The sequence below is a fragment of the Strigops habroptila genome, chromosome 3 (assembly GCF_004027225.2).
Source record: "Strigops habroptila isolate Jane chromosome 3, bStrHab1.2.pri, whole genome shotgun sequence".
Classification (NCBI taxonomy): domain Eukaryota; kingdom Metazoa; phylum Chordata; class Aves; order Psittaciformes; family Psittacidae; genus Strigops; species Strigops habroptila.
In genome coordinates this window covers 11,333,636-11,621,993 of record NC_044279.2, presented here as the reverse complement: position 1 = coordinate 11,621,993, position 288,358 = coordinate 11,333,636, and the positions used below count along the sequence as shown (strand labels likewise).

Genomic DNA, 288,358 nt, shown 5'->3' with positions numbered 1-288,358 from the left:
AACCCCCCTGCCATGGGCAGGGACGCCTCACACTAGACCGTGTCACCCAAGGCTCTGTCCAATCTGGCCTTGAACACTGTCAGGGATGGAACATTCACAGCTTCCTTGGGGAACCCATTCCAGTGCCTCACCACCCTCACAGTAAAGAACTTCTTCCTTATATCTAACCTGAACTTCCCCTGTTTAAGTTTAAACCCATTACCCCTTGTCCTATCGCTACTCTCCCTGATGATGAGTCCCTCTCCCAAAATGAGAAAATGGGCCATCATCAGGATGAGACCTCCATGATACTTTTGTTGGTGTGGCTAATATTTGGTAAAGTTATTAACATGTGTTAACAGTCTTGTAAGGACAGGTTAACCAAGACAACTGAAAACAGCAGCAATTTTAGCACTCAGGGTCTGTCTGTATTACACAGTGATTTCTGAAAACATCCCCAAGCTTCCTGTGCTTCAGCTAGCTCTGGAGCTAGACAGCTGGAGTTCTCAGCCATGCTGCAAGGCTGGGCTCAATAGCTCTCGTGCATTTCTTCATTAACGTAACCAAACTGCTTTTGTGGCCTCTGCGGCTGCAGAGACCTCCCAGCCTCCTGGGAAGATCCCAGGCTCCCCAGACAGAACAAACATGCCCTTATTTAAAACTCTAGTGGAATTCAGAAGCTTGATCTGGTGGGTTTAGTCAGGATTTTTTCTAATTTATGAAAGAACAATACCTCTCCTTTCTCCTCTAAACCCATTTGTGCAATGGTGTTTCTGCCTGTGGGTCTAAGCTGCTTCGTGCCACCCATGGGTGAGGTCTGTAAAAAGGCCGGAAAGTTAATGTGATCTCTGCAAGGCAGTGCCTCTACCCAGGCTTGAAATTACTTATCTTTCAAATGTTCTTTACAAATCTTCTAATTCTGCCTACGATTTTAGCACTACTACTGCTATAGTGTGTGTGAATAAACTATCTGCAGCAGGCTATAATAAGTTTCATTGTGAAATAGTTATGCATTCTACTGTGCTAAAGAGATGGTTCAGGATTTCCATTGACAAATCTCATTACGTTTAATTTGTCAGTGTAAATCATGACACATCTTTTGATGCAGTAGCTAATTATATTCATAATATAGAAAATAGAGGGGTTATTAAAAAAGCACCAACACACAAACAGCCCTTGCAAACCCATGTAATTCTACGTGAGACCCTGCATGAGTGATGGACTGGGTCATTAACATGCATCACTCAAAAGGCAGCTATTGATTAGATTTCACTGATGACTGTTACTGAAGTGCTCTGACATAAACGCGAGATTCCTTGCATAGCCTTTGATAACTGCCTCTGTTCAGAGTTCGGGACCACACATGGTTTGGTTGTTTTTCTTTAAATTGAGATTGCTGTTAATAAAAGCCAGTATTGTGTCCTTGCTATAATTTATTACCTGGTCTTTCCTTCTCTTATCTCATATATTTGAGTTCCTCACTTCCAGTAGTTAAAAGAATAGCTTGCAGCATGAACAGTTCTGTTTATCTTCATCCTAGCATTAGCAACCAGATATATCACTTAGATAAACTTGTCTAGCAGAAAAAACCCTCCCACTTTATTAACCGTCCAGGGAAGTAGTCGTTGAATCCCGCATAGATCCTGGATGAGATCTTATCCTGAAATGTTGGTGTACTACCCTGGTGCTCCAAGAGCTCATTCAGAGTAAACACAACATCCAGGAAGTGAAGGGAGAGCAGCATATTCTTGCCAAGCCTCAAATATTTGCTCTGAGACAGCCCTCATCAGTTGCTAGCACAGGCAGCAAAGGGGCCAGGCACCGAAAAGCTGCCATTCGGGCTTGGCAACCAGATGATGGGACTGTCATGCATTTTTCAGACATGGCCACAAATATTTATTTTCTTGCTAGGGCAGTGGCTTGAGGGTAAATTTGCTCAGACTCCTTAAAAACCTCTTTTCTTGACTTCTGTGGTTAGATGACTTTCAAGGAAATTAAATAAGGAAAAGTGGCTTGAAGTGCCCCATGGCTGAGCAAGCACAGTAAATCTGGTGGAGTAAGGATGACCACCCCGACACATGCAACTCTCTGCAACCCCTGTTTGGAAAGGAGCTGCTGAGCACAAAGCTCCCTGAAATGGATGTGGAAATCTCTCTTCTGCTGGAGCATCCATCCTCCAGAGCACCCCAGAAGAAGCCATGACAGGCCTTCTCACACATGGCACTTATGGCAGATGCTGAGATCAGCTCTCAGTAAGAATGTCACTGCTCTGAGCTAAGCAAGTTCTGCATGCAGGTCAGAAACCTCTTTTCTGTACCCACGCATCTTTTTGTGGGTGGCGTTTTTGTTAACATCAGCACAGCAAGGATAAACACAGGTTTCATAGAAATTTAACAGTCCTGACAAAATTATCCAGGACAGAAGATAAGCAACAGCACATTCGGGTTAATTCCATCCATTTCCTTTTCTTTTGACTGTAAAAAATGTGACTGGAAAGGAAAGTCTACAGAATACTGACCTTGCAGCCATAACAACACATTTTGATCAAAAAGTGGAACATTTTGATTAGAAAATGCCACGTGGTACTCTGAGAGTCAGAGGCAGCTCATGACTGTGCTTTGTGACCCTTATGATCACTTCATCATAAGGGATGAAGCCCTCCCCACCATGCTTCCAGCTCTTGGCATCCTGCTCTTCTGCACCAGGAGAGATTTGACCCTGCTGGCACCAGAAATGCTGGTGGTCCAAACTGCCATTCCCTCAAAGCACCATGCCAGCATTTCTGAGTTACAAGAGTACAGCCTATTATTTCATTTTAAGTTTTGTGGAAAGCAGTCACTTTTTAAAGAGAAAGAGCTTGGTTTATTTAAAGAGCAGATTTTATATTGATCTTGATATGTAGATCCTTGATTGATAGACAACAGCCTTAGCTACCCATGGATACTGAACTGCCAGTAAAGTTTCGTAGAAGTGAAGATGCTGATGCTGCAATTAAGATCATGATCCAATGAGGGTAATCACAAAGCACGTATCAACGCTTCTCTGCTATCTTATCTTCAGAGATTTCTTTGTAGCTGTTTTAATGGGTGTGTGCTGATGAACAGCACAGTACCACAGCTCTTAGCAAAAGGAGCTTGATTTTTGGTAGAGGAGTTATTCCGTAAAGCGTGCATAATAATCAGATTTCGCTTTATTGTTGTACAATATTAGATTTTTCTTGGGCTGGGATAAAGTTATCCATATAGACATATGAATTTCATTTAACCTGGTAGCTAACCATAGAGAAAGTATCAGGTACCAAATCCTGTTTGGACCTACAGCTTTGCAAAGCCTCAGTTATGAAGCTGCACCTCAGAGTAGACTGTGGCTGAGAGATGGTGGGCTTTTTTAGTGGGGAAAGTAAAATTTCTGGCTACTTTTTTGTTAAAAGACTTCCAAGGTGGAATTCTATAGTAAAAAGCAGATTAATAAAGTCAAATAGTTTTCTTCTGCTGTACAAAAGATTCACTGATTGATTCAGCCCTCCCCTTACTCCCATGACATATGAAGTAAATTACTAATTAACTAATGCAAGATATAGAGGATAGGCCTTTTAAGTAGAGGATGGTTTACTACCTTAATAAGAGCCACAGTGCAATACTTCTGCCCTTGAGCACTATTTTCCTTCTTTGATGTCTCCGATCTATTTATAAAGTGCTCTGAGATTGCAAGGATGAAGCATCCTATATAAAGCACAAGGCCTTCATCTATCTGTATTAAAATAAGCCAAGACAATTTATGTTTTAAAAACTGAGGGAAAGAATTCAGCAAAGAAATCAGCTTGCTATGTTTTGTTGTAAGATCTGAGAAGAACTTCTGATAAAGCTGACACATTTTTCCATTACAACATAAATCACACACACATAGCTTCGAAAAACTTCATCTGGTTTTCTACTCAGAGCAAAAGAATCCGAAAACTTAGAGACTAAAACTTAACAATAAAAAATCCCTGGAAGTTGAAATGGATGCAGAGTTCTGGGTTCTAGGCTGTAATTACAGTCTAATTCAGGCAAACTGCAATTATATATAAATAACAAGTTGAAGTAGCACTGCCCTGTGGAGATGAAGTACCAAAACCAATCTCTGTGTTAAGGGAAACCTGCTATGCCTAGGTTTCAGCCAATATAATGTGCTGAAACAAGTGTAAAAAATGTTTGGTCTGCACAGCAGGATTTATTTTACTAAGCATGTTGAAAGTGATACACTTAGAAATGTCTGAAGTAATGGTTCTTTTAGATGGTATTATGGATTTTTAATTTTAAGGAGCAAACCAAAATCATGGAAGATAACAAATCAAAAGCATGGAAAATAACTCCAGAATCAGTCCTATACTACAAGATTTTTTTGAGGCTTTTGTTTTGTATTTCTAGATGAGACCAACTCGATTTATGGTGCCCAGATCCTCTTTGGCCAAAGAAAGCTATGGAGTTTATGAATCCTGCAGCAGCTGACAGGAATTCTGCTTTGGTTGAGCTTCTGATCAGGATCTTAACCCCCGCTGTGGGTCACAGAGTTTGAGAAGCCAGATGTTCTCTGCTGGGTGCAGCAAGTCCTCAGACAGGGTATCATGATGAAGACCATCCCATGCTGGACTGTGCAACATGGGGCATCTGCCTGCTGGAGCGTGCAATGCACCTCACCCTTTCAGTTCATGGTATTCACTGTCAGCTGGCAGGACAATCTGGGCAGTCCAGCTGCAAAGGGCTTCAAATACCTGAGCTAAACAGTCCCAATTCAGCAAAGCTGACAAGTGCCTGCTTAATTGCCATACTGAATTGAAAGCGAGTTCTGCTGTCGCATTCATTTGCACACCCAGGTCAATGAGACTGTCAGGCTGCCTGTCGTGTTGGGTTCGAAAGGGAAGATTAAAAAATGAGACCCTTTTTTCTTGTCTCTTGTAGCTAGGAGCTTTCACAGTTCTTTTATACTTGGCAGTTTGAGTGGCTGCTTCTAACAAATCCACTTAGCTGTTTGTCTGCTGAAAGCCACAAGAGGGGAAAAAACCACCCTAATAAATACTGAATATTTTTAAGGAAACCAACCAACCAAACAGAAAAGGTGTGTTGTCATTCTTTGTATTTAAAATTTTGAGGCTTGATTAGCCATTAGCCATCAGCCATGAAGCTGAACCAAACATTGCATCAAGTAGCAGAAAATAGCTAATCATTGGCATGGTGCTCATTAATTCTCGCCTAACTCTGTGCTCTGTGTGAGCACAGCTATTATTGCATACATGGCAGGTATTTGATATGGTGTGTGTTCCGTTATTGTGACTCTGTAAAGCTTCTAAGCGTTAACAAAGAAAGGCTGTAGAAAAATGTCCGAAATGTCAAACAAAAAAGAGAAGGAAAAAGTAAAATATAGGAAAAATAGACACATTTGTGCCTAAAGATCCCAGTGAATCAGATAATGTAGGTTCAATTTCTGCTTTCAAACCCAGCTTTTTTATGTGACCTTGCACAAATCACTTTTAGCTTTTCTCTCTCCATCTTCTTTTCTGTAAAACTGACACTGTGATTTGCTGAAAGGAAGGGAAAGAGGCAGGTTTTGACCTTCCTTCAGCACAGAGATCATCTCATGTGGACAATGGAAATATAAATTAATTTCATTCAAGAACGTAATTTATAATCTATGTTCCTCCTGAACCACTCAATATGAAGTGCTTAAATTTTCCCTATTTTTATTATACGTCTCATATCTGAATAAAATAAGATGTACTGAAAACTGACTGCCTACACCTCCCCAACCCATGCACATGAATGCCAGCAGACATTTGACTTCTTGAACCATAAAAAATAAACATTCTACTCATTTTTTTCCTCCATTAAACTGTCTGAGTTTTTTCCGAGAAGAATTACCTTCAGCAAAAGATTTGTTTGTTGTAAATCTTCAGAAACTATGGAAGAAGCCTGCATTGTAGCTTTCCGTTTATTGGAGCTGAACAAAGTCTTACACATTTCAGCAGCAGCTATAAAACAAATTGAGAAGATTAAGGACTATCTTTTGTCACCAAGCAGACTTTTGCTAGCCCTCCCATGGGCTGACAGCACTTTTAAACATTTATGTGGCCTAGTATTTATATCCTAACTGCATGCAAGTAAAAAATTGCCCTAGTTGGTATCAAAAAGCCTTAGTGGATGTGTTATTTTGGAAATTGGTTATTTAGTTTTCATGCTGAACTGAAATCACATGTTCTGCCATGAAGAGCTGCTTCTGTTCCACTGTTTACACACTGTGAATAAATGTTTAAAACACTCCTTCCTGCGAGCAAAGGAAAAGCTTGGCCACTTTTTACAGAGAGCAGGCAGGATCTGGTCCCTCATGTGGGCTCCCAAAGAGCTAAGCCTGGCCCTGTCCTGCTGTGGTTGAGGAGGAGGTTTTGTGACTTCAGCTGTGGATGCTGTGCAGATGTGGTAGGTCCTCCTCTGCAATCCTCTGTTATGGGATACTGGGTTAGCTGGGGGACTGTGGTGGGAAGTGGACATTTCCACTTGTAAAATAAGGACACAGATTCTTCAGGAGGTTATTCTGGGTTGCTCCATATGGTGAGAACTGTAACCTCCTTCCTGCACGTGTATTTCAGAAATACTGAGAATCTGACCTCCAAAACAAAAACATTGCCTCCGAGCAGAAACGGCTTTATGATGAAACAAAACAAGAGCATTTTGAGCTTTTGTAACATGGCTATCTGGAGCATCTGAGTTAAAAATAGCATAGGATTATATCATTAAGATTGTCTAATATTGCACATACATAAAGAAGTTGAATTAAAGTTCTTTGGGTCTTTACCTTTTTACTATCACTTCCTAACTTTTCTGTATTTAAATTGGCATCTTCATTTGTGTCCTCAGTACTCTTCACGAGTCATATGTAAAGTATCTGGACAGCATATGCTCTCTGAATGAACAGATTTTAAAACACAGTTATTCATAGTTGTATGAGCAAAAGCCCCTTCTCAAACATCAGTATGCACAAAAATCACAGTCATCCAAGTACTCACAGGAAAGGAACTGCAATGGTATGAAATGGAGAAACTACACTTTATCTCACCTTTCAGAAGCTCATTCACTCTATCTGCAACTTCTTATTTGTGAACCTCAGGCCTAAGTACCTACTAAATCAGAGAGAACACAGTTCCTCTGTTTTCACAACACTGATAAAAGACAAACAGCTATTTCTATGTGCTCATCTCAATAAAATTTCAATTTTTTAACCTTTTTTGATAGCCCCTTTCTTTCTGAGAGTCCGGCCTGTCAACGTGTCCCTCTATTTTTTAGCATTATGCACTGATGTGACACAAGGATGAGGCTGAATTGAAGGCCTTTATCCCAGAAAAATGCAGCAGGTATAGGTTTTTTTCTTTCCTGATACAGTTTTTTCTTCCTTTCACATTTACGTGTCAAGCCCTGAGGAATACTTAAGCTAACATGCATTATGAATTGCACACGGCATGCTGACCTATTTTTAAAAACATTCTATTTATTTTTTTATAGAAAAATCCCTTGATTTTTTTCCATGGAAAGTTTGCATCCAGTCTAAGGATAGAGCAGCACTCAGTGATTCAGGTTTATGAGTTATTCTGCCAGGTTCTGCCTTGTTAAATTCACACATACCACATCATCTCCTTGACCTCATTTACCTCTCAGAAAGCCAGTGCCTGAAACAGAAGAGATTTAGTTTTAAAGAAGTTGTTTTTGCTTCATATGTTTAAATCTATTGAATAAATAGGTCCCTCTGTAAAAGGGCTTGTGTCCCTGCAGCTATTGTTTGGTACATAGATAGTACCAGAAAGCATTGTACTGTACTGGAACAATAAGCAGGCAGCCTTTGACAAGAGCATGAAAAGAAAACAGATACGTTAGCTAGAAATATTCATGTTCTTAGCCTTTGGTTTCATTGCTCATAAACTAAAAAAAAAAAATAGTTTTTAAAGCAGCAAATGTGCAGAAATGGCACAGGCGCAATGGTTTCCTGAAGGCTATGAGCCTAAACATAGACATGGCAGAGGCCTGTTGCCCCCTGAAGTGCAGAAGGTCAGCTATGGGACTTGCAAATTCCTTGAAGAAATGCATTGAACCCATTTGGTCGAAGAGTGCTTGGTTACATGAAAAAGGTTCTCAACAGTGTGGCCAGTTGGAAGGGGACCCGTACAAATGGATAGGCAGGTGAGAAGCACTCGTATGCAGGTGTAACTGCAGAAGAAACTGCGTACTTCAAAATAGCTAGGATGACATACAGCTTACTTCTCTTGTGTCTCTTCATGCCAGGACACCCTTCTCTTAGAAATTACTGGGGCTGGGCACAGTGAAAAGGTAGGCTTTGTAGAAATCCCTCTAGTCAACTTTGGGTTTCTCTAGGTGTGCTGTACCCTTAAACCCGGCAAATGTTCTAGCACAAAATGCTGGCTACATACTCCTGCATTTCCCAACTGATCTAAGGCAACTCCTCAGTGCAGCCTAATCTAGTGCAGGCTAATTCACAGATTTGGGGAGAAGAATGAACTGCATGCCCTCAAATCTAATTCAGTCTTTTCATGCACTCTTCTCATAAAAACAGTGTGTGATTCATGGAATATTGCTTACATATTTCCTTTTGCAGCAACTCATTCTTCAGCCACTTACTTACAGAAATTTTTTCCACTTAATACTTGCTTCCATTGTAGTCAATTTTCTGCTTTCATTGTCTGACTTTTTATTTGTGGTCTCCTAATGCCCATCCATCATGTAAGTCAGATTTACAAGCTAAAACACAAGCTCTTCATAAGCCAGCATCCACTTTTACACAATGTAACAAGGAAGGAATGGATGTATGTTTATTACTGCATTGATGATCCATCTTCAAGTTTCTTCCACATGAAGCTCAGTACAACACAGGGTCTTTTTTTTGAAGCTTGGATTTATTGCCTTTTGCATTTCTTCTAACCATTAATTCTGTTAAAGGAAAGAAGAAAGTGATGAGACCATCTGTATAAGAGCATTTAGGAAAACGTCTCTGGGGATGTAATTATGGCTTTGAGATGAAAAAATAACCAGAAGGGGAACTAGAATGTTTCCTACCGGTACACGTATTTCATCACAGTTTCATTCTGTGGGTCTCATAGTTCCCAAAATCTCCATTTTCAGGGACCACCAGTTGTGAACTTGTTAGTGATATAAAGAATTTACTGCATTTCAAGAGCCCTTCCAGAAGCTGAAATGCTTCTTGCACTTACATGATTTTACTTGTACTACAATAGCTCTTTTTATTTTTTTTTTTTAATTTTTGACTCAAAATGATTATTTTAACAGATGAGTGCCTTTAAGAAGGTATAACATTGTTAATTATGTAGCAAATTATATTAAGAGTCAAGATTAATAGTGATAAGGATAATGAGAAGCTATTATTTATTTATTCCAAATATGCAAAAGTATAAATTAAATCTTATTTGGAAGTATTAATTAATAATTCTGTTACTGTTGCTAATACTGAGCCTACGAAGAGATGGAATATTATGTCAATGCAGTGCACAGGAAGTGATTCAATTAAAAGTATAAAATATTTATGTCTCCAGGCTGTGGGCTGGCACCGTAGGTTAGAAATAAAACATGAAGGTTTGAGGCTGATAATTTTAACCCGTAAGGTTTTACAGCGAGATCTTTGTCCATTTCCACAGTGCCCATTTTTCAGCATGTTTTCTGATGATTGCCTCAAGAATGTAAACACAAATGTGAAGGTGGGCATGAGTCAGTGTGTGAGTGGGCTCCTGTCTTTTACAGTAAGACACTTCCCAAACAGCAAACATATCAGCACGATCTTACTGCTTTGATTTTGTTAGTGTTTTAAGTATATGGCAGCTAGTGACCAATTCAGTACTGAGACCATACAGCAGTAGCACTCCAGGGAAGGTGATAAAACAACATTACACAAGGATGGCAGATCTGTGGAGTAGGTTACTACAATTACTTTGACCTCTTCTGTATAGCACACTGAGATGAAAACTGCTGTATCACATCTCAGGGAAACATGATTTCTTCCACAATGTCGTATGAAAACAGCCACAACACAGGGATCAGCTCCATGCCCAGCACTATCCTAAACTGTGATTGCTTTGGCCTGCATCAATTGAAGAGAGTCTGGGGAGAAAAAGATAGGGGGGAGGATTATTTTACATACACACATGTAACAGTATCCATTAAAACTGGTAAGGCTCTTCAAACCCCTGACAAAGTCAGTAGAAGGACTCCTTTGTTTGGGAAGGACTCTTGTGGGAATTAGATTGGTCTTTGTGGGTGCAACAAGAGTCAAGACACAATCCAAGGAACCAGCTTAATGAAGACTTATAGCACCACAGTATTTCAAAGGCACCTATTGCTAATATAAATTTAATGGAGTCCAGATACTTCAAGATTAAGGTATTCTCAGTATTTTTCAGAGTATGGTTTAAAGATTAAGTCTTATCCTGTTTTGTAAAGAAGTGTGGATAACACATATTTCACACACACACACACACACAGAGCCTTTTACGGAAGAAGTCACTTTATGAGCTCACTTGCAATACAGTTGCGGTGTGTTTATAAAACTAGATGTAGTACGTGTGTCTGTGCTGAAACCTTCAGCTGTGCATCTATATGAACCAGTGAAAAGTGAAATCATTGTCACAGATATCAACAGTAGACTCCTGCAGCTTACTTGGGATTCAGGCTTTCATTTACTAATGCCTGTGAGCGATGCTGAGCCTGTTGCAGTGTACCTGTACAAATATGAATGGTTGTACACACAAAATATCTGATTCTTCACACATCTTTTCAGTCTCACTTGCAAATTATGTTGTGCTGCAGAGTGGCTCAGAAAGTTAGCCAAAATTCAATTGTTACTGTTTGCACCTCATGGTTTTGTTGCTGCGGCAACTGGGGACCTTTGCCATGGAAATGTTGCTTTCAGATTTTGAGATATTGACAGAGCTACACAGACTTATTTTGATTATTAAATCATTTTTAGAGATAAAACTGGCATTCTTGGGCATGCTTTGAGAAAGGACTCACAAAATGGAAGTAAAACAAACTTCCAAGCCTTTTGACATAAATAAGATTAAGCATCAGAAGGGAGAAAATCTGCTTTAGTGATGTGCTGGACCATGATTTCAAATCCAAATTTATGCCTTGAAACTTATTGCTCCTGAAAGACAACATGGACATTAAAAGAACCTCCAGAGTACCAGCTATAAAAAGACCTGCTCAAATCTTTCATGGTCCTCTCTGTTTCATAATGCTTTCTTCCCCATTTTGTTTGGCTTGATACTGATTTCTACTATACCATGATGGGTTAAGAACCAAATCTCAAATTTCAGCTTCTCTCTGATCTCCTATAACTGTGTGACAGAACAGGAGCAGCAGCTTCAGAACATCAGAACAAGAGTCCTAACTTGCTGATACTGCAGACAGACCTCCTGCTGTCCTACTTCAGCTGTTGTTAGAGGTCTGCAAAGGGCCAGGTCTGCAAATGTGCCAGCAGTCACACATAGCAAACAATATGTGGTTCTGCCAGGTTTCTTGCTTTAATCCCAAAGCCTTTTCCAGAGAGATGCCTAACTTGGGACCTCCAGAGAACTTGTCTATTGATAACTGCTGTTATCCCAGCTGCAACCCACAGTGACTTTCCCTCCCCTATTCGAGGGATGAAGTATTCAGTACACAGAAATGAATGGAGACGAAGGCTTCCACATTAGTTTTCCACATCCTTTCCTCAAAATGTTCCCACAACAAAAGTGGCTTAAATTTAAACATCGACCCTTTCCTAAGCCACTGTTCAAACTGAGCTCAGATGAGTCATAGGTATTAAATCGGTGAGGAGACAATAATGAGTCATCTCACCTCAGAATTATCATGAAGAGGAATATGATTAGTACCACCTTACTCTAGTTGTCCTCAGTAAGGCTGCTTCCATCAGAGCTAGTTAAAACCAGCTTCTCTTGGAGCTTCTGTTAGAACCAAAGGAGAAAAATAGGCACCTTTATAGCAAATCATCTGACCTATTTTATCTGTTTTAGGCTGCTCCAAAAGTGCCTCTTTCTCTCCATGAACTAAACAGCCCAAATGACTGGCTGTATGCTGGGGATGCCAGCATTTAATGAGATGGATTTCACTGCCTCTGACATGTTTTTGATACGTAATGAAGAGTCTCCTGGTGGAGCAGAGATACCAGTACCTGTTTGTCACCCACACTGCTGTGAAGCATTGTGAGGGGGTGATGGAAGGAAGTGATCAGTCCCAATGCTATTTCTGGCCTGAAAATACATGCCTTACTTGGAAAACGGCAGTGGGATTTTTATCTGAGTGAGGATGGGTAGGGAGAGGGGAGAGTCACAAATCTATGGCTAAACAAAGGATTTGTATCCCTGTCAGCATCAGTCTGACACCTCTCACCTTCCCCTGTGGTCACTAAAAAAGCACACATGCAGAGAAGTCATAAAGCACAGAAATTTTAGAACCTAAATGGTTATGAGAATTTGTTACAAACATGGTTTCCAGAGCTAAGGTGCCTGTTGTTACCTATTCTCATCTACAACTGATGCTTTTCTCTGAAGTACACTGTTTCTCAGTAGGTTTTCTGTCATATTTGCTAGTTACTCATCAACAAAATCCAGCTTCTGACTGCAAGAAACAAAGGAAAAAAGCCCTGTTTCCTTGAGTTTTTATTATGCAGCTCGCAAGCTGGTTCCAGCTGCATATGAATCACTACCTCCTGGCTGGGCAAAACACATCCATGCCTTTTGTGGGAGGATTTGTAATTTGTTTTGGGAGCCAGATATGAGAGACCCTGTCACCCTGTCAGAGGGATTTTCCTGTGGTTTAGGCAACCTACTAAAAATTATCTCTAGGTTCGTTGTGTAAAACATGCCCTAGAGACTGCAGAGTACTGGTCCATTACATAATTAGTATTTAATAATCAATGTTAAGTGTAGTATTCCTCATGAAAGATTAAGAATCGATCCCATAGTTTGCTTGCCCCTAACGCTAGTGAGCTTGATTCCCAGCAGACTCTGACCCTAGGTTGCCATAGCCAAAGGGAATTCTTTTAGCATACTGAAATCAGTATGCTTTAATAAAATTCCAATTTTAAATTAATTTTTTTTTTCCAAATGTTTTCAACCAGCCCCACATTCTGGTTCCACTAATAGTCCATTGTGGCTCAAGTGTATTTTTCATTCAGTGAAGAATGCCTCCTGGGTTTCAAGTGAGGGATTCAAAAATAAGAAATTGAAACAGCAGCTTGAAAAAGATTACATTTTGCAATGACCTTTCTCTGTACTGTCCTGAAAATTGCAGCCAAAACCTAACTTTGTGGAGAACTACATGACCGTCTGACTGATTGATAGCCTGAAGATAGCTTTTTCTGAAGTTCATTCATCCAGACAGATTCTTCAGGGAATTCTTAAACACTGCAAAAGTTTCCAGGAGGTAAATTGGATGGATGAATCTTCAATGGTAGTCACACTAAAATGATCTAGTTAAAATTTGTCGTCTGTCTTGTACTTGCTATAATTGCCTACAGATAGTAAATTGGATGCCATATTTGAACTCTGGTGCGACATATCTTTTTTGCGCAGATAGCAGTGCTTATATAGAGCAGATAGAATGGAAAACAATCTGTGGAGTGAACAGCCATGTGCCAAGACTAGAAGCACTGAGCTTAATTTAATACGAGTTGTGACAGTAAATTAGTGACAGCAAATTAGTGACAGCAGGGTTATTGTTCTGTTTCACATGTAAGAATTCCTGGCCTGCTACCAAAGGAAGAATAAATATTCAGGGAGAAGAAGCTGAAAAAGGAAATGGTTGTATTTGGTTATTCCTGATCCCTCATCATGCAATGCAAAAGGGGAGGTTCCTCCAACACCCTCTCAGAGATGCTGACCTCTGCTCTGATGGCACCTCTTGCTCAGAGCTGGGGTGGCTCATGGATGAAGGCAAGAGCCTGGCTATAGGAGCGATGAGGGACTGCATACACTCAAACCCAAGACGTGCTCAGTGATAAAGACAAGCGGGATGAGCTAGCTGAGTCAGAAAGTTTCTCAGATCAAATGAACCAGACCACTAAAACCAAAATCTAACTAAAAGAGTATCTACTTCTCTTGATCACAGGAAAACATGAGCTGAAGCAAGATAGCTCTTTTCAAGTAACTCTGTGTGTAGACCAGCCATAGGTAGACAATCATGATAAAGCAGTGGCATCTCTGAATCTCAGAGGTAGTCCCCCACTAAGAGCAGTCTTTTGGCTCTCATTCTTCATCTTTTCTAATGCACCAGAGGGGAATAAAACCTTGCCACATTCGTCTGGAGTCTTGTGCAATCATCAAAGAACTGGCAAGATATGCTTCCACAAACCAGAAGAGCAAAGTGAGATGATGTGGGACTTTGGCAGGGCACTGATGAATGAAAATAAAGCTCCTAAAAATGATATTAATGTTGTGATTGACCCCTGTGGTATTTGGATTAGGCTTTTAGCAGAAGAGAGTTGCTGTTGTGTCTTAGGTCATATGAGTGCTAATCCTAGTACTTTGTTCAGGGAACTCAAGTGACTAATAAGGGATTTAAAATATTGGATTAAAAGATCTGTAGAGATTATTTTGATAGTTGTACGTGCAAGTTTAAAAAAATATGTTATAATTTCAGGAAAATTCCCACTTGTGTTTTCCTAAAGTCTCACCATAACCTGTGGAGGAGAACACAGATGGAAAAGCTTAATCATCAGGGATCCCAAGCAAACCTGATCTTCTCCCTCTTCTCGGCAATCTGGGGCTCACCATCAGAAGTGAACCCACTGGATATTTTATTCAGTGTCAGGAAAGTAGATATCACTGATGTATGTGAAGTGATTACAAGATAAATAAAAAAGATTGTCATGCAACCTGCAGCTGAGATTTATCACAATTTGTATTTCTTTGCAGTTTGTGAATACCACATTTCTGATATGAAGGATCAATTAATTTCCTCTCTTTTTTACGTAACAGTGACATTCAATCTGTGATCAAGTAACTTCATCCTTCTGTTCAAACATCCATTAATATGGAGTATGTTTAAGGGATTTGAACTGATTCCCCAAACTATACGTAAATTTGAAAATGCTTCAGATTATAATACAGTACCAAATTCCAAACAAACAGTTCCTACAGCAACAACTGCTGCATGTGGAAATCATCTGTCATAAACAATTCAAACAGCAATGCCTGAATCAGATACTAGTAAGAATTAGAGCATTTTCTGTTATATTAATTTCAAATCCTAATTCTTTCTCACTAAGGCTAAGATCACACTAGGTTGCATTATTACCAGACTGCTGCCTTGCTGAAGTGCATTTAAAAGACTATATCTGTTTGTAGCAAGGATGCTGACCATTCTAATGAGTTTGGCAATTTTAATTGCTATGTTCTGTCTGAAGACCTTCTGTCACATTCACACAATCTCTATCAGAGATTTCCAAACAAGATGAATCATAAGAAGCATAATTAATTGGAAAGCCAGCTATCTAAAACAAACGTTACCATTAGCATGTCCGGCAAGCCTCAAATAGCCTCTGAAGATGCCACTGTCACAATGAAAAAGCCTTCAAAACAGTATGAAGATGTATTCTATAGAATCATAGAATCATAGAATCGTAAGGGTTGGAAAGGACCTTAAGATCATCTAGTTCCAACCCCCCTGCCATGGGCAGGGACACCTTGCCCTAAACCATGTGGCTCAAGGCTCTGTCCAACCTGGCCTTGAACACCGCCAGGGATGGAGCATCCACAACCTCCCTGGGCAACCCATTCCAGTGCTTCACCACCCTCACTGTAAAGAACTTCTTCCTTATATCTAATCTTAACTTCCCCTGTTTAAGTTTGAACCCATTACCCCTTGTCCTACCACTACAGTCCCTAAGGAAGAGTCCCTCCCCAGCATCCTTGTAGACCCCCTTCAGATACTGGAAGGCTGCTATGAGGTCACCACGCAGCCTTCTCTTCTCCAGGCTGAACAGCCCCAACTTTCTCAGCCTGTCTTCATACGGGAGGTGCTCCAGCCCTCTTATCATCCTCGTGGCCCTCCTCTGGACTCGCTCCAACAGCTCCATGTCCTTTTTATGTTGAGGACACCAGAACTGTACACAGTACTCCAAGTGGGGTCTCACAAGAGCAGAGTAGAGGGGCAGGATCACCTCCTTCGACCTGCTGGTCACGCTTCTTTTGATGCGGCCCAGGATAGGTTGGCTTTCTGGGCTGCAAGCGCACACTGCCGGCTCATGTTAAGCTTCTCGTCAACCAACACCCCCAAGTCCTTTTCTGCAGGGCTGCTCTGAATCTCTTCTCTGCCCAGCCTGTAGCAGTGCCTGGGGTTGCCCCGACCCAGGTGTAGGACCTTGCACTTGGCTTGGTTAAACTTCATAAGGTTGGCATCGGCCCACCTCACAAGCGTGTCAAGGTCCCTCTGGATGGCATCCCTTCCCTCCAGCGTATCAACCAAACCACACAGCTTGGTGTCATCGGCAAACTTGCTGAGGGCGCACTCAATCCCACTGTCCATGTCACCGACAAAGATGTTGAACAGGACCGGTCCCAACACCGATCCCTGAGGGACACCACTCGTTACAGGTTTCCAACTGGACATCGAGCCATTTACCACAACTCTTTGTGTGCGGCCATCGAGCCAGTTTTTTATCCATTGAGTGGTCCATCTATCAAATTGATGTCAAGAATATTTCATAGAAGAAAACCCACAGGAAAACAGCACAGATAAATGGGATGGAGGGTGATATTCAAGACTTCTTTAATTGAATTAGACGTGCTTCGTCAGTCACTTATCCAATCAATAATGATACCAAAATTATACATAGTTCATCTTTTAATATGACAGGCCAATTTTCTTCTTCATCAGCAAGAACTATAAGCAGCAAGTTATGGCTTCCTGGTCCTTTGCCCAGCATTGACTTCTGAGCTGGTTAGGGCACCCTAGACTGCTGGCCAGAGTCCTCAGTAGAAAATTTAGAGCTGTGTGTCCAGTTCTCTAACCAAATTTCCTCTCTGCCTCTCCTTGTGCCTGACAGTGACCCTGCCATTAGAGGAGATAAAAGGGAGAGGTAAAAAGTAGCTTGTTGTAAGCATAAGTGAAACTGTGTATTACAGGCTTACTTGTAAGCTCCTTAGCGTAAGAGACTCTCAGTCTTTTTTATAATGTACTTTATTGATTCAGATACATTAACAATTTTGTAGTATAAATAATTAGGAGCCTGATTCTGTGGATAACAGGGAGAGAAAGCTTCATGTGCCTTCCCCTCTCTTGCAAAGTAGGTACCAACCAGTGTTCAATACAAGCAATCAGTAAACTGGAGCTTTCAGGTTTAACTCCTTAATTATGGAAGCCTGAAATGCACCTAAGTGAAGGCCAGAATTGTCACCTACTTCTATGCTTTCTGTCAAATCAGACAGTCCTTCAGCTCTGAGCTTTGAAAGGCTGAGAGCTCATGTTCTGTGAGCATGTGCTGTACTCAGTGTTGTATTCAAATGCATGTTTTCATCAACAATTTACTTACTATAAATTGGTTGTGTAAAGAAGTGTTTTTATGCTGTGTTTTTTCGTTTCTGAAAACTTTAGCAATATTGGCTGTATTGAATAAAAGGATGTGAAAGGAAAAAGAGCTTTATTTGGAGTGTGCATGGTGTTTGATAGAAATCTGAATTAAATGGATACTTTCTACTTGGTAAGATTGAATCTGAAATTCTTCACGAACTCTGTATGTGCCTACAGGAATTAAAGATACATCTGAGTTGCTGATGGAAAATAGACTGCTCCTCTCCAGTTTTCTGATATATCAAAAAAATATATGGTAGATCTGCCTGCAGATATGTAATTTCATATAGCATGGTGCAGAAAGAGTTGCATATAGCCGGTTTGCTAAAGAAGGAAGGTAGGCGAGTATGAGAAAGCTGTGAAGGGAAACATCCTGTCCTCAATGAATTAAAAATCTACAAGTCTGTGTTGACCTATAGGTGTGAACATTCCTCCTCAAACGCAAATGGGAAGCCCTAGCAGCAATCAAGGGTGATGCTAGAGAGGATGGAGGAAAAAGCCTGTTATTACCATTGTCAGGAAATGTACTGAAGCACTACCCTCCCCATTAGAATGGGATGCTAGTGTGAAAGGTAAGCATGCTTACCACCAAGAAGAAAGGTTAGCTGGCAGATGAATTTGTGGATGAGTCATGCTGATTATCAGGCCTATAAACAAAGGTTCTTTTAAAGGCCTATTTTGCCTGTGTTACTGTCAAGTTCTCATAGAATCATAGAATAGTAAGGGTTGGAAAGGACCTTAAGGTCATCTAGTTCCAACCCCCCAGCCATGGGCAGGGACACCTCGGACTATACCATGTCGCCCAAGGCTCTGTCCAACCTGGCCTTGAACACTGCCAGGGATGGGGCACTCATAACTTCCTTGGGCAATCCATTCCAGTGCTTCACCACCCTCACTGTAAAGAACTTCTTCCTTATACCTAATCTAAACTTCCCCTGTTTAAGCTTGAAGCCATTACCCCTTGTCCTACCACTACAGTCCCTAAGGAAGAGTCCCTCCCCAGCATCCTTATAGGCCCCCTTCAGATACTGGAAGGCTGCTATGAGGTCTCCACCTCATACAGAAATAAAAGAAATGGAGTAAAAATCAGAGGGGTTTTTAAAACTTCTATGATCAGTGTTTCATCTATTTCTGTACAGCTTTCAAAATACATTGGTTTGATAAGGCAGGTAAAAGCAACACAATTTTACTTCAGTGAGCTGCTCCAAGGGAAGAGCTACTCACTATGAGTTCACTTGCTCTGCATGCAGCAGTTCACCTTCTTATCAGGCTCAGCCTCCTTGTTTTCCCGGTTACCTTTTCCTATTTCCTTAGCTGCACCATGCATGTAATAACACTAAGCCCCTTCAGGAAAGCTGTTGCTTCCCTTCCAGGCACAGCTAGAATGTGTATGAATAATCCACATGCTGTGACCCAATCCTTTTCAATTCAAAATAAAAATGAATCAATGCATTTGATGGACCAGATGCACACAATGCTGATTGTGAGTAGCTATTTTTTTATGGCTTCATGGCACAACCAGAGTTACATCCTCTTTTATTGAGATGATTATGAAACAGGTTTTGTTTTGTCTTTGATAAAAGACAACAAGTGTAAAGAGAGCCTAGAAGGTATGTGATAACTGAATGGATGATCAGGAAGGTCAGAAAGACATGCAGGACAAGGCTTTTCCATGATAGCAGGCTGATGGAGGTGTAGGTAGAATCTGGATGGCTGTCTGCTGAAATTAGACCACATTAGAGATCTTGTCAGGAAGTAAGCACCTTTCTCCTCAGAACTGTAATCATGGAGCATGAGTGTTTGAAAAACTGCTCACTTAGGGTTGCATTAAGGAAGCACCTACTTACAGAGTTACTGCTGGAAAGTTGTCACATGAGAGCTAAGTGGACTGTAATCTTTTCTTGTGGTAGCTGAGCACATGAAGACTGAGAACTGATTATTTTGTTTTTTTCAAATCTAATATGCTTTTTTCTCTCTTTCTTTCCTAAGAAAGCATAAAGTGTAACTCACCTGAAGGGATAACTTTTTTAATTTTTAAACATTTGGGATGTATCTGAGAAGGAATTGAGAATTAGCATCTCTATCCATGGGGTACATGATACTGCTGAGAAATGCAGTGGAATGTGGAGGCACCTGTGGACTGAGCAATATTTTCCAGTAGCACAAAAAATGAAACTCCCGTGACGGATATTACACTGCTGTCTTCCATCTTCTTTTATGCGCTTTGCTTAGGGATCTTCAAGATGGCTGCCTTGCAACTGTGGCTGCACTGATAGCTCCTGCCAGAGCGAAAAACACAGTTGTGTCTGATTTGCCTTTTCCAATGAGGAATTGTGCTGAAACGAGTTATCTTTCAAACCCAGGAAATGTTACAGGATACTTGCTGATTCCATCTTGCTTTGTGCCAGATGATTTTGCTTAGGCAATGAAAACATTTAAACTGTGACCTTTCCCCTCGCTACTATTTGTTGGTGTTTTCTTCATTTTAATCTTCTGATAAGAATAACAAGACCCCATACCTCTATAGAGAGATGGGAAGTAACAAACAGTTTAAACCCTGCTCTTGCAGGATTTTTCTAGTGGGTCACTTTGCATCTGGACTAGAGCAAAATGAAATAATCCACATCACATGCCATCTTATCCCCTAGCTGAAACAGATGAAGAATGAAAAAGCAGATGTATTCCTGTCCTGAAAGAGGAATTCAGCTCTCCACATGGACTTTTAAACATTGTTTTGGTATACCTTGCTTCTAATTGTGCATATACCACAGCTTGAAATTCTGGAAGAGACTGAAGACTATGTATTAATGAGCCTTTGATAAAAATTCTCACACGGGTCCTGCTATTAATGTACGAAAGAGCCAAAAGAAAAAGCCAGGAACTATTTAATGGCAGTAGCTCTTCAATGATTAGGAGAAAATGTTAAATACATTGGTTAAAAACACACCTGGTAGGAAGACATCAGTAAGTCACACTCATGAAAGTCTTTTTTCAAATAGAAGAATATAATATTGATGCAGAGGTTAAGTGAAATGTCACTAGAGCTATGATCTCTGCCTCCTGTGGCATCATTCATATCATTGTAGATATTCAAGCGAAGTGTGTGCTTTACCTTATTTTTTTCTTCCTTTTAATCTATGAGGGGGAAAAAAAAACCCCACTGACTAAAAATCTCCGTGCGGTCAATGAGTGCAAACCCCTGCACTCTGACATCCAAATGTGTCAGACTGCAAAATGAATTCACCTTTGGAAATCCAATTTAAATGTTAATTGAGGTCATGTATTATTTTAATATGCAATAGTAGCATTGTTTTCAATTGGAGTCTACTAATCACTCTGTGAAGAGTTATCGAGGACTTTCCAAATGAAACTGGTCATAAAAGAGAGAAAGCTTTTCTGCCTTTTTCTTTGCCAGCAGAAACCAGTTTGGAACTTAATTGAATATTCACACTATCCCTTCTTAATTTTTTTTATTTTTGTAGTCTGGAGGTCATGGAAAAGATAAAAAAATCCATTATGAGGTACTCTACAAATGAGTCAGAAAAGAACACTGAATTCTAGGAAATGCACCACAACAGAAAACAAACTCCATAAAGCTGTTGTTTATCTTGTAAAACTATGTGACAAGCAGATGCCTGCATATGAAAACATATTTTCTGTCTTGTCAGATGAAGTAATTAGTGTTTAATGTATATACATTGATACGTATGAAAAGTTTCATGTGTGCATATATGTACAGAAGTTAATGGAAAGCATGATAGAACCAACTGGAAAATATGGCAGGTATTACTTTGCATTAGACTCCTCTCCTAGGACTTTTTCAACTTGCCATTAGGACAATTCCTGGTCGAGAAACATCATGTCTCATACTAGTGAGCAGGGGAATGATGGAACAGCACTAACATCAAGCAGCAGAGGCTCCACCAGCACAGCAGAAAAGCCTCAGGCATGGAACTTTTCAGAGCCTGAAATTAACAGTCAAGGTCTCGTTCATTGATTTTTGGCCTGTAGATAGGGCAGCAGACACTGATTCCTGTGGGGCATCTGCTCTGAGAAGGACTGAACTTAACAAGATTGGTTCAATTGACTGTACCAGGCTTCACATTGGGAAGGCGAATGGCTATTCTGGGTCAGACCAGCCTCTATCTAAACTAGAATCTTCTCTCCAATATTGCGATTTTAACCTTGAGATAAGCTCAAAGAAGAGCAACAGAAGACAAAGAAGGATTAACATAGCCCATGGCATGGCTTCTTCCAATCTTTCATATTGGAGGTGGAGTGCTCCCCTAATGAAGCAGCTCACCTAACAGACTGGATCTTGTTTGAGGTTGTTTTGGGCTGTTCTTTAAAATCATACCTAACGATATTGTTTTTCACAAAACCGTATAAATATTTTGACTTGTAAGGTATATTTTTATATGTAGCTGCAGTTGGCTGTGCTCCCCCCATCCATACAACAAGCAAAAGGCAATTTGAGATCTGGAGGCTGTGTGAATACAGTTCATTTGCTGAAGAGTGACCTAATCAGCCATGCTAAAGGGCAATTTTGCTAGCTGAGGAATGGTGTTTATTATGAGAGACCAGAATACAGATGACCCACTTCTCCCTTGCTCCTGTCCCCACCCGACCACAGCTGTGTCTGTTACGTGACTTCTGATCTCTGAAACACCCTGTATGTCTTTACTTCTTTCACATCATTTGAATCAGAGAATCATAGAATGGTTTGTGTTGGAAAGGACCTTAAAGATCATCTAGTTCCAACACCTTCCACTAGACCAGGTTGTTCCAAGCCCTGTCCAACCTGGCCTTGAACACCATCAGAGATGGGGCAGCCACAGCTTCTCTGGGCAACCTGTACCACTGTCTCACCACCCTCATAGTAAAGAGCTTCTTCCTTACATCTAATCTAAATTTCTCCTTTCAGTGTAAGCCCATTATCCCTTGTTCTGTCACTACATGCCCTTGTAAAAAGCCCCTCTCCAGATTTCTTGTTGGCCCCTTTCAGGCACTGGAAGCTTCTCTAAGGTCTCCCCTGAGCCTTCTTTTCTTCAGGCAGAACAATCCCAACTCTCTCAGCCTGTTTTCACAACAGAGGTGCTCCAGCCTTCGGATCACCTTTGTGGCCTCCTCTGAACTTGCTCCAACAGGTCCATGTCCTTCTTATGTTGGAGTACTGAGCACAGTACTCAATGTTCCACCTTTTATTTATGATTAATGTCTTGTTAGTTTTGAGGGTGCTTCTGAGAACTGATTGTTTTCCCCTTATAAAACAGGCAGAGCAGAAGTTTGTTCTTTGCCATCCGTAACCTGTACTTTTCTGTGTGCATATCTTTGCATGTGCAGATTGGAGGTCATGGAAAATTGAATCTGAAAAAATTCTATTATGATGTACTTTCTCTTATTCATTGTGTTCCTTCAGTAGCCAATATACCACTCTTTATACAGAAGTTATTTTGGAAATAATACTTTCCCTGAATTCTGACACTTTTATGTGTTAAGGACAAGAATAATCACTTAACAAGTGTTTTTCTCGTAAGTGCACTGAACAAAAGTGAAGTTGGATCACTTTTTCTGTTTCCATTGTTATTTATATAAAGAAAAAATTCCTTCACTCACAAAAAAGATTTCAAATTTCTTGAGGAAAGCAGGAAATAATTGATAAAAAGTCCTTGATTCCTCCAAAAACATAGAGGCCTTTGGGACTGCAGATGGCTGAAATTATGACAACTGAAGTGGAAAGACAGAAGTCAGACCTTGAGATCTGCAGAAGCTTGGGAGGAATTTGGTTGCTAGGAAGCAGTGTATTTTTAAATTCAATATATAGAAATAATTTGCAAGAATTTTATAGAATTTAAGATAAAATATTTTCTTCATTTACACAGTTATTTTTTATTACATGCCCTGGTTTTATCGATTGGAAATGAAATTTTCAGCTGCTTTCTAACTTGCAAATGTGAAGTTATGCAGTTTAACCTCTATGCTACTGTGTTGCTAACACATCAGGGATTATGCCTGCAAATGCCTATTCATCCATGTTTGTACATGGGGGTCATCCCATGAAAATCAATTGGAAAATTCCTGAATATATCAAGTTTGTCACCTGTTTCTTCAGAAATCTGTCTGCTTTAGCACTTCTTTATGCTAGAGGTTGAGGAAAGCACCCTGCTGCCAGCAAATTTAATGTCAATCAAAAATAAATCTCCTAAATCCACTGGAATCATCAGGGATTTACACCAGAGTGTACAGGGAATGGCAGCACTTCACTAGTGCCCATGGCAGGAGAAGCCTACAAGCAGCGATGCAATGAGCACAGGGAAAAGACAGGAGCAAGCATGGGCAGTCAGCTGGGTGGCAGGTTCTTGGGATCTGCTCTGTGCCTCCAGCACAATTCCACAGGCTGCTCATGATGGGAAAAGGCAGCAGGCTCTACACCCAGCATTTTCTGATTAAGGAAAATACCTCAACAGCAAAATCTCCTGCTAAACTGCATGAAAATAATACCATGGATAGACTTGAAATATTTTGATGCAAGGTTGTTTTCACATTATTCTTTCTACAGTCTGGCTATGAAATGACATCAGCAACGAGTCAGCCTGTATAGCTGTGGATTCATCACCATGTCCGGCATACTCCCCTACGGCAGTGCAGTTTGTGTGATACAAACAAGATCCCCAGGGTATGACAGATAGCTCTCTGTCCAGGGCATCTTCTCAGTGATTGAGACCATATTCTGTGATTAAGAAAAGGAAAACCAGGATCACATCCTAAAAAATTCTGCCCTGAGAAAGAGTCCAGCAGACAGTAACAGAGGGAAAAATTTGCAGTGATCTAATATTCCTATTATGTTGTGATTATCTGCAGAGTTCTGGCTCTGCAGTCTTTCTCCCTTTCTCTTGCTCTAATCTGTGTGGGCATTTCTATTCTGCCTGTCAGCACAGCATCTGAATGCCTTCCAAGCAAGAAGAAATACTACCTCCTTTTTCTCCCCATCAGCAAAATGTGGACTTTATCTCAGCTAGCATGGAGTCTTCTAAAAATGTCAGTGTGCCAAGATGGAGAGCATGGAGATTTATCATAGATGCAACACCTCATTCTCCAGTCTGCTTTCTGTTCTGTTTATGCATTGCATTGGGTCTCTCTGTGACAATGAAAACAAGCTGATGTCTGTGGTATTTATAGGATATTTATATAAGGAATAGTTCTTTACGTATAGCGACAAGGTTAAGTGTGATGTAGCAACTCAAGAAGTACTTTTAATAAACTGGGTAACTCCTCCCAGAAGGGTATCATCTGCTTTATTTATATTGCAAAGGGCACTTAAACGTAAGATACTTAGCCATTCGACTTGCAGTACTAGGTCTGCCTTCTACGTGGTTTTGTTTTGCACAGTCTCTGTAGACAGAGACCTACCATAAGCCACAAAGTAATCCAAAGTCACTGTGTAACAGATGCTTTAGTTGTGGTTTGTATGATGCAAAACTCTTACAAAGATGCTTACAGTAAGTTATGCTGTCTTGATAAGGCTTTAATTAAAGTTTCAACTCACTCAGCTCCTGTTCTGCTGCTGACCAGGAAGCAGAGTAGAGCCCTCTCATGTCCATTCACATTTCAAAATGAATGAACCTACTGACAGTGCTTTGTTTGCATGTTCATTGAATAGAGGGAGAGACAGAGCAGTAATGTGTAAAGGTCCTTATAAGAACATTTATTTTACCTTCATATTAATAATTCAGTGTCATACAGTACACTTCAAGAATGAGACAGGAAGGAGCTTATTCGCTTCTTTGTGCATTGTTGGGGACTTTTTTCCTCTTTTCTTTTTTTTTCCTTTTGCTCAGAACAGTCCTTTGAAACCTTATTTGCATTGAAAATACTTATTGAAAAGCTGAGTCTCTTGTCAGGGTTCCTATTCTACTAAGAGGATGTAATTTTGCTTTGAAAATTGGTCTCTCATCTTGAATGAGGAAATAACCATCCTGGGGGATGCCAATTAGATGAACTTTTGTATCCCAAGTAGAACTGCTGAGAGTAATTTTGATGGACTGATTTTGCATTTGAATATGCTTTCAACTGGGTCTAAAGTACATTGTACAATCAGATTGATCTCTCCAGAGTTTCTCCAATGAAAGCTTCCAGTAATGTTTGGACATTTTATTTGGACAGATTCAGAGCAAGACATTTTGATTCCTGCTTAGTTCCTGAGGCTTTTCTTTTTTTACTTTTAATGATCCAAAGATCATCTTTTAAAAAGTCAGTGTGAAAATATTTCAATTTTGCCAAAAGTAAACACTGAGAATGGCTCCAACTCTTTTGTTTGTGTCTTTTTGAGACTGATCTTCAAGGAAAAATCTGGAACACTGATTCCTATCAGAATCAAGTCAAACACTGAAATCCTGAAATGCTTTTGAAATGCAACTTCCATTCTCACAGCTCATCTGTAGAGGGAATGCATTGGTTGCTTAAAATGTTTCCAGCTGCAATAGTCTAAATCAGGAATTTAAAAGTATTTTTTATAGATGCTGCCTTTGGTAATGGCAGCACTGGGTATAATCACTGACAGGAATAGCACTGATTACTGGTATCAGTGAAAAACGCTTCCAGCTCAGAGTGTCTATCATTCAGAGCCAGCTTACATACCCTTAATGTTTTATGTAGTACCTCCAGAACTGCTGGGATTTGTAACAGGGTTTGTGGTTACTGGAGTATGTACTAACCTGGACTTTCACTGCTTCCTCATATTGGATGCTGACGTTAAGGGAATTGTAAGTAGGTTCAGAGAAGCTATTTTTCAGGAGGAGGTGTTGATCACCAGCCTCCCATGAGCAGGAAGGATCACTGTGCACTTTTAAAACTTCATCCACTGCATCCTAACCCCCCCAGGCTCAAGTGAAAATACATAATTACTTCATCTTGCCTTTGGACAAATGATATACCTGTCTTTTGCTGTAAAAATAATTTTCTTTCATCTCCACAGAGCTACAGAGTGGTGCTATTGATGTACTGCTGTAATTCTTGTTCATCTGGACTCACACACGTAACGCCAAATCTTTTTGGAGTCAACTGTCACGGAAGATCAGAGGTGCTGTACTTTCTATAAAACTACTTGTGAAGTGTTAATTCTGCTTGGATTGAAAAGATGAGATTTGGCAGTGGAGGGTATTGCAGCATAAGGACAGGCACTGGCCAGTGTTCTGTGATGAGGGATCACACCAACTAGATGAACAGACGTTACCCAAGACATCACTCCTATGTAGTTCCTGAAGTCTAAAATAAAACCCTGTATCACTGAGAGGCATTGAGTCCAGCATTGCAGGCTAAAAAGCAATCACTAAAAGAAAGACAACTCAGTGAACTCAGTCTCCGGTTCTTCAAAGTAGCAATGGTAAAAGTTACTGTGCTTCACTGAAACAGAGGGAGAGTGAGCAGGAGGTGACTTTCTCCCTTCTTTTATCAGTAGTCTACTCTATGTAAAGGACACTGTTCTAAGGATTTCCCAGCATGGCTAACCTTGTCCCAGTGCTAGACTTGATGGGAGCCTCATGAAGACTTTTATCTACTACTGTTGCTTTATGTAACCCTGATCAGAATAAATATACACAAATCACTCATTTAAAGCTAGCAACCAGAGGCTGATCTGGAGGAGCCATTCTGTGGGAAGCCTTCTCCTGGGCCAGACTGTAAAGATCAGCTAAGGGACTGCTTTGCAATCCATAGTTCCCAAGAGTGGCCATCCTCTAATGGCTGCTGTGTCCCCCACAGGCTCAATTCCCAGCACCCCTTCTTTGATGGAATTTGCAAGAGATGGTGTGTAACACTGGCCCTGCGGCACTGTGCTGCTTCCACTGCCTCTTACAGCACCTGTGTGTGCTCAGGAGAATGAGTAGGGAGAGGAAATGTCTTTCCTAGCTTTTTGCCCTTTCTTTTGAAGGGAGCTATTTCATCGGTCACCACCTTTACAACTCCCCCATGATCCTGTGTTATGAGCTGTTTCTTTGAAGCCAAAAGGAGGCTGAATCATAGAATCACAGAATGGTTTGTGTTGGAAAGGACCTTAAGATCATCTAGTTCCAACCCACCTGCCATGGACAGGGACACCTCACACTAGACCATGTTGCCCAAGCATCAAAGTGAATGTTTCTGTGGGAAGCCAATGTAATGACAGGGAATCTTTGACAGGCCTGGAAGGGAGGAAGGAGGGAAGACGGTGTCATCTTGGTGCCTCAAAAGCCTATTGGTTTCAAGGAATAAAGATTACCCTTACCCCTTCCACATTCACCATCATGTCCCACCTCCCCAGACCCATCTTCCACAAACCCAGGGCCCGTACTGCCCTGGGAAGGAGAACCCCACATGCTTCATAGTCTTTGCATAAAGACGTGATGCGCACAAAGGCAGGCCTGTGTTTATAATGGCAGCTAGAGAAATTCATAATACCTCTCATAACAGCCGAAGTTCATACAAAATCCTGGTCTTCAGGGAGCTGGAGGATAAACTTGAATCTGTGCTGTTCTTTACAAATGCTGAAGAGCAGAGCCTTAAATAGAAAGTTCTACAGCAAATGATGGCTTTGTCTCTTTAAATGCCTGTCCCACAATTTTGGGGGATAAAGTTTGAGTCTTTATTATAGGTTACCAGAAGGAAAAGAAACACTTTGCTACAGCTAAGAAAAGCCTTCAAATCATTACGAGTTTAAAGCTTCATGTTGCTCACGCTGGTGGGTTAGCAGCCTCCTGACTGTGCTGTAATTTTTGTAGCTATAGAAAATGGCACGTTACAATTCAGAACTGTTTGGGAGAAAATATCTATTGCATACAGATGGAGAGGTTAGGATTTTTACCCCCAGGAGGGCTCTGTGAAATGGAATATATCAAAAGCAACCCATAAACTTTTCATATTCTCATAAAGATGCTTACATGTATGCACACATGCACATTTTGGCACACCGCTTTTTTCTGACTTATGCCTAGTGACAGCACTTCATCTTGGGGGCCAAGTTTGCTTTAGCCATTTCTTTTCCAGACAGAGCTGGCCTAACATCTTTACCTCACTTGTATTCAGCTAGCCTGCAGAGAGGTCAAAATTAGAAGTATAGTTTCCAGAGGCTCTCTGTATAATCAATGTCAAGGTATAGTCACCCCCAGCAAAATTTTCCAGGTCATCTTGCACCCAGAAAATTTGGAAAATGACAAAAAATAAATAATAAAAACCATCTTTTCCAGAAGGTTCTAAAGCCTTTGGATTGCTTGTCAGCAGGCGTGGGGGAAAACGCTATCCTAATGCTCTGTTTGAGCTTCTTTTTGTTGGTGGTCAGCTGGTGTTGCTGACCTGGACTGCTCCTCAGACAACACAATGGGTTACCTGGCAAATGTTTGTACAGGGCTTTGGAAACACAGAATGGAGATTTGATATAGTCCTGCTGAAGGCTGCAGGCTTGTCTGGGAGAAACGAAGCCAAGATCTGCCCTCGTTACGATGCATGTTTTTCTTCCCATCAAACAACACTGCCGAAGTGCAGAATGTTTCACTGCAAATCCCTTTCCTCAAAGGAAGAAAGCAAAGCTAATGAACCTGGGAAAGGAAAAGTCAGTGTTAGCGATACAGAATCCCCCCATTCATGAGAAACCCTCTGTTTCAGCCTGCCAGATGGAACAGTCATTATTAATCTCATTTCGCAGCACTGATTACATTAACATTATTCTTTTGTATTGTACAATACTATATAACACTGAAACCTTGAGGAGACAGAAGCTGAACAGTGAGGAGAACAAGAAGAATCCATTACTCCACAAGCCAAAAAATTCTGACCTGTGGCTGCTGCAACTTGAGCAGGAAAGATCCACCTCCTAATAAACTATTCAGAGAGACGGAGAAAGAGAGGGAGAACAGGCTGAACATTTTACAAGATATGAAGAGCAAGTTTTTTCTTGGCTAGCCTTTTTTGAGTCATGACAGTTTTCAGTCAATTCCAGATGAAAGCAGCTGCTTCCCTAGAATGGGCTGCAGCTTTCCTGACTTCTCTCTCTTGGCCTCATGTCTGTCAGAATTTGATATACAAACTCTCACTAAAAAGCATATGTAAGCCTTGTTTTCTCTTTGGTTATGAAAATATTCTTGCAATAATCTTTAAAGCTACCACATGTTCCAATGCCTCAGAAACGTGTTCTCTGTAATACTTTTACTCAGTATTCTCCTTGTAACTACTCAGTGTGTGGCTTTTTAACTAATTTTGATTGCAGAAGCAAACTCCATGATATGTTGCTATTCTCTGTCATTAGATGGATGTTATTTGGTTTTAGCATTCAATTAACATAAAGAAAATGGAAACACTGAGGCACATTCAAACTTTTAGCACTTTCGCTTATTTTCGCTTATGTTCTTGTTGCAGAACCCATTTACGAAGCAAGTATCATTTCAGGGCCCAATTCTATCAAGTGCTGAGTACTTCCAGCAAAGTGCTCAAGTCCCTTCACAAAGGCATCTAGGTAGCAAGGTTGGCTTTGATATTAGATTCTCCTTCAAAGAGGTGTCTGTGTTCCCACTTATGTTTAGAAAAGTCAATCTCCCTGCAGCAAAATCTCCTCTGCAGGATTTCCTATTGACCGCACTGAGCTCCTTCTGCAGCATCCTGGCTCTTGCTACTTCACCCTGACTTGCTGAACTCTTCCTTCTCACTTTGTAGGGAACTTCACCACTGTACTCAGGGAAGTGAGTTTTGCTTCAAGAGCTGCTTGTCTGTGTCTAAATCCCTTTGCCCTGTGTAAACTGCAGGGCAGAAGCATTTTCCTAGCACCCAGGTCTGGATGTCTTTCTGAGTTACCTGACTATGCTTCAGTGAGAGCTGCCACCTTATTTCAGGTGCTTAGGAACTGAGAAATCTGAAAGCAAAGGCAACCTTTGAATATGCTGTACTTTAAAATCAGCAAGTCTGTTTGCATTTTGCTTCTGCCTCCTACTCCTTCACAATCCATCTGTTGGATCTGTACCAGCAGTCAGAACCACATGACTTGCACTACAGGATGAAATGACTTTAAATGGCAACGTGGCACTAGTACAGCATTAGCATCTCAGCAGCAGACAGTGTGAGATTAATGTCACAATTAGCGAGTGGATGTTTGATATCTCAACCTCAGGGATTCATTGGACTTGTAAATCTGCAGGGGCTCAGTTGGGTGCTTGGTTGTTACAGATCATAGAGATAATGTAAACAAGCATTTACTGGGGTCTGGTGGAAGCAGAAGGTTTCTGTTTGCGTGAACAGTCTTTTTAAGAGGTAGAAATCTTGTTATAATATAAACACTGAGGTATATGTATATAAACATCGTTTTATAGAAGAAAATTTAATAAACCTAAATTCAGTAAACAGAAGTTAAAAGCAACTCCATATAAAACACTGAAAGGGGAAAGCAGCAGCCCTTTCATACTTGTGAGCTCAGAGATGATAAGTTTAAGCAAATATTGTGGGCAGAATTCCTCACTGTTCCCGTCAACCTAAATATATAAATAAGAACAGCAAAATACTGAGCACTATCACCTGTGCAGATCCTGACCATAGGCCCCATCGCATACATAAACTAAACAAAAGCCACTCAGCTCCTGCAGGGTCTAGCCCTTCAAGATGGGGGGACTACTGCTCTCTGCTGGTGCAAAGTCAGACGTTGTTGAAAGCACATCAGTTATGGGAAAATGAATATTGCTGCCTAAAGCTACCCGGAAAATGGGCATTCCCCATCAGGGAAGATTCTGAGATATTCAGCATTTGTCTGTCTTTCTGTTTTTAACAGATGCTGGTAGTTCTTCACACATGAAGAGAGAAATAGTTGGGATCTATCAAAATATTTTATTTCAACCAAACTGTTTTGTCTCAGCCTCGAAGCTTTTCAGTTATAACATGCAAAATTTAAAAAAACAAATAAAAAAAGGTTTTGAAAGGGAGCAGGTGGGTGTTATTTAGTCTGAAAATGTTACTGTCCTTCATTTAATTCCCTTTTCTTTCAGCCTGGACACCTTCACCTTGATTCTTTAGTTCCTGCTCTCTGAAGCACCAAAATTGTTATACAAGTATTTTCTCTGCCCTATGAGGCTTTTCAGAGAGAGGATTATTTAGCATTTCAGATTAATTCTAGCATAAAAAACACTGGCTGTAAATGATCTTTAAAGTAAATTATTGTTTATTCCAAAGAAGAGATGTAATGTAGTTTATTGAGACCTACCTGTCATTTTACTTTCATGTAAGATCTACTTATGGTCTTTAACCAATATCTTCTTTTTTTTCAATGAAAGAAACCCTGTTTTTTCTAACTATTCTCTATTCTAAGCAGTAAATTAAAGCACCTTAGACTAAACAACAAAACATTATTCAAAAAGGTCATTATTGATCCCATGTAAAATAAAAACAAGGAAAGAGAGAAGATAATAATGTGACACACACGCATGCATAAAAATTTAGTAGAAATTCTCAAAAAGCCAACCTACAAACTAATTGCTAATTGCTGTTCTATTACCAACACAAAATAAAGTGAACATCGATTTTAAGCAGAACTCCTAAACAAGGTTTGTATTGGCTTTCTCCTAATAGCACAATAAGGGAGAAAAAAGTTAGTAGATCAAAGTAAACACAGGGAAAAAATATCCCCTATAATGCATCATGTTATTAATGTTAAGCAGAACAATCCACTAACTTTTAATTCATGGTGAACTCTGATCAAAACTCAGTGGCATGACATGATGCACCTATAACTACGGTGGGTGTAGCTCACAAATTGCCTAACCACCCATTTTGCAGGGGGAAAAATACACCTAAGAGAGACATTAAGGTTTCCTTTTTACAAATCTCTATTTTTAATACGAGTGAACATCATGTCCCTTAAAGATTCAGCTCTTTAGCACAGCTTCAATCAATGCACACAACTTGTAAAAGTATCCTCAGCTCTACTGTGTTTTTTCCCTCATAAGCCAAACAGCATATCAGTCCATCTCACTCCTCTCTACATAACCTGCTATCACAAAACCAGCCACTGAACAGTGCTGCTAGGTAGCAAATTGTAGTTTTGTATCTTTTGAGTAAGATCACATAGGAATGCATCTCCTGGCTGTATAATTTCATTTTACAGCTGCTTGCTCCTATGTGGACAGGATTTTCACCCATGAGTAAACACAGTTAGGATTTGGTCAATGCATGTTCAGCACATAAGTGTCCTTGAATCTTAGGTCTCAGAGGATCCTTCTATCTGTTTCTTCAGAATTTACATTTTGTTTTTAATGGACTGTACCAAAGATAAGAGGCTTTCACAATGCTCATCATCTTGTGATTTATATGTCATCCTATGCTTTTAAAATGTTACAGGAAGGGGCTGTATTTATGTAGGGTTTTCTACAATACTATAGAAAGTGGGTTTGGGACATGTAATGTGTCTTATGGGTAGACATCATAAGGAGGGTACATTATCTTTTCTGAGTGTCTTGCGACCTTCATTGACACTAATAAGATTTACATGTCCCAGTGGACGAAATAATGGACTACAGAGCGTTTAATTTAATTTATTAGAATGAGTGGCTGACTCAGAGCTGAGAAGGAGCATGACCTTTCCACATCAGTCGTTTGCTCCTAGGGCCAATGTAGAAAAACTCCTTGTCGTCCCCAGGGACAAAAATATTCCTTGGGTGTTTCTTGAGTGACCTTTCTGGCCATTTTGGCCCCAGTGCAGTGGATCTACAGTACAGTTTAAGCAGTTTCACTTGCTTAAACAGTTCTTTTCAATGAATGATTTTTTTGCTAAATCAGGGCCTTGGGAAATGTTTCATCTGCAAAGATAAAGCAATGTAAAAGTAAATACATTGCAGGATGACTTGTTTCCTTCTTTAAGACTTTGCTTATCACCATTTCTCAAGCAGACAGTTAAGATATTTTTTTCCCTTTTATGATAGAAAGAGTCAAATGCTGGAGCAGGTTGCTCAGAGAAGTATGGATGTCCTGATTCTGGGGCCAGGGTTCAAGGCCAGGTTGGATGGGGCTCTGAGCAACCTAGTTGAGTGGAAGATGTCCCTGTCCATGGCAGGGAGAGTTGAATTAGCTGATCTTTAAAGGTCCCTTCCAACCCAAACCATTCTATGACTCTATGATCCTTAATGCTGATTTCTGAATGCTTCCTGGGAAAGCAGGAAAACATGTATAGGGATGAATTAAAATGAAAGATTTAGTGAAAAGAGAAGAGGAAGAAGACTAACAGAAACCTAGGAAAGGGAAATCTAAAATGCATGTAGAGTTATATAGACACTGAAGTGTTCCATATCCCAGATGAGATGTCATGGACCTTTCACTTGTAACTTTTGAATTTCAGAAAAGGTGAAAGTAGTCAAGGTCTACTCTATTTCTTGAAATTGTAGGGATCATAATATTAGTAATCAATCAGACATAAAAAAAATTAAACCTTAGTGTCCTTGCCTATATATGAGCCCTCTTAGCAGTGTTTCAGGTTGATGCAGAGTGCTTCATGCCCTTTGTCTGACAGAGGGACACACCATCAGTACAAGTTCAATGTGTGAACAGAATGATCTCACAGAGCCCATCGAGCTGGATTTGCAGTGCTATAGAAAGCAAAGCTACTCTGCAAGGTTTTGGATGCCAGTTTCAAATTAAAGATGGGTCATTCAAACATTCACGGACTATCGAAGCCACATATACAATATTGTAACGATGGTACAAACTAAAACCAGCTTAATGGCAGTTCGCAGCTGCCAGCTTTTGTGCATTCCTTCCTGTTGAAGAGTTTGCAAAGTAAGCAAAAGCAATAATGGTCTTTGTGATAAATCTATTCCTTTCTCTTTTGCTTCCTGGAAGAATCCATACCCACAATAAATGCAGGAAAAAACTTAGGAAATGGAATATACAGAATTGGAACTGTAGTTCTTGAAATGAGAAGGTCAGAGGCATTTACAAAGAGGTGTGATGTCAAACATAGCAAATCTTTCATCATTTTATCACACTGGAGTGCGTACATTCCTGGAGTACAAGAGCAGGGGTGAGATTACCATTTTGAACCACTACTATACCAGGGTATTTGTATATGCCACATATGCTGTGCTTAAGCATCTTACTATAGGCAGAAGAGGGACCACATCTTGTACTGGAAACCAAAATTTTATTGTTAATCTAATTTAAAGATTTTATTGTTAATCTAATTTAAAGATTTGTATAGCCAAATTACAGAAAACAGATGATGTTAGTTAGTTTAAATGCAGTTTAAATACCAGATTGAAAAAATACACATCATCAACAATATTATAGTTAAAAGTTGTAATAAACCCCCCCCTCCAAGTCTCTAATGCTTTTCCTCTGGTGTTACATTTACCTCTCCACTGCTCCTCTAGCTGTTTATGCTGATTGATAGTTTTTGGCTTAGGGAAGAGGTGTGACAGCAAGTTGTCTTCCTGACAACTCGGTGGGAGAAGTATAACATTCATGGTAGAGCTTTATTCTCCTCTTTGCTGGGAGGAGCATGGTGGTGTGTTGATATTGGTGGCAGCTTCCTCTTTGCTCTAGGATCTACTTGGGTCCGACAACGTGTTTTTGCCATGAGGACTGGTGGGTTTACACCTGCTCTGCACTGGTAGAAATCACTGTTGCAGTCACAGGGCACTGGAGAAGCTGTCTAGTAGCAAGGCTATTAGTTGTTATTAAAATAAAAAAGCATTATCTTTACTTGTTAAAAAAAAAAATGTTTCAACTTGCCTTTATGGCCTGTGCAGGAAATGGCAGTTACTATAATATTTTTTTCCCTTAGGGATTTAAATAACTTGCCTACATCTTACTGTATTTTATTTTTTCCAAACTGGGTAGCAGCCTTTGCCAGTTTTATACATGTGCAGCTTTTATGCACATGTCCCTCAGCTCTTCTAACAAAACAGTATAATTAAACACTCAGATTTGCACTGCTCCTTGTTGTACACCAGTTAAGTCTGGGGGGTTTGCCTTTGTTGAATTAATGGTATGTAATTTTCAGTTGTGTATGTAACATGAAAACAAAAGAGTACTGAATGGAAATGATGTATTGATAGTGTTTAATGCTATAGCTTTCTTAAGGCTTCAAATGTAAATAAAAGTCAGGTTTCTCTTATATATTATCTTTTTTCTCCCATTACTAGAAAATACAGGATACTGAAGTGTCTGCCATTTCCTGAGAAGTGCTTATTACCTTCAAATCATATTGATTAAAATAGGAATTTCCCTTTGATTCCAGCAGGATTGATCAGTGGTTAGCATCTCTGTGGAGCAGGAACATTTCTTTCAATCTTTTTATGAGATACAGAAAGTCAGTGTTGATTGCAATGACTGGGCTACACCCAAGGCTTCAACTGACAGCTAACCAAAGCTTAATTGATATTGTTTCTTCCCTAGAGTGTTTTATTTCAGTCAGCACACAGGATGAAGAAAGGAAAGTGGACTGAGATGAAGTCAGGCTATAACAACGGAATGAAAGGCTAGTAAAGCCCACAGTCTTTCAGATTTTCTTTGATTATTATGTCTGTGACTGCATCAAACACAAACTTGACATTTTGGGTGTCTGTGGCACATGTCAAGTGAGAATATATCTCTTTGTCTTCTTTTCTTATGTTCAGGTCTAGGAATTGTTTCTTGATGTAATTTCCAGCATCCTCAAATGTATTTAGTCCTAGTGGAGAGAACAGTAAAAGAAAGAGAAAACACATTTCAATTGGAATTTCCTCACAGCTGCTAAGAAACAAGAATTCTTTTTTCTGATGTTTTTTCTTTTTTTTCTTTCTTTTTATTTTTTTTCCTAAAGAGAATAAACTTCATGCAGTAGCTATGAAAATTTTGTATCTATCTAAACTGCCCATATAAATTTAAATTTCAATGCCTAACCAGAAGTCTTCATTTCTGAAGTGAAATGGTCCCGAGTCAGTATGAAGCAGCTAAGGACCTTAGAGGGAGAGCAGAAAGTGAGAGAAAAAGAAAAAAACAGGAAGGAGCATAAATTCAAAGGGAATCAAGTAGATAGCAGACAAAATCAGTGGGAAGTACAAAAATGAAGAGACAAAGAAATGAAGAAGGAGAAAGGGAAGAATTCAGAAGCTTATATATTCGGTCACCATTTCCTCATGCAGCTTTTCTGCCTGTTGGTAGCACTGCTTTACAACAGCAGCAGCTGTGGGCACTGGTATCACGGACCCGCTGTTGGTCTGGACCAGGCTGTGACTCCTGGAGACAGGCTGCTGCTGAGAGCCCTTACTGGCTCCTATCCTGTCTGAAGCCACAGGCAGGGTAAAGTGGTGAGCTCCACCAAGATTAGCACATAATGTTTGAATGTCCCAGTGAAGCAATGAGCAATGTAGGTTGCTCTGCTGATATGTCCTGAGAAAGGGAGTGAAGGAACTGGTTTTCAGGAAGTGAGCAGAATCTGTCTTCAAATAATACTGCTTGAAGTATGCTTCATTCTGGACACTCCCCATCCCAAATACATTAGGTCAGTACTAAAATACTGACAGATTTTGGTTTTTCTCTGGCACTTATTGACATGGCCTCATATATTCTCTTGCATCAGCTGGGAACAACTGCTGAGTTTTGTTTCCAGTAGACACTACTGTGACATATGAAAAGTGGCAGACTTCCTTCGTGGAATAGGGTTTCAGAAAAGGGACAAAAAACTTGGATTCAGTTATGGTTTGTCAGTGATAAACCATTGACTTGTCCTGAAATACTAGCTAGCTTCAGCCACCTGAAACTTCCAGTTCTCTCAGTGTCCTCCACTGCCAACGGAGAGAAATAAGCATCTCCAGAGAGAGAGATGACCCCATTCTAGGATAAGCATGATGTGTGGGTGAGATGAATTGGATTCTGGTCATGTCTGACCCCTACCATTCTTTTGAGAGAAAGGCCATATGCTTAGGTAAGATGCTTAGTATTTAAATGGTTAAATATAGGTGACCTGAGTCAAAGTCTCAAATGTGTGGCCTACACTAATCACCTGAATGTATTTTCTTCTGAAAACCCCAAACCTACCATCATACTCAGGAAAGCAGATACTCAGATGAACTTTTGTTATTTTCTCTTGAAAGAGGTCTTTTTTGTTTAGAAACAGCACAATGGAAGTGGCTGCAAAGCACTTGTGGTTGCAGATGCTGTTGAACAGCTGAAGGCTTTCATGCATTCTGTTCTGTTGAGATGCAAAAGGTAAACATGAGAGACTGACTTATCTCATCCCCGTATGTCATTGTTACTGTAATGTTCTTTACTGGTAAGAACCAATATAGCATAATAGCCTTTAAATTGTTATCAGGGAACAGGAATAGTTCTGATATGCCATCAGAGAGTACACTAAAACTTCACAGCAAAAACGGTTGTTTGTCTCTTCTGACTCACCACTTCTTTATCTTCCACCAGAACCATGTCATAGGCACTGAGTGCAGCGCAGAATATGATGCAAGTAACTCCTTCAAAGCAATGAATCCACTTTTTTCTCTCCGATCGCTGTCCACCCACATCAAACATCCTTTGTGGAATAATAGCATATGTACAATGTAAAGCACTAACTAGTAAGGACATAGTCATGCTGTCAATGTGCAGAGTGCAACTGGAAATAAATGGCAACCAAATATTTAGCTTATTGTCTGTTTCTATCCCAAAAGGTCAAGCAGTACTATATATAATTTACAGCTTTGTAGTGGGCATAAAATGAAACATAAAGGCTTAAATACCTGCCTATAGAAAATACATTCAGTCCTTTCAGGTGGCTCTCCATGTTGAGGAAGTGGGGGTCTGCATCAGAGCTCAGTGAAGGACTAAGCCATGCAGGCAAGGATTTATTCAGGACAGAATCCAGACATCAAGCATTGACAAAAGACCCTCAGGTCCACAGACATTTGTTCATAGTTTTACTTGCAGTGAACTAACACATTGATCAATAAGGCATATGGCTGGAAGCTGGTCACGGGTTGACCCTGATGTAGATCAATATTAAGTCATCTATTCATTGCCCTGGCATAGTCACTTGGTTAGCTGTGTAACCTGCAGTGTGGGGTGTCTGATCTAACAATCTCTTTAGTTGCTGTTTAAGCAGCAATTCATGGGAGCAGGAAGCCCTTCGTGTATAGAGAGGAAAACGTAGGTCTGTCCTCCTCTGCACTATTCCTTCAGTATCTGCCAGAAATTACTACCTTTGTGTAGAGTCATATGAACTTTTTAAGGACTCATTCTACGGGGTCCAAAGCTAACTAAGCATAACTAGCTGGGACCTAGCTAGTTAGGGCCCAACTGAGATGAAGCTGTCCTTGATTTGTGGTATGTAACTCTGAAATAAGGATTATGGGGGAAAAAAAAGCTTTAAAATTTAGTCTGCAGTAAAGTTTCACAGGCATACAGAATTGTACGAATCTGTATTAATTCCTTCAAGCTTTTGGCATATGGCCTGTGAATATTTGTGAGAGTCAGTTAGAATAGGAGAAGATCAAGGCAAATCCAGAGGCAATGCTTATGGGCATTTTCTGTTGTACTAACCTTGGTTTGCTTAGCTCTTCGCCTGTCAGCTCAGAGCTTAACATAAGCACCTGTAAAGTTGAAGTCGCTCTGTGAGTGGTAGAAAACGTGTATCTGAGATGATCTTCCTCTTTAACCAAGATGGTCAAAGTCAAATCTTGAAAGCTCTATATTTTCCCAGCACTGCTCTTGGAAAACTTAGCTACAGATATGGGACTAGCTATATATTCATTTGTCTTAATGGTACATGTAGTGAGACCTGAAGAGTAAAATAAAGCTTGCCAGATTTCAGTCAAACTCTTCCTAGCACATCAGTGGAAATGACAGCAGGAGATGACCTATGAAGATCAGACCTTCTTTTAATAAATTTTGAGTATGTTCTGAGCTCTGGAGAGCAAAGTCGACATTAGTGAAATAAATCGAAGAGCACAAGAAAGCTAAATTACACTAAACCAGCAAAGTAACTACTAAGAAGATAGAAAATAACAAGAGATGTTATCTGTGCAACAGTAATTCAGTTCCCTGGAGCAGTACTGGGGTTTAGACTTTTACTGCACAGATAGAAAATGTTTTCTGCCTCGTTCGGTTCAGAAGAGGGACAACCATTTAGTGAATGAGGCATCTGTTCATGTTTTCTTTTTATCCATGGAGAGCTTGTGACCCAAAGCCTCATTTGAGTACATCAACCAAAACTCACTCTGAATGTGGAAGTGTTCCTCCCTTTATAAATGTTTCTATGGTACTTATCAAACCAAGTGCAGAGTCATCAGGATCCCCAGCTGTTTTGCATTGCTCTGGCAAAGCAGAGAGCAGTAGCTGGCTGGTAAGGATGGTTTTATAGCCACTCTGCATCCCTACAGCAGCTCAAAACCCTCAGACTGTTTTGTAGTGATTCTACCTCATATTACTAAAGTGCCTAAAACCACCAATGAATTTACTCACATAACACTACTGTGATGCATAGCAGAGAGGCTAAACACACTGGGGTTTTTGTGTTTGTAGTGGTATTCAGAGCTTTCTTCTTGTTTAAAGACACTTGGGTAACTTAATTCTCAGTTGTGCTGCATTTCAGTTGGAGCTAGACACTAATTCTGATATTCTATCATCAGGACTTGTAGAATTCATATCAAAGGGTTTGTACTCTGATGATTTCTTTTTCTATCCATACACGAACTATGATTACAATCAAAGGTGCTCAGATTTCCAGTGTACAAAGCTGTCTGAAATCTGTTATTCAGAGAAAAAGAAGATGACGTCTATGACATTGCACCAGAGTGTTTGTGGTTAAGGGCTGAATTTTCAGAGTGATCAGTGTATTAAGAGGTGACAATAATTTATTTGTAAGGCATCTATTTCAGAATCTTATTTTGTATATGTAATCTCTGTTGTGTCAAACATCTGTGTGGTAGCATAAATGGTTTAGGAAATGTTTAATTGCCACATGAGGGAAATGAAAAAAGAAGCCAAATGAAAAATGTGTAAGTTATAATCCTGGTGCTTTATGCATCTGTCTATCTCTACAGTTTCTTGTCTAAACTGCATTCGAGTAACATGCACCCAAGACTTTAAATTAAGAATTGAATGGAATTCAGTCCATAGAGAAAAACATTATAGAACACTAAACTATCATAATTCATTCAAATACATTTTCATGTGGAATTAGATGTTTTTAATTGGTTCACAAAACATAACAAAATCTTGAGTATTTCAAAGTGCCAATTATTTTCACTCAAATTTCTCAGAGACATTATTTTCAAGATTTTTTTCCTGAACATTTTTCTCTTCATCTTAAATTAGCATGGTGTGAATAATGAAATTTCCCATGGGACAGAAATTATTATTTTTTGCCAAATGTAATGCATTCTGGTGTTAAGAGCAGTTATTTCCATTCTCAAAAGAAGAGAGTGAAAGGTTGAGAGTGCATGCAAATTAGTAGTCATCAAATGTTTTGCATGCTGTTAAGGGCATTTAGGTAGGCAAATTTCCTAAATGTCACAAACAATTATTCAAATGGCAGGATACAAATAATGCTTTTTAGACACGTACATATGTAAAAATGTCCTTTTAGGACCTGATATTCTGAGATATTTTAATAACAGTCCATTATATGCTTGAAGTTGGAGTACTGGTGCTAAAATAGCTTGCTTTTTTGGCTGTTTCAAAATATTCCATGAGTGGATTCAAGGTTATCACAATGGGATAACCAATATTATAATAGGTCAACACATTTGCAAATACATAAGAAAGATAAACCCACAGAAAACTGTCAAATTCAGCTTTCATACCTGAAGTTCAACTCCTTGAAAGAAAACTGAGTCTCTATAATCCCAGTTGTTTTCACTCGGGAGTGCAAAACATCTTGCTCATTAGGCACATAGTCCGGCATTGCTAACCTATCCAAGTCATTGAGGTAACTAAGGAGAGTGAAAAGAAATGGTGACTGGTGAATTCAAAAGGTGAAATGAACATTAAAAAACCCACTTCATACTGAGCCGCTTTTAAATATCCTATGTAAATTACACATTTAAATACAGTATGTTGGTTTTATACAACCTAGATCCACAATCCAGAGCCTTTCTTTGTTTCTTTTCTTTTCCTGCTATTTAGAAGTGTAATTTAGTTTTACAATATAAACATCATTCTGAGAATTTCAGTTCAGGAAAATCCTTATTTTCCTCAGGGATGCTAAAAAACTACCTTGTCGGGAATGGGCTTTTGTCCATTTGCCTTCAGCAAGTGGGAACTGCCACCACAGGGGAAGAACAGCAAGCATCTTTCAGAAGCAGATTGACCAGAAGTAATCACAGCCTGTTATCAGACCTGTTGTAACAGTATCTTCCTTCCTGAGTGAAAGGGAGGGCATAATATTTTGGAGGAACTGACATTAAGGGGCTGTTTTCTCTGCAGACCTATCAATTTACAAGAGGAAGTTAAAAAATATATATTTTGTAATCAAAACCAGAAATTTCAATGAAGCTGAGGACCCCCTATGTACTCTCACAACACCCTGGAAAAGAGCAGATTATCAGGTTTTCCTGCCTGGCATACAGAGATAAAATCTGCATGAAATGAGAATCCAGACCAGATCTTTGAATCCTGTCCTTGTCGTATCACCAACATTTCTCCTGTCTCTTCCAGGGGCACACATCTCTCTCAAAACTATTGGAGAGAGCCTATGAATCCTAGCTGGTCTAGGAATCAGCATCAAGAGACTATGAATTGACAAAAGGAAAAGAAAAGGTGATGTCTGGGTGGCTTCCTACCTTTTAACTACTAATATTGAAATACAGAACAAAGCCAAAAGCAAGAATCCACATACAATGGCTGAAGCATTTTCCAGCTTTTGGTGTCCCAGTTGGCACCTCTCCATTTGTAGCCTCTTGTCTCTGACAAGCAAAATACAGCCTCAGTAATGTTTTTCAGGCTTTGCGCCTTTTTCTTTTTAATTCTCTAACACAAAGTCTGCCCAAAATGAAGGTTCTGCTGTTCAGTTTAACCAGACAACTACCAAAACAAACCTCACAGCTCATCATCCTTGTCTGCAATCTTTAATACATCTGTAAGTAAAAAATAGAATAGAGTAGGCTAAAATAGACTAGACTAAAATAAACTAGACTAAAATAAAAATAAAATAAAATAAAATAAAATAATGCTTTAAAAAAAATAGTCTTCCATATGGAGATTTCTAAGTAATACTTGGAAATGGGATTTTCTTCCATTTTAAGTTGAATAGACTGGAGCAAGGAGTGCTGCAGCTGATCTGAGTCATTCAATGTTTGCCCATTATTTGAGTCCAGGAAACAATCTGGGTTTTTTTAAATGCAATATAGCTCTGATTCTCTGAGTGGGGTCTGAGGCAAACTAATCTCATCTCACCTTTGTGGAAAACAGCAACAAAAGTCATTTTGCAATTTAGAAAGCATGTAAGCACTAAAATAAAAGCTGGAATATAAAATTCGTTACAAAGATCTGATAGTTCTTGGTCACAACTACCTAAGTTCAATTCGACACAGCTAAATGTAATTGTATAAAAAAATTAGACCAAGTTAATTTTCTAGTTAATGGAGCAAGAGAGGCATCTTCAGATTCTTCTTAGAGCTGTAGGCAGCTCCAAGGGGATGATATCCAATCTGGCTCTCCACTGGCAAAAGAGGTAACACAAACTAGTGGGTTAGTTTAAATGTCTGATCTTTCCTTGGCTTGAATCAGGTGACAGGAATCCTACTCTGAGAGGCAAATGACTGAGCAAACAAAAAGCAAGCAAGCAGTACTACTGTTTGCTGTACAATGACATGGTTTGTAATCCTGATTTTGCCCCTTCCTTACCCATTACTCCATCTTTGAACATGGTTAATTCCAGGTGAGTCCAAGGAAGAAATCCCAACCAAAGTTAACAGAAAGGGGATTTTCTATTTAGAAGATCTCTTTTTTTTTTTTTTTTTTTTGCAATTAAAACACCCAGGGGAAAGGTAGTGATCAAACTTCATTAGCATGAATTAATAATGAAAAGACTCAGAGAAGATAACCTCAGAAAATCAGAGTTTACACAGTATAATTCAGTACTCTGTGTGGGAGCTGATTCACAGGAGCTGAGGAACATGAGTTTGGTTTTAAAAGAATGGAAATGTAGCATTAAATTCTTGACTGACTCTAGCTGGTTTTGCACTGATCATTAGAAGCCTAGCAGCAAGAACAGAAATTAAATTGATTTTAATGGTTCAGAGCCCAAGGCTAGATTTTCAGAAGCATTGGCTATTGAAATGAAGATAGAGGATTATCAAGATATTCAGAAGTGTTCAGGCAGATGAAAAACATATCACTGCTGTTTTTTAATGTAACTAGCAATAAGTAATGGTTATTGGCTCCTCCACAGCCTGTATGAGCTCTGTTAAATTCTGAAACCCACTGCAGGTTAGAAGACACAGCCCATAACACCCATAACACTGAGAGGGGATTGCTTTAGACTATCATATTTTCTTTTTAGGCAAGAAAACCTAATCTTCAAGGCATAGTGTACTAGAATGTATATATATACACACACATAGATATATATGTCTAGTAGGTGTGTATATATATACAGGTAATATATTTTTTTTTTGCATTAGAGTTTTTTTTTGTTGGTGGTCATGGGGTTTTTTTGTTTGTGTTTGTTGTTTTTAATTTCAGTAAGTTTCCCTTTTAATTTTGATAATTGACTTATTAGAGGATTTTAGTGCTAGGAACAACAGTGTGGCCTGTCAGAAAGGAAATAAAAGATTGCTCTGTGCTATTCCTATAGAAATGGTGCCAAATCTGGCACAAATTAACATAGGCAATATTTTCTTTGCACAAAGGTCTAAATTCTTGTTTTGAAGATATAAAGAGATGGAGAATTTTTAATATCTTCATGGTATAGCCCTTCTAGTATCTACTGTTAGTGAGCTGTCACTGCCTTTAGCTCACAGGGCTCTTGGCCCAGCCTCCGACCATGCATCTGGTGATATTTCACCCTGCAGGTGCCTTCGGCCTATAGAAGGAGCTGCAGGAGCAGCGAAACCTCCAGCTGCAGACCTTAGAAGATGGCTCTGAGCTGGAACAACCTCTGCCCCAGGTCTAGAGTCAGACTTATGCACTCTAGGAAAACTCTGATGTAGGTGGCACCTCCCTGCTCCATCCTATATGAGCTCAGGGAGAGAAGAGCAGAGCAGGACTGATGTAGCCTGCAAGAACAGCTGTAGAAGCAACCAAACCAGGGACTCCTGAAAGGTCTAAGCCTACTGACTACATGTAAACTAGGAGATGTACCCCAGCTGACTAGTGACCCTTTGTGGAGTCAAAGCTGAGCAGCCTTAGCCCCCTGCTTATCTACCAGCCACCTCCCAGGCAGCAGAAAGAGAACTGGGGCTGTCAGGTTGGAGAGTGGCTGTAACAAAGCTGGCCAACACCAGACAAATGCTAACAGCCCAGTAGACACCCATCCATGCAGCCAGAGTAGTTTAGAGGAAAGTTTTTAGAGTTTTCTCCAGATGTATGTTTAGCAGCTTGAAGTGCATACATTCGTAGGATAACTCTAGGTAAAACCTAAGCTGTTTCAATTCACTTTTTGCCTCATTTTGTCAGTCTTAGAATTACATAGGAGAGAACAGGTTTGGGGTTTTTTTTTTCCAGTTTAAACAAACTCACAGAAAAACTTTTTCCTTCTTTTCACTTGTTTCCTTCAGTTAAACATGTCTATTATAAACATTAGCAAAAAATCCCTTCATTCTTTTTCAGGTTAATGAGCAATAATTTCCATAGGCTATTCTGCATGTGAGGAATGTCACAAGTCTTCCTACGCTGTCATGGTAATGGCCACCACAGCTGTTGTCACCTACTAGGCTGCTGAGTCATTGAGCTGGTACTCCGCTGCCCTCGCGAAGCAGGCCTGGGTACCACCATCACTCCACAGTTGTTTGATGAGTTCAACCAACTCAGAAGACATGTCACCATCCTCCAGAGTTGTTGCCATGGCACACAGCTTCCTTTCATCTTCCTAAAGAGAAATTTCAGTAAATATTGTGCAAGCAGACTGTGCTCCTCCACCTCCTTGAAGACATGCTTGGTTTACAATGAGTTGCAGGGGCAAAATTTGCCATTTTCACCAATTTTTCTGGGTAACTGTACTTGCCTGCACATGTAAACATCCTTTTACAAGTTCACTTGTCTTTAGTTAGTGCCAAGATTACACTTAAATTGTGATACACAGAATTTACCTCTTGGTTTTGGTCATTAAGGGTTTAGTTTTACCTTATCATAGGAGGTCACAAAAGGTCCAACTTGGACGGAAGGCTTTTATTGTAAGAGAGAGTAGTGGGATATCAAAAACTAAATTAAAAATTATATTTAAAAGTTAAATCTGTTGTAAGTACCTCAAAGCAGAATTATATAGCTAAATATACCTAATAATGTATTTGGAAGAAAAAAATTCTGGCTTTTGGCCACAGTGAAAAATGTGGCAAAGTGAATATAAATAATGAATGCATTTCCCATATGTTCTTTCATTTGGGGATGAAGAAACATGTAACTGTATTAAATTCCAAATATTTTAAATGTATTATTCTGTTTGGTTTTTTTTTCCTTTTGCAGTCAATCCAAAAAGACTTCAAGTAATCTATTACATTAAAATACGTCTTTCAGTGGTTAACAGTTTAGGAATGTACTGTAAATTAAAAGCACGATTAAAATAGGGTCATTTGATACACTGTCACAGCAGCGGATAATTATAGAATGTAATTCCTTCCTAGCTGTATAAGCAGACAACTGAAGTGACTTGCAGTCAATAGCTGCAGAAGTATAAATGGGTTCTGACAGACACTGTTTTGTCAGGGAGTATGTTTTATACAAAAATAGAAAACATATTCAAAATAATTTGTAACAAATTTATTTTAGGAATGTTCCGTATCTTTATCTTTCAGAAGAAATTGCAGTTTATGGAAACTTTGTAAAACTCAGAGACCGATCAAAAATGGAATGCTGCAAGTTTTCTAAAATATTGGAGAAATTGAGTCAGCATGGATGAAAAGAAAAAGGGGGAGTGAAATAATCACTAAGGCATTGCCTTTACTTGAAATAGGAAGGAGAACAGCCATACAGTTGCCCTTCTACATTAAACAACACTGGCTGTGTTTACACCCCATCAGCTCACAGAGTGGCGAGATCAGCAGAACTGAGTCATGGTTTCTCCTGAGCACCCCTCATCTGTCTCAAGGGCTGCTCGCAAGGGCACACGCTTCTTCAAGATAAGGGTTGGAACATTCTCTCCTTCTAGATATCACATATTGCTTAATGATTATAGCTATCACCATACAATGTTGGATTTTTTGGTTGAATAGCCTTCAACAAGAAGCCTTGAGCTCAGAGCCTCCAGATACACAGTAAATGTTCATTGATCGTTGTGCAAAAGGTGGCAACTGTGGATTTTGATGCTTACATAGTGCTAAGAAGTGAACTGAGCTATTTAACAAAAAATTTCAATTCTCAGTTCCCCAGGCTGTGAAATCCCTTGAAAATAATGTCTATGAAACTGGTGTAGACGTTAGACAAAGTGTGAACATGTATAAGCCTCTCAGAAAGTTTGGCAGAGCTGAGAAAAGAGGCTGAAGTACTGGAGCACAGGCAGAATATCTCAATTACAGATGGCAAACAGTCTGGACGATGCAGTGGATATTAGAGGATGAGCCAAGAGCTGTGGCTGGGTGCTCCAAGGCTCAGCTGCCTTAGGCTATGTAGGCTGGCGGATGGGTCCTTATGCAGTACATGTGTCTATCACAATTGAGGAGAGAGGCCAAGCTGCAGTACATTCACATGGGCCTATTTTCTGTTTACTGCATTTGGGCACTGTTACACTTGTTTGAATGACTTGCATTCATGGACCCTGAAGAGAATGCAGGAGAAAATATTTAGTTTCTAATTTATGAAACGACCGTAAGATCTTTAGTCACCTCTGAAATATTTGTTTATAATTTTTTAGGTCAAAGTACCACATGTCATTGTAATGAAATGAAGACTTCTGGAACAAGAAAAGCTCGTTCAGATAAGCAGATATAATTCCCTCTAAAGTAAACCTCTAAGGAATAGGCAGAATTTACCAAAACTGGAAGCAGCTGATATTCTGAGAAATTCTCAGCAAGGTTTGAATTACAGGCAATAGACTAAATCATTGCACTGAGAAGTATGTGTTTTTCCTGTACTTCTGTCCCTGAAAACTCAGTGTGGCTGCCAGAGGATAGCAGGCCTTCTGACTGTGGCTTTTCCTCTAAGTGCTTGTACATAGGATTGCTAACTGTGTTGTGAAGGTCAGACTCCACTTCTCTGCAGTGCCAATGGGCTAGTGCTGCATCCATAAAACAGGGAGGTATCTGCTCCAGGAGCAATGCCAAACTGAAATATTCCCAACATGTCTAGATGACCCTTCCTTACATGGCTGAACCCCAAGGCTTGTTCGTAAAAGGGAAATATTTATTGTATTTCACAATAGCAATAAATAAGTGACTAAACAGCTAAGAAAAGGTTCTTTTTTTCTTTTTTTTTTTTTTTTTCCTTCTTATGTCTTTGTTAACAAGTTAAACATTTCTTTTGGAACAAACAAAATGGCAGTTTATGCAAAGGTTAGACCTCAGGCATCAGTCTTGAGAAAATAAAAACAAGTTAGGGCACCTTGTCACATATGTTTTAAGCAGTACTTAGTTTCTGCTGTCATAAAGCAAATATGAACCCTCTTTGTTCTACTAGTCTCTACTATTATATTACCAAAAATACATTCTAATGCCAATTTCAAGAGAAAGGGTGTCATACTCACAAGTCTAGCTGGGTTTTCATAACTGATTCCTAACTTGGTCATTGCTTTCACGATAGACAAGATAGACTGCACTGTGTTACTGTAAATGACAGGTCTGAACTCCATGCGTTCCTCGTGGGTGAAACCATCTTTATGGATGATCCTGGTGCAAAAATAGAAAAAAAAGGTTTAAGGGATGTATTAAAAAAAAAACAAAAGAAAACCTGGATCAGATGCTTTTGTGGCCATTGTGAGAAAGAACTGAATCCATTTGGCCCTTGGAAAAGCATTTACTGGTGGCTGATTTGCCTATTCTGCTGGAACAGGTAAACAGCAGTTTCTGCAATTATGTCAGGTTAAATTCATGAGGCTACTATTGGATCCTACATTAGTCATGTCTGTCACATTGCTTATTTAATAATTTTTAACTAGAATCTTACATAGAGGAAAATCTTAATGCAAAAAACTGTGTAGTTCCTCAAGAAAACAAACCCAAAAAACCTTTAATATTTCTTTGTATACCAGTTACTATTTCTAGTTACTGAAAGGTGTTACTGTTGTTATCTACAGGTTTTGGGGATATACATGTTACTCCAGATGATACAGTCTGTGTTCCAGAGGACAAAGAACCTTAGCAGTCATAGCAAATTCATCTAATTCTGACAGAGGGATTATAATTTCATAATCCTCCTTGACTGGAAAAGGGCATGAGGTTAAAGTTCTCCAAGATCAGTGTGCAGGTTATATCATGACTGAGAGACATCTTTTTCCTTAACTTGTGAAAAGGGATGAAAACTTCACCTGTTTTGGAGTAGCATACTCTCAATGAACAGACATCCAAAGTGCTTTGGCTGCTGCTGGAACCAAGGGTGTGTTCTTCCTCATTTCAGATGTTCAGAGATGAAGGTCAGGTTATTAAATAAATTGTTTCTGGGGTTTGGAGTTTGAGGTTTTTCCCTATCTCTTGCTAGAGACAGAACTATACAAGCAGAAAGGATTGATGTGAATGGATCTGACAGGTTAGCCCAGAATAAGTATAGGTGTGTGTCTTGGAGAGACTTTCCCTGCAGGGGGAGAAGTCAGCCCTGTCCAAGAACAAGTCACTCCCCCACACACATGTAAAACCCATATCACAACTCAATGTGTCTTAACATCTCTGTAGTTTATGGATGTCAGAAAATCCAAAAGTTGCATTCTTGTGTCTCTAGGAATAGCATCTGCAGGAAAAAAAAGGGTTCTCTTAATGTTCTCCAAATCACTTCTGGGCCAGGCAAATCTATAAACTCTGCTTTGAAGCTTTGATTTTTTGAATGCCTTTTTCAGTGCAAATTCAAATGAAACTGCAAGATTCAAAGGAATCCTATTGAATTTGGGACAAAAAAAAGGGGACCTATGTTACGCAGTCTGGTACCTTTGCACTGGTACTTAAGCATATTCTTGTCACTCTTCTCCTTACTACCTGTGAATGGAGCAGTTTTTCTATAAATAATGGAATGAAATATATAGAAACTCAAACTCCATGAAGTACATGAACTTGGTTTAACTACTTTGTGTGTCTCACAGCAGTGGCCATAACAGGATTTCTGGGGAAGATGGATGTTTTGCCTGTGGCTGCAAAAATCTGGGATGAGAGAGAATGAAAGGCCCTGACACAGTACACAAATTGATATTTTATATTTTCATGATTTCTCTTTGAAGAAGAAAGGAAGGAAGAAAATATAAGATTCTGAAATAAAACTAGATTTGGTAACTACAGAAAGTAAACTTTGTTTTGCCTGAGGCTTTTCATGTTGTTCTTGTTTGGTTTGGGTTTTTTGGTTTTGGGTATTTGTTTTAAATACGATATTTATGTCCTCTGGAAGAAGGCATGTTCACCAGCCTTTTAAATCAGCAGAGAATTTTGCTGCTTTTATTAAAGATCTGTCATTCTTAAGGAAGGATTGTAAAACAGGCTGACATCTTTTATGGCCAGAAGGAGTATTTTAGCAAACGGAAAATTTTGTTCCCTGATGATCCTTGAAAAAATGAACAACTTAAAAAGGTTAATGCTGAAGGCATGAGGTGATCAGCTACAAGTCATAATACCTGAAATGTGTTTCTACTGGAGGAAAAGCATTAGTTTCCTCTTTTGTTTTGTTTTGTCTTCCATGAAGGGAGGACTTCTCACCATATAGGTAGAATTGATTCAGTCACAACAGACATGATGAGTTATCATATATTTTGATTCCTACTCTTCATTCACTGAATTATTTGTAGTAGGTTTGTGTTGCTATCTTAGAGCATAGCATAGAAATACTCAACTTGGTTTCAAAAAAGTTAGATCGCACATTGAAAATGATCTAGTCAGAAGCACAGAGCTCCAGAGAAGCTTTTCTTTTTTGACTTTTTAGTTACGCCTCATAGCCACCCAAGCCTTTTTAGGGCCTTGCAGCATGTCTGTATTTTGAACATCAGAAAATAGTGTGCAAAGCTAAGTGGAAGGATTTAACTTTGATTGAAATCTTCAGTCTGGAAAGAAGGAGGTTTATGAATTAGAAAATTATACTAATAGGAGTAAAATTACCCTGATTTTGGTGGAAAATTGTATTTTCAGCAAAATTATTTCTTCGGTAAGCATCTATCAGTCTTCTCTAGAAAATGTTACATTTTAATGAAAAAAATTAATAACCAAAATAGGTTTTTTCCTGAAAAATTTCTTTTTTTTAAAAAAAGTCCTTGGTTATGACAGAAGATGACATTTTATATGAAAAGTTATACTTTTCATGAACAGTTTTCCTGTAAAATAATTTATATTTGTGATCAGGGTGACAGTTCAGAAATGCACAGGGCTTTAAAGATAACACTCAGCTTTGCAGTTTTCTGCCCTTCCTCAATGCTATCAATGTTATAAGCCTTCTTAAAGGGCATAATTCAGAGGATCATCTTTAGTCTGCTCCTACTTGGGGAAGCTTCGAGCACAATGCATTTCAATGGTTGCTTGAATCGGGAGGGTCTCCTGATTGGAACTCAATCAGAGACAAAATTATCCATCATTGAAATGGAACAAAAGATGTTAGCAAAGAATTTGATGGATGGTTCTGAATCTGTCTTGCTATAAATTGAACTGCTTAAACAGAAAATTGATCTTACAATACCTTTTACTGAACTCTTTAAAACGCATTGGTGAAGGCATGGAATAGTTAAGAGAACTTAAATTTGGAATAGTATTACTGATTTCATAAAACAGTCTGATTTTTACACAGGAAGAGATTCGTGCTTACAAAGTGAGGTCATGTTCAAACAGTTGCAATGAATGTGTTATTTTTTTTCTCTATTTGGAGAGGTGTAGGAAGCAGACCTGGACACTGTCTATGAAAACAGGGCTAGATACAACAGCAATATTTCAGCAGATTAAGGAGGATTTTTGCTGCCTATGTAACTACAATCTCTTGAACTCAGGTGGATTATCTGTTTAAACCAGGTACATGAGTAGTATTTTGGCTACCCTTGAAAGAATAACATGAATTAGTTTAGTTTTAGCCTGTTTGACTATATGTGAAAATATCGTGATAGTAATTTGTAAAAGGACATACACACAGATTTGACCTTCCTTAGAAGCCAGAGGAAATGAAGCTACTGACTTCAATCTGTGTGGCACCATGCGCACTTTGAACTAATATCTACAAGTATTCTTGCAGTAAGTTTATGATGCAGGCACAAGTTCTTCCTAACCAGGTACTCAGTCTGAATTTGAACAGGGGTTTCTTCATTTCAGCTTGTACAGCCTCTTTTTTCCCAGGTTGATTATTGTATGAAAACTTTTTGGGGTGATACTTTCCTCACTAAAAGCAGTTCTTATGATTGTCTCTTCTCACGCTAGATGGTGGGTACTAGCTGTTCACTGTGTAGGCTGGTGGTAAATATGTTCACACATCGCATATGGGAGACCTGAGAACAATCTTTGTAACCTCTGGCAAGAGTTGGAGTAAGACTGTGGAGACCAAGAATGATCTACAGAGGCCAGTCTGAAAAAAAAACCCAGCAAACAGACTTTGCCCTATTATACAATGTGAGTACTTCTGTATTTTCTCTTGCAATACAGTGAGATCAAATGAAATTAATAAGGACCAAGTTAAAATTGAACAAAGGGAGATGATTCACATCATATGTAATTAAATTGTGGAGCTACCTGCCATAGAATATTGTGGATGTTATTAGTTTACATTGGATCAGAAAAGATGCAGGAGAAACATAGGCATGATTTAACTGAGGGCTACCGAACATACTGATGCTATCTGTTTCAGGGTGGTGTCTGAACCATAGATCAGCAGATACAATCAGGGTATCCAGTGCAAGTATAACTGTATGTTTGCTTGTCTGGTCTGATAATCTTCTGCAAGCACCCTTCATTAGCTACTGCAGGAGATCGAATTAGGCTAGGTGGATCTGCTGTGCCTGGTTGTCACATGCATTCATGTTCTCACTACAGTACTGTAACTCCTACCAAAGCCAATGAAGAAGCTTCCCTGGTCTTCAGCAAGGAGTTGGACCAGTGCATGATTTGATCAGACAGATTTGATTACCAGTCCAGCTGTGTCTCATAGTCACTTTGTGTGGTTGAATGAGAACTTGATTTGAATGATGTTTCTTTGCATTTTATTCAAATGAGCATAAATATTGTAATAAGACATTAGCTAGATAGCTTATACTACAAATACCAAATTCAACAACTGGTATGAATATTCATATACTTACTTCATTTGCTTTACAATAGTGCTCTTTCCCGACTCTCCAGCACCTGCAGGAAGGGAATGTTGAGAAGATGTGATTGATAGCAAGTATTAAAAATAACTCTCTAAAACAGAATTTTGTATCTTTGAAGAGACATGAATGTTTTAGGTCCCCCTTGTACTAACTAGAACCCTCCTTAGTGTCCACTCAGACTTAATGAAATCTTGGTAGAAGTGTTAATTCTGAAAAGGAAAGAGACATTTGAAAAGAAAGGAACATTCAGTCAATAAGATAAAAATACAGACTCTTTAATTAAGAAGGAAATAAAATACGGGTCATATTCTGATTTCATGCCTGGCAGGTAGATAGGCATAAAAACATGAACAAACTACACCTTCTGACATTAGGTGATTTGTAGCTGCTCATTTAATATGCATCATAACCTTTTATAAGCCAAATCAGCCAGCCAGCCTCTATGAGCAACTGGAAAAACAGAGTGTGGAGACTTGCATGTGGACTAGCTCATGATGCAGAGGCAGCACATGAGCAAAAGTCTTGACACTAGTGTTTTGTCTTCTGCTGCGAAGTATTGTAGCTGGAAGTGGGAAATCTGCAGAGCAATGTAACAGATCCTGCTTGGGAATGGTTCTGCAGGAAGTCCCCAGAGTAGGCAGGGAGGCACAGGCATTTGCTTTATCAGCCAGTTGTAAAACTAATGTGTAGGTTTGGTCAGATTATGTATGGTTAATTTGTCCTTCTTATCTCATGGAATGTGAATAATCACAACGCAAACCTTCTTCATTGGAAATCTGCGTGAGTGACTATCATCCTGTGTCAGTCAGAGTTGAGGCTTAGCAAGAGCAGCCAGACAAGGGCTGGATTTTGAAAGCACCTGAAGAGGATTTAGCTTTGGCTATGAAACCATGGAACAGGATTCATCACTGCTTTTATCTTTGCAGATTGTGATTTACCTCGCTGGACGGCATCAGATATTTTTGACAGAAGAGGAAATCTGGGGCATAGCTATTTTAACTGAGGGCTTCTAGGTGAATGGAACAAACTGATTATGGACTTCCCAAACAGATTTTGAAAAAGTAATGTAATTTACATGACAGGGATTAATTTACCCAAATGAATCACAACAGACAGCAAACCATACGCAAAGCATTTCCTGATGTGAACAGCAGAAAGTGTGAGAGAAAAACGAGCCTATGCAAAATGGGATGATGCTGCCATCTGCCACAGTTTGGAAAAAATGCAAATTTGATGTAAATCATTTATTATCCCTTCAATGCCCTTCTGAAGAACTTGCTGAACTCCCTGTCAGCAAGGTGGCGTTTGCTACACTTTTTGTAGGGAAGAGAGCAGGCTGAGCTGAGAATGCATACATTCACCCCATGGAAAGATGCCAGAAAACCAAATATAGAAATAAAACTCTCTTCCAGATCTGAAAAGAAAAATTAAAATAGAGTGGGAGGCATAATTTATATGTTTTGGGTTCATTTTTCTACCTCTGATCATCTTTAATTTATGATCCAGTAACGCCTCTATCTGCACAACAGACGACTTTCAGACATTGGCATCACTCCGGAGTATCATGTTAGTTGTAGCAGCATTTGCACGCCAGGAAATAGGTCAGAAACAATTTACTTTGCACCTGCTTCCTTTCTTCCTTCACCATCGCGTGCATCCTGCACCTCAAGCCGGCGCCACATGGTGGGACAGCAGGGACAAGGGAGTTTCCACCCACCACAGTAGCCTTCCTCTTGCAGAAACAGTGGCAAAAGTGGCCAAAGGGCATGACAGGCCTTACATGACTGCACGGAGACCCAAAGGCAGCTTCTCTTTAGGAGGCAGTAAGAAGGGAAATTATAATCAAGTCCAGATTTTCTCAATAAAAGACGAGAACTTAGGCCAAGCTCAGTCATGTCCTGGAGCTTGGAAAGTTTAACTGGCTTTTGAAAAACTCTCTGTCACTGTGAAGATTTATAGCTCAGTCTGATAGGAACCAGCAATAATACACCACAACCCGTTTTTTTGTATTTCACATGTTAAAGATCTTCTAGTTTTTTCAAATTTATGTCTGATTTCTCTGTCTCTATTTTGGTGCCAGGATAAAAGCACAGAAAATAAAGGCATGGAAGTCTCTGTCAATGCCTGAAACTCTGGCCCCACTCCTGGGAGCTGAAAGATGTCCCTACTCCAGTAAGTTCAATGGGTGTTTGCTCCCACACTTCTTCCCAGAGATCACGTTCACCATGCCCCGGGACATGTCACAACCATCTTCAGTGACATTCTGCACAAGCAGTACTCTGGCAAACTATAACTTGCTTCTCTTCTTGCTTTGGATATTTCAAACTGCACCTCATCATGTCCCAAGCCCACTATATTTTGGGGCATGCTGGGGCTCCAGAGGAGGCTCAAGAGGAGCCACGAAGTGTGGCTGCAGGCACTGGGCTGCAAAGGAGCCACCACCCAACAGCCTGACATGAACCGCCCCGCTGCTCTGGGAGTGCCTAACCTCTTCCCTGCAGGTCACCAAGGAATATAGACAGAGCAGACATGGAGAAAATACTGGAGGTGCCTTAGAAGCTGGTGAGAATCTCTCAAAGGAGAACAGAGCCCAGGACCTCAATGTAACTTAATGTTACCATTTTTCTAAGATTTTGTTTGAATAGTTGTGGAAACTGGGAAGGGTTTAAGCCCTTTTCAAGATTAACATCTGCTGAGCTATTGAAGGAAGGTGGTTTTTTATATATTAAGCTGCTTTTTTGTCTCAGATCAAGAGCTATTATCTTCTTACAGTTATTATTTATGTGGAAGTAAAGCTTTGGTTTAGAAACATTTCCAGAAGTAAAGGCAAGAAAAAATCCCAAAATCCTGCTGCCTGAATATTTTATTTGAAACCTGTCACAAAAGCTGCTCTCAATGACATAAAACAGCAAAAAGCAGGAAAAGAAAATCTTCAAATTAAAATCACAAAAGCTTCCACACTGCTGCCTGAGTCTTGTCTGTGTCATTCAGAGCTCTGAAAACTGAACTAGACTGGAAATTGTATCTTCCTGGTTCTTTTACCAAATTCAACAAATTTTCTCTATGAGAGAAAGAAACTAGAAAAGAGATCTAAGATCTAGCCCTCTTGAGGGAATAAGATCCTTGAAGGCTGCCTCACACCCGCCCAAAAAAAGGAAAACCATTGAATTCTAATCAATAGGACTATTGGACCATCTTAGTGCTCAGTCTTTGTTTACAGTGCAAGTGTTAATGACAGGAACTTAAGCCTCCAGTAACTGGTTCAGTTAACTGGTTTTAAATGTCTATACTATAAACTTCTACATCCAGACCACTTATCAGAGACCTCTTATAGTCAGTGGAGAAGAATATTTGCTACTGAAACAAATGAACAAACAGCTTCATTTTTCTCACCCTGAAGCAGATATTTAAATTGAATTGTGTAAGTTGTGCCCTAAAAAGCAGTATTTCTCAGTAAAGTGAGCTGAAGATGATGAGCTCAAATGAGGGTGAGTTTTGTCCTGCCACTGAAAACTGTAGACAATGAGACCATGGAGTAATGCTTTGAAAACAAATAAGTTCAAAGTATTAATGATTATTTAAGCTGAAGCTATGTTCTTGCTTCTGCAAGACATCGCTGTGAGCATCAGCTGTTCTGGCCACGTTTGGAATGTGCTGTACTTTGCACACAAACAAATCGCAGGCTGCTCTCCTATGAAGAACATAAACCGTGTATGATGTGGTAGGCAAGATATGGCCCTGATTCAAAGGAAATAAAACTTTCACCTTGAAGTTTCTTCCAGACTCATAAAATAATCTGATTTTTTTGAAGTCTAAGGCCAGATTTGTGGGCAAGATATGGGTGTGGGGTGGCATTGCAGTATAAGGAGGACTTAACCCTCTTGGCTCCTGTTCAGCTAGTGAGGAACCTCAGAGAGTGGCATAATTTTCTCCCTCCCCCAGTTTATATGTGCAGCTTTTATTGCATGCCATATAAACTGTAAATTATCACCTCAACACAGATAATGTTTGCCCAGGTCATAGAACTTAACATAAACAAATGTTGTGTCTTATTTTTCTACATTAGATTTCTTCTTTGTAAAGAGACCTATTGGAGAATGAAGACAGACCAGACTATATATTAAATAATCCTTTCAGGAACTGGTCATAATACCTATTTTTTACATTTTAAGGGTAAGAGCATAATGATAATGCTGAATTTTTTTCTGAGTATTTTCTACCAATCTGCCTACTGCAAAAGAAACACTGGTGACATCTCGTCTGTAATACAGAGGCGACATATAGTCTGAATGCGCAGAAACCTAGGACTAAGGTAGAACTAGGCTGGTTGGCTCAGAATAGAGCTGACCTTGATTTATGAAGTGTAAAAATTTGAATCACTTCTGAGATCACCTCAGAGGTTTGGAAAGGTACAGATTTGAACACAGCAGGTTTAATCCTCTCCTATCTGGCCTCTTCACTGGTTGACTGCAGAATGGGTTATATAGTGCCCCTTATACACATTGCTTCAGCAGCTGTGGTTCCAGGTGTTCAAGAGACACTTTCAATCTAGCTGTGCTATTGGCTCAAAACACTCACGTTTTATTCACCCCTTTCATTTTTAAGAACACGAAAATTTGAGCTGTTAAGTCTATGATCTTTTTTTTTTCTCTCTCTCCATGTTTTTTACTAAAAGTCCTTATGATCTGTTGTAACAGTTTTCAGGGAGAAAAAAACCTTCTGAAGTGTTAACCACTGACAAATTTAAATTTTTGTCATGTGTGACATGAGTAAAGGAAGATACTATAAAAATACATTCTATGAAGAAAACTTCAGTGAAGGTATTTTAGATTCTGATAATCATCTTGTCTCATGAAAAGAGTGCTTGCATAGGTGATGAAACTGGAATATGTTCAGATTTGAACTGAATGAAGTAGAAGTGTTTTTCACATAGCTTGCAATTTATCTCCAAGTATTTTACTAACGATCTTGAGACTGATATGAATAGTGTCAGAAGCAGACTTAATTAAGCAAATTAAGAAACATTTAAAACTAAAGTCCTTAATACTAAACACATACATAAGTTCTGGGAGGGGTAATTTAGTCTGTGTTCTGGTGTAAGGCAACTTCCAGTGCTACTGCCAAGGCATGGAATCTTGAAGATCAAAATATATCATCAAAATTCTTACCTCCTAAATTTCTCTTCATCTTACAAAGTCCTCTTTAACCTATAAATTCCTCTAAAAGGAATTCTTACATCTTCCTCATGGATCAGTGTTGGGCAGGATGCTGGGGTAGGTGGACCCTGGTTCTAACTCAGTATGCAAATTCCTTTTTGTAAGAATAGGTTGAAAGTATCAAAACTTTATGCAAGTTTAAATGAAAATATGATTCTGTTTTTTGACCAGCTCAAGCTTGCCTTAGTAAGGGCAATATTTTGTTTTAATATGGCAGGGTAAATCTTTATATTATCCACTGGTCTGACAGGCTTTGTAAACTGCAATCTGAATGCTGATGGTACATAAAGTGCATCAACCTGCTACTTTCCTATTATTATTTGAGAAGCCTGCATGGTTGTGCTTTTCTCTTATTTCTTTATTAATAATAGTAGTTAGATTCTCAACAGGTATAAATAGACTTTTTGCATAAGATGCAAAACAACAGAGTTAAGCGGATTTGCTTTATCTAAAGGATCTTACTAAGTCTGAAGAAATATCAGTTTAAAAACACTTGTAAGCACTGCAGTTGCAATAAAAGAAACACCAGATATGCTTTAATTATCACAGACTGTTTTCTTATTCATTTGGAGAAACCAATATAAACTTTCATAACAGGCATTATAATGTTCGAAAAATATTAAAACGGTGGCAGAGTTAATTGTGTTCTTGGATATTTCTTGTACAATGAGAAAAATGAGAGACGACTAAAGCTGTATCAAGAAAAGAAAAAATTTTGCCATTACACCTGTTGGCTGTTAATAAATTGATCATAGTGTGGATTAGAAGTGGTAGACTGTGAGAATATTAATCTGTATTCAGCTCATTTCATTACTTTCCATTCCACTCTCCACAATATCATTTTTATGCATCAAAAAACCCATTTCTAAGTCATTTTTTGCTTCTGCAAATAAAGAAGTGCAGCAGTTTGGAAAATAAACAATATCAATACCTGTGACACTTGTGGATTTTCTATGTAACCAGTTACCTCATTTAATCCTCCTGTAAATTAATGCATACAGATTCATGAAAAAAAAAAAAAAGACAAGCCTGTGCTACATTCTCTATAAATGAGCATCAGAACATTTATACTAGCAGTAGGTTCTCATTTTTTGAATCTTTTCAAAGTCAAGGATTTGTAATATTTAAAATTGAATGCATACAGTAACGTGGCCATTTCCAGCCTGTTCCTTGTGACTTCATGAGTGTCCACAACCAGAAGACATTTTATGTATGAATTACAGGATTGTCCTCTTCAAATAAAACAGTGAGAGGTGAGAAACTCACTGTACTGAAATGTAATTCCACAGCAAAATAACCAATGGAAAAGCATTATAAGCAATTTTTATTCTATTTACCCAACAGTAGTAGTTTGACTGTCCTGGCTTCCCTCTCTGCATCTGCCTGGAGTTTTTTTTCCAGTTCTCTGGATCTCCTGGCCAACTCCTTGCTCTCAGAACTGGCTCCACTGCCCATCTTGAGGTGTTAAAGACTTTGTGTTCGTCCAGCTGATTTACTTCTTGTCACACTAGCTGCTTTAATTCAGAAGAAGGACAACAGTCTGTGCTTAAAGAAAATCTAAAAATCCCATTCAAACTCTGTGTTCAGCCTTCAAATCAAACGCTCCCTTTTGACCTGTCACATGATCTGGAGGTGCTATAGTCAAGGACTTATATAGGGACATACATAGAAACGTAATATTATGACGTCATACAATTAAAATGATCCATTCAAGAGCAAAACCAAGGTATGGCTAGATCTCTGTCCTTGTTTGGTCAGGTTCCAGCTTCACATGCACCAAAGAACTGCGCAGAATGTCTTGAAACAATAAAATTGGGAATAACTCTGCCCAAGGAAACAAAACCATCTTTGAAGAATTTGCATAAATTATTTTTTATCTTACTTAGTGGTCATAGCTCTAACTATATATATATTCTTTATTTGAATATGACAGAATTTGTATTTATATAGTTCAGACATGTTTTGAGTTATTAACATGCAGAATATTTGCTACATTTTCATATTACGGCAAGTACATTTATTTTCTTGTAATGGTAATGGGTACTTTACTGCCATTTGTAAATGTCACTAGTGTGCAATACTATAATTAATTTTAATATTATACTTATTCAATTTATAAAGTTTTTCAATTATATAAAACATATAAACATAAAATTATTTTACAATTCTACAATTATTGACTAATAATAGTCAATAACACTCTGACTTTACAGTATAGAAGCTTACAATGTTTAGCCTGGAAACGATGTTCAATGTTAAAGGGATATATAAGCATGCAGGTCAGTCTGGGTGACATTAGGCACATTTTTAAGACAGAAGATAAATAAGGAAGAGGGCCAGAGGCAAAGCATTCAGTTCATCCCATCCTACTGAAAAGAGACTTTCCCACAGCAGAAGTAGGTGGACCTCAGATGTAACAGGAAGGCAACTGGTACTGGATGTGAAAGATGGGAGTGGGAAGAATAAAGATCGCCAGTGCTACTGAGTTCTGTGCCATTAGAGCTGGAGAGAGCTGTCTTTTGAGAAAAGACAGGAGCTGTGCTCATCCCATTCAACAGTGAGCATCTTCTCAGACTTAAAATTAAGACCACATACTGTAATAAAGATCTGAAGGTTTGCTGCTTCAGCATATGCTTCTCAGTCAGCAGAGCAGGAAGCCCTGTTTTCAGCCTCCTTGCACTGCTTTTCCAGAAATGAGTAACCAGTACTTGTTAACAGCTGAATTTTTGCATATACATTTACAATGCAAGAAAATGCTGTTTTGTTAAGCCTATATTCCTACTTTGTTTATTCTTTAAAATAGGACATAATAAGAAATTTATGCAGCCTCAGTAACAACTGGTTTGCTTAAAAAATGAAAATAAGCAGCTTCAGAAGTGTGGCATCAATGCTAGGTGCCTGTTTATCAGAACTGTAGACAGGTACTGTGCTCCTGTGGGTTTCAGTGGGTTTGAAAAGTAAGTCTGAGCATTTCTGAACACTAATAGAATTTACAAATTTACTGATATAGTCACAATTCACTACTGAGTTTTTCCAAGCACTTACTAGTATAACTCTATTTGGTTTGCATTTAATTTTTACAGTACTGAACTGAAATAGTGTAATGGTAAACTAGGTCCTGTTCAGTTCTAATGGAAGAAAATTAGTGTAAATAAATAATTTTTTCCTGGATGGAAAGTAATGAAAAATCAAGTGTGAATCCCATAACAAATTTCCTAACATTCTCTGTTGCTATTAAGACTACATACAGGAATTTGCTTTAAATAAATAGGGATCTGGTACAAGCAGGCTGTAAACAGAATGTGTATAGAAATAAAAATAAAACCAACTACTTAATAAACATGCAATATCTATGACATCTTATCCGATTGATTTGCTCACTTCTGCCTTCAAACTCTTAACTAAATCGTTTATGGAAAAAGCACAGAAACCTGTTTCTATTTCTCTGGAGAGTGAACAGGATTCTGTTCTGCTTTGGACATCGTCATCATCATCATAACTAACTATATTTTGATTGAGGAAATTTCTGCTGATGATTAAGCCAGAAGCGGAAGGCACTGCCTTACAGGGTTCAGCTGAATCTAAAATGCTTTGTGATACATTTTCTCCACCTCTTCTAGGTGCAATAAAGCTAAAAGTCAGGTCTCTCCCGGCCTCTCTTCTATTGTATCAGTCATGTATATTTGATATGGAAGTCTTTGAAAGAGAGTAAGTCTGGAAAATGCTTCTTTGAAATGCAATCATGCTTTATAGATGATTAGTTTTATGTTACTGGAGTTGTTTCTAGTGATACACTCTAGGTGGCGCTGATAAAGTAGAGTGAACGCTAAAGGTATTCTGTAGCTAGTAAGAGTTCTAAGAGACGTTCTGAAGGGCTGTTTTCAATAATCTGTTCAGAAGTCATGGATTTGTGAGTCTGAATTCCAACTCCAAATTTTTATTTTGGAACTTAAATGTGTACTGGTTTGGGGTTTTTGCTTGGCAAATTATATAGATTGTTCTGTTAATAGAGTCTTGCAATTAAGTTAGGTTTTCTGTTTTAGTTTCTTCTGAAAGTGCTATCCCCGTCAAAGAGGGATAGCTTAGGAAATTCACACCTTCTAAGTTTTTTTCCTCTTATTTTCTTTCTAGATCTTTGCATTTACAAACTATTCAGACTGGAGTCTATTAATCTTTTCCACATTTCACTATAACTAATGTTTTCCGCTTTCCCTGATAAAATCTGGAGGAATGACATTGATGAAAATGGAGGAAGTTTTAGTAAGAAAAGAATTCTCTAAATTTAGGAACTTTCAATTCAATTCCTTCAGTAAGCTCCTAAATAAAGGAAGTGTGAAAAATCTTCAGTACAATGACTGTTAAAATCAAAGGAAACCCTTCATCTATACCAGTTGGCTATTTAATTTCTTCTGATGCACAAGAAGAAACAAAGCCTCTCGAAATTATTCTGTTGGGCATTGGCAACATTTTAGTGGGGAGTAAATTTTCTCTTACACCGTGAACATTGACAAGCCCAAGTAACTACTGATGCGCAAAGATATCTACTGAATGGCAAATATTCTAGAGACATAAAAAGCAGGTACAGAGATTCCTTATATGATCCCAGTCAGCACTGGTATTAGCTTGGATCCATGGCAAGTAGCATTAACATGGCACAAAGCCAGAGTTTTTGAAACCTGTTAAGATTCCAGGTTTATGACTGTTGCACTCAGCCACAGTCACAGGGCTGAAATGTTTGTGGATCTGAGGTAGTATCTCCACATAGGGCCGTGTTTCACTATGCAATGTTTACTGTTTAGATTGTCATCTGCCTCGTACAGTATAGACATACCCGTATTGCTCAACTGCTATAAGCAGTGTACTAGATGGATGTTAACTCTTCTGTGAACTTTTCATCTCTCTAACTTGCAAGTATGTAAGATGGACCTGGAAGAAGCTGGTAGGGTTGACTTCAAATTGGCCAGCTAGCCTAGCAGTAAAGTATAACAGGTGGAGAATCTTTGGGTAGTAGATTGGCAATGGAAGGTTCCTCAACTTATCTCCTCTTGCCACTCTGATGATCTTCCAAGATATTGTGGCTCAGTCACAAAACTGAAAGAGTTGAAGCTTAAGCGCGACTTGAAGCTCAGAAAAAAAGTGTCCAGATGATTACCTATCTCCTCTTAAGAATCATATCCGGACATCTCAAGCCAAAGAGAAAATGTATCAATCTCAACACCAACTGTACTATCGCACTGAGATATCTGACATAAACCAAGCAAATGTGACAATCATCAAACTGGTGTTACCAGGCAGCTTCATACTACTGTAAATGTTTATTGAAATGATAGTAAGAGACTGAATTACTTCTGGTTTCACCATTCTGTCTCCACGATGGAAGCAGACCTTCCAGCGTCACTGGCAGGAGCTTCACCAGGTTCTCTGGTTTTGCCTGTGGTACTGCTGCCATCCTTTCTGCCAGTACACATATGTGACATACTCTACCTCTTTGACCCAAGGGTAGTCAGAGCTCAGGCTTCTTTCATTTCCTTTTGAGGAATCCAGACACTCCTTTGGGCACACTATCTTTAAGAATTTGGCCACATGATCCAATGGAGAGAGGAGGGTTTAGATCTTACCATGCTACTACCCTCTATTGAGTTATCTTATAAGATAAGGTGACATAATCAGAAAATCCTGTCTGGACTGTCTGTCCCCTCAGCAGGGGAATACACTGAAATTCATGGTTACAGATCAAGTTCACAGGTTGGTTTTCTGTGTTTTATTCTGAATGAGCAGCAGGTCTGTTTGTGAATGTCCACAATTACAAAGTGGGGTCCATTGTGTTTATTGACAGAGAAGGTTGAAATGTTATGGGGTAGGCATCCTTTCATACTTCAGATACCTATGTTGGAGGAGTCAAAACAAAATACACTGACATGAAAGCCAGGTGGTACCTGAGATATATCACTCACCAGCAAGGATGGCTCATCTTTTCCTGATCCCTCCTTCTCCAGGCACATAGGCCAGTGGTCTTTTGCTGAAATTATTGTATACTAAATATAAAGGTTCCTTAAGAAAGAGGCATTGCAGAATTTATGTCAAACTCAAAGCCTTAGGAACTCATAGACCAGTTTCTTAGAGTTATGATAAAATGGGTTGAGATTTCTCTAATAAGATAATAGAACAATTTAGCTTGAAAGGGATCTCCAGAGGTCTCTAGTCCAACCCTCAGCTCAGAGCAGAGATTAGTTCAAATCGAAACTTTCTCAGGGCTTTGCATTGCTAAATTATGAAGTATTCAAAGACAGAAGTTTCACAGCCTCTCCAGGTAGCCTGTTCCAGCAGTTAAACACTCAGTGTGGAGAATTTTTCTGATTTCTCTGGCTGGAATTTCCTTTGCTGGAGCATGTGACTGTTGCCTTTTCTCTCAGAAGAGTTTGGCGCTGCCAGCTCGCCTTTTTTCCTACTGGAAAAAACAGTTTTCCTAATGGAAAACTACAGTTAGATCCTTTTCTTAGCCAGAATGAGCTAGGACCTCACCCTAGCTCAACCCAGCTATGGTGCTCAACCCAACACCATATTTCCCATATGCTTCAGCCTTCAAATCTTCTTCCTTGATGCATGGCAATCTTTTTTTTTTTTTTTTTTTATTAGTGGTCCAAAACCTAGAAACAATTCTGTGGATGTGCACTCAAAAGAGCTCAGTGGATGCATTCGCTTGGCCTGATGGCTGTATTCTTTAGGCTGTGTGTTGCCTTGCGTGAAGGTGTTTTGCTATTCATACTCAACTTACTGTCCACCATTCAGATCCTTTTCTGAAAAGCCACTTCTTTTCTCTCTAGTCAGCTCACAGCCCATACTGTTTGGTGCAGTTATTCTGTTCCTGATGCAGGAGTTTGCATTTGCCCTTGAGCTTCATGAGGTTCAGATTGGCCCATTCCTCTAGATTACCTAGGTCACTCTGAAAGACTGCCCTGCTCTGTAGCTTACCAACCATTAATAAGCACTTTTCAAAGTTAATTGTGAGAAAATGAATCAAGAGCAGTATGCAAACACACTTGAAATTCAGTGTCTGGGCAATAGCGCTGTTTGCTACTGGAAAAAGTTAACAAGTTGCTTGAGTCTTTCCAAGCACAGTTGAAAGCATATCCTCATAAAAAGACATGGATTTAGCTCAGAGCAACTCAACTATATGACCTAACAGTTCCTTACTATTATTCCTCTTATGTACCCAATATGAAGCCTTTTCTGAACGCACCGCATGCTTCCACAGAGATTCAAACATTACGTTATATGAAATGTAAGCTTCTTGAAGTTCTGGTGCCTGTAATCATCTGTGTTCACTTCAAGTTCCATTTATTCAGGAATCCTGCTGTTTATCCTCATGATTTTTCAAAAATGAAAATAACTCTAACATAACTGGTTCAGAAAGGTCACATAACTGAACTTAGTGTTCTAGATATCGTCCTGGATGTTTGTGTCGTGAACTCTCATCTGTATTTTCCATGCTATGAAAAAAAAGCCTTACTAAAGTAAGAATAACTAATATACTGATAATTGGTATGAAAAAAATTATGTGGTTAATATCAACTGAGACACTCAATGTCTGTTTATCAACACTTTACATTTTTTTGCCTTTTTTATAGTATCTCCACATTTTGACAAAACAAGAATATCTTGCAGGTTTAATATCTGTATTCATGTGGGAAAAGTATATGTTTGTGGGGTCTTCACCTCTGTGTCTTCGTTTACAAGCAATAATGTTCTTAAGCATCAGGTTCCTGAAGTTTTCCAACTGAAAACATAAAAAATCACTCAAGTTTTTCATGGGGAAGAAAATATTGTTTCTATGACAAACATTCAAAAGCAAAGAATACATTGATAGCTTACTGAAGTTGAAATTTTTGCCTTTTTTTATCAAAACAATAAAAAATATAAAATTTGGATTCTTTTTCTTTGCTTTGCTCCTTCCTAATCTTTCTGTTTCCGTTTTCTGCACTGGATATAAAAAAGTGAGTGAAATCTAAGATTTTCAGAGCGTGTCCCCCCTCTCCCCATTTGTCATCTCCTCTCTAGAAAAGAGGAGATGACTACTATCTACATTACTAGATAGTAGAAGAAAAAAGGAACTCTTGTCCCTTAGTTCTATAGTAGTATCACAGTGATGATACTGTAACTTTTGCAAAGCCATTTAGTTATATAAGGGAAAAGGAATGGTGTAGTCATTAATTTCTACTGCTTACAGAGGTTAAAAGGAAGTAGGAGGAAAGAAACAATGTTACAAATGTCAAGAGGAAATATTTTTAAAATAAAGAGTTGTTACATTTTTCAACCCTGTCAAACAGATTTTTTTTGCAAAAATACTGACATATGTGATAATTCTTTTCCCTTTTTGTGAAAATCTCAGACTCACTATAAGTTATGTGAACTGTTCTAGCTTGAGTACGCTCATTATCCTTGTTTCTATATTTACAACACATGCTGATGCAATGGAATATGTGACATTAAGCACTGGGTGGGGGCTTACTGGCTGAGTATAGGTCCAGATAAGACTCACATAATTTTGGCAAGTTTACCAATACTGCAGCTGAACATAGGCTGTGTTCTCAGTGAACCTATGCCAATATTGTGACAGTAGATGTGTGGCTGAGCTACTGTGTTCAGATGAAGAACTGGATATTCCAAATGTTTGAAACTCACCAGTGAAAAAAGCAACATCCAGTGTAAGGCTATAAAAGAAGCCCAAACCCTTGAGTCTCTCCTGAACCAACACTGACTCTAGACCATGCTTACGGGACATCTGCAATACATATATGAACTGCACTGAGCACTGCTGGTTTCCCCTGATTTCTCACATGCAGACAGCAAATATCTCAGGGTCTGACCTTTCTACAAAGATTAACAAATGCTCTCTTGGCTGTGATGAGTTTGAATTTTCTGCTAGCTTGTTGCTCATTAAAGAGTAGTCAGAATGTAATGCATTATAATGAATAAATGTTTTCAGGTCTTTGAACTGATTCACATCTGTTTCCCACTGGAGTGTCTCCTGTTGACTCCTGAAAGAGGTGCATCTAGTATTTTGGGGGGGGGGAAGGGGGGGGGATAAAAAAGAAAAAGGGGATCTTCGCAAGAAAATGGGCGATGCCTGCTATCTCTGCTAAAAGAATTTAGTTTCTAGTACAAGGTGAACAGTCAACATAGTACGTTAAAAAAAACCTTAAAACAATAGGGAAATATTTTTCAACATCCCATTTCCAGTTCCCAGTAGACCCATACGTTAATAGCTGCTGAGTCCCATAGTGCCTTGCAAAGCCAGACATGAACAAAGAGTAAAAGCAAATACAATTCTAATTTGACTTGTAGAACTCCTTGAATAACAGGTATTTTAACCATTCTTTTTGGTGTGAAACTAACATGCAAGGAAAAATACGGGAAGGACAAAAAGATGTTTTTCCCAGCAGACCAGCATTCTTCCCCTTTTATCTGGCAGACTTATTCCAGCTAAGCCAGCCCGGGAACGCCATCCCTTCGGGAGAATACAAGCAGCTCTGTACAGTAGCACAGCTGTGTAGTGGCTGGATAAAATGTGATTTCTGAATACTGAAGAGGATGTAAGTAGGTAGCTTCAGAGCTTGGAGCGATTTCCAAGTAGAATGTGTGCACAAAATTTCTTTTCCATAAGAGCTGTTGCTGTATTGCAATAATCCCTATAGAAAAGACTGTAGAAGAGATTGCTCTGCTGCTGAGATAATGCACCACATCTGAGGAAATCTGTTTTATTCTGTATGGATTCTTATATTGCATACTTACGGAAGCTGGCTAACATCTGCTGCACGATATTTCTTCTTTCATTCACACTCCAGGCCATAATAATAGCTAAGCACAATCAAAAAAATAAATAAATACAATCAAAACAAGGTTTTTAAAGAGGATGATGGGGCTAGTTTTTTAATGATATGTTTCACTGCAACTCTGTGTTCTACCTGATTAATTCAAATAATGCAGTATGTCAGCAAAAAGTGGCAAGGCAGAAGAGAGATATCCTAGGGAAATATGTCTATAATACTGACATTATTCTGGGAAAACAGTGTCTTCTGCTGAGTATAACTTCTGGAAGGAAAGTTATTTCTCCAGAGAAGCAAAATAGTCTTTCATTATATTTGCGGCTTGTAATCATTTTAGCTTCTGATTGAGACTTATACCTTGTCTTCTTCTGTGGTGAGATCTGCTTAATATTCAAATGTCTTTGACCAAGGTACCTAAGAGCTTTTTGTCTTGATGGTATCCTGAAATACTGTTAGATAACATCGTGACGTGTCTCATCCTGACTCATGCAGCATGTGGAGAAGATACTGAATTTTCACTCTTGTATTGTAAGAATTGATGAATTTTTTTAGCATTCTTCCATCCTGCTTATAAAGTAGTGTTCTAATTAATACAACTCTACCTGACACTTCCCCTAGAAAAATATGCATAGAATTCAAGGGAAAAATGGAAATTATCTCATTCTTCTCAGCTCCCATTCTCCATAAAGAGGAACTGAAAAGATGAGCATTTCTTCCTGAGCTAGGCTGGCCTCCACCCCCAAGATGTTCTGTTCTTAGAAAGGGAAGGAAAACAAAAAACAAAGTGTTTTTACTACTCCTGAATGTAGTGAGCAGAGATCACCCTCCCTGGGTATTTGGGAAAATGGAAATTATCTCATTCTTCTCAACTCCCATTCTCCATGAAGAGGAACTGAAAAGTCAAGCATTTCTTCCTGAGCTAAGCTGGCCTCCACCCCAAAAATGTTCTGTTCTTAGAAAGGGAAGGAAAACAAAAAACAAAGCGTTTTTACTACTCCTGAATGTAGTGAGCAGAGATCACCCTCCCTGGGTATTTGGGAAAGGAGATCCTAAGCACATATGGTAAGAACTCCACCTACATACAATAAGTTGATGGGAAAAAAATGAAACTTCTGAAACCTGAGGTCTCACAAGAAATGAAGTCAGGACTTAGGTGCAAAGGAAATGGAAGAGCCTACAAGACTAGCCAGACATTTTCTAAATGCCAAGAGTGTCTAAGTATTGCTCCATAACAAATCACAGCTGGGAGTGGGTCTCCATTTTAGATGGTATTTAAATTCAACTCCTAAAAGGAAGCATGAACCTCATTTGGTAATTATAGAATAACATGTTGAGATAGGGAACACCTCTATATCTTCAGCACATTATCTTATGCCTTCAAGAGTGCTGCGTTTGTTCCTCAAAACCGCATGATAACTTCCAGAATTAAATATCCTTCCAGTTTTAGTCTCAAAGTTGTAACACTGTGTAGTATTACTTTCTAGTCTCCTGAGGTCTTGTTCTCTTGGTATCTACAGATGCTTTGTTTCTTCTCTTTCTAGAATTTATCATGTCTTATGGTTGGCTTTATCTTAGTCTGCCGCTAACTGAAGTGCAGAACAGTTCTTTGGACAGTGATTGTGTTTTCCCATTTGCTTATTTGAGTATTTTTCTCATTACAGATTCTGTAAGGCAGGGCTGAAGCTATTTGAGATACTCTGTGGGATGTCTTGAGTTATCCCATGTTATAGTGTCCCTTGTCACAAATGCTTTTTTGTTCTGGCAATTGATTTTGTGTTTTTATATTTATTATTAAATCTGTTGTAGCAGTACATTCATGGGGTGCAGGGTGAGATTTCCTTCAGAAGTCATTGTAGTGGCCATCCCTTATTTGAAAACGTTGTGCAACGGGCAAGCTGTGTTACTGATATATCACACAACTCTGTCAAGCTCTTTATTTATCTGTGTGCCCTCTGCTGCTCCAGAGTCACCCTGATGGAAAGTCATGTCTGAGTTGAAGTGTTGGCTGGATGCCATGCATTGACCCATGTGATTCCAGCTCCATGGAGCAGGGCTCACATACCTGTCATGGTCCTGCCGGGTGAGCAGTCACCCCTCGTGCTTCTGTGTGGTGCTCTGCTTAGGTCTCACATTTCATTTGTGCCTGCTCAGTTTTTAAGTCCCTCTCAACCACAGACAGAGCATGACTAGACTCCAGCAGCTGTAATCAAACTCCTTATATATATATTCAACCCCATATTCTGTTCTGATTTCCATTTCATAGTTAAACCACTCCCTACATGTACAGCTTAGCAATGCAGGCTGCTTTTCCAGATGACCGGCTCTCTTGAATTATCTCATGGCATGTGACAGAAAGAAATAAGTCTTCTCACTCAATATTTGCCTCCTAACCTCAATTATCTGTTGAATTTATAGGCAGCAGCTGTATTAGTAAATTCAAGAATGCCTGGCAATTATCCTGGATCTGGATTGTCTGTGCTTAGGACAGTCCCAGTAAAGAATTTGGTGTGTTCATGACATGGCTTGCCAAAGAAAACTGGCACAACTAAAGGCAGATTACTTACAACCTGTTTGGTTTGAAGGCTGCGAAAGTTTATTAAAAGACTTGTGGCAGACTGTGATAATTGTTCTCGGTTACTGTAGGTATAAGCCATATGTTTTGAACCTGACATGATGTAAAGGACAAAGTCAAGCTGTCCCACGATCAGCCTTCCCGGATCTTGACTCTCAAATCCTTATTTTGCATTACACCTCCCTGTGCTTCCTAAATTAGCGTCCATGTGTGACAACAGGCTGAGGTGATTTCTGTGCCTACAATATTCACAAATTTGCAATATTGGAGATGTGAGGTTTGCTCACAGGAGGAAGAACCACTTCAATCATAGGTGTGATCCAAACTTTAGAGGAAGTCTTTCCAGTGTATAATGCAATACTAACTAGTATTACTGTATTGCTTAGATCCTTTATGTCAGGATACTGGCTGCTAAGATGCTTTATTTTCCTAGATTTTTTAACTTTTGTTATACCCATCTCTTTTCTCTCCCTTTCTGCTGAAATTCCTTGAATTAAGAGTACTTTTAGCATAATAATAGGCTTAGAAAACAAAAGCTCAGTAAAAATATTACTTGCTTTGTGGCTTCATTAATGACTTGAACTGTTAGAGGAAATCACTCAATAAATGGCAGATAAGCACTTTCAAGAATACACTTTTCAGATGGCTGCAGCATCCTATTTATTGTACAGTACAATCTATGCTGATTTGTGTGCATGAGGATGCAAATGCCTGTGTCCCGTAGGAACACAAAGACTATTTAGTAAGCAGTCCTTTCAGTGCTGTCCAGGCATCTTGCAGCTCCCTTCCACTCCTGCTGCAACCCTGAGCACTATGGAGTGAGAAACAGAGCAGCCTAATTTCCAATTTGTCCACCAGTTTATTTCATACTACCTTTCTCTGATTTGTGAGGAATACTCAAGGTTAACATCTGGAAAAGTGCTGCCTTCAGAAGGGAATGATTCTGCCTTCAGAAGGGAATGATTCTGCCTTCAGAAGCAATGACGAGGTTGCTGCTACTCTGTTGAAATTATTAGTCTGCCTCTGGTCTGTGATTGCATCGGTATCCACAACTAGCATTTCTTGGTCAAGATGCTGATCATCAATCTGCTCAGCATCCTCCCTGTATCATCTTTTTGGAACATATGATCCTATATAGTAAGGGCAAAATTGTGAAAATGTCTTGACACTTCCACGTCCTAGACAGAGTTTTTGGGAAAAAAACAACAAATAACAAGGGAAAAGAGACGATAAATAGTTGTGAATAGTCACCTACAGCGTGGCCAATACTGTCCTTTCCCTTTTTTTTTTTCTTTTTTAAATATGAGAAATGTCACAGTTCTCAAAGGTAAAAACGTTCTATGAGAACTGCAATAGCAGGAAGAAGAGATGTAAGTTTTTGTTTGCCCAAAGAAGGGCAAAGAAGCTTGTGAAGGTTCTGGAACACAAATCTCATGAAAAACAGCTAAGGGACCTGGGGTTGTTTAGCCTGGAGAAAGGAGGCCCAGCGGGGGACCTTATTTGTCTCTACAACTACCTGAAAGGAGATCATAGTGAGGTGAGGGTCAGTCTCTTCTCCCAAGTCACAAGTGATAGGACAAGAGGAAATGGCCTCAAGTTACACCAGGGGAGGTTTAGATTGAATATTAGGAAAAATTCCTTCAGTGCACGGGTTGTCAAACATTAGAACAGGCTGCTCAGGGAAGTGGTGAAGTTATCATCCCTGGAGGTATTTAAAAGACATGTAAATGTGGCACTTCTTAGGGACTTGTTTTAGTGGTGGGTTATGCAGAGCTAAGTTAATGGTTGAACACAATGATCTTGAAAGTATTTTCCAACATTAACAATTCTATGATTCTGTGATTTTTAAAAGATTCCCCAGAGACATACCCAAAGACAGAAAAGGATATTTCTCTGACATTTGTGTACTTTGGGAAATGCTCACCATGTTCTCCAGGGGCATTTCTAAGTATGTGACACTATGTGAAAAAGAACTGAAAGATCCCTTTACTTTATCACCATTTGATAGCCCAAGATGCCATTCTGAGCATCCTGTATGCATAAGTTTGTATCTATAAAAACAAAACAATTTTTGCAGATTATATCATATTCTTTTCAAAGTGCACATTTTTCTAGAGGCAACAAAAATAAATATGGTTATATATAAGTAATAATTTATTGTTCACTTTTATGTTGTGTGTTCTTTATTGATAATTCATTAGAATCATGGAAGTTTCATCAAACTACAATCTGTCACTGCAGTTACAATGTTGATATGTATTTGCTGACATTAGTTGCAACCCTTTGCTGATGCCTACAGGTTACAGGTGTACATCTGAACTAGTCGCCTTCTGGCCTTTTTATAGGCAATGAAAAATAATAGGCATTTCTAGACTTCACTTTCCTCTTTCACTTTCCACTTTCACACTTGCAGTATATAGTCTATAGGTCTCATCTTTTGCTGTTAAAAATGTTTAGTAGAATCATAGAATCATAGAATCGTAAGGGTTGGAAAGGACCTTAAGATCATCTAGTTCCAACCCCCCTGCCATGGGCAGGGACACCTTGCCCTAAACCATGTGGCTCAAGGCTCTGTCCAACCTGGCCTTGAACACCGCCAGGGATGGAGCATCCACAACCTCCCTGGGGAACCCATTCCAGTGCTTCACCACCCTCACTGTAAAGAACTTCTTCCTTATATCTAATCTAAACTTCCCCTGTTTAAGTTTGAACCCATTACCCCTTGTCCTACCACTACAGTCCCTAAGGAAGAGTCCCTCCCCAGCATCCTTGTAGACCCCCTTCAGATACTGGAAGGCTGCTATGAGGTCACCACGCAGCCTTCTCTTCTCCAGGCTGAACAGCCCCAACTTTCTCAGCCTGTCTTCATATGGGAGGTGCTCCAGCCCTCTTATCATCCTCGTGGCCCTCCTCTGGACTCGCTCCAACAGCTCCATGTCCTTTTTATGTTGAGGACACCAGAACTGTACGCAGTACTCCAAGTGGGGTCTCACAAGAGCAGAGTAGAGGGGCAGGATCACCTCCTTCGACCTGCTGGTCACGCTTCTTTTGATGCGGCCCAGGATACGGTTGGCTTTCTGGGCTGCAAGCGCACACTGCCGGCTCATGTTAAGCTTCTCGTCAACCAACACCCCCAAGTCCTTTTCTGCAGGGCTGCTCTGAATCTCTTCTCTGCCCAGCCTGTAGCAGTGCCTGGGGTTGCCCCGACCCAGGTGTAGGACCTTGCACTTGGCTTGGTTAAACTTCATAAGGTTGGCATCGGCCCACCTCACAAGCGTGTCAAGGTCCCTCTGGATGGCATCCCTTCCCTCCAGCATATCAACCGAACCACACAGCTTGGTGTCATCGGCAAACTTGCTGAGGGCGCACTCAATCCCACTGTCCATGTCACCGACAAAGATGTTGAACAGGACCGGTCCCAACACCGATCCCTGAGAGACACCACTCATTACAGGTTTCCAACTGGACATCGAGCCATTTACCACAACTCTTTGCGTGCGGCCATCGAGCCAGTTTTTTATCCACCGAGTGGTCCATCTATCAAATTGATGTCTCTCCAATTTAGAGACAAGGATGTCATGTGGGACAGTGTCGAATGCTTTGCACAAGTCCAGGTAGATGACATCAACTGCTCTGCCGCTGTCCATCAGTTCCGTGGCTCCATCATAGAAGGCCACCAAATTGGTCAGGCAGGATTTCCCCTTGGTGAAGCCATGTTGGCTGTCACCAACCACCTCGTTGTTTTTCATGTGCCTTAGCATGTTTTCCAGGAGAAACTGTTCCAAGATTTTGCCAGGCACAGAGGTGAGACTGACTGGTCTGTAGTTCCCCGGGTCTTCCACCTTCCCCTTCTTGAAAATGGGGGTTATATTACCCTTCTTCCAGTCATCGGGAACTTCACCTGACTGCCAGGATTTTTCGAATATGATGGACAGTGGCTTAGCAACTTCATTCGCCAGCTCCTTCAGGACCCGTGGATGGATTTCATCAGGTCCCATGGACTTGTGCACGTTCAGGTTCTTAAGATGGTCTCGAACCTGATCCTCTCCTACAGTGGGCCTAAGGTCTTCATTCTCACAGTCCCTGCATTTGCTTTCCAAGACTTGGGTTGTGTGGTCAGAGCATTTGCTGGTGAAGACTGAGGCAAAGAAGTCATTAAGAACCTCAGCCTTCTCCAAATCCACGGTAGCCAGTTCTCCTGATAGCTTCTGGAGAAGGCCTACATTGTCCCTAGCCTGTCTTTTATTTGCTACGTATCTATAGAATCCTTTCCTGTTATCTTTTACATCCCTTGCCAAACTTTATTCTAGCTGGGCCTTAGCTTTCCTAACCTGGTCCCTAGCTTCTCGGGCAATGCTCCTGTATTCTTCCCAGGCCGCCTGTCCTCGCTTCCACCTTCTATAAGCTTCTTTTTTCCCTCTAAGTTTCCTCAGCAGCTCCTTGTCCATCCATGGAGGTCTCCTGGCCCTCCTGCTGCACTTTCTTCTAGTCGGGATGCAACACTCTTGAGCAAGAATGTAAGAATGCTAAAATCTTTTTCATCTCCATCTGCAGTGCTCTCACTCTTATTCTCACAGAAGTTCTTCCGAGCATGGTTCGCATTAGAAATATACCATTTTCCTCATAACCCTCATGCATTTTTTCACTGCTCCAAATTCAGCAATTCTCCGGGGAGAATTTGCATAGTGTCTTTCTCCCATGCATGTATCCGGTGACAGATTTCTATACCACAGAATCTAAGGATGAACTGTTTTTCTCAAAGTCGTTGGACTAATCACAATGTCATCAATGTCCAGTGAGACTTCAAGAGCCAAAGTTCAATTTCTCATTTTAGCAAAACACTGTGTAAAGATCTTGAACTTGGGACCTCTTCCAGACTTCAGTGCATGAATATATTTGACTTATTATTGGCGTTTACTTGCAGAGGTTAGTGGCAGTAACTCTGGAGATATCCTGATAAACTCCAAGACCTGCTGGGCAAAAGGTCTGTGTGGATCTCCTGAGTGGCTCCAAGAAAGTTTGGAAAACTGATAGAAAGACGGAAAATGGCCAAAGCTAGTGATAATTTCCAACACACTGCAATAAAATAGAGGAGACAAAATAATTTTGTTGATAGAAACATGTATTTCATTAATTTAGTCCAGTGCTCTATGAAGACAAAATGAAGAAATAGTGATCAGGAGGAATGGGAGACAGTGTCCTTGTGATGACACCAGTATGCATCTTTGTGTTGACAAGAGTTCTTTGGGGGGAGGGGAATGATTGGTTTATTTTTCCCGGTTCTGCATGCAAGATACCACATTTAATTTCACTTTACTAGATTAATTATATAGTCTAACCATCCATCTAGGTCTCAGTTTTGAAAGAACATTTTAATGTCAGAGGTTAAATCTAATTAATAGCTAAGAATGAAATCCATCTCTGGAGTAATTTCTACATGCTTCACTGGCCTGTAGTCTGAATATTAAAATATTTTTTCAGAACTCACAGCTTTCAAAATGGAAAAAACCCAAACAAAACCAACATAAATAATACAGAACTGTTTTCTCCAGCAGCAGAAGAAACAGAAACGAACTTTAGAGGCAAACAAAATAGGTTACTGTGTGTCTGACTTCTATAGTGACTTATAGTCCACTATAGAAAAACACCTGTTTTACTAAAGGCCATGTTTTGAATTGTTTTGAGTCTGTGTGGATATAGATGGAAACTATATGGAAAAAAAAATAAAGCTGTAGTTCTAGGGGCAGGAAAATTCTGAAAGCCTCAGTTCTGCATAGATAGTAAGGGAAAGAAGAAAGTGGATATATGCTGACAGTCTTATGAATATGATGCCTGTCTTAGAGTTGCAGATTAGTCATAACAGGCATACCCAAAAGGAATTGTAGCTGATAATATCCAAGTCAACATAGTCAAGGAGAGTTCTTCCCTGAGATAGCATTACACTGCTGAAATACAAGAGGAGTTTCACACGAGACTCTGCTCAGTTCCATCATCTCCTTAGAGAAGCCTCTTAGAGCCAAGTGCAAAAGCTCATCATGGAAACAAAATTCTAGAAATAGACTTCTTTCTCCTTGTTGCACATTTTCTGAATGAAAATGTCAGGGGCATTCTAGAGAAAAAACATTGTATATATTCACCTTACCACTTTGCAAGCAAATACCAGGTATATGTGACGGGCAACAAAACATTACTATGCCCCAAGTTTTACAAGAAATATACAGCAAAATTGTTATGATGCATTTATCTAATGTCAAATGTGAAAATTCTTTTATTTTTAATAGTTCTGACAGCTTACATGCATTTTTCCATTATTAATTAATAAAGAATATATAAGGGAATTATGGTGTTTAAGTAACAAAGCAAAGACAAGTTGTATGAAGCATTAGGGAAAAAAAGAGGTTATGGAAATAGTTGGTCACAGGATGAAAAAAAAATCAGATTTCCTTTTAAGTTTGGAAAATAGTCCACCAAGGAAATGAAGTATGGAAGGGATCATGATAGCCTAAAAATACCAAATATGCGTTTTGAGAAGAATGGAGATCAGATGCTCAAGTCAGGAAAAAAATGATTGTCATAATTTATAACAAAGAAGTTTTCTATCAGATCTTATGAAAGCCTTTCAAGTGTACTAGTAGCTAAGCACTGGGACAAAATTATGGAAATCCCTATGTTTTATAGGAACAAATGGGATGATTTTCTACCAGGAAGTGTTATGGCACACTAAATCCAGACATATTTAACCCAGGGAGAAAGAATGAAACTGATTTTGATGACCCATGTAGTCCTACATTTCATAACTTTTAGTGTTTTTATAAGAATAAGGGCAAATCTGAAGATTTTGTTTCAACAACATGATTTCTCTCCCCATTCACATGAATCCTAGTGTGCGTTTACACATATTTAGCTTGCTCGGTGACCTCTTCTTTCCTCAAAGTTTTCTTGGCTACTTGCAAAGATCGTAACGATAGTTTCCCTTTCCTTCCTAAACGTTATATTGAAATACTATACCACATGCCATAATAATGTATGTCAGAATAAAAACATAGCTCATTACTTACTTTAAAGAAAATTACAAGGATTTCAGAAACTTTTTTTAGGTTGAGGGTTTTTCCTACAGTCTCCAATCATGTGGTCATGCATTGCTTCAAACAGGACTCCAGGGCTCAAAGGAGAGTCCAGGGTGAACAGAACAGTATCAAAGAAATAGAAAGTAGTGTATGAAATTCATCAGAATAGCAGAGGACTGCCCAGTTACCTCAGTATTCAGTTATTGATCTGATCCAGGTTCGAAATGCAGACCCCAACCACCCGAACTAGCCACCTTAGTGTGTAGGAGGGCTCATCTGGACCTGTGAGACGAGTCAGAGAGCTGAAATTGGGCATCAAGTTTCATAGTACAATCAGTAGTAGGAGGCCGTCACCTCCATGAGAGATACTGAACTCTACAAAGAGGTGCTCAGTATGAAATTTAGCTTAGAATTTTCCCCCAGGAACAGAAGATGGTAACAAGGAGATCATAAAGTAAAGATGGCTCTGTAAGCTGGTGGTTTGGTACTCTGAACTACTCCAGTAGTGAATAGGCAACCTAGAACACACATTTTTTTTCTTCATATCTAGTACTTGCCACCTGGTAAAAACAGCAGAAGAAGGGTTTTTATCTTCCTTTTTGAAAGCTATGCTCACATTTTTAGGTCCAAATTAGGATGAGAGTTACGTGGGAACTTCCATGAGTGCTCTAGTCAAGGCAATTAAAAGACCTTAAGGCATAAAATTTAAGTATCATCTGAACTTGACCGCATTCAGGGTTGTATCATGCTGGGGAGTGAATGTTAAAATTCTCTTTATTCATCTCAAGCTTCTTAATTGATCTTCACGCTTATCCCTGGCACCAAAGTAGGTGATCTCAATCTCATCCTGTGCGTTTTTCACAATAGGAGCAAATAAATTTGGGTGAGCCTTATTACCTTACTACTATGAATGCAACTTTACTTCAGAAATTCCTAGGCTGTTTTGCTTTTTAAGCATGTCTCCAAGCTGCAAAACAGTTATGAAGGTAAGGAAATTGTTTAGCTACTTTCTGTCTGCTTCCTTCTTTTGTTGAGCCCTTAATAAAAAATAGAACAATGCTTAGGTGGTGGGCTGAAACCTCCTTGTATTTATGGCATTGTATTAATTTTATAATTCCTAATCTTCCTTCCATCCCATCTCAAATTGTTTCATTAATCGATGACAATTTCTAAGAGCTTGGAGAGAGAGTTTTGGAAGAATGGAGCTGTGTAAACAAGATATCAGGGAAGTTCTGTGTCTCGTGTTATGCAGACATAAAGATATGTTATGTTATGCAGTCAGAAAATATAATCACAGCATAGCACTAACATTGTCACTTTTGGGCTGGTTTAATTGCATTTCTGTTCGGCTCTAAACAGAAAAAGACCTGATGCCCACTCGGTGCATTTAAGACCCATGTATGGTAGCAGCAGGCCCAAAAGCATGATTAGTGATGTATGACAGGGTCTCTAACAGCTCATGGAAAGTAGAAGCTGGTTTCTTATATTGATGGCAACTAACTAATTAGCAAAAAATATAAGCATAAATAGAATCATAGAATCATAGAATAGTTAGGGTTGGAAAGGACCTGAAGATCGTCTAGTTCCAACCCCCCTGCCATGGGCAGGGGCAACTCACACTAAACTATGTCACCCAGGATTCCATCCAACCTGGCCTTGAACACTGCCAGGGATGGAGCATTCACAACTTCCTTGGGCAACCCATTCCAGTGCTTCACCACCCTCACAGTAAAGAACTTCCTCCTTATATCTAACATGAACTGCCCCTGTTTAAGTTTGAAGCCATTACCCCTTCTCCTATCACTACAGTCCCTAAGGAAGAGTCCCTCCCCAGCATCCTTGTAGACCCCCTTCAGATACTGGAAGGCTGCTATGAGGTCTCCACACAGCCTTCTCTTCTCCAGGCTGAACAGCCCCAGCTTTCTCAGCCTGTCTCTCACGGGAGGTGCTTGAGCCCCCTTATCATCCTTGTGGCCCTTCTCTGGACTTGCTCCAACAGTTCCATGTCCTTTTTATGTTGATGTCACCAGAACTGCACACAATACTCCAAGTCAGGTCTCACGAGAGCAGACTAGAGGAGCAGAATCACTTCCTTTGACCTGCTGGTCACGCTTCTTTTGATGCATCCAAATAAATGCTTTGCTTCCAAAAAAGCTTTCAGAAATGCTGTTGAGTGTGCTTATGAAGCATATTGCTGTACATCCCACCTATCCAGCCTCGCATGGTGATCTCATGAATCAGAACCTTTTGCTATCTTGTTGCTTCTCAAGCATATAGATGTAGTAGAAATGTACATATCACTCTAATTTTTAATGTATTTCTTCCTTTCTTATATCTTTTCCACAGCTTCTGCCCCTTCATTTCATGGCAATACCCAGGAAGTGGAGGGATCCAAAGCTAAACCAGGACTGGACAGGTGGCTTCCTGGAGCCACGTACTGATACTGCATCTGAAATGGGGGACTTGGTGCTTATGAGTATCCAGGTGGCACTGAATGCAGTGGAAAAAGGGAGTAAGATGGAGAATGAGTCAGTCCACCCTCTCTAGGCTGTGGCTCCCTCTGCCACTAGGCCCACTAAAGTGGGTTTCTCTTCTTATGAAGAAGATGCAGCAGGAAAGATAGAAGAGTTTTAGCCTACAGTACCCCTCCATGGCTGACAGAGTGCTAACCACCTACAGTTTGTCTCCAAAACACATCAGTCCCGTCTCACTTCTGTCTGGACCATTAGTGGTGCCCATTCAAATGACTCTAATAGTGAAGTAACCAGCAAAAATATGTGATAAACACAGAATTCTGAATCTTCTTCAAGTTCAGTCTGGTCGTATGGGTTGTCTGTGCTCAGCTGGACCAAATTCTAAAGGTGTAAGTCACATTACATGATGTGCTGGCCATATAGAAGCCCTACCTGCAATCCCAGCAGAAACCTTTTCCCCTTGCTCTTCTGCCAGATTATGCTGTTGAGTGTTTCAGGGCAGTTAGGTTAAACTCACAATAGGTATTGAAAAAGAGAGTGCTGTGGAACATGCCAGCTTTCTTTGTACATCACATATCTTCACAGGGGCTCAGAATAACAATCAAGCCCCATATTTTGGTGTGTTTTTTTAGGCAGTCAAAACAGGACTAGGCTGCTCTGCAGCATGTATTCCACTAGAGAGCTCCAATGCTGCAGCAGAATTTGGGATGCTCTCGTCACCTTGGTTATGAGCTCTCCACATCCTCCTTGGTGGTTTGTTCAGGTGAACTCAGTATGGGGCCCTCTCAGTCAGGGACAATGAAGAGGACAAAGGTTATATATGAGAAAACTCTTAGCAGGATACACTGCACAGGTCTTCCAAAGACCTTCCAGTTTTATGTTTGAATAACATGAAGAGTATGCATGCCCATACCTCAAGCCACAACCCATCACCATACCCCCAGCCCCAAACTGATAAAGGTGTTCTCTCTGTCTCTCTCTCTTTCCTTCTCCCCTAAAAAACCTTTGTCTTCCCTCATTGTGCCTCTGACGGTTTTGCTTAGACATGAGTTTAAAAACAAACACTTTTTTTTTTCTTAAAGCTGAAATCATATTTTTTTTAGTGGACTGAACCTAAAAGTTTAAAGGAAAAAAAACAAATACATCATTGCTATAAAGTAAAAATACTGTTAAAATAAAACCACACACTTCACAGTAAGAAAGAGATGGGGAAGCAATTTCTGTATACAGACTGAGAAGGCTGTTTTGAAATGCCCAAGCCTAGTTGCTTCACTTGTTTTGAAAAGTACTGAAACAGTTAGACATACAAACACATCTATATTAAATATATTTATAAAGAAAGATTTCTGTTGGGGTCAGTTTTAGAAGTAGTGTTCTAAGGAAGTGAAGAGCTATGTCCTCTAATGGAAACATGAAATTATATGAAAAGCCTAATGTTACTTTTAGATAGGTAAGGGTAATGTAATCCTCTAGGGGAGATTTCAGAGAAAGGCAAGTTACTCTGTCTTCCACTTCATGCTGTGCTGTATCTTCCCTTTTACATATTATGTACAGCATTTCATAGGAAGAGTTCTGGCATTAAACTTTGAATCACAAGATCCATCTTTGTTTATTCTGGAGGCACAAATATTTTTCCTTAGGGTTGTCTCACAGTGACTTCCTAGACCCTGGTCTTACCTGGCACAGCAATTCCCGACCATGCATATATGCAACAGGGACAGGACAAACCTTGGAGCTAATACTGACTTTTGCTAATCCGAGAAATAGACCGGGGTTGGGGGAGGAGTGTGGAGATTGGCTGGGGGTGAGAAACTCCCACTGCAAGGAGGGAAGAGGAAGCTGATGGGAAAATGTGTGGAGTTGGGCTTGCTGCTTCTGCTATCTCCCAGGGGATGGGGAAAAAAAGAATGGTGCCTGGTGCCTGGGAGGACCTCCTCTTCCTTTTTTCCCCAGCACTACACACCAGCCCACTCACCACAGAAAAACAGACCATCTCTGCAAGGCTTCAGCATCATAAAACAAGGGTAGGGGAGAAGGACAGCTCTTTTCTATATCTGCTTTCCGAAGTAGCTGTCTATATTGCCCATGACTAAATCAATCATCTGTAGGAATGAGTTAATATTGCTTTGCTCCTTAACTGTGATTGCTAAGTCTTTCTGTTAGAGACAATATGTCAATCTATTTTCTCAGAACAGTGTTGACAGAAATGGCTGTAGGCAGCTACTCAAGCTATCACTGATTCATCTCAACTACAATCTATTTCTGGCAAGGCAAAGATCAGCGTGACCCAATTTACCTTTCTTTAAGTCAGTAACATGTTTATTGGTATTAGTCCAATCTGATGAGAGTTTCCTTTTGGGAAATTCATCAGGTATTTCTAAAAAAACTGCAAACCATTGTGCTGCTTCATTTGGAACATTTAGTACTGTGGAGCCCATGTCTAGAACCTGTTCCTGCTACACCTCTTTTCAGCAACTCTCTCCCTAAATGAGAGTATATATCTCTTCCTTGTTTGGATGTGCAAATGCTTTTTTTCTGGCCTTCAGGTTCAAGCTCTGAGTTTGAGATTTGAGTGTATTAGAAGAAAGAGTTGTAAGGATTCATAGAGGTAACATACAAGGTTTGTTGGAATTTGCTCATCAGCATAGGGACATGCCACTGACGGGAGTAGTTGGTACCCAGGAATGGTCAGAAGGTCCCTCTTTCCCTTTCCTAGTAGAAGTAGGTAAATTTATGTCCTGTGTTGACGGCTCATTGCTGTCACTGAAATAACACACCACTGCACATTTTTCAAAACCAGAATGCACCTTTCCCCCACTCTTTTACAACTTAAATGGATTTTAGTAAGACTGGGTAATGCAGTCATGGCTATTGTCATGGACATGGCTGGCATCTATAGGCACCCATTCATGGCTGGCATCCACCCAGGAATGCTTAACAACCTTCGTTAATAATACATTTCCTCATATTGAATACACTTTACATACTGTGCCTTGGTTCTTGGAGGCTGTAAACAGGGTCAAGGGCTTCCACTTCTCAGAGATGATTTTCTGTTGCCCTGGTTGTGATCTTCTCAATCAGTGAATGCTGCTTCTAAAATTTTCTTGCATGTTATGCACAAATGTTGGATATTGCTTTCTAGAAGGAATGTGTACAGGGAATTTCCTATAATGGACTGAACAAGGTCTCTGGCTGTTCCTTCTCATTAGGATTTTCTGGTTGACATAATGAATAACTTTAGGTATTTCCTGAGATGCTTTGTGAAAGTAGTAATTTGAAATAGTCTGAATCCTTCATTCAACTGTTTCACCTGAGCAGTGGCTACATCTTCTATTAGCAATGTAATTTCATGGTGGGATCTTTAACTTCTTTTGAAAGAGGCTAAAAGAGCTTTTACTCAGAAAAACACCATTTCTCTGGTGTTTTTAGTTTGAGTAAGTTCTGTATTTCATTATTTCATTTCATATGTGAAATATTTAATATTTCTTATAAAAAGCATAAAAATGACAAAAAACATCATTAACTATGCTGAAATGATGTATATGTATGATTTTTAGTAAACTTTAATGTTCTAGCTGTATAGAAATTGGAATAAACTAACACTAATTAGTGTTGGTTCATCTCTGGTGTATTTGCATAGATTTGTACCATGCAAGCCAGTGAAGTAATTTGAAATTTCTGTAGAACTTAGATACTTTGTGTAAGAATATTATCTCTTAGCAATCTGCTTTTAGGAGCTTTTTTGAATAAGCAATGTAGATGGATGCTTGTCTACAAAAAAATTTTGAAACTTTGATGTTAAGGTAATTATTGACAGGCAAAACCAGAGTTGTTATAATGCCTTCTGAATAAATTGTTTAGGAACATTTTCATTTTGATGTATCAGGTAAAAATTCTTGCATTTAATCTTCTAATGCTTCCTGGACTGGAGTTCTTAAACCTTCCTTACAGCAGTAACAGGCACTGGAGGGTGTAAGGTTATGCTTTTTTATCCATCAATTTGCCAAGTTTAAGTGAACGAATTTTCGTTGCTGTGTCTGTGAAGTCAAGAAAGCAGATTCAGAAAAGATACAGAACGAAAACTTAGCCGTGCTTTCATAAATTTGAAATATGGAAACCTGGTCCTGACTTCTGAATTACTGTTATACTGGTGTTATTCTACTGACTCTAGGGAATCTATTCCAAATCTGTTCTGCAACAGTGTAGAATATCTTTCTGTGTACTTAACTGTTACGGAATAAGAGCATCAGTGGGGTTGCTGGGAGTCTGCAATATCAAAGCTGCAAGGGCAATAGAGGATGTTTATGTAATGAATACAGTCATAGAGTAATCGGTTGTTTCTATTTTCTCCCTCATGCTTTGAAATTGTAAGAGTGAATTTGAGAAATTTATTATACTATAGGTGGGTATAAGAGGGTGTAAGCTCTGGTAGTGATTACTACAGCATGGTGAGCAGATATTTCTTTGTAGTAAATTCTTGCTATCACATGGTCTCATGGATAGTGTTTCAGAGCAGCAGCTATTCTGGTATCCCTGCATTTCCCACAATCATAGCTCAGCAAAACTCAGGCGTGTTACTGGAGCACAGGTCCTTCCCCTTGATTGCTCTGTGATTAGATTCCACTTCCTGCTTACTTAACTCAAAAATGTGATTATCCTTCAAGATGCAGGAAGGCTCAAATTTAGACACAGTTGGAAACTGTATGACTTTTTCCTTTTTTCTCCCTGGTAAAACAACAGGGACAAACTGTTTACACAAATATCAGCACACTGTTCTGGGCAGCACTACACAAAAAGCAGCTGGCAGTTCTGTGCTGCTCCCAGAGGCACAGCTGGAGGCTTAACAAACACAACCTGATTCTACCAAGCACCAGAGAAAGCAAGCTGCTTTAATAGCCACAGCAGCCACCTATCATGTTTTCTTTAAAGGTAGTAAGAACAGTCCCATTTTGCAAGCAGAATTTCAGTCCAGGGTTCCTTTAAAATAGTTCCTATTTTGTAATAAAGGCTACTCATGCAATTGCTAGATTGCACATTTCGAAATCTCTCACTCACAGTAAGTCCATGTTATATTCTCTGAAGTTCCTCATGTAAATAGTTCTTACTGGCTATGAACTACCACAGCCAGTGGAAAATTCATGAGCAAATCTTTGGGCCTGTGAACAGCCTTTGCTGATTGCAGAAGGTCACAGAAAAAGGTTATCATGCTTGGGAAACTGAAAAAAATTAGTTCTTTATGCTCACACATTTGGTACTAAATCATTCACTTAAGAAACTTTAATTTAGAGTATTTCAGTCCATGTAGCAGCACATAATCAACTCTGTCCTTTTCAATGCAAAGGGGTCTTTCTGGCCATGTTCTGCTATCACAAACAGAATATCTAAAAACAACTTTTGAGTGATCTATACATGTCACCCTGCAAAGCAAACAGTGCACTAGATTAATAATTTAAAGGAACTGTTCATAGCAGCTGATCATTTTCTGCTGTAACAGAACACTGGGAAAATGCTGGTGCTATAGAATGAAATGCTCTACAGTTAGCTATCAAGTAGGTGAGCAGCTGGGGTTGCCTTCAGGCTGCCCAGCTTGCTGGCTGCCCTGCTCTTAGCCCAGCTTTTTCTTGCAGCATGGTTTCTCCCACTGTAGATTTGTCCGAAATTTACTATACATACATTTGAATTATACATATATTTAATAATTTACTTCAATAATGAAATATGTTTTATAAGTTTGTACTTCTAAATACTTGATTTGATCCAAAAGTATTGCATACATACTTTTTACAGTATCTTGTCAAACAAATCTCAGAATTCCATACTATATGTGCAGCTATTGATAAACAATAATAAACCAATTATCTTTCTTTTTTGTTCTTGGAGAACATAAAACCTAATTCACACATGTTACATAGCAGATACACACATAAATAAAAGACCGCCATAAAATATTTAACAATAGAATACCCATTTTCCGCATACATGGTCTCACTTATCTTTTCTTAATTGAGACCGAAATGTCATTTATATAATTAAGTAACAAAGGTCATGTAAAAATAACAAGCAATATTCAAAGTGCACCTTATTGTTTGTCAGTCTCCCTATTCCTGATAAGTTTAGTTAAATATTAAAAAAGTTTCACTTGAAACTCTCTTTGCTAGGTAATTTTTTCTGACCTGAGATAAAACACAGGGACAACTATCATGTTCTCTGCACCATTGTAAAATTTAAAGGTACATATTTCTTCTTCATGTAACAATATGTTTAGTCAGTCAAAAAGGTTGGGGAGCACAGGTGTCACAGCAAAGCAGGGGAGTTTGGAGATTTAATTTCAATTCTGGTAGCAGCTGTTTGGTCTCTGGGCCAAGAAATAGGTCCTGACTGAAGCTGGTGAGCCTGAGCTGTGATTAACTAACCAACTGACCCCTGGTGTATTGCAAGCCACAGAATTTAATGTGATTACTCTTGAAGACAGCAGAGTAATTTGGGCTTCACTAGAATATATCTGGTTTTCACTAAGATGTATATATCTTTAAATGTGGGTTGCCAGGTTAAAGCAGAAGTGAAAATCCTGTGGTATGTGGAGTTGACATGTTTTTGGCGAGAAGCCAACTTTGAAGCACTCTGGTACAAGGGCACCAGTGAAGGATAATCAGCTTTTTGGCTGAGGGTTGGCTTTATGATAGGGCTGGTTTACAGCTAAAGACTGAGGTGATACTTTATATAAGACATGCACATTAAGCAGAGAGGAATGGTTGACAATGAAATTATGAAAACATATGGAGGCAAATTTAGCTAGCAACTATATGCCACGCAGATAACTGGAATAAATGTGTAGCCCTACTGCGCTACCTGCAAGGTGGAGAATATGTTGTAAAACAGTGGCACTCTTATTGAATCCTGAAGAGAAAGGAAAAGCATTAGAAACAGGAACTCTGATTCCACAAAGCCCTAACTGTTTTCATAACTTTTTTCATAGCACGGACAGTAGTACTGACTGGATATGCTGGGTGCTTACCAGCAAGAGCTTCTGTTGGGACAACATCAGGTTGCAAGCTTTTAGTCTGTCAGCATAATCTATGCCCTTCCTAACGCAGTCCTGACAGAATTAGATGTGCCTAAAGTGAAGTCCCCATAGGCTTCAAAGTCTGAATTGAAACACGGGCAAAATGTCATCAAAATTAGTGCAGAAGTCCTCATCGCAAACTCATGTCCCCATGGGAGGCTGTTAGTGGGAGGGGAAGATAGTTCTGTGCAAACAATCCAAGAAATCTTTAGATCCTGTTGGTGAAAATTTTCTAGTATAAAAGTTACAGAAACCAGAGAGGCCTATGTCAGGAAAATCTCATTCCCTAACAATTGTACCAATTAGTCTTTGTAGTTTGAAATTGTATGAACTTTCTTAATAATATGAAATTAGCTTTCTTGAAAGATATATTGTTTACACTGAGTACTGTGGAGTAGTTGTTAAGTCAGTATAACTAAATGGTCCCAGTTCATCACTAGGAGGAGGACAGCCCCCACACTGAAGGTAAGGACCTGTATTTCCGGCAATCTTAAAGCCAGTCAAAATAACACCAGCCCCACTGTGAAACCTTCCCATTATTGGCATCATGGGTGAGTAACATAAGAAAGACCGACTCCAGGGACATCTACATCAAGAAAGAAGCAGATGGATGGCGACACCATAGATTAATAGTTGCTTTAAAAGTATGTATGTGTTAAGTAGTGATTGGTTGTGCCTGAATGCTTGAAAGGGATGAGAACCATGAGTAAAAATTCATTTGGTGTGTCTCAATTTGAATGGGACACCTCATGCATATGAATAAAGAATTAATCTTGTAATTCTGTACTTTGTGTCTTAATTCTCTCCTCAGCTGGCACGGGCCAGTTGTGAAATTTTTGTAATGTCTATATGAATTTCTGACCACAAAAAAATGGTGACATATGTGGTGGTAGATGGTAGTTTGCACTGTAGCGACCATGAGATAGTTGAGTTCAAAATCCAGATGAAGGTGGGGAAGAGAAACAGCAGAGTTGGGGTTGCAGACCCCAGGACAATACACTTAACCTTATTTAGGAAACTTTCAAGCAAAATCCAATCATAGGCTGTCATTAGAGGGAAATGCACTTCAGAGATCTGGCTGATTTTTGAACTTACTTGAAAGTTCAAGAATATCTCCACACTCTACCATTTTATAGAAAGAGGGAGAATTTTGACAATATTCTGGCTTGGCAAAGCAAGAAACTCCACAGTGAACTAGTATGTACAAAGCATAGAAGAAGTGGAAACAAGGACAGCAATACATCTGAGTGTCCTTCAGGCATTTACTGAAAACATCAGTTAAGTCAAAGGTCACCTGAAAATAAACCTAGCCTGCGACGTAGCAAGAGGTGATTCTACAAGCATGGCAGTAGCAAAAGAAAGTTTAGCGATGTGCCAGGGTAACACCAGGCATCATTACAGGCTGCAAACTGACCCACTGAGCTGCAAACTTGCTGAGGCTATGGTGGACACCAAGTCGAATATAAGCCAACAGTGTGTTCTTGTTGTAGATAAGACAAACTGCTTATTGAATAGGAAAGCGTGTCCAACAAATTGAGGAAGTCATTATTACAGTCTGCATGGTGCTGGTGTGGATGCACATGAAATATTCTGTACAGTTTTGGGCCATCTCACTCAGTCTAGTATCTGGAAAGAATCCATCCAGCCACTAAGACGATGAGAGGTCTAGAGAGTGTGACTAGTGAGGAGAGCTTGAGGTCGAAGGGCTTATTTAATCATCTAAATCCAACTCCCCTGCCAATCTTCCACTAGACCAGGTTGCTCCAAGCCCCATCCAACCTGGCCTTGAACAATGCCAGGGATGAGGCATCCACAACTTCTTCGGGAAACCTGTTCCAGTGCTTCACTCATAGTAAAGAACTCCTTCCTAATATCTTATCTAAATCTACTCTTTTTCAGTTTAAAACCATTCCCCCTTGTCTTATCACTACATACACTTGTAAAAAGTCACTCTCCAGATTTATTGTACTGAATTACTGTGTTCCAGTACTGTAACGCTGCTCTAAGGACTCCCCCGAGCCTTCTCTTCTCCAGGCTGAACAAGCCCAGCTGTCTCAGTCTGTCTTCATAGGAGAGGTGCTCCAGGCCTCTGAGCGCCTTCATGGCCCTCCTCTGGACTTGCTTGAGCAGGTCTACGTCCCTTTTGTGCTGTGGACCCCAGAGCTGAACACAGTACTACTGGTAGGGTCTCACAAGAGGAGAGTAGAGGGGGAGAATCACCTCCCTTGATCTGCTAATATACTATTAACAACTCAATCCTATTCTCTGAGTATTTTGTTATTTTAAACACTCTTGTAAGTTGTTCTAATTTTTATTTCCACTCATTTAATTTTATTTAAATTTATTTATTTATTTATTTATAACTGTAAATCCTTTTGCTGTGCAGATAACAGTTTTGGGGCCTTTAATTTTTACTATTTGAAACCTTGACTCTGGCTCATGCAGCTGTATTCCAGCTGACAGAAATTATCGCTAAATCAGCTCAATCCTGAATTCCAACGTACTTGGGCTGAGCAACTTGAGCTGGTAGATGCACCATGTCAGCATGAGCAGGAATTTGGCCTTGTGAAAATGATCCTTTAGGCAATCTCCTACATTTATAGGTATGGGTTTTTTTGTTCCCTGGGTGGAGATAGGAAACAGATGGTGATACTTTGGATCCAAATCTCTTTCTAGATCTGATCCTTAGCTCTGTAAAAATGTTGCCATTTATCTGAACTGTGATAAAACTGCATTTTAATCAATAGTGAATGATGAAGTCATGTTTAAAAGTAATTGTCAGAACATGGGTATCCTTCCAGGAGAGGCCTAGAAGTTCCTTATTAATTCTGTTTGGCTCTGAAGATGCTCTACAGTCATTTATATTATGTTACAAACCTAACTATGAGAATGGGGTTAACTTGCCTGACCAGCTGTTGGAGGCCACATTTAGATATTAGGCATAAATATTAGACATGCATTTAAACTAATTAAGCAGGTCCTACACTCTCACTATCCTATGTGTTCCCTGTGTTTATACTGCTTTGAGTTCACTGCATTAGAGAACATATCCAGGTGGAAACTAGTCCAGGATAAAAGGGTTTTGGTTGTAATGACTGAGAGGAAGGGACAGATCAAGGGTTGAGACCAACTACCTGGTGACAGATGAGGAATGCTTAAAATAACACAGCCAATGAAGAAATGAATGCGCAAGTATTTTTTCTGTTATGTACGTGCTGAACTAGTTTTCTAGGAGACCTTCTGTCACAAAAGAGACACTTCAATATCCTTCTCTCTCTGCAGAAACCCTTTGCTGCCCAGGAGAAGCTCATTTTTCAGTTTTGAATTGTAGCAGTTAGTAAGCTGTACATTGACTGAAGGGACACTCTCATCACTCAGGAATGGTATTCAGGCTCACCATCTGATGCAAGCTATCTTACCATTTAATTAAGAAATGTGTGGCCATCACCATCTAAACGCTTGTAACACACAGCTGCAATGCATTTAACAACTTGCCTCTTAGAGACAATAACTTTATGCTGTGGCCTTTTTACAGCTATGATCCCTTAGACTTTGTATTTAGAAGACCGTTCTTAATTTATTCCCTTCAAAGAAACTGGTTTTAAAAGCACTTACAATTTCTTCAGTGAGCCTTCAGGTGAACATATGATGGTAATAATTAATTAATTAATTAAACGTGCTCTTTCTAAAGATCTCAAAGAAAGTTTCAAAAGCTTTTACGAAATTTGTCCTTAGAACATCAGTGTGGCTTTGAAGGAAGACATTACTTTTTTTTTTTCTGATTAAAAATATTAAACTTGTAGAATAAATCCCTTTTCCAGGGTCCAGAAAAAAAATATGTCTGAGTACAGATTTAAAGTTCCATCAGAAGCAATTTAACCATTTGTTTACGTTTGTGTTTAACCATTTGTGTACATATCAATAGAAAAATATTCTTCTGATTTCATAATTTGACCATAGCTCTTTAGAAAACTAGAACTCTAGATAAATCCTAGGGAAAATGCATTCAAGTCTTCCTCTGTGGGCTACAGTCTTGGTCTTTGAGTACAGATAGCTGTGGAATTGTGTAATGCACAAAGCTGTAGGATTGTGCAAAGGTAGCAGCAACGAGGGTAATCTTATTTTAGGGTGGTTCTTCCATCAAGCTCTGAATTCAGGTGAGTTTTAAGTGAGTCTGTAACAGTATATGAGAAGCATGTTCCTCATGAGAAAATACTGACTGCAAGGTGATCTGCGCTCATGAGTTTAGGGATTTAGAAAGGTTTGACCTCTGCTGTCAGGAATGTACTACAGAACAAGCTCTCCGGACCTGCAAACGCTTGAATGACTCCTGAAGTGAGAAGACTTTTCTTTGGTTAAACAAGAACATTGTGCAAGTGTTTGGTTAAACAAGAACCCTGAGCAGACTGAACAACTGAGGAAAGGAGGAGACATTAAGGTAAGGTGAAGGGGCCTTGTAACCCTCTTAACCACTATTTCATCCAGCCAAGGCTTAGATGTGAAAGACCATGGTGCTAAGTTCAACAGACTAGGCAGTGGTGCGTGTGTGTTTGAAGATGGGGAAGGAGCAGTAAAGGAGAAATAAGCAGTAGAGGATGTCTCGTCAGTTCACCAGAGAGAGAAGGGCTGTGGACTTAAAACCACAGCAAAAAAATAGCAAAGTTTTATCTATCTTATCCAACAGAATAACTGCACTTCACCTTGGAGGGGACTATAGAAAAGAGGATTGCAGTGCAAAATCTTACCAAACTACAGAAATTATTTGAAGTTTTTAAAAGTCAGCAAAGTGTAATATTTATGAAGAATTTAAGTATCATCTCAATATGACTCAATAGTCTAAGACTTTTATACAGAAGTAAAAAACCCCACAACTAAACAAACCCCAAACCACCCTTAAATTTGAGATATTTTAAGAACAAGGTTGTATTACAAAGAAAGTTACATACTTTTTGTGTGGTATTAATGAAGCTGTTACAGGAAGCTGTTATAGTCTTCCTTATTAGTGCAAACAAACTGGAGAAAGTGCAGAGGAGAGACCAAGACTGATACGAGAATGCATGATTAATATGGAACGGCTGAATGCACTGTATTTGGTCAAGAAGACTAAGACATAAAAGAACGGTACTGTGTAATGTGTTAAAAGGATGATGATCAGCTTTTCTCCATGTCAACTGAAGGAAAAAATAGAAAATAAGCCTAATTATTAACAAAGGAGATTCAGGGTGGATATTTGCAATAATATCTGGTGATACATTTCTGTTTAATAAAATGGCAATTTCCAATAAAAATGTAACTAATATACAGAAAATGCTTAGAAAAATGAAGATAGAAGTGGAAATAAATTACTATTTGTGGCTAGTTTTCAAACTGCTATTTTAAAAAAAAATCTCTACTTATAAATAATAAAAAGTACGTGCAAGAAAAAGGAGCATGTCAGGCTACAATAATTCATCAGTATTGCAAGACACTAAGGAAAAAACCTAAGGTTTCCACAGAACAGGAATAGTTCTTTTTTAGTCCTTGGCAAAGATAAAAACCTAGGAAGGAAGAACTGAATACAGGAGGGATATTGATGATGGAGTAGAAAATACTGATAAGAAGAATTTGCATTCTGCAGTTATGGGCTGCTGTCCTGAGCATGATGAGGAAGAATATCGAACAATAACAACTTGTCAGCAAATGAAGAGAACTTACATTGAGTTTGGACTGATCCCAAAGAAAGAAATTGGCCTAAAATCTGGAAGACAGCACACGGATTTGAAAGTGGCAACAAGTTGAAGGAGCTATCAAAGGTGCTGTTTAGTCTTTTTAACTTTGGCACTTGCACTGTACCTGCTTTTAGGCAGCTGCTGATAACAGTTCTTTACAGGTGTCTGTGTGAAGTGAAGATGACCCAAAAGGGACTGTGTGTCTGAGTTTACACCTATTTATTAGGCAGACTAGAGCCTGCTCATGCTGAGCATTTAAGATGTCTAGTCTCACATACCAAGACCATGTAGAAAGGTGGGAAGAAACCGAAGTTTGAATGTCAAAATTATGATTTGGAGGCATCACTGAGGCATCAAGATACTCGGTTAGAAAAACTGCAAAGCTAGATCTATATAGAAAGATATAGTCTTTCTACACTAACACATTATTTTCTCTCCAGGCTGTATTTTCTGGAATGGCACTGTATATCTATATCTGTAATGGCCTTCTCCAAGGGTAGAACTGGAGGGAATCTTAATTAGCCACAAAACTGTTTGAAAATAATAGAGCATGACATAGCCCATAAAGTTGCTGGAGTGTGTTGGGAACTAGTTTTTCTTTCGAATAGATGAGCAAGTGACTAAATGGACAGTATAATTCTGTTGAAATATGTTTTCCCTGAGAACACAAAGAGAAAATGCTATCACCGTAACAACTTCTTAAAACAGTTTACTGCTTACTCAGCAAGGTTATTTCATTATTGTTATTTTATTGCTTCAGGAGCTTAAAAGTGATAGGCAAGACAATTTAGATCCCTGATTTGTGAAAGAAGTTGGAATAGCAGAGTGTAAATTGAAGACTGTAGAAATCTGTTTTCCACCAACTCAAGAAACTGCTGGATTTAATCTTACAGCATAACATAATAAAAATCCTATTCATTACTAAATTACAGTCTTAAAGTGTAAAGTGATAATACACCACTTAAAGGGAAAAAAGAGATAAGAATCACAGTAAAAGAGCAGTATAATTGCATTGGGACCTCTTAAATAATGGGGGTAGGGCGAACAGTGACATAAGCATGATCACGCTTGAGACTTTGGTTTCAAACTGATAGTTACGGCTTTCTTGGTAACAGGAATTTATACTCTTCTTGCAGAGATAATTAAATCTATAATCACCACATCCCACATGGGTACTAAGATTGCTTCTATAGACAATCGTACATATATGTTTATGAGAAAAAGTACTTATGACAGATTAGTGATATATTAATTTTAGATGATCTGTAGATGTTCACACAAATCCAAGACTTTTCAGGATCTCTGTGTGCAACAGACAGGCATATACTCATCTTGGGCACAGCTTAGAAGTTGTGCTTCTAAGCAGGTGAGAAAATTGAGATTCTGGAATGCCAATATATTCCAGCAGGGCAGTAGGTTGCTAAACTTCCTCCTATATGTGACTGCATAAGTAGTTTTGTTCCTCCATCTGTAGTGATTCAGACCATGTAAAGAGTCTCTCTGGATGATACCGGTGTGAAAAAGGTCTGAATTGAAACGTCAGCAAATGTCATAAAAATTAGTGCAGAAGTCCTGATCACAAACTCATGTCCTCATGGGAGATTGTTGGTGAGAGGGGAAGATAGCTCTATGCAAACAGTCCAAGAAATCTTTAGATCCTGTTGGTGAAAATTTTCTGGTATAAAAGTTATAGAAGCCAGAACGGCCTTAAGGTCCTTTCCAACCCAAACCATTCTATGATTCTATGATTCTATGCCAGGAAAATCTCATTCTCTAACAATTGCACCAATTAGACTTTATAGTTTGAAATTGTATGAATGTATGTGGCAAACTCTTCCTTTGTGCTTCTTCCACTTTTTGACCCTTCAGATGTTTGTTTAGTATTTCTGGGATAAGATTAAGAATCAAAGCATTGGTCACCAGCGACCTCAAATGCAAGAGGATGCAAACTGGGAAAAGATATTCTAGTGGGAAAAGTCCAAAGGATATTTTGTGTAGCAAGGGTCTGAAAGAGCGTCTGGTAATACTGTCACCACATTTCATTATTAATGTCAGTGCTACATTTATGGCATCCTTCCCATCAGGGGCTCTTACAGCAGTCAGTTATCTTGGCCACAAATCCTTAGATCCTTTTCAGGAATTAAAACTAAGGGAAGCATGACTGTGTGAACTCAGAGTGATTCACGGAGGTCAGTAAAGATAAGTAACAAAACATCATACTAGTAAAGAGGCAAAGAAGACAAGGGCATTACTACAACAATACAAAAGAGAATTAGGAAAATATTAGGAAAACATGCTATTGTGCAGAAAAATAAGAAGAATTAAGTTGGAGAAAGCAAGATTTCTTTGCAGAAAGAAACTGGGGTATGATAGGTAAAGACAAATATAAATGGCTATTAGTAAGAGAGAAAACTAAAATCAGGTAGAGAAAGAGAAAAATTATTCGTATAGAAGAAGGATCTATTTTAAATCAAATAAAAGTTCTTTTGAGTTTTAAAGGGTTAAATAATAGTAGAAAAGAAAGCAACGAGTTGGAAAAAAAGTTGATGGGGATTATTTGTGAATATTAATGGCTCATTTGAAGGCTACCTGAATATTTCCTGAATACTTCTCTTATTTTTGTAGGATTCCTTATCCACTACATACATGAAAAGAGGCACATCTACACAACAAATCAACATTGGAGTGCCAAACAGCTAGCAGCAGTCAGAATATCTGCATGCAAGACATACCTTGCCAAATATTTGTATCTCATAATTTTGTTTTGGGCACTCTTCAGGCTGGCCAAAAGTGAAATGAGTTAAAATGACAGGAGGATACCTGCAGAAGAATTTTTGTTTTGGTTTGTTTTTTTATTCTACTCTAACGGATAATAGATTTAATTTCTCTGTTGGAAGAAAGAACAATTCCCTTTTATCATGCTTACAGAACGCTGCCATATCTTACCTCAGCAGCCTCTCTTGCAGGATAAAGAATTCAGTACAGTTCCAAACATTATGTTTTCTATTCTGACTGTTATTCAGAGGACATTCTCATGGAACTGCCTGTTGTGTCCAAAATCACTTCCCAGCTTCAAAGTAACAAATTTTCTGAGTGCTATTTGAGTTTGGTACCAGATTATTGCGTTAGATACTTGAATATGGACCTGGAAGACTGGATATTCAAAAACATGGTCAGCCTTCTAAGGCAAATTCAAATGATTTAAAAATTGAAATAGAGCTCCTTTCAACTTCAGCAACTTATATTTTGGGTAAGAAGCTAACAACAAGAAACATAAATAGTCCTAGCTACAGTTCTTCATATTCTCACATACAACCAGATTATAAATTATATTTTGAGCTTTCAGGCTCCAGAACAGCCTGTAGAGTTGGATTCATTAAGCTGTCATACAAGCCTTAGTGTATGGGATGAACCTAAGCTCCAGTGCCAGGTTGTTGTGCTCCTGGCAAAAAATCTTTTCCTTTTGTGTAGAAGCCTGGTGGCTGAGGATGTAATGTTAGAGACTGGGGATCAAAGCCCAGATTCTTTCTCAGCCTATCCCATTTCACTACTTTGCTGTCTAAAACACCAGGACTTAACTGTCATACCGCCAAGTAAAAATATTCTGAAGACAAGAATCCAAGACTTTAGAACAGCTGTGAAGAAGCTCACCTTGGCAGAAGAAGACATGTTTACTAACAGGAGATGACTGCCTATTTTTACCTCCTTATCAAACCTGCTCAGTTTCACATTGCTGTGAGTTTCCTTCCTTCTTCAGTTTTCTGTGCAGCTCTTCCCTTTCAGATGTCGGCTTATAGCAGCTGTCTTCTTTGGCTGTAAAACCACCGTGTGTACATGCAAAGGTTGTGGATTCTTGTATTTTTTCAGTGAAAATTTTATTAAGGTCCATGCTTGTGTGTCTTTGTTACTCTAATAGTGGTAAAGCACAGTAATTTCCAGTTGAATTTGTTATATCTTGCTTTGTAGCTGGGCCTCTCTTTTACACCTTTTCCTCTTTCCTTCCTTCTACATGCCTGTCTGGACTGGTGGCCAGCAGCACTTACTATGGTTAAAATGTGCCATGCATTGCCAGTGGTACTGGTACACTTCCCCAGAATATTACTCATCTCCACCAGGGAGATGTGGTGTCTGGTGGCAGACACCACAAACCAGAAGTGCTCTGCTTAGTGAGTCTAACTGCAGCTCTAAAGTTATGATTTGTTTCTTCTGCATGCTCTTCAGCAGTTGGTAAAATTACTATAATCATTATATCTTGATTTAAAATAGAACAATATCATCTTAATCCTCTACCTCTATAATTCACACTGAATCGTAAACAGCAGATTAATCCTCTGGTGTTTCGGTTTATATCTAAGACCAGAGGTATAAAAAAATGAATGTTCCAGTGCTTTTCTGCACTGCATTTTTAACATCTTCCACTCTGTGTAAAGTAGGATAAGCTAAAAGCTCTTTACAATGACATGGAATACTGTAGGATAACACCGACCTGTCCAACCTCAGATAGAGAATTTTTCTGTTAATCATTTGTGATCATGCTTTTCCAGACTATGTTTCAATTCTGAGAGGCTTTGGACACCTTTTATAGTACCCTTTCTCAGATGAACTCCTGTTGCCAGAAAGGATTTCATGATTTTGCCTTACAATTGATCTTTCAAATAAATAAAGTGAGAATTTATTTAAGTGTATTAATTTGATATGCTAACTGAATTGGAGAATACCCAATCCATTATTAACTGCACTAGGTGTTGGACTTACTATTGTGGATTGAAGATTCTGCTCCAAAAAAAATAAATTATTTCCCTACGGACAAGGGACATATTGGCGTATTCCTCAAAAGGTGAAAGTATTTATTGCACCAGTGTTGGTCTATACAAACAGGGTTTATGGGCTTGCTTGGGTTTTGGCCTGTATAATTTAGAATAGAAATTGCAACTTAGATGCCCCAAATAAAAGTTTTAATTTCAGCAATTGCCCACAGCTCTTGCTGAATTAAAAAGGCACCTAGCTTCTCTTTACCAATCACAGCTGAATACAGAAGAGACTCTTCCACTTTAGGTCATGTAACTGAGCTTTCAGCTTTCTTCAAATGTTAATAAAGTACAGAGAACAGCAAAATGTCACTTCTCACCGTCATCTCCTATCTCCCTGACTCATGTATTCAGACGTGACCCCAGCTGCAGACAACAAAACTCACATCAGGTGTTCAAACTGTGTTGGAACTCCTGACTAGCATTAACTCTTCACACTGAATATAAGAGAGAAAGGATCTATGAAGTCAAGTTCTGTTTGTATCTGCTCAGCCTCATTTATTCCAGTGGTTTCTTCATGACAGTTATTGGGCAAACAATCATTTAAAACAGGTATGCTAAAGTGGGAGGGAAGGAAGGATGGGATTTACAGTTATCAGTAAGAGCTGTCACTTCAGCCCAACTTTTATGTTTAGTTGAAGGATGCCTTGGGATATGAGGAGAAATGGTTTACCCAATATGAAAACCTTGGAGCATAATAACGTATTTAGTGCTGTTGAGCCATTCGGATAAGCCTTATACTAATTAAACAAACAGAATAGGATATTTTGAAAAAACTAGTGATGACAGTAGCATGTCATAAAAAACAGATACTCCTGGAAGATCTCGTGACATGACAAAAATGAATATAACTTCAAAATCCTGTTTGTTCCTTTGTTCCTTGGCAAAACACCAGGATTTACAATGAAAACATGCACATATCTATTTATTACGCATGGATGCAAACTATCTTTTCAAGACAGTTACAAACAGTTGTATTATTATCAAAATTAGTATGAACTGCCTTGTGATAGTACATCTATGAATACACTTGTTTAATCAAAGTGTAAGTAAATACTTCTTGAAAGGAGTTTTGTTGCTATTAGAGGGGCTTTTTCCACATACAAACACAGCCTACACTGAAGATGTTCAATTTCAGCTACTGCATCTGTAGGTTTGTTTCTCCATCATGGCTTCAGCTGTTGTTGAATTATCCTTTTGAAATAAGACTATGTTAAATCACTTGCTTGGTTTGAAGTAATTACTGATTTAGGCAGCAATTGTAAGTGACAGAATTTCTAATTGCTGAATGGATGACAAGACGCTAGAAATAGGCAGTGCACAAAAAACAATTGGGAAATCCTCCCTCACACTTGATCTAATCTTAGCGCCTGAGACAAGGTCAGGCCTGCGTGATTCATGATTAAGGGCCGTCTTCCTCATTTTGTTCACGTACTTCTCTGTGCAGAGAAACCATGTGACACTGGGGAATCAACAACAGAACATTTGTTTCATAAGCAGTGGTTTTAAATTGGATTTAATTCACTTTCTTTTACTTGGAACATTTAAAAAGAATAACTGGTTCCTGAAATGATATTGAAAAAGCTGCAAACTCCAGAACTTCTTACATTTTCAGTTAGATTAAATCAGTGCAGGGTTAGAAGAATCAAAATGCTAAGCCATCAAAACAAGGCTGTTTACAGAACATTTATTATAACAATTATCTATGTTTGCGTGATTAGAAATCCATAGGAAAAGGAGTTCACTTTCAAGGACGTTCAGAAGTGGTGTCCAAATGTATTCTGAGTAAAAAAAACCAAAACCAACTTGAAACACAGAACTCCACACTGAAATCTAACAGATCTTCAGTGAAAACAAAGGAGGGAATTTGCCTCTTCAGGCACTTTATGGAAGCCTGTAATAATGTATTTTAAGTAACATATATACCTTATTTAAGAACTGCTAAGATAGCACTGACTCTTGTAATTTCTTTCTGATTCCTTTACACATGCACTGTAAAGGTTGAATTCCTTTCTGCGTATAGTTCTCAAATCGTTACCATGCTGCTAGAGCTGCAGAAAAGAGGACATGTAGTTTAAAATTATTATTTGCTCTCATGAATTATTCAATAATATTATATTCCAATATTTAAAATGTAGTTATGATAAACTTTTGTGAAAGATTGGAAATTTTCAACAGACACAAGCCCACCACACAGTAGGAACAGTAAGAGCTAACGTCTCTAGAATTAGGAAACTGGTTTCACTGCATTTTTTTTTCCTCCATTTTTTTTGCTATCACTTCAATAGCTAGAAATTTTTTTCAGAAGTGAAAGCCAAGATAATCATGCTAACACTTGACTCTACAACTAGGAGTCTAACCACACCAAACATTGTAAGATCCACAGCAAAATGATGAGCCTGTTGAAATATGCTGACTTCATAAAAGTCAAAGTTTCCTGAAGTATTTCTGTTCGTTTACTGTTTCACATGTCCACAATATTTTTTCTTTTTTTGTTTTTTTCCTTTGGTTTAAGTAGCAAGGTTTCGATAGCTGGGGAATGGAGGCTGCAGGGGTGGCTTCTGGGAGAAGATGACAGAAGCCGTCCCCATGTCCAACAGACACAGTTGCAGATGGCTCCAAGATGGTCAAGTCACTGGCCAAATCTGAGCCCATCAGTGGCACTGGTAACACCTCTGGATAACATAGTAAAAAGAAAGGGTGAAAAAATGGTTGTGCAACAACTGTGAGAGAAAGAAGTAAGGATATGTGAGAGAAACAGCTCTGCAGACACCAAGGTCAGTGCAGAAGGAGAGCAGGAGGTGCTCCAGGCGCCGGAGCAGACATTCCCCAGCAGTCCATGGTGAGGTAGGCTGTCTCCTGCAGCCCATAGAGGTCCATGGTGGAGCAGATCTCCACCTACAGCCTGTGGAGGACCCCACGCTGGAGCATGGGGTTGCCCAAAGGAGGCTGTGACCTCGTGGGTGGCCCACACTGGAGCAGGGTCCTGTAAGGACCTGTGGCCCTGTAGGCTTAAATTATAAGTTTAAACTAACAATAATATGTATGACTGTAAACTAACAGTAAAATACAGCAAGCTGTTCTAACTTGCTGACACGTAGGAAGTAAGGAATGTCCGTCTGACAGGAGAAGGAAAATCATGGGACTGATTACAACTAAGGAGGCAGTGAATAAGACTAAGGATGCTAACCTTCAAGATAACAGGGATTGGAACAGAACAAAAACAAGGACATATAACTGCGAACTCAGCACTAGGACCTTGAGAGCATACGCAAGCACTAAGGTCAATGCACAATCAGCTAACACAATGAGGAAGACTGTCGGCAACCACCGGAGACCCCATTCAGCAAGAAAGCGCATGTGTAATTAGAATGCAGATATTATAATTAGTTCCTGAAAAAAATCTCATGAATATGTAAATAATTTCCTGGAAAAGCTGTAAATAGGCCTGAGTATGTTAAATATGTAGCTGCTACCAGCAAGTAACGGGTGCGCTCACCTTTGGGAAACTATTCACATGTGCACCCAGCACTGCAATAAAGAATGCCTGCTTTCTAAAACTCCAAATCGAGTCTTAGAGAGTTTCTCTGAGAGACTTTTGCGGTAACAGCCCAAGGGAGAGGAGCCCAAGCTGGAGCAGATTTTGTAGCAGGACCTCTGATCCTGTGGGACACCCACACTGGAGCAGCCTGTTCATGAAGAACTGCACCCCATAGAAAGGACCCACACTGGGGCAGTTCATGAAGAGCTGCAGCCAGTAGTAAGGACTTACATTGGAGAAGTTCACGAGGGACTGTCTCTCATGGGAGAGATTACACAGCGGAGCAGGGAAAAGTGTGAGAAGGAAGGAGTGGCAGAGGTAAAGTGCTATGAACAGACCACCACCCCCATTCCTGATCCCCCTGCACCGCTCGGAGGAGGATGTAGAAGATTTGGGAATGAAGTTGAGCCTGAGAATAAGAGGGGGGAGTATGTTTTAGATTTGCTCTTATTTCTCATTGTTCTACTCTGCTTAATTGGCAGTAAATTAAATTATTTCCCTAAGATGAGTTTGTTTTGCCCATGAAAATAAATGAAAAGTAATTGATTTCCATGTCGTTATCTCAGCCCATGAGCTTTCATTGTATTTTCTTCTCCTGTCCAGTTGAGAGAAGGCAGTGATAGAGCAGCTTGTTGGGCACCTGGCAGCCAGCCAGCGTCAACCACTACACTTGCTTATTTTAGTATCTCTTTTGAATCTTTACTTTTCTCCTAATTTCCTTCTACAACGTAGTCATGCCTGGGGACTGTTAGTCTATTTGCTGTCAAGTCCCTTGAGGCTGTTCACATAGTGCTTCTTAAGTCTGGTTCTCTGTTATTAACATCAGAGTTTCCTTTACCCTTTCACATACTCTTTGGAGTTGAAAATTGCCTCTCAGCTTTCCTACAATAAGGTATTGTTTATATGTGCCTGGAACAAAATGATTAAAAATGGAAAGAGAAGCCAAGGATCTTTGGGCTCTGGGTAGTCATTCTTGGCACTTAAGTGTGACTTGTGCAATGACAAGATCTGTCTCAATCCCAATATGTTTCTTACTTTTGACTTCTTACTTTCCAGCATCACTGCTATGCTTCCCACAATTCCTGCCAGAGCCATTAGAGACCCGAAGTGCACGTGTGATTCCAAGTCCTCACAAAGTGCAAGAAGCATTCTTGTGACATTTTGTTCAGTATCTTCCTAAATTAACAATGATCAGCGTCCATTACAGCTGCCCAGTAAAGCAGATAGGCTTAGAGCACAAGATAAAGGCATTTCCATTCTTCACATGAGATTCTGCATTCTGACCCTGATAATGATGCAAGTATCAGAGAGTTTTGAAAACAGGTTGTGATTTGGGCTTCTCATTAGGTAGAAAGTCTGTATATTTCCTAAAGGAAAATTTCATTTAGCTGTTAAAGCTTGAAAATGTTGAAATAAAAGCAGGTTTAATTAAGATATAAATAGATCAAATTCTTAATGCTGGTATATTCATAGGGGAATGCTGCCTCAAGAGAGTAAGAACAGTCCAGGCATTCATGTGCCTTTTTAAAGGAGCCTTTACTTCAGAAATGTAATGACCAGATCAGTGAAGCTTACAGCTTGTACATAAAAGCTTAAAAAATAAAAGTTGTAAATAATAAATTCCCATACTAAGATGTAAATGTTAATGGCATCCTCTGGTGATATATACCTGTGGCCTGATTTTTAAATTAATGTATTTTGAGTGGCTCTATTTGTTTAGAGTGTATCTTCTACTGAGTTTAGCTTCTGGCACAAAGGCTGGGGAACTGGGCATAGGCTCTTCAAGTTTATTGCTCTTGAATTTGACGTTGCTTTCTCATTTTCAGCAGAAAAAAAAGTAATGTAGTACATGATTTGTGCTGTTTGTCCATTCTTTCTAAAGCCTGTGGCTTTGCTTGCTGCACCTTCCTATGCCAAAAGAAATGAAAAATAATTAGGGTCTACTGAGATGAAAAACAAATGTTAAGGATCTTTCCAGTAAGAGAGGAGCAAAGTACTCTGAGCGTCCTTCTGGGACAGCTGGCTCTGGTGGGCAAAATTCTGGGTTATGTGGCTAAAAAGACTACAGAAAATCTTTTCACTTCTGTTTTAAGAGATAGCAGAGAACTATCCATCTGAACAATCTAGATCTGAGATTAGTATTTTTTGATTATTAAAAACAATTGCTATTTGGTAAGATTGAAATAATCTAAACCAACAGCTTTATTTTTCACTGTGTAGACACTGTATAAACACCACTTTATTTTTTAAAGTAAAAAGTATTCTTTTTTTCTTAATTTTAAAGAATTTTGGCAATGCTAATCTCTAATGGGAAACGTTGTAATTTCAACTAAAAAAGATTTGATTTTCCAAAGGGTAAATATCAGTCTTCATAAATCAGCTACGTAAATTTGAATTTCTGTATAATTTCTGATTTGGGAGAATAACATTTTTGGGATTCATGTACATTAGGATATTGCAGTGTTTGGTTTACAGAAATAAAGCAGAGATGCTGGTTTTAGCCATGCATAAACTTAAAGAAAATACATAGAAATAAATGGGCTTTATTTCTGAAAAATTGAGTAATGCCACAGAACAACTGATTTTCCACTGCCTTATGTTTATGTAACTTCATTACTTCGCTGATGCAAATTCCTGTGATCTGTCACTTGGTCTGGCTTCTAATTCTGAAAGGCTCTGAATATATCCAGACTCAGTTGGAGAAGAGGACAATTGCTTTCACCAGTTCTGGGCATGTAGGCAGTAGGCCTAGGCAACTGGCCTAGGAAAAATTCCTACTCTAACATTTTGCTTTGAGACACAGGATTTTCCAGTCTCACCGCCCAGACTAGTCGTTGATGCTAGCTCTCCCAGCTTCCCTGTAGGCTCTTCAGGGATTCTGCAACTACCTGAGTAAGTCTGGCAGGATGGGTTGTCATTAAACAATGAGCTATGCTGCTTTGTAGTTTCTAAATTCAAACTAACAACTTTTAACTCTTGAGCATCTATAGAAAGTATTAACACTGTATAAATGTCACATTTTTATTTGTGACTTGAGAGACTATTATTCTCTCTAGTAGCAAAAAACAGGTGGAACACTACTTTCAAGGGCTCTGAATCCTTCACAAACTCTCTAAGTCCATTTCTCATGTCAGAGACTGAGCCACTGAACTCTTCAGAAGCTATTTTTATTTTTCATTTTAAAAATATAATCTTGCTATCCTGCTGTTTTACTTGAAGTGCAACTTGCAACAAAAACAACCTCAGTGCTGTTGTACTTTCTGAACATACTGCAATATCTCCCATCTTTTCTTGTTATTAGAGATGCTGTACAGAAAGACATAGGTGTCAAATATCTGTCAGCGTAATACTTTTTCATTAATGTCACTCAGCATTGCATGGTATGTCAATATTGGCATGATCCTTGCCAAATCTTATTTTTGAAATAATTTATTTCTTAATATCTAATTAATTAAGAGCCATAATTATTTAATTCATATGACAGCTCCTTTATGTGCCTCTAAAATTACTTGAAGAAAAACACTGATTGCGATTCCATCAGAATTTCATGAAGCTTAGGCTTCATGCATTGTAAGAACACAGTGTTCAACAAGTTTTAATTGTTACTTAATTGTATATTAAATTAATTTTACTAATTACAATATGGTGGAATAAAGAATACAGGAGCAAATGAGAATAAATGTCTTAAGGAATCAGACAGTATAAGTCAATTTCATGTTGTGATAGTTTAATAAAGAGCCATATGAGCTCTTTGAACTGTGATGAAATTCACTCTGAGCAAAACTTTAGAATAATGCCCATAGGCTGTTTAAATTCAGGTTATGTCACTTTATCAGGTTTCACTAATTACAGTCACTTTTTCAGGATGAAACTCTCCCTAGCATCAAATAAGTCCAAATGACAAAATGAGGATGAGACCAGGTCAGATCAAGCTTATAATGCAATTTTATTTGTTTCTGCTCCCTTTTAATGCCTCATGAAGTTGAATACACGTTATTTCTGAAATCCTGAAAATCCTTCAAGATCTTTGGAGTATATTTTTGCATGAGTTTTTGCTCATACTATATTGAATAATACTTTTTTTGCTTAAGGGAAAAAAAGAAGCTTCATCTCATAGTGGGAAATATTCTGAACTAAATTTTTGCAGAGCAATAGGTATGCATGGCAGGTAGCTTATGAGAGCTACTTTTAATTTATCATATAGTAAGCTTGAGAGGACTCAAGTCTTAGAAAGGCATATTTTTCTCTGTAGACAATGAAGGAAATTTGGGTAGACATTCAGATGTCTACAGTGTGGACAACTAAATGTGGAAAGATGCATCCTACCCAGAATGGCAGTTTATTTCTTTTCCTCTACAAAATGCATATTGATTCAGAATGCACTAAAGATTTTTTCAGGAAAAATGCTATAGTCTGCTGCATGGTTTTTTTTGTTTTGCTTTGTTTGGGTTTTTTTTGGGTTTTTTTTTGTTTTGGTTTTTTTTTGTGTGTATTTATTTTTTATTTAATTGAAATCTGTCAACTTTTAGTCCTGAAAAAAATTACTGAAGCTTACAGACACGAAACAATGTATTAACTCAGTTCTTCTAGGATAGGCTGCACATCACCTTCACAGCAGGGGCCAACAATAGCATGAAGGTGATGCAGTAAGGTGAAAGATGTCACGTAGATAGTTTAAAGACAGGTTTACATTGGATTTTGATCCTTAAGGTTCCAAGATCCAAACAAGATATGTTTTCAGGTGACCTAGAAAGATCTGGAAGTAAAATCAGGTGATGTGTTGAGCCAACACATTTGCATTAGGTCTATACTTTGGAAGGTGGTCTTGAACCATCTGTAGAATGTGCACCGGGTGCATGCCCGACACATAATGTAAATTAAACATGAAGTATCAAAATGGTATTTAGATGAGGCATAGTTCTAAAGGTGGGAATGTATTCATGGATTAATTTCATCATAAGAAAATGAAGGCTACATATAAATACAGTAGCCACATTAAAGAGGGATGTAACACCTCAAAAAGCACCTCAGTTTAAGCAATACTCTAAGCGTGGCAACATGCCAAAGAAATAGGTCTATATTACTGCCCCATTGCTGAGGTGAGGAACCTGAATGGTATGAAAAATATGGCTTGGTTAAGGCTGTGTGGGGATTCATAACAATTTCAAAGGCCTATGTAGGCACAAATCATCTCAGCCACATGCATTTCAGTGGGGGATGCTGAAGGAAAGGTGGAATTCATGGTGTTTGCATGGTGGAAAATGGCAATAAGCAAGATTGTAAGACGCAAAAGAGCTCAGCTACACACTAAGTTTCAGGAGAAATTCTTTGAAATTGAAGCAAGGCACCTGCATGTATGTTCATGTGTACATACAAGCATGTATAAATGCTTAAATATTTCTTGGGTCAAAACCAGAATATTACTGCTTTTAAGAAGAAGGGTTTTGCATTTTACTTGGGAACAGGAAAATACATTCTCTGTTTACTATCCAAGAAAATAAAAAACTCACAAACCTCACCGACTCATGAGGCAACATATGCGTGTCATGCCAAGACGAAGATTTTTCTCATTATATGCAGCTGAAGGATCAGAATACTGGGATCTGCAGCCTCTAAATGTCAAAGACATTGTCTTTTTCCAGGTTTTTATAAGCCTAATGGATGAAAGCTGTCAAATGTTGTCCACTGTGGCTCTTCCTGTCTGTTACGAGGAGATTCATACCCATTACTTGAATGTGCACACAGACACTATTTAGGCATGTGTACATTAGGATCACAGACACATTAAAACTACAGGCAGAGGCATGGCACAGCGCTGAGATGAGCATTTCAGTCTGCACATCCAAGACTTTTAGAGGTACTGTTCTGATATGGTTAAGATCTATCCTCTGAGAAGAGGTGGGCAAGCAGCCTTATAGCAAGGCTTAGGGAAAGGATAGGAAGACTATGTTAGAATCTGGCAGCTGAGAAAAGGAATTGTGAAAGAAAGACTGACAAAAAACTAGCTAGAAAACCACTAATAGAGCAGAGTACAGCATGGAAGAAATGGTTGCCAAAAACTGGAGAGACTAAGCATCTATATGACTGTAATTCTGTGGCTGTTACTACCCAGAAAGTCTAGGGAGTGTCCTGCTGAATCCTCTCCAATACCATTTTGGGAATCTGATAAGTGACTATTGTTATTTTTTGCCTAGAACAGAGAAGCCTGAGTATAATTATGCAGAGGGCGTGCACTTCGCCACAAACAGGCCTGGGGTGTTTCATGTTGTGACGGCATGTTTACAATTCTGTAATCTTTATCCTATGTAATTTTAAGGATTGTTTTTAAATGCTAAACACTAACAAGACTTCTCAAAGCACAAGAAAAAGGTGAAGGGCAAATTATGCCTGACCAATTTGGTGGCCTTCTGTGATAGGGCTACAGAACTGATGGATAGGGACAGAGCAGTTGACGTCATCTACTTGGACTTGTGCAAAGTGTTCAACACTGTCCCGCATGACATCCTTGGCTCTAAACTGAAGGGACACAAATTTGGTGGATGGACCACCCGGTGGATGGACCAGCCAGTGGATAAGGAATTGGCTGGATGGCTGCATGCAGAGTGTTGTGGTCAATGGCTCAATGTCCAACTGGAGAATGGTAACAAGTGGTGCCCCTCAGGGACTGATCCTGTTCAAAACAAGTGTCGGCAATCCCAGGCATAGCTAGAGGTTGGGCGGAGAAGAGATTCAGAGGAGTCCTGCAGAGAAGGACTTGGGGGTGCTGGTTGATGAGAAGCTAAACATGAGCCTGCAGCGTGCACTCGCAGCCCAGAAAGCCAACTGTAACCTGGGCTGCACCAAAAGAAGCATGATCAGCAGATCCAAGGAGGTGATCCTGCTCCTCTGCTCTGCTCTTGTGAGACCTCACTTGGAGCACTGTGTGCAGTTCTGGTGTCCTCAACATAAGAAGGACATGGAGCTGTTGGAGAAAGTCCAGAGAAGGGCCACAAGGATGATAAGGGGGCTCAAGCACCTCCCGTATGAAGACAGGCTGAGAAAGTTGGGGCTGTTCAGCCTGGAGAAGAGAAGGTTGTGTGGAGACCTCATAGCAGCCTTCCAGTATCTGAAGGGGGCCTATAAGGATGCTGAGGAGGGACTCTTCCTTAGGGACTGTAGTGATAGGACAAGCGGGGATGGCTTCAAATTTAAACAGGGGAAGTTCAGGTTAGACAGAAGGAAGAAGTTCTCTACCGTGAGGGTGGTGAGGCACTGGAATGGGTTGCCCAAGGAAGTGGTAAATGCTCCATCCCTGGCAGTGTTCAAGGCCGATTGGACAGAGCCTTCGGCAACATGGTTTAGTGCGAGTTGCCCCTGCCCATGGCAGGGGGTTGGAGCTAGATGATCTTAAGTTCTCTTTCCAACCTAACCATTCTGTGATTCTATGATATTCATTAAATTTCCCAGAAAAGCCATATATACTGGAAGTCATGAATAAAGTTTCTCTTTTATGTATTTTACCAGAGTTTGTTTCAACAGGGCCTAGGCCAATGTCCTTCGTTCTATCTTGCTTTTACAGACACCTATTCTACTCCTAGTTAAACATTTTCTGTTATCTAAATTGCTCATCACAGAATGTATAGAAGACAGCTCAATTCATTTTCTGACAGGCTTAGCCCACTCCATAAAGTCCATTAACCCTTTATGGTCCAAGCAAGTTAAGTATCAAAGGTGTCCCTGCCCATGGCAGAGGGGTTGGAACTGGATGATCTTTAAGGTCCTGTCCAACCCAAACCATTCTGTGATTCTGTGATTGTGATTCTGTGATTCTGTGATACATCTCATTTCCTTTCTAGCTGTTGTGGGTTGGAAGGATGGGCATAGCACTGGTTTTGGTAGCCCAATATGCCTGCCTCACCACTGAACCTGTCTGACCCGGCATTCAGAGAAGTGTGAGTTGTTCCTAGCCTCATCTCAGATCCTCTCTCCACTCTGGATGAAGTTTACTTTTCCTCACCTGGCACGTCTGTTTCTTTGTGTATAGATGAACCTGCTCAATATTAATTTTCCTAGGAGTGGGAGGACTTCAAAAAAGCTGAATGACAGCTGGGCAGGGAAGAGATAATGGGCAGGAATGCTATGGGCTTTACTGCTCTGAGGCTTTAAGAAAGAACAAAAACAATAACACATTACAGGATTAAGTTACCAAACTTACATTATTATTTATAATTAACTTTTTCAGGTAAGATTTATCTGTGTACCAAAGAGCACTGATGAATCTGGCTTTCAGGTGCAACCAGCCTTTTGGTTAACTGATAGTGTGAGAAGAAGAAATCTCTGCCAGGACTTCAGGCAGAGGGAGAAGAAGGGAAGCAGGAGAAGAAATAAAAAGGTGTCATGGGAGATTTGGGGAAACATAAATGTTAATGGCAGGTGACAAGGACAGAATTGATGGAAAGCTGTAAATTCCAGATGTGGCAAAATAAACTCGGGGATAATCCAATGGGTGAGGAGACAGACTGGAGGAGATGCTTAGTGGAGGAGTGACTGCTGAGATGATAGGGTGGAAAGTGGGAGAGATATACTGAGAGCTGGAGGAGGAAGTTGATTCTTGGGGAAGAAAACAGGAGTAAAAGGAAGCACATGTAAAAAAGAAGGCAGAAGAGAAGTCTGGCAACAAGTTGGATGCTGCAGCTGCGAAAGCCGCACAGGAAGAAATCAACAGGACTCCAAGAAGAACAAAGGTAGAACAACAGCATTTACCTAAGTGGATAGGTCAGAAAACATCCAGATTGATCGAAATTTCAGCAGTATTTTTGCTTCCTTCCTTTTCTTTCTCTCACTAATATTAGAGAAGAAGAAACTTCATAGAAAGCCAGGTGAAGAGGCTTATGCCACGGGATGCCTCTGGAGTTAGTTATAGCTCCTGTTTTACTGACTCATCTAAGGGTCCTCTTAACCCTCTGGGACAGTTTTTATCTTAATTATGAAAGGCCTTGTCAGACAGGCTGTTCACTGTTCCTATTTGCTGTGACTGTCTGGAAGGAGGTGCCTCAACCCACTGTTCAAACAAAAACTTTAATATATTAATAGTTTTTAAAAAGATTTTGAGCAGCTCACCATTGTTATGATAAAAGGATCTAGCAGAGATCCAAAATGACAGACAGAGGAAGCAATAGCACTATCACTTGGCTCAGATGTTCATTTAGACAACAAACTTCTGAACCAAAGCTGGTAGAAATCATTAGAAAGAGTCCCATGAATTTGAACAGCTGTATTCACAGCTGTCATCCCTTATCCTGACCTGTATCTGTGCTTTGTATAAATATGCATTAAAAAGCTCAAATCTGAAGAGTTATCTCTAGTATGAAACTCCTTACCTGATTTCCAGTATATGGTGAGGATTAACTTTGATTAGACTGTGTTTGCAAAGAGTTATTGCAAAAAGCAAAGCCAATTAGGCTTGTTCTGGATTGGCAGTAGGGATCTGATATGTTGCCTCTGGAGGCTATTGCAGGGGGTAAAGAGATCAGAGGAAGAGGTTGGCACTGAAAGGATTTCTTAGAGTTGGTCTTTCTTGCAAAGCATAAGTGTGAAAAGGTATTATCTTTGGCTCAGAGGTCTTATGATTCCTTATCACCCGAGACAGCTTAGTTACCAAGGCATTTAAAAGGCCTGTGCAACTTTCTATTTCTCTCTGTGGCTGATGAAAGATCAACTGACTCATAGGACTCTGGGCAGCCAGGGTTTCTAGAGGGTTGCTACAGCAACTTGATTTTTCTGTGAATAAGGAGCCAACTTAGCAGGCTCTTCTGCAGCTCTCCAGTTCCTGGTGGCAAGAGTAGTGAGAGCAGCTCTCCCTCCTCACAGGTATGTGATCCTGCTTCTGGGCTAAATGCAGCTTCTCAGCAGGCAGTTGAATGTCATATTCATTTCATGTGAGCATACTATTGCAATCTATTGCTAGCAAAATGCTCTTAACATCCTAGAATTATTAAATGCAAAGACAGATGCCATTCAGTCTCTATTTCTTGACTGTTTATAAAGTTCACTATTTGCTAAAGTTTAGAAAGAGCAAATATACTGATGATAATCAAATTATTTCACTTGTATATTAATATCTTGATTATACTCAATATATTGCTAATATTTAACTCTACATTGCAATTAAAAATTAATGTATTCATATTGTAAGCTGTAACAAGCGTAATTATTCATTTGTGAATTATACTTTTATACATAAAAGTCTATTATATGAAGGACTATGTGCATTTATAAAAAATAATATGAAGAGAAATATCAAGTGTATGGCTGATCATAAAATGCTTGATTTTATAAGTGTGTTACAAATTATCATCTGAAAATACTGTAGTAATTACTAGTTATAGGAAAAGGTATATAAGTGCATTTCTGTGCAGATTTAAAATTATAATTCATGTCCAGTAAAGATGCTGATGTAACATGCCTAAAATTAATTTTTGTATGGAAGTCCTGAGATCAACTCAACAAATATAGCATAGTCATATTAATACTACTGACTTGTGCTGTTTTAGTGACCTGATTCTCTTTAATAACTGGTACAATAACTATGTTGTTAACTCAGTGATTTCTTTTTTTTTTTTAACTAGCAAAAAGTGTCTTATTCATAAAAAATGTGAACTCTGTAGTTGTCTAGTTTTGGAGATTTCTTTCTGTCCCCGAGTGAGACTTCAGAAGCATTTATATAATTGGCACAACCAGGAAAATGACCAGAATTGCAGGTTTTCCTCAGTTAAATTATTATATTTTGGAAGTAATTTTTGTGTAACTGATAGTTAAATGAATATTTCTGTATCATGGTTTCATTTCAAGAAAGAATAATACCACCTCTTAGCATCAGAAAATTACATGATCTGAGAAGTTCAGGGTATCTCTTAGCTGCCTACTTCATTCACTGCTAGTGCACAAAAGTCACTCTTAGTACTTTTTCTACTGCTCTGTTCTTCACAGTTGTTAATGTTTTTTAATACGCAGTAACAGCACACAAATTTTAACGTCTTCAGAACTTCAGCTGCTGCCAATATATCTCTTGTGCCAAGGGTGATTTTATTTTTCAGTTTTGGTTGGGTTTCCATGTGTGTGTGATCTGTGTTTCATACTTTCATTGTATTAATTTAATATATTCTCAAGAAAAATATGAAAAAAGGAAAAATTCTTTTTTTGTCACTCATGCAAAAGCAGCGCATTAGCACTTAGAATAAACAATATTATAATGGTATGAGAAAATTTGTATAATAAAGTTTCTGTATCATAAAGTAGTTTAAATAAAGCTATCTCACCAGATCCATAGGGAAAGGCTATAAAAGGTGAAAAACTCCATGGCAGTCAGTGCATATTGTCTTGAAACTGTCTGAGAATTGTTTCCTTCCCAGACCGGTAAGCAAGACTCACATGATCTGTACCTCTGCTGCCAGCTGGAGGGGAAAATCTGCTTTTCTGAGTGTTTCCAGCTTCATGGTGCCATTGCTCTAGTCTCTGAGATTCCCCCTCAATGGAGAAAGCTTAATCAGGAAGGGCTTCGACCTGTATTAATTCTCCAGATGATTTTCTATGTCTCACTTTCTTCTACTAGAAGATATATATCCCACTGGCAGAGGCATGGATCCCCTGATACCATTCCAATCACTGATTCTGATTCTCAAAGTGGGGCTAGGCAACTGTCCCAAGACATGGGGTTGGTTAAAGCTTTCTTGTTGTGGTGGCCTGACGAAAAGCAGGGATTTTTTCTTTTCTGGCAGTAGGTTCATGGTTTGGCTTTAATACCTTTTGTTTGAGACTGAACTGAAGTCCTGGGGAAGATTTGCATGTTGCTCAGACCAAGGACATGCCTCCGGGTCTGGAACATGTGAACTGAAAGAAAAGGGTGTCAATTATTTGATAGGTCTTCAATTCTTGAGAAGTCACCAAAAAGGTAACCAGGAACTTACCTCTTCATTAAGTAGAAAAATCCCCTGTACATATGTTGTTCTTAATTATTACACAGACAAAATTACTGTGTAGCTGGTAGGCAAAGGCTAACGTAAGGACTATGCAGTCATTCATCTAAGTCACTGCCATTGGGGTGATTCATTATGGTGACTATTTCTCAAACAGGTATTGCACTGTTGAAGGAGTTCTGAACTATTTCATTATTCTGTGACTTCTGAGCCAAGGAGAGGAGTTTTGCAAGAAGTGAAATATATCCAGGTAGGGACAAGATTTATTAAATTTCTCTTGATTTTCAAAAGATGTCTGCTTTTAAAATTGTTCTTCCTTACCATTGGAGCCTCCTCTCTATGCCCTCCTTAGTTTTCAGTGAGAAACGTCTCTATCAGTAATAGACTGAGCCAGCCCTTTAGGTAACAGATTTTTATAGCTCTTTGCTGCTTCAGACTTACCCAGAAGCCTAAGTTATATTACAGCTTCTTTATTGGTTTCAGTTTACGAAGTTCCTTCCTATCTATATTCTGAGTGACTCTCACGTGAACCCATAGAAGAGAGAATCAAGGTCCGTTCCATCCTTGCCTCTTTTGTGCTTTCTTCATCTGATCCCCCTGCTAAAATAACTTGAAAATACATTTTAAAAGTAAATTTGAGATCGGAGAAAGGAAGCAGTTTATGCATGCCACAGTCAGTGAAGTAAAGCTCAGAATCATTATTTCCAGAAAAAAGGAAATGAAGCAGCAACTGGGTCTTTCGTCACCCATTTTTCCCTTAAAGAACCTGGTTACAGTTTGAGAGAGAAGGTCATCACTGGCAGGAGCCAAATATATCACACTGTTTCCACTGCAGTGCTGCCAAGCTGGCTTGGGCTAATAGTATTTTAGGATGTTTTCCGTGTCATCAGAACACACTGAGGATCACAAGGGACAGCACTTTAGGTCCTAACAGTTCACAAAGCTGGGAATACTACAGCTCGGAGTCTTTAGTGGATAATGAGGGAGCTACATAGCAGTTTGGAATGAGTCTTCCAAGCTCTTTGGATGAGAAATCAGGTATTAATGCATGTTTTGGAGGATATTTTTTAGGGGGGCTGAAGACTGCTTGATATGAATGTTTGGAGTACGAATCAGGACATACATTGGAAAGCCTTGAAGGCCAACACATCTGCAGCAAAAGTCTGTGATGGGAGGTGGGCAAAAGAATGCTACACCATGTCTGCAATTTTTGGCCATGTTTTCCATTAATGTCAGGTGGACTGAAGTTTTCCCATTGTATTTTCTTCTTGCTTCACAACTTGTTTGCGCTTAAGAGAACTTTGTATAGCTGTGCTGGTATTGATGATACAGTGCACCAGTGAGGAGAGGAACCGGAAGACCTTTTTAAGAAGTTCAAGTGGAATTGTTCTAACATTAACCTTCTGAAAGTTAGACGTCTAATTTAAGTGAGTTTTTAGATCCTCTGCAGTTAAAGAAGAGACACCAGTACGTCCAAAGGGTATAGTATATCCTTGCCTAAGATAATCATTTAAGGTAGATGGGATGAGTCCATGCATGTGCTCACACCTCTCCATTGAGATGAGAGGAAACCAATTAATCTTCCTTAGTCCAGATGCTTACTTTTACTTGGATAAGTTATTTTCATCAAATATTTATAATTAACTTTAAACAAGAAAAGTATTATTGCTATGAAACTATGTCTTCCTTTTCTTCTAGGTCCTTGGAGATAAGATATTAAAAACAAAACTGAAACAACTGAAATATCTTGATATTTCCTTCTTTAAAGGTGAGGTGAGTACTCCTGCCATTTAACTTCGATCTATCAATCATGTGGCTTTTGGAAAATGGGGTGGTTCCAAATAGCAGTTCTAGTAAGAGTACCTGAGACAAAGACAGTGAACATATAATTTAGGAAAAAAAATGGCAGTTCTGTACTATTATTTTTATGATTTCTGTGTTATATCTTCAAGTTCTTTGTAGGCAGCACTTGAAGATAGGCTGTGTTCACTCTCGGGTAGGCTCTAATGCAATAGAAGTGAACTAATTGCTGAGGCTGGTTTAGGTGGATGGCTTATGTGCTGCCTCCTCTGCATTATGTGATATGATGCACAGAAGGTTTTCACTTCTATGGGAAACCAAACTACCTGTCATGAATACAAAATTTCACTCCCTATAAAAGAACACCTCCTAGTATCTCCACTACATGTGGAGAGGCAGAAGTCTCATCCAGCTGGTGACATATTGCATATTTTCTTCTATAGATGATTCATCTTTGTCATTCTTCTCCTGAATTAAATGCCCGTGAGTGAATATGAGTGTGTTGAGCCAGAAAGAGCTTATATGGGGACAGGAGCCACATGTTCCTGTTTTTTGTGGGGTTCTTGAATGCTTGAAATCTTGCACTACTTGGTAAGATACAACCCCTTTTATGGGACCTAATAACAGGAGAAGCCAGATGACCACTGAGTGGTGGCAACAGGATTTTGTATTGGGAGTGTAGAAGCCGCATAAGATGGTGCTAATAGAATAAGCCAGATAAATCTTTTATTTCAAAATAGGAAAAGTACCCAAAAGATTATAGAAAATCATGTTTTGAGTGCTGAGAACATTAACCTCAATTTCTGTCCCAGGGCTTGGCATTTACTTAGCAACCAGAAGGTTATTTTTGTTTTGTTTTGTTTTGTTTTGTTTTTTTTAAGGTTAGTGTCCTCTGAAAAAATTCAGAGTGCACAAAAGTACAGACAGGAGTTTCCTAGAGTTTTCTAATTCACTTGTTAACCTCAGCCAACATCTGCTAACATCTCCACGTCTGACAAGACATTAATGTCAAAATTAGTTTTTTCATGTTTCACAATAGGCAGGTAAAGAAGAACTCTGCGAGTGCCACGACTATAGAAAAATGGGAATATAAAATCATGCTACAAAAGCTTAACTTTCAAGTAGGGCAATATCAAAACCAGAATACTAAACTGTTAGTCAAAACATATAGTGAATACTAAACATATAAACTATTCAGTGCTATACCCTGAAAGTCTGGACCTAAAAATCTTTTTAGGAATATATTCTCTCTTATAATTAAATAAGCCAAATATCAATCTCATCCTCTTGCTGCTGCCAGAAGAATCTTTTAAAACAATCCTATTAATTTAATTCACAGTCAATGAGGAGTTATTTAAAAGTTATTTGTGAGAAAGCTTGCCAGACTGGTTATTATTAATTATTAGTAGACCCTGTGCTTGGGAGACACGGTGAAAAAAATAACATTTTTAGATACATTAAGAAAACAAAGCTTCTGGGATGATCTTCATTGAACTTGCAGCAAAAGAGGAAGAACTTTAGCACTTTCTGAGGAAATGTAATCCAAACCGTGAAAAAAAAAAAAACCCTTCAAAAAATATTCTGATGTTTCCTGATTTTTATTACTTGAAATTATACTCTAACAATGATTGAGCTGCAAAGGTGTTTAGTCTGTGTTTTGACAGAGAATGACTACAGTAGTAAGGCTTTTTTTATACAGCAGAGCATGCTACATAGCAAAGAGCATTTGTAAATATTCGGTATCTTAGAGAAGCTGTCAGGAACTGGTTAGTCATAACTTGCTAATATGAGCAATTTTAAATCAAATGGCTATTAAAGAAGAAGAGACTGGGAACCAAATAAGTAAGTTACCCTTTTGTCTCCTTGACCTTTGACTCACTTGGATCAAAATTTGACAAAGATTGCAGCTGCTAAGTATATTACCACAAGATGTAGGTAGTGGCTTTTAGTCACACTGTAAAAATAACCCCCCCCCTTCCCCAACCCCAATACAACTTAACTTCTTCTGGCAGAAAGATGAAGAGGGAAATGACATCTCTTGGAATATATAAACACTCCCTCTGAGTATAGAGGCTATGCGCTTGGTGTGGAGATTTAGCTGCTTGTCTACTCGTAACTTGGTGCAAGTCATGTGTTAAGTACTTGTATGCTCAGCTGAAAAGTCAGTTGCCCTTATTCAAGGTGAGTCATATAATACATTGTTTAAATCAGAGGGTTTTCCTCAGAAATACGTTTAAAATCAGTTGGTGGAAAACTCTTGAAAATGTTTATTTGTAATTACAAAAAAAAAAAGTACAGGATTTTGCAAAGCTGTTTGCAAGGAACAATGAAATTTTACATGTATTAGTGAAATGTTTCATTGCTGTTAGCAGTGGTATTTTATGTTCAGTATTGCTGGATTTCCCAACTGCATTCTGTTTTGGGCTATTTAATATTCTTGAACATACAGTTCTGGAGTCATGTGAATTTATAAGAATTGCATCCTTTTAAAATTATATTTTTAGCATTTACTATTGCAGATAAAAGGTCAAAACTATTATTTCAACATAGGCCAAGTTTGTATTGGTTTTGGTGATTTTTATGCTTTTAAAAGCAGAAAAAACATCTTCCCTGCAAATTTGTGTCTCAGTAATTTCAGGATTTTTAATCCCACCATTTGACCTTGGAGAAACTGGAATTATGTTTAAATAAACACCATGGTTTTTAGTTGAAACTCTTAATAGGAATTTTCAAACCCCATTTTAATTTTCACTAAACACACTGCTTCTTCCCCATATAGTTTGTCTCTTTTGGGACAATAAATCTGATTCTCTGTAAGATTGAATTAATGCCATGTCAAGCAATGTTTAAAAATTACTATTAGAGATGGAGAAATCATTAAGAAAAAAAAAATAATAGTATTTTATTTTTATAAATGCTTGCTTTAAACTGACGTACAGAAGTATAAATTATGCAGGAAAGAAAAAGTTTAATACATTTTGCATTTTTTCTCCTATTCAGTTGTTTATAAATTGTCTTTTCAGAGATTTGAATGGACCGTTTCCATTGTCAATATTCTCTAAGGACATTTAAAACAATATTAAAAATACATACCCAACACTTTAGAATGGGCTGAATATTCATATTAATCCTGTAGTCAAATTTAAGTTTAAATGATACTATAGTCTCATAGACAATATCTAATTTTAGTATGGAATGTTCTGTTCTGCTTAAGGTAATAATGTTCACTCGAATTCCCAGCCACAACTGCATTTGTATTGGAAATTTTTACTTTCATTTTCATATTTTACTTTCAGTTGTAATAGATGAGAATAACTTGTTGACTTTTATGTGAAATTGAGTGTTATGTTGTGAGTGCTCTCCACTGCAATTGTGTAATGGATAACTTGAATTGCATAAATTGAGATATGTCTAGACTGCTATTGCATTGTATTTGGTGGGAGAAGGGTGAATATTTTAGAGTTTGCAAAAGCTTGGAATAGACACAATTATTAGCAGCCAGTTGCTTTCTAGCTGTTTATTGCTGTTGCTCAGGAGAGATACCTAGTCTGCCTAACACAAAATAAATCCACTGGAACTGCTTGTAGAAACTTAGATGGATATGTATTTTGGTGGAAGATGTATTTCTGTTGAATTTGAAAAGCTTCAGTTTTGAAGACAAGGAAAAGAAATAAATTAAAAGCCCTCTTTAAACATTATGGAAGAGATAATTTCCATTTTAAATTTTCAAATGTGTATTTCCACACTTACAAAAAAAAAAAAAAAAATCTGCTAGAATAAATAACATTATGGAAAAAATCAACTTGAAATATGTAATTTTCAGAATTTGATTACATTGAGAACTTCTGTTTCTCCCTAGATTTCTTACAATGTGTAGCAGTAGTCAGATTTTTAAATCTCCACGCCACTTATCCCATGAGAACGCAAAAGTTTTTCAGGTCTAACGAATTTCTAACTTGAATTTGCTGTGAAGTTTGCCATTAGCTGCATTATGCATCCATCCACTATATCAAAGAACCTTTAATAAATTTGTGTTCTATTGCTGTTCTGCATAAAAACACATGGTAACAGCTGGTAGAAAGGCAAGCAACTAAGTGAACCTGCGGTTCCATTAAGGTGTACCTCCAGGTGGATGGGTTGGTTGACTTTCATAGGAAGGGTATTTTTCTGAGCTTGCAAGTAAGTAGTCTTCTCGTCATTTTGCTTGCAAGTATCCAAGGAGAAATGATTAAAATATCAAACTAGCTCAAATATACAGAAACAGTCATTGTTAATGGCCAGGGAGCCATAAACTGCCACTAGTGCAAGAGCAGGCAAAAGGTGAGTTTTCAATGCAGACAAAAGGAGCAGTCTGGGCTCAGGTTTAGACATGGTGTGGCTTTGATAGGACATGAGAGGACACATCATCAGCCTGCTGACCAAGGCAATTGGGATTGATGAAACTAGGTGATGGTAAGGATGCAGGTCTAAAAGGAAAATCCAATCATGGTTTTTTCATGAAGTTGTTGAAACAAAGTTTTATCCTTTCAGTATCAGACAGTGGAGTGACAGATTTGGAAAGACAGGTTTCTTGTATGTGCCTCTCATTAGAGCTGCCATTCCTAACAAGGTGCTGGTGGACCTTGAGGACTTCTTTATTGCTTTAATGTAGAAACAGTCTGGGTAGTTCACACTGGTGGTGTAAACTTGTGGGTTTTCCTGAAGTTGGAGCCATGGGCATTGCAAGATTTGATAAAAGCAGAGGGTTATAGCCTCTTCCTTTGGAACAGATAGATTTTAGAGAAGGTGCTAATCTCAGGAAGAGTATCAGCAGAATAATAATGTCAGTGCCCCAATGCAATAGAGCCAAAAAAAGTGTAATAAAAGTCTAGTAAAAGAACTTATCTGTCTTTAGAGACAACTGGACTAAAAAAAGATAATGTTATGGAAAAAGTGGCTAGCTTGCCAAAGTAACATGCAACTTTATTATTTTTTTCTTTTTGGCACTGGCTGTCACTGGCTGGTTTTGATATGTTATCTTCCTACCTGCTTCACCTCATGCACTTCGTACTTTGAGCTTTGGAATGTGATTTTTGTTCACTCTCCCCTTACATTAGCAGCTCTTCTCAGGAAGACCAGTGAGTCTATTGGGACCAAGAAGTGAGAAAAACATCATCAAGCCTTACAGCAAAGATAACTGTACATTGTCTGCCTGCAACCTGACAAAGGAGAGGAATGGGCTGTAATAGAAACTGGGGGCTCCTCACTGGGGCCATCTTCGGTGCTGTGTTGGCTATCTTTGGAGGAGTTCTGATACCAGTTGGAGATAACCTCATAGGCAAAGCAATAAAAAAGGTAATTTTTTTTTCTTTTCTACCCCCCCCGGGCTATATGGGTTTTGGTTACTGAAAGGTCATTATTTTTAAAACTTCAAAATAATGCTTTTTTCTCTTTCTATTTTCTTTATTAAACCTGACAATGTAACATGTGCAATCTGAACTTCCCTGAGAATAGATGCTGCAGCAATATTTTTAAAATATATTAATTATATTGTCATGTTTACTTGCTTGTTGCATTTCATGCTTCACATGAGAAGTCAAAATATAGTTTTCAAGAAGTGTTTTCAGTAACGTAATTTTGAATTAAACATTTTTATATTTATTTTAATTATGAATGTTTTTAGTTTCTATATTTTTCTTTCATGATGATCCACTTCTTTGTTTTTCTGCATTTTTGTCTTATTTTGGTACTTACTCCATAAAATTACATTTACATGCTGCACAATCTACTGATGTAGAGTCTAATCCTACACTTACATACATTCAGCTCACATTCTGTGATGAGATGATCCAAATCAATGTGCTCCAAAACTGCAGGATGTGATCATATAAGTCTCCTTCATTCAAGGAGTGTGAAGAATAGTTGATGTAGTGTGTAGTAACCTGGGGTTTTTTTTCTCGTCTTTTAGATGATTTTATGTCTTTAAAATCTACTTTTGTCTTTAAAGTAAAATGAAAACTTAATTTGTTAAATCTCTGGTGGGAAGGGTGAATAACTGAGGGTCTAAATCATGGAGTAATATAGAATGAAAGACCATGGAAGCCCCGGGGTGACCACCATGGAGACATAAAGTCATGGAGTCTCTTTGGGGTCACTACAGCCAAGGTGGACTCTCCTACACTTAAAAATCTAGAAACTTTAAGGTCTTTGGCTGATGGTTAGTCCTCCTAATGATTTGCTGTGACACAATACTGTTGAGATGTTAGGCATGCTTACTCTAAGACCCTTGTGGAAGACTTCCATTAACAGCTATTGGAGTCAGTTGAGGAGGTGGATACATGAATTGTCAGGAGATGTTAAACTGTCTGTCAAGGCCCTGTCTAGATTCTAGTATCACTTTAAAAAAAAAAAAAAACTTTAAAAAACCACAAAATCATTCTATATAACACTTCAAATTTGTCAGCAAATCCAGTGAAAACCCTAACTGTGGAGGAATTTTCAAATTCTTATTGTATTTTTCATGAAATTTTCAAATTTATAGAGAATATCTATAGAGAATAATAAAATGTATCTCACTAGACAGTCTCACACACCTTGAATATTTTGCAAAAAAAGTCATACTCTCTGTATTTGCAAATTTTTTTAATTGATTGACATATTGAGGAAACAACAAGTTTTCTAGAAAGCACATAGTTTAAAAATGTGTATATCTCCTTACATTAAATATTTACTTGGAGTTTATCCAGAGTGTTGTCTTATGCTATTAAATATTTCCAAAGCAAATTACACATATTAGCAAAGTTACAGGTTCACCTGTTTACTTATAATACTGAACCAGTTATACAGCATGGTTTGCAAGTGTCTACATATTAAATTATACCCACATGAGTTCTTAGTGGTAAAGTATTATACGGAGTAATTTTTTCCTCAACCTCTTTATAATTTTCTGCTTTGTGATCCTGTTTCAGGTGCTTGTACCTATTTCATAGAATCATAGAATCATAAAATAGTCAGGGTTGGAAAGGACCTTAAGATCATCTAGTTCCAAACCCCCTGCCATGGGCAGGGACACCTTGCATTAAACCATGTCACCCAAGAATTTCAAGGCAGCTTGCTTGATGTATATAAAAGGGGAAAATTTGTACCAATATTTGTATAAATCTTGAAAGAGTAAATTTGTAGAGGCTTTATTTATCTAAATGAATGGATTTTTTTTTTTTCCTACCCAAAAGTCATATTAGATTATTTTTTTTCTATTTAGGAAGTTGACTATTTAGCATGACCATGAGACTCTTTGGGCAATTCCTTTTCAGAAAAGATATGCCAAGGTACAACAGCTGAAATATATGATTAGTTCAGCACATGCTCAAGAGGGACTTGAATCTAACTAATTCTGATTCACTTGTGTTGATGAAAAAGCTAGTAAGAAAAACAAATATTTGTTACTCATTGCAGTTGCATAATTGTAGAGCTGACTGCAAAAGAAACAGGTTAGCTGAGCAGAGCATGCTGAAAATATTTTTTTTTCTGAAATCTTTTACTTTTGAAAATGTTATTTTTTAGGCAAATTTTTGTTAGAAACTGATCAGTTTCAATGACGATTTTATTTGGAATTTCTTAAGAATAGAGGCTCTAGGACAGGAAAAAAATAACGAGCAAAATGTTCTCTCAGATACAGCCTGTAAGCATTTTTATTTCTATTTGGACTTATAGGGGGCAAAGCCCGAACTTTGGTCCTTGCCCACTGGGTGAAAACAAATGTCAAAATGAAATATATTTAATGAAAGGGAGAAACTGTTTCAGTTTATCACCATTATAAGCAAAATCGTGTTTTGAAATCTGCACAGTCCAAAGCTTGCTAAAAGACCCCTAGTTGTTCCTCTGCCTATCCTATCTCAGCACAAATCCCAGTTCTTTGCGCAATTTGGCAGCAATGTGGTAAGACCCAATCTATATTTCTAGGGGAAATGAATGTTTCTATAAAACATTATTGCTGGATTAGAGAAACAAATGTCGATTTTTTTTTTTCCCCTCCTGAATAGTTTTAAGACACTTCATACTATAATTAGTCAAATTGTCATAAATTAACTTGTTATCAAGATTTGTTCAAATCACATTACAATCATCTCACCAGCTGAACTTAGCATCTGCCAATAAATAGGGACAACTTTAATTTCAAAAATCAATGCAATCAATAGTTCTACCATTCTTGTTCTGCTAGCAGCGGGAAGCCTGAGCATGTTCCCCTTAAGCACACATCTTTGCAGCTTACCAGACTCTACCACCCTCATTTCTTCTTTACTGCAGTCATTAGGAGATTAGGCTGAGTAAACACTGCAAGACATATTTCCCGGAACGCTGTATACTGTTGTTGCAGCAAAGAGAAAGCAACTGCAAGTTTATAGACAATCTCAAGTCCCCTTACAAATTTGACAGAGACTCACAAGGTATAGGCTGTTATTTCCTAGAAGGCAGGTACTGTTCACTCCCCACAAACAGTCCATGACTGGACAACCCAAACAAAGTCCATGTAGCATGGAACACCAAGATGTTATTATCTCTTTATGTGTTCCAGTTTAACAGATGTGTGCTTCGACACAAAAAACATTGGTATGTTTTCTAACTCCAACCTGCTCTATCTGTGTCTCAGGTCTTTTCTTTAGATAAACTGTTTCCAATCCTGCCTCCAGTGGGGGCGGAGTTTTAAAGAATATCGATGTTATATGTGTTTTCTGAACATTTTAGAGGCTCTTTAAAGAAACGGTCACCTGAAGAGCACACTCAAAATGACACCACCACCACCACCACCATCATCTTGGCAGGGATCCACTGAATGAGATTAGTGCTAAGCTATTTCAGCACTGATACTATGTAGGGAAAGGCTTTCCCCTTAAGAGATGCCTCTGATTTCAGTACCAAAGGGCTTCATTTCCTAGACTGAATATATCCAGAGGGTAGAGGTGCCTTTACGTGGAGTTTTTAGGGGCTTAGAAAACTATCCTAGGCACAGTCAGGAGCGAAACATGACATTTTCCATGTTCTTAGCAAAAAAACATTTTTTGAGGCTATGAGAATGTTTCTCTTTATCCAACTCCACACATTTCGGTTGCACATTATCATGTCTGTTATTATTATTAGACATTATCATGTCTAACAAAAAGAAAAATCAAAAGGAAAGGGGAATTCAAACAACAAATCAAAAATCTTGATATAATATTGTGGAAAGGACGTATTTTGACACTGCTCAATTACTGCCTTTTTGCCTTTCCCTCCCTTAAAACAATACTATTTATTTAGGTAAAATTCCCATCATTTCAGTTATGGTAAAACTTTTTTTTTCAGCTGATCAGGTTGGTTTTTTTGGTTTTTTTTTCTCCCCAGCTAGTTGTAACCACTCAAACCCATTGGTAGCTGGTTCATTTGCCAGAAAAATCTTTATCTCCACTTCTCTAGGAGCTTTTGCTTTCTACCTGAGCCCATGAGCTCAGGAGGGTAACAGAAGCTGCAAAATGTTACTTATTGTACTGAATTCCTGTTGAATTGATGATATAGAATGGTGTATGATTTGTCACAGTACCTCAGTGCTGCACTCTTCCTGTAGAGTTCTCAAGGTTAGTCTGTTTTACTTTTAGAAATAAGGCTATCAGTTTTAGCTATCATTATGTTTATCCATCTGTCTGTCAATGTATGTTATTTATCATTGTCCAGGTTATATATCCTCAGCTACTGGAGGCATACAAAACACTTGTAATTTAAAATTGTGCTTATGATATTCATATGCAATTTCTTAATCTAAACTAACAAAGCTGAAGCTACTGATGGCTCTCAGCAGAACATAAGTGATCTATGCGATCACACGTATTCCAGCATTACCAATGACAAACTTGATTGGCTTCCTTAGTTTTTTTATTGTAAAAGTAAGATTTGGTCCAACAAATCCTGACTAGAAAGGCTAAAACTAAGCTAATAATAGTCACTTAAAAAGTAATAAATGACTGTTCACACTTTCAGCTGCAAAACTTCATTTTCTTTCCTGGAACTTAATTTATCCAAGTTTACGGAGTCGTATCAGTTGTTTCTTCCAGCTTACATATGCAGCCCAACACATACAACACAGAAATAAACTAGTAACAATTTTATTACCTCCTAAAGTACTCATGGCATTTCTCAGTTCCCAGAAAATGGCATTTTTTGTCCATCTGGGCAGATCTTTCATTTAGACAGCAACTTTGTCCTGCATTTTGCATTTCTTCATCAGGAATCATGATGGCTGAATTTAGTATAAAGAAACAAAATGTAGCAAGCTTCAATTGCTGACTGCTTGGCATTTCTTGAATTTATGTATTGCCAGTTGAACCAGCACAAGTAGGGTGAAAAATGTGTCAGAAACAAAAGGGGTTAAAGTTCCTATTGATTTCACTCTGTGTTGCGAAGTTAGATCATGAAATGGGCTTGGCTGTGTAGCAATTAGATATAGTGTATCTGCTGTTGCTAACAATAGTTAACTATTGCATAAGGTATTAGAGCTGATGTAGTTGACTAGGGAGCTGAGAAGTGTTTTGTATTATCAATTGCAGATTAGTAGTTTCCCATATATTACTCCACCCTTCATAATATCATAGCGCATGGCAGTGTTACTAGGGGAGTATACAAGTCACCAGCCATAGAAGGGGGTAGTATGTAGGGCTGACCTCACCCAAGGGCTTGCTGGTGTGATGGATATTAGTTTTATCAAATCAAGACACGGATAATGACAGAGCTCTACATTTTCTTCTGCTTTAAGCCACCATTTGCACTCTTGAACCATGTAACAGAGAAACATACACGCCTCTTCGTGGGAGAAATCTCACTAACAGTAATGGCTGGATGCCACTGAAAACAATTGTCTTGCTCTATTGTCCTGCTGCTTCCCTTGTTTTAACTCGTGTTCTCATCTGATCTTTCCCCTTACACAGACAACTGAGCCAAGTTGCTCACTGGTAGAAAGGTAATCCAGAAAAAAACAAAGAAAAAAGAAAAAAAAATGAAAAAGAGGCAAATAATAAAATAATATTCCGTCAGTCCAGCAGGCAGAAACAGCTCCCTGGGGAATGAGAGCTGGAACAAGGGAAGGGGGAGGCACATGGATCAAGTACTGGGGGCTGTGGTAACCAGCTTGCCCCTTTGACTGCAGCACTATCAGGGTGGATCAGCTGTCCCCCTGAAGCATCCCCCAGGAGTGTCCATGGTGGCATTAGCACAGAGTAAATGTTGAGCTGCAAATCCACACAGTAACTCTTTGTGACCTGACTTTCCCATGTACTCAGGTCCCAGGGAACTCTTCATACAAAGCCCAAAGTAATTTTTCTCTGTTGGCATTTCCTAAGGGTATAATATGGGCATAGTCGTCATTCTTGCATGAAAAATATAGGAGAGCCACCCCACCTCTTTATTTTAGATTGATAAGAAAGTACGTAGTATAGTGAAGTGCAGCAAGGGGGAGTACAGAAAGCACAGGAAAAGGCTTGTCACCATAGCCTGCAGTCTCAGTTTACATGGAAAGATGTCCTGGTTATAAAGAACCAGTATAAAGTCCTGCACACTCTTGGCTTTCCTTGCAATAGCAGTGTGAAGATTACAGGCAAAGATCCACCATTTGAAAAAATAATTTACATGTGAGGAAGCATGTTCCTTATATTCTTCCAAGTCAACACAAAGTTGTAGGATGTCATCATTGCAGCATAAACATTTTCCAAAGTGCTCAGAATGCCTAGATCTGGAGGCAGGTTGGGGGAGTATTTCTGTGTCTATCCAGGATTGGAAGAGCGGTCCTATGGCTCAGGCACTCCGAGCAAACTCTGCAGTGGAAGAGGAGTTAACATAAAAGTCTGCACTATTATAATCCTTAGCAAAGGGTTATAAGGGTAAGGAGGAATGAAAGGAGGGGGAAACTTCTTTTAAGAAGCAGGTAACACTACTTTAAAATCTATTGTCACAAGGTTGACACTTCTCTATTCACCCCTGTGCCTGTGTGTTGTTGATTTCTAAAGAGTTTAGTTTGTCGTCTTGACCATATAGCTGCCAGGAACCCTTAACCATTTCCCTACTTCAGTTACGCAGAGGCAGGATATCAAATCCTGTCATCTCTTCCCGTCCCATGATCCTGCTGATCACAGGCAGACTGAAGAGACCGAGTTAAGCCTTTCTTTATATCAGCCTGCTTCTCCCAGATCCTTTGAGCAGTTCTCTGTGGAAACTGAAAAGGTGATTTCAAAATCATGTAAGCTTTTCTCTCTTCATTAAGGAGGTCTGCCCCATGCTGGATCACAGCTGTGATAGTCTTTGACCTCCTGAGGTTAGCAAAACAAGGCTGAAGAGAACTTCAGCTGTCTGGTCTGAGCACAAGACCTCAAGTTGATAACATGTTTGTGCTGCAAGGTTTCCTTCCCCTCTCATACAATTGTGCATTAATTATAGCAGTTATTCAGACAGCAAGCCCAGTGCTTTACACCATGAGTAAGGCATTTGCAACTACACCATACAAACAGGCTTTCCACAGACAAAGCCCTAACTATTTGATGAGTTATCCAAGACATGGTATTTGTTTCTAACTGCAGTGATTCTTAATTGGTAGGATCCTGGTTTTTTGATGGTGCCTGGTAAGCAAACTCTAGAGGCAGAAACTTAAGCTAGAAAGAATATCTAGCAACTTGTAATATAAAATGTCTTTTCTTGCTCTCTGGAGGGATTCCAGCCTTTTAATTCCCAGGACTCTATGAGCTGTGCAAATTAACCAATCAATATTGCACCACTCTAATAAAAAATCATTTCATGTTAGAGCCAGGCAACCTAGATTTTTCTTCTTACTGAAAAAACTCTGAATTTTTACCATTAAGGAGAAACATTACATTATCCCAGGGCTTTGGAAAAATCATACAGAAAGAGGCCTGATGTACACTAGGCAAAGCAGGCATTCCCCTGACAATACAGGAAACATATCTACAAACTCTCCTTCTCAATAATCCTAAGAACTGAATAGACATTTAACATATTATAGCTGAGCGTCACAGACATAAAGCTGCTGGTTACTCTAGAGTGATTCCTGATGCCCTGTCTTGTACTTATAGCCCTATTTTGCCCTCATTCTCTAGAACTGTGAAACTTTTCTAACAAAACGTTGTCAAAACTAGAAAGATTTCTTAGAAAGTCTCAGTTTTAGTGACAAGAGTTTTCTGACAAAAAACAGTCCTGCAAAAACACTATTTGCTTTCTCTGGGTGCAAAATTACTTATTGACTGAGTAATGCTTAGAGATAACTCTCATTTCTTCCCTTGGACTATTTCCAAATGTATGAAAAGTAGTTTATGGATTCTAAAAACTGCTGGGTGTCATTCAGTCATTCTATTTTTATATTCTATTTAATAATTTTTTTGTTACAAATCATCATTGGATTTGGCAAGTATTTCGGAACTCAGGCAATGTCCAACCACAGCAGTAGGAAAGTTTTTCTATGGGCTACAGTAGCAATCATATCAGCGTTGTGGTTACTTATTTTAGGGGGGCTCGGTTTTGTTCTCACTGGTCAGGAATGCCAGGCTGCCCTCAAATGTTGGCCAGAAATGTGTGCTGTGTGCCCCACATCGATGATAGCTTTTTTTCCTGTTTGTTTGTGAATCTTCTACGATCATCTGGAATGTAAATGCAGCTTTGTGAATCTTCTATGATCATCTGGAAAGTAAATGCAGCTTATCAATCACTTTTTGTGGTTAATTTTAGCTTTTATTTTTGTGCTTTCAGGAAGCTGTCATTGTCAATGGTACCATTGCTTTTCAAAATTGGCTTGTGCCAGGAAGTTCAGTTTACAGGCAATTTTGGATTTTCCATGTACAAAATCCTTCAGAGGTATTAGAGACAGGAGCACGTCCAAAACTTGAACAAAGAGGACCTTACACATACAGGTGAGCAAAGCCCCCCGAATTTGTGACATATAACAAAAGTTTTATTCAAGTCAGATAAAGTTCTGCTGAGTTACAATGTATTTTTGAAATTCAAGCATTGTATTTTAGTCAGACTTGACAAAAATGCCTAAACTGCAGCTCCACACAGCAATCACAAACACTTTCTCTACTGAGTCTCATACTGAGAAAAACCATATAGAAATAAGTAATGGAGTGTGAAGCTGTTTGCTCTTGGCAAAAACTATTGCTCATTAGCAAAATATTTGCCACACCAACACAATGTTGTACTTGTTGCTTTTCAGTTTTTGCCAACTTTTTACGTAGAAGAAAATATGCCAGATGCCCTAAACCCAAGAGATTATCTTGTCACCCATATATCACTCATATTTATTTTATATAATGTGTTTTGTTTATTTGCTCCTTTATGACTTATTTTTAATCTATAGCTTTTCCTTTTTTAAGTTTTCCTCTGAAAAACATTCCTTTTTTTCTGAATGTACTTACTATCTAGGGCCTAGATGCAGCAGTCCATCCCCATCCAGGGATGCTTTTAATAATTTCCTATATTTTGAATGTGATATGGACATAGGATTAGTTGATGCTTCCTGAGTCATGAAGTCCAATATCCAGCTGTCACTAGGACCTTTGCTTTCTTAAAACAAAAGGGTATTTCCTTCTTGATATCTTTGGGGTTGTATATTATATTCCCAAGATGATTGTGCATTGCAACATCTACAGCTGAGTTGCTTTATTTATTTCTCATTGGAAATAGAGAACTCTTGGTTCAGAAAGTACCTGAGAAGATGTAGGAAATGGGTACACAGGAATCAGGAAACTAACCAGTTAAGAAATACTGAAGAAGGTTGATTCCCACCAGACAGAAATGTTTTACTCTGGTGATGGTGCTTTTATTCTCAGGGACTAATCTCTGCCAGAAGCCTGGAGAAGACTATGTAAGAAATGATGGCTATAGTTCTTCTCACTGCTGCGGTACTGCTCACCTGGGATATTGGGTCTACCTGAATCACTGTGACACTGAGTCTCTCTCTCAATATTCCTTTAAATATGTAGAACAACTGGCTTTGAAAATCCAACTGTCCCGTGATTCTGTTGGGAAATCTTTTTTTAGGTCTTTTGTTTCCAGGTAGAAGTAACATAAATTAGAAAAAGATCTCTCAATGTTCAGGTAGATGCTCTACACATTAGGCTGTTAATCAAAATGACATGTATACAAACCAGTCTTTAGAAACCAAGATCCAGCTGCTTTTGAGGTAAGGCAGTGCACTGGCTACATCTGTGCCATGGGGAAACACTCTCTTAACTTTTTGGTCCATCCATACCCAGGAAGATCTGATGGAGTACCCTGAGGATCCCTTCTAGGACGGAGCTGGGTCAAGCCTTGTGGACCACAGCATAGACCAAGTCCTGTGATGCCCCCTGGATGCTGCCCCCACAGAGGGGTCAGCAGGAGGATGAGGGCTTGTAGAGTTGAGCTAAAGCTAGAATTGCAGTGGAGATTTGTACCTTAGAGATCTGCTGGCAGGGCTGGATAGAGAGGCTTATGAGAATCTCAGTGAAGCTGAAAGACTGCTTATAAATCTCCACATGCATATGAAATGTTATCAAAGTGACTCCCACTATGGATTTAACCTGTAACCTGCTTTGTTGCAACACAAGCCTATCAGATCAGAACTTGAAAGTGTTTATCAGCTATTCTAGGTCACTCCTTTCTAATTACATGCAACCATGAGAAAGCTTACAAAAAATGTGACAAAACATAATTAACTTAAAATATTAAAAGATACAAGGTCCATTATTGAAATGAAAATAAGAAAGAAATATTTGTTTCTATTTTAGTATAAAGAAAAAAAGTCCATTAGGCACTAAGGAAATATTTCCAAAATAATATTTTTTACAGAAAATGGAATTTTTACACATATTCATATGAAAAGTTTAGAATCCTTTCAGTTGTTATAGAATATTTAACATTCATCATCAAAAATGTTCATTAGTGTTTCAAAAATCTTCAGTCAGGCATGGCTGTATTGTCTCAAAAACCAAATGTTAAAACCTTTCTATGTTTTTATTTTGTCTTCTAAGGGTGCGATATTTACCCAAAGAAAATATCACAGAAAACTCTGATGGCACAATATCCTACATGTTGCCTAACATTGCTCGTTTTGAACCTGATATGTCTGTTGGGACAGAAAATGATACCATCACCTGCCTCAATCTTGCTGTTGTTGTAAGTAGAGTAACAAAACATAATGTCCACATTCAAATGTTGACAGATTGGAGGAAATAGAGAAGTTAGCATTAGTAACACTGAAACTGCTACTGGATAGGTTTCCTCTCTATAACTCAGATGACATGAATGTCAGCTACACTGAGGATATATTACATGTACTTTAAGGATTCCTTTTATTCCCAGGGAAATCTTATCAGTAAATGAAAATTTACTTATTCCTGTCAATAGAAGCATTTGGATAGGATATATCAAAAAGCATTCTCTTAGTCAATTTTAGTGTGGGAATGAATCTAGAGTTTGTGGATGGGTTATCTTTCTGTGTGAGGTACAGCATGAACAGTACAAGGCAGATTCGCCGTATTCCTTCGGTAATATCCTCAGTCCTGCTTTGCAGGTGAAGCTGTAATACCACATTCTGTGTATTGCATGGCCTCACCACAGCAGCTGCTTGCCTCCCATGGTACCCCTCAGCACCACTGCAATGGCATCCCCTGAGCCCTCCTGTCCTACTGAGACCTTAGTTCTTCAGCAAAAACACAGGAGTCCCCACCTAGGGCAGTGTTAGAGTACAGAAGTTTTTGTGTGATCACAGCCTGAGGCTGTTTCACTCTTGACTGATGTTCAGTTTTCATGTTTAAACTCAGCCCTGGTTGCGTTGCCTGATTGTCTTGCACTAACTCTGGGGTGTCTGTGTATGGGTGTTCAGGTTGTTTTCTATTTTTTAAGTACTGGAATATTGTGATAAGGTCCCTTGAGCTTTCTCTTCTCTAGGGAGAAAAGACCTAATAAATAAAGGGAAATGACCTTATTCTGACTGGGTATGTTCTGTGTCTGTCCTAATTTAGGCCAGGACCTATCTTTTGAAAAACTGTTATTTCCTATGCTCAGAGTCCTTCATGTCACAGTATTAACTAATACTGCTCAGCTCCCACACTTTGAACCACGTAGCTCTTTACTGGTGTAAAGAAACAAACTGGTGTAAACCTAAACTCCCAGAGGGGTTCTGTCTATCTCATTTGACAGCACCGAATTTAATCAAGTAGAGCCCACCTTTTATATCATAACCTTGTTCTTAAAAGGAATTCAGAGGGATGTTTTTCACACTTTTTTAACCTTGAGGGGATTGAACCCACATCTCTGTCTCATGATCTTGTCATATCCATGCTTTCTGCCTACTTGTGTTCAATTTCAAACAACAGTGAAAGATTCATGGGGATAAGAAGGCTAGGAAATGAGAGCAAAATAGACTCTTCCATTGCTATCCTCAAAGCACTGCATACAAAGAGGTGGCCCACTAACAGGCCTAGGCTGAGAATTTACTCTAAAAGTATCAGTTGTTTTTACACAGATCTACTTATCAAAACTGTTTTGACACAGGCCAAATAGATAATTTCTGTTTGCTTTCCATAAGTTATTCAGCATGTTTAGGGACTTGACTTTGTGTTTATGCCTCTGGGAACGTTTATTACAATTACTGCTGGTAAATCTACAATATTCTTCATTGAATTAGGAAAATATATCCATTATTTAGAATTAAAGCTGTTCAGAAAAGACTTGCTTGTTGCAAATATGTGTTCTTTCTAAGTAAAGAAATAATGGAGATTCAGCACTTGGCCAGTTTTATGTAGGATACAGTTGCATTGCTGCTAGCTGAACAGCAAATCTAAACAACTTATCTAAGCCAATAACTAACAAGTCTTGTATCCTTTTACTTGCATGTTTATCATATGAATGAGTCTGAAGTATGTGACATATGGAGATGGCAGAGAAGAGATAGAAAACTGAAAATGGTACAGCCCATGTTATACAGATAGGGATTTGAAATTATTACTTCATTATTCCTGTTCAAAAATTGTCTGGCTGTGGTCCTGGGCAACTGGCTCTTGGTGGCCCTGCTTGAGCAGGGGGGTTGGACCAGATGGTCTCCAGAGGTCCCTTTCAGCCTCAACTGTTCAGTGATTGGGGATGATCTAGTGAACTCATGTGAGAAGTAAAGACAAATTGTCTGCTTTTGTGTAAGTTATGTCCAGCAATTGTGTTGTGAAGGAGTGTCAGTTTTAAGTAGAAACATAACTTACAGTGGGCTGCAGCTCTGGAAACTGTCTTTGCCAGAGATTTCTTTGAGTCAGTCTCTGTGGTTTTGATCCAAAAGACATGCAGAGTTTTATGCTAAACATTAATTTTATTGTTGTAGGCTGCACCTGCCTTGTATACAAACACTTTTATACAACTACTATTAAACACTTGGATTAAATCTTCTAAGTCATCCATGCTGCAGAACAGAACAGTGAAAGAAATACTGTGGGGATACAAAGATCCCTTCTTAAACAAGGTCCCCTTCCCCTTGGACCCAGTACTGGGAGTCTTCTACCCGGTAAGTGAAACCAACGAGGAAGCAAAGCCTTCAGTTATCATTCTGTGAATGATAACTGCTGTGAGGAACTAAAAGCTGACAATGCTACAATCTGGTTCAGTACTTCTAACTGTTCTTCCCTCTCGTGTCTGTTACAGTATAATGGGACGTTTGATGGACTTTACAAAGTGAATACCGGGCAAAACGATATTAAAAAAACAGCAATAATTGAAAGCTATAAAGACAAAAGGTATCACAGCATTGTATAATTAAAAAGCATATATATTTTCAAGGTGTGGCTTTTAAAGCTTGATTCACTAAGAACTATAGATAAATGGAAAATCTTCAGCAATTAAAAGGAAGCTGGATCAAACCTTGGGCTTAGCAGAACTACCTCTCCCTTTCAGTTATTAATAATTCTGTTAGGAGCTTGGATTTAAGACAGTTATTGATTCTTTGACACAAATAGTTACTTCTGGTTTTCATACTTAAGTAGCTAGATCCCTTCTATCCTGTTCTGATGCATCATACAGTTGATCTGAAAAAAAGAATGAATGTGTCTGTCTTCTGACTTTGCTAATGGACCAGGCTTATACTGGAGCAGTTATATTTAGCAATACAATTAGGCAGCAATATTTAGCAATTTAACAGGTAATGCAATTGATTACACAGTATAATATACTACATGCAGTATGACTTTTTTTTATCTTAAAGGAATCTTTCGTACTGGGAAGGTTACTGCGATTTGGTTAATGGCACAGGTGAGTCTGTTCAAGCTGCTTAAAACTTCAATACGTTTCTTGATATTGCAAGGGAATAATGATACAATAAACACAATATAATAAATACAATATTTAAGTTAATATCCCTGGGCTTTGACAGGTCTGTATTCTGTATATTAAATGTCTATATAATGAATGTATACGTACTACTATTATTACACATGAATATGTGTGTATCTATTAATATATATTATATGTTATTGTACGCTATTTTATACATATACACATGTACACACACCTTCTTCAGCTAGAGTACATGTGGAAGAGACACAGGAAAAGAATCCAGCTCTCTGTTTCTACTAATTAACTTTATGGTACACAGTTCCTCCAGAAGATTCTTTTTCTTTGCTATAGCTTCTGAAAATTATCTTTGCATTCTAACAATTTAAAATCATTTGCAGTGCTGAAAAATAGAATTAAATGCACCAGAACAGACACAATATTTTTTTTTACTGAGATATGAGAAGAAATTGAGGTGACAAGAGAGAAGTCTGTCAGGCAGGTGGTTTGGAGGCCACTAACAAGTGAAAAGGGGTGAAGAAGAGAACTAGTTTAGTTTGAGAGGAATAAACTTTGGAATTTGCTTTTGGAACGCAAATGAAAACGGTTGAGTCATTTAATATATGTTTGTGCAAGATGATATTTTTCTTCTTGATGAGTGAAAGAGTTTCTGTGAGGATACCACAGTCTGTTGAGTTGAGGCTGGCAGATGTCATGGTGGAGGTTTTGGCAGAGAGCTGTAGTCCTTCAGTGCATGCGTATTAAACAAGGTGGGTTTGGGGTGTTTTTGTTTTTTTTGTTTTGTTTTTTCTTTTCTGTGTTGCTTTACCTGGCATAGATAGTTTTCCTTATAACCCATACTTATTTTGAAGTATTTCAAATACATCACAAAAGTCTGATTTTTTCAAAAGTCTGTGAATCAGGAGGGATTAGTTCCGTTTTAAACTGTGGAGTTAAGTTTATGAGAGGCAATCTTTTCTTAGGTTTCAGACTCCCTTTTTCTTAGGGAGCCAAAAACCTTTTTTCCCCAGGTCAGTTTCTTATTGTTTCTTCTTCCACAACTGATGGAATAAACATACTCAGCTGACTAGAGTTAAGCACTCCAGCACACTGAAAATGTGGAGCTTTTCCTTGTTATCAAAGGTTATCTCACAGTTTACAAGAGCATTCAGTGTAACTGCTCACAAAAGACCATGTCTTTAGAGACGCAGTCTTGTAAGTTTAAAAAGTCTTGTAAGTAGGATTGACAATTCCTTCTTGTAAGGTTTAACACCAAATCACAACATGCATAGTATAAGTAAATGTCTAGATAAAAATATTAAGCAGTATTCTTGTATGGGGCTTGAAATGATTCCATGTTTGCTAACCTTCCAAGACTGCCAAGGTTTAGAAATAGAGTGTGTGTCTAGTATGATCTTGGATCTTCTTTAAGAAAAAGTGCTTCTGTCAGCAGTGGGCAAGTGGCAATTTGTAATTTAGCTTTCTCGCTCTTGCCAACTAGATTTCAAGATATCACAGATGTTTTCAATCCCTTGGTTATGGCTGCTGACTAAGAAAGTAAACAGAAATTGTAGCAAGCAGTAACAAATGTACTGGTTAAAGGTTTGTTACAACACCTTGTTCGAGAAAATGGCAGAAACTCCTCTTACTTAACCCTGGATGCTTGCAATGGAGAAATATGCATCTGAATTGGTCATGTTCTTTTTATAGTAAGTGGAGAGAAAGACACCACCATAATACTAGTACTCTGACCTATTTTGTATGTCTACCATGGGGTGAGATGGGCTGTGCTCTAGAAGTGCTTCCTTCTCTCCATTAACTATAGAGAGGATCTCAGCTTACAAAGAAGAGGTTCGCTTGAGCAATCTTTGGTGAAAAAAGGTTTGGCATTCGTTATTAAATAGGCAATTTCGAAGTCTAAACTGTGTTTCTTGTAGGTGCTAAGTGCCACAACTGTAGGTCAACCAAGCACCCGTACAAAGGTTTAGGTCTTCAGACTGCATAAATCTTGAAGCAATGGCATTGGGTATTGGGGTTCATATTAAGCACGATTGGGTTTTGTATCCTCTGTTTTTAAGGGCTTGATCATATAGTTTCAAATCAGTGGGGGGGGGAGGAAAAATAGCTGCCATAATTTGGCTCACTTTCAAAAGCAATACAATCTTATCTGTGGAGTGCCTCTCACTGCACAGTAACTTACACAAATATTTTCCCCAACAGTGACTCATTTTGTTTACATTTTTCACAGCTTTATAGAAAGTAACAGCTGAGTATTGAGCTAGAAATTAAATCATGTTTTCTAAGTGGAATTGCTTTCAAGTTCTTATTTTATTTTATTCACAGACGGGGCATCATTCCCACCGTTTGTTAAGAAGGATCAGGTACTGCGCTTCTTCTCCTCCGATATTTGCAGGTAGGCTGGTCCCTTCCTGGTGTGTGTACACACCTGCATGTACCATCCGAATGCTTTTTCATTTCAGAGGGTGGCTGCAGTGGCTCTGCTTGGGCTTAGGTCACCAAGGCAGTTCAACATAAGCATTTCACCTAAACACAAGCAAATTCATGAGCTGTGCTCATGATTCAGAACCTGATTCTACAACTTTTATGTCATGTAGCAAGATATTTGTGGTGTATTTTCTATCAGCCAGTTACAGATGTATAATTCAGGGATATCTGACAGTGCTGTGAGCTGTTACAGATCTGCGAAAGACATTGAGACAGGGTTCAAAGTCATTAACTTCTTTTAAAATTAGAACCCAGCATATAACCTGCCTTGTTTGGTCTGAGAAGGCAACAGGTACAGCTTGGGCTGGTTCGGCTTGGCATTTCTGCAGAACATCTTCTATGAAGAACAGGATTTACTGTCATACACTAGATATTCAAAATTTTTTTCTCACAGGATATTTTTACGCATTTTATTTTTATGTATTTACAAACAAACAAACCTGCTTACTGCACCCCATACTGATGGCTTTTCAACCTGCTTCTTCTGCTGTGGATATCCAGTGTCCCTGAGTTCTCCAGTGGGATTGCTGAAAGCTGTGTTGTAAGATTTAAAGTACATCACAGTGTATTTACTTTGGGAGCTTCAACCGCTTTATTTGTTTTGCTGCCTGGAAACAGCTGCTTCCCTTTAACTGGGTTTAAAGTGGGTCATTTGCTGTGCAGACTGCTTGTTTTTAAAGAAAGATCAGTGTTTTTTACATGACTTTAAAGCTCTTTTTCTTTTTTATGAAGTAATTTTATCCCAAACTGGAAAGCATTTCACAAGTCATGGAAAAGGGAATTCTATGCAGAGGAGAAATGACAAAATTCTTTGGATCAACTGCATACAGTTTAAGATATCCCTCTGGCCATTGAATTCTCACAATTAATGAACAATGAATAAGGACAGTAACAGTCACCCAAAAGTTAGGCTGAAATAAGATCATGTAAAATGGTTCTGCCCATGTTGCAAATCCCAGAACCCTTCTTTTTTTTTTTTTCTTCTTTGCTGCAATACAAAGTGTTGCTGCCCTGGTTACATGACTGTGTAACAACCATATCTCCATATCAGTTGATAATGTATCAGCAAAAAGAAGCTTAAGTGGTATTCTGGTTCATATGTAATGGACACAGAATGTTGTCTGCATCATAAAGCTTAGATTAGTATTATCTAATTATTAGGTCAGCAAAACCCTATACCAAAGCTGATTTATATTGCTAAATATCTCTACTGCAGTCCAGAAAGTTTCAAAACTTTCATAAGAACAGTGGGTGTAGAAGTGTGTAGGGAACAGAGCTCTTAGTTAATATGTTAGTTTTGTGTATATTGTTTATTAGTAGCACTAGTATTTTTGTCTGTCTTTTTGTGTATTGTCGTGCTTACCTCTGAGCTTGTACATCGTTTTGTAAAGGTGTGGAATACTTTCCATTACAGAGCAACACCCCTGCAAACTGCTGAACAGTGTGCAGGGAGCCTGGACATTGGCTCCCTGGAGTAATTGTTTCTTTTAAAAGGGTGATAGGTGGGGGATCCTTAAGGACTATTGCCATTAATTCAGACTTGTAACCCAAACGACTGAAACATGTTTCTCCTTTTCTATATTCAGATCGATCTATGGAGTTTTCCAGGGCGAGCAGAATGTGAAGGGAATCTCACTGTATCGTTTCGCAGTTCCTCGTGAAGCATTTGCATCTCCTGCTGAAGTCAGCGATAATTATTGCTTCTGTACAGATCAAGTCATATCACAGAACTGCACATTAGCTGGAGTCCTAGATATTAGTGCCTGCAAAGCAGGTATAGTAGTGACATGTTACTGCCAAACAAGCCATTTAACTGGAGAGAAAGCAGGTGTCCTGTAGCTGCTGTGTTACTTTAAGATATAGGACGTTCATGTTTTTCTGTGAATTCTTCCACAGATTGCCTGTGAGACCTGCCACATTTCACAAAATGAGGACTGTAGTATTCTGTATTTTTCATAGTGCTCTGCAAAATCATGATACTACAGCTCATATACAGAGATTGCAGTAATGCATGTAGAGAAAGGAAAGCAGGCGACACTCTATAAAAGCCAGGGTAGTCACAGTCCTTGTATTTGTGATAATTCACACACAGGGTGTGAGAGTGTGTGTACACAGCTAAATACACATGCAGAGACTGAGAGACGCTACTGGCATAGTTTAGTATCAATGCAATATAATGAATACACAGAGAGTCTGCATTTGGTGCAGAGTGGACAGCATGAGTTCCCTTCAGGCTTGCTTTGTGGTAAAACAAGATCATGAGGGTGGGGGAAAACAGTGAAAGTCAGGTCTTCACCTCCATGTGAAACTGGGAGCGGTGCCTGTTCCACAGACAAGCTGATTTGTAACTACAATTTATTTTGCCGTACACATTTCCCTCATGACAGTAGAATCACAGAAATGTTCACACTTCTTTTGGGGGGTGGGACTATTAACACTTTTATCAGGATTTTGTGTCTATATAAAAAACTGTGTTTGCATGGAAAATGTCCTCAGAAGATGAGCACTGAAACAAGGCTTAATGATTCAAGTGAGTTTGTTTTATTTTTAAATAGGAAGACCAGTATTTATCTCTCTCCCGCATTTTCTTCATGCAAGTGAGTCTATATTGCATGATGTTGAAGGCCTGAGTCCAAACGAAGAGGAGCATGAGACGTTTCTAGATGTAGAGCCTGTAAGTTCAAATATTTAATAGTTGTAACTGAGTGAACTTGCAATGTTTAAATTTAATCGTAACAGAGTAGGTCTTTTACCAGAGGGATGAGCAGAAGATACAGTATTTTCATGTTTGCTTCTGAAAGATCTGCTCACAAAAGTTTTATGTTTTAGCAGGGGAAATTTAGAGCAGAACTGTGCCTCCTTCTGGCCTTTAAAGTTTGGAAAATAAGTTTTGATTTTTCCTTATTCGAAATGTAGGATTAAAGAGACTCTGCAAACTTTGAAGTATGCTGTAGGTTTTCTATGACCTGAAAGTGCTTTAGAGGAAATTCTTTACTATGAAAGTTCTTCTGTTCCCTCTCTACTTACTTTTTTATTTTCTATAGCTACCCACTTTTGTATAATTATATCTCAATTGAAATTACATAAGTATAAAACAGTTTATTTCAAAGAAAATTGCTAGAATTCTGAACAGACTAGTCTAGAACAGGTCTAATATAGTCTTTGTGACTTGGATTGTCCAAGAGATATCCCAAACTGAATAAGTTTATGATTCAGCTCTGATTTTGATTGCCTCAAATTTTACATCTACTTCTGCTCCAGTGATTAAGACTCTTCAGTTTAAATGTATTTACCAAAGTTTTCTGAATTGCTTGATGAATTCTACAGTTCCAACATTTTGTTTTGCTTTCTTCAAATTTGGATGAAAAGAGAAAATTCAAGATTATCACTGAACTATTTTAGTCATATAATTTAACAGTTAAGCTATGTAACTTCAGTGAGGAGATCTAAAGTTAATTTTTTTTTCACCTTATTTGGAATAGAGAAATAAATCAGAATTTCCTAAATCTAATATGAAATTTTCAAGAATCACACCCTGTTGTATTTTTTTGGAGGACAAAGGGTAAGAGAAGATGAAGGAAAGATCTTACCTTTGTTTTGATATGGTTTTGGTTTTCTTTTTTCTGATATGTAATATTTTTATTTATATATTTTTAAGTTTTTTTTTTTTGAAAAGGAAAATTTAGCTGATTCCTGGTGGGGAAAAAAACCCCACCCTAAACCAGTTCATGACTGATTTAGTATTTTTAACCTTTTTTTTGCCTTCAGTTTCAATTGCAAATTACAAAAGTAACTATGCTAAAGCCACAAAATTAGAACTTCTATGAGAAATGAGAGATCCTTAGAAACATGAAAATTTCATAAAAATGAAATCCTTCAAAACATAAAGATAAAATAACACCAAAGTTCTTTTTGACACAGTCCATATTTTAGGCTTTTGCACCCAATTCAAAAATTTATATTAATATGATTGGGTGTTTTTTCCTTCTATGGTTTTAGATCACTGGTTTTACACTACAGTTTGCAAAAAGGCTGCAAGTAAACCTCCTTGTGAAGCCTGCAGCAAAAATTGAGTAAGTGTTATTTCATTATTTTATTTTAAAGACTTTTTTCAAGAGGGTCGATGGGTCTGTGAGAGTGTCAGTAGAAATGGCTGGGAAAAGAAGGAATAAAAATACTTTCCCAAAGCATTTTTGTCTTTTTTGCAACCATTTTAGTCATGACTTTTCAGATAACATAACTTTCAGCACAAGAGCAAGCCTTGAGCAAGGCACTGCCCAAGTATTCTAACACATATCTGATTTTGCCCACAGAAGCTTACAAGGCAACATGTTCTTAAAAACAACATTCTTACAAAACCCAAATGTGAGCCATGAGGATAGGAGGCAAATGCATTCTCTGAAATAAATCCAGTAAGAGAATTTGTGTGCTCTGTCACTAGATGGATTTTATCACAAGGGTTGATGGGTCTCTAGTTGTTTCTTTTCTCTTCACTGGCCCAAATGTACATGCACAGATGTGCTTTTCAGGATCCTCTCACAGGTGGACACAACACAGATGTTCAGACCCTCCCACCAACACCTAGCTGTGTCCATCCTTTCTTCTTTGTGACTACCCACATATGGAATACTAAACAGAAAGAGATGGTTTCCTGATATATAAATTAGATGTAATTAATTGTAAGCTTATTTTTTTTTTCAGTCCAAAACTATACTAAAAAGGTACATCTGGAAGTTAGAAATGTAGTTAGAGGAGAAGAAAAATGTTTAAGTAGAGACTGGGCTTATGCACCAAACTAAAGGTAACATGCTGTACTTATTTTATTTTCTCATTTCAGAGCTTTGTCAAAAGTTCAAAAACCTTATATTTTTCCTCTTCTTTGGCTAAATGAGGTTAGTATATTCTCTGTCTGTTAATCTTCACTGTTTAAAAAACCAAACAAATGAAGCAAAAAAATGACCTAGCTTTTCCAGTCTTGGTGCCCTGAAATTGAGCAATTAAACTCATGCTGTGATTTGCGCATGCCAAGAATATATTCAGCAAGTGAGGGCTTGCGTACTTATCTTTCACTGACATTTTTCTTGCACTGTTTCAGTCTGCTGTTATTGGGGATGAGAAAGCAGAAATGTTTAGAAATAAAGTCACCGGTCGGGTCCAGATGCTGAATATGCTGCAGATGGTGTTAATGATCGTAGGTTCTGTGCTGTTCATCGCATTCATGGGTTCCTACTTCATATGCAGATCAAAGAAATTAAAATAAGTAAGTAAGCATTAACAGCTCAGTCCTCAGTAGTAGCTTTTTCTCAGGGTTTCAAGAAGTTCAGAATCATTACCTATTCTTATTTTTTAAGTGCTAGCAAATTCAGCAGTTTTTCTGTCCAGATAATTTAGATATTGTTTTCAAATTCGCTTCCCAGCTTTAATCTTTCAGGATGCTCTTAACACACTGAGGAGAGGGTATTGAGAACTATATCAGGAGACCAACATCCTTTTTTTTATTCCAAAGCAAAACATGTCTTTTTTTGTGAGTTTATGAAAATAGACACGTACCCAAGACTGTGAAACTGTTCAGCAGTGCCCCCTAGTACTTTTATCTGGGACAGAGGCCACACAGCTGCAGATTCTTGTGCTCTTCCAGGACAAACCCCTGCCTGGGATTCAGAGAACCCACTGTAAATGACGCTTTTTATTGAGTGTTGGATAGGGTTTCTCAATTCTTTCTCTCTGTTGTGCATCACTGTCATATTAGCCTAAACATCTCCTGAATGCATAGCCCACTAAGACTGAATGTACTCCCTTTATGGGTAGAATAACTAAGTGGTTGATTAATGCACTGACTGATTAATGGAAACAAACACATTTTGGGAGTAGTTTAAAAAAACTTCTAAGACATTAATGTTATGGTGAAAAGCATGCTGTAGTAAAGAGACCTTTTTAAGATGAAGACTTACCTCATCACATGCTGAATTCTGATTTTATTTCACTACAGGTAATAAAAGACTTCAGAAGTAGTCAACGTTTAATTGAAATTTCAGCCAAGCAGCATGTTAAAATTCAGGGACAGAAGGTATGATTCAAGACACAGCCAGTCCTACATGCTATGGAATTCAACATGCTTTTCCATTTTGAGAATACCAACTCACTAACACAAATGAGCTGATGTTTCCAAAGGTCCACACTTCTGATATCACTAAAAAGGTCACCATGGAAACTATGCTTTCAAATAACTTTGATAATTTGAACCTTGTTACACATTTTAAATGACATTCAAGCAGACTGAAGTTGAGGCGCATTTGGATTTTAGTCCACCTTTTGCTGTTTATGCAACTTGCTACTTTTTTTCTTCTGGGATTGCAAGACGAGTGAAAGCTGTTTGCTGACCTTCTGAGCACAGGCTGGGAATGACAACACCCTTGAGCTCATACTGTGCTCTAGATGCTCTCATTGCAAAATTTCTTTTTCTGTTCCTTCAAGGAATGGAAGCTGCTGCAATAGAACTGCTCTCTGTCCTCTATTCAGGGATGTGAATTGCGTTGAATGTGAAGTTTATTATGTAAAGTTACTAACTGTAATACATGAAGTTAATAAAAGAGTTATTAAAATAAGTGGTTTATACATTTTATATGGACATGGCTTATAGGCACACTCCAGTCATTCATATGTTGATGGAGCTCCATCGACAGCTCATTGACATCCACAGCTGTCTAGTAATCTGAACCACTCCCTAACTCCCAGCTTGCTCCACTGTTCTTTCTGTTGTCTCCTGTGTACGTTTCTTTATTGCTCTTCCTTCAGCACCCGCCTCTGCTCTACTCTAACCCACTTTACTCAAGGCCTCCCTTAGAGAATGATCTGATATATCGCCTTTAAGGTCAGGAGAAAATATTCCAGAATGCTCCAGACACATGAAGGACTGAGAAAATGATTTGGATCAAACATCAGAGGGCTCAATTTCCTTGTTATAGGAGAACATAAATGAAAACAGGTAGACCCACTTCTTTCTGATCAATCATCTGACACAAGGAAATTTGTGCTACCATTTGCTTAACGAGGTACATCAGCCTGTAGACAGGTAGCAAACACTGCCATCTGCATAAATGGTTTACTTCTTCATTTAATCTGAATGCCATGTCTTAGAACTGGGAGTCGATGGGGCAGATACCGAGTATTGTGGGTCCCTTCACATGGACTCAGAATGAGTGCCTAAGTTCAGCGCTTTCTAAGATCTTGGATCTTTTGTCCCCTTAAATAAGAGCTGCACAGAAAAAGGAAAACCAAACATGGCCAGCCTCTCATAGCCTGGTGTTTGGAAATAATGCCACAATGGACTTCAAACCAAGAAGTTTTGTCTTGCTAGTAAAGGACAGTATCTTTGGCCAAGTATCTTTAGTAAGGTGTTTTCACCCTTTAGAAATGAAGGGGAAAACCCAACAGAATAAAATGCTGGTTTAATCCCATATTCCTTGTAGACAAAGTCGTGTAGCAATCAATAGGGCTGATGAGTCACAGAAATCCCAAGAGATTATTCTTGAAGGCAATGTATATGTGGTACATGCATACGCTCTCTTTTTCCAGCTGTGAGCTGGAAATGAGAAAAGGGCAGGAGATATGAAGGCAGCATGACACTCAACGGAAGCTCAGCTCTCCCTTAGAAAGCCCATGCGTTTGCTTGCTCATGGTGCTTGCTAGTCAATGAAAAATGAGACCTTTCTCTCATCTCTACGTTATTGCTGGTGTCACATGTGATGTTTTGTTCCCATATTAGTCTGGGGACAGTTTGACACAACCAAAAGCATCCCTACAGTCCTATGGACTGATCAAAAAGTATGAGGACAGCTAAAGACAGAGCCGCCTTCTCTGAAACGAGCATAATTCTGCTGTGGTTCAAGATCTGAAACTAAGTTTTTACAATAGAACTAGTCTTTTGTGTCAGAATCTAACAGTGGGATGTTTCCATGAAAGGAACAACAGCAATGCTCCTGTTGTTATTGATAAACTACCATTTCAGCTTTGTTTTCTTTGGCTTCAAGCCTATTGTCAGCAAGTCACTGTTTGCTCTACTTGTGTCATCTAGTGCTATGTGATGCTCCAGCAGCAGTGATCAAGGAAGTCAGGCCATTATTTTAAGCGTCTTTGGGCCCAATTTTGCATGCATACAGAGTTTGTTCATATGTGTAATCTCATTGATCTCAATGCAGGTTTAGACTATGTTCAGCACCCAGACTACACTTGAATTACAATCACTAGTTATTTTGTCCAAAGCATCAGTTACAGTTATTGTTAATTCATGTTATTAAGGTTAATGTTAAGTATTCACATTTGTTCAAACAGTGCAGAATAAACATTTATTAGAAATGTTAATGAACTCAATAAAAATAGAATAAAGCTCAAACTCTTCTTTCTGAGATCCTTATGTCTAATTGTAAATAAAACCTTCTGTGTTGAATAACAAAGTCCCTGTGTTTCTTTTCTTGGTATTTTGGGTGTGTTTTCTTTTCCTAGGGATTGATTTTATGAACTGTTGAATAAGCAAGCTTATGGCTAACCTTGTTATGTCATTGTACTCTGGCATATCACAGCTGCTTAGAAGTGCATATCACCTTTCATGTTGTCACATAGTATTTTATAAATACTGGTGACATACAACATTTATGCTCTAGATTGCTGTCCTGGCTTTGTCTAGGATAGAGTTAATTTTCTTCCTAGTAGCTGGTGCAGCGCTATCTTTTGGTTTCACTCTGAGAATACAGCTGGTAACACACCGATGGTTTAGTTGTTGCTCAGTAGCGCTTACTTTGATCAAGGACTTTTCAGTCTCATGCTCTGCCAGTGAGGAGGGGCACAAGAAGCTGGGAGGGAGCAGAGACAGGACACCTGACCCAAACTGGCCAAAGGAGTATTCCATACAACAGCACGTCATGCCCAGTACATAAACTGGGAGAGTTGTCCAGGAGGGGCTGGTCACTGGTCAGGGTCAGTAGGTCGTGAGCAATTGTATTGTATATTGCTTGTCTTTCTTGGGTTTCATTACTTTCTCTCTTTTTATCTCCTTTTTCATTATCATTATTGTAATATTTTACTTGATTTCAATTATTAAACTGTTCTTATCTCAACCCACAGGTTTTACCTTTTTTCAATTCTACTCCTCTTCCCATTGGGGAGGGAGGGTGAGAGCGAGTAACTGCGTGGTGCTTCGTTGCTGGCTGGGGTTAAACCACGACAATTAGAACAAGGAGGAGACCATGTGGGCTGAGTTGAGCACCAGCATGTCCAAACTGAAGCAATTCTAAAACCAAGCTCAGAGAGAGACCTGCTTTCAACTCCCTCGAGCCGAGGAGGTGGTGGCAGCCAGCGTTAGCACATCTGGCAGCACATTACAACATCCTTTACTTGCTCTGCTGGCTCAGCAGGTTGGGTGGGAGGCCAGCCTGGCTATGCTCACGCCTCATGTTCCTCACCCTCCCCAGGTCCTTGTGGGTGAAAATCACTAGTGAAAATCAGATCTGACCCAAGATCTAATAGCCCACATACTTACACCCCAGAGCAGGTGTGCCAGCTCTTGATCTCTAACTAATTGTGCTTTCAAATTCTTTCTTAACACCTGTGCCTACCAGTGTCTGTTAAAGTAATGTAAACATGCTACTACACCCTGAAAAAGAAAGAAAATGGATGTTTTCCCTATTCTTCTAACTGTGAGACTAGGCAAGGACTTGTTTTATTCATGGGTGCATACATCAACAATGTTTTAAAAATTCATAAATTTGTAACTAATGATTACCAAGGTATTATAATAATTATTAAGTATAAATGATATCATTTTATATATAACTGATTAAATTAAATAATAATTTAATTATGTATAAAATGTGTTTACAGCTTTTCCTTTGTTGTTGTTGGTTTTTTTTTCAGTAGTCATATAAACCCCAAAATCAGAAAGGGAAATGGCTCACACTTACCAAATGCAAAATGCATTTACAAATAGATGCTATTCATTTTCTATTCCTTGTTCCCTCTTTGCATACCGGCTGTCTCTGGCCCTCATCCAGCAGTATCCAAAGGAGCCAGGGACTTAAAGCCCAGCCAGCCAGCACGGGACTGGGACTTTTCTCCGTTCTACTGCGTAATAAAAGAAACCAAATGCCTTGCAGCAGGCGCCACCCAAAGGGCATACAGTTTTTTACAAGTTCTCCTGCTTCATTTCAGCAGAGGCAGTCAAAAGTAACACCTTTTGTTATAGGCTAAACAGGCTAAAATTCACTGTTGCTTCCTCTGCCAGCTGACACCACCAGAAATAAAAGAGAATACTGTGATTCGGGTTATTCCTTCAAATAAAGCTAAAGTGCTTGAGGAAGGTGATTGCTAATCCACAAAGATGAAGGGAATCTTGGCTCTACCTTGGGTACTGGTTGAGATACAGAGGACATTTTTTATGCTGGTTTTAGTTCTTACCGGGTTAAACCCAGAAGAAGGCAAAACAAAAACCAAACAAATACACAAGGGGAGGAAGGGCAAAACAGAGAAGGGATAAAGAAAGGGAGTGCTCTTCAAAGCAGCCAACCCAGGTGAGAACTACAGAGATCACTCCAGATGAGCATCCTCTCAGGGCATCCTTTCCAGTGAAGCAATGCCTGCAAATACCATTTTCAAAGTAACTGCAGCTTCATCTTGACCTTGCCTTTGGTTTTCCTCCCTCATTGTGCTAATAAAGTTGACTGACATGCTTCAATCTGGATCAGATTTTGCAGCTCTAGTTGGCTGCTAAGCCTTTGGAAATATTAATTGTCTATCTGAACACCTCTTATCTACTATGCTTTACTTTCTCCCTAATATGTGGCTTTAAAGTGCAAATTATGAACTGGGGAATGAAATGTAGAGGGAGGAAGGAAGTGCAACTCACATGGTGACTTTCGGCAAAACCCAAATGAACATCCATAACTGCAATTTTTGTGTGCTTCTGTGCAATGCAATAAGGATAAGAGCACTCTGGAAGACCAGGACAGGGAGAAGAGCTGCAGATGCAGGTAGGGGTGTGTAGGCAGATGGTTATAACGTGAAAGGAAGGCTGCAGTGCTCCACAGGGAGGCCTACATGGCTGAACACAGCAGTGCCTGGGCATTGTATAGGTTGGGGCATGAGGAACAACATATCACTAGACTGTTTGTTGCCCACCAGCCTCCAAACTGTTCACTGCTTGTACCCTACCAGGTGTGGATGTGTACCATACACACGTGCAAGCAAAGCAGGGGCAAAGCTTGGGACAAGCAGGGACAAAGCAGGGACAAAGCAGGACAAGCAAAGCTGCAAACAGTCTCAATTGCCTAACTGTATAAAAGCAGTCTATCTCAGGACACTTGGGTTTTTTATTAGCAGCTAATTTAGGAAGGCCTTGATCTTCCAGACTCCGTGTCATACCACTCGTCCCTCATGGATATCTCAAATATCCCAAAGCATGTCATGTGAGAAGTCCTGCTAGATCATTTTATAATCTCTTTCCACAGCTGCATTTTTCAGGACTGGGCTCTTTAACAAAGTTCCTGGGTTGAAAACAAGGCAGAAAGAGAGGTCATGAGTATAGGAGGCTACAAAATCATGTAGGAGGCTAATTGCCAGGACTTTCTGGTCAGCTTTGGCAGACTCCCTCTGACACAGCTAGCCTTTGCATATCCCCATCTCAGGTACCCAGTTGTCCTTGCTGAGCAACCAAGTTACCTTATTCATACATAAGGGATGAGGTGCTTAAAACTTAAATCCTTTGCTGTTCTTGCTTCACACCTGAGCCTTTTTATGGAACCTCCCCTACACCTCTTTGTAGGGAGAAGAGAGAAATGAATAAAAAGAATACTCAGCTAAGTAATTCAGGAACATATTTCTATTTACTTCTTTTACTAATCTCTTATAATTTTTTTTACAGCCACTTCTTGGATGTTCCAAAATAGTGTTTAGGAACAAATACTTTCTTGCAGCCTGAAACCCTGAATTGCATGTTTAGATATAAAAATGCATATTTTACACTTATGACAATATCTATTTTTTTGGTACATGTGGACCCATGCAGAGAAACTTGGTAATGCTGCAAAGAAGTGCCAGAAGTGGCAGGGATCAATGCTTTACAACCCATTGAGTCACCGTTCATAGTGTAGGTGTAATGTGCAAACCATGGAGCAATCCCAAATGCAAACAGTGAATAATTTTGAATGAGATATGAGTTACATGTTTGCATTCTATTTGCAAATACTGAGCTAAAAGAGGACAAACTGTGCAAGGCTTATCTGCATCTTGTCCTTTCTGTATTTGCAGGGAGGGAGCACACAGGGCACTTCCCTGGGTTGTCCTACACCCAGAAAAGGAAACTGGAAAGGCTGAGAGTGTTTCTGTTCTCTGACAACATTGATTTTTGCTTCTTTAGAAAAACAAAGAGGGAAGCTGGGGATTATTAAAACTTTCTGCTGCCATTACTTAATAACCCTCCGACCGAACATTTCTGACAGCCCTGCCTTCACACGTGTAGTGAGTGGTGTGCATCTTCACTTCCAGCCCTCGCCATGCAGTTTCGGCAATGTGCACTAGATGGCAATGCAATATCTAGGCTGACGGTCCCAAATTCTCCAAACGTCCTGCGTGGAGCGGTTCACCCTGCACCGGGGTTTGGGTGGATGCGCTTGGACACGGTGAGACTTCAGCTGCGGCCCTTTTTATGGCATTAATCCATAATATAAGCATTGGGTCACCACCTCACACAGCGTGGTGGTGCTGCAGCAGTTACCTAATTCGTTCACATATGTGAGTGGGATGGATGATATGTGTGTATGTATGTATGTATGTTTTTATGCGAGCATGGCTTCCACAACAAATAGCTCTTAGAGAAGATGTCTTTAAAAAAAAAAAAAAGTGTAAAGAAAAGAAAGTTGCATTTCAGCTTAGAAAGAAATGGTGAAATATTTGAACTTGGAGAGATCATGTACTCTCAGGCCAGAGAACAACAGAAAGATGCTCTCAACTTGCAGTTTGCCGGATGCTGCAGACTCTCGTGCCTGCTCAGAGAGCCAGGCTGGCCACTTCTGATGAAAGACATGAGAAAGTGTGCAAGACCTTTATGCTCAGCAAACCCAATTGCTGCTCCTTAATATGCCATCAGAACAAGAGCTCTCACTTTCAAAGAATCCTCCACTTTAATATCCCCATTGTACATCCAGAAACCCCACCTTCTCTGATTTTCTCTGCTTCCTGTGGTACAAGGACATCTGACCATGACCCGCTTGAGCATTTGAGCTCACTTTTACTTACAATGCTGACATGTTCAGAAATGGCTCTGTATCTATTTGTGTAATCGTGTATTTAAAATATTTACTTAAATATGGTTACAGAATCCATCCCAGATTTTCTGTTTTAAAGCAAGGCTCTAGCCATTAGACATACTGACTTCATTGCAGGACAAGATTTGCTTGTAGAGAAAGGAGGTTATGTTTCTATCATCTTTTGTTTCCAGATACAACACACACATAGCAATGAAATTAGCTAGATAGTTATAGGTTGAGATAACATATTGCACCAATAATAACAATACCCAATCAAGAGGGTGCCCACAAAAGCAGCCCTGAATGACAGGAACTAAAAAAATCATGTAAACTGCAAACTTGGCTTTGTAGCCTATCTTCTAAAACATTCAGAGCAGCCCTGCAGAAAAGGACTTGGGGGTGTTGGTTGATGAGAAGCTTAACATGAGCCGGCAGTGTGCGCTTGCAGCCCAGAAAGCCAACCGTATCCTGGGCTGCATCAAAAGAAGCGTGACCAGCAGGTCGAAGGAGGTGATCCTGCCCCTCTACTCTGCTCTTGTGAGACCCCACTTGGAGTACTGCGTACAGTTCTGGTGTCCTCAACATAAAAAGGACATGGAGCTGTTGGAGCGAGTCCAGAGGAGGGCCACGAGGATGATGAGAGGGCTGGAGCACCTCCCACATGAAGACAGGCTGAGAAAGTTGGGGCTGTTCAGCCTGGAGAAGAGAAGGCTGCGTGGTGACCTCATAGCAGCCTTCCAGTATCTGAAGGGGGTCTACAAGGATGCTGGGGAGGGACTCTTCCTTAGGGACTGTAGTGGTAGGACAAGGGGTAATGGGTTCAAACTTAAACAGGGGAAGTTTAGATTAGATATAAGGAAGAAGTTCTTTACAGTGAGGGTGGTGAAGCACTGGAATGGGTTCCCCAGGGAGGTTGTGGATGCTCCATCCCTGGCGGTGTTCAAGGCCAGGTTGGACAGAGCCTTGAGCCACATGGTTTAGGGCAAGGTGTCCCTGCCCATGGCAGGGGGGTTGGAACTAGATGATCTTAAGGTCCTTTCCAACCCTTACGATTCTATGATTCTATGATTCGATTCTATGTCTACAGGGTGTTCTGTAGGGTTTTCTGAGTGAGCAGGATATGAGCCATTCCTGATCCCCACTGTCAAGCTAATAATGCAAACCCTGCTGAGAACCAGCACCTCAGCAAGCTGGTCAGGTCTAGCTGAAATTATGGGTAGACCACTGTGTCCACTATTTCTGGAAATAAAGTCTGTATTCATCTGTGTGTATTTATTGTCTTTAAGTACAACATGCATACACTTCCTGGAGTTATGAAGATTGGATAACAGTCTCTCTTTTATTTAGAAGATCAAACTTAGTAAAAAACCTAATGTTATATGTTTTGCCTTATGTGATCAGGTTTTTAAAGCCAAAAATATTAAAAATATAAAAGGTCTTTGAGAAGGTTATTGAAATGATTTCTCAAAAACAGTTTTCTCACAAAATAACATGGTGTGTTTTTTTTTTTTTAAGCTGATATACTTCAAGGAAGAGGTAAGAATTTTTGAGCCCCCCTGAAATTCAATCACTTTAAAATTGAAGATATAGTCAATAATGTTTTGTTGGGTTTGACCACCTTGATTCCCAGCACTGATTATTTGTGGATGTGTGGGATGGATGACATGTATATATATATATGTATGTTTTTATATATAATTGCTCACCAAAAAAGAAATGTTGGAGTCTGTGGCTGAGAAGCTGTGGGCAATGATCTCTTATCCCAGTGTCATGACATCCTAATACCTAGGCGAAAGCACTTCCTGTAACACTCGAGAGACCCTTTACAATGATGAATGGTCAGTTTATTTTTCAAAATCAATTGAGTTATATGCTCAGAGAGAGCTTGAATTATATGGTCAGAGAGTCAGAAGTTTTTTTCAGAGAAATAAGGACCAAGATGTTACATCAGAAGTTAGTTCTGTTGCTAAACAGACAAGGTGTCAAATGCTGGGCTTCTTCAGGTTTCCCTCTCTGTTTGTATTTGCAATATGCATGTGTGGATGTCCTGAAGATACAGTTTCAGCTGAATGGCCTACATCTGGTATGAGCAGGATATTGAATGTAAGTGTGTCCAATCATCACTCTATGTTATGGAAGTTTCTCGTAACAATTTTAGGATGAGGACTTTGTCCTAAGTTTTACAGTAATTTAGTATAAAATTTCTCATATGGCCTTTTCATAAATATAATTACCTCATTGGTCTTTTCATATATTTTAAATGGGAAATCTCTACGTTTGACTACTGACTGAAATTGCTTTTTGGAGCACCTGCTTTATGCTGAAGAAAAATGAGTTTTCAATAGGTTTATCCATACAAACAAAGCTTGGCACAGAGGTGATCCTTTGGGGAGCTGGTACCACTGTGAAGGCTTTTGTGTAGTTGTGTTTTAAATGATTTAGAGACTTGTATCCATTATCTAAATTAGCTCTCCAAATGAGCTTTTCAGCACGTCTTGCTGGATTGAAGCTTGGCGCATGGTAGCTTGGCATCCCTTGTGGAGACTAAGCATTCATGCTGAGTGCCTGAAGGGCAGGGAGAGCATTTCCAGGTCTGAGTAGGTGGTAGAGGCGTGTTAAAATGACAAATATGCAATGTGTATTAAACTTTCTCCGTTACTGACTTTGCCAAAGAAGATTTCATAGGCAGCTGCCATTGCATGAATTCATCTCCAGCTGCTGACTCACCAGGGAGCACACACAGCTGCTGACATATAAAATACTCTTTTCCCTACTCCTGTCTCCGTAGGCCTGCTTCCACCAAGCCCAGCAGTGGCTGTTGGTGGCTCCTCCAGGCAGGCAATGACAACTAGCAAACATGCAAAAAGCTATATTGTGAAGCAGACAGTTGCTGCACACACGACGTCGTTACCATACACCCACATAAATTAGAACAAAAAGTAAAATTGTACCTCCTGATAAGGCTGGAACTCTCCATTACATGATCTGCAAACACACCCATGATGTTGTTGTATACTACATCACACCCTCCTCACCCACTTCTTCGTTGTAAACTGCCTGTTGCTTTGATAACAACTGTTTTCCAACTGTGTGCACAGCCCTACCTGAAACCTCCAACTACTCAGAGTGGTAAGGTCACATAGCTGGCAGTAAGGCAACAGAAACGCATTGGAAAAGGTTATACATACCATGGCCCTTCAGCTGGGTGCAGCCCCACCCTTTTGACCAACTTTACCATCATAACTCAACAAAACGAAAGTGAAGGTGATAGGGGAAAAGACGTGCAAACATGCCTTGGATGTATTTAATCTGATAATGTCTCTAAATACCCACAAGGCCCTTTGCTTGAAGAACTCCATGCTTCGATACGTGTTCAGGGCTATTCCATATGGTGTATTTACTCAGTGTGTGCTAACAGTTTGGTCAGAGCGTGGGGCAACATGTTGGTGCAGGGAGCTGCAGAGCCATTGAGCAGCCTCGATGGCTGGCAGCACCATGGGCCCTGGCTTTCTGCTAGGGAAGGGCACAGGCTTTTTCAGGTATCATTGATTTCTGAGCTTTACAGGATTAGGAAAAGGATTTGAAAAGAGACATGGATTTCTTGCAAGGATTGAAGCATTCTGTAACTGTGATATCAAAGGAGAAGAACCCTTTACTCATTTTCTAGACCACGGTTCCAGCTCTTGGTGGTTACAAGTGGACCTGCACTTCCCTCAGGCAACAATCCTGTCTTCCAGAGCTTAAATCTTCACATACACTGCATTCAAAACTGAAGTACTGCTTACACCTATAACTCCTATTAATTTCAGTGGGCATTGAATAACAGTCAGCTACCTCTGGACCTTGGGCTCTAGGGTCAGGTTGCTTTGGTTGTAAAAAGCCCTGAAAATTTGACCCCACGCTGATCGATCCTGAAGCCTACTGATACCCCCTTAGCCAAAAGAGCATCTGATAAGTAAAACCCAAAGCTAGACTATAATGCCTGCCATTTAAATAGCACAGGTTTGGTTTGCAAACCATGCGTGAGCTACTGCAAATGGTGACCTGGTCTGCCTTCAGATAAGTGGCCTACGCCAGCTCCTGCAAATTCAATGGAAATTTTTCCATTAATGCAGTCAGTGTTGGTTCAAGACACTTTACCTTAATGAAAGGTTTCTTACAAATAAAAACTCACCTCATTTATGCCATTTCTATATTTAGAGATTGAGTGTTGAAAACAAGAAGGTGTGAAAGCAGCCAGCATTAAGCAAAGTTCCAAATAACACTTCCCAGTAAAAGGTTTTGCTCTTTCTTGCATGTATTTTTCTACTGAAATTTAGTAGTTTGTAGTCAAAAGTTAATAAATGTACCAGCTTTCAGCATCTGGAGAAATCACAGTACAAAATAAATTGTATGCTATACATATTGTTTAGCTCTGGTGTGGTCACTTGATTCCTGAGGAATGAACATATTCTGTGTGTGTCTCTTCACCCTAAGAATGCAATCTAGCAAACACCAGCTGTTTAGGGTTTTAGCCAACAGAACAGGAGGAAAAAAATAAAAGAAAAAGAAAAAAAAGCTAGAAAGCAGTATTTACAGCTGCATTAGCACTTAATACCACAAATTTCTTTCAGACTCAGAACAAAACTGACCTTTAAGAGTAGCAAACTTGGAAAATAAATGCAAAACATGGCCTGATTATGAAATCTCTGATATAAAGCAGGTTTTATTCTTGCAGTGCTTGTCAAGCCTTCAGCTTGGAACCGCAAAGCTTTTTGGTTGCCACGCTTTTCCAGGCAGACAATAAATCTGCCTGCTTTGTGCAGTTTGATATGACAGCATGGCTCGTGCAATTCTTTTAAACATGAAAATATGCCCGAGACCACAAGATTGTATCACAGATAAAGGAGATCTCTCTTGCATTGTTTTTTTCACAGGGGTGCTAAGGGTATCGAAGTGCTTCTGATCCATGCACATATGGTCACTTATTGATTGGATCTGCAGATCCAGTTACAGCAAATGACATTGTATGCCCTCCTCCCTAATTACTTAATGAAATCCCCTGGGGCTGCAGCAATTTCCATATCAAAGTGGGTGGCTCATGCATAAATATAATGACTGGAGCTGAAGCAATCCTTTTAAAAGCAGAGGCATAAGGCCAAAGGCCATTTCCTGCAATTAAATGAGATAATTTAAAATCAAGTTGGATCAGGTGGGTTGCTATGGTCATAGAGGTGTGCTGGGCAGCCTGAATTACTCTCAGAAAAGAACATTAAGGTTGTACATCCCTTCTGCTTGTAGCGGTTGGAAGTTGGAAAGGATGGAGGAGGCAGTTCCTGGGAGCAGCTCCCCAGCAGCACAGAGAGGTAAATGAACATCCAGGTATATCTACCAGAGTCAAGCAACTCAGTCCTCACTGCAGACTTTCAGCTGTCTTGCCCAGTGAATCCTTTTCTGCCTTGCTGACCTATTGATCTGAATAGGGCCAAGAGCAAAAGACCACTGCTCTGACTTGGGGCCTTTAAGAACTGTTGTAGTGCAATATTCAGGAGGTTCATACTCTTCAGAGTATGTTGCCTTTCGCACAAAGCTGAGGGAAGAAGGGAACCAATCCAAGGCACTCGCTGTGCACATGTCCCACTGCACGCCCCAGGGTGAGCTGGCACTTATGAAGACTTTTGGTTGGTCCATGGTGTTGGTGTCACTGCTCTTCCTCCATTCTAGTGCTTGACTCTTCAGTCATCCCAGGAGGTGGATATGCTGAAGCTTATCTCAGCTAGTATCACGTGCATTATATTACCAGAGGTTATATATGGTTATAATACCAGCACATTATACTGTCTTTATAGTTAATGAACAAAAAGAGGTACTTGTGAGTCATGGTTCCTCTAACCTTCAGGTCTGAGATGAGATATACCACAAATAACAAAGGCTCATTTCTAACACTTTGACCAAGGAATTGAAAGAAGTAGCTCATATGAATGTTTCCCCTCACGATACTTGGTGTGTTTAGGACTCCCAGCACTAAAAGGGAGGTTTTGGTTTTTATTTTGGTATGTGCGCCATGGGATCTAGCTTCAGAACTGCCTCTTCAATATGTTTCATCTGGCTCTGGATGCCTAAATCAGAGCTCCCACCTGACCTAAGTGACACTTCCTGAAGCTAAGCTTCATTTGCCCACATTTGCCCACATGTGAGCACACCTATTACCTAAGCTCTTGGGAGTTTTGAGGATTTCCATAGAGGATATTATTCCAATTCAAAACATGAGCCTGTAGTTGTTCTCAGACTATGTGCAACCTCAGTTAAGCACATCAAGAGAAAGACTCCTGTCCTCCTCCCTTTTCAGTCACAGGTCATGGGCCTAACTCAAATGTCAATCTCTCCCCAACCAGATGAGGTTTTAAACCACTTCTCTCCACCAGCTTGAGCTGATAAGGTCTCTCCTGCTAAGGATGGTTGGCTTTTCATGGAAAATTGAACAAAGGAAAAAGAAATCTTACAACCCTCAGTAACACAGTGCTCAGGACTGTCACTTGCAGAGAAACCAGCACAGTGCTCTCTTTGAGCATTGAAACCTCCTTTTTGTACAGATTGCACTGAAAATCCAACCCAGAGCCTACTACATGGAGCAGCCCCACACTGTGGCCTGAGACTTGCTCAACATCTCTCTTGCTCAAGAGGGAGGACTGACAACAGCAAAGCCTACATGAATGAATCGACAAGTTTTGCATTCACAACACAGGTTCTTCTGAAATAATTTGAAACTTACTCCTCCAGAAAGTGTGTTAATGTTTATTTGAAAGCCCTTTAATCTCGTAGAGGTATTGTTTTTCTCAGTAGATAGGGCAATAAACAGCTGCATCAATATTTACCTTAGCAGAAAAGTGTTTTCTCTGTATCGGTTCTCCTCTTTTCTGTGATTTCTCCAGCACATGGGCTGCAAAAAAACATCTCTTTGTTTCTCCAGTTTTCAGATTGGAAGGAAAAGGGAATGTCCTGCTATTCTGCAAACATGCAACCACATTCACCGCAATGGCTGAGCTGTGATCAGCTTTCTTGTGTGGCTGGAAGTCGCTATGCAGTGGTGGGCATGCTGCTCCTGCAGGCTTTACAGCAGTCAGCAAGCACGTATCAGCAAAGGTCCAAATCGTCTTCCCAAGACTAGTTATAAAATGCCAGCAACTGTTTGCTTACAAGCAGAATGTTAGGACTGTATCGGTACACATTGCGTTTATTTGCTATAATTCATTTTCAGCAGTTCAAACCCTTTTCTTTCTTATCTTTGTGGAAAGGCCAGTATGCAATTTCGGGTCAGTGGTGATAAGAGAATTTGAATATATTGGAGGTGAAATATCCTCTGAGACTTACATTTTCATTTCAGCTATTGCTGTGCGTGTGTAGCTGTCCACAGAATGGAGTGTGAGATCTGGGATGACACATTCATTTTGAATTGTAACCAATTTTCTGACCAGCCAAATGAAAATATAAATTCAGGCTGTGCTCAAACATCTCTACAGCTCTCCCATATTAATTACATCACACACTGTTTCTTCAGTCGGTGGACCCCAGTGAGTTACAAACAAACAAATAAAAACAGAGGACCACCCTGCAAAGACAGCCAGGGAGAACAGGGTCAAGATTTGTGGTGGCAATGAAAATTAAACCACAGGACTGATACAACTTCTTATACTGAGGAAGACAAAATAACCTTCAGAGATACAAAGCACCAGTACATTGCCAAGCAGCTGTACACTATAGTAATGGAAGGGATTTAATAATTATTATTTTTTTAATTTCTGTCCTTAAAATCAACACGTTTAGTTAATGGGGCACTGTTAATAATTTCTGGTCCAGGGCTGGACTGTAGAACTGACTCATTTTACAATTTTTAAGCGTGGAGGCATGCTGAAACAACAAGTTTTAAGTAGTCTTTGATCAACAGTAAGGAGAATATGAACCATGTGCTTGTTAATGTAAGGCAGGAGCGTGTTCTAGCACCACCTAGCCAACTTCAAAGGCAACTTCAAGTCAGCAAACAGGCCCTGACTGTTACAGTTCATCAAACTGGCAGTTAATGGTGTTGGTGCAGTTGGTGGACTAATCAGCACGGTTACAGGGCAGCCAGGGTTGCAAAGTCAGTGTGTCCCCCAGCTTGGTTCAGGGCTGCATCCACTCCTGAAAAAAACCGTTGTTCTTCCCACAAGAAAGAACCTCCAGTGGAGAAACTATTTAGTTATCTCACTTATTACTCAATGTGGAGGAAATAAACCAGTTATTTGGGGATCTGAGTGGTTTAGGGTATGAAGATGATGGAGATGAATAAAATTGTCACAGTTCTGTCAGAGATTTAGTAAATAAAATCAACAGTGGGATGCATTATAATTTATCTTTCATTGCATAATGCCATAATCTGTAGGGGACTATTTAATTCTGTATTTGGTTTTATTTTTTTCTTAATACTACTAAGACCATTTTTCTACAGTTATTTATTTTTTAAAATATACCTTCTGAATAAGTTCTTGTTACTGTGTGTTTGCAATACCCTGAGTTTGTATATGGTTACTATGGCCATAGTAACCTAAAATAAATAACTCAGAAAAATAAGTGTTCTTCTCAGGGACTTGGAATGAATTTATGAAGAGAGGATATACAGCACCCACGATCAGGTGGTGAGAAAGATTTCAAATGCAGAAGACCCTGGACAGAGGAAAAAGGAGACTGAGCATGATTCCTTGAAAGGCAATTCCCACAGGCCTTATTCAGCCCTCACTCATCCAAGCTGAGTAACTAACAGCAGTAGGAGTTTTCACTAGGAACCTGGCTTAAGGAACTGAGAAAGGGAGTACATTGGACTGGGCTGCAATTTAGTATGTCTTCAAGGAAGTACTTGCTGGATCTTTCCTAGGATCTGGGGATGGGAATTGCTAGATGATGTGTGTGTTAGCCAAGGAGTTTATGACATTGCACAAGAGCCAGGGTATTTTAGCATGAATGGCCTTGACTTGAATTCTACTTCTTTTGTGAATTATACATTTCTTGCTCTTTTCCAGTAGCTAAATTTCAAGTTCAAGGTATGATATACCTTAAGGACTGTCTTGTTTAGTGAAACACAGGTGTGCAGCATGCAGAAAGCATTACAAAAACTATTCTCCCATCTTACAGCTGAAAGAGGTCACTACAAAGCATTATTTGCAAATCAGAGCTTTCCTGGTTATTGCACCAACCTTAACAGTGCCGTGTCCTGCTTTGGGATGCCAAAATCCCAAAGCTGTCCTTGTGCAACTTAGTGCTTTGTTCTGATGAAGGGACTTAAGATAATGGCCTAGACCCAGTGGTTGCTTTGCAAAGTTCTGGTGATGAAAAGCAGCTGTGAACTGACTTAATTAACCAGTTAAATAGTGTTTATGGCTGTTTCAGCTTTCTGGGACAGCAGAGTAGCTGGCATGAATCAAAGGAGAGGCCCAGAGTTGCCAGTCTGAGGCAAAGGAAGAGGGATTGACTGCACAATCTCCTTCCCTTCCCACACTGACAAGGCCAAACCTGGTGTAAATGGGGCCAGGGTGGGGATGCAGCATCTGGTGTGGCATGACACTGTCTGCCACACTCAGCTCTGCCTTCACAGCCAATAACAGCTCAGTCAACAGCAGTTACTTCAGAGGTTTCCCTCAGAGTGAGATTTATTCTTGGCACCCAAACCCGAGTGCTCTCAATGCAGCAAGGCTTGTACCATTTCCAGGATTTCTGCTGGCTGACTTTACAGTTGGCTGGAGGATGCAGGGGAAGTTTCTGTTCAGCTTATGTGGTTTTTGCCATCGTGTCGCTAGCTCCTTTCAAAATAACAGCTTGCCTTCTTGACAGGAACGAATAAACTGGCAAGGCAATTCTTTCTTTGTTAATCTCTAGCTAGTCTCCAGCAGCACTAGAAAATGAACCATCTCTAACTCCATTTAGGGCTCTTTGGCCAGTGCGTACCACACTACAACAGCCCCACGTGGCGGGAGACGACAAACGTGCTCCAGAGGGCCAGGTAGTTACCAAACGGCAGCAAACATTATTCCCTGCTTTTGGAGCAGGTTATTCTCTGCTTTAACCATTTCCTAATGGCTCCAGACATTGCTAGGTGCAGGACACAGCACAGGGCAGATCCATACACAGGACAAATCCACATATAGGTAAATATCATAAATCTTTCTAACCCTTAGAAGTCTTGGAAAGGAAAGAAAACCTGTGGGCTCCTTTTGTCCCAGATACGTGAAGGAGGCATCTGGATTTGTTGCTGTGATAATACAGGTGATCTTTGTCTTCCATTAAAAGGCATCTGATATTTACCCCCAAAGAAAAACAGTCTTAACACTTTTTTGTCCTTGTTGTTTTGGATAGTTTGGACTAGTTCTTTTGATTATTGATCTGACTTACAAAATAAGTTCTCCTTCAGGTAATTTAAATGAATTGATTTGTGACTGGCAATCTGAAAAATAGATCTGTCTAATATAATATATTGATCTTTTTATCGTCATCCTTTATCTCAAGTTCCTCAAAACAAAATCCTTAAGTAAGGTACTTGTATTTTCAGGCATGAAATAAAGAATAATCTGCAATATGAATTTAGTGCTGAAAAAACCAGAACAAGATATTACCCAAATGTCTTTCGAGTGTGAACATATACATACAGCTAAATAGTCTGGTTCTGATGTTTGTTCAAGAAAAACAAACAGCTCAAAGGCTGCAAACATCTTGGAAGTACTTCTTTATATTTTGTTTGTTAACTGACACTATGAAGCAGACAAGCTTGATGAAGCAAATGATGTGTGGCATCTTTTGAAGATTGTAATAGGTAATATATCTCAGCGTATTGGAGTGAACAGGGTTTGTAATTAAATCAGCTAGATTAAAGTAACCCCTCTGGGACTAGTAGCCTGAGTTTAGCTGAGGAAAGGAACAGGAGCAGGGTCCATACAGAAAAGGAGGAGTAAAATCCTAAAGGAAGAAGAGCTTTTGAAAGAGAACATGGTTGAATTTTTAACAAAATTAAGGGGGGCACATGAAAGCTCTTGAAAGGGCCCAACCAAATTCTTGCTGTGAGCAATGAAAGGACATTTATCTTGCTGAGCTTTGACCTATGGCAAAATTGGACCTTCAAGGCTGAAAGAATCATATTCTTCCATCATATATCAACATGCAAGTCAATATTCACAGTGCTCATGTAAGGATCATGGCATGTTGCATCTCTCTGTTTTTTTCTGGGGTCCTGTTCTTCTCTGTCCATCATTATGAGCAAAGCCTTCAAAAAATTGTGAGTTTTTCCAAAATATGGTATCAATTGCTAAAACTATTTAGGCAGATATAGATAATACTATCTGTAAATCTCTTTTTACTGAGGTCTTATTAAATAAAAGGCCTGAAAAGATGCCCTGGACATCATGTCATAAGATGTCAACTTGAAAGCAAGTATAAACCTTATGAGCCCTAGGCACCTTTGAAATGGAGACAGAGAGAGCAGATACCGGAAAAAGAACTACTGCAAGGAGCCAAGGAACAGCAACTATCCAAAAGGCTTATGAACCTAAGGTTAAGCAAATGTATTTTTCTTACTCTTTCCCCATGCCACATGTTGTTGTACAAGTTGCTCAGCTGGAAAACTGAGAGTCCATCTATTGACTCTCATTTCCCACAGACAACAATACTGGCCATTTTTTAATTTGCTTTTTCTAAAATCTTTTGGGGAAAAAAAAAAAAAAAAGGCTTTTAAAAGAAGTGTTGGATATTTTGAAATCGCTTGGCCTAAAGTGTTTTGAATGTGGAGATCAGAAAACATTCAAATTTGTTTATAAGGCTGGCATTCAAATCAGGAGTAATGAAGCTGATACAGTGCTAAGAATACACAAATGCTGTTTGCTTTGTAAAGCTGTATATAGAATCCAATCATGAGTCCTGGGATACAGGACAGTCTATCACTCTAAAGCAATTATTGGTTGACTGCTGAGCCAGCTGTGTTGAATTTGTGTCTTTGAGTGTTCAGAATGCCAAAGCATCTTTAAATCTCAGTCTTTAGTTTAGATTAGACATGTTAAATGACAGCACATTTTTTATTCCTTACACTGTGCTAGTCTCCTGATGCTGGAAGAAAATTCTTGTTGAGATCGTGCAAAAGCAGGTAAGTTAGAAAGGGGAGTGATTAGAAGAAGGGGCTTTTGTTGACCAGTTACTTGTCTTTAAAATGCTGTCAGAGACAGTCCACAAAAACTATTGATGTCTTGGGACCACGAGGTCTGATTCTGCCCATGTTGAAACAGAAAAAGAACATTTATGTTCTTTTATACATACATTATATATTAAAGGAAATTATATGTATGTATAAAATATGTGTGTATAAATACGTATGTATAAAATATAAAATATGTTATATGCATGTATAAAATAACGTACACTAATGTTAAAGGAAGCTAAATGGATCAGCAAATACTGCGTGGAAAGAAAAGCTCCTCTATATGCAGGCAGTTGTATGTATGTATGTATCTACCTAGAACCAGCTGGTATCTGTGTGTAGTTTTACTTGGGCTCATATCACATGAAGTCACTTCTCCCCAGACCACCCTGGGGTGCACGAGAAGGGCTTAGCAAGCCAGCTGCAGTGCAAAGGATAAAGAAGTATTGGTCTCCTGAGACAGTCCATTGCTTTAGGCAAAAGCCACAATGCCTCAACCTGTTTTTATGGCCTGCTCCACAGAATTACATCTGCTGACTTTATTTTGGAGGCAACAATTAATTCCAGAGGCAACACCCATCCTGTAGCATTGGGAGCCACCCCGTTGTTAGTGGTGCCTCCTTCGCAGGCAATATCTATCACTGGTGCTCTCCGGGCTGTGGATGAACAGAGGAGGCTGCACTTTACACTGCCCTGTGCCACAGCGATCCTGCATGGGCACATGCATCGCAACAGACTGTGTGGGTTTTGCATCCTACTTTTGCTTAAAGGACACCTAAGAAAGGTCTTGTCACAGAAGAGAGACCTAAGAAAAAGCAGTAGCTCCCAGATGGAAAAAAAAAAAAAAGAAAATTCCAACAAGCATTTGAAAGACAAAGGAGAAAGCTCAGATCTTTGAAGATTTCACATCTGATGTCCAGAGAAGTCCCGTGTCTTGTTTTGCCACTGCTTGGAACGAAGGAACCAAGCAGTAAGTGTTGAACCATGCTGAAACCCTGTGGGAGGGGGAAAAAAAGGGGGAGAAGGTCAGCAAAAGATAACTGAGCAGGATGTAAAGACAGAGGATCAGATCTGTGAGTGGTTTCTGAGAGTGTAAAACTGTAAATGTCAAACTTTTTTAAAGCCTAATCCAAACATTTCCTGCAGCATGTGGGAGTGCTCAAAACCTCAGTTTCCGACCCAAACTGGCCTGAGTGCTGAGCAGGTAACTATCCAGTATCAGCACATCTAGGGACCAGCCAGTACGGAAATCCTGGAGTGAGGTAATCTTATCCACTCACACCTCATAAGGCCTTGCAGGAACCTATCTATCTGGGAAATCAAAATCTGGGTTTAACGATCCAGAACGTTGTTGTGGAGGTCAGTATTTGTGACATGGAATTTCTAATTGTTATCGCAAAGAACTGAGGAAGGCCTATGCATTCTGGTTAAAATCCATCTGGAAAAACAGACGATAAGAAGAGCAGTAATAACACTGCTTGGATGATAGATGCAGGAAAAAGGAGCATACTGTAAGTGTCAGGCAGGTTATTTCACTCCAAGTACAAGGCAGGATATGAGAAGGAGCTGTGGCTCCCTGCGGGCAGCCCCACCAGCCTGCCTCCCCTGCAGAGCTGCTCAGAAAGTCCCAACTGAGAGACAAAGCTGAACAACACAACTTGTTTAATCAGCAGGATTTCACAGAATGCACTTGGGTTTTCTTAGGTGTTTGTTTTCCGCACTGGAACAAAAGTAGAAAGTACACTTCCCTTTTGTAGTCAGATATTTCTGACGGACTTTATGCTTCCAGTAGTTAACCTGCTTATATGCCAGGTCTTCATAAGGGGTAATGTCTGAAAGAATTAATCTCTGACTTTTCATGAATTCTGAGCAGGGCGCAGAACTGATCAGCTGCAATACCTGATGCTCCAAGTATTTTTTTGAACTTGTTTAAGAAAGTCTGTGGGATTGCTGTTTTTAACACACATCTATAAACATGACACCAACAAATTTTTAAGTTGTTGCAACACACTTTATTTTGTCAGGCAAATAGTATTTTAGATATTCAATTAAATAGCACTATGTTAAACTACATTTTGTTCTTTCTTACACGCTATATAATGCATATTCACTGTAATGACAGTTTCATCATGCTAGGAACTTATACACATACCTACACTTTTTAAAAACAAGATTTCTTAATAAAACACGCATATCTACAGTAACAACAACTGCAAAGAACACATTGTTAGGTCAAGATTTCAGCAAACTTTACAAACTACACAAAATAAAAATAGCCAAAAAATATCAGTACACGGTGAAGTTCTTAGCAGAGAACATATCTTTACATTTGGTGAAGCTTTGCCTAGAAGTCATTTTGCTTTTGTATTTCTTAAGGAATAAAATTATATACATTATTTAGTAATCTTCAAAATAGGAAGTATTAAATAGCACAAACAATATTACAGTCTTAAGTTTTGGTGTTACCTACAGTAGAGGGGCTGCTTTAAAGAAATAAAAATTGCAGTTTGTCTTTTCTGTACACTGAGGGCCAAACCCTCAACTGGTATAAACCGCAGTAGCTAAATGGACAGTGAGGAAGTCACATTAGTTTATACCAGCTGAGCATCTGGCTCCTGACTACTCTATACACAAGGGAAGGCTGCTAAAGCATGGAAGCTTGGACCAGTTACGCTCTGACAGAAGTTTATTATATATATGCTGAAGTTTTCATGCAGCAGGAAAAATGTTAGTTTAAGTATAATCCCTTAAACAGTCATACCATAATAATGGTATATGAAGCAGCTTTAAAAATATTATTTTATAATCATATGAAACTCTGAGCTATGCTGATTGTTTTAACGGAATCCCTTATTGCCAATGTTCTACTAGAAAACAGTGTAACTGTAATTTCTGAGGCCTAATGGGGGGGCTATTAAAATATCACTGTAGCTAACCACTTAAAGGGTAAATTGTACCCTTAAATACCTATTAATCACCATATTCCATCTGGAAACAATTATGGTCCTCGCAATAGACGTTAATATCACACTAACTCTGCAGTGAATCTGCTGGGGATATAGAAAGAGCATGGCAGCATACAGAGTATATGCACTGATGTCATTCCAGGAGGTAGTTCTATTTTATGGCACTCGATTTTTGGTTTGTTACTTACACACTTCAGAAGTCAGTCATCCTCAGAAAAATAAAAAGAGTAGTTTGCTGCACTGAATGTCAGCTGGGGGAGAGGGGGGGAAATAAATAAACCCCTTATTTTTCCTTAACCATCTTATTTTCCTTTTTTTTTTTTTTAACTCCAAAGTCTGCTTTGCCAGCTCTTGGGGCCAGATCCAAGCTCACCAAGCTCTCTAGTCAAAGTTTCCTGATGGTTTCCATAAAAAGGACCTTAAATACCAGTGGCTACATGTTGCAGAAATATGTATTTAGGCCTTGATTAAGGAAAGCACTTAACTAGATGACAATATATGAGCAAGCTGGCATTGCCATCCCCTTTGAAGCAAGCAGTAAGCACACAATTTAAATTCCAAGAGCTCCCACCAGCATCAAAGAGACAGTGTTTAAGCGGTTTGATCAATCAGGGCCAATGTCCCAGCTGTTCTGCGTCACGTGGTGACAAAGTGACACTTATAATGTTAAAGTTACTGATAAAGTAACTGATATCAGGTAAATACCGGAGTTACCTCCATTGCACTAGATCTTAATTCCTACTGGCATAAATCCAGAGGTGTTCTACATGCTGTAGAGTTACTCCCAGAGTATTCTAATAGAAGCAGAATCAAAATAATGCCCAAAGAGTTTCAACAAAGACCCATTAAACTGTTTAAAACTATGTTTTAAAATACAGTATCCATCTGCTACTGGCTGGAACTATCAACTTTTTAAAAATATCTTTTTCTTATCTTCTCTGGATTCAGAAATTATTTTCACTTTTTTTTTTTTTAAACAGAAATATAGCTTTTTTTTTTTTGAGCTTAACAGCTCAGTTTTGAGCTGAACATTAGTTTATATTTTTGTATACTATCATAAAAGATAATGGAATAAATCATAATTTCTCTAAGGTACTCATATTTTTAATCCCTGTTATCTATCTCATCCCCTTTACACAGACTCAGTGGCTTCTGGAATACTCTTACATAGCCAATGAGGAGGATTTGTCCCTATTTTCTGGCACTGGTGTTGCTCGAAAAAAGCAAGCGATAGCTTTTCCCAGCATGGCTTGATGCAACATTTACCCAGTTTTCCATTAAACATACTTATTAGACCTGACAGCTGCTTCCTAAACAAAAGTATTTCTGCATAAATTTTGACCCAAATCCATTCTTTATTTTTGTTTTTACCTCATTTTCTTTTTTCCTTTTCCTGATCTCATTTTCAGCAGAAAACTAAAAATAAGAGGAAACTGTGAAAATAACATTGGAAAGAAAAAGGGTACAAAGACTGTAAAATGGAAATGGTTTAATTTCAAAATTCTAGTTTAAATATTTGCAACTTTGAGAAAACAGTTGTAAAAATAATGTTTTGAAACTTTCAAAGATGTGCATGACTTGTTTCCACATTGCACATCGACTCTAATTCAATCATGGAACAGATTGAAGATAACCTGTATTATTCATTTCCAAGTAAACACCATACGGTATACCCATATTCTGCCCTTTGAAAAAAAAAAAAGAGGAGTGTAATTCTTAAAAAAAATAGCTAAAATACCTAAGTCACGTAGGTGTTCTTCAAAACTGTATGTATAATGAACATTCTCATGTTAGCTTAGTGCCACTTATAAAGCTATGTAGTGTTATAGGATGCCCTATTTTAATAAAAATCAATATGAGCAGAGATATTTTAAGTTACATTCCAGAACTCATTATTAATTTATTACAACTCATACTATGCACAATAATCAGTGTTTCCTCTGATAAAGTATAATTTTTGTCTTGCTCCTACTCATTCCTTCATTTGACCTCTGAACGAATGAAACATTTCTACTATACTTTCCTTGCTTCCTATCAGCATGCATTCGCATGATTTGAACAATGAGTGAAAGCTGTAAACCCAATATAAAATAGTAAACAAGAAGAAACTCATGTTCTTATATGCAGTGCAAGGAAATCTTAGTACCATCCTGCTTTGAGCATGCATTTTAATCCAGATTCTTTCACCAGCAGTCTGGTTGGTACAGTTTCAGAGTTGCAATATAATGCATTGATTTTGTAAAACCTTCTATTCAGCTGTAATTAAATACTGAGATGTTAATGGTGAATCTGGTTTAAGACGAATACCCAGTTCTGAATCTAGGACAGAGCCTAACCTAGTCAGTAAGCATCTAGGAAAGAAAATGCTCTGAATTATTTTCTTTAGTTAAGTTACACTGCATTTTTTTGGGAGATGGATCTTTTCCGAGACTCGTTGAATTTTCACTTAATTTTTTTTATCAGATTTGCTCAAATTTGTTCTCAATAGACAAATACAAGCCCCCTACAGTGAGAACAAAGATATCTGTTACTACAAAATAAAATTAAGATCCAGGTAACTGATTCCTTCTATTTCTACTTTTCCTGCTATTGATAAGGGCCTTTAGTTTGCTGTAGTCCCCTCTCATCTTCTGGGGTTCTTCCCTCTGCTGACCTTGCTGTCTACTGTCTTTGCAGTACTGGTTAATCATCTGCATTTCTGAGTGGCTGAAAGCTCCCACAAAGTCCTTTGGGTGGAACTGCAGTGCTCGCACTGAGCTGGCCCAGGTCCAAGGGGACCACTTGTCAGTCATGATGGCCACCATCTCTGAATCCAGCACTTTGAAGTTGATCTTTGCTAAGGTCTGCTTGAAGCTGTTCTCTGTTGCAATGCAGTGGTAAAGCCCCCGGTCGCTGTCTTGGACAGAGCGAATGAGCAGTCCTTGCTCAGTAGCTATGATCCTCTCATTCAGCTTGACCTAAAAGGCAAAAATGCAGAAGGAACCTTTTAGGAAATGTTATGGAACAACACAGTATTGGACCTCTTGGTAAGTCCCTCTTCAAACACCTCTTTCTTCCTTTAAGGGTTTCTTAAAGGTACCATATTGCTAATTTAACCCATTCTGACAGAATACCAGTGCTGGTATTTCTATGAATGATTTTTCTGTTTTGCCACTGCATTTTGCATTATACCTGATTCTCTTGGGAATTCATCTCTTTATTATGCTATTCTGTTACTGTAAACTTTTGTAGACATTGTGGAGGTAGGATTTCCAGAAATATGAGAGCTTGAAATGCAAGTAACCCACTGATTGCTTTAGTTTGTCTTTTGTTGTTTAAAATTGCATTGATCCGAATACAGTTACTGAACATATGAACAAGAAGGAAGATGTTCTGCTGAAGAAAAGAGTTAAAGAACTGCACCTAAATTGCCGGGACATGTCTTGAGTCTTTGAAGAGTAAGTGAGAAAAACAGGATGAAAGACTTGTAAGTCCTCGCTGATTTTGGAAAATGGCCTGATATGGGAATAATGCTTTTCAGTATTTATAATTTATCAACAGACACTGTATTACTTAACAGTTCTTTTTTAAAGATGTTCTTTTTTATTCATATATTAACTGTCTTGGATTTGAAATGGATTTTTTTCCCCTTTTATATTACTTAAGGAAGGCACATGCCCCATAAACAATCATACCGTGTATGAATCATACAGTGCTGAAACTTGAGAGCCTTAGAGAGTGTAGTAATGGAAAATGTGATTGCACCATGGTGGGGAAATGCTTTTCTCAATACATGTTCTTAGCCTGGACTAGTTTCTTGCTAAAGAAACCCTTCACATTTCTCCCACTTTTGGCTTTTATCTCTTCAATAGCACAGAAGGGCTACTGCATGCTGACTTCTTCCTGAACTTTATACAGGTTATTGCTTTTATGCCTATTTCCTTGGATCAATAAGAAGTCCTAAGTGCTCCAAACCTTCAGTTTGCAATTAATAAGGTGTGAAGGAAAAATTCATTAATTAGTTCCCTGACTTTAAGGGCTGACGGGAATTTTGTAATAGCTGTTCTGGTCCGATAGAAATCACTGGGGCTGAGGAGTGAAGTCCCAGCTATACCGAAAAGCCTGCCCTTATTTAGAGGAGGGAAGTGCTGGTCACTATCCTGCATCCATACAACCTCTCCAGCCTCACAGTAGCCGGATTGTCTGATGAAAACACAATTGTTCCCTCACTTTGGTCCAGGGAGTGGATGAGATGCTGACTCATGATGAACTACTGCTAATTTTACTCACCTCTTTCCTCCTGTCATTGTCTTTCTGTAGCAGCCATTTAATAGACGCCTGAGGAGATTTGGGTGTGCATTCAAGAAAGGTGGTGTTGTTTTTCACTCCATACTGAACTATTTCTGCAGCGTTTCTGTATGCTGAAAAGAAAAAAGAAAACAGGTCAGGCTACTGTGAATGGTGATTTGATACAGAAAGCAAGTAATTCTGCAATAGAGGTAAAATGTTTGCAATACAGGTAAAATGAAGTATGTCTGATCCTGATATTGGCCAATAATAAGTAATTTAGGGCACAAAATTTTCAAAGAAATGAAATGTGAAGAAGCACATCCAGTTCCAAATAGCAGTGTTTTCAAACTGACATGGTCTGTTCTGAAAAAAACAGGATACCTGTGAGCTGGTGAGCCTGCTGATGGGATAACTGAGCTCAGGGATATTGTTCCCTGAAATGATCTCATTCTCTACTACTACAAGAACGCCTGTCTAGAACTATCCAAAGGAGAATGAAGCTTTTAATATATTTCTTCACACTTCACCATTTACGAGCTGGGGGAATATGGTTGTATGACTCAAAACGCAGCAGCATGCCCTAAAGAAGGCTCCGTGTATTTCAGCTGCGTGCAGTATCACAGGGAGGCGAGAGAGGGCAGATTTGGCTTCCCACTCTGCTGCTTTTACAAAGCAAGGAAGACACTTGGCTCTAAATCTGAAGTGCAGTGAGTACGTAGGCAGGCCAGCAATAGAGAACAGGACAGATTTATAGCACTACAGTAACACCTGGGCAAGTGCTGAGCATATGTCATTGCTTGGACTTGTTGTGCCCCTTTACAGTCTCAATAGATGAACAATTGGCAGTTACCGACAGGAACTTTTAGATGCTCATTGCTTGGCATAAATCATAATGTTGGCCCTGAAAACAATACACTTCCAGATTTAAAAGCTGACATCATATATGCAATATGTTTTGAGAAAGGAGCAATGGATACCAAATATTATGAGAAATGCAACTACCGAGAGGTCTGCATGTCTAAAATCTAACTCTAACTTTTGCACAGTCCTTAGACTGATTTTCCTCGGACTCTATCTCCCATTCTTTTCAGCTTCTTTCATCAGCTGATACATGAAATTGGAATCTATTCTACTAAAGGAAGGAGACATTGCTTGGTTCCAGTCCTTCAAGGTTTTTAGGACATTTATGAGATTGTACCAAAATCAGTTGTAACTTTTAGGAGAATAATGTGGAAATATTTGTATTTAAAGACCGTAAGCTAGCAAAGAGTTTATCTGTGGGCTGACCTATTCGTAGCTGTGGAACAGTGAGAATCAGAGCTGTAACACAGTATTATTCTTATGTACACTGGAACTAGGTGTACCACAGAAAGGCACTTTTATCTGTTTAATTGATCAGTATGTAACTTCTTACCTACTCCATACTACTACTACTTATACGTGCTAAGAAGAAGATTGAGAGAACAGAAATGCATTTCTCTAATGGCCATAAGGGCTAACACAGTATTAACCAGAACATTTAGAAAGCAGTCATACAAGCCTCTTAGTTCTTGACATCTATTTAAAAATTGCAATATGCCAAAAATGATGAATTTATACACGGTGAGAGCTCTAAGACATGCAACCTATACTGTTTCAAGCCCTCATTTCAAGATTTTGGTTCCCCGTGAACTTGGAAGATTTCTCGCTACTGCCCAACTCTCTATTCTATTGTCCTTCAGGTAGATAGCATTTTTCCCCCAAATATAGAAGTTTTGCTATAAATGGTTTTAATTATATTTGGAAGAGTCTAAGTTGCTGTTTCTTTTAATATTTTTTCCCACTGGGGAAACAAGTGCCATCTACCTATGCTATATACCAATGCTGTCATAAAAACATCCTTTATGAAGTTGCTAAAACACATGAGCCTATAAATACATCCACAGTAAAAAAACAAAAAAAAAAGGTTGGAAAACAAGAAACCTGTTTCTCAAGACTGCCAAGGTCTAAATATTTGTCTCCCCTCAGCCCAGAAAGCAGACAGTTGACATTCTCACATTTTCCACATCGAAAGAGGAGACACCCACCCTTGGGAGAGACAATGGGTGGGAGGTCACAGCACATGCCTGCAAGGCAGGACATGCAGCTCAAGTTACTTCGTGATTCTGAGCCTAAGCTTTATATGCATCTCAGAGCTCAGGTGCATACTCTAATGGTGGGGTCATCGTTTGTAATTACCTGTTCAAGCTATTCAGCTTCATATAAATGACCTAATACTGAGTCATGGGGAAAGACCCTCTGGCGCTGTAGATTGGCAGCTAGAGCACAATTAGCCACATTTGAGCTGAGGGACCTATACTCCACTGACTGTTGTGTTCTGTTTCGATTTAGGAGATTCTTCTGAGACCATTTCAGTGGAATTATTATTAACTCAATCTTTCACATGTAACTCTTACAGCATTGTTTCAAAAAAATCAATGAAAAATTTACGATCAGGTCTATTTTTTGGTCTCCAGATGGTACAGATGAGAATGCACTCCAAAACGTTTACTCAGAAACAGAGGTGAAAGGAGCAGAATTCTCTAATGTCTGCCCTTGGTTTCAGGGCATACATTGCCACTGTCTAGCTCACACATACATGTGGCTGCAGAGGATGAAGATGCCTTTATGTATGTGTCTATCATTACTATGACTTTGTCCATATTTCATTGATGTCCATCAACTTGGAGAAAGTGGTAGCTGGGAGGGCAATGTTGGCTCCCCTGTCCACTCATACAATGCCGGGCTGGCTAAGGAGTTGCACAGCTTGAAGGAAGAGACTTCGTAAAGAGATTTGGAATGGTTTATTTTCCCATGTAAAGGGAGTAAGGAATAATCATAACTCAAAAGACAGGCCTAGAACCTGCTGTTTGCTGAAAGATGTGCTCCAAAAGTCAGTATCGCATCAAATACTCATAATAATTCTGAGGTCCAAGAATTAAATGCATGAAGAGACATTAATAAACACTGAAGGTATTTAGAAGTAGAAAAGCCCTCAAATTAACTGGACCTTTTTCTAGTAAACACTGTCTGTCACCTTCTCATTTCATGTATGCTGAATTATATATTTCATGGTTCATCATATTATCATATATAGGCAAGTGTCATGTAATTGCAAGGAAAAATGTTAAAGTCAAATCAAAACAAAACTCAGACTTGGAAAATAATTCTGCTTTACCAGTAAACCACACAGATAATGTGAGTTATGATGAATCACATAAAGGAAAGCCATGTGTTCTTTATATAGCATGAGGATCTCCAAATTATAGTACCTTTCAGGTTGAAACCTCGGCACTGAGTCAGAGGGTTTCCATGTCTCACGTCTTGCCTACGACTCCTCCTGAAATATATTGTAAAAACAAAGTGTTATTCCAAGATAGTTACACTGCAAACAAACACTGTTTTTTTGGGGTTTGTCTTTTTTTTCTGCTATCAACTGTTAGGGATAGTTCATGACCTACTGATGGTGTGCTTTAGTCTTGGCAGGCTTGCTAGAGTGAGGATATTGTTAAAGTGAATAATCAGTTTGATGAAGTTTGTAAGTTTGATGAAGTTTATAAAATGGTTGTAATTTTAGTAGGTAAAGTAGTTTTATAAAGGAGGTATAGAGAAAAGGTTAGAGGTGATGCATGAAATACACATTGGTTTACTGCTGCAAGACAGTTCAAAGTCAGAATCCCCAGCTGGAACTCTTCATAAAAAGCAAGTACATAAGAATGAGATGCATGAGTCACAGTGCTCATATCTATTACATCAACAGTAAATGATGATATAAGGCATGTCCGCTCCTTGATTTCGGCAGACACCTTATTTTTGGTGCCTGTAGCCACCTTGGTAGCAGAGTGAATTGAAATATAAATCCAGAATGGTGGAGAGCGAAGATTCAGTTCTGTCCTCTACTTGAGGGTATGTGACTATTTCCAAAAGATACTCAAACCCACCAAGTCTCAGAAAACTTCTAAATGAGACTTTAATATATTATTTGAATGACAGATGCAAAATCACAGTTCTGTAGCAAATTAGCTAGGGAGCTTAGTGGGATTGGGAATACTGGCATTTCAGTCCTCCTCAGCTAGGGGGTCATACTCACAAAATTCAGTGCATGAAAATCTGGTTCCTAACTTTTTTTATTCTTGTTATATTATTTTATTTGCTGAACATTCTGTAAGTTGCTTCAATATTTATCAAGTGCAACAAAAAATGCATTGGTGATTGTTGGAAATGGATGCTTCTGGGAAATATAACAGCTGTATTCTGAACTATGCGCTAGTGAGTTGCAAGGTAAGTAATCATAAAAAGCCCCTGGAGCTCCAGTACCACTGAGCGAAGGGTGATGCCCCTAAGGCCACATTATATCAGCTACTGCACAAACAACCAGAGACAGTGTTTATAATCCTATGTCATCTGATCCTTCACTGCATTGTTTTAAAAGGAAACCTCTGAAAGGTGATATTTCAAAGGAGTAATTTCTGACATTCCAAGTATATTTTTGATGTTTACCATCAAAAATATTTCATCTTATGCCTTGGGATGTTAAACCTTGTGAACTATTTACGCAAGTCAAAGGAGACAGTGAATTTCAGGATTCCTGTGCTACTGTGAACTGCTCCACACTCAGAAATGGCATGCTGCTTGCATTAAGCAGTTCTGAAAATGGAAACTTACAGTTTTATATTTATAAAACAAAAAGTTTGAGAAGGCGGTGGTTAGAAAATAAATACTGTCAGGTGTTTGAGGTAAATCGACGTTGGATGAGGAACCATGAGTAATCCATGGGAGACAGAAGTGTCAAAAGAAGCAAAGAAACAAGTATGTCCAGCAGATACTACTGTCTAGACTATGGGATTTGGCTCTTATTACTAATGTTTTCTCCTTCATAATCTTTCTAGTTAGATAACGGGACAACTCACTTCCCTCACATATGAAAAACAGATTATATTTTTTTTCCATACAGTTTTAGGTATTTGTTTTGGTTTGATATAAAAAGCAAATTGCAAACAAAATGTCAGCAAGAAAGCAAGCCCCAGTGGAAATAACCTCGGGTGTATATAATAGTGATGGCAAAAAAACCCTGGAAACTGCACAGACAGGGTACACCTGACTGCTCATTGTATCTTTCAGCAGCTATGTTAGTGTAGGAGTTAGGTGGCCTGAGACTTGGGGAATTTTCTTTTCTTTCCTTTCCCTGTCTTCTGACCTTTGTACCATGGAAGAAAACGATCAGTTTGCAGACTGGAGGCTGAATATGCTGCGTGAAAGCAGTAAAAAAACCAGGTACTTTACCAATTGCTACATGGCCAGGTTGGGCTTTACCTTTTAATCTCAAATAACGAATGAGTCAAGAAACCTTTGCAATAATGCAGTAACTGTCTTTAATCCCAGGGAAAGACATTGTCATCAGCTGGTTGGGTCACTGGAGTAGAGTTAAGCTTTGCCTGGTTTTGTTTGCTGTGTCCCTCCATGTAGGTAAAGGAGCAAAGCCCATGAATTGTACCTGGTCTTCTGCATCTGCAGCTCAAGTGCAGGCAGTGAGCACAGTGGCACATAGTGGGTAAAGCTGTGGCATACATCTGAAAGGTTTGTCTCCTCTGCAGTAATACCTCATTGTGTATTCTGTAGCTTTGTTTGTATATGAAGTAAAATCTTAGTAATACAAGAGCTCACCACGGCCTCCTGCTATTAAATATTTCCCTTGGGAGGTGGAAAGAGGCTCCTGTTTTGCATAAGAATTATGAGATGGACTATTAGCTCTGTTGTAAATTAAAGAGAAATTGCTTTCCCTGTCTGCCTTAATAAATCTCATGTCAAAAACCCCAAATCTGCAGGCATTACATGGAAATCACATTTGACTAAAATTTCTCTGGAAATAATTCTTCTTACGAGCAAATGAGGGGAAAAAAAATAAATATTACTTTATTCCTCAGACAGCCCAAGAGATATTTTGCTGTATTGAGGGCTATCATAATTACATCCATAGTGAGCAACTGAATTTAAACAAAGCGAACAAACGTTTCACTGATTTTGTGTGCATGAGACAGAAAGATTCATATTTATGATAAAGAACAGGGTTTTTTGCTTTTTTTCCATGTATTATTTTAAGTATGAAAAGGCAACCTCTTTATCATACACTACTGCACCATACACTCCTAGGTGATGAACAATGCCAAGCACAATAGCTACAGAAGCATTAGTATGTACATGCTCTTGAATTGAGTGACATCCCATTTCTCCATCATTACAACACCCCAGGCTCCACGCAGAACAAAAACCTTCTTTCCTTGCAGACTTCACTAGGCTGTTTAATACTGCTCACCTTTTTCCTGTGGGATAAAACCTGGAGCAGGAGTTGCCATCCCAGGCGCAGTATGGATCTCGGGCTAAGCAGCAATCAGCACAGGCGGTCCCATAGATGTGGCAGCGATGCAAGGATACCTGAGTGACCCCTTCATCTGAGCTCACATACAACTGTTGCTGTAGAAGGAAATGGAAAGATTTATTTCAGTTGTGGAGAAGCTTCACCTGAGACTCTGCTAACACACCTAAAATCCTTTCAATTAATTTTAGAGTTAACTCAAGACCAAGAGGGCAGCCACTAATATATATAAAGCCAAGATAAACAGAATTCTCCCAGGTGAACAGGCCTATAATATTTCCACCTTCCTGCTAGAAAACATTTGGAAACACTGGGGAATGTTAATGGTTTTTGGACACTGAGTGTCATTGTTCTGTTCTGGGGCAGATAGGCTGAGTTAATACTGCTCAGCTTTGAGAACTTGGTTCTTATTCAGTAGGATATTGGCTCAAGCCTTTGAACTAAGTATTTTCTCTGCATATAGTCACTTTAATAAATATTATGCAGAGTTCCTAGTTGGATTCTCCAGTGCATAGATTTCCAAGACATAAAATCTAGAGATTATGTTGAGGCTTATGGCCAGATTCCGACAGCCTTATATACCTGGAAAAATAAGACAAAAGAACTTTCATAATAAATGAGAGCTTTAGCAAAAGAACTTCAGAGTGCATAGGTCATCACAAAAATCTGGACCAAAAATTATTCAATTATTCTTAAAATATAAATTAATATTGAACAAAAAACTTGAAAGTCCCTTGATCTTTCTGTCATAAATCTAAAAGATTATAGTGAATTCAATTTACTGAATAATGTTTACTTATTAGCCGTTTTGTAAAATACTGAGCAATGTGTTGCTTGCAGAATCATAGAATACATATTTTTAGTTTGGATGTTTGAGCAGAGGTCCTCTCAGCTGTTTTCATCAATTCTTATTGCTATTGTTTCTTGCTAATAAACCAACACACACAATTGCATGAAGGACCTAACAGCCCCCAAACTGCCTTTCTACATGGATCAGACTTCCAAGGGAAAATTTCTGTTTAGGACTTACTGTCCTGGGTTCAGCTATAGCAGTCATTTTTCTCCTGCTTAGTAGCTGGTGCAGTGCTGTGTTTTTTAACTTTCAGCCTGGGAACAACGCTGATAACACTGATGTTTTTAGTTGTTGCTAAGTAATGTTTATTCCAACCAAGGACTTTCTCAGTCTCATGCTTTGCCAGGGAGGAGGGGAAGCCGGGAGGAAGCAGAGACAGGACACCTGACCCAAACTAGCCAAAGGGGTATTCCATACCACAGCACGTCATGCCCAGTATATAAACCGGGGGGAGTTACCCGGAAGGCCCAGATCACTGCTCGGGTCAGGCTGGGTATCGGTCGGCGGGTGGTGAGCAATTGTATCCTCTCCCCTTGTTATTTCACTAATCGTTATTATCATTGGTGGTAGCAGTAGTGGTTTTGTGTTATACCTTAGTTGCGGGACTGCTCTTATCTCAACCCGTGGGAGTTGCATTCTTCCCATTCTCCTTCCCATCCCTCCGGGAGCGGGGGGAGGAAGAAGGCGGGGGGGGGGGGGGGAGTGAGCGAGCGGCTGTGTGGTTCTGAGTTACCGGCTGGGCTCAAACCACGACACTTACTTATACAAAAAATGGGGAGAGCGATTTTTTTCCTTCAGTACACTTTTCTTCTTTAATTGTCAAACAAAACCCCCAAAATATTACACTTTCAGTGAGTTGGAAATGATACATAATGAATAGAAATTGTTTTATCTTAGTGGCTCTGGGGCATATAAATAGCTCATGCAACCTTCAGTCAAGTTTCACCATATTCATCATGGAAAATCTCCTGCCTATATTTAGTATGCTGCACAACAATCGGTATTCTAACACCTTTAAGTCAATTTGCTTCTCAGTTAGTAAGCACTAAGTTAGCATTCCACTTTTCTTTACCTTTTTAGATGAAATCTTCATTGTTGTTATAGGAGAATTACTCTGAAAGACAAAATTACAAATCACACTTATAAGGACTCTCCTGTTAATATTGTCCCAAAATTACAATTTAAAATTTAGCTAAACCTAAGTCACATCTAAGAAACTAAAACTTTTCATACCTTGGAAACGTATCACTCACTCCCACTAATTTTTTGCTATTTTCAGAACTAAACAAATGACATATATATAATTAATGTCTCACAAAATGTATTGGCGAAACTCAACTGCATCATTATTACATCAACATCAACAAGGTTTTGTACGCTTCTAATTAACCTGCATCTGTTACCTCAGCAAGATAGGATCAATGTGTTTTGAAGCCGTTACCCTCACTTTCTAATAAAAAACAATGTTTGTTCTTTGACAAGGATAAGGAAAAAACATAAAATAGCTCATGCATTTTTACCACACGATCCAGATAAGAATATGTCGTATTTCTCCTATACATCATGTACAGTGCATACAGTTTGGTTACCATCCAACATACACATTCAGATTATCAATGACTGGAATATTAAAAATGGCATGTGTGTTATTGAATGTTTCTTTCCCAAAGACAGTACTGTACACTACTGTGTGTCATCACAGCAGTTCATTAATGTCTGTGTCCAAACCAAATGTTAAAGAACTGGAAAAGGAATTATCACATTCATTGCCTTAAGCAAGTGAAGCAATTTATTACCCAAACAAATGATAAAATTGATGGTAATAAAAATGTTCAGCACTTTTTTAAGATATAGCATTTGCTCAGTCACAGCAGAAAGCCGTAATGGTGGGCTAGAATTAATTGCAGTGGATTACAAGCACAGCAGAAAGGCCAGGACTAGAAAATCTGGATGCAAATCATGTGAATTGCAAAGTTTTGAAGGAGTTCTGATCAGTGGCACAGAGTCTAGTTGTAGATCTGTAGCTAGTGGTGTCCCCCAAGGGTCAATACTGGGTCCCGTATTGTTTAGCTTATTCGTCAGTGACTTGGATGAAGGGACAGAGTGCCTCCTCAGCAAGTTTGCTGATGATACGGAACTGGGAGGAGTGGCTGGTACCCCAGAGTGCTGTGCTGTCATTCAGAAGGATTTAGACAGGCTGCAGAGATGGGCAGAGAGGAACCTTCTGAAACCAAAAGCAAGTGCAAGGTCCTGCCCTTGGGGAGGAATAACTCCATGCACCAGGACAGGCTGGGGACTGACCTGCTGGAAAGCAGCTCTGCGGAGAAGGACCTGGTGGTTAAGAAGTTGTCCATGAGCCGGCAGCAATGTGTCCCTGTGGCCAAGAAGGCCAATGGTAACCTGTGGTGCATTAGGAAGAGCATTGCCACAGGTCGAAGGAGGTGATCCTCCCTCTCTACTCAGCCCTGGAGCTCCTGAAGCAAGTCCAGTGAAGGGCTAGTAGAATGATTTACAGTCTGGAGCATCTCTCACATGAAGAAAGGCTGAGGGAGCTGTGTCTGTTCAGTGTAGAGAAAAGAAGGCTCTGGGGGGATCTGATCAGTGTGAAACTGAAAGGAAAGTGTCAAGAGGATGGGTCCAAACTTCTTGGTGCCAGGATAACGGACAAGAGGCAATAGCCATAAACTAAAACACAGGAAGTTCCACCTGAACATTAGAAAGAACTTCTTTACTGTGAGGGTGACTGAGCACTGGAATAGGTTGCCCAGAGATGTTGTGGATTCTCCTTCCCTGGAGATATTCAAGAGCTGCCTGAACACAGTCTTAAATAATGTGCTCTAGGTGACCCTGCTTGAGAAGGGAGATTGGACTAGATGTCCTCTGGTGGTCTCTTTCAACCTCAACCATTCTGTGATTCTGTCATTCTGAGTTTGGAGCTGCTGTAGTATTTAATGAACTGTCTAGAGACTCAAGATCAAATACAACATTAGGTCTGATGTCACATTCTCCCTTCCTTGCTTGTACTCTGGAAAGGAATTAGTGCTTTGTTTACTTTGGATATTTACCAACAGCCAGTGATTTCATTCCTACTTTCTTGGAGAGACTCGCCAAAATAATGCCATGCTGCCCACAAAGATGGCAATGGCAGAGGCTATGATATCATGATTTTTAGGGTTCAGGCTAAAAATTCTGTGCACAAAGGCCCAGAAACTAGGTTTAGTGTGAGGATTCCTCTCCGCCCAACTCTTCTTGCTGTATTAATTTACGTTTCAGTAAATGGAAGCAATACTTGGTTGAAGGGTACTCTTTAGGTAATATTACTCACATATATCTTTTTTATTGGGAAGTCTTCAACAAAAGCCCAGAAAGACTAATTATGCCTTTATGAGGGTTAACACAGAGTGCATTCATTTTCTTAAAGAAATTGTTAATGCTGCCTGTCTAGATAAAAAAGCTTAAATTTTCCTTTTTGTACCCCTTCAATGAAATAGAGAAAAGCTTGTGACAAAACCCTTAACTAAGTTTATAGCTGCATACTATCATTTGACCTGAGACTACATGTTAAAAAGAACAGTCCATCCAAAATTCTGAAAGGGTTTTTACAACATGAGGGAGAACATTTTCTTTAGATTATTACAAGCTGCCACATGTCAGGGTGATTGACAGAGGCTATTCCCTTATTTCTCCTTGTAGTTGTTTGTGTTTCTTTTCAACTTATGTTGTGTTAAGCTTGTAGCTTTCTTGACTCCAGAGGCATGTGGCTCTGAAGAACTGAAGTTAAGCAAAAACAACACTGGTTTGCTTCCATTCCGCAGCTCAGAATAAGGAAGATTATCAGATAATCAAAGAAGTACAAAAATCTTAGATTCCATCTGTAATTAATGACAGTCTCCATACTGATGCCAATGATAAAAGTTGCCTTCTGGCAGCCACTATAACATGACCTCGTAAAAATGTGATTATCAAAATCCTTCTAGCCAGTACAATATAAAAAATATGCAACTTAAAGGGAGGGGTGGGGGGTGGGAAGGAAGGACTTAAGCTAGCTACAGCCTTCATAACAGTGGGCATTTTATATTCCTCTTTGGGTGGGTATCAAGCTGACAGTATGCACATTTACTCAATCTTTTAACAAGTCATAGTTGTCCTTGCCAAAAAATCTTAGAACAAAGTGTTTGTGTGAACATACACATTGGAAGAGTAAAAACAGGAGCAAGCCAAACCTGAAAAACCTCCAGCTCTTCTAATATGAGTTCTCCACTTGCAGAGAAGTTGGTGGGTAAGACAACAACTTTTTGTACGGTTCCTTGATCTAGAAAAGATGAGAAAAAGTGAGACCGTCTGACAGAAAGAAAAAAGCAGATTAACCATTATCAATTATGCAAAGTAAGCATTAAAGCGAGCACTGTGACAGAGAGAAAGGTAAGAAATGTTCAGTAATTTTTATGGTTTGGGGTCAGAAAGAACCATGATTCCTTATATAGGAATACTATATATGATATTATTCTCATGTATGAACATGAGGAAGTTATGGTAAGATTGGACTAACTATCATTACTGTTCACATTCTACCCAAAGAGCTCAATCAAAATCAGTATCTTCTGTACCAGTTGCTGTACAGAGACACAGACAGAGGCAGTATCTATCATAATGATCTTAGCTAAAACCACAGCAATATAAACAGGTAGAAGGGAGCTACTGCAGAATTTAATACATATTCATATTCAGTAATCAAAACATAATGACAACTGATGACATGAAAGGCAAACCTTCCAGAGAATAATTCTATCTATACCTAAACAAAGTAAGATGAAAGCTTTTTTTTTTTTCAGGATTAATACAGACATTAATCAAGTCTGTTACATGTTGGTGGGAGTTAATATTTTGGTCCATAAACAAAAAAGGAAAAGCCAGGTGAAGATATTGTAGCTACTCTGTCAGGGCTGCCCTCTCAAAATACAGTTCCAACCCTCCCAAATCCACTCAGATCAAAGGAGTAAGAAGTAAGAAGGATGGGGCAATGGCAGCGTTTTTGCAAGGCAGATGTGGTGAGTAAGACCAAAGGGATATTTGTGATTGGTTTTCCAAATTTGTTATGTGGAAAGAATATATGAGATGGAGGGGTCCATCTGTGAAGGCTCTTAAAAGCTGAGACAACCACTGAAGTATTTCTGATGTGGCAGAAAAGGCAGACTGTGGGAGAATCACAAGGATAAGCATTTTTACTTGGAAAAAGCGCTGCACATAGAATTCTTCTTGCCTGAAAGGCCTGGAAATTAGTCTGAGTAGAATGAATTTATTTGCTCAATATTGATTCGGAGGAATGAGACCACATGGTATAGATTCTGTTCAGCCTTCAAAAGTTTTATGAGCAGTACAGACTTGTGCAGTTAGTAAAACATTAATATAGCACAATATAAGTAAGTATCTACATATATTTTTACGAATTTGTGACTGGGGAAGGAAATATCAGCTTCCTTTTTGGCAATTCATGATGTAGACAACATAAGCTAAAACCGGCAATTTTGCTTTTGCTTTAACGTCAGTGACTAAATTCCATAGCTGGAGCTGCAGGGCAAGTTGGTTACAGTAAATAATTTACATCATCTTATTTCCCTGGAGGAAGCCAGCAAGTAATATCTTCTATTTTTTAAAAATAAGGTTCAAAGCCAGAATATTGATATGTAATGGCCTGACCACACACAGAGACCACACTGCAGCATTCTGCCTTAAAAAAAAAAATGGAAAAGAGAAATTGAATGCTGACAAGACCTTAAAATATGTAGCTATTAATTGTACATGCTCAGGGCAGGTTAGGCATGAATTTTTCATGAGGATTTTCTATGGAGAACATTTATTCTCATTATACAATGGCACGATAAACTAGTTCCTTCCGAAGAAACTTTACTGAAACTAAATCTTGTGATAGCACAGCTGTGGTCTAGACTGGGTGCCAGTATTAGCAAAGCGATGAGAACCTGAGAGAGATTTACTAACTGCCAGGACCCACCTATGCTTTAAACTACTGCAGATGCATCTCTTGCTGGAGCTAAGGAGAAGCACGCACATGTGTGTGTGTATTTCGGCTCCTACTAGAGGGAATAAACCACTCACAAATATATACAGCTGAAGTATAGTCCACCTCTGCCTCTTTGCATCCTTTTATCAATGTTCTCTCTTAAACATTAAACTGTACCATACAAAATGGTATAGTTGCAGTCTTTTGTGGGTTTTTTTTCAGCTGCCTGCAAAGCATCAGCTACCTGTAACCCTGACATACAGGGGCACTAAGCATGTTGACAGTGACCTTACCTGCAAAGGAATGTGAGGCTGCTAAGCCTCTGGAGAACCAGTTTATTTCAGTGATCCATTAGCACATGCCACACATTTAAAATTCCTAAGTTGTCTTCAGTTCTCAAGCATAGCCCCAAACTGAAATCAGAACCTGACGGGAGATTTTATCCTGGGCACTGGCACAGAAAATACTGATAATGCCTGACGCCAAGTCCTTCTTGTCCTAATAACCTTTCCTATTTGAAAAGTAGGTTCCTATCTACCTTTTTGTCACACCCCAGCAAAATACACAAAGTTAAGGACTGTTTACCTTGGTATTCATTCCTTTTGACTCAATATTTCACCATTTTCTTTGACTCAGTATTGTACCATGAGGGACGGATCCTTTCAGAAAGGAATGTTCCATTGTTTTAAAGGAAACTTAATACAACATTTAAAATAAATATTCACGTTAGGTAAATTAGGCAATAGAAAGCAATTCACTAAATAAAATCACTTAAAGCAGGGCATTCCAATCAGCTGTATATACATATAAACATACTTCAAACAGTATATGGTGTATAGGTTATAGCCCTCCTAAAACCAGTTTTTCTACTTTTTTCTTAATAAATGAAAGGCAAATATTTATGCCCCAAAACCACTTCTTACTCCTTTCTCAGTAGTATTGATGTCTGCACTATAAGTTCAGTAGCTGACAAATCAAATCACTTACACATGCTCATGTCAGAAGGCTTATGGTACATCTGAGTTGTGTTGAAAATCTTATCTGATCATTTCCTTTAATTTCAAGGCTGCAAACTAAATTCACTGGGTGAGAAGGAAGGTTGGAAAGGATGCAGAAAATACATGCAAAGTAGCAGTGCCTGAGCTATTTCACAATAGATAATCTTTTGTATTTTAAGCCAGGAATAAGAGATCACCAAACAAGTTTAAGTCAAATTTTTTCATGTTTAGGTCAATGTATGAAATTATAAGCTAATTCTGTAAAAGTCATAAAAATGCAAGGTGTCCCTGCCCATGGCAGTGGGGTTGGAACTAGATGATCTTAAGGTCCTTTCCAACCCTAACTATTCTATGATTCTATGAACAGGATGGTTTCGTTGGCCATTTACTTGTTACTTACAGATATCCACTTGAAAACAGTTCAACATTGTTATGATTTCACATATTCATGAAAAAAGCTATTGTGTCTCCAGAATATCAATCCGCCACTAGAAAGCATGAAGTGAAGAAGCAGATTTATGCTCACCACTTCCCTGACTTTTCACCGGGAGCTGTTTGCAGCCTCACATCAGCTCAGCAGCCTGTGAGTTAAGGGCAGATGGAGAAGCGAAAAGGAATCTCTCTCAAGGTGATGGCAAGAGGACAAGAGCTACCCATAATGTTTTCCTGTTTCAAACCTGCTTGAGTGACTGCAGATCTCTCAGCCTGACAAGAAAATGTGACTGAGATTGTGTTCCCTCTGAGAGGACTCAGAAACAGGGAACAGCAACGGAGGAAAGTGTTTAACATCCTGAACACTAAAAAATTGTATAGAGAGTATGCAGAGTAGGAAACTGAGAAGGAAATCAGTCCAATAAATGGTCCAAGGAAGGAAGAAGAGACAAATTATAATAATAATTATTAATAATAATAATCCTTGAAACTCAAGGCATGATTTTGGGCTGGTATCAATCAGCTAAGCTTTACTGATACCAGTTGTACTATGCCTGATTACAGTAATTCCTGGTCTGGCTGACCATGGGCAATGGAAAGGGCAAAGCTTAATGAACAACAATGCAAAATACACAGGTGTTTGGCTGAATTTGCAGGTCTGAGTTTAAACCTCATTCTCTCAATTTTGACTAGCTTTTCTTTCCCCAGCCCTAAGTGAACAATGAAGTTGTCACTATTGTGACCCTCAAAGAGTGTCAGGACTCACGTACCCCTGAGCCACATCACATGCACAAATGAAACAAAAAATAACCCCCTCCGACTTTTCCACATCATAAAAAAATTACTGCAATGGACACCAACTGCTACTCTGACAGGAGTTTCACAGGGAGGCTTCCTAATGTGTCTGAGACCCTCTGAAATCTTCCCTCCATGTTGTAACTCTCAGCCTAATGGCAGTCTAATTATTTTTGGTCTCTAATCTGAGTTGCACCTGATGTAAAACAAATAACATTATAAAGAAAAAAAGAAAGCAAATAGTTGGATGAGTTGGTCACTGAAATGTTTTGAATGACTCAGGCACTATGACCAAGAGGAAGAAGCAAACTCTCTCTGCCGCCTGTTGTGCCAGTGTTATGCAACATCATCTTCCCAAGCTCACAGTCATGAGGCCGCAGCCAGCAAATCTATGGGAGGCAAGTTTGGTCTTCTGACCAGATTATCTCTCTCCGTTAGAATCTGTAGCTCATTGCATGATTTTGGCTCTTGCATTACCGGAGGCTATCGTTGTCAGCACGGGTTAGTTTTCCAAAAAGACAGCCATCACATAACACCATGAAAATGAGTATTACCACCTTATGCTCTGACGGCACTTACTACATCCAGACTTTGAAAACAAGTGTTGCATCAGAGAAGAAAAGATAATAAGAAACATCAATGAACCTCATGCCACATCAGATGCCTGTGGCCCAGATTCATCATCTGAATGAGCCACACTCAAGTCTGACGTGCCTTTTCATGACAAAAACTTAGATCTCTTTTCACAGAAACATGTCCTATCTTGATAGCAAGGAGCTGAAAAAAATCCTATTGGTGCCCATGGCTGTTTAATGTACCCATGTTTGACCCAGACATTTAAATATTTTTGTAACACCAAGAGCAATAAAAAACCCCATGCACAATCTCTCGGTTGTGCAATCTGCATGTACTTTGACCGAATGCTTTTGTACTGCAAGCAGTAGGTGGCATGCTTAAAAAATAAATATTAATCTCAGGAAAACGTTCTCATGCTGGTTTACTGCTGCTTTAAAACTCAGATGGAAAACAATCTACCAAAGGATAAACAGAAAATATTGAAAGCTTGGGTTCTTTATAAATAACTGAAATGAGTAAAGTAATTACAGTAAAACTCTAGGGTGAATCAAAAACTTCAGGACCGAGTCCTGGCCTATCACAGAAATGGGATAATCAAAGCAGAATTCTAACCCCAAATTCCTGAACGGAATATGTTATTACTCATTGCATAGCGAAAACGTACCATCAGCATCGCCCTTGTCAAATATGCAAAGGTGAGATTACATGCTATCCAGGTAAATTATCCCTCGGGTTTCTGTTTGGGAAGATGAGGCATACAGCACTGTTCTCTTGTAGTGCTTCTCTCTACCATTAAAGACTTGCTCATTACTCTAAATCAGCTCATTTCAGAGGGGTGAAGAGATCCCTTTGGGTGAACTTAACAAAGCTAGCAAGTTTTGTTAAGTGCTTTGGGAGTCTTCATGTTGAAAAGCATAGGGAAAATAGGAGATCATTATCATTTAAAAAGCGGGTGGAACACTGCAAGAACAATGTCTGTCCCTAGGATTTATTTTGTTAGCTATGCCGGCGAGGGATGGAGAAAAGCAATGTATTAACTCTGGGCATGGACCAGCTCCTGTGAGCCCAGCACTTTTATCTGGGGGTGCAAAGGCAACACTACATTTTAGTTCACATTAACATGAAAAAATGACACAGCTGCCAATACCCTCCCATGCCATGGCTACATGATGAAAACCACTGGGGTTCTTGAAGCTGTTATTCTTCACTTGCATTCAGGAACTGATTTATTACTAAGTCTATAGAGGAAGAGAGGAAAAGCTAAATATTTTGTGTGCTCTGCATCTGGCAAGACATAAAACACTCCAATTTCAAGCATGAGACAGGTCATTGACAGTGACAGACATGGCTGGCAACATCTCAGTTCAGCAGCAGTAACTCATCATCTGAGCTGAGTGAAATTGTCACCAGGTGAAAAGTCCCACTGTCTCTGGATGTGGGGCTCCAGGCTCCCAAGGAAATTATCACATGAAATTCTCTTATACAATGTGTTTTTTGCATTTGCTGGGATGAACTGACACCAAAGCAAATCTCCTCTGCATTCCTTTTGACACTTAATATCTCTATCGAATCCTCCCAAGCAGAGAATAAAGAAAACAAATTTCTCCTCTCAGTGGCTGAAACTCGATCACTTTTATTTAAAAGGGCTGAGAAACACAGTAACTTACATTGCACCACTTTCTGTTGAGGAAGACCTTGAAGCTATTAATGTCCTGTTCCCTACTCAGGAAGTATGCTTCCTCCACTCCAACTAACTAGAAAGCAAACAATGATCCTCATCTCCAGTGTAATGCTGAAGATAAAGCAATGAATATAAAGTATCAAGAGCTGCAGTTTATGTGTTTAATCCATAATGGATCCCATGCTGATACAGAGAAGAGGATTAACAAGCTGAGGTATGTTAATGTTTTTAATGAACCACAGGTGTATGTGTGAGGCCACACTGATCACTTACAAACAGTAAGAAGCTAATCAAAGTATAAAATGAAATTATCTATATTTATCTCTCGCAGAATTACTGAAGTGCTAAATATCAATATTGTGGTTTCATGCAAATTTCAGATACTCAATACACTTCCAGTATTAACTACTACAGCTACATTAAGCATCCTATATTGGTTGGAAACTTATATGTCCTTATCTTTTCCACTAATCTTTAGTAGAATTTTTCTCCAATTAACATTAGGTGTTTGCAGAGCATTTTAGAACAATGGCACCACTATTTGAAAAAATGCATTAAACGTTCATTTAAAAGATCTGTACTAGCCTACCAACCTATTAGTCTGGCTAAACATAGTGATTTGCAGGAATAAAGCTAACAGAAAACCAAACCCGCTCTTTTACTAAGTGTTTTTGTGCAGTTATATAACAGTAGTAGGGACAAGAACTACATTTCTGACATATCTACAATAGTGTACAAACCCTCTTTTCTTCTGTAGGAAAGCAGGAAAATAACTCTAAAGGGTCCCAAAGCCAAGAATTGTAGCTGCATTAATTAAACTGAAAAAACAATGTAGTTACATTGTTTTGTTGGGGGGGTGTGTGTGTGAAAAACCACCTTGAAGAAAGCCTTGTCCTAATTAATTTGTTAGTTTCCAATAACTCTGCAAGTAGGATCAGAGAGATATTCATGAGCACCTTAAAACTCATTTATCAAGTGCCAGCCAAATAAACAAAAATACCCAGATCAAAACCTGATGAAGTTCCTAATGTGATTCATTACCCAGAGCTTCTTCTACCCTGATTATGCCTTACAATACACTAGGCATTCACAGTATAGTAGACGGTGACCAGGAAAAGGTTTGCCACAAGAACACTGAGTCCTTTCAGGACTCATAAACTCCTTTCAGGTAGTTGTAGACAGCAAAAAGGACTCCCCTGAGTCTCCTCTTCTCCAGGCTGAACAACCCCAGTTCCCTCAGATGCTCTTCATAAGACTTGTGCTCCAGACCCTTCACCAGCTTCATTGCCCTTCTCTGGACCTGCTTCAGCACCTCCATTGTAGGGAGGTGCCCCAAAACCAAACACAGTATTCGAGGCACAGCCTCACCAGTGCCAAGTACAGGGAAATGATCATTGCCCTAGACTCGCTGGCCACACTATCTCTGAGGATGGAGAATTCACTACCATTCTAGGTCCTTGTTCCAATGTTTGACCATGCCAATGGTGAAAACCTTTTCCTGTATATCTACTTGTAAATTGTGTTCAATCCCTCTCACACTGACACTGAGCACTTTGAGATGAGTCCAGATCTTTTTTTCCCTGTTAGCTAGTTGCACCCTCCCATTAGATAGTTGTCAACAGCAGGTAAGATCTCCCCTTAGCTTTCTCTGTTTAAACCAAGTCTCTCAACCTCCATCAACTAATCTTGTTCTGTCAGGTCAAAATTTTCCTTGTACTGGGGAGCCAACAACTGGACATGGTACTTCTGACAGGAGCCAGATACCTGGCTGGATACACTTTTGCTAATACAACACAGCATGCAATTGCCCTCCTTTGGCACAAGGGCACCCTGCTGATTTTGATAGTTGGGAGGTTTTTATAAGAGTGAAGAGAGTTCCCTTTAATGCTGCCACTATAGAAGCCTGACATTTTTTAGCACCAGTTTCCTAAATCTATTATAACAGGATGGTTATTCCCAGCCCCATGTGAGTTTGTTGGCAGACATGGTTATTCTACAGGCAGAAAACAACCAGGATCCCAATAATATGTGAACCATAAAAGTAATGCAAGCCATCTCTGTAATTATTTTCTGATGTTCAGAGATGTATTTGTTCTCTTAGAGCTCTTTTCCTTTGTTCTACTTGAAACCATCTGTAGTAAAAAACATTAGCCTTTGTGCCTATCAACCTACAATGCCTTGTTAAGCCAGTGGGAGTTTCAGATGTGAATGAATGTCTAACCAAAGCACCACTCCACTTCTCTGCTTCAATCAGAAGAGTGTGATTCATATCTGAATATTTTAAGAAATCAAAACTGATCAATATGAGAATCACTTGACCTATTCCCTGCAGACTTCAGAAACATTAGACCAGATTCAAGTTTGAGGTAACTAAAACCAAAATGTAGGTTATATTAGATAGAAATTATTTTAGAATACTTGAACCAAATTCTGTGTCCACTGCTGCTCAGGCTTCAACCATTTGTTTCTTTTGCTCTGCTAAGTACTTCCATATTTTTACTTTTTTTTTTTTTTTTTGGTGGAGTTGTTATTTCTGCCTTTGTATCATCCTGATCAGATGATGTTTTTCTTCAGAAGTAGCTTACAGAGCATATATTAAATAATGATGATGAGAGTATACATAACAATACAAAGCCAGACTTTGGTATTTTTACTCATGTTAGAGAGCATCAAATTCTAATGTGGAATCATGTTTCAGACAAACCATATTCAAAGGAAGTATTATAATTTAGATTAAATACAATATACACTAGTGTTGATTTTGGTCTCAAATAAAATTCCTGTCAATATATTGTCTGTCTTGCACGTAATTAACCTCTATAATAAACATAAAAATGCACAGAAAGTAAAAAGAACATAATTTATGGATTTCTATAGACATTTTTGTAGACAGAAAATATGTTTAAATGTTTCTGAAAGCCGCAAGTTGCGAAAGCTGCAAATCAGAATTGATTGCAAATTATAATGCAACAGAGGGAAACTGCTGCTAAGTTTGTCTTACCTGTTCCAAGAAACAAGACGTGATACCTCCCATCAGCAGCATTCACTCGATCCACAGCGATCTTTGTATACTTGTAGTCAGCTCCTATCCGGATGATTAATGGCCTCTTGTGTATTGGATAAATGGGATTAAACATCAAAGGGTGATTCCTGATGAAGGTCACAACGTCATCTGGAAACTCTTTGGTTGTCCGCATATTAGGTGTGAAGGCTCCTCCTGGACACTGCAAGAAACATGCACAGTAATGCTTAACAATACTTACTATCTTTCAGAGAGTTTTCTTCTCCAAGTCATTTACAAATATTGACAGATAGTTGACAAAGTAAGTTCCCAAAAGAGCACTTCAGACTCTGACTGAAAGTAATTATGTTCCAGTAACGGGAATGAAGTGCTTGAATAGCTATGCTTTGAACTCCCATCAATTTCGATAAAGCAAACACAAATGTATTTTTGCACTTTCAAAACTCAGCTTGATGGCTAAGATCCATACTTCTGGGCCTATTTCCACATTCTTTATGCTTCCAAACTGCCTGTTGAAAAAAAATTCCAAGTGATTGGTATGGGAAGCTATCAGGCTTTTGCACCTGGTTTGTTATAGAATTAGTACAAAGGCAAAAGGTAAAATCAGATACTTAGCTGTACTTTGGTCAACATCCCTCTAGCCATTGATTATGAGATGGCAAAAGGGCCCGTGACTCATCTTCATTTGAAAAAGCAATAATATGGAGTTGAGAGGATCCCATGGCAACTTATTTATGTCTGAAAAGATTGACCATTCACAAGATCTTGTCTATAGCTTCCTCTATGCCCGAGAAATAACAAAGGTCCATGAATACTCTGGATGCTTTTTTAAATGTCATGAAGAACCCTCAAATAATCAGCCCTGAGGCATTCTGGACCTCAAGAGGAAATAAAAACAATCTTAGAAAACTCAAGTGTTTTGAAACTAAAAGAAAACTGTGGGAAATCGGGAGCTATGTCAGTAACTGGTGCAATGTTCTGGATGTTAATTTACATGACTTTTTTACAGCTACCGTTACCTCACTTCTTATTGCTGCTCCCTTACCAGACTTCTGAGCAGTGAAACTCTCCTCAGAGTACTGGAGCTATTCAGAAATGTTTCAACACAATATTTTTCCAATTGGAAAATGTTCATTTGTTCAATACGAAGCATTTCATGGAAACTTGCTTATTTCGATGAGGACCATTCTTATGTCTAGGATGGAATTTCTGGCCAAAGCCACAGACACAAAAATAGCTAGTAGCTTAGGGAGAGATTTACCTCACCTGACTTCTACTGTCTCAAAGTCAGACATTTATTCTTAGTTAGGCATCTAGGTTTCCTCTGTAGTTAGTAATTGAGACTAGATGCCCTGCTTTTAGATGGCTAAAATTACAGAAAATGAATCATACTCTGAGAGACTGGGAAAACTCACTGGGGATATATGAGTCATGCTTCCAGCCTACCTGATGCAAGCAAATGTTAGAATCTGGGACTTCACCTCCCAGGGGATCCCTCTAACCATCAGGCAGGAGTGCCCCTTCTGCCCTCACTGCTAGATCTTCCAGCTTGTGAGCCTAATAAACAATTTTTTGGGCAATAACAGGAGCCAAGTAGAAAGGGGATTGCAGCCTAACACCAGGCTTTAGAATCATCTGGCACTATTAGGATTTAATTATTTATACAAAACAGGACAGCTCTAGTAGGAATTCTTTAAAAGAAACTGCTCTGACATCAGTTACCTTCAGAAAGAAGAACCGGGACGCGGCTCAGATATGGGTCTCTTCCCATCTGACATCCTTGACAACTGATTCTTCTGGACTTTGATTTATTCTGAGGGTTTTGGTTTGGTTCTCATTAGAAATGACTCTATGTGCTAGCCCTCTAAGATTGCTCAAAAGAGTTGAATTCTTATCATCTTGTTTGCTCTACTCCTTCTCTCTGTGGTACTTCCATCCACATTCTTCCAAGAAATGTATGGAGCTATCTGCTAAGATTAGTAACAAGTGCTGAAAAACGAACTGTGTTCATAAATCTGTGGGCTATTAGCAAGATTATTCTACTTGGTAGTGATCTGCCAGACCCCAGTTCCTCTCCAGAGGGATTCTGTTTCACAAGCAGTTCAAATTAAACTTTCCTGTCCCACACAGCTCAGTTAAAAAAAGACTTTCTTTGATACTTTCAGTCCTTCCATTCTGGAACTGGAGATGGTAAGACTTTTGTGACTTCCTGCAAAAATGTTTGTGCTATGGTTCACTCCAGTATGACCCTAAAAACTTACATTATATCATTGTTCTGACCAAAGCCTTAACAAACATCTTTAATCAATTAATTTTTTCGCTATCCCTCGTATAAACCAATGATAAGGAAAAGATGTTACTGAAGCAACCTATAAGCTCTCCCTTTCCTGAAGGGATTGAATGTGTATCCATCCTTCACGCCTCATTCAAGGACTTGGCTACACGATACTTATGTTCACAGTTGATAAACATGCAGTTAGACTGCAGAGGGAAACAGAATTCTTTAATTTACAGCATATTCCCCAACATGCTGTAGGTACAATAACTATTTCTGTAAACTCTGAAAAATGGAAACTATCCTCAAACATCACTGAATCTAGTAGCAAGCTGCCAATTATGTAATATTATTTTTTCCTTTCTTTTTCCGTAAGCAAGGTTTTCTTGTGGAAGAAATTTAAAAAACATTGGTATTTAGTGAAGGGCAGCCAAACACTCCAGAGTTGATTATGGCCAAATGAATGTATTCCTTTATTTAATCCTACTGAAGCTATACCGAAGCCTTTTCACTGTTTATCCAATGTACTGTGCCACAATGAACATTCATTTTTATCCAGAGGTTTAGTATCTCTTTAGGCAATTGTAAAGTAGGATTTTCCATGTCCTATAAAAAGACACCCCTGTCTAGTTCAGCATCCCAGAAGATGCAAAAACCCCTATGTTCCAGAGGAAAGAGGTACATGCTCCATAGCCTACAAGCATTGCTATTCACAGTTCACTCTTTTAACATAAGTTCTGAGCAGTCAAAAAACCTCTACATACCAATTTTTACAAATGCTTTGACATAAGTGAAGAAAAGAGTTTGTGGCATACATTTAAAAGTGGAACTATTTTGCAGTGAAATAAAAGCAAAGTCAAACAATTCCCAGCTTAGAAAATATACTTTTAAGATACTGTGTTGTGGCTGAATTTTGAGGAAGCACAGAAAAGCCAGTGATGAGAAAACCAGCAATGATCAATGATCATCTGAATATAATCTCTTTTGGCTTTATTCTTTGTGTGAGCTATGATCTAAGAATTTATCTTCAAATTCAGAGCTCACTGGCACATCTGAAAAATACAGATAATTTCTGTCACCACGTTAAATCCAAATCTGAAGTTTCTTATTCCCTTGGAATAAATTGGGCTGCCCAATTTATTTAGGCCCATCTGGAATACCTCATAAGCCTCCATGAGGTGAACCAAGAATAACATGGCAGTGGTTGAGGAAACAATATTCTGAAGCAGCGAGAAACTGTAACCAAGTGTCATAGTCACATACAGTCCATTATCCCAGAATAAATAATATTTATTTATGGATTAAACACAGACAAGTAATTGGCAAGCCTGCATAAACATCTTTATACTTACGGTGCCGGGTCGTGGGTAAGGAATTCTGCCCTGATATGGAATCAGCTGGTGGTTTGGGCCCTCCTTGTGTGCAAATGGCCCATTGAACACAGTCTGGATGTCAGACAGATGATACACACACACGGCTGAGCCTTTAAATATGGAGCTGAAAGACAGTAGGAAAGGGTTAGTATTGTAATCTACCTACTTTTGTATGGCTTTTCCATCATTTTGCTTTTCCATCATGGTCCAAGGATGAAATTGATCTCTAAAATAATATATTTAATAAAAATTAATGCTTATATAACATGGATTTAATACATTTAAAAATAAACTAATCTAGTTTCCCAATATACACCATTACTCCTTAGAGACCTAGCACCTTTTTGAACATTGAACTATAAAAAGAGGAAGGAAGGAAGGTACTACCCTAGTGGTGGAATAAGAAAATTTCCTAATGTTCAATATAAAAGAAATATAATCTGGCCCCAGTTAAAACAATGCCAAAAACATTGCTGACTTCAGTGAGACAAGAGTTTTATAAACTTTGTACTGCCAAGCTCAGCACAGGTTTCCAGAACTCCATACCAGTGTATTATACCACAAGACCTCCATGAGCCTTTTAAATACATGGATAAAATATTAATCAAAACATCCAGTGCAATTACAATTGGATAGATTGTTACAATCAGTTTCCAACTTTCCTAAGCAAAATAAGGACAGGTTGTGGCTGTAAAGGAATTACTCCTATAGTCCTGAAATCTACCCACAAAACCAGTCTTAAAAAGACCCCTTCAAGAGGGTTGAAGTTTGAGGTTTCCTGAATAGAACCTGGGGGGTCACTTATGAGAAGGGCCTGTTTTTTCCACCACTCTGGGTTCAGCAATGGTCTCAGACGGTCTCAGGCAGCAGAAGCCCTGAATGGCCTCTGTCACCCCTTGATGATGAAGGGTACTAGGGGAATAATTTCCAGAGTGATGCTAAGGTTAACTGCAGTGAATTAACTCCTTTTTTTCTCTCACTGCATATAAGGCTTGAAATATGTATCCTAACAAAGTGGAAACTCCAGATGGTCTAAAATCTGCCTGATATTAGCTGTAGGATGAAGATAATCCAAGTAACTCTCTGTTTTCAATTGAAGAAGAAAAAAAACCACTCCAGAAAAAACCCAAAACATTACACATAGTGTCTAAACAAGGAATGTGCAATTTGCGTTGCTCCCAGCTGTATATGGATTAGTGGGAGAAACCTTTTAGATGGATTAAGGTATTTGTGGAATTTTAGTAGGTATTAATAAGTTTTAAAGAAATTTATTTAGTCTTTCCAGATGTTTTATGTTAGATTTACGGCAGATTATGCCACTAAAATAACTTGCTTTAGTATTACTTGGTTTCCCTCTGTATGGTTTAGATGAAAATACTAACAGTTATTATATGCTGGGATGTTTCTCTCTTGCTACTGTTATGAGTTGGAGGTCTACAGAGATAAAGATAAAGGAACCGTTAAGGAGTAAAAATCCTTATGATTGCTGTATTTAACTAGGTAACATATTCAAGCTACTGAGCAAAGAGAAAGCAAGCACAGACCATGTGATTCACGATAACAGAAATATATGAGTGTAAAAACCTCAATAAAGAGAGAAAACAGCTTGAGAGCCAGGAAAAAGTGAAGTTTTCTCTTTGTTGTCACCGTATATGGTCCTGTGATTCAAACCTCATTTCCACTGCAGAAATACCAGGAGGATTAGGTAAAAGTGTTTCTAGTTCAGGCATGTTGCATCCACAACCTAATCATAAGTGTGGTTTTACTACTAAACATAACCTCAGCATTTTCTCCTTTTGTGTAGTAAGAAGCATAAAATGTAGACAGCACCAGATATTTACAAGTTATGGGATTCTTTTTCTCCAAATGAAATATCACAAGTATACAAATATCATATTCACATATTTGAGAAAGCAGATCCCTGGATCCACATGAAAAAAGACAGAAAAGGGTTTAGTGAAAAATATTTTTTCATGCAAGGATTTTTTAGTAGAAATTGTAATTTAAGGAATTACTAGTAATAAATAATTTGCTAATTTGATCAAATAAATTAAATTAAAAAAAGCAGAAAACTTTTTTGAAGTATTAACAGCTAAATAATAGAGGATATCAGAAATCAGCAAGCTGTAACTATTTCTACTCTGTATACTACAGAGAAAAGTGACAAAAGAAAAAGGTAGAGATGGCGGAATCTGTTGGTCCACCTGTTGGTCTATCTTTGTGGAGAGTTTCATCATAGAAGCCATAGCTAGTACTTCCACTGTTGTTGGGAGCTCACTGAACGCTTTCTGAACTGGATAGTAAGTGAATACTACTGACTGATAATGGGGAGCTTAAGGCTGCAAGGAGGTAGCCAACTGAAGCTGACATGGGTTATTTGCTATCTGTGCAATCATCTGCCAGCTGAGAGACTGGAAGTGATTTGTATGAGTTCATGTAAGAATTCCCGGTTTGATCCTTCAGGGTGCTGGATGTCCTTCAGGAGGTGTTAAGCGCTCTCAGATGCCACATGAGTTCACTGCGTTAAAGTCATTTAGCTTTCTGCTGCTGGATGGTAACAAGTAGCCCTCCACAGAAATGTTTTCCCAGTGCCATCTGACAGTACATCAGGGAGCAGCTTGCACCAAACAGCACAGCTCTAACATAGATACCAACAGCAATGATACTGAGACTGTTACTCCTGCATGTGAACGATGGCCACAGAAGACATACAGAATTGAACAGCACAGCCTTCACCACAAACCATCACATTCAGTTTTCATATAGAAAACTGGGCTCTTCAGAAAGCTAATTTTTTTCAAATCTCCATAATTACCTTGATGTTGTAAAAATCCCATACACAAGGGTTGTTCTGGGGTTATCTGTCTCTAGAAGAAACACATCCTCTGCAAGAAAGAAAAGGAAAAAGAAAAAATAAAGTTTTGAACACTAATAAAAACTTTATTTTCCAGTTTAATTTATTACTTTTTACTGCTAAAGGCAATGGTAGCTTTGTCTCCGACTTGAATGGGGAAAAGCAGACTTGTCATATGAATGGACCATATGCATAAATCTAGCATTTGAACATTCAGAAGCAGATTTGGAAATTAACTCCATGACACCTAGCCTTACGAGGACAGAAGGCAAAGCTTTTCAAATATGTTCAGAATCCATGTCACACATTTCTCTCGGATCTTGTTTCAGCAGGTTGTTTAACAGTAGGCAAACATTTGAGTTGCAGTAGGTCAAAGATGAAGAGTTCCTATTGATTTAATCCAAAGCAGGACAATTAGGTGTTTTATTGTTCAGTACACACTCTAGATGCCCTCATTAGCTCATTTTCAACATGATAAGAATGACACACAACTTCGCAGTGAAGACACTGAGAGATATAAACCCTCCAGCTCCTGTTGTATAGGGATTTATTGACTGCACTATGCAAAACTGTACCTACTCGCTGAACTGAACTGGCCCTGTTGTGTCTGCTGTGTTGATCATTCACTGAATATCTGCAGTGTTTCACATGGTGAACAGAAAATCTAAATGCCTGAATGAATCCTGAGAAATTATATTTATTCATAGTACTACTGCTGGTGCCAGGAACACGACTTACTAGTATTTATTAGCATTATCTTGAACTATCAAATTGAGGCCTCTATGCAGTGATCAAAAAAGAATGACTGTATGTGGAAAAGCTGTGGGTTACACAGTGGTATAAGAAACAGTTTCAAGGAGGTGCATGTTAAAAATCTCTATCACAATCCTAACTAGGAGCAAAATAACAATAGACTTCCCTCACATGTTCCCTTCCTAATATTAGTTCTTCATAAATATAATTCCTTTGCATAGTCAAGATTAATTACTTTTATTTCAAAGTTAATGATAACTACACAGAGAGATTTATAAGGATTTCTACACTTCCTGTGTAGATAAAACTGCAAGGGGAATTTCGTCATGAATTTCTAAAGCCAAAATTTCACCATCAACAACTTGACTAATGCGCTGCAACTTCAATAATTAAATATGCACAGGGTCCAAGATTCAGATAAAATTTTTAAGGGATTTTTTTGCCATACCTAATTCATCAAAGTACGTTTCTGTTCCATCTTCATCCATTACTGAGCACACAAGTCTTGCTTTCAAGAATGTTGTCCACTTGTTCACGAGACTACGCTGACCACCCGTGTCATTCTGGAAAGAAATATTATTTTCAGAAAAACATCATACAACACAGCTAACATTTTACTGGGCTTTTACACATTTTCCTCAGGTTAATTTGACTTATCATCTAGACAATTATGCTGGTAAATTAAACATAAAAAATAGACAGGCCTAAACCAAATCCTCTCATCCAAACACCCCAGACACAGGAAAAGCAAGAACTAGGGTTTTTGAGCAGAGTTTCTGTGCTGGGCTAGCAGTCTTGGGAGGGTCGGGCAGTAGATTTAGTGCAGCAGCAGTGTGTGTAGGTAGGTATGACTGGGAAGGACTGTGGAGTTTTGTATCAGTCACTGACATCTAGTGTGGAGAAGTCCATGCTACCTCTAACAGGTCTAACAGTCCTGTGGAGAGATGTGTCTTCCAGTTGTGACAGCAGTATGTCCACATCTGATATAGTAAGCCATGCTGGCCCATGACGTGGATGCTCTGCACTCAATTCAGAAATGCCGGCTAACATGGCTCAGGCTGTTGGAAGTCCTGCTAGCTTGGTCCTGAGCTGGCTTGGCCACAGCTCGTGCAAGGATCTTCCCATCTCTTTCTGGTGTAAGGTCAAAACTGTTACTGTTAAACTAGATAGTGCAGCATAGAGGTGATAGCTCCTGCCTCATTTCTAAGTTTCCTTTTTCCCTTTCTTTGAGTGACACTGTGCTGGGCAGTTTGGAAGATACTGCTCTTATCTAAGGCGTTCACCAGTCAAATGAGGAAACTCAGAAGCTAGGCAAATGTGATTTTGGAGAAATGCTGTGCATGCCTCACTGGTGCTCTTGGAGTTTGTACTCCAACTTCCTGGGTGACCTATAAGGGGTCTTTTGGGGGGGTCTTCCTTGGCACTATTGTACTAATATATTTGGCCAGTCTCAAAGGCATTGATATATGAATATGATGGTATACAAGTATACAAATATGACTGACTCAGATTTATTTTCATTGCCTTTGGGATCCTGCCACTGACTTCAGTGTAAGCCTAAACAGGCTGAGGCCTTTCAGAAATCATCTGGGCTTCATTACAACAGTAACAATAACAAATACAGCTATAATTGCATGAAATGTCTTTTTGCAAAATACCCAAAAAGGCCTTTGGGCACCCTCACAAAAATATAGAAAATGACGATTATAAAAGAAATCACATGCCTCATCATATTGCCAGAGCAGGAGTTCAACACAATCCCAAAGATGCCCTCACGCCCATACACAACATCACAAAGCACCAAATTCTAAAGAAGACCCGGATTAAGGACAGAGAATACACAAACCCTCACAATTATCTTCCTGAGCCTTTCCAAAAGAAGGAATGAAAAGGCTAGCAGTAATTGTGCATTTACAATTTTTCTCTCCTTAAAAAAATACCCATTCCACCTGAGATAGAAAGGGCTGCTTCAATAATTTTTCATCTACAGCTGACTACAGATATGAAAAAGGAAATAAAGACAATGAGAGCTGTTATTGTAAATTAATCACAGCACAGGAGCAGCCATAACTCCTGAATTTAATTTTCTTGTGCACATTTTTTAAATTAGACTCACACATACATCAATGCAAGAACTCAGGAAGGACAGATATTGCAAAAATGAAAACAATAACGGAAAGTTAAATCAACTCATTTAAAAGTTGGCTCTGGTATTTCCAATGTGTTTCAAAGATTTTGAGTGCATGTGTGTGTGTATGTATGTATGTGTGTGTTTGTGAAAGACTTCACTGTCTTATAATTCAGTTTTCCTAAGCAAATAATGTACCTCATTTAGGCAAAGGACACAAGTTTGGAAATTCAGCACTGGTAACTATTCTGACTCAGAGAAATACACAAATCACTGAATCTCTAGAATTCCATATCATTATAGGTATAGCCAGAATACATAACATGTTCAGACCCTAGTTGTGTGTTCAGTAACAGCTCTTCTTAATTATGAATGTGGAAGCTGAAAAAGGAAATTTGTTTTGAATATAAATCAAAGGCCTTTCAATCATTTAGTCTTTTAGCTTATCATGTCACACCAGCAGTTCGTCCGACAACCTGTCAAACAAACTAGTTCTTACTGGGCATATTCTCGCAATCATGGAATGAATTTGCTTTGTGCTGCCGCTGTTGTCTGTGAGTTTCTCTTTGAAGAAGAAGTAGATCTTGGCATCATTGGGGTCAGTGCCATCTGGGATAACATGAGCATCCACAAAAATAGGCTCTGAAATGAAACCATATACCAAAAAGATGAAACCAAAAGATATATCAGTATAAGCAATTAATGATTTGATAGTTACTGACTGCTTCAAGGAAACATCATATAATACATATAGAGGTACTGCTGTGGCAGTACTGCTCTAGCCTCATGTCTGTATATACCAGATACCCCAGGTAAACGGCTTCTTGCTGGCAGCCTTCAGTTTTTGCATCCTTGCATTTTACCCCACAGCAGATTTTAGAAAAGCAATTCAAAAGCAGAAGCAGAAGTATTAGATTACTGAAGAGATTCAAAGACTTGGAGAAAGAAGAAGGGAGCTACAGTGTGATATCAGGGGCACTTAAGGAAAGCCTCATTGAGGCAAAACATAAAAGTAAACTGTTGAAAGACTCATTAGGAAAAGAACAAGTAAGATAGGTAAATAAGAGAGGAAAATAACACAGAAAAGAAAAGCAGGCTAGAAATGCTTGAACTGCACTGGAGTTCCTGTCAGACACTGATAAACATAAAGTGTACATGCAAAATGTGTACATGCAAAATACAGCAAAGAAGCACTAAGGGGAACACAAAATAATTTATACCCTTAACAGCAAGCATATAATGGACAGTGGAAGAGTACCTAGAAGACCTTCTCCTTTGTCTGAATGAAGAAGTGGACCCTCTTCCTGTATGAAGGCTATACCTTTTAATGATCATACAAGATTGCTCGATTGGTTGAAATCCAGTAAAAATCTTGAAACAACCCGATACAAAGGTTGCATGTCTGACAGAAAACTCACTAAGACTGCAGCATTTTTCTATTCACGTAGCCCATTCTCAATTAATATAACAATTGTCATGACTCTAAAAGAACATGGAAATAAACTGTGCTTGTCAAGTACCTGTTCTGAGCAGATGTAACATATTTTCCAAAAATTAGGCATTTTAATAGTTCTTTATTCCTTATTCACTTTAGGCTGCATATTTCAGGGTGTGCCGGTAAGTGTACGAATGCATAGCAAACAGAAGAAAATTTAGAAAGCAGACATAGTTTCCCATTCATAGTGAACTGAATTTGTTCTGATTGCAGTCCTGTGATTTCACTGTACTCACACAGGAATAAAAGTCACCCTAAAAACAGTCAAGATGAAACCACAGTAACTTTACTTCAACATACCTGAAAGTTTTTTAAAATTGGAAATACTTTGTTAGTTGCTCTGTAACCTTTGACATCTATCTCTGCTCAGAGGGTTGGCCACCATTTTAATTCAAAACAGTTGAAGGAGTCTTCTTACGAGTGAAGTCAGGGAGAATTTTGACACTGATTTCAGTGAAGCCGAGAGTTAAGTGTTTGCACTTAGGAACTAGTTTTCCCACTGTGTTTTGATAATCAATTTCTTAACACTGAAATAAATGGCAATAATTGTTTCTGACTTCTCTAACAATGGGACTCTTCTGCACACATTTTAAATGCAAGTGGTGGTGAGTCTTCTGAGGTATATCAGAGTTAACTAAATCTTAGAATCGAGCACTCTAATTTAAGGCAGTGTCTGATGCATTAGAGGCGGAGAAGGCACTTCCCTAGAAGTCAGATTGTGTGATCACTTGCTGTTTGACAGATTTTCATACACTCTCCCTTGAACAGTTTGGTTGAGTCTTAATGCAAAAAAGGCTGTCAGGTGAGGTGGCCTAAGGGTTTGGCTCATGCAGTGAACCCTTTACATCTGTGCATTGTCTACAATGTGTATTTACACACATTTCTTTACGGTTCAACTTCATAAGTTAAATTCAGAGAAAAGCTCTGTAAAAGACAAGCTTTTGTTTTAAAGAAAACAAAGCAGGATCTCTGTAAAACCCATTAAAAGCTCTGGTAAAACAAAGGCATCTCACCACTCAGCCACTTGGAGTTGTGCTGGTCGGTTCGCACTGCATTCCTCCTGGTCAGACTCCGAAAAATGGCCGCATCCGTCCCCATGAAATCAATATACATTCCTGAAAAAAGCTCCTCATCTGCAAAGAATTGAAATGGAAGGGAAAAAGTAACTGCATTGTTATGGCTTTTGGGAAAACCGTATTTACAGATCTATTTTTATTTTAAATTTGTCAGCCCTCTATTTACACAGGAGTGCATACAGATAAGTTTTGGGTCATGGGAATGGGGTTTCCCTCTGATTTACAAAGACACAATCTAGAATGCACAAGAATCATCAGATTTTTGTTAAAGACTTTAGGGAACTGCATAATTAAATGCAGCAGCAGAACTGCATATGTGGTGAACCTTTCCTTGATATGAAGTTTGGCTGCTCAACTTTCACTGCAAAGGATCACTGGAAAATCAGTCTAGTGTTATCAAAAAGAATCACATTCAATTTTTTAAGTACATACTTCAAAAAGCTTTTTTTTTGTTATGGAAGTAGAGAAAATAACTGGGCTGAATTTATTGCTGGTGTAAACTGGCACAACATCTATTGCAGTCGATGAGTCAGCGCCAATTTTTACCAACAGTATTGTCAAGGCTGCCCCAGGCAGCCTCAAGCTGACTTCGGTATTGCAGAGGCCAGACAATCATATTATTGAACTTTACTCAGAGTAAGACGGAGCAACAGTTGTCCCCTTTTATGTACTTGATTCTAAGTATAGGGTCATTATGGTTGAACAGAATTAGACACGCAACTCTTACGTTAACAGAACTATGAACTTTTGCTCCCTGTGCAGGGCTGAAAACTCAGTCCATCAGTCAGGATGCCTATCTGTGTTTGTGTGAGTCTCTGTGTGTGCGTAAATATCCGTATACATAATTATAATTACATATACTATCATTTTCTACTCGGTGAATAACCAAGCAATTTCCACTGACTAATGACAATGAAACCCCAGAGTAGAAAACAGTAGCTAAAATAACTCTCAGAGTGGGAGTGGTTGCTGAATACATTCCAGTACAGCTGGGTCCTTTGATTGATGTTTTTATCCGAATTCCTGGACTACCCAGAGAGTGTGGTCAAGCTGGCAAGAGGCACAGGTTCAGAAGCGCTTGAGGCTATTTTTATGCTCTCTGTGTGTATGCATCAATATGGAAGACTATTGGCTCATAAGAGAATTAAAACTCTGGAGATTTTGTTTTTCTGCTGCTGGCTAGAGCCTGAACTGAACCCCTGCAGAGCAGCCAGCAGCCACTCTTCTGCTCTCATCTCTCCCAGTGATGACAAGATTCATACACAGGGGATTTAAACAACGCTTTCACTGCATGTTTGTGAAGCATTTACTTCCTGAGCATGTACTGATGGAATGATGTTAGATCTATACTGATTTATTAGTGATTTTGTATATTTGTCTCATCACCTCAATCCATCAGAGCTTTATTCTTATTATGAAATAAACTGGTTGAGAGAGATCAGGCTTATGGTTCTCACTAAACATTATGTACAGTCCTATGCATACACATGCGCACACACTTTAACAACAGCACTACACTATGTAGTTTTAATCCCATACTCATCAACTCAGTTATGTCTTAAGCACTCCTAGTGTCTGCTTGCTAATCACATATCAGATGATATCTGTCAGCTCCAGTTCCTTTTGGTTAAATTCTTAAACTCTGCACAGCACTTGGTCTGCACGGCACAACTAGTTCACACTACTTCTCTTTGTTACTGGGGGGAATACTGAATTGATGAGGTATGTTTGCTTTTATATCTCAGAGTGTTGGTGGGGAAAGAGACATGCATCCTGCACATTAGTTATGCCAAGCTTCTTCAAAGCTCATTTTTCATTGCTTTGATGCAAAGGTGCCTTTGTCCAATGGCAAACTGCACCAGGTTCAAATTTCTTTTTATAGCACCACTTTCCTCTGAAGGGTGAATCAGCTTTCCTGCTGTATTCTAGGCTGGTGATGCCCAAAATTGTCAAGAAAATATATCTATATTTAAAACTGGTTCTTTTGTTGTGGAAGAAATATCCAGTCTAGCAGTATTTCCCACCCTCTGAAGTGAGGGGAAGGAATTCCTCCTGCAAAAGAATGCTCAAAGAAGAGTCCAGTATATGGGCTCGGTCCTCTCATCATAACTCAAGCTGTGACTTACAAAATCTTCCCTTTTCTGGCATGGATATTGAGGCTAAATTCATTCAAGCTTAAAGTTTTTGAAGTGACTGGACTTTGTAGTAATAGGGAGAAAGTATAAAACCCAATCTGTGTGACTCTTTTGAAAAGGAATGTGACCTTTGTGGAATAATTTAAACTTTGTAGATGAAATTATGTCATAAAAGATAAGTCAAGTCAAACACTAGGGAAGGTCTCTTCAGTCACATAACTGAGACATCGAGGAAGATAACATAAAGTTCACTAAGATGAACAAAGCTTCCATAGATCCACTGTAGAAAAAAATCAGCTTACTGTATATACAGCAATTCAGAAACAATGTACCTTTACGGTGTTTTATAAAATCCAGAAGGAACAAGGAAAGGAAACTTTATTTTTTAGTGCCAGTTGATTCACTTAATAATACCAGAACAGCAATGAGCAGCAGTGGATTAATCCATCACTGACTTTGAATAAACATGTTCTTTACGCAGTGAGTATCTGTAAACACTGACCATAGATCACTGATGAGATAAGAGACGTGAGTGCAGCCAAGGTTCAGAGAGGCACCTAGGGAGTATTTACCTGTCTTCTAAAGATGCTTCGGTTCATACCTCTGACTGAAATTACTTGTCCTTTGTACAAAATATATTTGCAATAAGGAATTAAGAAAACAAAACATAATTTGTATTTCAAACAGACAATGTAGGACAGGCTATGTGACACTTCCCTTAAGCTCCATGAGACTCAAACTTTAAAGGAAATATCTGACACAATATGTAGCTGCCATCAATTTCAGTGGAAGCTGAATGGCAGAAACACCACACGTTGTTCCCTTGTAAACCTTGGGTGAAATACGCAGTACCTGTGTACTAAGCTTTATTTGCTAAGATAGCCTGAAAAATGTCTTTAACTGCTGTTCCCTTCATAGCCAAAAATATAGCAAGGATTAGGCACATGTTGAAAAATCAAGGCTTTGGCACTAGAAGTCTGTGAACATTCTGCAAATGTGAAAGGTTGGGTTACACTAAGTATATATAATGCATCTTGTGCTTAGAAAACAAAGAAAGAAATTGTGTTTTACTGATGACTTAGGTTGCACAGAGCATATGCACCCTCTGAGTCTTCAGTTAGGTGTGCAATAGGCACTGCAGTAATTCTTTGTAAGGGGTATATTTCTCAGTCACTGACCCCAGACACCACCATTTGACAGGAGTATTTGAGGTGTGCCTCAAATACTGGCAGGTGTGCCTCTGGCCTTTTAATGGAAGAAATCTGCAAAATTGTTTGGGTTTAAAGCCAATTGAAGAATGAAGAGCCTTGCAATAGCTGGTGGGCTGTACAGCAGAGATGACAACAAAAATGAAATTCAAAATAACTAAAGTCTTCAGGCTTTCTTTCCCTGACTACTCTGAGATTTTACAAATAATTAAATGAGACACAAGTGCTGTCTAGGATGAACAAGGTCAGAAACTGTTCAAACATAAAATGCTAGACAGGGTAATGTATAGTTGAAACCAATCCTGGGAAAAAATGTGTAAGCTGGAAAAGGGACAACCTTTTGTTTTCTGTTTCTCTCTCTCCCCCTTCCAACAACGTTTTCTGCATTTCATTTGTATACCCACCTTTAGCTTCATGTAAACCTTGGAACAAGGATGGACCCAGTACTTGTGCCCATCAGCCAGCCACAAGCTCATTTCACACATCTCATTAATCCATGCCACGCATGATCATATGGGTTTAGACCTCAGCAACTTGGAGTATCTTTACTTACTGATCATAACAGACACCGTGTTCACATTAGGGTTGAAGGAACAGCGTCCCTTTCCTGATTCACACTTGGAGTCGATCTTGAAGACTTGTTCCTGCAATGTAGATTTGTGTGTCACTTCTCATTTCAGAAACCACCAGATGTGAAGTGATTTTTATGCTTGGCTGTTTCCAGAATTGCAATGTTCAGCACTGCTGGGCACTTTTACTGTACTATCATCAGTTTAGCTTTACTATTCAGAATTTCATCATCTTTTTAAGACAACTTTTTCATTGCTACCCAGTTTTTTTTCAAGACTTTTCCTACAAATTCAAGACACTGAAACAAAGAATTTTACCCTCTAGCTCAGTTATGCTTTGGAGAGGTTGACTGATCTCTGCACTAACATTTGTGGAGATTACTTCTGTGTTTTTGAAGTCATTTATCAATTATTTGCTGAAAACATGGTGATACTTATCCTAGTCTACGACATTTTAATAAAGCTACTAAAACAATAAAACATATTTAATAGAAATCTCTTCTGACAACCGTAATTTGGTGCTAGTATAAATAATTTGTTCTTTACTGAGCTATCAGACCTCCAAAAATCCCCTAAACCATAGTTACTTTCTTCAACACCATCTCTTATATTATGTGTACAGCTCCAGATCCATCCAGCGATAGGTGATTTATCAAGCCTGAAATAGCTTGGAATTTCTTTGCTGTTTAAGAATCTTGGTATGGGGATTTGCTTATATTTTATGTGATTTATAAATAGGAAATCCATTTGGCAAAGTAGAAACAATCTGGACTACGGCTTGAAATACAAACAGTCTGAATATCTTTAGAAAACTTGCCCATCTCAGTGTACCCCTTCACTTCTTTGTTCCTAGCAATACTGAAGAGCAAGAAGTGACTTGGGTTCAAGTCTATTCCTTAAAAACTGTGGTCAGTTATGGCAGAGACATTAATCCATAATACATTGACTCGTATACCACTGTATACCAAGCAAACAACTTGTTCCTAGCCTTCTATAGCAAACTTCTCATCTTTAATGAAAGGCCAAAAGACACAATTGCAAAAAAAAAAAAAGCCCAACCACCCAAATTTAAAACATTTCTGTTTCAACAGAAAACGGTAGCTGACAAAAATTCCAAAGAAAGCCTTCGGTGATGTAGAGGCCAATGTATCAGTTATTCGACTAAAGGTAGCAACTCTTTATATTCCCTTTAACAGTTAATGTAAATCTCAGGGAAACAGGGATGCCACATAGACCTCTGAGCAGCCATTTGGTGACAGCAAGTTGGAGACTCCACCAACCTGAAACATTCAGTTACAGCAGGAAGTTTTCATATTCATTATCCCCGATCTCTTTTCTCCTTCTTCTGTTTTGCGTAATTTAATCACAGAGATCTTATCTATTGTTTCAGTCATAAGCTCTCCAAACGATGTTAAAACATAAGCATGAAGTTTCTAAGGTGATTTTGGTTTCGTTTTTGTTGTTGTTTTACTTCTAGATTAATGTGCAGCTTGATATTAATCCATATTTACTATATTACACCACTATTTACCAATTCAAAATGCCCATTACTGCACTATTAAACTAGCTCCAGGATTACACTTGATTTTCATATATATTAAACTACTTTTTAGTCTATAATTAATTCACATAGTGATCACATTTCCTTCTGTGTGCATTTACTTTGACATTAAAATATATTTCGGTGACTAAGAACATCATTACCAAAGACCAAAGCATCAAATGTGCCAAGCAAGAAAATTAATTATTTTTTAACCTCTGTTTCAATACCCCCCCAAGTGAAACCACCTTTTCTGGGATATTATGTGGAATCCTGGAGACAAAAGAGCAAAACAGGCCCAGTTCTTATGATTGTTGGATATGACTCTGACTGCTTTGTAGCTTCTAGAGAAAACCAGATGTGATTTCTAAAATATCCATTTTGCATGTGCAAAAACAGCCTTCTGTGCATGGAAAACTGTACTAAATTAAAGGTGAAATGATAAAAGCAGAGAAAAAATGATTTCTCACTAGTCCCATAAGCATTACATAGTTCTTCATTCTGCCCTATTAATTAGTCATGCAGTGATATATGCAATGAGTTCAGAAGGAAATGCGTGGTTTTAAACTGTTATGCTATTGTTGGCCTGTACAGTAATAGCTTTGAGCATGCGATGCTTACAGTCAAGTGTCTGACAGACTCCAGACGTCTGAAACAGCAGTTTATTTAATCAATTGATCATAGGCATGTAGCTATACAGACAGGCTAAGTGAAGCCAGTTCTGCTCTTCTAAGACATGTATCTTTAACTTAAGAAATATAACATCTTGCATCATCTAGAGATGGCGTTTCCTGCCCTCCCTCTCCCCGCCCCCAATCTCATTTACAAACCCATAAAATAATGAGTTTCAGAGTTCTGATGGCTACAGTACTACTGCTTAAGCTGATAAAGGGAAATTGCATTAATTAGACACAAATGGGATCGCTTTCCATGTTTTAAATAATTTGTCAAGAAATAAGATGACGCTGAGGAAAGATGCTGACCTCTGTTTCAAAATACATCCAAATAAATTAATGTAGACTCTGTTAACCAGAAGGATGGATTTGATTATTCAGTTCTCTTTGCTTGTGCTTTTAAATCCAGGCCTATGAAACTCTAATTCTAGACTGTTCATTAGGTCTGAAGGTACAGTGACTCAGAGGACACACTCTGTTAAGAAGGCTGATGCCAAGTAGAGATCTACCCAAAGTCACCTACCTGGAGAAACAATGATTTATCAACTCCCTAGCAACCTCTGCAGTAGTGCTGGGTCTTGGCCAAAATTCCAAACCCACTCCCAATGAAATCAGTGATGAATTTTCCAGTGTCTTCCCTAGGAGCTAGCCCAGCTTTTAAAGCTGCCCTTGTGTGACAAAACTCCAAGTAGCATGCTCCGATCTTCCTTCCCAACACATCTGCTTCCACATTGTACAAGCAAATATACTGCACACTCCTGTGCCTGCAGACATTAATCTGACCCAAAAGCTACTGAGGTCCTGGTTCTCAGTTAAGTGCCTTTCTTTCTCCTTCTGGTTGCTTAATTTATTACCTATTACATTTGCACATAAACAAACATTTCACTTTCAAATCAGGAAACGTGGACAATATACTTATGGAAACATCTGGTACTTTGTACGTTGAAAATACACGGTGAAACTGAATACAGAAAAAAAGGAGAGAATAAGATTTACACCATGATGGGAAAACTTACTGACTCCATCCTGGCAGAATCTAATGGAGCAAAACTTGTGCAGTAGATGAAAGTTACTTGTACTGAGATTGCATCTAGTGGGTATTAAGCGGAAGTCCAGCAAACCTTCACATACCTGAACAGTTAGCCCACTGAAGGACTTCTCCCAGGAATCAGTAACACGTGGAAGTTATTAAAAGTGGACTGCATATTTTACTTTTTATCCAAATGGCTATTTCTTTTCAAGTATTTCCTGGCAATTTTTCCAACAAATAGCAGGAATGAATTCACCAGACAATATCAAATAAAAAGTAGTATCAAATGTAGCCCAGCATTTGGTATGACTGTGGAATTTTGGATAACCATCATATTTGAGACATGGCTTTTGATCGTGGCTTTACTTCTAGCTGCTAACAGGTCAGAAATGTCTGGATCTTTGCTCTTTTTCTATTTAACATGGGTGAAGGAGCCTGTGTGGATCACCGATTTTTGCATTTTGTGTTTTGCATAACTCTAGTAAGATGCACCACAAAATGGATGGATAAAATGCAAAAGGACTTACCTCGGACCTGCGTCCTCTGTTGACATAGACACACACGGGGCTGAAGGCGCCGCTGCCGCACACATAGAGGTGCGTGCGATTGTATGACTGTATCACACGCACAAAATTTCCACAGCCATGCTGCAGGGAATACAGGAAAGAAACGTTTCACATTGGCAAGTGTTATTAGATGCTGGGAACTCTGGGAACATACATGGTTTATAAATTTAATAGTATCATGAAAACAGCTACTGAGCGTGGTGGTCTTTAGACTTGAACAGCTGTAGACTTCTGTTTTCTTTTCACACCATTTTGCGTATTCTGGGAACTACGCATTGATAAGGCACTATAGAGGAGTTACAGACAAGTGCATGTAACTCTCCCACTTCCACAGAGCTACCTAATTTTCATTCACAGACTTCTCTGTATCTTGCATGGGAGGAAGCATGGCCTTTGCAGGGGACAAAAAAGCAAGTAACTTTGTGACATTTCCTTAAGGACATCTCCAGAATAGCCTCTTTTTTGCCCCTAATTTTCTCATCATAGCTGGAGACAATTAAAAAGCAAAGCAAGCCCAAATTTCGGATCTCAGTATTTTTACAAACAATTTCTTTCCAAAATTTTAAAACACTGAACAACACAAAGGAAGCTTAAAGCAAATTGTTCCTTAATACCAAAGATTAACGGTGACATCTTCAAATCAGCATGAAAACTAAAACTAAAACAGAATGTTAAGGGCCACACAGTTTCACACCATTGCATTTACAGTTTTCTCCTTCCAGTATACCCCTTTCTTCTCTTGCTCTTTCCTTTTTTGACTATGATCAACTGTTAATGCACGTTAGGTTGAAAATAAATTTATTTCCGAATGTTTTTTCTTACTGTGATCCCAGAACTGCCTTCATATTCAATCATCCAAACCTTAACGACAGACATTGAGAATTGCATGTGTTCTGTGAGCACAGGATTGGAAACTGTGTCATCAGTCATGCTCATGAAAATCCATAGAGTTAATCCTTGTTTAGCAGACTGCACAGTTTATTTCTATTTAAAGGCATTCACATTTTTGGTCCAGCAGGAGCTGGTACTGTACTTCAACATCTGAAAACTAGTGCGTAATTGTAGGTAGTTCAGAGTTCATAGAAGGAGTTTCTCTACAGGGAAAACTGCATGCCCTCAGTTAAGTGTTAGCTCTAGCTATATTTGAAAAGTCCTTCAACCCAGCCAAAACACATTGTTTCTCTAAAGCTGAGGGCTGTTCCTAAATGATTCCATTTTCTCATATCCAGCTATCTTAGTTTGTCCCAAAGATAGCTTTAGTAATGTCTTGCTATCAAAATCATGTTTTTCCCAGCAGTACTGCCAACCCACATTACTGCTGTGGAAAGGGAAGAAGGATGAGTGAAGGTATACCACTAGCTTACATATGCCAGAGTGTAAATTGACACTTTCTTTTCTTGCTGTCTGCAGCAAGACTTTTCTAGAAGAATCCTAGATAAAGGTTTATTTCATGCTGAGAAATCTCAGAATGAAAGTCTTCCAGGATCAGGACCAGGAAACAATGTCTACATGCACAGTACTGGTACAGGGCACTCACCACTCTGCTTCATGCCATGGCTTTCCAAAGTGTCTATGGCAAGAACACAGAGGTGGTTATATGAATGATTCTTTCAGGACAGCCTTCTGGGTAACCATGTGACACATACTGTGTCTTCATGCCTCTTCACTGATGATTTACAGACAAGTAACACAAGTTGGCTCAATACCAATATGCTCTTATTTTAATCCTGTTCAGCAGGAAGACCATTTTATGATCTCTGAGCCCATCTCTCTATTGTTGAACCACTGAGCTCCATTTGCAATATGCTGCATGATTAATCTGTGTACTGTGCTGTGAATCCACAACCCAACAAAGCAACAAATTGTTACTTCAGAATATATTCTGTAGGACTGCATTCAAGGGCACTTATGCTTCAATTTATTTCCCTTTCCTTGATACTGGAAAGTACTTTGTGCTTTTAAATTAGTCTGGTCTGAGGTGACATAGTTGTCTTTAGGATGGACATTTTTTGAAGGTAGATATTCACATACTACTGGTGCTTTCCTTGGAGTTGATACCAAAACTCACTCAGTAGCAGTGTCTGGGGAACTCCCTTACTGAAGAAATCTAAAAGTTAGATGTCTATGCTCTGGAATCTCATCACAGTAAATGGAGATAAATAGATGTCATACTAATGTAAGCATCTAAGATAGCCCACTGAACATACTATTTAGAGGTGACAATTTCTTTTCAGTAACAAAAAAGGCAGCCAAGAGGACAAAGTCTAGTGGTAGGGCAAACAACTGCCTCCAAATCTCCTGGGAAAAGAACTCATTGATTGCATTAAGTCCTTTACTGGCTGCTCCAAGTATATCTATTCCTCTTTTACGTTGTGATAATCACTATTCTCTGGTACACCAAATGTTATCATGCACTCACTCCCCCTCCCCCCTTTTTTTTTTTAATTTGAAATGCTTAATTCTCCTGAATTCACTCTCTGCTTCTCCCATATTATCAATAATGCTATTAAAATGAACTATATATTTTAAGTTGCAAGCAGTGATTTAGCATTGGTTTCTCTTTTTCTCAGTGAGCTTTCAGTGAGATAGATCACCGATTTTAGTGTGAGCAGCAGCTGTTCCTCAGTACCTTTCTTTTCCTCTTTTAAACTCTTGAGGACAAATTCTAAGAAACTTTCTATCTTTGGAACTTAATTTTCCTTCTGCAATGCACAGCTGGGACAAAAAAATCAGTAGAAGTTGATGCATATACACATGCTTAACTACGTTACAGGGTATTAGCTGTACCTACAATTAAACTGTTGTAAAAACAGAGGTTCTATCCAGAAATCTGTCCACTAATACAGCAAAATTTGGGTACTTCAAGATGATTAAAAGCTAGGAAAGTCTCACTACTAAATGCTCAAGATTAAAAGTCCTCCAGAGACTCCAGCACTTAGTAGCGTTTTAAGCCTTTTTCCTATGGATCACATATTTTGCATACTACTATCTGCTTAGAGTATCTACATTTTTCCTATTTTTGCCCTAGAAGAATGTCATCAGATCTTAGAAACATGACTAAGGCTAATAAATTTTTGCATTTCAAAGAAAGGAAAATTCCTTAACCAGTCTATGACAAGTTGATGATGCAACTGACACAGAAACTAGTCAACATTAATCACCATTAACAAAGCTATCTGCTTTCTTTTCACATTTACTGCAAACTACCAGGCCACTAGCTGTTGAATTTACTGCATACTGCAGTAACTAGAACAATGTAAAAATATATATAAAAATAGGAAATTCAATAAGAAAAATACTTGGTTTTCACTACGATAGCTATCAGAAAAGAAAGTAGATAAGCTACACCACCAACCATAATATAGTTATTCATGAAGAAGTATTGTATTGCTCTGTAGCAATATAGTGCATTACTCTCCACAGTTTTGAAATAGCAGTATTACAGCAGTAGTACACTAGGCCACCCTTCTGGTTTCCTTACACTCGTCAGCATTTGCAATTGATTTTCAAAATAAAGCCCACACATATTTTTCTTGCAGAATGGTCTCAGGTGAATTACTGTAAATGTATTGTAAATTGGAAAGAGGTGTTTGGAGTGCTCCTGCATCTGGGGTCTTCAGGCTCCAGACAGTGAGTGCCACCCGCTTGTAGAGTCTGTTCCTGTGGCGAGCAGCCAGGCAGAACACTTCCCCACACTGAACAACAGCTCAGCAGGCTCTTCAGCGTCATTCCCAGGACATACCTGGAAAAGCACTAATACCTAGTTTGAGTAGTGACGAGACAAAAAGGCGAGGAAGTGGACAGTGTGTATCTTTTTTCATCTGTCATTGTCTGAAAGTGCATTCTGTTTACACAGCCTGTTTTTCATAACTTCACTTTATCGGTTGGCCTGCAGAGCATTTCAAAAGCATAACGAACACTTCTTTCACTTCATTGTGGCTGCATTTAAGGTGATCTTACTTTACTGCCAACTATGTAATTTGCATATGTGTGTGCCTGTGCATGTTCACGTGGATTATAACTTACTGTAGGATCTTTGCCAGCCATTTTGCACTCTTCAACCTTGTTTGCCGATGCTGGCCAGAAAATCTGTAAGGAAAGAAATATCTTTTAAGTAACATATTTATTATATAATTTAAGCAAAATATTTTGCTGCCAAACTAACACTAGTAAATTAATATTTTGATATCTTTTACACTTTGATTATTGTACTGGGTTCAGCTATAGCAGTCATTTTTCTCCTTCTTAGTAGCTGGTGCAGTGCTGTGTTTTTTAACTTTCAGCCTGGGAACAACGCTGAACCCAGGACAATTATAAGGAAAAAAGAATTTCCATTGATAAATGAAAACAAGTTTCTGTCTTAGCATGCAATAAACAAAATAAAGCCCCAGGTCTTTGGCTGATATAAATTAAGTTTATTGCATAGTTTTAAGATAAGTTAATTTATTTAGAATTCTTTCTTCTAAATGAGAGACGTTTTCAGTATTATTGCCTAATTTAGTGCCTAAATTATTGTCCATTTTTACTTTTTCGCTTTTACTGAACTAAAAATTATTCACACTAGAAACCAGAATAAAATATTGCAAGAAGGGTTGTTGTAACAATTTTTTGGTTTTAACAGCAAAGGTTTGGATAGATTATGATCAAACCTGATTGAAATCTTAAGATTTCAGAGTGATTTCTTTCAGTTTTCCGACAAACACTTCAATGCCTGAATGTTTATCTGTACTCCAACTCTAAAGATTTTGAACTTCTTCCATTATTTATTTTGATTTTGAAATAGAAGACATCCATTAGAAATCTCTCCCTAGAAATTTAGTAGGTGACAGAGCCTGATAATGATTAGCCTTAGGATAACATAAATAATAGCAATAAAATATCTCTGTGTATATCTACACATACATATATAGAGGGTTGTAGGTATGCATGCATATGTATAGAGGCATAAGATTAGCAAAGCGAATCTGTTATAAAAATAAATAAACAAACAAAAGAACGTGTGGAATTGCAGAGATTAATTCTGAGCCTAATACTGGGTGATCACATTCACTGCCAGAAAATTGTGTGTGTTTTTGCATTCTGTTGACTTTTTTTGTTCTTCTTTTTCCATGCTGAAATGCCTCACAGCTTTATATTGCAGAATATACGTCATGCAACAAAGGCCTTCCTATCTAACCAAACTCTGCACAGAATTAAAACCATCCTGCTAAGGGAAGGCTGGAGCATGCCATGCTGGAGCACAGCAGCTCCCATGTGAGGGCACCTGTATCACTGGTGAGATGGGAATTAGCAAAAAGGTCACATAAGCTATTTCAGATCAGAAAAGGTGGCCCCATTTCAGACGAAGATTTCCGTACCATTAAGAGGTGTAAGGACACATTCAAGCCATCACACGAGAGGCATTTAATTTAAATGTGTAAGTTAGAGTTAGCCTCCCTGGACTGCCTGCACAATCAATTCAGATGGACAGGCATGTCCAGAGGGTGATTCAGAGCAAAGCCTAATTTAACTGCGCTTAATCACCCTCCAGCGGGGCCTCTCTCTCTCTCGTGACACATTAAAAGCCTTGCCTCTTAAGGAAAGCATTTATCTTTGCTGCTGCGAGCTGGATATCTCTGCCCCTCAGTACTCCTGAGGTACAGTAATAAAGCCCATAGATTAAAGGATCAGATGAATTTGGTAGAACAAGGCCTTTAAGGTACACTTTAAGGCAGAGCTGTAGCTGTGATAATCTAAAGATAGGCAAGAGATAATATCTTGACAGTCAGACTTCTGGGCACACAAGTTGTTCTGCAGGCCACCTATTTTAAAAGCAGAGAAGCTGGATTTGAACTGGCTCTGCGGACAACAGAGGAACCTGTGAAAGCAGTTTAAACATTTGATAATTTGACTGTTTTCATACATGGGTTGCCTACTACAGTCTGGGGATGTGGGACACAGAAAGTCCTTAGAAAATGACATCTTTATAAGTGAGAGAAGCAGCCAGAAAACAGGCAGTGTCAAAAAGGAGATGTGGGTCATAGCGTCCAAAAAACCCCAAACAGGAGGTGTCTCAGCTACTGAACTGAAGGGCGAGGGCTGACACAGACATAACAGAAGATTGGAAAATAGTCTGGCAATCAGGCTGCAAAGTACAAAATAATAAATATAGTTGAAGGTTAAAGGCAACTCTGTCCTGTTGGTTTTTGACCTGCAGCCTGAAATGATAGTATGCATCTTGTTCTTCCTTACAGTCTTCTTTCAGAAGTGCATTTTGAATTATCTTAAATCTTGGAGACCAGCGGAAACCATCAACCCATACGAATTTTCCTTATGAGGCCAATCCATGCTGAATGTCACTTCAAAATGAGTAAACAGGTCAGTTTTTAACCAGTGTTTGAGGAGTGGCCATGCTAATAGCTTGCTCAGCTTGCATTACACATAAAACAAGGACTAACAATATGATAAGGTGTGGGTCTGGACTTTTGCCTGCTGCAAAATAATGAAATATGCATTCTTTGTCTTAATCAGAAAGGCATGTAGTGAAGCAACCTTGGGTAAAAATAGATCTCGAACTTACACTGAGAGGGTCCTGGCTTATATTATTAATATTCAATGACAGAATATGATCTTTGCTGCCCACGTAGATCCGATCCTGATCTTCATCCATGAATAATATCCTGTAATCTAGGGGACTGTGGGATATTCTGTGATATTCAGAGGTCTTGGTTTCTTGCAGCTCTGAAATAGTAAAGACAACAGATTAGTAAAACATTTTAGTTGACTTACTTGCTTTACAACTGCATTTCTTTCTAAATAAAGGCATTTTTGAACACAAGTGGGGTCAGTAACAGACGAAAAACTCTCATCAAACACTTGGTAATAATGTAATAGTTGAGTTAGAACAAATTTTCCTTTTCCGGTTTGAATGTGATTCTTTCATACATTAGGTAGCTAGACCTATCTCATAAAAATCAGGCATTGATGTTATTCATTCATCTAATTAATTCTTATTTTAATGGATATAATTATTTACACCTCTGGCTTTTAAGGAAGATCATATATTAAATTAATCAATGTGCTTAATACACTTTGAAGTTTATGACAGCAGAAAATCCACAAGATCAATGAAAGCTATATAAGAACAGTTTACTTTCTTTCCCTACCAGGAGACTTCACTAAGAATAGCTTTATTGTGTTCAAGGTCAATTTTATTTTTTAGTTTTTCATCACCATGCATGGCTTATTTAAAAGAAAAAAAAAAAGTATTCAGTCAAGCTTAAATGCATCCATTTCTTCAGCTGTTTGTATATAGGATTTGGACCAAACTATCAGAACTGTAGAACTAGCTCTATATTTCCACTTAAAACTTTCTTCAATGAAGAGAAGTGAAAAACATCCTTTGATGTCAGTGCAGGATCAGGCCTGCTACAGGAAAAGCACAAGCATCTGCAATGTAAGTATTACTTGTTGTCCTTGAGAAAGCTCAGCCTTCCTGTCTTTCCTTGGCCAATATGTTTGGCCCCCACTCAGATATTTTTCTTTTCAGTAATAACAGAAGGGATATTTCTCAAGAGCTGAGAATGGAAAAATAAAACATTAATAATCAATTTGTCCTTATTTAAATATTTAACATATAATTATGCTCTCTTACCTCATGAGCATTATTATTGGATTGTTTTTCCTGTGACTCTAAAAGCATGGCAAATACACAGTGCATATGAAAACAAAGCCTTGCTATAATGTTTATTCATAAATCTTAGAACTGAATCCACATCCCTTTTGCAAACTGTTTGTCTGGGACCATTCTTGTAACTGTTACTAAAGCCCAGTTTTTGCTTAAAGCAAAGTTTGCTCATTAGTTCTCTACAGAAAACAGTAAATGTCTTATCCAAGATTAGTTATCTAAACCTTTTAGATGACTAGATTAATGTGGGCTAATGTTATTTTGGAAAACAAAACTCTCAAAGCAAAAATATTTCTGGATATGTGCTCTTTTATAATAATAAAAAAATAGTGTCTAAAGTATGCACTTTCTGTAAAACACATTAGGTGGGAGAATAATTTACTTGGAGCGCAATTTTTGACAAGCTGTAGACAACATAAAGACAAAGGCTGCAGTCTTGGGATTTAAACCTATCTACTAGAGATCTAATGATTGAAATAACACTTATCAGACTATAATTTGCATTGATAAATATGGTACGTAGCTCTACTTAATTATTATAATGATTGTTAAATAGTTTCATTGGAAGATGGAAAATATCTTCGGTTACTGAAAGATATGTAATTTTGATTCTCTTAGGTGTGTGACAGCTCTCAGGAGCTGTGATGCCTACGTGAATTTACTTATGGTAAAATTAAAAAAAAACCAACAAAAAACCCCCAACAAATAATATTTCTATTTCATACATCTCTCAACAAAAGATAAACATACAATCAAGATTTACAGTCTGCACCTAAACGCTTGAACTGGAACAGTACTCATTAAATGTATACAAAAACTGTCCACATCGCTTTCAGCAGTCTTTCTTCAGTGCTTGAAAAATCAATTGTTTTACTTTATTAAAAAAACAATCCTCCTTGTAAGCTTTTAGCTAGAGTTTTTAAAGGCACCATGGAGGCTCATGAGCACAGTGCCATTAAAATGAAGTCCCTTTGCCTGCTCTGAAATTCTCAGACTGACCTTTCATAAGAAGCCTGAGAAGCTAGTGCTCATCCCTTTTCCTGGTGGCCTTATTAACTTTACTGTAATATTTGGCAGCTATAAGGTAAACTGAACCTTCTCATAACCATCTATGTGATGTACAAGGAAAGCACAGATAAAGTGGGAGAGGCAGCAGTTTCCTGCACAACACGAAGTAATTGTGAGCACAGTGATCGCACAGAATAATGCCCCTCCTTACTGTTCCAGTGACTGACAATGACTGACAATGAATAAACCATGATGGACAAAAAAGATGATCAAGAAGATGATTGTATTTAAGCAAGAGACAAAAATAGCAAAAGATATCTGATTTCCACACTTTTCATTTATTAAAACCCATTATTTTCCAAGATTTTTAACCTCTTTGCAATGGTATTATTCTTTCTAAGGCACCTGAAGGGTAATCTGTCTCCATCAAGCCACTGATGAGGAGAATACCTTATAATATGTCGCTAGACTATGGAAACTCAATGCCACTCACAAGGGGAAGGAAGCCCTGAAACAAATACTCTCATACAGATTTATTAGTTTTATTTCTTTCAGTGCTGAAGCTTATGGCTTATTAGCCTCTTAGGGCTACTCAAGCAAGTGGAGAGGGAATTTCTAACTAACTGATCAAATTTTCTTTTCATTTAACAAAATTTACCACACAATCATCTAAGAAAATTTTACTTTTTAAAGATTTACTATCTGAGTGTTGTTACTTGGAAAGAGTGGTGGCTGGAAAGATACTGTAAGGTCTTCCACATTCCTTTTCATCTCCGAAAGGTTTTGTAAAAAAAAGATTCAAACATTTCCTGACCTTCAAGGCAAATTCTAATCCATGTTCTGGGAATTTAACCAAATACTCAAAGCAGTAAACCCTGTATGGAAAATGATGATGTGGACAGCTCTCTGAATATTAACATTTTTGTCTGACAATAAAACAAAAAATTACAATATATTCCACATGCAAATAACTGTCATTCTTAATGATACAAGAACAATCTTTGTTCGTCCTTTTTTTGTCAGTCAGTGAATTTAGTTTTGGCTTTCCTCATTTATAAAGCCAATGCCAACTCGATCCATAGTGTCAGAAATCTGATCTTAGAGGACAGGTTATATAGCTCTTGTCCCTTTTAATGAAAAAATAAGAGCTGCAGTGAACTCTCTCCCCAGAACTATTATTATTAATGACCTCCACATTTTGGAGATGCCAATGACTGGGAGTTTCCTCCATTCACAGTGTACATCTGACAATTAGGCAGTTTAACACCTACTCTTTAATTATCCTTCTAATCCACCACAAAAAGAAGTTAATGCAAGTATTATTTTTAAAAAAGTTGTGTCTTTGCAGGAGAAACAACACAGTATTTGTGTAATATCTATAATTAAGCCTTTGTAACACTCCAAACTCATTGTGTTGCCCTTGAGAAAACAAATTACAGCTATCAGTGACTCAAAATCCAGGAAGGTGGAGATATCTCACACACCCTGTTATATACATATTGTCCAACCTGCACAAGGGTATATGAGCTGTATCTACCCATCAGGTTCTCTGAATGTCTTATTTAATCACAGAACATCAATCTTTCATCACTCCTTAATTCAAATTCACTGGTGTCACAATTTTGAAAACATAGCCTGACTTTCCTAATGTAAAGAATATAATAATCCCCAATATTAAGTTAAGAAACTAATCTAAGTGATTTCCTCAGTAGACATCTTATAGTAATATGGATGTTTGATGTATATGTTACTGAAACTAATACAATTTTTAGCAGGACCTTTCCAAAACATGATTATTTTCTATTTGCAGACCCATAACAGTGGTTATGCAGACATAACCACTTGTTACTGAGAAGTTCAATATAATAATGAAATATCTTTACCTTGTAGGGTTTGGAAAGCTACAGCCATGGTATGCAAGCATCCCCAGCCCAAGTTCAAAGCACTGAGTTTATCCACTGATAAGCTGTGGATACATGAGAGAGTGCACAGTTGTCTCTGTACTATGCCATCACTGGGTTTCCAGCCTAGCAGGCTTCTTTGAGCAAATCTAGGATGCTCTGTCAAGCTTTTAATTTATGATCCCCTGTGGTAACGTACAAGAAATAATGTTTTCTTCCTCTTTCCTGCTGGCATAAGGATTCACTCTCCAAAGGTTGTTTATGGAGAAGTTCAGAGCAGAAGCAGAGATTTGGTGTATGTGCCTCAAAAAAAGCAGGGAGTAAAGCATATTTATAAAGCAACCAGTTTCACATGCAGCACCACACTGAAGGGGACAAACATAGCTTTCCATAAAGATGGGCTACCTCTCCCCAGGGAACTTCTGTTGCCCAAATTGGTATGGATTTTATGTAGCCTTAGTGATTTGGAAGTCAGCAATACAACGCTGTTTTATTTCATTCCCCCATGGGGTATGGGGTGCACAAACGACAGACCTTGTGTACATTTAGCAGTAGGCTTGACATTAGCTTCTAGTTAAGGAGGCTGTAAGACTCTCTTAAGCCTCATTAAGCTTTCAGTTTGTGCCAACAAATATGCCAGCCCATGCCAAATGTGAAACTGCAATGTAAAATCTCACCACCTAGGAACTGGAATGCAATCAATTTTCTTTTTTTCTTCTTTTTTTTTTTTCCCTAGAAATAAATATTTAAGTAGAATGATGCTTTTGCTTATAGCATCAAATGGAACTGGCTCCTTTTCACTCAGAGGTCACTTTTGAACAGGTGAAAAATAATCTGCATACACAAATTTTGTACGACACTACATAATGTTGGTAGCATTGAAAGAAATGGTTGTATCTTTAAAAAAAATATGAGTGGAATCAGAGATACCTGCAAAGTTGCAAAAAATCATTTCAAAAAATGCTTCATCCAGAAGAAAAACTCTGTTTTATTTTTGTTTAAATATTTTCCTTTCTACTTTGTAATGACTAACAACTCTGCTTTGTACCTTATTAGTAGAAATGACTGGAAGAGATCTAGTTATAAGATATCAGATTTTGTAAGAGTCTAATGATTTTAATTATTATTTTCTTGGCCTTATTTCTGATTTTTTAGTGTGAAGATATGAAAGAAATAAATGTATTATTTTTATAGTTTGAATAGTACCTGTGGAAAAATTATGACATTTACAATACGGCTTTTCAACTCTGTGAGGATACAATCATAGAATCATAGCATGGTTAGGGTTGGAAAGGACCTTAAGATCATCTAGGTACAAGGAGACTGTTTAATTTTATGTATGGAAAGAGAACAAGGAAAGTTTGAATATTTCCTTTCAAAACTTCAGAAAGAGTTACCTTTGCACTGCCAATATTCCTTTTTCTTTGAAGAAATCTGTATTGATTCCTTCTACTTAAGGGGGTGAGATAAGAGAGCCGTTAAAGCATTTTTCCACTGCTCATGCAGTGTTCAAACTAAACCCAACCCTCAGCCAGTTCTCAAGAGAAGCTGATTATAAATGGGTACGCAGACATTTGGCCAAAGAGCCATAGGCAGCCAGATGTGCTACTAGTGAGTCCCTCGTGTGCCTTAACCACATGGGGCCCAAAAGCTCACGTGGACCTTTGACCTTTTCTTTATCTCTTTATCTCTTCTTCATGCATGAGAAGTCTTCACACTTTTCTTTAATGCTGCTACAATGAAATTTGGCTTTTTGTATAAGGAGATAATAGGTTTATAAGGACTGGAAATCACAGATGTGCACACTTGCAAGGTTCTGAATCTGTTTGAAAGGGTTTTAATTGCATTTTTATAAAAAAAATAAAGATAGAGTGAGAGGAAATAGATTTACAAGTGCTCATAAAATCACAGGCTAACTAATTAACAAGATCATTTCTAGGATAGGGGAAGGGGAGTTCAGACAGTACAGGCTGAAACAGGAGCCCTCTGCTCAAAGCTAAAATGTGTAATTTGCTAGAAGGAAACTTAATTACTGTATTTGGAATGAGAGTAAATAAGATAGAAATGTCAACAATATCTAAATATGATCTGGTTTAAATATACACCTTGAATACTTGTTGGTATATTTGCTGAATTAGTTGACAATGGAATTTAAACATTAGTGGATTGAGATAGATAGTGCAGTCTTTTATAAACAGCAATAATAGCACCAAGGTGAAGTCTTTAGAGAATCAGGCCCTGAGGTAGCTCTAGCATGTCTGAAGAACAATCTTTCACCTTCAGCAGCTCAACATACACATTAGGAGCAGTAAAACACTCAATAGCTCTTTGTGAAGGGGACCATGTGTTGATAGGAAAAGACATACCAGTTAACAGTTGACCTTAAGCAGAGCATTCACATATGCCAGTTAGATGAGTCTTTTTTTAACAATTCACAAGACACACAGAGGTCCTAAAATCCTGGTAATTTGTAGACTTTAAAAAGATCACAATGGAGGATTAACTGGCTTTTGATTTTATGGCTTTTTAAAAGTTGTACTGAAAGGGGAATCACTCATGAACAGACTGTGTTTCATTAAAATTATCAAAAACTATGAGAGATTTTTTCATCTTTGATTTGCTACTTTGAAGAATAAAGGAGGGGAAGATCCACTGAGGTGTGGGCAGCTGCCAGTTCTGTGCAGAAGGAACGGGCTTTCTACGCAAAGGCAAACACACAATGAGAGAAAGTGACTTACTTGAGTGTGGCAAAATGTATTAAGATGGCTCTGTGGCACATTCATCAACCCGACGTACCCCACAAGGTTAAGCGCATTTTTATTGAAGCTTTACATCATGAACAGACACTATTCAATGTTGATTCTTTTTTACTTACACAGATACTGTCATGATGAAATCATACCACATTCCACAGTAGAAGCCCCACTCCAAAACAAAGAGGAAAAATATGACAACTTTTTCCAAACTGCAGTTACATAGCTATTCCAAGTCTTGCCAAATATTCCAGTATTGAGATTCCTTCATTGAGAATTATGCAAGACCACCCACACCCTCCAGCCAGCCAGTCTCACTGGGATGTAGACACTTATAGACATCATTTTCAGATTACTCCTCCACTTGCCTCACTGTAAACTTTGAATAAGTCCATATAGGTATTTCAATAAAACCATTGAAAAGCTAGCTTCTGATTTTTTTAATAAGCAGTGTGCAGTTGTAATTTTCCTGGTCATCAACTTTATTCCTTTATATAATTGCAGTTTGTGAGTTTTATTTCAGAAGACATCACAAATACTGCCACTCTACAGAACTTTCCAGGAGTTATCTGATTTTTCAAATACAACCTTACTTCTTTCTGCCCATTATTGACCCGTCCAGGCTTTATCCTCATTTTTTAGTCCCAAACCCAGAGAAATAACTTTGGCAAGCATGGGCAGCCATAAAGACAGGCCAACTGGGTTTAAGGTTACTGCAGCTGAGTTAGCCATGTCGGATGGGAGCCAGTCTCCTCCATGTCTTGTGTATAAAGAGCTTGTGTATGACAGCTCTGCAGCATGCAAACTGCTCTCCAAGAGTTGTAAGCTGCATACTTCAAAGTCTGCACAGTTAAACAGAGTTTACCCTTTTGTTTCTTCCCAAAAGACATGGAAAGGATCCTTGCCACATTGCCTAACACTGCACAAGCTCAAACCATCTTACCCACTAGCCTGGGTGCACACAGGTGCTTTGCCATTGGCACCTGAGATGGTTTGGTTTCCAGATTCAGGAGTGAGAAGCTTTTGGTCGCCAAGTGCGACATTATTTTTGAGACGGAGTAAGAAAAAACACCACTCCCATGGAGAAGTCAGACAAATTCCACATTATTTTACTTCTTCTGGGAGCTGTATATCTTTTCATCATAATCTCTTGTGTTTTTCTCTCATACTTTTTTTTCTAGTGGACCAGCAATCACATCATGGGTGGAATGTCTGTACTTCCTCCTGTGATGCTCAGTCTCACAGAGAAATGTTCCAAGTAGCTATCAGACTCACTGGCCAGCTGAAGCTCTGACTGTATGCAGACACCACAGCACTTTGATCCAAATTTAAAGAAATATATGAGAAATGAAAGAAAACGCATTATTTTAATTGTCTGTCTGAAAACTGAATTAAAACTGAAGCTAGTGCTGTTCTCCAAGTCAGAACTGGGCAACAACATGAGACTTCAGAGCTGTTCTCCCAGTTCATTCATCTTCATCCTGTTTGTCACTAGTGAGTTGACCTCTGGGTGTAGAACGAGGTCTGAGTGGACTTCTCATTAGTTTTGCATCTCATCCAGGCTGTTATTTTTCTGATAAAAAAGCAAACCTTTTTAGGCTTAGGTTTGAGTATCTGACTGTTTGCTCCCCACAAGCTGATGTGACAGATGATGTCAGCTGGGATGTTTTTGAATATTGGAGAGCACAGGAGAGTATAAGTAAGGTTGAGTGAAATGTAGGTTGTTTCACTGCTAGAGTTGTCTTTCTTTGCAAGTTTATCTTTCAGTTTCAGTGTAAGAGTGTACTTTGCAGGCTTACTGAGGTAGCCTGTAGACAGTGAAGACATAATTTGCCCTTTGCAAAATTGATAGAGGCAGCTGCTCTCCAAATGTGCAGTTTTGAGGTGTTAATACATTTTCATTGACGTACTGACAACTGGGCCTCTGAACTGTAGCGAAGAACTACCAAACCAGTGAAGAATTACCAAACTAGTGAAGAACCACCAAATACCTACCAAACTACCAAATGTTGCAAAATAATCAATACCTTAAATACGAAAGTATGATAGTAGTCTCTTAACTTCTTTTCTGACCAAAAAAGCTCTTCACATCAACTCACATGCAGTCTTTTTCTCCTAGCATACAGTTGCTATGCTGCCGAATTACTCTTGTTGCCAGAGCTAATAAAAACTCATTGAGAAAACACAGTTCAATCACTGCCATATTTCATTATGGTTTCTTTAATAAAGTAAGAACCCACTTCACTGTGGTGAGGCAGAGGAACTCTTTTCATTATATTCCTTTCTCTCCTTCAAAGAGCAATCTCCCCAGAGATTCAGCCAATCTCTATATATCTAGGATTGGCATTACTGCCCTGGCTGCAGTAATCCTTGCCTTTATTGATGTTACCAACTTCAGTTGCAATTTTGGCCATGCCACTTTATCCGCAGATCTCCTTAAAACATATTGGCCCTTTCTTGGGCAGTCCCTCTTCACCCCTACTCCATATAAGAAAGGGCAACTTTGTATACCAAGGCTTGGTTACAGTTTCATTAATATTATCATCATTTTAATCAAATTAGGATTAGCTATCAGGCATAAAGAGATCCAGCTAAATCCCGGTGCTTAACTTTTACTCATTTCTCAGTAAAATAATGTAAAATTTACTCAGCTATGAGCTGAAGAAGGCCTGGAGGGAAGTATTTCACATTCAAAAGAATTTCATTAGTAAATTAATTTCAATGGACTGGTGAATTAAAGGGTAGTGTTTTTAGACGCAGACAATTCTGAATGCAGAGGGATGCTCGTAAAAGAAGCCAAGTTTGCTATAGCAAAAATAAGGAAACAGGTATGTGGGATGGTGGGTACAGCATACAACTAGGTAAACTACTGCTTCCTTTTTTTAGTGTTTTTTCTTGTTTGTTTTCAGTATCAGCATCAGTATCAGTATATCAGTCAAGGGTGTGCATATACCTGGTGTCTATACACTCTTGTCTATATATGAGATAATCATCTCTCTATACCAAGCCTAGAAAGCAAGCTCTGCTTTTCATCTGGGAAGGATAAAAGAAACATTTATTTTCACTCCACTATGTGAGAAAACAAAGCAGCCGGAGGTCAACAAATGGCATCCCCCCTTCAGTGAACCTTCAATGAACCCCTAGTCCAACATGATGCCAGAAGGGTCATTATATTGGAGATAAAAAACTTTATCAAAAGAGAAAGACACACTCGATTCCACAGTTCTTTCACAACTGTATTTATCCAAATCTCCTCTTGGTATTTCCACTTCTAGAATAGAAATATTAGAATAGTAAAATACTTCTCCACAATATTCTTCATTCCTTTCCCTATATTTCTTTGTTGTTCCGTATGGTTAAATTATCCCTTGTTGCCTAATTTGGGCTCTTTGATTAAACTGATTTTGCACCCAAGAGGCCACCCAGCCTTTTGCATTGACAGGAAGCAAGCTGCTTTCTAAACGTGGGTGTTTGGGATTCCTCCTGAAGCCAAGGAAAGTTTGGTTTGTGAGAAGAGAGAAAGTCAAGCCTATCCTTAAATGTTTTCTTCTTGTTTTTTTCCCTTGAAATACATTTCTTTGGCATATTAAATGCAGTCACTCCCATCAAGGAAATAGCCATGTGGGCTCATCAGATTGTACATTAAGGGTTGGGTGTTTTTTTCTTTTCAAATTACTGTAATGCCACAACTTGCTCCCCTGGACACAAGGTTTGGCCTCATCCCCCAGAGGACTTCAGAGGTTGGACACAACACCAGCACTGTTTGTGTTGCCGAACACCTAGGATTGTTATGAATACTTTAAGTATTAAATTAATGAAGACTTAGGTTGGTTTTTTTTAATGTCAATTTCAAACCACAAATACTTCCAAGCATGTGTGCAACGAAAATAATTTTATTTAAGCTTACTTTATTTCTGTATGGATCTGGAAGCTGGAAATGGGTCTGTGACTGTTAGGCGTCATTTATGAGATGTGGCTGTCCCTACAGCTGGCTCAGTGGGAGAAGGAGTGCGCTCAAGTCCCGCAGGGAGATGTGTTCCGTGTGTAGCATGCTTGCTGTTCAAACACACAGAATGTTACTGTATTTCCCTCTTTTTCACACCATGAAGACTGACACAAAGACCGAATTTAGGACGCATTCCAGAGCTGCATGCTACCATCAATCTTCAAGTGATCACCAGCTGGTATTTGGGTGTACAATAAAAGACATGTTTAGTGGGCTGAGCACAGCCTGGTGGATTAGAGTCCACTCAAGTCTTAAATCCTACTCTGCTGGTATTTTGCTCTTTGACGTGTCACATAAACTCTCTGAGTTACATATGTAAAGTGGAAGTAACAGTTTGGCAATTTATTTGACTGGGTTGTTCTGGGGCTGCGCTTGGTAATGTACAGAAAAAAAGCCTTTGAAATTAAAATGAAAAGGGTGGAAGAAGTTATTTCAAGAGTGTTTCACATGCAAAAAGAGATTTTTTTTGTTTGTTTGTTTGAAGTCCAGAGCCTTCAGACTTAATAAGCTCAGCCAAAACTCTGGTTTGGATTTAAGAGATAACTTTTATGCTTTTCTGTTTAGATTTCATCTGAATGGGAAGACATTTAAATAAATAAACCTTCTGCAGTCACTCACTCTGTGTTTAAACCAGACGTGCCTTATTTATTCAGCAGGATGACCATTTAGTATTTGGCCAAAAGAAGGGAAAAAAGTATAAGAATTCCCCCTCTTGCACTTCCACAGATAGATATAAAAAAAAATTGGATAAAACCCACTTGTTTATATTCAACTCTCAGTTATAAAACATCTCATGATTACGACATGCTTTTAGATAATGGTAGGCTCTAACAGGAGTGAGCTATTAGTTCATTTGAATGTGCTGAACATCAGCAAAGAGAAAAAATAAGATAACTCATTGCTTCCAGTAAAAGAAGAGTCAAGAAGAGTAATGTGCTTGCAGCCCAGAAAGCCAACAGTATCCTGGCCTGCATCAAAAGAAGTGTGACCTCTACCCTGCTCTCGTGAGACCTCACTTGGAGTATTGTGTATGGTTCTGGTGCCCTCAACATAAAAACGACATGGAGCTGTTGGAGCAAGTCCAGAGGAAGGTCACGAGGATGATAAGAGGGCTGGAGCACCTCCCATATGAAGACAGGCTGAGAAAGTTGGGGCTGTTCAGCCTGGAGAAGAGAAGCTGCGTGGAGACCTCATAGCAGCCTTCCAGTATCTGAAGGGGGCCTATAAGGATGCTGAGGAGGGACTCTTCCTTAGGGACTGTAGTGGTAGGACAAGGGGTAACAGGTTCAAACTTAAATAGGGGAAGTTCAGGTTAGATATAAGGAAGAAGTTCTTTACAGTGAGGGTGGTGAGGCACTGGAATGGGTTACCCAAGGAAGTTGTGAATGCTCCATCCCTGGTGGTGTTCAAGGCCAGGTTGGACAGAGCCTTGGGTGACATGGTTTAGTGCGAGGTGTCCCTGCCCATGGCAGGGGGTTTGGAACTAGATGATCTTAAGGTCCTTTCCAACCCAAACCATTCTATGATTCTATGATTCTATGATAAAGTACTACATGGACCTCCTACACGTTCAGCATAGAAATAATAAGTTCAAGGAAGGAAGGACTCGAACAGCAATACAAAACTGAAGGGTATTTAGGTTCCTGACAGATTGGCACACTGCAGGTATAGGAAGGAAGTGGTAGAGCACAATATGGGATAGAAATCAACCACAGTCAACCACTTATCTTCATAGCAAACTAGTAATTGTAGCAGAGGAAGATGCAAGTGCCGTCAGTATGTAACTCTGCGTCCTTGATCCTGAAATAAAATCAAAGCTGTGCTAACTTTAAAGGCAAAATTTATAGACTGTGTCCTTTGTGTATGGCCTGTACTCACATTTTGGAAGCATAAGCAAAATAACATGGCTATTCATTTAAAGCATAATGTACAAATATCTAGAACAAAGGAGATTTGTTTCATGATCAGAACAAGGAACTATAAGTCAGAACTCCTGGGCACTTGCTCTTTGACCTTCAACAAATCTCTCACTCTCCATTTATGTCAGTTTAACCATCTGCTATATGTTTATAACAACACTTACCTGTCTTTCAGAATTACTATCAAGTTCAGCTAATGCATGTTTGCTAAAAAAACAAAGGAAAGGCATTTTTATGTTCAAGGTATTAGTCTAATTCATGTTCCTGATACCATTTAAGCTTATTGCATAACATATTTAAATTACTCCATTTTACAGGTACACATGCTTTAGTGTTTCTGTGTTGTATAAAGTAATACCACTTAATGCACAATCCATTTCAGCTCCTTTAAATAGATAATGTCATGAATTCCATTGTGGTGGAAAGGAAATCTCTACCACGTGGTTGTGATAGAGCAAATAGAGACAGTTCTGAATAGCTTTTAAGCAGAATTTGTTTACTAAAGGCATGTAAACTTCACTGAATTTGCCCATGAGGAGGAATGCCACAGTGACCTTTTGAACTCTTCACTTGAATGCAAAATATTTTTAACAGGTTTAAGTCTTTCAGGTGGTGTTTATTTAATAGGGCTTTCACTATTATGTAAGACATATTTTGACTAATTCCATTTAACAGCTTCACCTTCATAGCGTTTCATACTATACTTCAACTGTTTATCAGTTATGAAAAACTGAAAGCAACTGTAATAACTTTTAACTTCGTTAAACAGATTTCTCATTGCTGTTCCTCTTCCTTGTCTCTGTTTACTATTCAATGCTGGGTTATTGGGTGGTTTACTGGCACTGCAAGTAAAGCTTGGGTCTCTTCCATAAGATACGTATTGAGTGTAGAATAAATAATTTCAACTTATTTGTATATGTCTTATTGGCGGCAATCTATTGTAAAACCTAAGTATTAGCCACTGAAGACACTACAATCTGGAGATACCTATCCTCATTTGTACTGCAGAAGTTATCAAATCTTTCTTACCAAATCTTATCTAATACAATTAGCCTGAGAACTGCAACATTTTACACAACCTTGGGTTTTATGATCACTGACCAGTAGCCTGTTGATCTAATTTTCCACTGAATTGCTCCAAATGTTCCACTCTCAACACTGATAAAATCAACAGAGAACCACTGGCATAAAATACGGTTAAAGCATTAGGAATCAATTCTTAGCTCTCCAACCGTCAGAAATGCAGTCTCCAAATTTATCAAATTTACCAGTTGACTGCAAGTAAAATTCCAGAAATTACTGAAATATAAGCTCAGGCTGAGAAATTACCTAGAGGTTCAAACATTTGAGCTCTACTCCTGGTATTAGTACTAAGCTAGAGTGCAAACAATCACTCTTAGAAATGTGAATCTCAGCTTTGCAATACCTGTCAGACTCCTTCTAGTACAGCAACCCCAAGGCAGAACTGAGGACAGCACAAGTACCCAGTTACTCGCAGGAATATTTCAGGCATTAGCTTTCTGCCTTTTTTTTAAGGCTACAACAGACCATTTGGTGCAGATTGGTAAGGTCTGACCATGCATATCCAGCTCAGCAAAGAATTTAGGCAGAGAAATGATTTTTCTCTGCATGCCAATAAACCTTAGGCAGCCACTTCCTTTGCCAACCTAAGGCAAAGAAAAACACTGTCCAGGGCATGCCTAATAGTACAGCTTTCATCTATGAAAATTTCTGAATATGAGCTAGGCTGGATTTTCCAGAATTAATGTTCTGAATTTAGGCTCTTAATTCCTACCTGCCAGTTTAAGTGCATAACTGGTGTACTGAGTATGTGCCTTGCTATTCTTCCTTTCTATACTTCACTTACCTTACTCTAACTTTGGGCATGTCACAACTACTGTTATCTCTTCTACTGGTAAACTCAGCACAGCAATGCCACTTTATATTCCAAAGTAGGTCTACTAAAAGAATTCACCAGTACCTGTTGATTTCATAACAAAGGAAACATTCTGGAGTCTCACGAAATATTATATTATTATTATTCCCTTTGGTTCTTCATTCTGTTTTACATGCACCACAATCGAATGATCATGCAGATACAGTATTGCTAAGCTCAGATGTCTAATCCCTAAACCTAATCACAGGAGGAAAAATGGGTTGTCCTGGTTTTGTCACTGCCTGTCAAATGACCTGTCCCTTTATCACATCAAATCAATGCATGGTAGTCCAGAAACAGAACAACACAGAATTAATGATTAATGATTATAACCTGTAAGGTAAAGAACACATGAAGTTCATCCATCAGTGTTCCTCACACTGAATGACATGGTCACAAATCTTGCACTGCCAGAAAATACATACTCTTCAGGCTTAAAACATGACAAAACAATAAATGCAGTTTATTAGAGTTGGGTATGAGAAAAGGGAAACCTTAACGGTCAATGAATAGTATGAGGAGAAACATTCTGCTGAAGGAGGGAGAAATAAAGTAATTGTTCTCAGGTGTTTTCTGGAATTCTGGAAAGGACAGTGACACAAGAACCTAACTCATCCACAGCGACAGAATTTTCTGTCATTAATTTCAACCTTTTTCTGCAGGTTCTTGTTTTGTTTTGTTTTTCTCTAGTGATTATAAAAGAAGCCTGGATGACTAAGTCAGACTAGATATCTAACATTTAGATGACAACACTAGAAGTAAGTGAACTTCCTCAGTATGATAAAAATACAACTTTACCTCACCTGGCACCTCAAGGGCCAAGTGTAACAGTGACAGCAAAAAAGAAAAATAAAAAATTAAAAAATCTGAAAACAGTTAACTAAAGGTTTTGTTTGTTTCAATGACTGACTTTGGGCCATTGAAATAAAAAATATCTAATTCTTTATAAATATGCTGAACTCAAAGGTAATTGCATCAAAAACCTCCAAGCAGGACAAAAATCACACAGACAGGAGTGTGATAAATTAACTTGTTGGATTTATCATCTTAGAAAGCAAGTGACACATAAGGAGAGGAAGGAAGGGAAGACAGTAACATATCTGCAATTTGAATACATTTACATTAATTTCCTGATAACACTGAATGCCACCTAATATCCCCCTGTCCCTCACACACTAAGCCAATGCAAACCAAAAGCCCTAAACTCACCATTTATAGAAGCAAGCAGAATGTGGCTTTTTATAGATGAAAAAAAAATAATCACATGAATAAATGTTTGCAAGTCCCATCAGCAGCATGTTTCCAGTATTTTGATGCTGTTCACACACAGCACTGTGCAGATCATATAATTAATGCAGTTTTTCTCCATCCGTTCTGTTTTCCCTTCTCCACCTCTCTAACAAGGCAAAGAACTATGCTTTTCACTGGTATGAACTTGTGCACATCAACTGAGATGACAGACAGTCCCGGTCCAAATGTGAATTATAGAATGCTTCCAAACATTGGTTAACATTTCTTTTTCAAAATTATAAAATGCAGTTGCTAAAAGACAATTTTTGTGCTGTGCCTTGGCCCTCATTTTATTAGTACCTTGCAAAAATTCTGCTTCAAGTAGCTAACACTAAAAATCCATTCACTTGTTCAAATGTGATATTTTAAATATCTGACAAGGTTATTTATAACTACTGTATTATTTTAATTAAAATAAGATCTATCAATTACATTAATTAATAGTGCTAGAGTGTAGATGTGTGCCTAACAAGTGAATACAGAATGTAATTTGTTTGAACTGTTTTTTTCTGCTGTAATGATACTGTTACTCAGGAAACATTAGTACTTGGCTATATTTAATTGAACAAAGGAAACTGTGTCAATAGCCTTGGGAAAAACATTCTAATCAGAAATGAGCAAGTATTTAAACAAGCTTGCCTCTACTGAAAAAAAAATGCATAGAAAAGGCATAAAATAACTGCTGATGGTTAAGATATGAGAACATAAAAATGTGCGTTACCATTCTGGAATAGACAAAATACTAAAATATTCCCAGAATCTTGTCTCTTTTGCTGTATGTCAAGGTAAAAAGCACTTAATTACTGTGGATGCATAAGTCAGAATACCATACTGTGATAAGGGACATGTTATTTCTGATTCCATTTCATGACACAGGAGACGATGCTCCTACATCTTTTGTCTCAGTTTGCAAATTCATTAAGTCAACACATTTTTGCCTATGTCTGGCCTCTAAAATTACAGTGAGCAATTTGCTGGGATTACCCAGGCTTTTTTTATTGAAACCCCCCATATTTCTGATGACAAGGACCTTTTAGATTAACTTCAGCGCAGCTACTGGCCAGCTGCATAATGGTGGGTGCACCATTTTTCCTTCTGGCTTTGGTCTGTCTTGTTTATTTAGATTACAAACTCCTCAAGATCGGGCCACAGACAGTTTCTGAACCTCTGTGCAGAAGGGCAGGGACAGTGTATTTCATAATCTCAGTTTATTGCAATATCAAAGCAATAGTGGCTTAAATAATTTGGAAGGACATTAATTCAAACACCTGTTCTTTTTGATTAGTTTTTAAACAGTGCTTTTGACGGAAAGATTTTGAACAGTGTCAGAGCAGTATTCTTACTAGAAACTTTCCTTCAGGTTGCCTTCTGTCTGCTTCACTCTGCTGGGAGATCCAGGATAAATGTTATCATTGCTATTGAGTCACTCAACCACATTAACAACTCAAACCAAAGCCAAATCCTCTGCGGCTGTTAGGATTACAAACAATCTAAGCATAATTTTCTGGAGCAAAGAAACACACAGGAAAGTGATATGTGACAATTACCTTTATGTATTAAACAAGGCCTGTCAGTGGAAGGTCAGAAATACTTTGTATGGCATCACAAATCCACAGGCCCCAATTCAGGATTGCCTTTAAGTTACAACAGACCTGCAGATGTTATAGGAGGAGGAAAAGCAAGGGCATTCTTCCAAAACCTGACAGTTCCATCACCCTTTCTGACTCAGTGAATATATAAGCAATTAAGCGAGGGCTCAGGAGGTCCATTTTAAGAATTCCAAGTAAGAAAGTAGTACTTTGAGAAAGTAGGGATATGGCTTGCAAGTAGTCTTTCTTTTCCACTAATAGAGTCAAATCCCAAGAAGATGTGAGTTTGTCCATACACTGATTAGGCAGGCTGTATAAAGCCATACAGTCTGCTGCAGGCATCTAGCTTGAAGTACTGAATTTAGAAACCCAGTTTCTAGAAGCCATGTATATTCTCACTGAGAAAGAAAAGCCAGAGGGTTAAACAGAGCAGGGGAGTATCTTAGATTCTCTGAAGCTCCCTCTGAAGGAACCTGCCCTGATTTATCGAGCTGAAACAGGGCCTGAAGAGGTGAGGTTCTAACTCCAATTAAAAATAATTCTCAGTTTACTTGATCTGCATCAGGGCATACCTAATGCTGTCAATTCCCTATGAGATCTCAGAACAGCTGGGAAGTATACCTCCTTGTATAAATGATCATGGACTTTCTTCCAAACACCAGGCCCATAGGTCAGTGGTTATGTATTTTTTCTTGCAAGTATTTTAAAATGCTGCAATGTCATGCATGTCTTTTAGAGGCATCATTAGCAACATGAGAGTAACAAACTGTAACCTTAATGAAATTTCCATCTTCCTTTTAAGACCTTCCAAAGACATTAAACACTTTCAGAGCTCATCTAGCCTCTGTAGGTCTTTACCCCTGCACTAACTTCTTTTGCAACTAGTGGGATTCACAAGATTCCACTGCAAGATCAGTGGCTGTATCTTCTGTAGGACAAAGCTAAGAGGTTGAACTAGAACAGGAAGTTCTAAAGAGCTCAAACAAGGTACAAGAAGAAAATAGGAGCAGATTTTCATCTGCTACAGTTGTAATATGGTCTACTCCAGTAAAATATTAAGCACTTAAGAGTCCACTAGGACTTCTCAGCAATGCAAGCTAAGCATCTTCAAATGAGCTGTCGGACCAATTTTTAATTTCAGATTAAAAAAAAAGTGAAGAAAGACAATGACATACCAGGGAAAAGAAAGAAAACAAGCAAGGAAATGAAAATATTGGGTTAGCTATTACAAATGACAATAGTGATGTCAGTGTTTTAAAATACATGGCAAATACTGAAAGATAGGAAATTAAATTTTAGCTGGAAGTTGTAAATAAACACTGGGCTGCCACAATTATGTATTGCTATTCCAGCAGAGGAAATAATCAACAAGCAATAAGAGGGTTAGGGGGGGCAGAGGGAGAAAAAAGAGACCAAGAAGAAGAGAAAATACCATTCTAGAAATAAAATTGCCAGTAAAGCTGAAAATGGGTTTGCATGCTGTTTTCTTCTTCCTGCCTCAATGCAGTCTTGCTTGGATGCATTTAAGAACAGTCATTTTCAAGAGGCCTTCTCAGTAAAGGAAACAAAGAGGGATGGTGGAAGGATATTCCTCATACACCCAAGATGCTAATATATCTGATAATTTATTTGCCAGACAGAATTAATTTACTTCAGATTCAAAGCAAAATTGCAACTCAACACGAGCATAAAGCAGAAGGCAAACACCTGCCAGAAACAGTTGCACCTTTGTAAACAAGCTAAAGAAGGGAGATCGGAACATCGAGTGAAACTGACCTGCTGGAAGTCATCCAGGACCATTAACCAGGAAGTTACTGCCATACTGCCAAGGCCCACTTTCATGTCCTGTAAGATCAAGGGTACTATCTTGACCTCTCCTTATGCAAAGGGAGAAATCATTTGGGATCGGTCATCCCTGAGGAGGCTGTATGTGGCAGAGCCAGGATTCCTTCTCATAGCCCAGTACAAGTTGGCTCCTCTGAAGCCTTTCCAGTGTCCTTGGAGGAACCAACTACTCTGGCTGCATGCTTGCATGGGTAGCAACTAAATAGCACATGCTTGAGGAGAAAAATCTGGAACCTCCTACTTCAAACAGCCATTAACAGTTTGTGGCTTAACTAAAAATAAAGGCTGAAAACACAATCTGAATTTGTTTTTTTCTTTATGGGTTTCAATTTTGCTGTGCAGTGCCCAAGACATTTCATGAGATTCAGTTCAAAGAGGTTCAAATTTGACTATCCTGGGAGGATAGGTTGGGTTGTATATCCCCAGAAAACCTGTCAGAAGGAGGTTGGCTTTTATAAAGCCCACGCTAATAGGTTTCACTCCCAGCCTCCTACATTACAGAAAATTGAGCTAAGATACCAGTCAGCCCATCTGCCTCTGCTACCTCCTAAGCATGCTTCTGTTGTGTTCTAATGGTATATATGTCACTTGGTTAACAGCTACTAATAATAATGTTTGAGGAAACAAGGGAAAGTTTCATGTGGGGAAAAAAAGTATATTTTATCTTGTAAACTTAAAGAAGAAAAAATGCCCAAACACAGATATTCTAGAAAGAACTAAGTGTGCAACCTAGCAACCCAATTTTCAGCACACTGCAGCCTCCAAGTACAACATGTGAAATGGCAAAGGCTTGCCACTGACATTGAAGTCCACCAACAACTCTTAGGTTTTCTGACTTGTCTTATTTGACACTTGTTACTCTTGCTACACTAAATGTGCTTTGCACTGAATGTATATGAAGCTATTTGTTGTTTCTGTTTCCTATTAGCAAAGGATTTATGTCACTGCATTAGAATGCTATTAAAATGTATAAACTCATCACCACCCTGAAAACAAAAATATAAAAACCAAACAAGGGAGAATAGGAAGAAAAGAAAAAGAAAACCCAGATGCACATTCACAGAGAAAAAAGTTCTACAGTTCCCTAAAAAAATATGTATTTTGGCCACGTATGTATATCTTGGCGAGCCAATGTCCCAAATGCAAAATGTAAGGGCTTTGGCCCAAAAACTAGAAGAATTTTTGAATACTGACATGTCCAATAGCAGAGATGTGCTTCAAAGAAAGTTCAGAGAGGAAGAAGAATGTATTTTTGCCCCTGTGTGCTCAGAAGGAAACAGCAGGTCTTCAGTTAACCCTGCCCCCTCTTTCATGTCATCAAAAAAGGTGCAAATTTTCATTACTCTTATAAATATCACTGCCTTGAGGAATATTACACAAGTCAAAAGTTCAGAGACAAATAACAAACAAACAAATACACTTGGCAAAGAAGCATTCAGAGAAATCTGAATAGTGAGACAAATGCCATCATTTTTGCCAAACATTGGTCTACACTGATAGGAATGAGCAGAAGCATGACTAAATCTAATTCAAGACCATTCCTGCTAAAGGAGATGAGGAGTTGAAGATTTAAGAAAAGAAAGTTACTGGTACTGCAAAGATCATAAAGCAATCTTGGAAACTAGCAAATTATTACTGTCTTATAATGAGAACAGGATAGAAGAAGATGACTCAATCTCTGTGAAATAAAACAATAAAATTTTCTCTGTTCCTCTAAAATGAGGCCAGTTACTAAGATTCAAAGAAATTTGGTAATTTGTTCCCTGAAATCTTATTGTGAATGTCGATTCCCACTATTCTTCTACAGCTCAGCTAGAAGAAAAGCTGAACTCTCATGGGAAATGTGGTAACACCTCCAGTTTGCTCAGAAGTGGCTTGGTATTTCCTGAAGTTCAGTTGCTTTTTCAGAGCCTTTCCTCTGACACGAACTGAAGCATGATTACAGACAAAGAGGTGGTCAATTATCTATGCAGTCTCACACAGGGCTTGGTCCAAGACCATTAGAGACCTCCCAAGATTTGTTCCAGGACACACCAGGCTCCACACACAGGGTCGTGTGAATGGCTACATCCCCCACATCAGGGCACTTGCAGAGGGCGGCAGGGCACGTCAGCCAGGGGCTGAAGCCAAGGACTTCTGCAAGGGAGCGTGCTTTACAGAAAGCACTCCTGAGCTCTTCCTAGGATGCAATACCCTGGTCCCTCTGCTCTGCAAGCTCATTTTCCCACTGCAGGGTAACACATCCTGGAACACATCACTCCAGAAGCAGTAGAAAACTATGACATGGCAGCAGTTGATGTGAAGGTGACCACCATATGAATGATTCTTCTGTATAAAGCTCGTATTACCAGGTATAAGCAGCAATAGAAAAAATTTGTAGACAAAATAGAAATGCAATAGAAAACATTATTTTCAATAAGTCAGGGGGACAGTGGACACTTTGTCAAACAAGGTGACCCTAATTCCAGGCAGAAGTAAGTCTGAGAAAGGACTGAGTAGAGATGGAATGAAATTTGCCTTCCAAACTTACTGTCTTTACCAGCAGCAAACTAAATCTTGACTTTATTGAGGCTCTCCCCATCAGTGCAGCTGACTGAGCTTTAAAAACAGGCCACATAATAATGAGGGTTTAGATAATGTTTCCCAGCACAAATGTTTCACAGAAGCTTCATCTGTTGTCTAACACTGCACAGGGAAATCATAAATACTAGTTAGAAATATGTATGTCTTTATGGAGTCATAATACATTTGTATCTGTTACAACTAGGATTAAGCTGTGTACAGCTAGACCTGCAGGCTAAATAATAGCAGGTTTAATTAATTTGTTAGAGCCATATAAAGTATTCAGCTTTCTAAGTACAACAATTCCATTCATCCAGGCTGACTGAATACCAATAATTGCCTAACAGCAAATCTAGCTATGAGACAATGCAAGCATTCAAGTAGCAAAAATTACATGTACCAATTAGTTAATATGGTAAAAAACAGTAATGCAAGTGTTCACAGCACAAGAAAAAAAGTGATAGAAAATAGTGTATAAAAATAGTAAATAAAATGGATGCATTATTGCACTTGATAAATAAACATTTTGTCTCTCACAATTATTTCCTTCTCCCTCCACGGAAGCACACAGCCTCACAGCCATTGTCCAGGAAGAGCCCTAATCCTGTTTGCTGCATATATCCAGGGAAAAAGCAATGGAACTGACTTGCTTAATTTTTGGAGGTTTTAAACTTGCGTAGGAATGGCCTACCTGACCAGACAGACGTACCTTCCTGTGACCAGACAGCTGCTTTGGCATGAAAATCAGTATTCTTTCTTTTGAATTTCACTTAGGAGAGTAAGATGTGAGCTATTAAGATGGAACTATTCATTTACTTTTTGTAAGTCCCATAAGGAAACCTGGTGGAAGGCAAGAAATTGGACCACTGTACCTCCAAAGAATCAGGTTCTTCTTACATGCCATTTTGAGTATTAGATTTACAAATTTAGGTCACATATACAATGCAATTTAAAAAACAGTAACCAACATTTACGTTGCAGCAGGTAATAAAACAATAACATGCAGTAACACTGCCCCAAGGATCTCAAACCACTTTAATTGAGTCTTAAAACATAGCCGGGAGAAGAGTGAACATAGCACAGAGAACACAGCACAGAGAACACATCTCTCAACAACCAGCTCCAGGTTAAAGGGAATAGCTGTTTCATACCATACAGCAAGCAATACTCAAGCTTGGGGGTAAGAATAAAAGTGAATACTGAAGCCAAACAAAGCTGCAGACGGTAGGTCAAACGCCAAAGTCAGAGGCTTAGATTTTACACAGTTATATATAGGCTCACACTTTATGTCTGAGTCTTCAAACTTTAGTAACCTGATTTCTGTTCAACATTTCATCTAAAGGTTATCACCTCCAACAGCACAAAGCCATCAAACTGTATTAAAGCCAGGTTGGATGGACTCTTGGGTGACATGGTCTAGTGTGTGGTGTCCCTGCCCATGGCAGGGGGTTGGAACTAGATGATTTTAAGGGCCTTTCCAACCCAAACCATTCTGTGATTCTATGATTCTATCCTGCCAGTACTGCATTAGGGGATGGTCAGCCTCTGAGCCATCATCCAAACTGCAGCAGCAGCTGGGTGTGCCTGGGTGCGGATCCAGCTCCCATTAACTCCACAGCCTCAAGCGCTGGCAGGATCCTTGTGCGAACCAGAGCAGCTGCAAAACCTAGGTGGAGTGATGTTTCAAGCTGTTTGTAATGCACATTAATTTGCTGCATGTGGAAAAATAGAATGTGCAGTATTTAAAGTTAAAAATTTAACAAAGCTGTGTTTTGACAGTGAAGACAAGAGTTCAGTGGCTTTTGAGCATCGACTTGGAAACTTGTCAGTCATACTGGTTTATAGTTCATGTCATTATCTAGGTGAGAATGACACTCAGGTATTTGGATTTGGAAAACCTTGGGTGGTGCTCTCAGCCATACTTGCCAAGGCTGAAAATAAGCATTACAGAGATCAGTCTTCATAATGAACACTAATTAGCTGGTAAAATGCTAGGAAAACATTTATGCCGAAAATAAGCAAAAGGGCTTTATTTCCCATTTGTTTGTTTGGTTTTAAAAAACATGCTATAAAGAAAATGCTTTCCATGTCAATGGATCAATTTTAACATGTTAATACTCTGGACATTCAGATATTTCCTCATTGTTTTTTTACTATTGCTAGGATTTGTAAGAAGTAGCCTGGCTGCACAGCATTTGGGCCAAAACATATATTTATATGTTAACAGTGCAGCAGATTATCAACAAGCAGAACCTGAAGCAGAATAATTTTAAATGGTGTAACCTGGGCACGTGGACACATATTTCTATTTCATTGGCATGATCTGTAATCATTAACAAATATCCGCTGCTTCTCACACTCAGAAGTGGAATCCTCAGAAAGTCAGTGGCTGGGATGTTTGGAAAAATTTTTTTTGTCTTTTAATGTTGTAGTTCAGTAAAACAAAGCCCACTCATCACCCTTGAAAAATGCTATGTCCTTGAAAACCTTTTTAAACCATCCTTTGGAAACGATGATGACTGAGAAGTAGCATATTTGTTATTATTTACTGCTCCTTTGTAAATGAGAATTCAACCAAAAATAGCATGTTAAGCCTCCATAGCTACCGAGCACAGAGAACCCACAATAATCTTGGGAATATTTTTGTTAATTCTCAGCATCAGCAAAAAAAAAGACAAACAAACAAACAAAGAGAAAACTCCCTAAAGAAGCTAAGAAATCTATTGTACAATTGACTGCATTGTGAATATGTTCTTTATTTGTGTGTTGAACTTCTTTAAGACTTAACCAACACTGAGGAATTCTGAATGATTTAATAGCCATGTGACTTTTCATGTGCATATAACTGACCAAAGCTGTGTTGCTTGATGGTAAAATCAAGTATAATATGCCCCATAGATATAGAGAAGCTAATCGTCACCTGCCAATCCTCTCTGATAGTCACAATACTTGCTAATTAACCACACAGAAAAGGTCAAGGAAGGAGGCATCGGAAAGGAGATTCCTGTGGTGAGGTCCTACGTACAACTCGGTTTGACCAAAACAACTTACATCTGGACAAAATTAGCACTCATACTGCAGATTCTTTGAACTCTGAGATAGTGGCCAAAGTGGCTTGGATGCAAATGTATGTATGTGTGTATATATAAATACAGACGCACACGACTCAGAGAGACTGCCAACCAAGTTTTCTGTGGGGCTAGTCACCAAGACATACAGGGATCTGTGTCACATCTGTTACACTCAGTACTTCAACCATAGGAAGAGAAAAAGCACATAATCTGATTAAGTGGAAGATGCATACATGGAAAAAAAGGAAAAAAGGACACTGTCATCTTTGAGGGCACATTAAATGGTGAAGAGAACTGAGTTTTCAGATGTAAAACACATGGCTAAGGCCTGTAATTTACAATACAAGAGTCTAAAAATGTAAAGAATCTTATTCTACCAGCCAGGTTAAACATATAAATTCCAGAATGGAAAATTACTCTATTGCTAGTTTTCTTCAGAGCTTTGACTTCTGCTAATTCCTGTATCCCCATCTTGAGTCAGAATTGCCAGGACTGCATGCAGCAAGTGAGAGAAAAGATCTGCATATGTTCTCAAAGCAGCTTTCCACTATTTACACTAATATTCTCTCACTGATTTAAAAACTTGCTGGTTGACAAGGCCGAGAACTTTAATTAAATGCTAAATATAAAAGACTGTGTGTTCAATATCAGTGGAATACAGCCAGAACCATGTAACATTACTGCAAAACTGGCACGGTTTCATAGTAACTCTATATAGCTTTCTAAATCCAAAATTTAGGTTTGCAACCAGCAAAAGACTTACTGTTAAGACACTTGAACACATTTGTCACTCCCCATAAAAGTGTGTAAAGGAAGGACATATGTGACACGTGCTCGGATTTCTTGTTTCCGTACCCTTTCTTCAAAATAGTCTTGCAAAATATGCCACCACCAGCGCGATGCCAAGTGCCTTAAGGGTCACACTGGGCTTGCTTCACAGGACTACAATGATTATATCATGGTGGCGTTGACACGCAGCCATGTCCAAACAGCTGCTAAAGAGATGACAGGATACCATCTGTCAGGAAAAACCATGCCCAGCTGCTGTCTAATCTGAAGATTACTTCGATGACATGATGCAGATGGCATGAAAAGCTTCACTACCAGGTTAGTTAACCAAGTCAAAAAAATCCAATGCTACGCTAGCAAAAGCCTTTCTATGTCTCTAACAGTGAGGCCTGAGGAAAATGGTGTTCGCACTAAGGCACAGCAGAAGGCACTGCAATCCACCAGACAGAAGATGAAAGCTAACAAGATACTGAAAGGTCTGACAGCCTCTGCTGTAAGGCTGCTAACGCCCTCTGCCAGGGTAATTTGTTTTTATAAACAAATCACGCCTGACCTCTAAGTTTATCCTCCTCTAAGGCTCCCCATGACTCAGAGGGGTATCATGGACCCCTGAGCAAGGAAAACACTGGGTCCCTCTGTACAGGCACCTATGGCTTTGGCTCCCAGAACGAAGTTAATTCTGTGAGAGAATAGATCTCACCCAAAATGCAAGAAAGAACTTCCCCATAGTAGCCTTGTCACCCAGGTGAGCAAAGAAAAGGGTTTTGGTTTCTGGAACATCAGCCTTCTCCATCTTACTATCGAATTGGATTTCATGTTCTTCATCACTTTGCCTATTAAGGAAATTGGTAACACCTCCAAAGACTTCAAAGAGCAGAGCGAGCTGACATTAACAAGCCCACTCCTTTTCTTTCTGCTGCTTCCAAGAACAAAATGTTTGCTGTAAGCAAAAAGATGCTGAAGTATCCCTTTCAATATGTTTATAGCTTTATATTACTATGATCTTATTTTCTTTGTGATTCACATTGCATGTTTGCTGATTGGAATAAATTATACAGATTTCATTGCTGTAACGTGAAAAGTATGAGAAGAATTTTCCATCTAAAAGGTTTAGCAGTACAACTGACTTTCAGTAAGATTTGTCCTGTCAGGCAACAATTGCTTCTGAAAGCCCCACCCTTTATTTAATAAAGAATAAAAAATGTCATTTCATAATACAGGCATACAGTATACTGTATTTCACAAATATGCATCGTCCTGTAGGCTCTGCCAAAATTCGTAAAATAAGAAAGATAGGAAGCAATGCCAAAGGAACTTTGTTTTAATCATGAACTTAGTTTACAATTAGCAAACGCAGTAATTCCATTTAAGGTTACAAACTGAGGATGCAGAACTCATAAAGAGTGCAGCTAGTAAAGAAGCTGGATGAGTAATGTCTTCTTTCTATGCTTTTTCATTTTTTAAGGAAAGGTTTTAAACAACAAGGAATGCAGGGCAATATCAAACACTTGCTCTACAATTATGTATTTTTTTAGAACGCTTTCTCTAGAATGCTATTTTGATAGGATTATATGTAATACTAATTAAATAAACTGTGAACTGTCCCTCTCAATACACTCTGTGTAGCTCGGAACAACTTGTGCACGAGTACACAAGAACTTGCATGATTAGCGATCAGCAAAGTGAAGGTCTAGGAGATGGAATTCCCTTTAGATGTTTATAGCATGTTAAAGCATAACTAGATACAACTTAAGATTAAAGTAAATAATGGAAATTAAGTCTTGATTATGAACTCTCTTGATTATGCACTGACCCTGACTTTGCATCACCAAATCCCTCTTGAGGTGAATCAGACCGAGTCCAGGCACACACAGTAATAAATGCTGTCCTCATTCTATCTTTCATGCCTATAGTTACCATAATATCTGTCAAATTTGTAAATGTCCTTATAGCATAGCTGTGATGTAGCACCAATACTGATCCACTGATGAGAAATTACAGAGTACTAAAGTACTTGCTCAAAGCATCACAGAGAAGCTATTAAGCAGTAGGGAGGTGAACCTCCATCTGCAAGAGGCACCACCATTGCTTGGTCAGCCTTCTGCCTAAAAATACCCAAGGAAAAATTGGAAGAAATTTAATTTTGCTTCCTTAAGCATTAAAACCTTGATCAGGGTACATAACATTCAGAGAAGCAGAGGGGCTGCTGTATCATGCTCATGACTGTGTCTAAAGGACTAGTGTAGGCTCTCTTGACCTTGGACAATTAAGATTACTTCTCTGTGCTTCAGTTTACCTATTGGACAACGTCGCCTGCAAAGCTTTTCATGTTTATTTCTCTAAAAACATCATTAAAATGCCAAATATTGTTATTGTTGCTACCATTCAAGTTTTTCAGTTGGTAAAACAGGTCCGAATATGTTACAAACAACCACTGTGTTGAAATTCTTTACATACTTCTGTAGTGTAGGCTGGATAAATCCCTGTGAATGTACTGGTTTGGTTCAGCCTTTATAGGAGCTTAAAAATTTTCAGCTACTTGTGGGAAAACACATTTTATAATTTCCAAAACAGCCTTTTCCTTTTGAGGGTATATATGAAATTGTAAAACATACTAAACTTTCCATTATGTTTTTGATAAAAGCTAGAACTATTGCTTCATTCACATATTAAATGCATGCTGCTAGTGCTGCCAGTTTCAGTGAAAGCTCTCCTTTCTTTTCTAACACTGTACTAACAACGAAATCTACCAGGAGTGAGAAACCACACTGCCCACCCAGTTTTCGCTTCAGCAAAGTCCAGACAGTACTGGTTGTTGTCTCTACAACAGCCGAAACACAGGAGGGAAAAGCTGCCAGTAGCCATTCCTTCTTTTTATTTATTTATTTATTCCCCCTCTGCATTTTACAAAGAAGCAGCAGCTCCAAGAACAACTCTCTGGCAGGGTGCTGTACATGCTGACTTGGAAACTCATCTCTGATTCTAATCCAAACCAGCAGGCTGTGAAGAAAACCATAGTCTCTCAAGTGCAGCAAACATTTCTCCCCCCCCACCAGTCTACTGAGACATTGTGTCATCAAGGATTTTATTGTCTCAGCAGGTGAAGGTTATACACCTCACAGTTACCAACATTTGCAATTACAAGTCAAACACGATGCATTGTTTATTAAAGGGGCGGGTGTCTTTGTTAAATGGTTCTGCACATTTACAGAGCTGTATCAAGTCATTCAGATAGCAGAGGGGTCAGTGTGGCAGACCAGCAGCACATCTGCAGTCACAGCTATATCTTAGGCAGAGTTCCTCCTATAGCTATAGAACAGAACAGTTATGCACGCAAGTTGAAGACATACTTGATTCAAACCCACTGTAATTAAAACAACTGTGAAACCTTAAGGCCATTGCTGCCATCCAACAAATTAGCTTCAAATACTCGCACAACCAGAAGATGAGATCTGTGTCGGTATGTGCCCATTGTACCACCTCCTTCCACATGTTGCACTACTGCCAACTAGTTTTCCCTTCAAAAATATGATGATATTTTAAGTCGAGGTTGATAGACTTTTTGTACATATCTCTGCAATTAAAAGTAAACAAGAGAGAAGACATCTCTTACCCTACCCCTAAGAGTACAGTGTGAGGTATGTAATTATGTTTTGATGCTTATGCTGTTTTTAAAAGCATTGACTGATCTAGAAGTGTAAGGCCTATACCCTGTAGCATTTCTGGTGCAGCAACCAGAAATTGATGGGAAAATCTGGATTCCTGGAGCACAGAAGAGGGCTGAGATAACAAGCATGATGCTGCTCCCGGATTATGGTCTCTCCCTTTTCCTCCATATGGGAAACTTTAGTCTAGCACCTACATCCAGAATTGCAAACCTAGTTTGGAGCTTCCTTCTATTTCAGTGCTTTTTAGAGGTGCACTTAATTCTCAGTTCTAGGGACGCATCCTGGAACCAAACTGTATGCAAGGTTCATGTTACCAGAATTAAGGCTGTTAAAGGAGCTATAGCAGTTTCAGACAAATATGTTCCCCCCAGGTCCCTAATATTTGATCATGGAAATATTAAGTGATTTTACAGCTGGAATCCCATCAGACATAGATACTGTCTACATACAGCACATTAAATATTCATCATTCCTTATAGGAGTAGCTGATAAGAAATGCTAACAGACAAGTGGATTTGGCACATGTGTGAGGGAAAGTCTGACCTTCACAAAAATGTGACTGATGGAAAAAAAGTAAATGCATTTACAGCTTACACTGGGGATGCCTCCCCTTTCCGCACATCCAGCAGCTTTTTAACTCACTAATGTTTTAACCAGACACAGTATTTACCTTTCACTTCTACTAGCCAAACTACCTCATCATTATTAGTTCACTGTGGCCTTTATTATTCTTGATCAGCATAATGAATCACATCAATCCAACATGACAATGGCATCTAGCTTCCAGTTCTGCTGTGCTTACCTCAGGTGTGGCAGCACAGAGGGGTCAATCCAAGTAAAACATCAGTGTTAAACCTCAAATGAAATGTAAAACCCAACTACAAACCATCAAAAGACCAAGACCTGACCTCAGCCAGAAGCTCTCACATCCTTCCTGTCTTTCCTGCTCAATGACGGATGGTGGCTCATCTTGGCTCATGCTTTCACAATCAGCTTCATCAGCTACTTATTCACTCCTCTACATCTCTGTGGGGCTATCACTAGTTCAGACCAATCTTGGCCTAGAAAGTTACCATCAGGTGCAGTAACACTATCACAGAAATATATTTTGTGTATATGTGAATTAGGTTGGCTAAATGCCTCTTGTATTCACTGTTAAATCTAGGCAGACCTAGGCTGGCTCAGCTCTTGGCAGGGAGGTCACTTACAGGCACTATTTGCAGACAAAAAGTCGTCATATTCAAGCAGCTGGTAAATACCAAACCAACTTATATGTCCTCTCAAGACAAATTCACTGAACCAAGTAATTATTTTTCTGTTGTATGTTCATATTTGATGAAAATGCATAGTCTAATTTCACAAATAGTAAATGAGTTAAAACCTACTCCAGAAACCCGTTGTATAGTACTATTGCTTACAGTTTTTACTGGCTTCTTGCAGAAATGAAGCCTTTTGAGATACTACCCAAACTCCACTACAGCTGTTATAAGAATTGATTATTTTCCTGGATTTCTTTGTTCATGATTTGTTTGTTTGAGGAACTACTACATGGAAGCAAAAACTTTCTTTTGTATGTTTAGACAATGCCAAAAGTAGTTTTCTGGGTTTAGTTCTAGCTAAATAGCTATTGCAATAATCACATTTAAGATTGAAAACGATGAATAACACAAAATTAAGCTATTTCTCTTTGTACTTCCCAGACTGAAAATGTGATCAATCCACTTAATTTACTCTACACTTTATAGAACAGCATATTCACTATGAAGCAAAATGAGACTACTTGTATACTCATTTGCAGAATACTTAAAATACACTGGCTGTGAGCCAAAATCTGATAATCTTATTCATTTTAGAAAGGATTGTGGAACCCATGGGATTTAATGAACTTCATCTTAAGGTAGGGTGCAAAATTTCTATTTCTTCTTGTAGTACATCGCTTTTTAACCTTTTAGCAGCTGGTCTTTAAACATGCTGCCCTCTCTTCCTCTCCTGCCTTATGTCACTGCATTTTTATTCGCCCTTAAAGCCCTGCTGCTGCATCCTCACCAGCCTCTGCTTTCTTCCTTTTCCCTCGGGGTGTTGGTGTCTTCTGGAGACATACTCAAAGCCTTTGCCTAATGTGCCCAGAGAGCTCACAAGTCTGGACTCCGCTCCACACCATGCCTCACTTCCAATAGCGAAGGTGGACTTTGCTTTTACAAATGTGTGTGCAGCAGTTCAGTATTCATGTTCATTTAATATTAATGACCAAAGCCACTCAAGAAGCAGTGAGCAGCAATTAAAGGTAAGCAAACACTTGAGATCACAAAGAACGCTCTAATGCACAAAATCAAGTTACAAAGCCGTGAAACCAATGGAATTGCCATAGCAAAACCTATTGGCAGCAACAAGGGAATTGTATTTCAATTCACATTTTCCTTTCTGGTATATATGGTTCATTCCAATAGCTCAAGTTGTATTTTCTTTGGGCATACTACACTGGTCTGTTTAAATTCCTGCCTCAGTCAAAGTTAGGGTACGAGCATGGGACATCCTTAGAGGGATTCCAGAAATGTTAATAGACATCTTCAGTACAGGAAACTCAACTCAGCACAGTACGATAGGGAAAAAAAAAGGGGGGGGGGGGAAGTATGAAAGCTGAATGAAACGTGGAGAATACCAGGCTTATAATGCTATGCACCACAACACAAACAATGGCAACACACAGATGGCAGTCATCCCAGGCCTGTATCAGGAAACACACAACTTTGCAAAAGCAACCAAAAAGTTAATTTTGGAGCTCATTAAAAATGTCTTGTTTCCACTGAGGCTGGTGGCAAAATATTGCCCGATTTTATGGATCTCAGACAGTAGGTTTAGATTTGCTCATTTTCACTTTGAAAAAGGATCTGTAATAGATCCAAAAATTATGACCACTAGTACAGTTTTGGAGGAAAGGATTAATTTGTAAGTGTATGTAGATGCTTGCTTCTAGACATTTTGCTTTTTAATAAGTAGTCCATACAGCCCTAGCATAGACTGTGGTGGAGGGACCATGAAAATGAGGTAACTTTTAAAACATATATTATGAAAATATATGGAATACATGGAATATACAGAAATGTATGGCATATTATTATTAATTTCTGATATATGGAAAATATGTAATTCATCAGTATCAAATATCAACTTGTCCTCTACAATACTACTGGAGAAATAATAGCTTTCATTAAAAAATGTTAAAGGTTATGGATTGCTGCCAATTACTTGACTAATTTATATTTCAGCAAAGGCAAGAAATGCATGTTTTATTTATTATACCACTCACTTGGCAGATAATGCATTGCACCAAATCAAAATGGAGAAGCAGAGTTGGTAAGGATCACAAAGTTATTATACTATCCTGCTAAGCTGAAGAAAGATCAAAACCTGTAGACAGGTTTACAGTGACTTCTTTTCTGATAAATGTGTAATTCTCTGGGTTCCATCATTCCCATTCTTCCAACAAAACCTGTTTAACTCCGCACAGTTGAAGTTTCTCCTATGAATCCCTACTACAAATTAAGTCAGTAGCTCCCTGCCTTGTCCTGCATGGACGTGGAGAACAACTGATAACCACCATGGCTGTAACAGTTTTGAAGACTGTTATCATATTCCCTTCTCCCACACTACGAGTCTTCTCTCTAGACTAAACAAACCCAGTTATTTCAAGCTTTCCTTGTAGGACATATCTTTTCTACCTCTTATCATCCTGTTGCTGTCCTCCAGATTCCCTTCACTTTGCCTACATCTTTGCTAAGTGCAGTGACCAAAACTGCATTCATCAGTGTGAAGCAGAGAAATCGCCTTCTGTGCCTGAAACGGACATTTCCATGAGTTCATCTGACACAGTTATGTTATTACTCACTCAGTTACAAGGTAGTACACCCAACTCCAGTTCTGTGATGTTGCTGTCCAATTTTTTCCATTTTGATTTGACCATTTAATTTCTTCTCCCTAATTGCACATACAGACTTTGCAGTTCTCCTTATTGAATTTCCATTTATTGATTTCAGACCATCTTTCAACTCAGTGAGATTATTTTGAGCTCTGATCTTATCCTCCAAAAATCTTGAAACTTCTCTCAGCTTGGTTCAAATGTGGAAATTCTATTCCACAATCCAAGCTGCTGCTGACAATGTGTAATAGAAATAGATTCCAGGCAGACACTGTGCAATCACACTGGAGAAGTCTTTCCAGTCTGACAGCAAAACAGTATTCTTAAATTATTTGCCACCCACTAAGCATATATTAAATTCATCTAGACCTTAATTCCATAGTTTGCTTAAATGAATTTGAAATGGGGTGATGTTAAGTCAAGCTGTAACAGATGCACTTCCTCACATCCGTAAAAGCAGTCACTCTATCAAAGAAGGAATTTGGATCAGACTAAAATCTACTTTAGTCCTTATAAATCCATGTTGTTTGATTCTATTCACCTCACTATCCCTCCAAATGCATTTAAACTGACATTACAGCATTTTTGGTTAATTTGGAAGATTTTTGGTTCCAGTATTATTGACAGGTCTGTACTTTTAAAAACCCTCTATTTGTCTCTTTCTAAAAAGCAAGCTCATATTTGCTGATGCACCATGCTCTGACCCACTTAGACACTACCATCATCCAAGGACTCTTTAAAAGAGTCACTAATGCTGCACTTAGCAAGTAAGAAAAAGTCACCTATTATGGTATTAAAAATGAAGACACAAGTCTATATTGTTAAACTGTAATAACAGAAGCCTGGCATTGTTGGGGTTGGTGCCAGGTAGCACTGTCCCAACCAAATGCCAAGGTTGGGTGTAGTATAGGAATTTCCAGGATGATTCCCAACAAATGCTTTGGATGCAGATGCCCTGTTTTGGAGACAAATAAAGTTTTCAGGGGAGATCTGGACTGTTTCATGCCCCATGACATCAGTACCCAGGAAAATTCCTAGAAAGTTCTATGTGATAGTACAAACATAGCCTTGGAACTGAAGGATTCCTTACACTTCCCTTAAATTTGTCTAGCATAAACTTAATCAACCTCTCACAATTGAAAATATCTAGCTCATACAAATATCCTTTAACTTGTTCTTCTTGTATTATGATCAGTGTTTCTCTCTTTCTCCATGCTAAAGTAAACTGTTAAGCTTGTAACCACAATATGTTTATCTGCTCTCTTCTCAGTCAGCTACAGATTTATACTTCTCTTTCGCATTTCTTACTTGTATCAAGATCCACAGGATAAAAAAAATCTCTGCAGCACTTGATTAATTCAGAATCAGGCTTACAGTAAACTGTCAATCTGCTCTAAAGTAACACTTCTGAATAAGAGCAGTTCATCCATTCTTCACTGACTCATCAAGTAACAAACAGTGTTTCTAGCCCAAAGTTAGGTTTTAGTGGATTTATTGTTAAAACACACATTTCAAAATAGTTTTGTACCATTATAGAAGCTTCTATTTCAGTTTGCTTAAAAGCACTATGACACCAAAAGAAAGCAAGGATACTAGCATTCATTTGCACTTTTGGTCAATTTATTTGTAGGCCTTTCCTAAATTACACAGCTAATCAGATTTTTTTCAGATCTACTTAGTTTAGTAGCCTGAAACAACCGTTCTATCATAGTCTTACATGGGTTTTAGATTATTCAAGGGTTACTCAACACTTGTTTTCAATCACTTAACTGAAATTGTTTGCGCTAAATTTTTCCATTTTGGCTGTCTGCCTTGGGCTGAAACCCTGGAAATTTTCAGCTACACATTTCTGCTCTTCTAAAAAGGAGGCTAAGGATTATGTATCATCTTGACCACATTAGTCTAAATAAGTGTAAATAACTTTTCATATAAAAGGTTTGAGCTTGAGCATCCCTTCAGTGAATGTTCTGAAGTTTTACAATGAGGTGACCTCTTCTGTCTTCTGGAGGAAGTACCTGGGTGTGCCCAAAATGTGCACCTTTGAGAAATTATACTTTGCCTGTTCCCAGAAGAGACATATGCCAGCCTGGAGCAAATGCTGCAAGTCAGGCCAAGATGCTAGACCAAAGAGAAAGAAACTTGTCTCAGACGAACCCTTTCCATAAATTCAGTCTTACACCCTTTCTGCCCTTCCAACAGGAGATCAGGCAGCATATGGAGGTAGAGGTAAGCCCTTCAACCAAATACAATGGGTAACACCAGGAGGGAGGATGGCCTATGGTCAAAAGGGATTTCTCTGTGTTTGGTCAACAAAGGTCATCTCACTGCTTTTGCCACTTAAATATCAGAGGATGAAATGACCTTAAAATCATATGTGGCTTATGATCAAGCATGAAGATGATAGTAGAATTTCAGCAGAAGAGGAAGGAGGCACTCAGAATGCTTTTTAAAACACTTGTGAAGATTTTCATTCATTCATTTGGCTTTACTTGAAGGAAAACTAACGCTGCAAATTCAAGCACTCAGAAGATGGAAACTGTCTGAATAAAATCTAATTTGACCTCTACGTTATTGTGAATTACAATATTATAAATTATAACATGTTTCTTCACTACATCAGCACATTTTTCCTTAGTACTCCAATTAATTCATTCAGTGTATGGAATACTGAATAACCTGGACGTAAGTCAGCATTTTTTCATTGTCATTCCTCTGTGATAGGAATTATTCAACCTTTCTTGAATACAATATTTTTTATTCCTCTGGGGCTTTTCAATGTTGCTCAGTGTAGGACCTTAGTGCCTTTAGAAACATTAACTAAATTACTATTATAACATGTCTGTTAACTCACAGATGGAGAATTGAATTAACGAAAAATTTGGGTATGCGACTGAAGACACACAGATATATTTCTTTGTAGTCTTTATTATTGAATAGCACTTTTTATTTCCTGTTGTATGTTGCTTATTTTCTATCCTCGAGTTTAAATATTTGTCACTTCTGCAACAAACAGGAATCTCACCCCTGCTGAAAGCAGTTTGTGACCAGCTGAAAACACTGCTTAATTGTCCAATCTAGCATTGTCAATAAAAACTGCGGGACAGACAAGAAGAGGACTCAATTCCCTCAGAAACATGAAGCTGAAATTTTCCCCTTCCACCTTGTACCTTCTACAAATAAGTGACAGTAGAGATCCACAACTGTATCTCAGGCCCTGATTAATTCCAAACATGGAGGTAGCCTACAAAAAAAAATGGCATAATAATTTCACAATACATGATCAAAAAGCAGCTGAGATAAATTTAGGCTGGCTATTTTCTAGTCTTTAGTGATTTATTTGATCCTTCAGTAATGCTCTCCTCACATAGCTGACTTTTGGACGAGTTTTGTAAGGAGTCTAATTCTCACCCGTGCTCACTCATCAGTTCTATTTCCAGGCTGATGTGAAGGGGGAGCTCTGTGAATAGCTGACCTAATATACTAAAAGGATTCACATTTCACAAGCTCTTACGCTTTCTGATCTTTGATAATACAGTTTGTCAGTTTTTCACTTTTTACCCAACTTGGGATCCTATCAGAAAATGATGACAGGCTACCTCTGAGACGAGAGCCTCCACAGCAACATTCGGGTCATGGGAATCTTTCAAATTACTCCAAGGGACGGTGGATCAGATTTTAAAAAGAGGCCAAAAGTGGGTGTTTCTCTGTATTTCACAGGGCTTCAGATCACTGTTCAGTCAACAGGCAACACACTAGTGTCTACGCTGACTTGTGACATCAGGCTTAGTCTGTGAGGTTGATGTGTGATTGTAGGAGTTCTTGACCTGCTCATACATTGCAAGAGAGATTCCACGGCTCAGAGCTAAGGTAACCAAAGCCTTTGAAGTAGGCTATAAACATACATAGTGCACAAATAACCTGGTGGTTTTGTTTCTTGCCAGAGGAAATTTTCAGTGTATTTATAATGTCCTTTGATGCTCCCTGTAAATGCGAAAACAAGAGGCCACATGTCCTTTCGATGAAACTTCAGTTGTAAATATATGTAAAACAAGCTGCTGTAAGAGTTTGAAATAAACAAACAGACAGAGTTACACATACATCACCAAAACACGGCTTAGTTACATTTTAAAAGCTCAACAAGGCAAGCTTTGGCTCCCACAAGTTACAAAGGGGTGTTTAAATAGCTCTTTTTAACTAGTTATTTAAACTAAGAACACCATGTCTGAACAGGAGATTAAGATACACACTGGCTATGCATTTCAGCACTTTTTAAACAAACCCCCACAAGCTATGCACATTAGAATTAAACAGACACAATTAAGAATCACAATGCTTTCTCTTGCATACAATTTTGCTCATTTCTAGAGCTGAACTCAAGCAAAATCCAGCGTGTGGATCTGAAATATTCAGACATGTTATTTTATCCTAAAGAATGGAAAAGGACTGGAAAGGACTGTCCCAAGGCCTCTTGTAGCAGATGGAAGCAAATCTAGAGACCCAATTTATCTTGAAAAGGTATTGACAGAAATTAAAAGTAGGTTCTGTATAATGGGCTACATACTACAGGCTAGGTAAGAATCTAAACAGATGACAGCTTAAGCTGCTTGGATATTTTGTTGGTCACCATTCATGATGAGAGGACAGAAATCTTGTTTGACACTATGAACTTGTATTTTCTAGCCAAAATCTCACTCTTGTCTTTGTTCAACTAGAACACATACGTCAGGTGAAAAAATACATTATGGTTGTCCCAAGCAACAGAAAGAAATGAGACTCTGAGCATTACCATATAGCATATGAAAGGATAACTGTACATCCCTTTAACAACATACATGTCTGCAGTTTCTTTTGTACGTGACACTGAGACTGCTTTCCACTGCTCTGAAACACGTAGTGATACACTCCATTGGAAGAGTATTTTAACTCCTCTGAAAGACACTAGGGTATGATGTATTAGCAGCAGTGGTTGAAACAGCTCTCAGTGGAAGCAAGCAGGATGTCACTAGCGGCACTGTGAATGGCTTTGCAAGGGCACACAGCATAAATACAGTTTGTTTCACCAGACTTTGATCCATATGACCTGTCATCATTGTTCTTAACAACAAACCACAAAAAAGGTGGAATTATTTTAAAAATCCCCTTTATTTTAGGCCTTTCACTTAGGCTTTCTTTTACAAAGCACACATTAAATACAGGTCTTGATGATTTGTTGGTATTTCTACCTACTGAATTTCACGCACATATTTACATCTTTGGTCTTCTGCAAATTTCTTCCAGCTTAAACAAGTACAGAGGGGTCAATGCTCATGCAAGAAAAAGCCCCAATTTAAAATATGTTGGTTTATGATGGATGATAGGGTAGCACCAGTCTTTACATCTTGCAGAAAAAACCCATTGAGTAGTGTACACTGGATGTACTCCTTGGTAGGATCTCCAGTGTAGCAACTATAGACAGCCTGCTCAACAGTGAACAAATTACCATTTTGATTAGCTTTTACAAACATTCATCTTTTGCTGCCCCAAACATTTGAATGAGACTAGGCAACCCTTTCATCTAAATGAGCTGCTGTTGCACAGTGTACCATTAGGTTATATAAACCTGCTGCTGTAAGCATCCATTACCACAGCCTGGTAGTGACATATTGATTTTCAAGCTGGAACTACTTCCCTTGGGACTAGAGAGCATATGGCTGTTAGTTAGAGCTGCTGGGTAAAACACGTTGATGGCTAAAAAGAAAAAGATTGAAAAAGTAGGTGTCTCTTTGATTTTTTTTTTTTTTTTTTTGTAAACTATTACAAGTCTTAATAACTGTGTCTTTAGTAACTACCTTTTTTCAGACCAAATGATCTTCAGACTGGGTCTTTCTGTGTTTATTACACAGATGACAGACATTCACGAGCACTGGAGTTACAATCAATAGTGGTATCAAGTTGAAACCATTAGATTTTGAGCTAAAAGAAAGTACTGAGAGGCAGCACCAGGGACTATTGATATATATGTGACTGAGATCATAATTAAACACCTGTTGTACAGAGCCTGGCCAGACAGCCGGACAGCCATGCAATCTGTAAGAGTCTTTCTGTGAAATGCTTAATGCGCTTTATGTTAGAATATAAAGCAAGCTGTTCTAGCTCAAACCAAAGGTCCACACAGTGTCTACCCCAAAATAGCTATAGGGTCAGAATGTAACAGAAATGATTTTTCAAATGAGATTTCATCTTTTCCCCATAAAATGCCTTCACACTTGTATTACATCAGTATTTGGTGTATCTAAAGTTCTACGTTTAGCAGTAGAACAAGTCAGGTTTATTGAAACTTTTTAGGCTGCACACAAAAATAAATTATATTAAGTGGCAAAGTTAAACATTTCAAAGGCATTTCAACTGAGGCACTCAGAAAAGCTGTGTCAAACTCTTTTTACCTCCCAACTTTTGATACACTGATGAGTCACAATTCTCTCCCTGAATACACTCATAAACTCTGCTATATGTAAGTAGGTGAATGCTCAGGAAACAATATTTGCAAATTGCAGCCTAAAGACAAAGGTTTCATCATTCAAGCTGTCAAGTCATGCACTGGCTCTAGGGATGCAATATCCAGCCTTCTCAGATGTAAGTGTATTAGAGCTTTACTACCTATTGAAAACAGTGCTCACTACTGGGTTCAAAGGAGTTTAAATCAATACAAAGAGAGAAAGCAAAAACACAGTTATCAGGAGTAGGCTGTAGGCCGTAGTGGTTAAAGTCCCAGTTCAGAAGCTCACATGATCAGAAGAACATTTAGAATTTGTTAAGTAATCCTGTTTTAGTAATGATTAAGGACAGTCAATCATTACTGAAAGGTGAGCCCTGAAAGGAATAGGAGCTTACTTATGACCACTGTAGGGAAGTGTTTTCTTTTTCTGTCCCTAAATTTAGATTTGCAGCTCACGAGATTCTCACGTAATCTGCTTTGCTTCCAAACTCCATTTTTCTTTAGGAATTAGCCTGGTAGCAGCCTGAACCAGTTGCAATCCAGTCTGCTCTCACTAATACTTTCAATATTTAGACCGAAAACCATTTTTACCCAAAACTGCCCCAAATCTTGCTACCTGTCTGTTCCAGACAAAGCCTTACTTATTTGGAAAGCAGAATGAATTAATGAAGGAAAACTTGCAGTCATTTATATTTTAGAGAGTCAAATATTAGCTACAAAATAAAAATTCATATATTGGATGTGTTTATCAATGGGTGGACAGATCAGAAATCACTACTCCAAGAGGCTTTAGAAGTTCTACCCCAAGCAGACTTCATTACAAGTGTTCAACTTGTCTCCAAAAGTAAAACACTGTATTACAGTGTTTTAGTGATTTCAGTGATTTAATGATTTCTGAGCTTCCACTTTATGTGCACAGAGAAATGAAGACAGCAAAAGCAGTATCCAGTACTGGAGAGTGGGCACAAAGGTGGGAACAGGTACAATGAAAGAGCAGCACACACCGAGCCCTTTGCAGGTGCCAAAATGCATGGAAGGAGAAGTAAAAACTTGTTGTGAAAAGACAGCAGGAGCTGTATTGTTCCTCACAAATCTCTCTCCTCCCATAAATCTCTTCAAAATAGTCCTGTAATTCCAAATCATAAGACAGTTATGTTTCTGTACTGCTACATGAATCCTAAATCCCCTGAGCAGCAAATGAGTCCCTCGTGTGAAATACTTAGGAGCATTACAGAAAGAAAAGGTGGAACACTTGAAGCAACAGGAAATTTTTATTCATCTTGAACATGATTTAATGGATACACAGTTCTTCCTTCCTTGGAAGATGATAAATGGCCCACTGAGGTTAAGTAAATTAAGGCTCCATGACAGACTAACCAAAGCTTTTCATTACTCCTTTTCTGAAAAAGAAAAAAAAAAAAAAAAAAAAGAAAAGAAACCCCCAAAAAAGTCTTTCCTACTTTAATTCAGCTCGGTACTTTCCTGACTGGTCTGCTCATTCTGTAGCAGAGTCCACTTCTGCCTTCCTCCTGCCATCATTCCCCACTCCTCCTCTCCAGCCTCCCTCTCATTGCACCACTGACAAGCAGAGTCGATCTCTGCAGCACACTCACCAGTGGTGCGCATTCTCACTCAACCCACATTATTCCAGAATCTATCACAAGTCTCTAATCCCTGAAAAAATGATATTCCTAACAGCTTTATTCGAAACTTGGAAATGTATTTTAATCTCTTTTAACAAACAGTGGGAGTTTCTAATGAGCAGAAGTAATTGCTGGGCATGAGGTAACTGAAACAAACTAAGCTTTTTCCACTTAAATTCAGTGAATGACTGTCAAAATAGGTTTTATTAACTCTGTCAGACCAGTGAGTTAGGAAGCAAGCGCTCAAGTGCTCAGTGCCTCCTGAACTTTTCCTAACTAATTCTGGCACATCTTTAACCGTAAAGTTCAGAGACTTCCAAAAATACACATGTGAGACACAGCTGCCCACGGGCAGTGGCATCTCCATCCGGGAAGGCTGCTCTGCACTGTGCCGCGGGCACAGGGGGACAGCCGTGACCCCAGAGCGGCTCGCAGGGCAGCTCTGCCATCTGGGAATAAAGCCAGAGGAGCTCATCCCCAGCATGGACAGTGGCACTGCTCTCCACAGCGTCAGATGCTGTGGCAGCCGATAGGAAGCCATGCTGTGCTCATGGGGACACAGACAGTGGCCAGGGATGGTCGGATTTACCCATGCATTCACTGCCCCAGTAAAATCCAGTCCCCTGTTTAGACATGGGTATGTGAAAATGTGAGAAGCACAGGATCAAACCAGCCTCGGGAAGACTGATCATTACAGTTGCTGTAGCATTATTATACAAAAATCTGTATTTAATTTTGGAAAGTAATAATGGACAGAGGCTGGAGAGAAAATGGCATAAAACGTAACTGAAGATTGGAAGGACTGATTTCCCCTGTCTTATATTCAGTTCTGATGTCTAACCCACACTGTAAAGTGATAGTAGAGTCTTGCTTTCCTACAAGTCTTACAGATCTTGATGCCATTTCCATAGTTTACTCAGCGGCTTTCACATGTAGAGCCTCCTCATATGCTTAGCATTGCACAGTGTTCTCACCCAGGTGTTTTGGGTTTTATGTAAAAACTCTTCACAGCAGGTAATGAAAAACTCCTTTAAAATCCAAGGAGAGATTCTAATGATTCCAATAACAATATCAGCTTTTTGGATTTTATTTCATACTTGTTCTAATACTTGTTCCAAATTTTTTCATACCTTCAAGGAAGTGATAAAGATAATGGGCTCAAAAGGCACAGCCTACATTCATTTACTCTACTTAAACAGCAGCATCAAATTAATTAAACACCAGTAATTAAACACCATTCCCTATTGCATACCTAAACACTTTAGCACTTTAAACCTGCCTGCTGCATGGCACACAGACATTTAACTATAAAAAAGGCAAGTGAATAAACCAGAAATTCTTCTTATTTTGCATATACCATATAACTGATTCTACAATCCTTTGAAGCCTATGCAAGTTAAAACTGCCTTCAGGCATCTTATGCACCTAAAATGAAATAAAAACAAACAACACATATACATCTAATTAATTTTGTTAGTTTGATTTACCTGGATCGTATTTTGCAAGGATACATTTGCTAGAAAAATAGTATCTTAAGTATTATAGAAATCACAAGCTCTTCCTGAGCATCAACGGTGAGACCTTCTTGGTTTCTATCGTTCTTTAACAAAAGCCCATTCACTCTCCCCCAGCCTTGTTTCCCTCTGCCCCTTTTAACTCCAGCTCAAAGAACTGTAGATCAGCTAAACTTTTTAAGACTGCAAATTCCTCAGCAGTGCAACTTCTTTTTTCTTTTATAGTAAACAACAGGCATAAGGAGATGATTTTACATGCATATTGCACAACAGCAGTGAAGACTCCAGTGCTGAACTACATTTCCATCTCCTTTCATCACTATCTTATTTCAAAGCATGCAGAGGGATGAAATGTGGACGGTGCTGACTCTGGAATATGCCTTGATTCTGTAAGAGGGACAAGGAGGCAGCAGATTTCTAAATTGTATAATAAGGAGAGCTGGCACCAGTGACAATTGTCTGAGTAAACAATATTACAGCAAGCCTGAGGCTCACACAAAACTTGAGAACTAAATATCCTTGTTGGTTAAGTACGAGGCTGTTCAGAGCACACGTCTCTCTAACAGCAAGTCAAACCCCTGCTTCTGAAGAAAGCCCTCAGCAGAACAGACATACCCATACGCATGAAGAATATATAGAGAAAGGGTTCAGCGTTGGCAGCGAGTCTCTGTTATGAACAAATCTGATTACATCTGCTTTCGCTGGAGTATTCCAGCACTGGTAACAATACCGACAATACCAGTCATGAAGCGAGAAACACATAACTGGTTCCCACATCATGAAGCCCCTATTCCAGTATTACTGCATCTGGATCTCTCTGCTTCTTGTCTGTATGTACCTACCACAGCAGACTGCCTTGACACCTAAAAGCAGAGTCACGAAGTGCTGTAGGGAGAAGGGCGGAGACAAATCCCTGCAATGAAAGCAGCCTTATGAAGCATTAGCTGCCTGCACTTACCATCAACTCTACTCAGTATGGGCCTCCCAACATTACACCTGCCAAGGTAATCCTGTCTCAAGCACCAGTAAGGAAATTACTTGAGTGCCCTTCTGGTGTGTGTCTTCAGATATCATTTCCTTTTGTAGGGAAAACCTGAGATTTTCATCTCCAGTTAAACTGAATGGCAAAATCCAGGCTGAATTACCAGTCTGAACACCTCCAGAACAACATACCCTCTAATTCACGCTTCTGTCCTACTACACATGTGGTCTTTAGAGGGCAAGAACAGGCATGCGCCTGAATATATTAAAATGCTGAGAGTGCAGCCCTATGCATTTGTACAGCTGGTGAGTCAATGGCAAAATGACAAGCTTCAGGAAAAAGCGTGCACATAAGCATTTAAATAGAGTTCTCCAAACTCTTGGCTCTATTACTTCATTAGTACTGTGTCACTGGCGATATGTTAGTGTGTTTATGGACTTGGCTCGCTGTATTTTTACTATTTCAAATCTAATCCCTTAATACACAATTAGGAAGGTGATGCATATTCACTGACTTCAAGGGCGGTAGTCTGGATTTGCACAAATTAAATTACCATTAGAACAATGGAAGCATACGCACCTGCAAGAAATAAATTAAAAATGCACCGAATTGTATTTAGCATTACTTTGAACCCTACCTGAAGGAATCCCACCACAGAACATCCCTTTACCACCCTGAGATTATCCATGGACTAATGAACTGCCTTGCTAATAAACTCTTCAGTATTAGCAATGGGGAGCAAAACAGGCGTGAGTTTGGAACACTATAAGTATTCAAGAGATTGAAGAGACCAAATTATGAAGGAACATCAAGAAAACATGAACAAACAAACCAAAGGATGGCCAGCAAGACCAAAAATTATTGTAAAGCAACATAACAATAATTCTGTGTGAGTGCTCTGTACTCAGACGGAATAGGATTAGGATGGTGCACAAAAGTATAATTCTCTGTTACAGAGTTTCAAAATAGAAAACAAAGGCTCATAGTTAGAAAATAATTCTTCTTCCTGAAATAACAGCTCAGAAAAAAGTTTCTGTGCTTAGGACATTCATTACTGAACAAGAGAAAGCACTTCAAAAATGTGCTGGAGCAATCACTTTGTCACTAAAATGAGGTGGATTAGAGGAGTTAATGATTTCTGATATTCCCAGTTTTCAAGATTCCTACATTTGTAACACACACATTTTCATTACGACTGGATTTAAAAATTGGTTTGGTCTATTTATTTAGAGGGATATCTCATAGTGACATTTTGTGCATGTGTATGTGTGTGCACACAAAGGGATAGAGAAGTGTGTGTACATGTGTACATATCAGGAAGAAAAAGATATTTAGATATCTTTCTTACCTGAGGCAAAAATTAAAAAGTGTTCTGAATTCACAAGTATCTTGAATAGATCTCTATCCTGTTGCTTGAGGGAATGAGACATAAAAGCTCCAAGAAACAAAGTTATTGAAACAGAGCCAAATTCTCTGCTGGCATAGTTTCATTAGGGGTAAATGCAGCTGCCCCCACATACATAGCTGAGGCGGCTACTTGAATGACGAAGAGAGAAGAGGGAGTCAGCCTAAATGTGTGGTTTCAAACTGTATTTTTTCCCTGTCAGCACAAATTGTAATTGCAACACACGGCAATTTTTATTAATTACACACTTCAGAATTAGCTTTGAAGTATGTATTGCCCTGCATTTCACGATTTTAAAATGAGTATATTCAGGAGTATTCTGATACATATATTGACTACATATATCGAAGAAATGTACTATTTTCACCCTGACTCTTGTTTTATCTCTTTTTTTTTTTAACCCTTCTGTAAAGTTAACTTATAAAACTAAATTCACAGTCTTTATCATTTCATAGTTGCATTTGGTGCAGTAGTTTCCTTCAAGTCATAAAGCAAATTGTTCCAAAGAACCAAACAACAATTTAACCTCATCAAAGTTTTAAAGGAGATACAGACCAGGGCTTAAATCCATTTCAGAACACAGGCATCTCTGCATGTCTATATGCAGCATTTGGGGATCACCAGCATATAGAATGATAGATTTGCTCACTCAGCAGCAAGAAATTAAAACCTCCAAGTACATGAGCATCTTCTGTAAACACACAAATTTAACTCAGTTTTGGGATCTGTGAGCCAGCCTAAAGCCAGGCCAAAGTGTTAGTAGCCTTCTAAAATTAGAGGTCTCTCAACAACAGGCCTCGCAGATGCAACACAGCTCCTGATCTATGAGGCCTAATCGGTGCGGAAGACAGTCAAAGAGAAGATTTTGGGGCCAGATGGCTAATGTCCCCCTTCAGGAGGCTACAGGAATCATCTGCTGGATGTGAGGAGTGGAACAGTGGCTGTCCACAGCTCCGCTCTTCCACCATCTCAAAGACTGCTCCTAATGGACAGTCTCTGTTTTACAGAGCTACCAGTTACTATAAAATAAAGTTGTAATTATGAAAACAGGAAACTACAGCTAGGACTCAGACCTAATCTACCGCCCTTTATGCTGCTCAATCTAGTTCAGTTCATTCTGAATTGTTTTTTGTGTATAGCGGCAGATCTTACAGTACACTTCTTTGATTACCTCACCTTATGTCTCCTACTTAGAACAGTTATTCAAGAAACCTGATGACCTTTGAAGGTCTCTTCCAACCCTTACTATTCTATGATTCTATGGTCTGGAATTAGAACTTCTGCATCTTTGCTTCCAAATTAAGATGGAAATTGAAACTTTCTTTTTTTCTTTGTTATGTACAATGCGGGGGGGGGGGGGGGGGAGGGGAGTAATCTCTGCTCAGTTCTTTGAATGTAAACTATGCAAACATTTCTCTTCAGGCAGTGACCCTTTGTGTGGATTCCAGACTGATGGAGGTATCTCCCTGCAGACCTGAATAAATCGACTAAATACCGAGATTTGTGTCCTATTATTGTGCTCAAAGCTTCTTCCCTAGCTATTTCCAGGTAATGTTTAAAGAAGCATGACTATTTTCAGCAGCATTTGTTTATTTGACAGGCGTGCTTCAGCTCCCAATCTGGGGTGCCTAACACTCCCCATGGGCTCAAGAGCAAGCACAGACACCTAACACAGGCTTTGAATTGCACTCCAGGAGCCAGTCATGTAATGTATTTGCTAGACACTTATTTCAGCATGTTATTCCTTTGTTGTATCAGCCTTCACTTTGTAATATTGTTTGCATGCAGTTACTATTTAGTATGTTGTGCATTCCAGCATATACCATATAGCAAGTAGCATCATTCATTGATGCTCAATGACTTAAAGCTCATCCGATATACATTAACAAAATGTTTTCTGGTATTAATGTTAGAGACCTTTGTATATGATTATGCCACTGCATGTTAGCCATTAGACAGTTCGCTAATTCAGAATAACTTTAGTTCTCAAATCACAGCTCATCAGTCACCACACGCATCTGTCACTCAACTACAATGATGTGTCCTTTATCCTAGAGCTAGCAAGGCCTGGGAAAGTGTGTCACTATATGGATTCTTGGGTGAGAATATAATGTTGTTACAGAAAGCTAATCCTATCTATCCAGACATAAAATGCATTCATTCTTGTTTCTTTTAAGCTAAGCCACTAGTGCATCTACCTAAGAATACTCTGAACACATATTCTTGTTCCAATTCTTATTTCTAGCTCTAAGGTAAATACTTTATAGGCATATTTTTGTTTATTTAATGAGAGAAATGTGTACTTCCACTGGTGCTTAAGTGCATTAAAAAAGCCCTGGTATGTGGCTTATTGGGTATGTAAACCAGACTGTGAAAAGCAACTGTATTCCTACCCAGTAGTTAAAGGCACAAAAGAACTATGGGAACCTCACTCTAGCTTTTATTTTTGGCTTTAGTAAAACAAATCCTAATTCTTTATCTGTCAAATTACTATCTGTAACATTTTGAACTTTCCTTAAGCTTTACCATCCTAATGAAGTTTAATCTGCCTCTGGCTCAAAGCAAAAGACCATTGTGTGTAGGCAGTGTGAATGTGGTTTTGCAGAAAAGGAAGTCTTCTGAATGTTGGGGGCTAAAATCAATGGAAAATGGAAGCCAGCCTATTGCCCTTGTTTTTCCAGCTGTCAAATTTTACTCTCATAAAGTAGATAGTATTTCTTTACGACCTCATTAGGTTTTCCTAAGCAAACTGACAATACCATTCACTGTTCTGTGAACACAATCTTCATAATTTATGCTATTCTTCTGTGAGAAATACTCCGAACACTTGTGTGCAGAAAAAGGAACCTTTCAGCAATGTGTTTCAGAGGCCCAAACATCTCTTCTACTTTAGTTTACTTTTTAACTTGGACAGGGGACTACAGACAGAAGGGAGCACATGTGAATCAAACTGGAGGAGACCATAAGTGTGAAGGATTGTCAGGGTTAGCCTGGCAAAATAGTATGCAGTCTCTTAAACACAAATAAGTAACAATAGATTTTGTAGAAAGAAGAGGATATTAAAGAGATCAGGTCTATGAAAACCTTCTATAATTACACTATTTGAAAAGCAGACAAATTTGGGACGGAGGAAGGGTACAGAAACCAGAAACTCCACTGTATGAGATGATCCATGATATCACATCTTCAACTATTAAACCTATATTTACACAACAGATCGCCAGATTTTTGACCTATGGTTTTGTAATGTGTGAAAACTGCTCTAATATGTTGCACTGTTTAAGATTCAGCAGGTCTGGCTATTAACAGAAGTCAACATCAGAATAGGAAGAAAAACTTTGCAGCTATATAAATGTGAATTTGTATTTCTAGATAACACAGTTACCCCCTCAGTACTTATATGGTCCTCATAACTCAAGTATTTGCAAGTCTCAGGATCACTAATAAATTTTATTTTTCAAACCCCCTGTGAATAAAGAGGCAGCATTAACAAAAATGGCCACGTATGTACTAGCACTTTAAAAAGTTTATAAACATTTCTAGGTATCTCATGTTACTTATGAGCCCTTGTGAGATTGTTTTCATTAAAGACACTGAGCATTTTGGGTTTTTTGATTTTGAAAAATCTTTATTTGATGTTGACTCTGCATAATCAAACTCAAACTAGTAAGACTGGTACTTGTGTCTTACTTTTTCCCTTCCTCTAAAGATTTGAGATGCTGGAAGAAATGGTCCTACTCCTGGTCTGTTTCAGAAGAATCTTATTATTATTATCAAAATGGAAAAAAGGCATCTTTAATCAGTTAGGTATGAGGTATATTTAATTGACTGCAGGAGAAACAGTAATGAATTACTGCTTCCCATCCACTCCCATATTATTCCCAGTGACTAACACAAGTGGTAGCACTGTTCTGCTGAAAATGAGATTATTTTGCGTTTGATTTCACCTTCTCTTCTGAACTGTAGTGCAACATTCCCTCAATTAGGAAAATTAAATATTCTCAAATGTGACAATATTAACTAGCTGTATGAGACAGCACAATTACAGAGAAGGTCTGTTTCTTTAACCTTTGCCTGAACTTGTAAATTACTGATTTCTTTTTGTGGTACTTGCTTGACATGCCTCAGTTCAGTTGCTGCCAGTTGTCATAAGATGGCAAAGTACACAAAACTCTTTAATTCTGCTTCCACCAGACAAACCTCAACAAAAAGCTTGGGTACAGTCGTGTGGGGTAGTGGTAAAGAAAAAAGAAGGAAGAAACAAACCTGAAAACCAACTCTGCCTCTATAAATAATTCAAAGTGGCAATTACCACCATGGGCAGTGAAGAAGCGACAGCAGCAAACATGTAGCCTTTTCATCATTGCAAGGGGAGCAGCCAGGCCTGTCCTGAGATGCATAAGTCCCACCCTCTTAATGCATCCCCACTTCCACAGGCTCTGAAACCTCTGAGCTGAATAAATGCTTCATGCTGAAATTGGGACATAAGAAAAACTTGTAAAAACATAGAAACTAATTCTAATCTTTCTTGTTTTCATTCTAACTTTAATTGGAAAATTGAATACTTTCTTACAGTGAAAAAAATCATTAAACACTGTCATATATCGCTGTGTTCATAACTGCACACATTCTTTTAGGATGGAGAGTGAGTAAGTGTAGATTTCTAATTGAAATACAGAACCTATTGGAAAATATGATTATGATTCAGACTGGACTTCAGAAAGATTTACACTTTGTTTTGTCTCTTTTTTCCCCCCACAAAACTAAATTTCTTTTTAGCTGTTGTTTCCTTTTGTTTTGCCAAAACCAAATGGAAACGTGTAAGGCAGAGACAGACTGCTGCAATGCAAGCTACGGATAAACTCTGCAGACCATTTTGAAATTAAAATGCATCTGTTTGAAGTGTATGGAATCACAAACAATGAATGTGCATTTTTTTTTAAGTCAAGTCTTGTACCATAAGGTTTTGGAACATACAGTTCTGTAACACAATCTTACTTTAATTTGTGTGTAACATCCATAAAATTGAACTCGGAATGAAAGCTGGAAGAAACAGCCTTTCCATGTCCATTGTCTCCTAACGAATTTCCTTTAGTTTTGACATTTTGGCTTGCTTCTTTCTGAAGGCCCATTCTCTCTAGAATGCCCTGGTTATGCTAGAGGAGCAGTTTTCAGTTGTCGCAACCTTAACAGTGAAAAAAATATCACAATAAAAAACCTTGCAAGACTTATTCCTGCATTCTGGATTACTGTTGTATGTCCCTTTTTAGCTAAAACCACACCAAGAGACTATGCTCTCTTCCCCATGCTAAATACTAGGGTGGCATTCCTGTTGGTTGGGATATGTACATGGAAGCAAAAAGTCTTAATCCTGTAACACCATTTACATTCATTATGATTTACAAGCAGAGCAGCACTAAATCTGTCATTCTCTTTACCTTGCTTTCAGCCTTTTTTCACGTGCAGGAGGAGACAGGGCAGAGTAGAAGGTGTGGCAGCTGGGCAAACAGAGGCAGCATACTTCACTATGAACTGTGACCCTCAAATCCTAAGCAATATTTGTGGAAAAGAACAATTGCTTTATCCAAGAACAATATTGTTGGTGTTTTCTGGCAATGAGGAAATCATCAAAGGATTTTTTTTTTCCCAACTTAATTTAGAAAGAAAATAGTTTTATTTATTCTTCAAAAAAGAAATCTTCATCTTGTCTAGTCTTTTTTATCATTGGCATTTACTATAGTAGATAACAGCTGCTGAAAGCTTTCAATCACAGAGCTTTTGAAGGATGATGGAAGCATCAAGCTAATATTTTTGATGGCTTTGGGATCTGAACCCATATCCTCAGGATTAGGGCAGATCAAATGAGAATGAATACTTCTTTACAGAGAAAATCCATCTACCCTTTACCACACAGAGAATTAATCTGCCTGCACAAAGTCTAAAGAAGTGAATTGAGATTTTTTTTTATTTTATTATTCATATCCAAGCTATTTTTGTCCTTAGGTATTTCGTATTACCAAAATGACACAATGCTTTGGCTTCCTCCAGTGACAAGAATTAATGCCCAAAATGTAAATTAATATGGAACTGGTAATGGATACGCAGGTACGGGTAGGAATCAAAAGGTATCCTCAGAAAGGTGCACAGAAGCTTCTCTAAAAATGGCTGGCAGGTGAGTTCCTCATACTATCATGATAACCAGCCTTAAGAAATACTCAACAATTGCCATGGGACACCACACTCACATTTGTTCACACTCTGTGGGAAAAAAACCTCAATAGTTGACTCTAACTCCACTGGAGAAAATGAAATCCTCCTTTCTATTCCCCAGCTGGACATCAATTTAGAAGTTATTAAGTAGATACACAGGCAGATATATGGTCTTAATTCTGATCATACTCAGTTTTAAAGTGGCTGAATGATGAACTATTGTGATATGAACAGAGGCAGACTGTCCCTATTATATTCAGAGATGAGCCTGGAGAAAGGTGAAGAGATGGTGAGCAGTTACTGAAGTGTGCAGCTCGCCATCAGAATGGAAGAATCGCTTTCCAAGACTAAAAATAAGCCAAAGAACAAATAAAGTTTCTGGAGCACACAGCATACACGGAGAGATGAGAGAATGGTTTTATTCAGTTTTAAAAAGCAAAGGAAAAGGAGAAATCTTATTGCTGCGTACAACGACCTACTGGGAGGCTACTGGAACATTGACATTAAAAGGTGGGATTTCCACCCATGGAGTTATTCAAGACTGAAGTGGAAATGTGTCAAAGCAACCTATCTAATCAGACCTGCTTTGAGCAGGATGTTGGCTGGAGGTCCCTTCCAACCCACAAGATTCTGTGGTTCCATGGAAGACAAGAAAAATATAGTAGTTTTGTTAAACACCGTCAGTAAGAGACCATTACAGCCTTTCAGAGAGGTTAAAGACAGTTTCCCTAAGTCTGGACAGCCTAACAATCAATAAACTTTTAATGATTTTTTCAAATATTAAAAGTAATACAGTGTCAATCTACAGGAAAGCTCAGAAGCATATACCATATTACTAAGTTTCCTGTATGCTGGTTGCGCGTGCATGCGCGTGTGTGCGCATTTATCATTAAAAGAACAGAGCTCGATCTCTCAAACTCAACCACTGAAAAGAAAGAAAATACCATAGCTTGGGCAAATTTAATTTGATATGCATATGAAACAGGATGTGGCCAGGTAGTTTAGAATTTTTTACTCTGAATTTTGCCATTTTAATATCATTTTTGAAAACTTTTTTGCTATACATCTGCCATACATCAGATAACATAAAACTTCCCCAGAAGTAGACACATATACCTCCACAAACACAGTATATACTGCAGAAGTCTGCTTTATCTGTTCTAGGTAACATTATACACATGTACAGATACAAACTTTGAAATTAAACTCGAACCAGATGTCACAGTGAGTAAAGATCTAATATCTGTCCTGAGACCAAATGCATACTGTGAAATCTGGTCAGAAATGCCACTTCTTTAATTAAAATTTTAATTTTAATACAACCATATTAAAGGCGTTCAGTTGAATTTTTAGTATAAAGTCTGTACCTGTAAATCTAGTTACATTCTGCACATTCCATCATAAAGTGTAGTCATTTACTCATATTATGAATGAGCTCAGTTTAACAAGAAGGCAGCAATCTCTTTTTCTTAAACAGGAGAACAAAGGAGATTATGTACGGAAAAGACAGGTAGAAGCATCTGACATTGCTTTCAGATCATTTCATGTAACGTGGCACATCTAGGATTTCTGCCATTCCTCAGAAGAGGAATTCTTGTATTTTATTGAGCAGCTACAGAGAAATCCATGTTTTCCCCTTCTACACCAGGGAAATCTACTGTACTAAACTGTAAGACAGCAATTTACACAACATGCAAGGTTTTAAATGTAGAAATCGACACTTTAGGCACAATAATTTGCAGTAGGCATCTAAATAAAAATTCCTAATGTTGAGTGTTTACAGCTTCCACTGTGGACACAGGCTGCCATGTCATTTGGGTCAGATTACTGACCTCTTTGAGAAAAGTTAACTTTCTCCTTCAGAACTGCTTCAGTAGATAAGCTGTGCTGGAAACACTGCCAAAATAGATACCAACGTCTTAATACTCACACCTGCTGATCGCTGATAAATCACAGAACGCAAAGCATGCAGGTTGGAAAGGACATGTGAAGGTTATGCTAGCCACAGTCCTGCTCAGAACAGGGCTAGCTACTGGAGTAAGATGGGTTTGCACAGGACCACGTCTAGCTGAGTTCTGAATATCTGGGGTGATGGAGAGTCCCTTACCTCGCTGTGCAACCTGCCTCAATGTCTCATTATGCTCATGGTGAACGGAAAACAACAACAACAGAAGTTCTACCATCTAAGCACAATTTATGATCCTACAACTCTAGACTTTCGACTTTTGTCCTGTCACTGTGCACTTCTGAGAACAGTCTAGCTCTGTCCTCTCTATTCCCTCCCATCAGACAGCATGACGTGCCTCGTAGCCTTCTCTTCTCCAGGCTGAAGCATCTCAGCTGTCTTGGCCTCTCCTTAACAACCACATGCTCCACCACCTGTAAGAGCTCAGTGGCCCACACAGGGCTTCTTCCAATTCACCAGCACCCCTTATGGTGGGAGAGCACAAAACCGAACACAGAAATCTCTTTCCCGTATCTGTCCTCTCCACAAATCAAAACTAATAAATTGGCATGACTGCAGAAACCTTTATATATAAATGACACAGTAGGCCAGTACCATGCTCAATTCCTGTGTAGAAAATCAGTATTTTGCCTCCTAACTGAGCCTACAGAGAATATGCAGGTGCACTTTCTTCAGCATGAGAAGATGCGGTATCAGATCTGAAGTCAGCTTCAAAGGAGCTGGAGATACCTCTAGAGAAGACTTTATGGCTAAACATTCTCATACAATGTGAGCTGGGGTGGAGTAACTTTATCCCAACTCCTTGTGCCTGTGAGTAATCTCCACAAGACCCTTTCACCTCTTGGTGACTGCTACATCACCTCCTCACTCTGCACAGAGAAACAGTTGCTTTCATGAAAGAGCCTTTTAGAGAAAAAATGTCCCACAATCTGCTATTTCTCTCTCACACATTTCCAGATTGGACTCATACCTATCAACCAAGAGTGAGATCCACTTTGAACAAAACTCATTTTCAGCCACTCAGCAAATGGGTTGGGGCTATCACAGACACAGAGCAGGAAAAATAAGCAAAGGGAACAGTAAACAGTGAGTGGCTACCTTGTTTATTCAGAGTGCTGTGGTTTATTGATGTTACACACAAGTTTAGTTGAGCTTGGATGGTAGATATTTTCTCTCACATCCAGCCTGAACTGGAAGGGAGTTTTCTTCAGCTGGATAGAGAAGCTTTCATCAGCCATAAGCAAGCCGTAAACCCTTTCCAATGCCGTTGTCCCCTCATGGGTAGAAAGAGAATAACCTTAAAGCAAAGGTCCTTCACAGTCACAATGCAGAGTGAGAAGAAAAAACTCAGCTGTGTGCCTTTGGACAAGCGCAGGCAGATTTTTTTCACCTCTTTCACCTCTAAGGACAAGATAAGAAAGGAACTGAATAGACAAGGAGAAGGACAGACTGCTTCAAAACCAGCATTCAGTGCCTGACTCCAGTACCAATACCAATGGTAATACCAAAATACCAATACTAATAAACCCACACCTAACACAGGCACGATTATTATAATAATGATGATAATAATAATTAATAATAATAATAATAATAGAGAGGGATCTCATCGCTGTACCGCAGTGCTGGATGTATCTGGAGTGCTTCTATGAGGGAAAGTTCTTTGGCAATGATGCCCTGAGAATCTGGAATGAAATGTATCTTCTTTTTGAAATAGTAAATGGAAATTAAGTCATCATTTGTGGCAGATTCCTGTATCTGCAAACAAATCCAACTCAAGAAAGGTTGTTGTTTTATAAAAAAAACCAAACTTAATTCTATTACTCCCCCCAACAGATCTATGTAAATTATCACACAAGTATGAAACCTGCCCTAGTATTGATTCAGCTGGCACAACCTTCTCCTATAAACCCCTCCTCAGAGCTCCTGCATCAGGGTGGTCTGTTCTCCCTAGCTGCTGGGGAGATGCCGAATTCCTGTGCTTACCCCACTCCCCCAGCGCCTGCTTTTACTGACGTGGACACAGCAGCAGCTTTAACTAGTCTAGTCACATATATACACATGAATGCAGCAAGACTCATGTTCTTTCTGTTCTGTAAGAGCCATGCTAGGTGCTTCCTGAACTCACTGCTCCTCTTCAGGGTGCTGGGGTGGGAGGAAGAATTCATCAGCTAAGGAAGCACATACTGTGCAAGCAAAGATTCTCCCATGTCTTGAAGGAAAAGACAGCACTAGATAAAAGCCTGGTGTTTGTTGGAGCTGGCTGGTGGGCCAAAGAGTGCTGGCCAAGTTTGTAACTCCTCTTGCTTCACTTTGTGAACACTGCTAGTGGCATATCTGACCACACCTGAAAGTTTCAAATTATTTTTGTGATTCTATGTAGTTTTGCCACTTTAGGAACAGACTTCTTCAGCTGTTTGTATGAGCTTAAGAGCATGTTTACCTGAGATCAGGAAATAGTGGAGAGGGAGGCTGAAGAAACATCCAGTGAGATAAAAATCACTGACATTTGATTCTTCTCTTACTCTACTTTTGAAAATTAGAAGTCTTATGTTTGCAAATATCTATAAGAAAAATAAGGTTTCTACTGGAGAAATGAATGGCTGACACCCTTCTCATTTTAAAGGGACTTACCTCTGATTTAATAACTTATCTTTATAGCTTTGGTAACAGCTTTACAGGCATATTAATTTTCGTATTTTATAGCCATGTATGCACAGCTTTATTTCCCTAATGCAAACCACAATAAAGCACGTCATGTGGGCTTTAAACCCTTTTGTCTTTGCTGTAGGTTTGTCTGCTTTAGGAAAAGGAAGAAATAAGAAAATTATGGTGCATTATTTTCAACAGTGGCAGGAAGTGGGTTTTCAGCTGAATCAGCTTAAAAAATTCCAGCTGTGTTCACGTTGAAGCATCGAAAATTCTAAGCCTGGGATCAGCTCTCCATGCCAACGAAATCCTTTTTGGGCCTCAAAAAGTAAATTTTTGAAAAAATGCCAAGCGTCTCCTTGAAAAATAACATCTTAATTGGTTGATATTAAAAAAATACAGAAGTACCATTCTGAAGATGCAAGTGCTCACATTTTTGTATACTAATTTGATATCGTGCCATGTAAGAGCACTCTACGTATTAACAGAGAGACTATCTGAAAAACCTGCAATGACAGGCATGCAGGCTGGTTACTTCAGACAAGAAAGAATTTCTAAGAACTGTAGAAACTAAATGTGTTATGAGCTACCTTGTGCTGTTGAAATGCACCAGAAAGGCCAAAGAAGTGTGTCTTTTGCCCCAAGAAAAACACCATGTTTCATTCCCCAGCTCTATGTGGCTCAACAGAAGGTAAGAAAACTCCATTCTTCTTGTCTTCTGAGATCAGCAGTTGTTTCCAAGGAGTTTCTGTATCAGTTTTAGGTTCATACCTAGTAAAGTGTTTGGGATCAAAAAGAAGAAATCACAGGAATACATACTGATGTATGTATGACACAGTGTTTTAAATACACATGCCCTTTTGCATTAAAACTAAATTAGTGCAGGATTATGAATACAGTTATCCTATCATCTTTTCCTCTTTGTTTCCTCTTACACTATTAATTCCTGTGTGCATATATAGTATGGTATTTATCTTCTTCTGCTGTTTAAAATTTTGCATTCTTGGTCTGTTACATGAGAAGGAAAGAAAATGAACCTCATCATTCCCAGCCATTGAACTGAATGAGTGATCAGACATTTGCCTCACATATTTCCCTTATCCCTGTAAATCTAACTCTGCAGCTCCTTTAAGCTGGGAGACTGAGAGATATAGCCTGATTTACACAGATGTTAAAAGAAGCCAAATATTTGCCAAATTTAATTGATTCTGAGCTGACAGAAATTGATTTATTCTGCATAACATGAAGCTTTTAAAAGCAAATGTATTTTTCATTAAGAATGGAAAAGGAAAATGGTATTAAGCAAAAGAATAAAAAAATCTAAGAAACGACAACAGATGATCAGAACAGGTGACTGAGAAAGCCTATTACTCTCAGGGAAGGATTGTTTTTTTCACTTGCATTTGCAAAGCAATACAGGAACTATGAAAGTGCAAAGGCAATACTAAAAGGAGACAATAGTTGAGACAACAGATAGTTGAAAACGAATTTTAGTATGCTACATATTTACTGTGTGGCTCTAAAGCAAAGTCCTTTTTCTTCATTTCAGAACACCCATCTGACCCAGTTAATGTCTGAAAGTGATGCCTTTAATTAAAGAATTTGGCCTCAGCTTAATTTTGTATTTTCAGTATTTTAAAAATAAAATTAACTGCCAAGACACATTTTTTCCCTGTTAAGCAACTTGGCAATCCAGGGTGATTGTGATATCTCCTCATCCACATTCTAGAAGATAATCTTGGTGAGGCAATCATTTATCCTGTAGCAGTGAGTAAGATTAAGCAGAACAGTTCAATAGTCTGGGCATTTGTTCCAAACGGTTTCTAAATGTTGCATTTCACAAAATCATATCTGCATTTGAATTTGGTACAATAAGTAAAAACTTGTCATAAAAATAGGGTCTGTTTTATATGAAGTATTTACTTACAGTTAAAAAAAAGGCACAAACCAGCAACAAAAAAACCAACCAAAACCACCCCAAAAACTACCAAATGCAAAAAACCCCCAAACCAACATACAAACCCAAAACCATTCTTCCTTCCCAGGATTACCGATGTCTTTAAAAATGCTGTATCACTCCTGAGATAGTAGACAAATTAAGAACTGGCCAAATTCAGAATTAAGAGCTAAACCCCAAAAGTTGCTCACAGATCTAGAGCTAAACCCCAAAAGGTGCCCATAGACCTAACTCTAAGCTTATAGTGATTTGAGGGCATTCACACACCAGGTCTGAAAATCACTTTCTCTCCTTAACACAACACAGACTTCCTAAAAGATCCTTCATTTCTTGGCACTCCCTGATTGAACTCACTGGAGTTGTGTACTGGTGAAATGTTGCTCCAGAGATTTTTCTTTCAAGACGGTTTGATAGGAAAAAAAATAATAAAATCAGGTAATGATGAAATACCATGAGCTACAGTTTCTTGTAGATAAGATATAAGAGGGAAGCAGGACATTTCTCCAAAAAGTTTTCTCCTGTTTGTATCACTGTCTTGGAATATAAAATAACTATTTTAAGATCATTAGTTAAAAATATTTATACAATGTTTCTGAAAAGAAACATAATCTCCATCAACCTTATACACTCAAGAAGCAAAGGACTTTTCCTCAAGGAGAAATAGTTAGCATTATATTCACAAGGATAAGAGGAAAAACTAAATTCCTAAAGGGCAAAATGGTCCCAGCTCCAGAGTGGTTTCATGGGAGAGGCACAGCCATCACTCTATATCCTCCTTCTAGAGATACCAGTCTTAGCTTCAGTAAACCAGTAAGCACGATTTCTGCTTCCAGGAAGAAGCCATACCAATGGTGGATGAAGTAATGATGCAAATACAATTGTACCAAGATTATATTGAGTAAGGATGGGAATATGAAGGAGGTATGAAGGGAAGGGTGAAAGAGCAGATGGTATAAACCCTCCATTAATTACCATTGTTTACTTCATTACTGGAAACATGCACGCACTTATCTTGATTTGCACACTTCACAGTAAGACAAAATCCAATATTACACTGATTCATGCACGTAATGGAGTATTTTTCAGCCCTCAATTGCATCCCTGAACCAAAGTCTGTAATAAGATGAATAAGAGAAAACACACAGCCTTCTTTTAACCCAGTGTCTGCTGCAGCCATTGCTATCTGAATGTAAGATGAGATGAGAAGGCACATTGTGAATCAGCAAACTGTGTCCCTGCGACAAAAGCCCTTCCCTGAGAAAGAGTGCCTAGTCTTTTTATTAAGGAAATTGAGAACACTGAACAGTGAAGCACCAAAAAGAACAAAATACACATGTTGAGGAAATGGCCAGTTCAAATGACAGGATAAGGTCTTGCTCTATGAATTTATTCATGGCAGGATCTCAGTCAACGCACTTCAATAAAATGAGTAATTATTGTGAGTCACGTCACTAATTACATCTGATACACAAAAAGACTTGTGCAGCACCACATATCAAAGTGCACTGTGAACTCATCCAACACGGGAATGGCTCACAGAGGAGCTCTTGTTACTGGTACTCGAACAGTCCTGGAAAAGATAGGGTATTAGAAATGTCTATGCCATTTTTCTCTCATCACATTTTTTTAAACATAAAAGAAGATGTGTTATACAATAATGGCAATATAACTGCCTATGTAGGGACTTCGGCATTTGCCTTGGACAGGCAACACAAGGAAGAATTGTAAAAAGAGAGCAGTGGAATTGGCCAAGATAAGCTGCTTTCTTCTATGACAAGTAGAGAGCGCCAAGATGTGTTGAATGTGTTAAAATGTTCTAAGATAAAGTTTGATTTTTCCATACCAAAAGAAAAAAAAAAAATTACATGGTTCAGAGACAGGTCAAATTGACTGAGTTGGGGAACAGAAAGAGATTAAAGGGAATAAGCAATCACTCAGATAACAGATCTAATTTTTATCATGGAAGAAACACTCAAGTCTTCTCAAACTTAGTAAAACCTAGATGAGTTCTTCATCCAAGGGTAGGACTAAATTTCTAAGCTTTTCCCCTAAATTTGAGGGCTGATAATTAACTACCTTGAAGACCATGTACTTATTATTTGTGCTTTCCTATGAGGGTACCTCTTGCGGTAACTTCAGAGAACAAAGAAAGAACTGGACCAGCCGTTGCCCATGTTTTCAGCTTTACTGCATGATCATTTTGATAACTGAAGTCACACCACATAGCACAATCTAACTAAAGAAACAATACATGAAATTCTCCTCTCCTGTACATTCGTGTCAACAATAATGACAGTGAAGCCATGTCAGTGACGCTGCTACCGAACAAAAATGAGTGTGAAAATAGGCAGATTCAATGTCATTTGGTATGTGGGACCTCTACCCATGGTACTCTAGAAATAATAGATTTTTTTTACATAATGCTCCCTTTGTTTGTTTTGGTTTTTTTTTTTTTTTTTTTTTTTTACATTTAACTCATAGTCTATTCAAGTAATTCAATTTCTAAACAAGTAAGATATATTGCATTATGTCTCTGCTTATTTTAACAAAGTAAAAAAAAAAAGGCATATACAGAGAAGATAAAGTCTAAAAATGACCCGCAAAGACTTCAATTTGTAAATTAGGTACTTGTCTTGAAGAACAACCAAAGTTGTCAATTCAACCAGATGTAAAAATATCAACTTTGCTACTAAGGATCAGAAAGAATTTTATTTTTAGTTGACAGAATTTAAAACTGATTTCAGTTTTTATGTTTCCAGGGCGAGACAATCAAAGGGGGAGAATTTTTGCATGGTTGGTGTTCAACACTTTATAAATTAGTATTATTTAAGATCTATGAAGCTGTGAAAGCCACAAAACAGTTACTTTTGAGAAAACCTGACCCACAATTTGTTGAAAATGATGCAACTATATAAACACTCAAGAGATTTTTTTCTATGAATTCTGCATATAAACATGAATAAAACTGTGATTCTCCCTCTTCGTCCTTACCTCCCCACACCCTTCCTTTTTTTTTTAATGCTTTACCTCCACTTCATTTTGCAAGTAGCTTTCATTCCATGGACACCACTGAAGAGCCAATCAACTATTTGAGCATAAATCATTGCCTACTAGACTGTCATCAGCACAAAGTCCCCCAAATAATAAATGAACTTTTTATTAACTGTGGTAACATTAACATTACAATGAGGGATTGTTTAAAAACAAGTTGTACTTCTGTTGCTCAAGAGCTCAAAGAAAATGGTTCTCAGTTCCTTTATTTTTCCTTGAGGGTAACCACAGGGGTTGCATTAAATCTTTTAAAATATATTGACAGCTGAATAGGTGCTGCTGTTGCTCTGGTGACATTTTATGCTTTTTAATTGTCATTAATGAAGCTGACATACTTTCTTAAAAGTGCTTTAGGTGTTCCAGTAATTTTATGACAAAAAGAGGAACAAAACTGTCTGCAAATTAGCCTTGATCCATTTCTCATATGGAATTTTCACTGGCGACAATGGGAGTATCTGCATGGGAAATATCTGCTTGACCAGACACTTTAGGTAGGAATGCATGAAATGTTCCCAGTAAATTGTGAAATTATCACTTGGTTGCATGTCTCCATATAAATTTGAAGCTCAAAGAAGATTTCTTTGGGCGTATGTTCAAAAACAAGTATGGGAACAGCTTTGACTGAGTCAGAATCTGATGTTAAAATGGTATGGCCCAACATTTCAGGGTTGCAATAAAACCCAAAATGTAAATATGGTTTTGAATGAAAGTCTGTCCTATTTTGATAATACTCCCACTGATTTGAGAAAGGCTTTGGCCCTGTAAAAACCGAAGGATACAGCTCCCAATTATCTGTTCAGGGACGTGCAGTAACAAGGAGGAATGCATGTAGCTTGAGAAACAGCAGGCACTATATTCGATAGTCATAAACAGATAAGGTAAGTTGCTTGCTATGGGGAGAAAATCAACTATGCTGGTTTAAACTATGATGGGTGATTCAAGTAGATTATTCTACTTGAAGATCTATTCTGTGGAGGAGCCAGAAGAGGTAAGAGGAGGGGGGATGGTACACTAATAGCATAGGGAGATGTCTTGAGTCCTTTACTTCTCCCATGCCAGGTTCCCTTGCTCTTGCAAGCAGGTGACTCCCCAACACTACTGCAGCTGCTGCACCACAGGCTTCACATCTTTGCAACTGCAGAAAAGCTGGAGCCATCTTTCTTTCTTTCTTCAACTGCAGCGGCTCTTCAAGCGCAGATACACAAATACTGATGGTTCGAGCCATTGCCGTTGAACAGGACAATTAGGTCATGACAAACCACTCCCAATAAAACGAGATCCCCTTTGTCTGATTCTCCGCAGGCCTAGTGCCATGTATAACCATGCATACCTGTGCAAAGCAAGCAGTTCAGCTCCAGCTTGACCTTTTCCTTCATCCAAGTATATGGCCATACAAAATGCAAAGCAATAGAAATCAGGCCCCAGGGTTCTGTATGGCACTGCAATTTTCAAGACACTCAGGGTGCAGACAGTAGTAAGTTCCACGCTCACATCAGACGTGCATTTAATAATCTTAGCTAAGTCATGAACTACATTTTAATTAGACAAGGGGCCAGGCTTTTGATTTCAAAAATAGAAGTTAGGGTTGCAGTCCTTCTTCCATTGAAGTTAATTGCACAATCCCTATTATCAGGCTCTCGAGGTATTACCCAGGCTTACTTTTTAATTACATCTGATTCTTAATGAAGTAGATGGCAAAAAGAAAAGCAGTCCATGATTCAAACGATTCACATTTTTATCTTTTCTGATGAACAACAGAATAGGTCAAGATACTTGCTGGATTTTCCCATGAGAAATGCCACTACGTGAATAAGCTCAATTGACTTGATCCTGAAGGAGCAGGTTAGCTTTGAAACACATCACTCATTTTCTCCTCCTGTACACATTCTACCCTCAAAACTTAAGCAATGTAATTACAGACACTAAGCCAAATCCAATTCAGAACTTGAAAAATATCATGTAAGTATCCTAAGCTTGAATGACTTGTCTTTATTGCCTAATGTCATTTAAAACATAAGGAGTCCTAATTATAGTTTTATTTTCAAATCATGCACTTCAAAAGAGTGACAATTCTCCGTAAAAACTGACAACTTCTCAGGGCATGGAGACAGTCAATAACTTGATATTTCTACATGATTTAAAAACAGTAAGCTATGAAGCAGCTTCTGCAGAAGGAGTATGTTACCACACTTGGCTAGAGAACAATTCAAAGTTTCACTTATTTCTCTTATATCAGTACCCATGTAAATAAATGAAGATTTATAGAACAAAAGTTCACGCTACAGGTGGGGCCACTACCTTGTTATACATAACAACCTGCAAACTCTTTTCACACTATGAAAGTTTTTTCTTACCATCTGGTAATCAGGCTTAAAAATAAGATCACTGGGTTTGTATTATACAAAAAGCTCAGCCCTTTATTTCAGACATTACTTGTTATCTTACAAAATGCATAATTAATTTCTCACATTTATAACTTTGAGAGACCCATTAAAAATCAAAGACTTTTAAAACATTTTAATTTTTTAAGGTTGAATGTTGACATAAGTATTAGAGAACGCAAAATGTCCATTTTAAGATAATACAAATTAAAAGATAATCCAATAGTATTGCAAGGCTCTAGTGACACTTACTTTCCCCTAACTTCCACTGAGTCTAGAGACTCAGTTTTACCCACGCAAAGCATCACTTTAAAAATCAAGGAGAGGACACAGAACACACAATATCACTGTACATGATATTGCAGGAGTGAGCTGTAATCGAGGCAGCCCAGCAGGGTTACAGTCTGGAACTGGACAGCTGAGACTGTATCCTCAGGGCTGGCGTGGTGTGACAGAGCTCTTGGGGCCCAAGAGTCTCACCAGACAAAGGTGTTGCTGAGACTTAAAGCTCTCATAACCCCTTTTAAAGGATGAAGGGACAACCTCCTCGCAGAAAGAAAATGAAAGTTTCCATTTACCCAGCCAGTATTTTCTCTAAATCCCTAGGTTTGGGGTTTTTTTGCCCTATGGGCGATTCTGTGCTTCAGACTTGCAGGATACCTGTGGTGAGCCAAGGAGTGGAACACAAATCTCTTCAGTCCAGGTTAAAACCATTTGCCCCTCATTGTGCTTCTTTCCCATTCACAAGGTTGGATACCACAAAACTTGGCTATTTCCTACTTGATGCTCACACCAGAGCTCAGGGGAAGCCTAGATTACTTTCAAGGCTACCATAGACATGAAGCGGAAATCTGAATCAGCCTGTCCTGTGTAACTGAAACCCACAGGTGTAACACAACCACAGCCAAACTTGCTTGTGTGTCAAGTTGTGCTGAATCAGTACCATCTACATTAAGTCAGAATTATTTAACCAAGGAAAAGAAATTCCCACTTACTTCTTCATTTGGCAGTTCCTCCTTGGAATGCATTTTCTACTGTTGCATTTTCTACTGTTTCTACTGTTGCTGGAACCATGCCATTTTTCACCTATCAAGTACTGCAGTCACAAGTTTAGGGCCCTATACTCTACACCACACAGTATCTTGTAATGTGTTCAGCCTGATGGTTGCTATTTGTGGAAGATCTAACTTGGCAAGTGTCCTTTGGGATGTCTCTCAAACTCGAGAGTACATAGTTATGATCATTGTGGCAAACAGCAGTTTGAGATACTTATTAGCTATGATTATTTTAAAAGTGATCCTTTAAAGACTATTCAGAGCACAGAGAATATCCCCCATGGCAGTTGCAGGGCATCCCTGCACTCATGAACCACAAAACCACTCAGCCTAATGCAGACAGTATGGGTGCAGTGAATAACAAGCCCTCATGCCCCAAAGACAATCACAGAAAAAGCAGAGGGCTAAAAGCCAATGACCCCATAGTTAGGAATAGAAAATTTCTGCTCAGATTTAATGGAAACTGTAAGCTAAATAACACACACAAGCTGAAGTCGTGGCTAACCCAGCATTTAAGACAGGGATTAATACTAGAAGAATAAGATACCTTACTATTAAAGTAACACTGGGGTAAAGGCAGCAATTAAGGTACCACTCATCACATCAGAAGTAAAAGCACCTTTCTTTTAACAATAATATTCTTGATTGCTTGTTTATAATATGCAGGCATCAGTGATTGCTACATGCTATGTACATCCAACACACTGTACACAGAGCACAAAGAATGATATTTTGTGAAAGGACCCTGTGCCTTGCTAACTATCTTGGTAAACCAGGCAGGCTGAATCCCCAAGTATAACATGTCTCAGTTGGGCACTGAATGAAAGCAACTCAAATCATTACATTTCCACTACATGCCATGTGCTATCATCTTTCCGAAACAAAATTAAGGATGTAAAATAAAAGCTTTAGTTATTAGTAAGCCATAATAACTCTCAAAATAAAGAGAGGGTATTGTTAATTACATACCTATAGCTACAGTAGCAATGAACTTCAGGCTGAGCAACACAGACCAAACATAATTGTGGCCACAGATCAAAAGCCAATTTCTACTTGGTTATTGAATATAATGTTCAATCATAACATTTGCTTAAGAATGTTTATCTTCTTTCTTACCATTGAATGTTAAGAACACCCGTGCTTGAGGCTGGGAAGATCCTTTTACACTGCTAAAGTAAATAAATATCCCAATCAACACGTGCAGTGCAAGAGATGCCATCTCTTCAGATTTGCAACTTAATATCCAAGAAACAAAACCTGAAAGACAGAGATATCACATTACTGTTGTTATACAGTTTTGTGGAGCAAAACCAACTCTACAGGAAGATCTGTGTTAGAAAGCTCTTCCAGCTGAAGCCATAATACATGACAATGTGAAGGAGGTACAGCACTTCTGTTTTGCCTTTGTACAGTTGAGAATGGTTTTCCCCAGCAGTCTGCCGTGCTGGCACAAAAGGAGCTCTCTGCCTGTTAGTATGAACGAACAGAGCCTGAGTTTTGGCTAAGGCAGACTACATCATTAGATTCAGTTTATTTAAAATAAGGACAATTCCACCTGCTGGAAAAATAATTATACTAAATGTCAAGGCAGAGCAAAGCAAGGACAGCAGATAAAGTTTCACGAATAAAAAGCTGGCTGATATTTTTAGATGTCTCTCCTTACTTTACATCCTATTTGATCTCCCTCATGTTTGGGGGGAGGGAGCAGGTTTGGGTTGTTGTTTCTTTGTTTTGCCCTTTTTTTTTTCCTTTTAATATTTGAAATCAAAGGTGCTTGGAAATGAGCTTTAAGTTTTATTAAGTTCTCTAATAGCCCTCTAGGTCTTCTTTTAACATGAAATCCTGACCATGTACGTCACTAATTTCAAACCCATTGAAACCAGAAGTATTTCAACATGCTTGAAAGCATTAGTCAACGTTTGCTTTTTGGGCGAGCTCCTTTCGGGATACTTGCCTGCTCTCATATACTTCTATGGAGCGCTAAGAATACCCAGTGTCGGACAGTGCATTGCACTTGATGCTTCTGCAACTCCTCCTGCACATCTGCTGAATCTACATTAATTTTATATGGTTTAGCTGCTGAGAATACTAAGCTCCTCAGAGAATCAGAAACAGCCCTAAACATATCTGCATCTTTTCTTAGCTCAGGAAGAGCTTTTGCTCATGGTAGTCAGTGGCACTTCCCTATCAATTCCAGCGGACCAGACCCATAAAACCCAGCAAATATTAGATGCTGAATATTGCATATCTGTAATGCTCCTAAACTGCATCTCTCAGAAAACTGTGAATTCCAAATTTCACTTCACCCATGATAACAACTTTGCTGTTCAGCTTACTGCAAAATGTGTTTTATTAACACATCTTCATTTTTGGCCTATTTTAATTCCCTGCTTATATGTATTTTTTTCTTTTCAGCATCAATAGCCCTACTACTAGACACCACTTACTGGTTAATCAGGTGATATATTTGATTCTATGGTAACCAGAAGCACTTGGAAAGATACAACCCCTACAGCTTGAAGATAGCACTAAAGGCTATGCATTTATTTCAGTAAGAGTTTTGCTGCCCATGCAACCCTCTTACACTTCTTTACCTTGGCTCTACTCTAGCACTACAGTCCCTCCAGTGGAAGCCAATATTTCTACATGCTTGTTCATTCGGTCCCTCTGAGATTCCCACCTGTCCTAAAAGAGCTGGCTGTAACCACCACAGCATGGCACAAATGAGCTGTCAGGCAGGGATGATTTTAGGATAACACCAATTTGGGCTGGATTCACACCACTGCCTTAGCAGTAAAAGCCCCATATCTCATTACTACCTCTGTCATTCCATATCCACTCACTGTAAATCATTTGGAAGGCTTCCCTCTGCATGAGAACTTTATCCCAAGTTGGGGGTGGGATGGAGCAAGCACACAGCTCTGTAGCCCACACTCTAAACTCCCCATTATTTGCTCTGGATTACCAAGAAATGCAGAGCAAGTAATGCTACAACTCTGCTAATTGACAAAAACACCAGTGTCAGGAATTTGCCAGCTACAGATCTGGTCTACACGAGAAACACATCCATGCTGGCCCAGCTCCAAATTATCTCTAAGGGTCTGTTAACTAATAAAACGATAGTTGCAGGGTTTTCGCCAAGAATAATTTTTAGACAGGCTGCCTGAACTCTAGTATTAATGCTGCTTTGTGGGCTTTAAATTTAAAACCTTGTGACTAGCCCATGGGATACTCTTTAACTTACCCCTCTTCTAAGAGAGAAAGGCCATTAAATCCTGATAAAATTTCTCTGTTAGGCCAAAACAAATAGCCAATCACACAGAACATGTGATTTAACAGATGCAATGGGATTAGTATTTTACAGTAGTAGCACTATGCTTACTTTGCAATAGAGATAAAAAGTCAAAGAGGAACAAGTGTGTGGCTTTCCTCTCTTCCTTTGAATAATATTGTAGGAAATAATAATAATAAAAATACCCCCTTTCAGCACTCTTTCCCTCCCACTCTCATGCCTCCTGCCAAGTCTAGTGCAATCAGTTGCAGGAGTGAAACATTGCTACATTTCATTGCTCAAATTGCAGATCTTCACCGTTAACACAGAAGTGACAGGCAAATGTAAGATTCAATTTCTGAGCTGCATGGTTCCTACTCAGCTGTTAGACACATAAATGAAAAATGCATATGGTGCCAAAAAGGTACCTCAGGGTGTCTGACATGTGAGTTACCTAATGGAAATAGGTTTACTTTCAGAGATTTACATAGCTGGTAACTGCACACAAACTCATTGCAGGTTTGACTCTTGGTTTGGGCTTATATCCCAGTTCTGAATTTATCTCAGTAAGTCATGATACTATATTCAGCATGTCCTGTGCACATGATCTGGGCTGACAACCCACAGACCTAAAACCTTGCAAGTACTTTTAAAGAATCTTTTAGGACAAACAAAAAGCAATGTGTAATTACATTTCTGCTCTTATACCCTATTCTAACTGTAAACAAACCGGCAAACCACTACTAAAGTGAAGTGAAGTTTTCCTGCCACGGAGGTCACTTGCAGCATGCTGTATTGCTTTTGGAAAGTCTACACAGCTTTGCTGTGAAGTGCTGTGCAGGTGTCATCCACTACAGGCAGAGTCCTACCCTTAAAGCCCGTAAGGAAAATCATTCAGCAAAAGAAAGGAAAGAAAGAGGGAAAAAAAAAAAACCACCACCAAACACAGACTATGCAAATCTGGAAAATACTGCTTTAACTATCTGCAAACAGAAGGAAAATTCAACCATCAAAGACATTTCACATCTATCACAGCAAAGAAAGAGAACTTTCAATTATGCTTACCCAGCTATTGGAGGAACCAGTAATACAGATTTCTATCTGGTCTCTATCAGTTTACAGACTCCAGTGCTGCTACCAGAACACTTTAATTCCAAACCTGGCTCATTGTGGGGGAACAAAAAAATAAAACAAGAAAAAGAAAATAAAGGAAAGTCTCTCCTCCCAGTGGTTGCAAAGGTACTCCCGGCTCCTCCGTAAAACAATCCTTACAGCCGCACTCCTAAGGCACCAGGAGCGCTTCTCCCCAGTCCGCAGTTGAGCACCTAGGAGTGAATGGGAAGCGGCCAGGCGGTGACGGTGACCGCTCTGGTTTCCAGTTACAGGCGCTGCCCTGCCCTCGCCGCGCTACCGAGGCACGGCTCCGCGGCCTCCGGTGCATCATTAGCGGAGCGGAGCGGGGCTGGAGCTCATAAATAACGGCGAGGCCACACCCCGCCCAGCGCGGCGGCGGCGGCACGGCACGGGCAGCGCGAGGCGGCAGCTCCGCTCGGCACCGCGCTCGGCGTTTCGCTACGCGGGGTGGGGGATACAATGCAGTCAATGGCGCTTTAGGGGAATACACAACACAGTTCCGTCCCCTTTCATCTTGGCCCCGGGGGGGTGGGGGGGTTCAGCGGCAGGTAGCCCCCGACTCGCATTCACCTCTCACCCTCATCTGCGCACTTTTCGCGCCCGCGGCGCTCGCCGGAGGCGGGAGGGAAACTCGCCAGGAAAGTTTTCGCCCCTCCGTGCGCGCCGTCCCGCGGCTCCCAGCGTGCCCCGACGGCAGCGCCGGGGCAGTGGCTGAGCACAGGGGGATGCGCCGGCGCCGGGGTAGGGGGAAAGTGGGTTCCCGGGGAGCGGCGCGGGCGGAGGGTTCCGGGGAGCTTTCGGAGGAGGCCGGTAGGTGTCACTGTGAAGAGAGGGAAAGAGGCAGGGTTGCGGAGAGGAGAAATGCAGCTCGCGTCCGGCACTGGCCAGAGGGGATACCCCCTGCTGAACTTTTTCTTCGATTTGATGCTCTGCAAGAAACTGAGCGAAGAAGAGTAGGAAAAGAGTGCTCGAGCAGTAGTTGGATTTGTAGTTCAATGTCGCGATTGCTCCAGCAGTTTTAACACAATCTTTTTAAAGCACTTCTGCATGCCTGGAGCTTCAATTGGTCGAGCTCAATTTGTCCCCATGACATTGAGCAAACTCTCTGGTTTTGGTGAGATGCGTGCTTTCATTGCAGTGGGACAGCTTTGAAAATTTGACCCTCAAGTGTCTTGAAAATGTGAACTGCAGCATAGCGCCGTTAAAGGAACTAGGATTTTCCAAACAGCAGTATTTGGATTCTGGGTGAGGTTTTCCTAAATTGTCTTGTGCACTGGTCTGACCTGCAAGGTTGTAGGGTACTGCACAGCAGTGGTTCAACAGAGCGCATCTCATCATCCACTTGCAGCCTTGACCCACAGGCAGAAATACAATAATAAGTACCCACAATGAATCAGGGCACACACTCAAGTTATAATTTTGTGTCCAGCTATTAGGCAGTAGCCATACTAACCAAAGCAGACAATAATACTAATGCATTACAGCCAGAGAGTAGGGAGTAGCCTGAATGCAGTGCCCTTAGTAAACAAAGTTTGTCTATACATGTGGATGTCTTTATGGCCTGTGTCTATAGATTACTTCGTGTCAGAGCTCATCTGCATGAGTTAGGGTCACACATATTTCAACACGGTTTCACCCCCAGGATTCAGTGACAGCCTAGCAAAGTTACTGCTTTCTTCAAGTCAGAAATTCCAGTATTATAAGGCACTTGTAATCCCAGAGAACATGAAAGTATGGGATATTCCTTCCTCTGAAATGAACCATTAGATTTGCAACTGATGCCAGAAACTAAATGAGTGCAAAATTTTGAAAAACATGATCATTTCAGATCATAATTTGTGGACGAATTAGGTGATGGCGTCAGATGAGTAAACTCTCCAGATGACGAGTCTTTAAAAATATTGATGCTCTTCGAGTTCTCCTCCTTAACACAAATAAACTATGAAGAAATGTGTGAACATTTGCTGTCCTAGAGAGCAGTTAAACTAAGCCATCAGGGAGATTGTTCTCTCCATGGGCAAGCAACATGGTTGTGAACATTATGCTGCTTACCCTTGAAACGTGGTGATGTTCGAATGCCTCGGCCTGACAGCAGAACCCTGGCAAAAGGAGAAGTCACTTGTCTGCTTTGGAAAATCCCCACAGCTAAATGCAATTAGAGATTACCACACCAAGCAACAGAAGTGAATCACCTAATTCAGTATTCTCCATCTTGCTGTGGCCTATGCAGAGTGATTCAGAGGAGAGTGCACACAAAACCACAAAGCAAATATGAAGTAGCTTCTCTTTTAGGAGATTTTTGGGAGATGTGTAATGGGTGGCAATACTGGTCAAGGAAAAACAAGAATGTTTCCATGAAATACCAACACTAAGAATTGTGATGATTCTAACTGTCCTCCACAAATATTTTTGCCATAATGATTTAAAAAAAAAAAAAAAAAAAGTATGCTGATTCTGCTTTTTCTTCTTAAAATTCAGAATAATAATCCTCTATGTAAGATCACAAACACATGTTCCTAATAATACAGCGTTAGAAAGAGACAAGAAAAAGAATATGCTCAAGCGTGAATCAACATCAGCATTAGTTAAAGTCACTTGTATTTGTCAGTGCTTTTGTGTGTCTCG

General features: G+C 38.9%; 3 protein-coding genes across 3 annotated transcripts; 1 reads left to right on the top strand and 2 right to left on the bottom strand.

The window, feature by feature from the left end:
* Nucleotides 1-36,076: 36,076 nt before the first annotated feature.
* LOC115605146 (guanine nucleotide-binding protein G(t) subunit alpha-3-like) lies at nt 36,077-59,798 on the bottom strand. Its single transcript, XM_030479125.1, has 8 exons — nt 59,681-59,798; nt 53,119-53,161; nt 48,406-48,547; nt 45,443-45,600; nt 41,375-41,503; nt 37,977-38,106; nt 37,617-37,770; nt 36,077-36,267 (listed from the first exon to the last, which is right to left on the bottom strand). The coding sequence occupies exons 1-8, from the start codon at nt 59,796-59,798 to the stop codon at nt 36,077-36,079; spliced, it is 1,065 nt and encodes a 354-aa protein (XP_030334985.1).
* A 57,465-nt stretch (nt 59,799-117,263) lies between these two features.
* On the top strand, nt 117,264-145,410 carry CD36 (CD36 molecule). The gene is made up of 14 exons (XM_030479613.1): nt 117,264-117,338; nt 120,254-120,491; nt 128,913-129,073; nt 131,174-131,318; nt 133,516-133,695; nt 133,833-133,924; nt 134,389-134,435; nt 136,800-136,869; nt 138,548-138,735; nt 139,517-139,635; nt 140,961-141,034; nt 141,799-141,853; nt 142,057-142,221; nt 142,951-145,410. The coding sequence occupies exons 2-13, from the start codon at nt 120,372-120,374 to the stop codon at nt 142,219-142,221; spliced, it is 1,416 nt and encodes a 471-aa protein (XP_030335473.1). The 5' UTR covers nt 117,264-117,338; nt 120,254-120,371; the 3' UTR covers nt 142,951-145,410.
* A 19,022-nt stretch (nt 145,411-164,432) lies between these two features.
* Nucleotides 164,433-286,189, bottom strand: SEMA3C (semaphorin 3C). The gene is made up of 18 exons (XM_030479612.1): nt 285,665-286,189; nt 282,445-282,585; nt 216,681-216,841; nt 214,148-214,210; nt 210,083-210,202; nt 206,296-206,386; nt 202,337-202,456; nt 200,328-200,470; nt 198,149-198,263; nt 196,909-196,978; nt 194,073-194,217; nt 190,425-190,647; nt 181,146-181,234; nt 177,995-178,036; nt 176,010-176,167; nt 172,969-173,036; nt 169,679-169,809; nt 164,433-168,366 (listed from the first exon to the last, which is right to left on the bottom strand). Exons 2-18 carry the CDS (start codon nt 282,545-282,547, stop codon nt 167,953-167,955), a joined length of 2,256 nt encoding a protein of 751 aa, XP_030335472.1. The 5' UTR covers nt 282,548-282,585; nt 285,665-286,189; the 3' UTR covers nt 164,433-167,952.
* Nucleotides 286,190-288,358: the final 2,169 nt, after the last annotated feature.

Coding starts and splice junctions, on each gene's coding strand:
- LOC115605146 (XM_030479125.1), bottom strand. CDS start 59,798: ATGGGCAGTGGAGCCAGTTCTGAGAGCAAGGAGTTGGCCAGGAGATCC. Junction 41,504..45,442: donor CTCAATGACTCAGCAGCCTA/GTAGGTGACAAC, acceptor CACTCTCCTTAG/TTACCTCAATGACTTGGATA. Junction 37,771..37,976: donor TGGTGGAAGATAAAGAAGTG/GTGAGTCAGAAG, acceptor GCATCTCAACAG/AACAGAATGCATGAAAGCCT.
- SEMA3C (XM_030479612.1), bottom strand. CDS start 282,547: ATGGCATCTCTTGCACTGCACGTGTTGATTGGGATATTTATTTACTTT. Junction 214,211..216,680: donor TAAGCCAGGACCCTCTCAGT/GTAAGTTCGAGA, acceptor CTTTCCTTACAG/ATTTTCTGGCCAGCATCGGC. Junction 173,037..176,009: donor TTTTATCCCACAGGAAAAAG/GTGAGCAGTATT, acceptor AATATATTTCAG/GAGGAGTCGTAGGCAAGACG.
- CD36 (XM_030479613.1), top strand. CDS start 120,372: ATGGGCTGTAATAGAAACTGGGGGCTCCTCACTGGGGCCATCTTCGGT. Junction 138,736..139,516: donor TATTAGTGCCTGCAAAGCAG/GTATAGTAGTGA, acceptor ATTTTTAAATAG/GAAGACCAGTATTTATCTCT. Junction 141,854..142,056: donor CTCTTCTTTGGCTAAATGAG/GTTAGTATATTC, acceptor GCACTGTTTCAG/TCTGCTGTTATTGGGGATGA.